Source organism: Saccopteryx bilineata, chromosome 3, assembly GCF_036850765.1.
Source record: "Saccopteryx bilineata isolate mSacBil1 chromosome 3, mSacBil1_pri_phased_curated, whole genome shotgun sequence".
Taxonomy (NCBI): Eukaryota; Metazoa; Chordata; class Mammalia; order Chiroptera; family Emballonuridae; genus Saccopteryx; species Saccopteryx bilineata.
This window is the reverse complement of record NC_089492.1, coordinates 282,266,065-282,541,381: the sequence shown is the minus strand read 5'-3', so window position 1 is coordinate 282,541,381 and position 275,317 is coordinate 282,266,065. Positions and strand designations below refer to the sequence as shown.

Here is a 275,317-nt window from a genome sequence, read left to right as displayed (position 1 = left end):
TATCTGCTTTGAGCAAAGCTCACCAGCTTGGACCCAAGGTCACTGGCTCAAGCAAGGGGTTACTCAGTCTGCTGAAGGCCCGCAGTCAAGGCACATATGAGAAAGTAATCAATGAACAACTAAGGTGTTGCAACGCGCAATGAAAAACTGATTGATGCTTCTCATCTCTCTGTTCCTGTCTGTCCCTATCTATCCCTCTCTCTGACTCTGTGTACAAAAAAACAAAAAAAAAAAAAAAAAAAGAGATACTGTATGATTCCATTTGGATAAGGTACTCAGGGTGTCAAATTCATAGATGCAGAAAAGTAGAAGGTGCTGTGTGGCAAGCACTCCAGAAAGGTGGGCTGGGCTGAGTGGGAATGGGAAGTGTTTAATCAGTACAGAGTTTCCATTTGCAAGTTAAGGGTTTGAAGATGAACAGGGAGATGTTTACATAATAATGTGAATCTGCTTACTGCCACTTAAAATGGTGACGGATTATACATTTTGTTATGTCTATTTTACCACAGTTAAACATATACATATAGATTTAATGCTCAGAGACAAAAGAGGGGCTGACAAAATGATGTAGGGGTCCTGAGAAGGGGATGGGTCCCCCTGAATGCGGTCCTAGGAAGGCTGGCCATTGCAGTGTGCAACCCCAGCCAAGTCCTGCGTTTCCTGAAGGCAGGTACTGTGCACAGCCACTAGAGAGCAGCATGGGCTAGTGAACTGGGCGTGGAGCCCTGGGCACCAGTGTTCCCTAGCCTTTCATGGGGTCCTCAGCTTCTCCAGATGCAAGATGGGAATACTTCCCGCCCACCTACTGCGTGGGGTTGCAGTGAGGATGAGAGAAGAAAACTGGAAGACTGTGGAGTTGCTGCACCTGGAGGGCACCTTCTTGGAGAGAGAGCCATGCCAGGAGAGTGAATTCCTCATCAGCCAGAACTCCTTCCTGCTGGGAGGGTCCCACCTGGGAGCTCCCACGCTTCCACCTGCAAGTCTGTACCTGGGAACAAGGACTCAGTAAGCACAGGTTCCAGGTAAGACTGCATGGGTTTGCTGGGCTGCTTGGAGCTTTTCTGCTAGTCACACCTACCAAAGGCCCCCTTACCCAGGTGTTTGAAAGTGTGAACTCCACCCAACATCTACCAGCCCCTCCAGGGCAACTAGAAACTACATTGATAGGAACACAAATGGCGGAAATGAGGACTTAATGGGGAGAAGACAGTGCAACAGGATAGGTGAAAGAGGAGAAGGCTGGACTAAGAGAGAATCCCAGTGACCACAGGACATTGTCATAGAAATGGCTTTATCAATTTAAAGTACACATCTCATAAGGTGGATAGCTACTCATAAAAAAAATCATAACAATCTATGATGTAGAAGCCCAATTAGAAACAAGGACACTACACATCACAGAGATGCCATCCGGGGCTGCTCAAACCTGGTCCAGTGAGTACTACAGGCCTCGTCTACAGACCCTGGTCACAAACACCCACAGCTGAAAAACAACCTTAAAATATTTGTGCCCTCCACCTTTAAAGCAGCTGCTCTGAGGCAGCCTCTTGCTTGCAGGGAGATGTCATTTCCCCAAGTCCTCTGGAAAGGACTTTGCATTCACAGCGCGTGAGTCATGCTGATCTCGTGAACACTCTGATGATCAGGTTAAGACCACGGAGTGCCCTATTTGCCACCTTCCTTCTGCGGGAGAAGGGGGGCGGTGTACACTTCAGTGGAAACTACAGGCTGTCTACAGCACATTTTCCGGGTTTTCCTTTTGTTGTCTTTGAGCTATTTGACAACTGTAAACTGCAGGTCACTGATCGATCCTGTCCTGTCTGGTAGACAGATGGTTCCCCTCAGCCCCTTGTGGGAAAACCAGTTTTTCTCCCTGTTTGCTCGTTCACTTCAATTTTCCAGCCCACCGATAAATGTGAATGTTCTTCTGTTGTCCTTTTTTTTTTTTTTTACAGAGACAGAGAGTCAGAGAGAGGGATAGACAGGGACAGACAGACAGGAATAGAGATATGAGAAGCATCAATCATTAGTTTTTTTTGTTGCGTGTTGCAATACCTTAGCTGTTCATTGATTGCTTTCTCATATGTGCCTTGACCGCGGGCCTTCAGCAGACCAAGTAACCCCTTGCTCGAGCCAGCGACCTTGGGCTCAAGCCAGTGAGCTTTTTGCTCCAACCAGATGAGCCTCCACTCAAGTTGGAGACCTCAGGGTCTCGAACCTGGGTCTTCTGCATCCCAGTCCGACGCTGTATCCACTGTGCCACCACCTGGTCAGGCCTGTTGTCCTTTTGAGCTAGTCAGTTATAACATATCCACCTGGTTCCCTTAGGTGTTAAATGTTTAACACGTGTTGATTCTATATCTGTGAGGAAGCCATGATTTTACCTGTTTTGGAAAAAGTTCATGCTTTCTTGGTGGGGCGCATTTGGACAGCTCTTTCAGACCAGGAGGGGAGGTAGGTATTCAGGGGTATCAAGAGGCAGCAGGTAGGTAGCAGCTGCCACCCTGCCCACAGTCTCAGAACAAGGGGGAAGGGGATGGGCCCTGCTCAGGCGGATGGGACAAGGTCTTAGCAAGACCTAGGCGTTCCCACTGGTTGAACCTCTAACCAGCTACCTGATCTTGAGATAACCCTTTCGGAGAGTGAGGAAGGACAGTAGAAACTAACTTATTTCCTGAGTTCTTGTTTGGAGTGAGGCTAGAGAGGTCGGATGATTGATTATTCCCGACAGAAAGCCAGTTTTATCTGGGTTAGGTAGCCTGCCTGGAATGGTAAGTAGGCCTGCCTGACTGTCACCCGCCTGCCCCTTGGGGCCACAGAATGGCCACCCCAACAGCTGCTGGGGGACTGCTTCCTGCTTGACCTGTGGTACCTTCCCGACACCTCTGCACGGAAGGCTCTGGTCACCATCTTCCAGGTGAGGAAACTGAGGCTCGGGAAGATGCTGTGGCTTGCCCAAGGACACACAGCCAGTGGCCTCAGTGGGACAACACTCTGGGGCCTGGACAAACAAGGTCCTGTATAGCCTGGCCAGTCCTGCTCCCCAGTAAAGGTGCCCAGAAGGCGAGTGGTAGGTGGGGGGCCCATTTAGACACAATTCTTTTTTTTTTTTTTTTTTTTACAGAGACAGTGAGAGTCAGACAGAGGGATAGATAGGGACAAACAGACAGGAACAGAGAGAGATGAGAAGCATCAATCATTAGTTTTTCGTTGCGATACCTAGTTGTTCATTGATTGCTTTCTCATATGTGCCTTGACCATGGGGCTACAGCAGACCGAATAACCCAGAGGTTGAGAACCTATGGCTCGTGAGCCAGATGTGGCTCTTTTGATATCTGCATCTGGCTCACAGATAAATCTTTAATAAAAAACATAATAATGTTAAAAATATAAAACATTCTCATGTATTACAATCCATTCATTTCCTACTGCTCATGTTCATGGTTGTGGGTGGCTGGAGTCAATCACAGCTGTCCTATGGGACAACACCAAATTTTTATTGGATAATGCGTAATGTACATGGGTCATTGTATGGCTCTCACGGAATTACATTTCAAAATATGTGGTGTTCGTGGCTTTCTCAGCCAAAAAGGCTCCTGACCCCTGGAATAACCCCTTGCTCAAGCCAGCGACCTTGGGTCCAACCAGATGAGCCCGCGCTCAAGCTGGCAACCTTGGGGTCTCGAACCTGGGTTCTCCGCATCCCAATTCGACACTCTATCCACTGCACCACTGCCTGGTCAGGCTAGACACAATTCTTAACTAAGAACTTGTGTCTGAGAGATCTGGGCTCCTTAGTAACAATAATGCTGACAGTAATAACAACAACAGGGAGCGTTTTGTGAGCAGGTAGATGCCCAGAAACATAACCTCATTCAGTCCTCACTCCTGCCTTGAAGTGACTACTTCTGACCCACCCTTCAGACAGGAGAAGAGGGTTCAGGGTCACACCACTGGGTTTCTGGCCCCAAATGCCATTCCTAACCCCTTTCTTCCACTGCCTTCCCCTCCTAACTGTGTGACGGCAGTCACACCTCTCTGAATCTCTTTCCTAGATCTGTGACACGGAGACAATGACAGTGACCCGTACAGTGAAAGATATATATATATATTTATATATATATATAAAAATATATATATATATATATTTTTTTTTTTTTTTACAGAGACAGAGTCAGAGATAGGGACAGACAGACAGGAACAGAGAGAGACGAGAAGCATCAATCATCGGTTTTTCGTTGCAACACCTTAGTTGTTCATTGATTGCTTTCTCATATGTGCCTTGACCGTGGGCCTTCAGCAGACCGAGTAACCCCTTGCTCGAGCCAGCGACCTTGGGTCCAAGCTGGTGAGCTTTGCTCAAACCAGATAAGCCCGCACTCAAGCTGGCGACCTTGGGGTCTTGAACCTGGGTCCTCGGCATCCCAGTCCAACACTCTATCCACTGCACCACTGCCTGAGGCAGTGGAAGAGATTAAAGAGCATCTGACTAGTCTTTCTTCAAATAAATGTGCCCTGGTTACGCCAGATGTCACAAGAGAACTGCTTAAAGGTGTTAGGAGACTCTGTGATCCTTTGCAATGTTTCTGTAAATATAAAAGTATTCCAAAATTTCGGGCACATTCCCCCTCTGGGGAGCACACCCATGCCTTTTCCAACCATCCTGCGTTTCCCCCCAGGCATGTTACCTTTACCCTTCTCTCTCTCTCTCCTAATCTCCGAGGGCCCTACTTTTGCCTCTGTAACTTGTTTCCTGAACCCATTTCTTCTACTCTGTGACTTTCTAAATAAACTTTCATTTATATTTTTTTTATTTTTTATTTTTATTTGAAAGAGAGAGAGAGAGAGGCGGGGAAAGAGAGGGGAAGGGAGAGAGACAAGAAGCATCAATTTTTCGTTGCAGCATCTTAGTTGTTCACTGATTGCTTTCTCATATGTGCCTTGACTGGGGGGCTACAGCAGAGCTAGTGACCCCTTGCTCGAGCCAGCGACCTTGGACTTGAAGCCAGTGACCTTTGGGCTCACACCAGTGACTTTGGGATCATGTTGATGATCCCACACTCAAGCAGGCAAGCCCGTGGTCAAGCCAATGACCTTGGGGGTTTCAAACCAGGAACCTCAGGGTTCTGAGTCAACGCTCTATCCACTGCACCACCACCAATCAGGCAATTTTTGTTTTTACTTAAAAAATAAGACAATTCCCAAGTTAAAAGTTTATTTTAAAAAGTAAGGGGATAGAGGGGAAAGCCTGTGATGTCCAGGAGGCATTGTCTGTCATTGATACGGGCATGGGTTGGGCTTGGAGCAGAGAAAATGTCCAGAAAAAGGGGCAGGGGGCCCACTGATGGCAGAGGAGGGGAGGTGGCGGACCCAAGCCAGTTTCGGTGGATTTCTGATTGTTCCCAGAACTGAAGCGAGCTCCTGATGGCCCCAGATGGCCCAGGTCAGGCAGCCGTTGTAAACAAGAGTTTTGAAAAAAAAAACACCACCAGTTTGAGGCCTGGTGTTCCCTAACCCTGGTGTCCTCCTGAGCCTGGGAGTGCTGGGCAGGGGGGTGGGGTGGTCCTGGGGCTCTCCTTCACCCCAGCCCCCCCCCAGACAAATGCCAAATAGGAGGTGGGTGGGGAAGGGTCTCAGAAAACAGGAGGACTTTTAGTCATTGTAAGGGACAACTGTTTTCCCCTCTGTAAACAGAGAAAGGGTTCCTTGGGAAAATGTAGTACAGCCCAGGAGTCTTGAGCTGGTCCTTCAAGCCAGTGGGACCCTAGAAACTTCAAGCCCATAGGTGGAGACTGGCCCAGCTGGAGATGTCTTAGCTGGAAGGCCTGGTCAGAAGGCGGTTTGCTAAAGGCCATGGAGTGTTAAGAAAGCTGCTAGGGGCGCTTTCCCTGGGGACGTGTGTGTGTGGGGGGGGGGGGGGGGGGGTGACCCACCATGCCTTTCCCCACTTCCCCTCCCTTTCCCTTCCCCCAGGCTCGGTTTCCTTGCCTCTCTCTTTTTTCTAAATTCCAAGGGAGGGCCCTTCTTTTGCCTTAGAGACTTGTTTCCTAAAGCCTATTTCTTCTACCTCTGTAACTTTCTAAATAAACTTTGTCTTATATTTTCGGGGAAAATAAAGCTGTTTGGGGCCAGTGAGTCATGGGCCAGACAACTTGGGGTGGTGGCATGGCTGGAACCTGGCTGGAACCTCCCTGGAAAATCTACACCCCTCCCACCAGCACGCCCTCCTGGGCAGGTCTGACCTCTGGGCGGCTTTGCACCAGGGCCCATGGGAGGGAAGCAAACCAGGGCTCCAGCTTGCCCGGGAGCTTCTACTTCATTCATTCCTTCATTCTATAGCAGGGGTCCTCAAACTTTTTACACAGGGGGCCAGTTCACTGTCCCTCAGACCATTGGAGGGCCGGACTATAAAAAAAACTATGAACAAATTCCTATGCACACTGTACATATCTTATTTTAAAGTAAAAAAACAAAACGAGAACAAGTACAATATTTAAAATAAAGAACAAGTAAATTTAAATCAACAAACTGACCAATATTTCAATGGGAACTATGCTCCTCTCACTGACCACCAATGAAAGAGGTGCCCCTTCCAGAAGTGCGGCGGGGCCGGATAAATGGCCTCAGGGGGCCGCATGTGGCCCACGGGCCATAGTTTGGGGACCCCTGTTCTATAGTTATTGACCCCTTCTGTGTGCTGGTCACTGCCTGGGGCACACAGCTCTGTTGAATGAGGAGGAGTAAAAAGGGAATAGCCTCCGCTGGAGGGCGCACACAGCTGGCAGGTCAGAAGAGGAAGGCGGTTGGGAAAGTGATGTCCAGGCTGGGGCCTGAAGGATGACAGGGGCCGGCCAGCTGTGGTGCTATGTGGGGAGCTCTCTGCGCGCATGCTCTCGGAGCTGGGCACAGCTGAATGTTGCTGGGGGTGCGGGACTCGATGGGGTTGGGTCCAGGTGTGGCAGCAGCAAGCCATCAGGGACCCCTTAGGCTGTAGGACTGTTTCCCGGAAGGCAAGGTAAGCTGGAGGAACCCAAGCCCTAGTAGAATTCCAGAGCTGAACATCCAGTCCAGCTGCATGTTCTTGTAGAAGTGTACAGTGGAGCCCAGAGAGGGTGTGGCACCTGCGAGGCTCACACAGCTGGTTAGTAGCTATGTCCCAGACATCCTGCCTTCCAGAACGGGAATTTTCCCACCCCTCCCACTGGCTCTATTATCTCCCAAGACCTACTTGTAAACTCAGGCACCTGCAAACTTCTCAACATGTCCACCTGGAGGTGGAGGATTGGAGGGTGGGCGCATGCGGGTGAATCGGGTCAGTGTTATGAATAGACTGGCCCAAGTCAGATGATCTCGCCTGGTGGGCAGGCAGGTGGGTGAGCAGGCTTCCTGCAGGGGTGAGAGGTGACTTGCCCCAGATGGATGGAGTGACTCACTGGGGAGCCACACTCACACTTCCTCTTCTCTCTGGGCTTTGATCTGCTCCCCGGAAGGAGGTACAGCCTAGATTCCTGGGGGCGGCTGACAGCCCAGACTGGGGTGCTGGCTGTCTGCACTCTGTAACTCCTCCACCCTCCCTTTCTGAAGGCCTGGTAACTTTCCATTTGGGCCCCGTGGTCTAACTCAGGCCTGACCCATCACATGGGACATCAGCTGCAGGAAGTCAGCTTCCCTGTCTCACTGCTGAGCTTGGCCAGGCATTTCACTGCCCTGTGCCACGGTGACCCAATAGGGCAAAGAACCCATGGCTGCCCAGCCAGTGGAAAAAAATAAATGACCACAGGGGAGGTTTTTCTTGGACACCAGGTCACCAGGGAGCCCCTGGACTGAGGAGCAGAGATGATAACCCCAGTGAACTAGCACTGATTTAGAACCTACTATGTGCCCGGTGCTAACACAGCCAACAGTCCCAGGAGGCAGAAATGTTACTGTCCCATTTTATAGAGGAGAAGGGGGGCCACATGGGGAGAGTGAATGACCATGACGGGGACATCCGGGCAGCATTAAGGACCCACTCGGAGTGCGTGGCATGAATTTAAAGTGAGCCGGCTGGCGAGGTGGAGTGTTTTCCTCCAGCCAGAACCATCCAGGCCAGGGGCAGGGGCCGAGTAGGCAGAGCACTGGCTCAGACCAGCGCTGGGGTTTGGTCACGTGAGACCGCTGATGCGAGGAGCAGGGAAGGCTGCGGAAGCAGTGCGTGACCAGGTGAGAAGGGCAGTGAGAGACGAGGGACCCAGGGACAGTGACAGCAGTGGGCCCCGTGATCGCTGGCATTGAGGTTGTAAAAGGAAGGGAGGAGGTGAGGGTCAGAGGTCCAGCAGTGGAAATGATGGAGGTGGTGCAGGCACTGGCCGTGGGGCTCTGAGTAATGGGGTGCCACTGTCCTAGGATGTGGGTGGTTTGTTTCATGTTGCATCCTCCCTGCACAGACTCCACGGAGGCCCACAGTGAATATTTATGAGCAAATGAATGGCTATGTGGGGAAGTCTGGGGTGGGGTGGTTTAAAAAGGATATTTTATTTGCTTCCTTCTTGTTTTTAAAAAATAACTGTATGGCCTGACCTGTGGTGGCGCAATGGGATAAAGCGTCAACCTGGAACACTGAGGTTGCCGGTTCGAAACCCTAGGCTTGCCTGGTCAAGGCACATATGGGAGTTGATGCTTCCTGATCCTCCCCCTTCTCTCTCTCTCTCTCTCTCTCCTTTCTCTAAAAATCAATAAATAAAATATGAAAAAAAAAATAACTGTATGGAGATAGCCCTGGCCAGTTGGCTCAGTGGTAGAGCGTCGGCCTGGCGTGCAAGAGTCCCGGGTTTGATTCCCAGCCAGGGCACACAGGAGAAGCGCCCACCTGCTTCTCCACCCCTCCCCCTCTCCTTCCTCTCTGTCTCTCTCTCTCTTCCCCTCCCGCAGCCAAGGCTCCATTGGAGCAAAAAGTTGGCCCGGGCGCTGGGGATGGCTCCGTGGCCTCTGCCTCAGGCACAAGAATGGCTCTGGTAGCAACAGAGTGACGCCCCAGATGGGCAGAGCATCGCCCCCTGGTGGGCATACCGGGTGGATCCCAGTCCGGCGCATGCGGGAGTCTGTCTGACTGCCTCCCCATTTCCAACTTCAGGAAAAAAAAAAAAAAGATAAAAAATAACTGTATGGAGATATAATTCACATACCACAAAATTCAGGGGTTTTTTTTGGGGGGGGGGGTTGGTATTTTTCTGAAGCTGAAAACGGGGAGAGACAGTCAGACAGACTCCCACATGCGCCCGACCGGGATCCACCCGGCACGCCCACCAGGGGCAACGCTCTGCCCACCAGGGGGCGATGCTCTGCCGCGACCAGAGCCACTCCAGCGCCTGGGGCAGAGGCCAAGGAGCCATCCCCAGCGCCCGGGCCATGCTTTGCTCCAATGGAGCCTCGGCTGCGGGAGGGGAAGAGAGAGTCAGAGAGGAAGGAGGGGGTGGGGGGGAGAAGCAAATGGGCGCCTCTCCTATGCGCCCTGGCCGGGAACCGAACCTGGGTCCCCCGCACGCCAGGCCGATGCTCCACCGCTGAGCCAACCGGCCAGGGCCCACAAAATTCAGTTTTAAAAAACATTGTTTTTACTAGTAGTTTTTGGTATATTCACAGACTTGTACAGTCATCACCATATCTAAATTCAGGACATTTTGATCACCCCCAAAATAAACTCCCATGCCCATAAGCGTCACACCCCATTTCGCCTTCCCCCAGCCCCTGGCAACCACTAATCTATTTCCTGATTCTATGAGTTTACCTATTCTGGACAGTTCTAGAAGTGGAATCATATAATGCGTGGTCTTTTGTGACTGGATTCTCTCCCTTAGTATGTTTTCAAGGTTCACCCATGTTGGAGCTTTTTTTATTATTATTAAGTGAGAGGCAGGGAGGCAGAGACAGACTCCCGCAGTCGCCCCAACTGGGATCCACCTGGCAAACCCTACGGGTGATGCTCTGCCCATCTGGGGTGTTACTCATTGGCAACAGAGCTATTTTAGCACCTGAGGCGAGGCCATGGAGCCATCCTCCGTGCCCGGGGCCAACTTGCTGGAACTGTTTGAATCATGGCTACAGGAGGGGAAGAGAAAGAGAGTTAGAGAGAGAGAGAGAAGGGGGAAGGGTAGAGAAGCAGATGGTCACTTCTCCTGTGTACCCTGACCGGGAATCAAACCAGGACTTCCACACACTGGGCGGACACTCTACTGCTGAGCCAACCGACCAGGACCCCGTGTTGGAGCTTATATCAGCCCTTCATTCCTTTTTATTATTGAATTATATCCCATTGTATGAATGTACCATGCTTTGTTTATTCATTTGTCAGCGGAGGACACTTGGGTTGTTCCCATCTGGGGGCTGTTGTGAAGATCGGTGCTGTGAACATTCATGCACAGGTTTTTGTGTGCACGTATTTCTCTTGGGAATATACTTAAGAGTGGAAATGTTGGGTCAATATTTACATCGTTATGACTTGGAATGATTTTTTTACAATAGGCACATAATTCTTTCACAATAAACCCATTTTTAAAATAACCATTTTTCTGAAACGATAAGCCAAGTCCATAGAAAAAAAAAAATAATGGCCCAAAATTGGAGGCAGGGAAGAAATAAGAACCTGCTAGGAGCCAGGACGGAAGGAGGCCAGCACCGTGGTTGGTAGGTGACTTGAAGCAAAGGACCCGCCCTTCTCAGGGCCTCCCCTGTGAATGGAGGAGGGGCAGGGGTGGGCGGGGCAGTAGCTGAAGGCTGAGCTGGAACGAAGACCTCTCAGGCGTGTCCCAGCCAGATCTTGAAGCAGGCTGGGTTCCCACACCTAGTTGGAGAAAAAGAGTCAGGAAATGATCTTGTCTTTTGAGTTCTCTTCCTAAAGGGTAAATACTATAATGTTGGTAGGCAACAAGGCAAATTCAACCCAGAATGTCACACCCTTTCTGATCCCTAACAGAGATGATATTTAACTCTGTCTGCCATTTATCCTTCATGCTCAACCTAATACTTGCTTATTAACATGGTTGCAGATGTTGAATCAGTAGGTCTGAAGTGGGCCCTGAGAGTCTATAGTTCTAGGGAGCCTCCAGATGATGTTAATACTGCTGGTCCCATTGAAATATAGTAGTAATAAGACTCTATCCATCTCTCCTACCCAGGGAATGAACTGGCCCTATACATTTTTTTTTTTTTTTTCATTTTTCTGAAGCTGGAAACAGGGAGAGACAGTCAGACAGACTCCCGCATGCGCCCGACCGGGATCCACCCGGCACGCCCACCAGGGGCGACGCTCTGCCCACCAGGGGGCGATGCTCTGCCCATCCTGGGCGTCGCCATGTTGCGACCAGAGCCACTCTAGTGCCTGAGGCAGAGGCCACAGAGCCATCCCCAGCGCCCGGGCCATCTTTGCTCCAATGGAGCCTCGGCTGCGGGAGGGGAGGAGAGAGACAGAGAGGAAAGCGCGGCGGAGGGGTGGAGAAGCAAATGGGTGCTTCTCCTGTGTGCCCTGGCCGGAATCGAACCTGGGTCCTCCGCACGCTAGGCCGACGCTCTACCGCTGAGCCAACCGGCCAGGGCTGGCCCTATACATTTTTTGCCATTATTTATTAGGGAAATCTGTCTCTATTATATATATATATTATATATATATATAATATATATATATATATGATTTTATTTATTTTGAGAGAGAGAAGGTCAGGAGAGGAGCAGGAAGCATCAACTTGTAATAGTTGCTTCTTGTATGTGCCTTGACCCGGCAAGCCCAGGGTTTTGAACCAGCATTCCAGGTCAACGCTCTATCCACTGCACCACCACAGGTCAGGCTAGATATGTTTTTGTTTTGTTTTGTTTTGTTTTGTTTTGTTTTGTTTTAGGTTTCTCTGGCTAGAAAAAGGCCTGCGCGGTGGAACAGGTGGCACAGAGATTAAGGACAGGTGCGTGAATAATTAGAAGCCGTGTATGTAAGAGATCTCCAATCAGTTCCCAGCTTTTTTGGTGATAGTTAAATTGGTGAGGGTGTTAACACCGAAAGTCCCTTCAGGAGGCCAATCGAGTGGGCTCTGTGGCCTGGCCACAGCGGAGAAGAAGAACAGTTTCTTCTTCTCTAGGGAGGGAGACTCCCGTGCCCCAACAGCTGCCCCCAGCCCTCGGAGTGGTCAGAACTGAGCACTAGCGTCCCAAAAACTCAAGGTCCAGCCACAAATGAAAGTGGATGTGCTTGGGGAGGTCTCCACAAGCACACGCTCACTCGGACGGACGGAAAAGACTTCCCTGACGCAGCCACGGTCTCGGACAGGGAGTCTCGGAGGAGAGAACCGAGAGGAATGCTGGAGGCAGGGGACCCACCACACCATGCGCCGAAGTGGGTGTAAGTCGGAGATCCTGGTTCTTTCTCGGAGGGGAGGGGAAAGGAGCAGTCCTTGCAGACTTCTAACTCCTCCCGGGTTTCGGCACCAAAATGTAAGGTATTTTTCCCCCCCAAGAAGGAAGGAACGGGCCAGAGCCACAAAGTGTGGAATAGCAAACGGCTCTATTGAGCACAGAGCACACATCCCACCCGGCAAGGTTCCCTGGCCCCGAGGAAAGAAAGATGGAGGAGAGATGGAGGTCAGGGAAGTGGCCTGGATATGTTTTTTAAATATTTATTTTATTGATTTTAGAGAGAGAGGAACGTCGATCTGTTCCTGTATGTGCCCTGACCAGGAATTGAGCTGGCAACCTCTATACTTTGGGACAATGCTCTAACCAACTGAGCTATCTGGCCAGGGCTTCTTTTCTTATTTAAAAAAGAATTTATTGTATTGGCCCTGGCCAGTTGGCTCAGTGGTAGAGCATGGGCCTGGCATGTGGAAGTTCTGGGTTCGATTGTTGGTCAGGGCACACAGGAGAAGCACCCATCTGCTTCTCCACCCCTCCACCCCTTCTCCCTTTCTTTCTTTCTCTTTCTTTCTTTCTTTCTTTCTTTCTTTCTTTCTTTCTTTCTTTCTCTCTTCCCTCCCACAGCCATGGCTCCAATGGTTCAAGAAATTTGGCCCCAGGTGCTGAGGATGGCTTGATGGCCTCGCCTCAGGCTCTGAAATAGCTCCCTTCGAAGCAATGGAGCAGTGGTCCAGGTGGGCAGAGCATCACCCCTAGTGGGCTTGCCCTGTGATTCCCGGTGAGGCACATGTGGGAGTCTGCCTCTCTGCCTCCCTGTCTCTCCGCCTCTCACTTAATAAAACAATAAAAATAATAATAAATTTTAAAAATTTGTTTTGATATGATTTCAAGTGTCCCACCCAATGTAACACCATCCACACACCACATGGTGCCCCCATTCCTCTTGCAAAGTCTCTTTCCACCTTCATTTCTCCCTCTTCACCCCTTCTCCCTACCTCGACCCCCCCAAAGCATGCAGTTCTTTAGTAATAATAAAAATAAATGCTTTTAAAGGAATAATCATTCAGACTCCTTTTGATGTGTGCAAGAATGGATGTAAAAGGATGCTTATTCCAGCACGACTTCTAGTGGCAAAAAAATTGGAGATTACCATTTGCTCACTTTATATGTTTCAATTTACTTTAGAGCAAACATTGCAGTGAACTGAGTGATTATGTTCCCAAGTCATATGTTGAAATCCTAACCCCCAAGGTGATGGTATTTGGAGGCGGTGCTTTTGGGAGGTAATTTGGCCATGAGGGTGGAGCTCTTATGATTGAATTATGCTCCTGTAAAACAGACTCCAGAGAGCTCCCTCACTCCTCCCACCGCACCCTGGGGCACAGCCGAAAGACAGCTGTCTGTGAACCAGGAGGAGGGCCCTGAATCTGCCGCAGACACTGAATCTGCCGCAGCCCTGATCTTGATTTCCCAGTCTCCAGCAACTGTGAGAAAATAAATTGCAGTTCTGTGTAAGCCACCCAATTGATGGTATTTAGTGATAGCAGCCTGCACAAATCTAGACAAACATGTATTTGTATAACCGAAACAAAAACAAACAGGAGGGCGATGCGTAGGCTAGCTGGCTTACAACAGAGAAGCCGGCCACAGCCTCCCTCTGGCCCACGGTCCAGGTGCTACTGCACCTGGCTGAGTCCATTTAGTCTTGTCTTCTCCCACCACACCACGTGAGCAGTGGAAACAGTATCTGGCCACTGTGACCAAGAGTGGAAAACAGATGATCTGCTTTAGAGGCCAAATGCGCAACTTTATGCTGTCTCCTTAGCGACCAAAGTCAGAAGTCCTGATGATACCGGAGGCTTGTCCCTCAGATCAGCATGTCACTTGCCAACACATGAGCTGGTCTCTGGAGGCCAGGCGCTCTGTCTCTGGCTCAAGGGCTCCCAGCTTGCCCTGACCTTGCACCCAGGACGGGATAAACAGAATCCCTGGAGTGGGAAGCTGCCACCTCTAGTTTGGAAATTCAAAGAGTCTGAGAATTTTACATTTGAACTTGGCCTTCCAAGTTGCTATGAAGGTGTATTTGTCAAGATAGCAGAAGAGAAAAACATTTAAATAACTAATTAAAATGTTTAACAATAGGCCCTGGCTCAGTTGGTTAGAGTGTCACCCCACTCTAAGTGCCAAGGTTGTGAGTTTGATCCCCAGTCAGGGCACATACAAGAATCAACCAGCCCCAGATAGCTATGTTAGTTAGACTCAAGTATCGTCACAAAGCACAGAGGTTGCTGGTTCGATTCCCCGGTCAGTGCACATACAGAAACAGATTGATATTCCTGTCTCTTTCTCTCTCTCTCTCTCTCTCTCTCCCTCCCCCCCTTTAAAAGAGCAAAAAGTAAAAATAAATTACAATGTTTAACAATAGATTTGTAGCTTTATATATTTAGACCTAGCTATATGACTCTTCACGGGTACACCTCCAAAGGTTACGGTGAGGCTGTGCCCAGGGCCCATTTCCGGGGGGGGGGGGTTCTAGGATCTTTAAAAAGCCCCTCAGGTGATTCTCATAGGCAGCCAGAGTTGAGAATATCTGCTTTAGGGTATCTTTTGATTAGTTTTGATGCAGTTAATGTAGTTATACTTTCCTTTATGGTCTGCATTTTTTTAAAAAATCTTAAGATACCTACCCTTCTTTACCCTGAACTCATAACTATCATCCCTATTGTTCTTCTTTTTTTTTTTAAGTGAGAGGAGGGGAGACTCGGGGTTTCGACAGACTCCCACATGCTCCCTGACCAGGTTCCACCCAGCAACTGCTGTGTGGGGTTGATGCTCTGCCCATCTGGGGCCATGCTTGCAACTGAGCTATTTTTAGTACCTGAGGTGGAGGCTCCACGGAGCCATCCTCAGTACCCAGGGCCAACATTCTCAAACCAATTGAGCCATGGCTGCAGGAGAGGAAAAGAGAGAGAGAGAGAGAGAAGGGGGAGGGGGAGGAGAGGAGAAGCAGATGGTCGCCTCTGTGTGCCCTTATTGGGAATTAAACCCAGGACATCCACATGCTAGGCCAATGCTCTACCACTCAGCCAACCAGCCAGGGCAATCATCCATATTTTCCTGAGTTTTGCTTTCATACTTAATAACTGGATTGATTTTTTTTTCTAGTGTAGTGAGATAAGATCCATTGCATTTGCCTGACCAGGCAGTGCCACAGTGGAAAGAGCGTCCAACTGGGATGCAGAGGACCAAGTTCGAAACCCCGAGGTCTCCAGCTTGAGCGTGGACTCACCTGGTTTGAGCAAAGCTCACCAGCTTGGACCCAAGGTTGCTGGCTTGAGCAAGGGGTTACTCAGTCTGCTGAAGGCCCGCGGTCAAGGTGAAGGCCCACGGTCAAGGCACATATGAGAAAGCAATCAATGAACAACTAAGGAGTTGCAACAAAAAACTGATGATTGATACTTCTCATCTCTCTTTGTTCCTGTCTGTCTCTCCCTATCTATCCCTCTCTCTGACTCTCTCTCTGTCACTGTACAAAAAAAAAAAAAGAGATCCATCGCATTTCTTTCCAAATGGGTTACAGATTGCCCCAGGTCATCCTTGACCCACGTTAGCAATGCCATGCGTCTCACAATTCAGGTTTTGTACTGATGCAAACCTGCTCCGGATTCTTTCCTGTTTTAACCATGAGGTTTCTTTTTCTGAAATTAATATTTATTACCTGTGTAATACATTTTATTCTATTTTTTTAAATTATTTTAGTGAGAGAGAGAAGGAGACGGACAACAGACAGGAAGGGAGAGAGATGAGAAGCATCAACTCATAGATGCAGCACCTTAGTTGTTCACTGATTGCTTTCTTATACGTGCCTTGCCCAAGGGGCCCCAGCAGAGCAAGTGACCCCTTGCTCAAGCCAGTGACCTTGGGCTTCAAGTCAGCGACCTCTGGGCTCAAGCCAGCAACCATGGGGTCATGTCTACGATCCCATGCTCAAGTCAGCAACCCCATGCTCAAGCTGGTGAGCCTGTGTTCAAGCCAGCGACTTCGGGGTTTCAAACCTGGGTTCTCAGTGTTTCAGGCTGACACTCTATCCACTGTGCCACCGCCTGGTCAGGCCATTTTATTTTTCCATGAGAAAAAAACAACCCACTATTCACAGGAAAAACTCTATAACTCTTTACTCAGATTTGTGATTGTTAATGGTGTTAAAATGATATTACTCCAAAGGTGTTTATTTTTATTTTTTTCAATTTAACAGGAACTGCACTTGGAGCAAAAGGAAAGAAGCTCTAGTAGTGACATTTCAGTTGAGTGAGTGGCCACTGAGTGGGGGGGTGTGGAGGAGAAGGCCAGCAGCGTCATGGAGGAGCACGTGAAATCGTGCCATCCAGGAAGAACACCTGTTGGAGCTACCCGCCGGTCCTAGCACACAGGCAAATGTTTCACAGCATCTGGGTCGGGGGTGCGGGGGACTTTGAGGAATGTATTTACTTTTCTAATGAAGAGGGGAAGATTGAGAAGTATTTGGTTGGCCCCTGCCATTTAACTGGGACTCCTGATATCTGGGGACTTTGCATCTGTCCCTAGTTGTTGACCCTGATTCTTTCTCCAGGGACACATTCAACCTATGAACAACAGAGTGAACTCTAGAGGGGAGGGCTTTTTTCTGTTTAGATGAATTACTGTCTATCTTAGTGAAGGCAGACAGAACACTAGACTTTGTGAACCTTGAAGACCTGAGTTTGAGCACTGGCTCTGCTCTAAGACCTTTTCTTTTTAGCATTGTTTTGTTTGGGGGTTTTGTTATTGTTGCTGTTGTTACTGGGTTTTTTTTCCCTAAGTCCTTACTATAAGTCTCTGTGTCTTCTTTTACAAAGTCAGGATAATGCTGCTTTCATCAAAAAGTTCTACTGAGGGCCCTGGCCGGTTGGCTCAGTGGTAGAGTGTCAGCCTGGCATGCAGAAGTCCCGGGTTCGATTCCCGGCCATGGCACACAGGAGAAGCGCCCATCTGCTTCTCCACCCCTCCCCCTCTCCTTCTCTTCTCCTCCTGCAGCGAGGCTCCATTGGAGCAAAGATGGCCCGGGCGCTGGGGATGGCTCCTTGGCCTCTGCCCCAGGCACTGGAGTGGCTCTGGTCACAACAGAGCAACGCCCCGGAGGGGCAGAGCATCGCCCCCTGGTGGGAAGAGTGTCGCCCCCTGGTGGGCGTGCCAGGTGGATCCCGGTCGGGCGCATGCAGGAGTCTGTCTCTCCCCGTTTCCAGCTTCAGAAAAATACAAAAAAAGTTCTACTGAGGCTTTGGCCGGTTGGCTCAGTGGTAGAGTGTCAGCCTGGTGTCTGGAAGTTCCAGGTTCGATTTCTGGTCAGGGCACACAGGAGAAGTGCCCATCTGCTTTTCCACCCTTCCCCCTCTCCTTTCTCTCTATCTTTCCCTTCCCCTCCTGCAGCCAGGGCTCCATTGGAGCAAAGTTGGCCTGGGTGCTGAGGATAGCTCGATAGCCTCCATCTCAGGTGCTAGAATGGTTCCAGTTGCAACAGAGCAATGCCCCAGATGGGCAGAGCATCGCCCCCTAGTGGGCATGCTGGGTGGATCCTGGTAGGGTGCATGAGGGAGTCTGTCTGCCTCCCCACTTCTCACTTAGGAACAATAAAAAAAAAAGTTCTAATGAGCAGAATTGCTTGAAGGGGCTTTGTTAGCTGCAAAGCTCCTGTCAAATGTTTGCTCTGTGAATAAGATGTCTGTCTAGCCCAAATGTCATCCCAAATGAGTACTCTCCATGGTCTTTCCTAAGGGAGAAAAAAAGGAGATATTTGAGTTTAAAGTTTTGTAATTCACTTACGCTAAATAGTACTGGGCAAGAGCTGAATCACAGCACATGAATTATAGCCTGGACATAGTCCATTAGAAATACTCGCCAACATTTTTAGCAAAAAGTTGTTCATTCCTCAGTGTTCTCCCTCTTCTGACTCTGTCTCAAAGGAGAAGGAATATGAATTCAACAATACAGTGTGTCCATAAAGTCATAGTGCACTTTTGACCGGTCACAGGAAAGCAACAAAAGACGATAGAAATGTGAAATCTGCACCAAATAAAAGGAAAACTCTCCCAGTTTCATACCTATTCAGTGCAGTTCGATGTGGGCTCATGCACAGATTTTTTAGGGCTCCTTAGGTAGCTATCCCGTATAGCCTCTACAGACTCATCACTGACTGATGGTATACCAGAACGGGGTTTCTCCACCAAACTGCTGGTTTCCTTCAACTGCTTATCCCACCGAGTAATGTTATTCCTATGTGGTGGCGCTTCGTTATAAACGTGCCGATATTCACGTTGCACTTTGGTCACGGATTCGAATTTAGCGAGCCACAAAACACACTGAGCTTTCCTCTGTACCGTCCACATCTCGACTGGCATGGCCGTGGGCTGCTCCGCTGTATACACAGTGTTACATCATCATCTGCACATGTGCACATGCTGCCACATCATCCTACAGAAACTGGGAGGGTTTTTCTTTTATTTGGTGCAGATTTCACATTTCTATTGTCTTTTGTTGCTTTCCTGTGACCGGTCAAAAGTGCACCATGACTTTACGGACACACTGTATATATCAATATATATATATCAATATATATATATATTGATATATATATATTTGGCGGTGGGGGGAGGGTTTGTATTTTTCTGAAGTTGGAAATGGGGAGGCAGTCAGACAGACTTCCACATGCGCCCGACCAGGATCCACCTGGCATGCCCACCAGGGGGCGATGCTCTGCCCATCTGGGGCATTGCTCTGTTGCAACCAGAGCCATTCCAGCGCCTGAGGCAGAGGCCACAGAGCCATCCTCAGCGTCCGGGCCAACTTTTTGCTCCAATGGAGCCTTGGCTGTGGGAGAGGAAGAGAGAGACAGAGAGGAAGGAGGGGGGGGTGGAGAAGCAGATGGGCGCTTCTCCTGTGTGCCCTGGCCGGGAATCGAACCCGGGATTTCTGCACTCCAGGCCGACACTCTACCACTGAGCCAACCGGCCAGAGCCTGTATATATTTTTAAAGATTTTATTTATTGATTTTACAGAGAGAGGTGGGGGAGAAACAGGAAGTATTGATTCATAGCTGCTTTATTATTTTTTTAAGAGAATATTTTTTTAAATTCATTTTATTGGGGGGAGAGAGAGAGAGAGAGACAGAGACAGAGACAGAGAAAGGGGGAAGGAGCAGGAAGTATCAACTCCCATATTTGCCTTGACCAGAGAAGAGCAAGCTGTTTTTTAGTTGTTCATTGGTTGCTTGTCTTATGGCCCTTGACTGGGCTTTAAACTGGCAAACCCAGCCTGACCAGCGGTTCGAAACCCTGGGCTTGCCTGGTCAAGGCACATATGGGAGTTGATGCTTCCTGCTCCTCCCCCTTCTCTCTCTCTGTCTCCTCTCTCTCTCTCTCTCTCTCTCTCTCTCTCCTTTCTAAAATGAATAAATGAAATAAAAAAAATTAAAAAAAAGTTAAAAAAAAAATAAAAAATAAAGATTAAACTGGCAAACCCAGCATTCCAAGTTGACACTCTATCTACTGTGCCACCACAGGCCAGGCTCAACAATCTTATATTTAGCATCTGGTTTTTTATTCATTTTAGAGAGAGGAGAGAGAAAGAGAAAGGTGGGGAAGAGGAGCAGGAAGCATCAACTCATAATTGCTTCCCGTATGTGCCTTGACTGAGCAAGCCCAAGGTTTTGAACCGCTGACCTCAGCATTCCAGGTTGACGCTTTATCCACTGTGCCACCACAGGTCAGGCTAGCATCTTCTTATATTCTTATCCTGAGCCAGATTTCTTTAGGCAAGGAGAGCTCCACAACTGGAGGTCTTTAAGAGACCAAATCAGCCTAACCAGGCTGTGGCACAGTGGGTAAAGCGTCGGACTGTGATGCGGAAGAACCAGGTTCGAGACCCCGAGGTCGCCAGCTTGAGTGCAGGCTCATCTGGTTTGAGCAAAAGCTCACCAGCTTGAGCCCAAGGTCGCTGGCTCTAGCAAGGGGTTACTCAGTCTGCTGAAGGCCCACAGTCAAGGCACATATGAGAAAGCAATCAATGAACAACTAAGGTGTCACAACAAAAAGCTGATGATTGATGCTTCTCATCTCTCTTTGTTCCTGTCTGTCTCTCCCTATCTATCCCTCTCTCTGACTTTCTCTCTGTCTCTGTAAAAAAATAAAATAAAAATACAAGCCTTAGGCTATAAGGACCTTGCCAGCCTATAGCCTGTCTCCTACACCCAATGCAAACTATAAGCTAGCAAACATATACATATTTATAAACTTATTTGACTAACAGAGGCCAAAATGAGTGACGTGGAAGAAAATGCTGTAAGACCTCAGAGACCAGGGGTTGCGGAGCTGGAGAGGGATGCTCCTGAGGAGGTGAATCTTGAAGCTGGAGCTGGAGGGGTGGGTAGGATTGGAAGGGGGAAAGGGAAGAGAAAATATCTTGTGGGAAGTAGCAACAGATAACATCAGCTGAGACTAGGAATTCATGCAACAGCCATTTACTGAGTGCATCCCGGGGCAGATACATATATAAATCAGAGTTTTGTTCCTAAAGAAAGTCTGAAATACCATTTTGGTGTCAGTCAAATGACTTCCTCTTCAAGCTGAAACTGCTTGGCTCTATGGGCAATGGAGTAAGCTGCTCTTTGTTCCAGGGCAGTGATTCCCTGAAGTCAGGCGGCAGCCAGACCCAGAGAGGGCCCATCAGCACCTGGACAGGAGTGGGCTTTTGGATTCAGTATTCCTCAAGCCTTTTCCAACCCTTATGCAGTCAACTGTCTACATAGCATCTGCTTCAATTTACACTACTTAGACCAGAGTATGTATGTGTTTGTTTGTTTGTTTATTTATTTATTTATTTATAGAGAGATAGATAGGGACAGACAGACAGGAACAGAGAGAGATGAGAAGCATCAATCATCAGTTTTTCGTTATGACACCTTAGCTGTTCATTGATTGCTTTCTCATATGTGCCTTGACCGAGGGCCTTCAGCAGATGGAGTAACCCCTTGCTAGAGCCAGTGACCTTGGGCTCAAGCTGGTGAGCTTTTTGCTCAAGCCAGATGAGCCCACGCTCAAGCTGGCGACCTCGGGGTCTCAAACCTGGGTCCTTCCGCATTCCAGTCCAATGCTCTATCCACTGCGCCACCGCCTGCTCAGGCCAGACCAGAGTTTTTCAATCGCTGATCTAAGGACTGGTCTGTGAAAGGGTTAATCACCTTGATGTTGTATGAAGACTTGGAGGCCCAATGATCTTAGTCGAATTCGTTTATGCTCATGGTGATTTCTGTCCTAGTGGTCCCCAAAATCATTCTGCTATTTTCTTTTTTTTTTTTTTTTCTTTTCATTTTTCTGAAGCTGGAAACAGGGAGAGACAGTCAGACAGACTCCCGCATGCGCCCGACCGGGATCCACCCGGCACGCCCACCAGGGGCGAAGCTCTGCCCACCAGGGGGCGATGCTCTGCCCATCCTGGGCGTCGCCATGTTGCGACCAGAGCCACTCTAGCGCCTGGGGCAGAGGCCACAGAGCCATCCCCAGCGCCCGGGCCATCTTTGCTCCTATGGAGCCTTGGCTGCGGGAGGGGACGAGAGAGACAGAGAGGAAAGCGCGGCGGAGGGGTGGAGAAGCAAATGGGCGCTTCTCCTGTGTGCCCTGGCCGGGAATCGAACCCAGGTCCTCCGCACGCTAGGCCGACGCTCTACCGCTGAGCCAACCGGCCAGGGCCATTCTGCTATTTTCATTGGTCCCCACGTGTAAAAAGGTTGAAAACCACTGACTTAGATTATTTTGTTTTTCCTAACTGTTCCAACTATATAATATAGCATCCAACAAGTGGATAATTGAAAATGTATATTGAATGGTGATGGAAGCAGTGACCGGGCACCCAGAGGAAGCCCTGGCCCCACGTCAGGCACACCCATTGGGTTGGCACTGAGATTGGTCTGGCTGGAGTAGGGTGGGGGCAAAGTGGAGAGAGAGAAGGCTGGGGGAACTCATGGTACTGGGTGCCTGCTGCCAGACACCCCGGCAGGGGAGCGCAGGTCCAGTGGGAGATGTAGACACAAACAAGTAAATAAGAGATTGCAGGTAGAAATAAGTACATGGACAAAAATAAAGCAAGGGAAAGATAGAGGGTAGTGTGTGTGTGTGGGGGGGGGGGTGAGGTGTGTTCTTTACAGTCACAAAGGGCCCAAGGAAGTGCCATTTGAGATCAGATCAATTTCAAGAAGTCGTCCATGTGCAAATCTTGACGCAAAGTGTTCATTAAAGGCAGAGGAAATAGCAAAGACAAAGGTGGTGGCAATAAGCCTTGCGTATTTGAACTGTCATTGCAAGGTTTGGTGACTATTTTTCACTGGGTGAGGTCTGAGGTATGTGGGTTTAACCCACTGAGGCACTCCCTTGGATCTGGCTATCAGACAGGTATGGCTTGAGAAGGCAGCCTACCTGACCCTGGGACAACTAAAGTTGGAAGGCTTGAACCAGCTGTCACTCAAGGAAGGATGATGTGTCCCTGGTCTGTGACTGGCAGTCAGGGCAGCGGCAGAGCTACACTGCCATTGAAGAGCACAGCTTGTGAGTCAGTGGGAGGCTAGAAGTGGCTCATCCAACAAAGCAAATGCTACTTACATTCTGGGCACGGTTGGGACCTTGCCGAGCTCACAAGCATGCTTGTACACATTCTTAGTTCTGTGAGGTTCGCAGTATAGCTTTTATCCTCAGACTGTAGCTGAGGAAACTGAAGTGGAATGACTTACCCCTTGTACAGTAAGCTACCGACTAGGATGAGAACCATTTTTCCTGACCTCCAATAGAGTGCTCATTCCTTAAAGAAGACAGTCATGTGAAGCCCAAGATGTTAGGGCCAGAACTCTAAAGATCTTGCTTCTGCCTTATCTCACCCCAACTTTATATATTTAGTCATATCTCCAGTTGCACAATTTCTGGAGCCTCTATTCCTCTCAAAATCCACACTCAACTTTCCATCACAAGAATATTACATTTGAACCAGGGACAAATCTTCAATCAATGAAACAAGTAGCCTGACCAGGCAGTGGCGCATTGAATTGAGCAGGGGTCCCCAAACTACGGCCTGCTGAGGCCATTTATCCGGCCCCCACCGCACTTCCGAAAGGGACACCTCTTTCATTGGTGGTCAGTGAGGGGAGCACGGGATGCATTGGAGTGCTGTATGTGGCGGCCCCGCAAAGCACGGCGTCACTCACGTACAGTACTACTTCCAGTGACGCAGGATGCACGCGTCATGGCTCCGGAAACACGTCATATCACTTGTTACGGCTAGCAGTGACAAAAATGGAACCAGACATTGACCATCTCATTAGCCAAAAGCAGGCCCATAGTTCCCATTGAAATACTGGTCAGTGTGGTGGCGCAGTGGATAAAGCGTCGACCTGGAAATGCTAAGGTCGCCGGTTCGAAACCCTGGGCTTGCCTGGTCAAGGCACATACGGGAGTTGATGCTTCCAGCTCCTCCCCCCGTCTCTGTCTCTCTCTCCCTCTCTCTCTCTTCTCTAAAATGAATAAATAAAATAAAAATTAAAAAAATAAATAAAAATTAAAAAAATAAATAAAAATTAAAAAAAAAAGAAATACTGGTCAGTTTATTGATTTAAATTTACTTGTTCTTTATTTTAAATATTGTATTTGTTCCCGTTTTGTTTTTTTACTTTAAGATATGTGCAGTGTGCATAGGGATTTGTTCCTAGTTTTTTTTTATAGTCTGGCCCTCCAATGGTCTGAGGGACAGTGAACTGGTCCCCTGTGTAAAAAGTTTGGGGACCCCTGGGATAGAGTGTCGGACTGGGAAGCGGAGGACCCAGGTTTGAAACCCAAAGTCACCAGCTTGAGCGCAGGCTCATCTGGTTTGAGCAAGGCTCACCAGCCTGAACCCAAGGTCGCTGCCTTGAGCAAGGGGTCACTCAGTCTGCTGTAGCCCCCCAGTCAAGGTGATATGAAAAAGTAATCAATGGACAACAAAGGTCCCACAACAAAGAATTGACACTTCTCATCTCTCTCCCTTCCTGTCTATCTGTCCCTTTCTCTGTCCTCCTCTCTGTCTCTCTCTGTCTCTGTCACAAAAAAAAAGAAAAAGAAAAAGAAACAAGTAACCCTCTCGAGCAATACTGTCCAATAGAAATATACTGTGGACCATATATACAATTTAAACAGGCATCCCTAAACTACGGCCCGCGGGCCTCATGCAGCCCCCTAAGGCCATTTATCCGGGCCCCCGCTGCACTTCCGGAATGGGTACCTCTTCCATTGGTGGTCAGTGAGAGGAGCACTGTATGTGGCAGCCCTCCAGCAGTCTGAGGGACAGTGAACTAGCCCCCTGTGTAAAAAGTTTGGGGACCCCTGAATTTTCTAGAGCCTTGGTCACCAGGTAGAGCATCATCTCGATACACTTAGGTTGAGAGTTCAATCCCCAGTCAGGGCAGATACAAGATTCAACCTATGAATGTATAAATAAGCAGAAAAACAACTTTATGTTTCTCTCTCTCTTTGTTTCTCTCTCTCTCCCCCTTTATAAAATCAATAAATAAAAATAAAAGGTAAAAATTTCTAGAAGCCACATTTTAAAAATAAAAAGGACAGCCTGACCAGGCGGTGGCGCAGTGGATAGAGCGTCGGACTGGGATGCAGAGGACCCGGGTTCAAGACCCCGAGGTCGCCAGCTTGAATGCGGGCTCATCTGGTTTGAGGAAAAGCCCACCAGCTTGAACCCAAGGTCACTGGCTCTAGCAAGGGGTTGCTCGGTCTGCTGAAGGCCCGCGGTCAAGGCACGTATGAGAGAGCAACCAATGAACAACTAAGGTGTTGTAATGCGCAATGAAAAACTAATAGTTGATGCTTCTCATCTCTCTCTGTCCCTGTCTATCCCTCTCTCTGACTCTCTCTCTGTCTCTGTAAAAAATAAATAAAATTTAAAAAAATAAAAAATAAAAAATAAAAATAAAAAGGACAAAATAAAATTTTTTTATAAAATTCACCATTGTAACTATTTAATCAGCGCCCGGGCCATCTTTGCTCCAATGGAGCCTTGGCTGCGGGAGGGGAAGAGAGAGACAGAGAGGAAGGAGGGGGGTGTGGAGAAGCAAATGGGCGCTTCTCCTATGTGCCCTGGCCGGGAATCGAACCCGGGTCCCCCGCTCACCAGGCCGATGCTCTACCGCTGAGCCAACCGGCCAGGGCCTTTAAAAAAGTTTTTTTAATTCATATTTAGATAGAAGAAAGAGAGAGAGAGAGAGAAGAGGGTATGAGCAGGAAGCATCAATTTCCATATGTGCCTTGACCAGGCAAGCCCAGGGTTTTGAACCAGTGACCTCAGCATTCTAGGTCGACGTTTTATCCACTGTACCACCACAGGTCAGGCATAAATTATTTTTAACATATTTAATTCAATAGATCAAAATAGATTAAAACATAATCAATATAAAATATTCATTAAAATTAAATAAATACAGTATTCATGAAATAGTTTAAATATTTTGGTACTAAATCTTCAAAATCTGGTGTGCATTTTTTAGGTGAGAGGAGGAGAGATAATGAGGCAGACTCTCACATATGCCCTGACTAGATCCACCCGGCAAGCCCATCTGGGACCAATGCTCGTGAATTGAGCTATTTTTAGAACCTGAGGCTGATGTGCTCCAACAGAACTATCTTTAATACCCACACCCAGGACCATGCTTGAACCAATCAAGCCACTGGCTGCATGCAGGAGGGGAAGAGAGAGAGAAGGGGAAGAGCATATGGTCACTTTGATGTCCATACGCTGGGCCAACGCTCTATCCACTGAGCCACCAGCCAGGGCCAAAATCTGGTGTACATTTTACACTTATAGTACATCTCTGTTTGGACCAGCCATGTTTCAAGTACTGAGTAGTACCATCTGTGGCTTGGACAGTCTGGGACAGTGCAGCTCTAGAGGCAGATTTGCTAGTATTTGAGGCTGACCATTGTGAAGTTCACAGACATCTTTGGGGGGCAAGGTGTCTTCTAATGTCTCACAAACCATTCTAGACAAGCATATACTGAGTTATCAACAACAACAAAAAAAATGAAAAAGACCTACAGTTAAGTCAACTTTTGAGACTATAGATGATTATATTAGAAGGACTCTCTGAGATTATCTAGCCCAGAAGTCAGCAAACTTCAGCCCTGGGCCATATCTGGATCACTGCCTGGTTTTATTCTATAGTCTAAAGCTAAAAATGGTTTTCATTTTTAATTTTTTTTTTTTAGAGAGACAAGAAGGGAGAGAGAAGGGGGTAGTTGCTTTACTTTAGTTTTTCATTGATTGTTTCTCATATGTGACTGGGAGTTCAAACTGAGCCATGACCTCTTGCTCAAGCCAGTGACCTTTGGGCTCAAGCTAGAGATCCTGGGCTTCTAGCTAAGCGACCTCTGGACTCAAGCCAGAGACCTTGGGATCATGTTGATGATCTCGCAGTCAAGTCGCAGAGCCTATGCTCAAGCCAGTGACCTTGGGGTTTCAAACTGGGCCCTCACCTCTCTGGGCTGATGTTCAATCCCCTGCACCACCCCCAGCCAAGTAAAAAAAAATTTTTACATTTTTAAATAGTTTTTAAAAATTGATAGAAGAATAATGCTTCATGATGTGACTATTATACGAAATTCAGAATTCAGTGTCTGGCCTGACCTGTGGTGACTCCAGTGGATAACACATTGACCAGGAACGCTGAGGTCACCGGTTCAAAACCCTGGGTTTGCCTGGTCAAGGCACATGCGGGAAGCAACTACTATATGAGCTGATGCTTCCTGCTCCTCCCCCCCTGCCTTTCTCTCTCTCCTTAAAATCAATAAATAAAATAAAAGACTTAAAAATGAAACAGAGTTCAGTGTCAGTAATAAAATTTTATTGTAACGCCTGCACACTCACTCACTACATTCTGCCTGTGTCTGCTTTTGAGCTATAGCAGCAGAGTTGAGTAGTTGCCATAGAGATGATATGGCCCACCAAGACCAAAATAGTATTATTTGGCCTCATAGAAAAGGTTAGCTGGACCAGGCGGTGGCGCAGTGGATAGAGCATTGGACTGGGATGCAGAGGACCCAGGTTCGAGACCCCGAGGTCGCCAGCTTGAGCGCAGGCTCATCTGGTTTGAGCAAAAGCCCACCAGCTTGAACCCAAGGTCGCTGGCTCCAGCAAGGGATTGCTCGGTCTGCTGAAGGCCCGCGGTCAAGGCACGTATGAGAAAGCAATCAATGAACAACTAAGGTGTTGCAACGCGCAATGAAAAACTAATGATTGATGCTTCTCATCTCTCTTCGTTCCTGTCTGTCTGTCCCTGTCTATCCCTCTCTCTGACTCACTCTCTGTCTCTGTAAAAAATAAATAAAAATTAAAAAAGAAAAGGTTAGCTGAACGCTGGACTAGACCAGTGGCTCCCATTCTACCTGGGAATTGAAGCACAGAGACAACGTCCAGAGATTGCAGTCAGCAACGGCTGAAGTGAGAACTCTCTGGCACCCTCTTTGGAGCTCTTTTCATGACACTATTACACAAAAGTAGATAAACAAGAGTTTCTTGGTGTGTCATGACAATGACTACCTGATCCTTTAACATGCTTTTTATCTCTCTGCTGATTCCCACCTCACACACAAGCCTAATTTTGGATTTAGTATATGCAGCTGCATCTGTAACCTCCAGAGGGCAGCACTGACTCGGGTGACTCCAGAGAGCAGCCTCTTATCAAAGAGATAATCAAAATAGAACCAGTTATACTATTGCTCTGTCCTAAAAAAAGAAAAAGAAAAAAGGACCTGAATTGCCTTTGATGTTTTGATGATATGCATATATTCTAGTGTAGATGTAAGACACTTTTAAAAAGAAAGATTTTTTTTTGGGGGGATGCCAAACCTGAATTCAAGCACAAAGAATCCCCACATTTAGTTAGAATGAAAGATACAAAAGCCAAAGCAACAGGGGGAAAAAAATGGTAATTTCAGACAGAAGTACCCACACCTTAAAAAAACAACCCACAAATCTATTTTCTGAGTATTAGGGGAACGTGGAGAGGAAATTAGTTCTCCTTGAGCCCTAGGGACCCTCTTAAGTAGGCGAATGGAACTGCTCATGACCCAGATTTGTCTTTGTTCTGTGCAGGCTGGAGAACAAGGTGCTGTCTCTTCATTTTGGGATGTCTAATAATAAAATGGGGCTGGTAGGGCTTGCAGCCTAGTATCAGTGAAGTTATTTATGAAGTATAATTAATGTTTGCAATGAGCTTTGAGAGCCTTCAGATTAAAAGGTACGCTGTGCAAGATGCGAGGCGGCCTGGTGTTACTGCGAGGGCAGATGTATTTTGTGGGTGTCACCATTGTTGTTGTTTATGGAGGCAGTGGCAGCTGGTGGGGGTAGGGGGAGTAGGTTAAAACCAGGTGGCACAATCCTTCAGCGTGGCGGAGAACTGGGCCACAGGAAACCTGTTGAAGCAGACTATCACAACGGATGGTGTAGAGAAATTTCACTGAGAATGCCTAAATCCCCAGAGGCAGAATGGTTAGCTTCATGACACATAATCACACCTAGAGGAAATCTGGTGGGGCTAATTAGAAAAACACATATGGCACTTCCGGCTTTACAAGGAAGGAGTCTGAGTTGCATTACTCAGCAAATATCTTCCCTTGGCTTGGGCTTGACTTCTGAGATTTTTCTTCCTCTCTCTCTCTCTCTCTCTCTCTCTCTTTCATATTAATGTCCTAAGTGTTATTTGATTATTTATTAAATTTAATTTATTGGGGATGACAGTGGTTATCATAATTATACAGGTTTCAGGTGCCCAATTCTATAACACATCTCTGTACACCGTATTGTGTGTTCACCCCTCCCCCCAAATCAAGTCTTCATCCATCACCATTTACGCCACCCCCCCCATACCCTCCTCCACATCCCTACCCTGCTGAAGCTTGTCTGAGATCTGAGTATTTTTCCTAAGTAATCCTAAAAGGCCCGGTGCTGGGTAACAGCAGGAACTAGGCTGGTGGCCACATGAAGCATCCCCATCCTGTGACACTTAAAAACACTTATGGGAATCCCAACAAATTCCTAATGCCTAATTACTAAATTTAATCCTAAATTGCTCCACTGGATCCTCTTGAATGACCTTGGTTGATTATATAATATCTAATCACCAGTGATAATGCTGAAAAATTGAAAATGATGGCAAGAGTTAGTCTATTCACTTCTTGCAGGTATTCCATCAGGACCAAAGAGAAGCACTTCTAGGAATAAAAAAATCCAGCATATTGGAAATTGCTGCCAAACTCTAGCAATTAATGATATTATTTACTTTAGTTCCCTAGAATGCTAAAGAAATAGAAATGCACTGAGTGGAATTTTGTTTTTCTTAGTTTGTTTTATTTTTTAGCTAGAAATATGGTCCAGATCAGTCCTATAGTATGTGGGAATACCATGTAGATGTATTATGAAAATAGTCCAATATATCTGAAATGTTAAGAAATCCTCAGAATAAGTAAATAAATTTAAAACTTTATTCTGTTACCTAGTAAATCCTAGTTATTCTTTACCTAGTTTATCTACAACACCAATATTGTGTTTGATTTGGAAATAATAATATACCCAAAAAAAAGAAGAAAGAGAAAAGAAAGGTTACATAACACTCGTGCTCAGTTTTGTAAATGTAACTTGGAATTTAGTTTATGACATTCACATAAAACTGATTGACTTAGTTTTGGTTTCCTGGCTTTTGTATATTTTTGTCAGTTGTGTAGCATTACATAGTTTATTACTTCAGATCCCATTTTAAGTGATGTTGTATTCCTCCCTGGAATTTTTTTTTTTAATATTTTATTTATTGATTTTTAGAGAGAAAGGAGAGAGAGAGAGAGAGAGAGAGAAAGGGGAGGAGCAGGAAGCATCAACTTCCATATGTGCCTTGACCAGGCAAGCCCAGGGTTTCGAACTGGCAACCTCAGTGTTCCAGGTCGACGCTTTATCCCACTGCGCCACCACAGGTCAGGCCTCCTCCCTGGAATTTTAAACCAGTTGACAGACTCTTTAGGTCCTGAAGTAGTCTTGGGGGGGGGGGGCAACTAATAATAATGACTCCGTTTCCCTATTTATATGGTATGTCTCCTTTTATAAGTCAGAAATCTCAGTGGACTTTATTCTAACGCTCCCTGACATAAGCAACCTAGATTTGAATAGCATGTCTCAGATGATAAGGTGCTTTTACATCCATTCTCTCATTTCATGGATTTTCAAAACACCCTTGGCCTGACCTGTGGTGGCGCAGTAGATAAAGTGTCAACCTGGAACACTGAGGTCACTGGTTCAAAACCCCGGGCTTGCCTGGTCAAGGCACATATGGGAGTTGATGCTTCCTGCTTCGTCCCACCTTTTCTCTGCTCCCTGCCACACACACCTTCTTTCTTTCTCTCTCTCTCCCCTCCCCTCTAAAATGAGTAAAACTAAAATCTTAAAAAACAAACAAACCTGTGACAGGTATGACATATGTAGTACAGTTATTTAATACATTCATTTCTAAAATTAATCCAGTGAATATTTATTGAACGACTACTGTTTGCCCGACACTATTTTAGGTAGTGATCATTTAGTGGAGAATCAAATGCACCGGAAGCCTGCCGGGGATGTTTGTGACTTGCCCAAGAACATAGAAAGTAAATCTAAAACCTTTGGACTGGCAGCCTGACCTGTGGTGGCGCAGTGGATAAAGCATCGACCTGGAAATGCTGAGGTCGCTGGTTCGAAACCCTGGGCTTGCCTGGTCAAGGCACATATGGGAGTTGATGTTTCCGGCTCCTCCCCCCTTCTCTCTCTCTGTCTTTCTCTCCTCTCTCTCGGTCTCTCTCTCTCCTCTCTAAAAATGAATAAATAAAAACATGAAAAAAAAATTAAAATAAAACCTTTGGACTGGCATACTATGTCATTATTCCCATCTTCAGTTGGAAACTGAAGCACAGAAAACTTAATTCTATCTCTTGGTAGATCAGTGGCATTTCTTGAATAGACTTGCTCAACCACATCTGCTCTCCAGCATTGGCACCCATACATTCTGGCTTCCCATCTTTTCCTAGATGAACTATTTGATACTCCTGTCTAAAGCCAGTTGCTTCACATAGCCAGCCCCTCTCTCCTTCTTTTTTTTTTAATTGAGATCTTTTTCTTTTAATATTTTTTATTTATTCATTTTAGAGAGGAGAGAAAGAGAGAGAAGGGGGGAGGAGCAGGAAGCATCAACTCCCATATATGCCTTGACCGGGCAAGCCTGGGGTTTCGAACTGGCAACCTCAGCGTTTCCAGGTCGAACACTTTATCCACTGCGCCACCACAGTCAGGCCTCTCTCTCTTTCTTAAGGCTGTGGATCCAGGCAACCCTCCCACCCACAACAATTCTCTACTGTATCAACAGTGTTGTGAAAGTGTTGGCATTTCTCCCACCTTAAAAACAAACTTCTGCCTAGCCTGTGGTGGCACAGTGGATAGATCATGGACCTGGAACACTGAGGTTGCCAGGTCTGAAACCCTGGGCTTGCCTGGTCAAGGCACATATGACAAAAAATTAATGAACAACTAAAGTGAAACAACTATGAGTTGATACTTTTTGTTCTTCCCTCACCTCTCTCTGTACAATCAATAAATAAAATCTTCAAAGACAAAACAACAACTACCACTTCTCTTGACCCCATTTCCCAGGCCATTCACCCCTTACCAGCTACCACTCCATTTTTCTGATGTCCTTTTGTAGCAGACTACTCCCATTCTCCAACCTAAAAGTCAATTAAATAATGAACAGGAGCATTTGAGATCTTGCTCCCTGGTATATATATGTCTTCAGTTTGATGCAAACAAACTCATAAACATTCAAAAAAATGTATTTATTGAACAAATGCAGAATAAATGAACCAGGATGTTTCACATACAGATAAGTAAGTTCAAACATTCAGAAGACTTCTCACCAAAAACAAACAAAAAAACCAAAACTGGTTCTATATTTCTCCAAAAGGCAGAACTGTCACCAATGGTTACAAACATTCAGCATGTTGGTACAAATAGATTCAATTTCTCCAATATAATGGATGCTATACTTTTTCAAAGTAAAAAAAAAGGAGATTTTTTTTTAATATATAGCATTCTTGGACCTTACAAAGAAGTCAAATTTTCATTACACAGCCTCTGTACTAGTAAATGATGCACTCATACCATCAGATACATGTCTCAAGTCAGCTAACTGGTTTGTTAAAGAAAAAGTATTTTGTCCCTTAGTTATAGTTTAAGTTCTACACATGTGAACTTGGGAGGTGTGTGAAAAATCCATCCCACAAAGCAGATGGAGCAGACTCTCCTGGACTTCTAGTATTCCATTCTAGGGAGATAGTTTTCCTCAATCCCCAAAAGAATCATTACCAGGCCCTGGCCGGTTAGCTCAGTGGTAGAGCGTCGGCCTGGCGTGCAGGAGTCCTGGGTTCAATTCCCAGCCAGGGCACACAGGAGAAGCGCCCGTCTGCTTCTCCACCCCTCCCCCTCTCCTTCCTTCTGTCTCTCTTTTCCCCTCCCACAGCCCAGGCTCCACTGGAGCAAAGTTGGCCCGGGCGCTGAGGATGGCTCTGTGGCCTCTGCCTCAGGCGCTAGAATGGCTCTGGTTGCAACAGAGCAATGCCCCAAATGGGCAGAGCATCGCTCCCTGGTTGGCATGCTGGGTGGATCCTGGTCGGGCGCATGTGGGAGTCTGTCTGACTGCTTCCCTGTTTCCAACTTCAGAAAAATACAAAAAAAAACCAAAAAAAAGAATCGTTACCAATATGTATTAGTATAACTGATGGAAGTATATTAAGTGCTGGGACAAGCAACAAACAGTTAAAGACTGTTCTTTTTTTTTTAAGAGTTGCTGTGAGGCCTGACCTGTGGTGGCACAGTGGATAAAGCGTCGACCTGGAAATGCTGAGGTTGCCGGTTCGAAACCCTGGGCTTGCCTGGTCAAGGCACATATGGGAGTTGATGCTTCCAGCTCCTCCCCCCTTCTCTCTCTCTGTTTCTCTCTCTCCCTCTCTTTCTCCTCTCTAAAAATGAATAAATTAAAAAAAAATTTAAAAAAAAAAAAAAAAGTTGCTGTGATTTTTTTTTTTTTTTACAGAGACAGAGAGTGAGTCAGAGAGAGGGATAGACAGAGACAGCCAGACAGGAACGGAGAGATGAGAAGCATCAATCATTAGTTTTTTGTTGTGCATTGTGACGCCTTAGTTGTTTATTGATTGCTTTCTCATATGTGCCTTGACTGTGGGCCTTCATTAGACCGAGTAACCCCTTGCTCGAGCCAACGACCTTGGGTCCAAGCTGGTGAGCTTTGCTTAAACCAGATGAGCCCGCGCTCAAGCTGGCAACCTCGGAGTCTCAAACCTGGGTCCTCAGCATCCCAGTCCAATGCTCTATCCACTGCACCACTACCTGGTCAGGCTGATTTTTTTTTTTTTAAGTGAGAGAGACAGAGAGACAGGAAGGGAGAGAGATGAGAAGCATCAACTTGTAGTTGTGGCACTTTATTCATTAATTGCTTCTCATATGTGCCTTGACTGGGGCTGCTCCAGCTGAGCCAGTGACCCTTTGCTCAAGCCGGCAAGCATGAGATCATGTTGATGATCCCACGCTCAAGCCAGATGAGCCTGTGCTGAAGCTGGCGACCTTGGGGTTCTGAACATGAAACCTCAGTGTCCCAGGTGGATGTTCTTTCCACTGTGAAAGTGGTTTATTTTTTTTTCTTACTATTTTTTAAATTTTTATTTATTGATTTTAATGAGAGAAGAAGGGAAGGAGGGAGGGAGGAAGAGAGAGAGAGAGAAGAAAAGGTAGAGAGAGACAGGAACATTGATCTGTTCCTATATGTGCCCTGACTGGAGATAGAACCAGCAGTCTCTGCTCTTGGGGATGATGATTTAACCAACTGAGCTATCTGACCAAGGTGAAGACTGCTCTTAAATAAGCTGGAGAGCCTGACCAGGTGGTGGCGCAGTGGATAGAGCGTTGGACTGGGATATGGAGGACCCAGGTTCGAGACTCAGAGTTTGCCAGCTTGAGCACGGGTTCATCTGGTTTGAGCAAAAAAGCTCACCAGTTTGAGCCCAAGGTCGCTGGCTCGAGCAAAGGTCACTCAGTCTGTTGTAGCCCCCTGGTCAAGGCACATATGAGAAAGCAATCAATGAACAACTAAGGTGCCGCAACAAAGAATTAATGCTTCTCATCTCTCTCCCTTCCTGACTGTCCCTCTCTTTGACTCTCTCTGTCACAAAATAAATAAATAAAAAATAAGCTGGAGAAAGCAATATTTCACGAGTAATTAGAATACATAAACTTGCCTAACCAGGTGGTAGCGCAGTGGAGAGGGTGTTGGCCTGGGATGCTGAGGACCCAGGTTCGAAATCCCAAGGTTGCCGGCTTGAGCGTGGGCTCACCAGCTCGATCGAGGAGTCACTGGTTTCTTGAGCCCAAGGTCACTGATTTGAATAAGGAGTCACTGGCTCAGCTGGAGCCCCCTCCAATTGAGGCACATACGAGAAGTTATTAACAACTGAAAGTGCCACAACTATAAGTTGATGCTTCTCATCTCTCTCCTTTCTTCCCTCTCTCTCTCTCTAAAAATAAAAAGAAACATTCAGGCACTTCACTCTGAGGTCATTACATTTCTTGCGATGAAATCACAAGTCAGTTTGCCATAATTGTTCTAATTTTTTTTTATTCACTTTATTTATTTATTTATTTTACAGAGACAGAGAGAGGGGTAGATAGGGACAGAAAGACAGGAACGGAGAGAGATGAGAAGCATCAATCATCAGTTTTTCATTGCAACACCTTAGTTGTTCATTGATTGCTTTCTCATATGTGCCTTGACCGTGGGCCTTCAGCAGACTGAGTAACCCCTTGCTAGAGACAGCAACCTTGGGTCCAAGCTGGTGAGCTTTTTGCTCAAACCAGATGAGCCCGCGCTCAAACCGGCGACCTCAGGGTCTCAAACCTGGGTCCTCCGCATCCCAGTCTGACGCTCTATCCACTGCACCACCGCCTGGTCAGGCTGTTCTAAAATTTTAATAAGAAGTCTAAAGGCTGCAAAATCCTCAGTGATGACTAAGGTATACATTTGAGAAATCAGGGTAAAGTCTGCTTTGTTGCATCCCTAAGCACTGCATGACTGGCCAAATCATGTCAGACCACTGGTGAGCATTGGGTGTTATATAAATTTTAGGAAAATCTATGTGCTAGATTCTTTGTCCTACTGACCAAATTCTTCCAAGTACTGACCAAATTCCAAATTCAGAATTTGCAGATTTTATAGGAAGTAGTATTCTTTTCCAAATAAATTTTATATTACTCATGTCATTATGGAACAGATACAAGGCAAGGAGGGAGCAGACCATATCTTTAAGGTGTAACAATTCCTTCAGAAACAAAGGTTATGAGTTCCTGATTCTTGCACTGATCCAGGAACTTTCTTAAACTGAAGGTACTTTCTACCATCACAGTTCCCTGGCGTCTTTCCCTCCAACTCCACTCTTCCAAAGACTCATTAATTTTTTTTTTTCTTCAATCCAGTCCATTCAAGCTTTTGCCCCTACTGCTCCACCAAAACAGCCCTTTGTCAAAGTCGCCAAGGACCTCCATGTTGCTCCAACAGTGAATTCTCAGGCCTTATCTCAACCTCTCAGCAGCATCCTACAGTCACTCCCTCCTCCTTCAGACGTGTTCTTCGCCTGACTTCTGAAACGCTTCTTGGTTTTTCTCCTACCTAACTGGTTTGCTCCTTCTTGTTGCTTTGCAAATTCCTGACTTCTGAGACCTTTCAAGTGTGAAGTGCCTCAGGGCTTCCCTGTTCTTTCCTTCTATATGTATGCGCACTCCCTTGGTGATCTCATTCAGTTTTGGACTTTAAATGCATTTATATGCTGACAACTCTCTCATACACAGTGTGTATAAAAATGACATAGATGGCCCTGGCTGGATAGCTCAGTTGGTTAGAGCATTATCCCGAAGCGCAGAGGTTGCTGGTTCAGTCCCTGGTCAGAGCATATACAGGAACAGATAGATGTTCATCTTTCTCTCTCTCCATTTCTCTAAAGTAAAAATAAGCAAATAAATAAAATGGCATAGATTATATAAAAATATATATATCTTCACTACTTCCTCCTGAACTTGACTCAAATCCAACAGCTTATCTAATGAGTACCTAATATATCGTCATTTGAATAATAAATATCTCACACTGAACTCTTAAAAAGTTTTTTTTTTAATATTTTATTTTATTTATTCATTTTTAGAGAGGAGAGAGAGAGGGAGAGAGAGAGAAGGGGGGAGGAGCTGGAAGCTTCAACTCCCATATGTGCCTTGACCAGGCAAGCCCAAGGTTTCGAACTGGCGACCTCAGCATGTCCAGGTTGACGCTTTATCCACTGCGCCACCACAGGTCAGGCTTAAAAAGTTTTTATTGATTGATTTGAGAGAGATAGAGAGAGGGAGGGAGAGAGAGAGAGAGAAGCATTCATTTGTTTTTCCACTTAGTTGTGCATTCATTGGTTACTTTTTTTGTTTTTTTGTATTTTTCCGAAGCCAGAAACAAGGAGGCAGTCAGACAGACTCCTGCATGCGCCCGACTGAGATCCATCTGGCATGCCCACCAAGGGGCGATGCTCTGCCCATCCAGGGCATCGCTCTGTTGCCACCAGAGCCATTCTAGCACCTGAGGCAGAGGCCACAGAGCCATCCTCAGCACCCGGGCCAACTTTGCTCCAATGGAGCCTTGGCTGAGGGAGGGGAAGAGAGAGACAGAAGGAAGGAGAGGGGGAGGGGTGGAGAAGCAGATGGGCGCTTTTCCTGTGTGCCCTGACCAGGAATCGAACCCGGGACTCCTGCATGCCAGGCCGACGCTCTACCACTGAGCCAACCGGCCAGGGCTTCATTGGTTACTTTTGATATGTGCCCTGACCAGAATGTACCCACAGCCTTGGCATTCTGGGACGACGCTCTTAACCAACTGTGCTAACTGGCCAGGGCTCAAACTGAACTCTTTATGTTACCATGGAAAATTGCTCCATCCTGTGTTCCTTATTTGTTGATTACAACTCCATCTTCTTAGTTGCCCAGGTCAGAAACCTTGGGCTCATCCTTGACTCCTTTTTATCAACTCTATCCATCATTTATCTCTTTATCCATCAGAAAGTCCTCTTGGAATTACCTTCAAAATATTCAGGAGGCCCTGGCCAGTTGGCTCAGTGGTAGAGCATCGGCCCAGTGTGTGGAAGTCCTGGGTTTGATTCCAGGTCAGGGTATACAGGAGAAGCGCCCATCTGCTTCTCCCCCCTCCCCCCTCTCCTTTCTCTCTGTCTCTCTCTTCCACTCCTACAGTGAAGGCTCCATGGGAGCAAAAGTGGCCCGGGCTCTGAGGATGGCTCCATGGCCTCACCTCAGGCACTAGAATGGCTCTGGTTGCAGAGGAACGGCTCAGATGGGCAGAACACCGCTCCCTGGTAAGTGTGCCGGCTGGGTCCTAGTCGGACGGATGTGGGAGTCTGTCTCTCTGCCTCCCCACTTCTCACTTCAGAAAAATACAAAAAGAAATATTCAAAGGGATGAAAAGCAAGGGCCTACAACCATAAAGCTATCATTTAGAACCAAAGGTTATATAAAGAGCTTCCCACACATAAAAAAGGAATTCATCACCACCGAACCAGTATTATATGAAATGTTAAAGAGTCTTCTTTAAGAAGAAGAGATAAAAAAAAAATGTGAACAATAAAATGGCAATAAAAACATATCAACAATTGAATCTAAACAACAAATGAACAAGCAGAACAGATCTATTCCTGGTCAGGGCACACAAGAAAAGCACCCAGTTGCTTCCTGCTTCTCCATCCCATCCCTTCTTGCTTTTCTCTCTCTCTCTCTTCCCCTCCTGCAGCCATGACTTGAAGAGATTTGGCCCTGGGTGCTTAGGATGGCTCTATAGCCTCCACCTTAGGCACTAAGAAGAGTTCAGTTGCTGAGCAATGGAGCAATGCCCCAGATGGGCAGAGAATCACCCCCTATTGGGCTGGCCAGGTCACATGTGGGAGTCTGTCTCTGCCTGCTCTCTTCTCACTGAATAAAAAAAGAAATAAAAAATGAAAAACAGGCCTGACCAGGCGGTGGAGCAGTGGATAGAGAATCGGACTGGGATGCAGAGGACCCAGGTTTGAGACCCCAAGGTTGCCAGCTTGAGCACGGGCTCATCTGGTTTGAGCAAAGCTCACCAGCTTAGACCCAAGGTGGCTGGCTTGAGCAAGGAGTCACTCGCTCTGCTGTAGCCCCAAGGTCAAGGCACATATGAGAAAGCAATCAATGAACAACTAAGGTGTTGCAACGAAAAACTAATGATTAATGCTTCTCATCTCTCTCTGTTCCTGACTGTCTGTCCCTGTCTATCCCTCTCTGTCTCTATAAAAACAAACAAACAAACAAACAAACAAAACAAACCCAAGCAGAACAGAAACAGACTCACAGATATGGATTGACAGTTCCCAGATGGAATGGGGGCTGTGGGGATGGGTGAAAAAGGTGAAGGGATTAAGAAGTACAAATTGGTTGTTACAGGATAGGGGGATGGATGTACAGTACAGCACAGGGAATATAGTCGGTAATATTCTAATAACTGTGTGCTGTCTGGTGGATGTGAGACTTTTCAGGATGTTATGTAATATCTTATTACTGGGATGTACACCTGAAACTAATATAATATTGTATGTCACTATAATTGAAAAATAAAAAATGACTTAAAAAAGTCGCAACACATCACCCTGGCAGAATAGCTCAGCTGGTTAGAGCACTGTCCTGGCCTGACCTGTGATGGTGCAGTGGATAAAGCGTCAACCTAGAATGCTGAGGTTGCTGGTTCAAAACCCTGGGATTACCTGGTCAAGGCACATATGGGAGTTGATGCTTCCTGCTCCTCCCCTCTCCTCTCTCTCTCTCTCTCTCTCCTCCTTCTCTCCCCTCTAAAATGAATAAATAAAGTCTTAAATAGAGCACTGTCCTGAAGCACTGAGGTTGCTGGTTTGATCCCTGGTCAGGGCAAATGCAGGAAGAAATTAATGTTCCTGTCTCTCTTGCCTCTTCCTCTAAAATCAATAAAATATACGTTACCCAAAATTGCAACATGTTTCATCTCTCATCTCTGTATTTTCACCACAGCACTTACTGCTCCTACTAATTTCCTTTTTATTACATTTATTGTCTCTTCTCCTCCCATCACAACCCGTTTCCCACCTCCCACCAGATAAGTTCCATGAAAACAGGGGCTTGGTTTTATTTTTTTTTTAAGATTTTATTTATTCACTTTGGAGAGGAGAGAGAGAAGGGAGAGGAGCAGGATGTATCAACTCCCATATGTGCCTTGACTAGGCAAGCCTAGGGTTTTGAACCGGCGACCTCAGCATTCAGGTTGATGCTTTTATCCACTGCGCCACCATAGGTCAGGCACGGGGATCTGTTTTATTCAGTGATGTGTCCTAAGTACTTGGAGTAAGATCTATAACCAGGTTGAGGCTCAAAAATTATTTGTTAAACGTATAAAGATCTTGACTTTTATAAGTCTTTCTGATATACTGTCTACCCAGGCCATTTAAACCATGATGCCAAAATGATAAATCTACAGGTTTCATATAATCTGAATTGTCAGGATAAACTTTTGTTTTAGGGTAGACCATTTGTACTCTGGGAAGACAAACAAATGTTGAGCTGTTCCAGAAGTATTTTTTAATTTTTATAAATGTTCCTATTTTTCTAAGAAACATAGCATTGACTGCAAGGATTTGTTCTTTGAATTCCAATACTTCTGAAGTGCTGAACTTCTGAGTTTTGGCTCAAAGGGGAAAAGACTATTACAGCACGTGGGAGTGCTCAATTGCTGCCAAACATATTTTGAAGGACTTCCCACATTACTAAGGTCTCTAAGGGAGCTCATTTATCTTTACCAGGAAAAGATTTTTTTTTTTTTTTTTTTTTTTTACAGAGACAGAGAGAGGTATAGACAGGAATGGAGAGATAAGAAGCATCAGTCATTAGTTTTTCGTTGCACATTGCAACACTTTAATTGTTCTTTTATTGCCTTCTCATACGTGCCTTGACCGCGGGCCTTCAGCAGATCGAGTAACCCCTTGCTTGAGCCAGCGACCTTGGGTCCAAGCTGGTGAGCTTTTGCTCAAACCAGATGAGCCCTCACTCAAGCTAGCAACCTCAAGGTCTCGAACCTGGGACTTCCGCATCCCAGTCCGACGCTCTATCCATTGCACCACCGCCCAGTCAGGCGAAAAGATTATTATTACCGTTAAATTCCCTCCTATTCCAGAATTTGGCATGAAAAGCTGTGCTTTCCTGGAATAGAGGTATTTATGATTTCTATAGGTTGTTTGGAGAAGGTACATACAAGCTTCACCAAAAAATAAACTAAATCAAAGGCAATAAGAAAAAAAACCCATAAAACAAAAACGAAATCAAAGGCATGAGCCAAAGGAGACTAGGATACACCATTCTGTTCCACACTGGCTGCCTTATGGGTCTGGTTGTGATTCAAGGTTTTGGTTAATCTCTAACTTCTTTCAGGGAGCACAAACTGGTACAAATTAATTCAGAACCTCAGTTTTAGAATAAGAAAAACTACAGGAACAATGGTTTGGTAATCTTGAAATTCACTGGTCCTGCCTGGCTTGACAAATTGAAGAGACACAGGACTACATACACAAAAGCATTTTCACTTCTGGGACAGACCTGGCGGTGATTTCAAAATCTGTTTATTTGAACATGGCTCTCTGCACATCTAAAGTTCACTTGTTTAAATGATTGGGCTTTTGGCCTAGGAAGTTGGAAATGGTATGAGGCCAACATTAGGATGGGGGAGGTGGGTTATTTCCAAATTTCTGTTTAACTGTTTTGTACATGTATGACATTGGTCATAAGACAGAGAGGAACAGGGCAAAATACCACTTATTCTTTTTTTAAAAAAAGATTTTATTTATTGATTTTAGAGAGATGAGAAAGGTGGGGGGGGGGGAGTGGGAAGCATCAACTTGTACTAGTTGCTTCTCATATGTGCCCTGACCAGGCAAGCCTGGGGATTTGAACTGGTGACCTCAGCATTCCAGGTCAGCATTTTATCCACTGCACCACCACAGGTCAGGTACTACTTATTCTTAAGAAAATATAAATTGCAATCATTTTTGTGCAAAAAAGTTGTGCTTTTTGTTTTAAATGTAATAGTTATAGGTGTGAAATAATTATGCATTTTATAAATAAAGACAAACTCTATTAATTAGAATTGTTGAAACAGATCCTTCTACAACTGTACAAAGTTAAAGACAGATTGTGCCTGGCCTGTGGTGGCGCAGTGGATAAAGCGTCGACTTGGAAATGCTGAGGTCGCCGGTTCGAAACCCTGGGCTTGCCTGGTCAAGGCACATATGGGAGTTGATGCTTCCAGCTCCTCCCCCCTTCTCTCTCTCCCTCTCTGTCTCTCTCTCCTCTCTAAAAATGAATAAATAAAGTAAAAAAAAAAAAAATTAAAAAAAGACGGATTGTGCAATAGTCTGAATTTCAAGTGCTTGGCTAATTAGGGCCATAATATTTTGTCAGCGTTAAGATAACATACCCTAATTTCCCAATAAAAACAAATAGTTTCATACTGTTTAATTTGAGTTGTGCAGGCAAAAAAATATTTGTTTAAATTTTTACTTATTGATCTTAGAGAGAGGAAGTTTGAGAGACAAACATCGATTTGTTATTCCACTCATTCATGCAGTCATTGGTTGATTCTTGTTTGTACCTTGACCTGAATGAACGCAACCTCTGCACGAAGGGAGGACGCGCTAACCAACTGAACCACCTCGCCAGGGCCTTAAAAAGCATTTTTAAATACTTAACACATTTCACAAGCTTTCACCACTAAAATACTGTACTGTAGCTTTACAGAATCCTGAGCGAGTACAACAAACAAAACTACGCAGTGGTTTTAGTCAAACAGGAACGAAAACAAAATTTGGATTCTAACAGCCACTCCTCAGATGTTTCATCTAGAAGCCATCAAATCCTGATCTGTGCCCTCAACAAGTATTTTTACATTTTCATCCTATCATTATGAGCGTAAACCCCCATTACTGAAACAGATAACCAACCTCCTATAATTATACATAGTAAGAACCCTCCCTTCACCGAACAAAAAAGCCCTCTCTGTAGCTGTGACACCAGCCGACTTGAGCCAGAAAAAAGGTTGACTCGGTTACGAACTCATGCTGTGAAGAAAAGCAAAGTTAAAAAAAAAACAACCAAAACTTAAATATACCTTGCACAAAAAGCAAGGCTGGAAGACAAATTTAGCAGCATTACTCTTGAATTTCCAGGCTTTGTTGATCCGAGCCGCAAAGTTAACATTAAAATGCCAGATTCCCATTTAAATATTTCCCCTGAAATCAGGAAAACAATAGCTCTTTCAGGATTTGAAATGACACTGGAAGGCACATAATAGAGATTTTATTGAGTCAATTTGCTATTTACATACTCATAAGGGACTGAGAAAAGAAGTTAATGGAAGTCGTTCTCAACAGACAGAAATAAGGTAATCTCAACTATTGTTCCAGTTTATGGCTCAGATATAAATAATGGGCTATAAAAACCTTATCTGAAAATAGTGGCGCAGTGCGTGCTTCACAGCCAGCCAATGAAGAGTCATCGCCTTGGTCCTCCTACGCTGACAGCACTTCAAAGACACCACTTTTTTTTTTTTTTTTTTTTTAAGAGATCGACCTCTCTGTTAAACGGTGTTTAGCATCTTTGTTGGGTCTCCCAGTGGCGAAACTGCTTAGTGTGACTTCTATGTGCAGAGCGCCATTACGGTTCAAGGCAGAAGACGCGACCGGCTGTGCGACTCCCACCAGCACAAGGAAACAGAAAGCGCCTTCCTTCTCAGGGTGAAATTCCAGCTTCCCACGGTTGAGTTCCGAGCACTGCCTCATAAAAAGTATTCCTTTCACATAGCATGGGCGGGGCGGAGAAATCCCACTTTAGAGGGCAGAAAAGACCAGGGCTCTGCGCACGCCTCTCTGCGGATTCTCGGGGGTTCACAAGCCGCAGGCAGCCAGGGCCCCTCCGGGGGGCGGCCCGCCGCACAGCCCGCGTCCGGAGCTTCCAGCCCGGAGGCGAAGAACAAAGGGGGCGCGCTGGCCGGCGCATTGACGGCCGGGAGCCCGGGCGCTGCCTCCAACCCGTCTTCCCCCCGCCCCCTCTCCGCGAACAGCGGCCGCCCCTCCCCCCAGCCCTGCCCCCTTGGCGGCGCGAAATGGCGGCCACGCCACAAAATGGCAGCCGGGCAAGGGTGAGCGGGCGCCAACCGAGACAAAACAGGCACCACGGACCCCTTCTCCCAGCACAGCCGTGCCAGCACGAGCTTCCTCAGGGCGGCTGTCAAGCGGGCCTCTCCAGCACTGCGCACCCTCGCAGCCCCGCGGCCGTGCTCGGCCTTCCCACGCTGCGCCCCTCCGCTGGCAGTCCCTGTAGTCGCTCCAGTCCGCAACCCAACGGCGCCTTGGTGCGGGCGGACGCTGTTTTTATTCTTCTAAATCACCCCTGTCCAGGAGGCGCTTAGGAAAAGGGTAAAACTGGGGAAAATGAGCGTGTAACACCTGCCAGGCAACCTCTGCACTCCCAGGACTTTCGTCGGGGCGAGGAGTGTCCCTTTAGGGCCCCCACGGTCTCAGCTTTTAGGTCCAGGTCACCACAGACCATAGGAAAGGGGTTATCAAAGAATCTCCTCAAGTGAGGATAAAGGAGACGGGGTTCAAAAGTCCCCAAACCAATACTTCGGCAGCCACGTGGAATCCTAATGCCCTGAGCCTGCTCCAGAGCGCGGCGAAGAGCCCCGGCGGCTTTTGAGCGCGCAAGCAGCTCCAGATGGCGGATGCCGGCTTTTACTCCACTATGCAAACATCCAGTGAGCGTTTCAGGCCTTTCATCGCTCCCTCCCCCCCCCACCCCACGCTCCCTTTGCTGAAGGGCCTGGGGTTGGGCACAGGCAGTGGGAGGAGCGGCTGCTGAGGTCCCCATGCTTTTCCCTCTGGCGTGAGGGTCTTGGTGGGCTTGGACTTTGCTTTGGCCGTGGCTTGATGGCTGGAGATAGGGCGGTGGCGGGTGTACTTTGTACACTTCGCTTTCTTTCGCGAAAGTGCTGCTTCCTTGCGCTCCCCATCCCCCAGCTTCCCTAGGGCTTCGTCTTTCCAGAAACTTGTAAGAGAAACTCAGCAGAAAGCTTCAAGCACCGCCACCACCTCCCTCCCAGAGCATGAGCCGAGGACTGAGCGGAGAGCTCGGAGCGCGCGCGAGTGTGAGAGTGGTACGTGCGCGCGCGTGCGCGCTCGCCATGATGGGCGGGATGGGTCTGCCACAATGAGAGGAACAGGTTTTTCTCCCCTCCCCCAATGTTCCGCCGTTGCGCAAGCGCATTGGGGCAACTCCTCTGGTCTTTGAGAGAAGCAGGGAGGGGCGGGGCGGGTCCCCCCACCGCCCTAATCGTTTCTCCGCGCGCCGGCGCACTGGATCGTCTTTGCCCTGCTGTCTTTTCCACGGTGTTTGCGGTAGCGTCTTTCATGTGAAGTGCGTCTGAGCGTCTTGGTTATGCGCTACTCATTGTTTCCTCAACTCCCACTCGCGGGAACTGAAGCCTCTTGAGGGTTTATTAAATCTGTACCGCGGGTTTCCCGGAGATTAGCCGCCTCTCTGCCGCAGGGCTGAGGTTGGATCGTGTCTCGCTGGCCTCCTTCCACTCTCGCCTGCGCCATGTTTGCAATGGCTCCTGGCTGGATTCGGTGTGTGGAGTATGGAGGCGCTTTCTCCAAAACCGGGAAACACCCCAGGCCGAAGGACTGCGTAGTGGCAGGGCTGGCTTCCAGGCGGTGCCGCCGACAGCTTTTTTTTCTCACTAAGTCAAAATAAAGGTCCTTTTTTTGGAACGGTGCCCTTGGTCTTCTGCTCGGGGTGGCGGGGCTGGCCACTAGGTTTGTCCTCGGTGTGTGGATACAAACAAAGAAAGGGCCTTGGCGACAGTTCTGTCTCCCTTAGAAGAACTGAGCTTGAAGAGTGGTAACCATAGTAACAGTATTTACTCTTTCTTAAGGTGCCTTCCCCTCCTTCTTAGGGAGTGTGGTGGAAATTATTGCTAGGGTTGTGGGTTCTTATACTCCCCACCCCCAAAAAAAGCTCTCTGCCAGGTAATGCACTGCCATCCAAACCCGTTTTTGAAAAGCCGCAGGTTAAGCTTCCTATGGCGGGGCACGGATGCTGGCCACTTCTCCAGCCTGAGCTTTGTTTCCTTGCCACGACCCTTCCTTTTGAAGTTCCTTCGTTTTTCTGGACTCGTGACTGCCTTCCTATATCGGTTAGCCTGTAATGTACCTAGAGTTTCACAGAAGTTGAGGTTTAAAAGAGGGAGCTTGTTTGCGAAGAAAGCACCTTGGGGGCTCTTAAAGACTGACGTGGCAGTTGCAACTCGGGCTTTGATAGTTGCACACCGCGTTTTGTCTCAGAGGTTTGGCGGTGGCACTTGCCCTCAGGTGCGAAAGCACCATTGACCGCGGCGAGTCCGAGGTCAGCCCAGGTCATCGCTCTGGGCGGAGCCACTCTGTGGTTCCTAAGGAAGGGATATCTTTCTTCCTTGTGGGAATTTTGAGTTTGTGCTAGATTGAACAGGAACTCTTAGTATATAAGAAGCTATATAGAGGTTGTTGAAGTACTAGCGAGCGACAGAATTCTACCCTCGCTAACAAGGCTGTATATAGCTCGAGGCTTGTAAATGACCAGATCAACTCTTTCTTGAATTCTTTCTGTGAGAGTCTTTAAAGTCAAAGTTCCTACAGCGAGGATAACATTAAGTAAAGGAAGGAAAATATTGGGTATGTACATTTTATAATTGAGTAGGCATGAAATCAGACTTCTTATGTGAATAATTGGACTCTCTGGAAACTGATCTTGAGGAAAACTGTATATAAAGTAGAAAATTATTATGGACAAAAGTATCATGATTTAAAGCCACTTTTTCAGGCGAAAAAAAATTAACGGTTTATGCTTGCGTGCATCTTTATCTTGTAGGGGTAGGGAAAACAAATCCTGTTTATTAGTTCATCTCACCACGTCCCTCCCACCAGGTAACGTTATACAGTGAAGTCTTTAGTTATGATTATTGCTGGTTCTTTATTCTTAGAAAAAATATTTTAAGTTAATCTAGCATCTTTAAAGAGAGTTATCTTGCGGCATGCTCTCTTTTCAGACAAAGCATTTTCTAGATAGTGTAAGGAATGGTTTTCATTCCTTTGTAGTATATGGCCTCAAAAAATTCTATCTCCTATATAAAAATACTGAAATTTAACTGTTTAAAGCCTTAAAAATAATTCCAGTATTTATTTATTGATTGATTTTAGAGAGAGAAAGGAAGGAAGAGAGAGACATAAAAACATTGATCTGTGCCTGTATGTGCCCTGATTGGGGATGGAACCTACAACCTTTTCATATCAGACAATGCTCTATCCAACTGAGTTCTCCAGCCAGGGCAATTATAGTATTTAATTCATTTTTTTATTTTGCTTTTTGCCTTTTTAATCCTTTTCTTTTTTAAAATTGTTTTTACAGTCTTCAGAAATGCATCAAAACCTAATACTTAGTCTTTAAATAGACTGTGGTTTTATTTTAAGCCAAAAGATTTCAAGTATTGTAGCCTGACCTGTGGTGGCGCAGTGGATAAAGCATCGACCTGGAAATGCTGAGGTCGCCGGTTCGAAACCCTAGGCTTGCCTGGTCAAGGCACATATGGGAGTTGATGCTTCCAGCTCCTCCCCTTTCTCTCTCTCTGTCTCTCCTCTCTCTCTCTCTCTGTCTCTCCCTCTCCTCTCTAAAATGAATAAATAAAAAATTAAAAAAAAAAAAGAAAAGATTTCAAGTATCAAATTATGGAATATTATATAAAATTAGCAATCATTACTATCCTGAAGATCAACACCAAATATTGAGGCCTTTATATGATCTAAAGAGGCATTACTTTTAAATAGCAATAATTAAAAAAAATAAATAGCAATAATTGATTGTAAATGGACACAGTTTTAAAAATATTTCAAATGAGTAATTTTTTTGTTTGCATTCTCTACTTCAGACTAGATCTAGGTCTTTGAGAGGAGGGTAGAGGGGCTTAACACTATAAATCTGAAAATTTCAATACATATGTCACAAGTTACCAAACACATTTTATTTGCTATAATTGTTTTTTTAGCCTTGATTTATATTATTTATATTCTGCTTCCTGCTGTTTAAAAGATAGAATCTCCTACACCTGGGGTATGTTGGCTAATGTGTATAACTTTATAGCAAAGAAGTTAAGTCTTTTCTCACATGAGAATCAGCAGTAGAGCTTTAAAGCGTTCAATGAAATCTCTGAGTTAAATAGAGAGTAATAAATTAATTTAGAGAAAACAGGAAACGAGGGAAACATAACTTAATTTTTTTAAAGAGAGAATATCAGCCATTATATTAATTTCTAAAACTAAAACAATGCAGAAAACTAAAAGCAATGTGGAATAAATTATTTATTAATAGCTTTCTTAGAGGGTTGAAGAGAAAAGTAGATATTCAAGTGTCAGCTTCCTGAAAGAATGATTTAGAAAAGGACTGGCTAGCTAATTGTGTTCGACTTATTGGAGTTCTGATAATTTATACATATATAATTTTACCAGAGTGAGCCTACTGTATCAAGATAAGTCAGTTAATAAACTGGTCTTTTTCACCACTTCATCCTCAGCACTATCAAGATGTCAACACTCCTTAAGAATAATATAGTAAAGTTGGCTTTATTTTGGTTTTGTTTGTTTGTTTTATCTCTAGCATTTATTTTTATTGATTTGAGAGAGAGGGAGGAGAGAGAGTAAAGAGCATCAACTCATAGTTGTTTCATCTTGGTGTTCATTGTTTGCTTCTCCAATGTGCCTTGACCAGGGGGCTCAAGCTGAGGAAGTGACCCCTTACTCAAACCAGTGACCTTAGGCTTAAGCCAGCAGACTTTTGGCTCAAACCAGTGACTTGAGATTTCAAACTGGGGACTTCAATATTCTGGGGTTGTTGCTCTATCTACTGTACTACCACCAGTCAGGCCTATTGTTGTTTTTTATTTTTTATTTTATTTTTATTTATTTATTTATTTTTTTTGTATTTTTCTGAAGCTGGAAATGGGGAGAGACAGTCAGACAGACTCCCGCAAGTGCCCGACCGGGATCCACCCGGCACGCCCACCAGGGGGCGACACTCTGCCCACCAGGGGGTGATGCTCTGCCATGACCAGAGCCACTCTAGCACCTGGGGCAGAGGCCAAGGAGCCATCCCCAGCCCGGGCCATCTTTGCTCCAATGGAGCCTTGGCTGCGGGAGGAGAAGAGAGAGACAGAGAGGAAGGAGGGTGGGGGGTGGAGAAGCAAATGGGCGCTTCTCCTATGTGCCCTGGCCGGGAATCGAACCCGGGTCCCCCGCATGCCAGGCCGATGCTCTACTGCTGAGCCAACCTGCCAGGGCCTGTTTTTTATTTTTATTTTATTTATTTTTTATTTTTATTTTTTAACAGAGACAGAGAGAGTCAGAGAGAGGGATAGACAGGGACAGACAGACAGGATTGGAGATGAGAAGAATCAATCATTAGTTTTTCGTTGAGACACCTTAGTTGTTTATTGATTGCTTTCTCATATGTGCCTTGACTGTGGGGCTGAAGCAGACTGAGTAACCCCTTGCTCGAGCCAGCGACCTTGGGTCCAAGCTGGTGAGCTTTGCTTAAACCAGATGAACCTGCGCTCAAGCTGGCGACTTCTGGGTCTCGAACCTGGGTCCCCCGCATCCCAGTCCGACGCTCTATCCACTGCACCACCGCCTGGTCAGGCTTGTTGTTTTTTTTTAAACTGATTCTAGCCCTGGCCCCATAGCTCAGTTGGTTAGAGCATCGTCTGGCAACTCAGAGATTGCCAGTTTGATCCCTGACCAGGGCACATACAGGAACAGATGGAGATTCCTGTCTCTCTCTGTCTGTTTCCCTTCCTCTCTCTCTAAAATGAATTTTAAAATTAAAAAAGGAAACTGCTTCTAATAATAGGAATTTGTTAGTATTGTCAAGTTTTCAAGTGGTTGGAGCTTTGATCATTTTAGAGCTAGTTAACATGTTTTTATATGATGCCTTTAAGAACAAGTGCATATATATATCATATATATATATTGATCGATTGATTGAGGTATATATTGAAAGAGAGAGAGAGAGAAACATCAATCTGTTCCTATATGTGTCCTGACTTGGGGATGGAACTAGTAACTTTTGTACCTTTGCATATGGGGATGATGCTAACCAACAGAGCTATCTGGCCAGGGCAACAACTGCTTATATTTTAAGTATATTTTCTCATGAAACAGTTTCATTTTAGTAGCTTGGGACTTGGTCTGTACCTACACTCTTTTTTTTTTTTTTAAGATTTTATTTATTCATTATAGAGAGGAGAGAGAGAGAGAGAAGGGGAGAGGAGCAGAAAGCATCAACTCCCATATGTGCCTTGACCAGGCAAACCCAGGGTTTTGAACCGGCAACCTCAGCGTTTCCAGGTTGACGCTTTATCCACTGCGCCACCACAGGTCAGGCCTACATTCTTTTTTTTTTTTTAGAGAGAGGAGAGAGAGAGACAGAGAGGAGAGACAGAGAGAGAGAAGGGGGGAGGAGCTGGAAGCATCAACTCCCATATGTGCCTTGACCAGGCAAGCCCAGGGTTTCAAACCGGCGACCTCAGCATTTCCAGGTCGACGCTTTATCCACTGCGCCACCACAGGTCAGGCCAGGCCTACATTATTTTTTTAAAAATATTTTATTTATTGCCTGACCAGGTGGTGGCACAGTGGACAGAGCGTCGGACTGGGATGCAGATGACCCAGGTTCGAGACCCCAAGGTCACCAGCTTGAGCATGGGCTCATCTGGTTTGAGCAAAGCTCACCAGCTTGGACCCAAGGTCGCTGGCTCGAGCAAGGGGTAACTTGGTCTGGGGAAGGCCCGTGGTCAAGACACTTATGAGAAAGCAATCAATGAACAACTAAGGTGTCACAATGAAAAACTAATGATTGATGCTTCTCATCTCTCTCCATTCCTGTCGTCTGTCCCTATCTATCCCTCTTTCTGACTCTCTGTCTCTGAAAAAAAATAATAAAAAAATTATTGATTTTATAGAGAGATGGGGTGGGAAATGAGAAGTATCAACGTATCAACTCATAGTTGCTTCCTTTAGTTGTTCATTGATTGTCATATGTGCCTTGACCGGACAAGCCCAGGGTTTCAGACAGGAGACCTCAGTATTCCAGTTCAATGCTCTATCCACTGTGCCACCACAGGTAAGGCTGTGATCAAATTCTTATTTATTTATTTATTATTTTTTTAATTATTATTATTTTTTACAGGGACAGAGAGAGAGTCAGATAGAGGGATAGACAGGGACAGACAGGAACGGAGAGAGATGAGAAGCATCAATCATCAGTTTTTCATTGCGAGACTGTAGTTGTTCATTGATTGCTTTCTCATATGTGCCATGACCGTGGGCCTTCAGCAGACTGAGTAACCCCCTACCCCCACCCCCACCCCCACCCCCACCCCCACTCGAGCCAGTGACCTTCGGTCCATGGTAGTGAGCTTTTTTTTTTTTGCTCAAGCCAGATGAGCCAGCGCTCAAGCTGGCAACCCCAGGGTCTTGAACCTGGGTCCTTCCGCATCCCAGTCCGACATTCTATCCACTGCGCCACCGCCTGGTCAGGCCAAATTCTTTTTTAATATCTGACTAAGTTGGCATTCAAAGCCTGAATTTGAGGTGCAAATGCTTTCCCCAGCTGTGCTTCCATTATACATGACTGAACTCTCTGATTACATTTAGCATGCTAAATACAGGAGTTCTTCACAGTCTGAAAATAAGACCTGATTAAAAACACACCTATTTTTGCAGCATAATGAATTTTTAGGACAAAACTTCTGCCCAGAAAATGATACCTGTAGCTCTGCAATATGTACTGGAGAAGACTTCTTGAGAAACCTGGGCATCGACCTCTCAACTTGGGGCCTGTGGCAGAATCATGTAGCCCTGGCTTGTATGATTGTTATCTTCCTTACAATTGTCTACCTAAAATTGTTATTTCTTAACAAATTTTCTTAAAACAAAACATGCACGGAGATACACTTTGGCCAACTGAAATTCGATCCACCATTAAGGAAGGAGACAGAACCATATTATGAACTTCCCGACAGTGATGGTGTTTTGGACCATTCAGAAGAAATACACTACACTACAGGATCTAATCTTGATCTAAAACTAGAATATGGACAAGGACACTAAGATAGTTACTTTTTAGGTGCAAACTGGAGTCTGCTGAAGTCCACTGAAGAAGAATTACGTCCGTGGTAATTTGACTTTTTAATTAAGGTTAAAATACTTTGGCACAGATGAGCAAAGTCTGTCCCTTTCTCTGTCATGTAGCCTTTAGAGTATTTTGTTGTTGTTGTTTTAATTCTGAAGATGTAGAAATAAAATTTTGTCTAAAAACACACCTATTTTGCCTGACCTATGGTGGCGCAGTGGATAAAGCGTTGACCTGGAACACTGAGGTCACTGGTTTGAAACCCTGGGCTTGCCTGGTCAAGGCACATATAGGAATTGATGCTTCCTGCTCCTCCTCCTACCTCTCACTCTCCTCTCTAAAAATGAATAAATTAAAAACAAAACAAAACACATATTTTAATTCTCCTTTACAAATGGGAGCTTCTTTCTTTTTGGGGGGAGCTCTGTTTTAATGTCACTTTTCTGAATTATATTTAATACTCAAATGTAGAAATTCACTTCAACATCCATTTATCATAGATGAAAAAAGAAATTACACCAGGGGTCTCAAACTCGCGGCCCACGGGCCGCATGCGGCCCGAACAATTTTGTGCGGCCCGCAGACTAATCCACGAAGTTCAACATATTTTGGATAAAATTAAGTAAGCCTAGGGGCCTACTTGTATTTTTCATTTCTCTAGCATCCTAGCTAGATATTAGCTTAGTTAACAGCAGTTGTGATGCAAACTACAGTTTCTGCTCGTTTTGTGACACTGAGTAAACTGCATGTACGATTGTGCTTGTTGTACTGATTTTTTTTTGTTTTCAACTGCAGTGAGAAAAGTGTTGTGTAACAGTTGCCTTTTGTAGACCTAGTGCGGCCCGCCTAACGGCTGTGATCTTGCTCTGCGGCCCACATGCTGAGTTGAGTTTGAGACCCCTGGATTACACCCTAGTTTTTTATCTTTATTTTAGTGCAATTAATTATTTTTATAGCATTTATTTATTTTTTAAATGTTTATTGTATTGATTTATTTTTTCAGGTGAGAGGAGGGGAGATAGTGAGGCAGACTCCTGAATGCATGCTGACCGGGTTACACCTGGCAACCTCATCAGAGGTCTATGTTCAAGTACTGATCTATTTTTAGCACCTGAGGCTGATGTGCTTCAACAACCTTATCCTCAGCGCCTGCCGAGGGTCATGCTTCAATCAATCGAACCCTGGCTGTGGGATGGGAAGAGAGAGAAGGGGGAATAGGAAGCAGGGGAGAAGCAGATGGTTATTTCTGTGTGCCCTGATTGGGATTTTTTTTTTTACAACTCTTTAAAATTTTATTTATTTATTTTTAAAAGTAACACCTTATTTTGATTTTTTTAATAAATAAATTTTTATTTTAATGGGGTGACACCAATAAATCAGGGTACATATATTCAAAGAAAATATTTCCAGGTTATCTTGTCATTTAGTTCTGTTGCATACCCATCACCCAAAGAGAGATCGTCCTCTGTCACCCTCTATCCAGTTTTCTTTGTACCCCTCCCCCTCCCCCTCCCCCTTCCTTCTTCCCTCCCCCCACCCCCCCGTAAACCACCACACTCCTGTCCATGTCTCTTAGTCTCGCTTTTTTTTTTAAATTTTTTTTAATTTATTTATTCATTTTAGAGAAGAGAGAGAGAGAGAGAGAGAGAGAGAGAAGAGGGGATGGGGGAGGAGCAGGAAGCATCAACTCCCATATGTGCCTTGACCAGGCAAGCCTAGGGTTTTGAACTGGTGACCTCAGCGTTCCAGGTCAATGTTTGATCCACTGCGCCACCACAGGTCAGGCTAGTCTCGCTTTTATGTCCCACCAATGTATGGAATCCTGCAGTTTTTGATTTTTCTGATTCACTTATTTCACTCCACATAATGTTATCAAGATTCCACCATTCTGCTGTAAGTGATCCGATGTCATCATTTCTTCTAGCTGAATAGTATACCATGGTGTATATGTGTCCCATCTTCTTTATCCAGTCTTCTATTTTTTTTTACAGTGATTAAAAGCCTTTAAGCAAACTCTTGGCCAATACAGCAAGAATCCATAAAAGAGTACTGATTGGGAATTGAATCCAGGATGCTCATGTGCTGGGTTGACGCTCCATCTACTGAGCCACCGGCCAGGGCCTATTGCATTGATTTTAGGGAGAGAGAAAGAGAGAGAAGGAGAAAGAGACAGGAACATTGATCTTCTCCTGTGTGGGACCTGACCGGGGATCAAACCAGCAACCTCTCTGCTTCAGGAAGATGCTTTAACCAATGGAACTATCTGGCCAGGGTTAATTATTAAAATAAATTTAAAAATCAGAAATAACAGAGCGGGTTGCCTTTCCGATGCAAACATACGAAGATAAATGCTTATGAGGAAATTCTGCCCTCATAAATATTTTTGTAACAAGGAGAAAATCAAACACTTGCTTTGGGGACGTACAAAGGGCACATACTTCATAACCTTATTGTTATTTATTTTAAATTTTTATTTATTTATTTATTATTTATTTATTTTTACAGAGACAGAGTCAGAGAGAGAGGGATAGACAGGGACAGACAGACAGGAATGGAGAGATGAGAAGCATCAATCATTAGTTTCTCATTGCACATTGCTACACCTTAGTTGTTCATTGATTGCTTTCTCATATGAGCCTTGACCGTGGGCCTTCAGCGGGCCGAATAACTCCTTGCTGGAGCCAGCGACCTTGAGTCCAAGCTGGTGAGCTTTTGCTCAAACCAGATGAGCCCACACTCAAGCTGGTGAGCTTGGGGTCTCGAACCTGGGTCCTTCCGCATCACAGTTCGACGCTCCATCCACTGCGCCACCGCCTGGTCAGGCTATTTATTTTTTTGTGGCAGAGGCAGAGAGTCAGAGAGAGGGACAGATAGGGACAGACAGACAGGAAGAGAGAGAGATGAGAAACATCAATTCTTTGTTGCGGTTCCTTAGTTGTTCATTGATTGATTTCTCATATGTGCCTTTACGGGGGTACGGGGGCTATAACAGACAGAGTGCCAGCAACCCCTTGCTCGAGCCAGCAACCCCTTGCTCGAGCCAGCAACCTTGTGCTCAAGCTGGTGAGCCTTGCTCAAACCCGATGAGCTTACGCTCAAGCTGGCGACCTCAGGGTCTTGAAACCTGGGTTCTCCGCATCCCAGTCGGATGCTGTATCCACTGCGCCACCGCCTGGTCAGGCATAACCTTATTGTTATTAAGACACACTAATAACATTTGTTATTAAGAGCTTTGCAACAGAAGTAAAAATGCAAGGAAATATGTCCTTGACCTGTAATCATTGTGGACTGATTTTTAAAAATTTTCCATTGATTTGAGAGAGAGAGAAAGAAGCATCAACTCATTGCTTCACTTACTTGTCCACTCATTTACTGCTTCTTGCCTGAGCCCTGACCAGGGATCAAACTTGCAACCTCTGGTGCTGGGACAATGCTCTATCCACTGAGCCACCTGGCCAGGGCTCACTGCATATTGACTTCACTATAAGACCTGGTTATAATCATGAAAATGTAATAAGTTGATAATGGCATGTTTTTAATTTCAATTGATGATTTTGATATAACTATGAAATTACTAGCAACCAAACATACTAGGTAGAGAAAACAGATTTTTCTTTTTCTTTTTTTTTTATCATTTTGAAGACTTTTCTCAGTTTTTTTGATAAATATCTGGTAAAGTAGGAAATGATATTATCTTAACTTGACATTTGTTCCTCATCTTTTTGACATTCTGTGACCTCTAAAGGTCTTTGGAAGAACTTTAACTCAGCTTTACTTAATAATTTGTATGTTAGTAAGCTTCCACCACAATTTCCTCCTCTTCTTCTACTTCCCAAAAGGTGGGGGGTTTGAAAGTATTTGTAAACAGCTCTGCCCATTTCAAATTAAGTTATGAAAATCAAATACTGTATCTACTCTGCTTTTTTACAAAGGGAAACAGGACTGCTAATAACCAGACCATTAGGCTAATCTAAGAGAGTTGCATTTAAAAAGAAATTTTAGTTGGTAAACTTGTTGCTTTTATTTATTTTTAAATTTATTTATTGATTTGAGAGAGAGAGAGAGAGAGAAACAGAAACATTGATCTGTTCCTGTAGGTGTCCTGACTGGGGATTGAACCAGCAACCTTTGTGTTTCAGGAGTTATACTTCAATTAACCAAGCTATCCATGCAGGGAGGGCTAAACTTGTTGCTTTTAATTTTCACTCACTGTCCCCTTGTTCTTGTGCCATGGAGGAAGTATTATAAATACATTTGAATTGGTTCCTATTTTGTTATAGCTTATCCTTTTATTCTGTGGAAGTCATAGACGGGTACAAAATACCATATTTAACAATTACTCTAACTAGTCTCTCTTAATGATTTTGCTTCTAAAAGGCTTCCTTTCCTCTTTTTTTCCCCAGCCCTTGAATTCTTCTTCAGCATAATTTTAACTGAAGGTTGCATTCAAGGTAAAATACACCCTTTACTTCTCTAATTGCCAGATATGTTTTCTGAATCCTCTTCTTTGTCAGTTGCTCTTTTTAATGCAGTTTAGCTGAGCCTCTTCTGTTTTTCTTGGTGACATTTTGGTCTTTCCCAGGTGGTTTCAGATAATTCAGAGGCTATCATGCTTTCAAATGAGTAATTTATATCATATTTTAAAATGTGTTTCATATTGTGGTTGCTTATATTGAAATTTATGGCCTGACCTGTGGTGGTGCAGTGGATAAAACCTTGACCTAGAAATGCCGAGGTTGCCAGTTCGAAACAGCGGCTTGCCTGGTCAAGGCACATATGGGAGTTAATGCTTCCTTCTCCCCACCCCCTTTCTAAAATGAACAACAACAACGAAAAGTAAGAAATTCATGTTTCATGAAAAAATGCATTTCAGTTCAATGTTTATTGCAGCCATATATACAGAACCATATAATTGTGTGCTGGCCTAACACTTCTGTAATAGTTGTTAAGACAGAAATGGCCAAATGTAAATCTCTAATCAAGCCTACATTGGAATATAGGTTGATTTGTTTTTACTGTTACTGAAGAATCAATTCCATACTATTTTCAAGAACAAAAGTTTCCATTTCATTTAATGACTGATTTACATGAAGACAAGGTCAACCTATGGAAGGCATTAAATACCGTAACTAAATTATGAACGAGTGCCACTATTGTGGTAGTACTTTTTCTATTTCTGACTTTTCTAGACCTCCTCTTTCTGTTTCTGCCTCTTATTAAAGTTACCAAAACTATTGAAATAAAAAATCAGGTGTGTCAAAATAGATAATGTAAACATAAGCCAGGAATATAGCATAGAAAACAAACTAGTTAAATTACCTGATTCTTGGCCCTGGCCAGTTTGCTCAGTGGATAGAGCTGTGGCCTGATGGGCTGACATCCTGTTTTAATTCTGGTCAAGGCACACATGAGAAACAACCATCTGCTTTTCTTCCCCTCCCTCTCCCCCATCCCTCTCTCTTCCCTCTCTTCCCCTCTGGCAACCAGTGACTCAACTAATTTGAGTATTGTGGGGAGGGGGCAGGGACAGGGGGGCTAGGGGGTACTGAGGATAGCTCAGTTGATTCGAGCAGGGGCCCTAGATTGGGGTGGCCCATGGATCCTGGTTGGGGCGCATGTAGGAGTCTATCTCCCCTCCTCTCACTTAAAAAAATTACCTGGCTCAGAATTTACAAAATTTTAAAGTAATTTGTCAAAATTCCCAAAAGCATTTCAATGGATGATAAGGTTACACATTTTTTTTTTTTTTTTTTTTTTAGTTTAGAGGGAGAGGAAGGGGGGGGAGAGAGAGAGTGAGAGAGAGAGAGCGCAGTTTGTTTCATTCATTTACTGGTTGATTCTTGTATGTGCCTTGACCAAGGATCCAACTGCAACCTAGGTGTATAAGGAGGTCCCTCTACCCAACTGAGCTATCCAGTCAGGGCAAGGTTACACGTCTTGTACTGTAACTGTTACAACTGCGTAAGTTGGGAGCTTTCTTAGCCTTCTGACAATCCCAAGAGAGGAGGAAAGATGATCTTAATTGATCAGACCTGCTGAGACTTTATTAAATACCATAGAAACTATTAAACCAGATACAAGAAAAATTGATGTGATTTTTAGACGGACACAATCATTAAGAAACTTAAGGTAGACTATATGGAAAACAGAAAAACTACTTGATGCTTTACCGCCTGTGGAACAAAAGAAACTTTATTCACAGGCGACCCTAGGTGATTAGTGCTATTGATTATGGTGACCATATTTCCCAATTCAGGTTTGGTAAGCTGGCTTGTATTTATTTATTTTATTTTATTTTATTTTAAAGAGAGACAGAGAGAGAGTCAGAGAGAGGGACAGACAGGGACAGAGAGAGATGAGAAGCATCATTCATCAGTTTTTCATTGCAACACCTTAGTTGTTCATTGATTGCTTTTTCATATGTGCCTTGACCTGGGGCCTTCAACAAACCAAGTAACCCCTTGCTGGAGCCAGCGAACTTGGGTCCAAGCTGATGAGCTTTGCTCAAACCAGATGAGCCCGCACTCAAGCTGGCGACCTAGGGTCTGGAACCTGTGTCCTCCGTATCCCAGTCCCACGCTCCATCCACTGTGCCACGGCCTGGTCAGGCAAGCTGGCTTGTATTTAATGAAACAGTGAATGAGACCAAATATTCAAAATATGGTCTGTACCGGAAGCACCACACCTCAGCTATTTTATTCATGTAGATTAAAAAATGGAAAAGAAGATCGAGTTGCTGACTGTTCTAAACAATTCCATTTTTCTGGACCCAATATATGGTCTTAATTTTGTGGGTTTCCCCCAGGGCTCTGTAAACTAGCCTTTATATAAAAGGTCAACTGCAGGCTTTAAAAGCCCTTAGGCCTGTGAAGGCGGAAGGTTTAATTCCTTACTCTGCTTAAATATAATAGTAAATCCTCTGTGGGGAACTATATTACATATGTAATCATCGCATTTCAGTTTTGTTCCTAGTATACCATAATGATCAGCAAGATCTTGAAAAATGTTTCGCAAGATCCTATATAAAGTAAATTTGCTTAACGTTACAAGCTAATGATTCTTGGGACGTATGGGTTTCTGAAGCCGTCATTGCTTAACTGCGGTTAGAAGGGCGGCCTTGTTCTGACACTTTCCCAAGCAGGCGGGGATCCAAGTGCCCGGAAACTGCCAGGAGCTAAAGGGTGAGCAAGGGAAGGTATCCTGGTTTCTCCTAGGAGAGGCCCTGGCGGTCGCTTTAATACCTAGCCCTGTCAAAGCCAACCCCCATCCCCTGTTTTCTTCCCTCGAGGCCGGTGCCTGAGACTCCGGCTTCACCGGCTGGAAGGCACCCCTGCATCTGCAGGCGCGGCTCCCGCCCCGCGGCCGGCTCCCCACGCGCATGCGCGCGAGCACGCGAGCATTCTCCCCTCCCCTTACGCGCCTGCGCGCCGGCTGTGAGGAACTCAGCGTCTCGGTCTCCGCGGGGGGGAGGGCCGGACGCGCGCGCGCCCGCGGTCAGGAGGCGGGCGGCGCGCGCCGGTGGGAAGCGTCCGGCTGCCACAGCGCCAGCTTCGTCGTAGTCGCTGCCTCCCGGGTCCCGCTCGCCCCTCCTCCCCGCTCCCCCCGCCCGCCGCCGCTGCCCGGGCGCATGCGCTGCCGGAGCGCGAGGGTCGGCTTCGGGTGTGTGGTGGCGGCAGAGCGGAGCTGCGAGCCCGGAGAGTCAGAACCTGGGGGAGAGGGATGGTCTCTGCACGGGGGGGAGCCGGAGGAGCCGCCGCCGCTGCCGACGCCACCGCCGCAGCCGCCGCCGCCGCCGCCGCCGCCGCCTCGGTGCCCGCCTCACAGCGCTGACGGGCTCACCCGAAGCCGGCGAGGGAGAACCCGCACCAGCGGCCGCCGGCACACCGCCCAGCATGGTCCGGGAAACCAGGCACCTCTGGGTGGGCAACTTACCGGAGAATGTGCGGGAAGAGAAGATCATCGAGCATTTCAAACGGTGAGTGACACGAGGCCCGGGGCCGCGCTCTCTGCTTGGGCGCCGCCACGACGCCGGCTCCGGCCCGTTGCCGTCCCCTCGTGCGCGAAACTGGCGAGGGGGCCCGGGCCTGACCTGCGGGCGGGTGCAGGAGGCGCGCGGTGCCCGCTGGCCCTCGGCGGAGCGGGCGCGGCGGCTGCCCGCTCCCTTCCCAGCGAGGAGGCGGCTGTCGCCCGGGCGCAGCGAAGCCGGCGTCCGGAAGGTGCCCTCCCGGCGGCAAGGCGGCGGTGGGGTCGCGTCCTTGCGTGCTGCTGCCCCGGCTCCGCGCGCCCGGCGGGTCAGGCCGGGCCCCGAACGCGGACCCGAGCCCTTTCCCGCGCCGCCGGTCCCTCGCGCCAACTCCGGAGTTCCGCAGCAACTCCCGCCCCGCACCGTGCGGACGCGCGGAAATGTCTGACCTGGAGGGCTCTCTGTGCGGAAGGACAGGTCCCACCGACAGAAACGTCCCGGTGGGCCGTGTCGGAACCCCTCGGAACCGGGAGACGCCGGGTTCCGGGAGCTCGCGCGAAAGGTGCGCGGCGCGGCGTGTGTGTGCAGGGTGGGGAGACGGGCGTCTGGAAACAAGCTTTGCGCCGGTGTCGGCTCGTTCGCCTCCCTCCCTTCCTCCAGCCTCGGGTCCCCGGGCGTGCAGGCGGTGGGGACGGTGCGCGCGGTGGCAGGTCCCCCTCCAGCGGCCAGTTCCCGCCTCCCCGGCGCTCGGCGGCCCGGGGAGCTCCGCGGCTGGGCGTCCGCGCTGTGGAGCCGGCTTTGGTGGGACGGCGTTTCCCTCCCTCCCGGGATCTCTGGTCAGTAGTCAGGGAAACGCAAGCCTCTTCAGGTTAGAAGACGTGGCTTTAAAAAACAAAACCCAAAAGACTTCCCAGGTTGTTGTTGTTATTTGGTCTATGGAATGTCGGAGTGAGTGGTGTTCTGAACGCTCGGCGCTTGTCCGGGTAGTATTTAGCGCTTGTCCTCTTTGTGAAATGTGTGCGCGCTGTGACAGCTTTCTATATAAAATGCCGAGAACGTCGGTTTCCTTACACTTGGTGCACATTGAGGCGGATTGGAGCACATTTGATTGTCTTCCAGAATTACTGTTTATCCCGGCATTCGAGACCCTGGAAGGTTTTCGGTTTGCTTTGCTCATAAGTCCTCTTACTATGTAGTCAGTGAGGGAAATTATGGAGCGCTCTTATTAGTGAGTCACCATGGGAAAAATAGATCGCGTTGCCTGCTCTGGAGCAGCCTACTGGAGGAAATGGAAGCAGCGGCAGCGGAGCCCCGCTCTCTTTTAAGTGGAGGATTATTGATTGATTCTGTTGGTGCTTGCTGTTACTGGGGTATTAAATATTTTTTTTCTCCCTTTTCTGTTCTTCACTTCTGGAGCGCGCGTCTGCGCGTGTCCGCGTGTGAAAAGGAGCCGGGAATAGTGAGGCCATTCATAACCTGCTGTCCTCCGCAGGACTGGGGGAGGCGCGCTTCCAGGGACTCTCCGGGTGTTTACTACGCTGTGCTGGGAAACCAGGCGACGGAAGGCCGCGAGCTAGAGCTCGCCTTTCTCGCCAGTGATAGAGCGGAGACCTCGGGCTCCATTCAGAAGCAGATGGGAACTTTCTGTCCCCAGAGCTGCTTCACCCCTTCTCCCACACCCCCAATCTTCACTGTTTTGGTAGAAAAATAATTTAGCTGCTGGTTTATTGGAGTGGAAAAGCCACTTAGATGTGGTCGCTTGATCTGTTTGTGGATGTTCTCTTTGCCTGGGAAATTTGTATGCACCGACGTGCAAACACGTGCATTGCAGCATTCTTTTTGCTCTTCAGCGTTCTGTGGCCAGATGTGTCATTTCGCATTATGCAGATTCTCGAGACCTTACGTGTCTATGGCGGGGAGTTTGACCCCTCTGTAAGATGAGATGTTAGGGAGAGGAAAGAGGAAATCGTCCAAATTTTGGAAGGTTTTAACTGGATGGTGCTGCGGTCCGCCTTGTGTGAATGACTTTCTAAAATGGCGGCCAGGACCCACTTTATGTGGGAATCAGCAGAGCAGATCTCAGAATGCACAGGAGGAGGAGGGGGCAGAGGATGCGAGCTGCCTTGAAAAGCGGCGGTCTGGAGGAACGTTGCTGTATTAAAGAGGGTTTAGCTGGCACGTTGCTAACGACTACATTTAAAAGGAGTATTTTACCTTTTGCAGAGCTAAAGCAGATGCTACTGATAAAAGCGCTTATCTTAAACCTAAAGCAGACCGTGTGTCCCTGAAACGTTTTTATTTTAAAAGCTGCTAAAATTTTAAAACATTTATTTACTTCTTTGAGTAAATATAGTACATTCAAATTGGTTTAAATAGTGTAACTCCAAACGGACACTGGGATTTCCAGTACCCATCCTTCCCTTCCACCCCCAACAGGTAATCTCTATTTCTGGTTTCTTGTTTATCCTTAAACATGTACAAGAAGTGTTTTGCTGATCCAGCTGTGGAGCCAAATGGACCTTGTTTGGAGGAATTCAAGGCCTTTTATCTCTCTTGTAGAAAATATTTTTGTAAAACGTGATGGCTAGCAAGAGGGCAACTTAATCTGAATAATTAAGTGAAAGAGATAAAAATATAGTTGTACTAGAATGATAATGCAAGAAAAATGTAAGGATATTCATTTCTGGTGTCTTCTAGAAATTCAAATGGGAAAAAGCATGCAATACCTAAATTAAAGCTGAGGTTAAATTGCCTACATTTACCCTTTTCCCTTGCTGATTACAGTATTAACTAATAACTGTTTTACAGGATTAAGAGCTGTACATTGGGAATACAGTATATAAAATTTAAAAAATGAATATTCTCATAATACTGATTAGGCTTTTGTAGTAAGTGTTTGGATTACCCAAAAAAAAAAAAAAAAAAGGGTTATACCAGACAGTTTTGGGAGCATGTGGGCAGCTTAGAGTTATTTTGGGATTGAGGGGGATGGTGGAAGGTGAGCTAAAAAAAAAAATTTTTTTTTAAATTTGTGTTTTGGTAAAAAATAAATTGAGGTAAGGATGCTGACTGGGCTTTTTTCCCCTCTGTGCCAGAAGAAAGACCAGACCTTTAAAACGTAATGAGAGCCTTTTCAAAATTTGGTTTTACCTTCTTGCAATAAGAATACATCTATTGTGTTCATTATCTTTACAGCTTTCAGTATGCTGGTCAAAAAAAAAAAATTAAATGACTATTTCTGAATCAGATTTTAGTTAACAAAGATCCATTTCAGGGACTGGATTTGCACAATAGAGAAAGTCCTTTCCTTTGTATGTTAGCTGGATTGAAGGGGGAAGGGAGGAGTTATACAACAACTGCTTGCTGTCTTAGTTGTAAGAGGGACAGAGGTGTGTGCATAGGCGACTCCCTGAATTAAAATGAGCAAGTGAATAGAACCCTTTAAAAAATATAAAATTGGCTATATCTTATTTTCAGATTTTTAAGTAAATCACATGTTTAGGTTCTTCCAGTTCATCCCCCAGTTTAGAGGATAGGTTAATTAATGATTATGCAGAGGTTGAACAAGGTAGCAGCTTGTGTAAAAAATTTTGTCAAAGAATGAGACTCATTTAAAACATGTATTTTGTTTTTGCTAATTTTCAATGTCTTATCACAGTGGTTTTCCTGAGTTTAAATTTTGGACTGGAATATATGTTACGTGGTATTGCATATATTTGGATATCTTTACTTCTGGGACTTAATATAAGATATAATGGAAGAGTTTCCTTGTCCTTACAATACTCAATAAGCAGAGATATTTTTAGAGTTAAACAAAATTGGCTCACAGTAGCCTACATCATTGCTATATCATTTCTTTCGAAACCAGCCAGTTTTCTGTGTTTTGAAACCTGGTTTTGAATGTTTTCATGGTAGGCTTTTGTACATTTTAACAACAAAATTATAAAAAATCCAAATTAACTTGGAAAATAGCATTAAATTAATCCAGAATGCTTGAAGTCCTGGCTGGGTAGCTCAGTTGGTTAGAAGAGCATCACCTCATACACCAAGCTTGTGAGTTGCTTTCATGGTCATGGAATATATAACAACCAGTGAGTATATACATAAGTCAAGTCGAACAACAAATCGATGTTTCTCTCTTTCTCTCCCTTCCCCTCTAAAATCAATCAATCAATCAATCAGTAAAACTTAAACAAAAAACAAAAAACAACCCAGAATGCTTGAAATGTTGTTTCCTCAGTAGAATACCTCTGGCAGGCAGATTGGAGGAAAACATAGGGCTCAGTGCCAGGAAGAATGATGGTGTTAGATTTGCGTAGAGGCCACCTTTTCCCAGCTACCTTCCTTTATTGTAGACTCTTGATTGTTCCAGCATTTTATTGTTTGGTATGCTTATGAAGAGATTTCAGGTTTGATTTATGAGACACTTTTTTTGAAGTGTTTTCTACTTTTATAAGTTATTATTATGGATGAAGCATTATATCACGATTTGTTTTCTATTGCTACTGCAACAAAAGCCACATTTTGGAAGCTTTTTTTGTGTGTGTGACAGAGATAGGGACAGATAGGAAGAGAGAGAGGTGAGAAGCATCAATTCTTCGTTGCAGCACCTTAGTTGTTCATTGATTGCTTTCTCATATGTGCCTTGACAGGGTGGGGGGCAGGCTACAATAGAGTGAGTAACCCCTTACTCAGGCTGGCCACCTTGGACTCAGGCTGGTGAGCCTTGCTCGAACCAGATGAGCCCGCACTTAAGCGAATGACCTCGGGATTTCAAACCTGGGTCCTCCCCATCCCAGTCCGGTGCTCTATCCACTGTGCCACCGCCTGGTCAGGCTCTTTCTTTTGTTCTTAGATTTTATTTATTCATTTTTATAGAGAGAGAAAGAGAGAGAAAAGAGGGAAAGAGTAGGAAGCATCAATTCTCATATGTGCCTTGACCAGGCAAGCCCAGGGTTTCAAATCGGTGACCTCAGTGTTCCAGGTCGATGCTTTATCCATTGTGCCACCACAGGTCAGGTGTAGTTAAATTTCTAACCTTTGTTATTTGTTTTCTGTATTATTTGCTTTACAGCTACTCATAATTTGCATGAAAACAGCATACACTATTGTAAAAACCAAATAGAATGTTTAATATTTTATTAGAAACCATACAAATTTTGTGTGATATCTAACTGGTTGTATTGTGTGGAAATATATTTATACTTAGCAGTGAAAAGATGTTCTTGGTGTAAAGTATTGCAATATTCACATTTTCCCTTCTACATGTATCTCTTTCTGCCAAGTTGAAAATTATGAACATCTACAAAACACACAATGAATGTCTCCATAAAACTATAACTTAAGTTTAGAGAATTCTTAGGTTTAGTTAAGATTTCATTTTGAGTATAGAGATGAATTGAAATCTAGCATATCTAAAGATATTTATTATATAATGAACTGTTCCAATTCTTATACTTAGGGAATATTTGTGGGAAAATTCAAATGGGAAAGTTATTGCTTGTATTGCTAGGTTTTTAGTCCAGCATTAAACTCTCAGGGATATATTATGTATGTCTTTGTGTTTGTGTATTAGATGCTGAGTTTGGATTACTTGAGAACATTGACAAATGAAATGAAGATTTTCTTGTTACACTTTAAATTGACTTTGTTACATTTCTATTATGTTTATGCACAGTACATATATACTTTTTCACATTTATAGTTTCTTTGCTTCTTAAAATTGACTGATTTTTTTTAAACCTTCATCCCGTCAATTTATTCTTTTGATTTAAAAACTAGTACATTTGTACTCTTCTTAGGATTTTTATTTTATTTTTTGATTTTACAGGGCGAGGGTAGTGAGACATATCAAGTTATAGTTGCTTCACTTTATATTTTTTTATTTTTATTTTTTATTCATTTTAGAAAGGAGAGAGAAGAGGGAGAGAGCGGAGAGAGAGAGAGAGAAGGGGGGAGGAGCAGGAAGCATCAACTCCTATATGTGCCTTGACCAGGCAAGCCCAGGATTTTGAACCGGCGACCTCAGCATTTCCAGGTTGACGCTTTATCCACTGTGCCACCACAGGTCAGGCCATAGTTGCTTCACTTTAGTTCATTGCCTGCTTGTCGTATGTGCCTTGACCAGGCAAGCCCAGGGTTTTGAACCAGAGACCTCAGCATTCCAGGTGGATGCTTTATCTACTGCTGCCACCACACCACAGGTCAGGCCAGATATACAGGGTTTTTAAGAAGAGTACAGGTGGTCTAGTCTGTGGTGGCGCAGTGGATAAAGCATCTACCTGGAATGCTGTGGTCTCTGGTTCAAAACCCTGGGCTTGCCTGGTCAAGGCACATACGGAGGTTGATGCTTCCTGCTCCTTCCCCGTTCTGTCTCTCTCCTCTCTCTCTCTCAAAAATGAATAAATTAAAAAAAAAAAAAAAAGCCTGACCAGGTGGTGGTGGATGGAGTGTCAGACTGAGATGCGGAGGATCCAGGTTCGAAACCTCGAGTTCGTGGGCTTGAGCGCAGGCTCATTTAACTTGAATGTGGGATCCTAGACATGCCCCCTGGTCACTGGCTTGAGCCCAAGGTTGTTGGCTTGAGCAAGGGGTCACTCGCTCTGCTGTAGCTCACTCCCCCATCAAGGCACATATGAGAAAGCAAACAATGAATAACTAAGGAGCTGCAAAGAAGAATTGATGCTTCTCATCTCTCTCCCTTCCTGTTTGTCCCTATCTGTCCCTCTCTCTGACTCTGTCTCTGTCAGAAAAAAAGGACACAAATCACTATATGCCAAATGTTTTGTAAAAAACACAATATTTGATTTTTTTTTTAAATGATAGAGGGACAAATAGGGACAGCTTTTTCATATGTGCCTTGATGAGGGAGGGGGTACAGCAGAGCGAGTGACCCCTTGCTCAAGCCAGCGATCCCGTGCTTAAGCCAAATGAGCCCACGCTCAAGCCTGGGACCTCAGGGTTTGGAACCTGGTTCCCCTGCTTTCCAGTCCGATGCTCCACCCACTGCGCCACTGCCTGGTCAGGTTGATTTTTGTCTTTTATAAATAAACTGGTAGGTGGTAGATTTTGTTTGTCTTGACAATTTTTTTTTTTTTGTATTTTTCTGAAGTTGAAAACTGGGAGGCAGTCAGACAGACTCCTGCATGCGCCCCACCGGGATCCATCCAGCATGCCCACCAGGGGGCGATGCTCTGCCCATCTGGGGCATCGCTCTGCCGCAGTCAAAGCCATTCTAGCGCCTGAGGCAGAGGCCACAGAGCCATCCTCAGCGCCCGGGCAAACTTTGCTCCATGGAGCCTCAGCTGCGGGAGGGGAAGAGAGAGACAGAGAGGAAGGAGAGGGGGAGGGGTGGAGAAGCAAATGGGCGCTTCTCCTGTGTGCCCTGGCTGGGAATCAAACCTGGGACTCCTACGCGCCAGGCCGACGCTCTACCACTGAGCCAACCGGCCAGGGCCTCAACAATTAATTTTAAAAAATTATGCTGTCTGCAGTAAAGGCTCTTTTGCACTCAAGATTATTTAAAAGTCACCTAGGATTAAAATAAAGATGAAAAGGTTTATTGCTTTATTATATCAAAGGATGTTAGAGTCGTCAATGAAAACTATAAACTATATCATTTAGTCGACAAGTATTTAAGAGGAGGTACTTAAACTTGGATAGGAAGATACATCATATTTTCACTGATCTGTTATCAGAACTTCGTATTTTCTTTGATTATAAGATTGTGGTATCATGGTAGTCCTAACATGGTAGCATGAGTAGTGCATGTGATTTCACCATCAGCACAAAAACAGATGTATTTTTATATTTGACATTGCAGTTGTTGCAGATCTCATTTTGCTTATCACAGTTTGGAATTACAGTGACTATTAGACCTGCTGCTAGATACTTTAAATTTTTTTTTAAAATGAATTTTTAGGGGGAGAGAGAGAGAGAGAGAGAGAAATTTGTTTTTTTTATTTATGCCATCATTGGTTGATTCTTTTATGTGCCCTGACTGGGGATCAAGCTTGCAGCCTAGCCATGTTGGGATGATACTCTGACTGAGCTAGCCAGCGAGGGCCTTTTTATTTTATTTTAAGTTTTACTTATTGATTTTAGAGAGAAATAGGAAGGGAGAGAAAGAGACATCGATTTGTTGGTTCAATTATTTATGCGTTCATTGGTTGAATCTTTATGTGCCATGACTGGGGATTGAAGCTGCAAACTCTGTGTTTCTGATGACTCTCTAATCAACTGAGCTACCTGGCCAGGGCCAGATACTTTTATTTAATGCTTCAATAAAATGTACATACATATATTACTATATGAGTGATGTGTTACAGATATGTTTTTTAAAAATTCTACCTTAGAAAAATGACAAATGTAGAAAAATAATAAATGAATATCACATACCCATCATTCAGCCCCAGCAACCATCAATCATGGCTCATTCTGCATTATGAGCAAAATATATAGCAAAGAAGGGGATGGAGAGTAATGGGGGTAGGGGTAATGAGGAAGACCTCTTTGGAAAGATGGCATTTGCTACTCCAGAATGAAGACCTCTTCACATCTAGGTCTACTTCTCTCCTTCCTGCATTCTTTTCTTTTTTCCCCATAACATTAATTTTGAAATACTTCAGGAATAGTACAAAGAATTCCCACATTCCCTTCACCCAAATTCCCCATTGTTAGCATTTTGTCACATTTGCTCCATTAACTCTGTCTTGTTTTTTTCCGGCAAGATATCCTATACTCTTAAAATTTCTAATGTATGCATCCCCCAAACAAGGACCTTCTCCTGCATCGTACCATACAGTCCTCCAAGTCAGGAAATCAGCATGGGTACAACACTACTACCCAATCTATAGACCTCATTCAAATGATGCCAGCCATTCCAACAATTTTTCCATTTTGGTCTAGGATCCTAGCCAGTACCACTTGTTGCCTCTGGTTGTCACATTTCATCGGTCTGGAACAGTTTTGCTTTTTTTTTTTTCTTTTTAAGATTTTATTTATTGATTTTAGAGAGGGGTGAGAGAGAGAAATTGGGAGTCGGGGGAGTGAGAAGCATCAACTCACTTATCTTATGTGCCTCGTTTGGGCAAGGCAAGGGTTTTGAACTGGCAACTTCAATGTTCCAGGTTGATGCTGTATCCACTGTCCCACCACAGGCCAGGCTGGAACAGTTTTTCATTCTTAATCTAATTCTCATGTATGTGACTGATAGTCTTTTTTTCTTTTTATTTTATTTTATTTATTCATTATAGAGAGGGGGGGGGGAGAGAGAGAGAGAGAGAGAGAGAGAGAAGCATCAACTCCCATATGTGCCCTGACCAGGCAAGCCCAGGGCCTTGAACCTGCGACCTTAGTGTTTCCAGGACGATGCTCCATCCACTGTGCCACCACAGGTCAGGCGTCTTTTTTTCTTTAAAGATTTTATTTATTGATTTTAGAGAGAAAGAGGGGGAGGAGTGGAAAGCATCAACTTGTAGTAGTTGCTTCTTGTATGTGCCTTGACAGGGCAAGCTCGGAGTTTCCAAAAGGCGACCTCAGCATTCCAGGTCAATGCTTGGTCGTCTGTACCACCACAGGTCAGGCTGTGACTGAGTCTTAAAGTGCAGAGGTCTTTCATTCTGAAGATTGACCTTCCACCTCGGTCTTTCTAGTATTATGACTGGATCAGGTCGTCCATTCTTGGTAGGAATACCACAGAAGTGATTTTGTGCCCATCGCAGAGTCTTATGTAAGGAGGTAAACAATACTGATTACTGCTGGTAATGTTAGCTTTGATCAGTTAGTCTGAAGTTTGTGTCTAAACCATTTCCCCATTGATTTTATTAGCAATTTATGGGGAGATATTTTAATATTATACTGATAGTCTCTTTGATCATCAAGCCTATAACCACCAGCTTTAGCATCCGTTGATAACTCTTGCCTGATTTATCTATTATGGCTAAATGATTGTCTATTACTGTGATTCCTTCTGCATTTATTCTACTGTAGATAAAAAATCTCATGTTTTTGTTGTTTTCAATGGGCTTTAGGCCAGGCGTTATTTACTTTGAAATGCAAATCATCCTAGATTTAACCAGTGGAAGGGAGCTTCATCAGATTGGCTACTGTGCCCTTTTGATGTCTCCCCGTCATTCTTGAAGCCTTTCTTTCCTATGGCACAACAAAGGCTCATCTCGTGCTTTACTACCCCAGTCCTGGAATCAGCAAGTTCTCTAAGAAGATCTTGTTTTTTTTAGTGTCGGATGGTATTTACAAACCAAAATCTCAGTGCTCAGTTTACACATAGCTACAGAGCTAAGAAGTTATGTGTGTGCACATGTATGTAAATATGTTTATATTTATATACAGTACATATGCCTCTATATTATATATTTAAAACCTGTGGATTCACACATTTCAATTTATGAAGATTCTTTCTAACTTTTCCATTTTCATGTTTAAATCCCTTCTCAGACTGAGAATCCTTCCTGACTTCCATTAGTCTCAATATATTTACTTATTTGCCCAGTCATTTTCTAAGTGTAACGAAAACTCCAACCACTTTGCCCCCCACCTCAGCACTGTGCCCTTGATGCCTCTGTATGGAATCCCCTTCCTCTCAACTACTCTTTTACTTGGAAACCAACATTTTGGGGAGGGAGGGCAGGAAAGGAAAGGAAGGTGGAAGTGATTTGCATGTTTTGGCCTTTAATTTTTTTCTCATAGGAGACTACTTGTGCATGAATGATCATCACCTGCCTCTGGTGCCATTTTTAAGCAGATTAGAGCTACCCCACTCTTAAAATTTATTAATAGTTTTGGTTCTACTTCTACCACTGACTGTTGTGATGTGAGATTAACTGCTGGATCATTGTGAGCTTTATTATGTGCTGAGTCACACTGAAGAGGGGCTAGTGAGAAGAGAGTTTGTTTCTTAGGAATAATATTAGGAATCCTCATTGCTCCATTTATTTGGGTTTCAGTTACTCACTTTGTGTGATATCTCAGCAGAATTTTTCCTTGGCCCTACCTCCCCCAAAACCTTATTGATCTCAACATTATTTATTTTATTTTTAAAAAATTTATTTTTATATTGAAGTATAATAGACATAACATTATTAGCTTCAGTTGTACAACATAATACTGCAGTGTGATCACCACAGTAAGCCTGGTTAAACATCCATCACCATGCATATTTACAAAAATTTTCTTTCTTGTGATGAGGACTCAAAAAAAATACTTACTGATTTTAGAAAGAGAAGAGACAGAAACAGAAACATTGATCTGTTCCTGTATGTGCCCTAACCGGGGATTGAACCCACACCTTCATGGGTCATGCCCTAACCAACGGAGCTATCTGGCCAGGGCTTGTGATGAGGGCTTTTTTTTTTTAAATTTTTTAAATTTATTCATTTTTAAAAATTATTTTATTTTATTTTGTTATTTATTCGTTTTAGAGAGGGGAGAGTGAGAGAGAGAGAGAGAGAGAGAGAGAGAGAGAGAGAGAGAGAGGAGAGAGAGACAGGGGGGAGGAGCTGGAAGCATCAACTCCCATATGTGCCTTGACCTGGTAAGCCCAGGGTTTTGAACCGGTGACCTCAGCATTTCCAGGTCGATGCTTTATCCACTGCGCCACCACAGGTCAGGGTATTTATTCATTTTAGAGAGGAGAGAGAGAGAGAGAGAGAGAGAGAGAGAGGCGGGGGGGGGGGGGGAGGGAGGGAGGAGAGGGGGAGGAGCTGGAAGCATCAACTCCCATATGTGCCTTGACCAGGCAAGCCCAGGGTTTTGAACTGGTGACCTCAGCATTTCCAAGTCGACGCTTTATCCACTGCGCCACCACAGGCCAGGCTGATGAGGGCTTTTTAAAGATTTATTCTCAGCAGCTTTCAGATACAGAATACAGTTTATTTTTTAGTGAGGGAAGAGAAAGACAGACACAGACAGGAAGGGAGAGAGATCAGAAGCATCAACTCATAGCTTCAGCACCCTTAGCTGTTCATTGATTGCTTTCTCATACAGGAGGTTCTCGGGTTAGGACAGTCTCAACATATGACATTTTGAGTTTATGATGCTCACTCCCATAAAAACTAAAAATTTGAGATGTGAATGTTTCAGTTTACACCGTTAGCTTCATACTTACAGACTGTGTGAGTGAACTAGTTTGGTTGCTTGGTGTGGAAGAATATACAATATTCTTTTTCTGTGGCTTAGTTGTGTTTTTATGTTCTAGATTATGATTTTACAGCTTTATTAAGATAGGCAAGTGACCTAGGCTAGGGTGTTTTTTGATTTACACCAAAATTCGGGTCATGTCTCTGTCTTAGGAACGCAACTGTGTCGTAACCCGAGGACCTCCTGTATGTGCCTTGATGGGGGATGGGGGCTTCAGCTGAGCCAGGGACCCGTTGCTCAAACCAGCAATCTTGGACTTCAAGCCAGCGACCTTTGTGCTCAAGACAGTGACCATGATGTCATGTCTATGATCCCATCCTCAAGCCGGCAACTGCTGGGTTTTGAACCTGGGTCTTCAGCATATCAGGCCTACACTCTATCCGTTGTGCTACAGCCTGGTCAGACAAAAATAGTGTTATTATTATTATTATGACAGAGAAAGAGAGAGGGACAGACAGACAGGAAGGGAGAGAGATGAGAAGCATCAATTCTTTGTTGGAGCTCCTTAGTCTCCTTAGTTCATTGATTGCTTTCTTATATGTGCCTTGACTGGGGGTGGGGGGTGGGGGTGGCTGCAGCAGAACAAGTGACCCCTTGCTCAAGCCAGTGACCTTGGGCTTTAAGCGAGCAACCATGGGGTCATGTCTATCATCCAGCAACCAAACCAGCAACCCCATGCTCAAGCCAGTGACCTCTAGGTTTCGAACCTGGGTCCTTGTGTCCCAGTGGTCAGGCAAACCCTGGGTTTTAAACTGGGGACTTCAGCTTTCCAGGGCTATGCTTTATCTGCTGCACCACCACAGGCCAGGCAAAAATGTACCTATTTTAAGTTAGAATTTTTATTTATTTATTTATTTATTTATTTATTTTCATTTTTTCATTTTTCTGAAGCTGGAAACGGGGAGAGACAGTCAGACAGACTCCCGCATGCGCCCGACCGGGATCCACCCGGCACGCCCACCAGGGGCGATGCTCTGCCCATCCTGGGCGTCGCCATATTGCGACCAGAGCCACTCTAGCGCCTGAGGCAGAGGCCACAGAGCCATCCCCAGCGCCCGGGCCATCTCTGCTCCAATGGAGCCTTGGCTGCGGGAGGGGAAGAGAGAGACAGAGAGGAAAGCGCGGCGGAGGGGTGGAGAAGCAAATGGGCGCTTCTCCTGTGTGCCCTGGCCGGGAATCGAACCCGGCTCCTCCGCACGCTAGGCCGACGCTCTACCGCTGAGCCAACCGGCCAGGGCTAAGTTAGAATTTGTTAAATTTTAAGAAATGCAGATATCCTTATAACTACCACTACCACCACCACCATAATCACCACCATAGTCCAGCAGTCAGGATACCATAGTTCGTTTATTTACCTATTTTAAAAATATTTTTTTTCCTTTTATGCTTATTGATTTTGAGAGAGAGAAAAAGAATCATTTATTTGTTATTCTACCCATTAATTCACTCATTGGTTGACTCCTGTATGTACCCTGCCTGGGGGTTGGACCCTTAGTCTTGGCAGAGTAGGACAATGCTCCACCAGATGGTGCTCCAACCAACTGAACTACCCTCCAGGGCTCTTTACATATTGATGGACATTTGGACTTTTAATTTAATTTATTTTTAATTTAGAAATTAAATTTAATGGAGTGACATTGGTCAATAAGGACACATAGGTTTCAGGTACAAACATCTAGCATTTGAACTATTGATAGAGTTGTGTACCCAAAGTCAAATCATTTTCTGTCACCATATATTTGTCCCTAAGGACTTTTTAAATACAGGTTTTAATCTCTCCCTCTCTTTACAACTTAATTTGTTGGAAACCAGGTTGGTTATTCTGTAGAGTTTCTCAGAGTGTCGGTTTTGCTGATTACATTCTTACCCTGTGGTATATAGTAACATTGCCTTTTGTCCTCTGTGTTTTCTGTAAGTTCATAAGTGGACCTATTTTAAAATATTTTGATAATTGTATTTCAACATAATTGGTTTTCTTTGTAATTCTGTATCTTTTATTTTATTAATAATTTTTTTTTAGAATTGTATTCATTGATTTTTTATTTTATTTTATTTTATTTTTATAGAGACAGAGAGAGAGTCAGAGAGAGGGATAGACAGACAGGAATGGAGAGATGAGAAGCATCAGTCATTAGTGTTTTGTTGTACGTTGCAACACCTTAGTTGTTCATTGATTGCTTTCTCATATGTGCCTTGACCGTGGGCCTTCAGCAGAGCGAGTAACCCCTTGCTCGAGCCAGCAACCTTGGGTCCAAGCTGGTGAGCTTTTGCTCAAACCAGATGAGCCTGCGCTCAAGCTGGAGACCTTGGGGTCTCGAACCTGGGTCCTCTGCATCCCAGTCTGACGCTCTATCCACTGCGCCACCATCTGGTCAGGCTTTTTTTTTTTTAAATTTTTTTTTTATTCATTTTAGAGAAGAGAGGGAGAGACAGAGGGACAGAGAGAGAGGAGAGACAGAGAGAAGGGGGGAGAAGCTGGAGGCATCAACTCCCATATGTGCCTTCACCAGGCAAGCCCAGGGTTTCAAACCAGCGACCTCAGCATTTCCAGGTCGACGCTTATCCACTGTGCCACCACAGGTCAGGCCTTATTTTATTTTTAGAGAGAGAATGTGGGGAGGAGCAGGAAGCATCAACTTGCAGTAGTTGTTTCTCATATGTGGCTTGACCAGGCAAGCTTAGGGTTTTGAACCAGTGATCTCAGCATTCCAGGTTGATGCTTTATCCACTGCACCACCAGTCAGTTATTAATATTTTCATAGAGGGTTTATAGATTTCACCAGACTGTCATAGCGGTCTGTGGCATAAAAAGGTTAAGAACCATTGATTTAGACAAACCCTTAAATTAAGAATATTATGTTACCTGACCAGGTGGTGGCGCAGTGGATAGAGTGTTGGACTGGGATGTGAGGACCCAGGTTTGAAACCCTGAGGTTGCCGGCTTGAGCAAGGGGTAACTCATTCTGCTGTAGGCTCCCACCCCTTCTCCATCGAGGTACATATGAGAAAGCAATCAATGAACAACTAGGAGCCGCAATAAAGAAATGATGCTTTTCATCTCTCTTTCTTCCTGTCTGTCCTATCTGTCCCTCTCTCTGTCTCTGTTACATACACACACAAAAAAGAATAGTAGCCTGACCTGTGGTGGTGCAGTGGATAAAGCGTCGGCCTGGAAATGCTTAGGTCGCCGGTTCGAAACCCTGGGCTTGCCTGGTCAAGGCACATATGGGAGTTGATGCTTCCTGCTCCTCCCCCCCCTTCTCTCTCCTCTCTCTCCCCCCCTCCTTTCTAAAATGAATAAATTAAAAAAAAAATAGTATGCTAGCAGTGTGTTATTAGTTTTTTTAAATTATTATTATAATTTTTTTTTTTTTTGTATTTTTCTGAAACTGGAAACGGGGAGAGACAGACAGACTCCCGCATGCGCCCGACCGGGATCCACCCGGCATGCCCACCAGGGGGCGACGCTCTGCCCACCAGGGGGCGATGCTCTGCCCCTCCGGGGCATCGCTCTGCCGCGACCAGAGCCACTCTAGCGCCTGGGGCAGCGGCCAAGGAGCCATCCCCAGCTCCCAGGCCATCTTTGCTCCAATGGAGCCTTGGCTGCAGGAGGGGAAGAGAGAGACAGAGAGGAAGGGGGGGGTGGAGAAGCAGATGGGCGCTTCTCCTTATGTGCCCTGGCCGGGAATCGAACCCAGGTCCCCCGCACGCCAGGCCGACGCTCTACCGCTGAGCCAACCGACCAGGGCCTCATTTTATTTATTAAAAAAAAAAAAAGATTTTATTTATTGATTTTTAGAGAGAGGAGAGAGAGAAAGAAAGGGTGGGGTAGAGCAGGAAGCCTCAGCTCGTAGTTGCTACTGGGGACCTTAGCATTCCAGGTCAACACTTTATCCACTATGCCACCACAGGCCAGGCTCTTTCTGTTGATCTTATTGGAAATATGTTTTTAAAACATTTTTCTGCCTTGTTGAATAGCCTAGCTAGTGACCTCTTGCTCAAGCCAGCAATTATGGGATCATGCTGGTGATCCCTCAAGCAAGTGACCCAGTGCTCAAGCTGGTGAGCTTGTACTCAAGCAGGATGAGCCTGCATTCAAGTCAGAGACCTCTGGGTTTGGAACCTGGGTCCTCAGCCTCTCAGGTTGATGCTCTATCCACTGCACCACCACTGGGCTAGGTGCTGTAATTTTTATGGGGTCTTTTCCTTTATGATTTATTTTACCTTATGTCAAAAGTCTTTTCTAGACCCGTGATAATACTTATATACATCTACATGTACATACATATATGTATACACACACACACACACACACACACACACACACATGGTCTACCGGAAAGTTCTGTCCGTTTTTGGAATAAAACAAAATACAAATTTTTCTTACCATCAATAAACTTTATTAAATAATATAATTGCCATTATTATTAATGATTTCTTGCCAGCGTGAGGGCAATTTGTATATCCCATTTTTGAAAAATGTTTTATCTTTGGATGCGAAAAATTGAATCAGTGCTTGTTTGATATCTTCTTCATTTTTGAATTTTTTGCCCTTCAAAAAATTTTGTAAGGACAAAAACAAGTGATAGTCAGAGGGTGCTAAGTCCGGGGAATATGGTGGATGCGACAGAATTTCCCAGCCTCGTTCTACAATTTTTTGACGAGTCCCCAAAGCAGCATGTGGCCTGGCATTATCATGATGCAGTATGATGTTCTTCCTATTGAACATCGCTGGCCTCTTTTCTTGGACTGCTGTCTTTAAATTATCCAGTTGCTGACAATACTCCGAATTGAGCTTTTCGTTTGGTTTTAAAAGCTCATAATGTATTGGTCCTTGAATGTCCCATCATATACACAACATTCTCTTATTCAGAGTCAAATTTGGTTTAGAAGTGGAAGGGCTAGGTTTTCCGGGTTCACAATATGCCCTTTTCCTTACGATGTTTTCGTAGGTAATCCACTTTTCATCCCCAGTTATCATCCGGTTCAACAAGGGCTTGATTTTGTTCCGAGCAAGCAGAGATGTCCATATGACGACTCGATCATCCAAATTCTTCTGACTTAATTCATGTGGCACCTGTCTTGAATATTTCCACACCAATCCTATCTTCCAAATATGGTCCGAAATGGTTTGCTGAGCTGAATTAAGCCTTTCTGCGATATCCGATGTTGTCAGAAAAGGATCTTAATCCAACATGGTCTTAACAACATCGTCATTGATCAAAGATGGTCGCCCAGAACATGGCTTATCAGAAAGGTCGCAATCACCTGTTTCGAATTTTTTGAACCATCTTCTGCATGTCCTATCAGAAACTGTACCTTCACCAAACACTTTCAATAAATTTCTACATGCTTCTGTAGCATTTCTTCCTTGTTGAAATTCGTATACAATACAGTGGCGTAAATGAACTTTGTCAGTAGCCATGGGTACACTATAGCTTCACACATAAGACTAACGTGAATCAACTTTGTTTTAGTTAATTTGCTACGTCAGTATGTATACATTAAGTGATAAAAATAGAGAGGCACACATGCGCCAAATAAACATGTGCTTACGTGTCGAAACTTGTGATAGAAACGAACAGAACTTTCCTGTAGACCTGATATATATATAGGGCAGGGAAATAACACAGATCAGCAAACTATTACAGATCATTTTTACTCTCTCTTCTTCCTTTTCTGCCTCTTCTGCCACCCCTCCAGTAGAGAAACATCTCAGGGTATTATAGCTTTTTAAAAAATGAGAGTAGGCTCTGTGATTGCCTTTTGGACTGCCTTTTGCTTGGTTTAGGAATTTAGGGATTTGGAGTTTGTTTTTTGCCATCTTTAGGAATTATTTGTACTTAAAAGAGTGATTAAAAGGGTATATTAGCTATTTAAGAATATAAATTTATTTTATATATTAAGTTATTTCACAATAGATTTTCTGAAAGAATTCTGTATCACCATGAAATGAAGAAGCAGGTTTTGGCTGTCATTATTAATGGCTTATCTTCCTAGCCAGGCATGCTTGAAATAGGAAACATCTTCCAAATGTGCCCAGTTATAGGAAACGTGGCATATAGTTGATTTATATTGAGATAATGTTGATGCTTGTGATTAAAGGAGATAAAAAAAATACCTTCTTGTTTGAAAGGACAGTGACAGGTACTGTGTGTTTTGTCTTTTTTTTTTTTTTTACAGAGACAGAGGGATAGGTAGGGACAGACAGGAACGGAGAGAGAGATGAGAAGCATCAATCATCAGTTTTTCGTTGTGGCACCTTAGTTGTTCATTGATTGCTTTCTCATATGTTCCTTGACCGTGGGGCTACAGCAGACTGAGTAACCCCTTGCTCGAGCCAGGGACCTTGGGTCCAAGCTGGTGAGCTTTGCTCAAACCAGATGAGCCCGTGCTCAAGCTGGTGACCTCGGGGTCTCGAACCTAGGTTCTCTGCATCCCAGTCTGACGCTCTATCCACTGCGCCAGGCCTGGTCAGGCTTGACTTTTTCTTTTAATAAGTAGTTTTATTGAGATACAATTTGCATGGCATAACATTTTTGTGTGTGTGTGTGTGTGTGTGTGTGTGTGTGACAGAGACAGAGAGAGGGACAGATAGGGACAGACAGGAAGGGAGAGAGATGAGAAGCATCATTTCTTCGTTCTGGCACCTTAGTTGTTCATTGATTGCTTTTTCACATATGCCTTGAACGGAGTGGGGGGGGCTACAGCAGAGCAAGTGACTCCTTGCTCAAGCCAGTGACCCCGCTCTCAAGCGGGTGAGCCTGTGCTCAAGCCCGATAAGGCTGTGCTTAAGCTGACGACCTCAGGGTTTCGAACCTGGATCCTTGCCTCCCAGTCTGATGCTATCCACTGCGCCACGGCCTAGTCAGGTAACATTCATTCTTTAAAGTGTACAAGTAAGCTGCTTTTAGTACATTCACAGTTTTGCAACCATCACCACTAATTTCAGAATGTTTTCATAATTGCGAATGAAACCGCATTCCCCTTCTTCATTCTCCCTTCTCCCCAGCCCTCATCTACTAGTAATTTACTTTGTATTTATGTGAATTTTCCTGTTCTGAACCTTTTATACATGTGGAATTCTACAATATGTGACTGGTTTCTTTCACTTAGCATAATGTTTTCAAGGTTTATTCATATTATATAGTATGTAATAGGTCTTCATTCTTTTTTATTGCAGAACAATTCTATTATATAAACATAGCATATTTTAAAAATCCATCAGTTGTTGGACATTTGGATTGTTTTCATTTTTGACTATTATGAGTAATGGTACTGTGAACATTTCTGTGCCTGTTTTTATGTTCACATACATTTTCAATTCTCTTGGGTATGTATCCAGGAGTTGGAGCTGGTAGGTTATATGCAATTCTGAGTACCCCCTCCCTTTTTTTAAACAGAGACAGAGAGTCAGAAGGATAGATAGGGACAGACAGACAGGAACGGAGAGAGATGAGAAGCATCAATCATCAGTTTTTCGTTGCAAGACCTTAGTTAAGGGGTAGTTAGCCTGACCTGTGGTGGCGCAGTGGATAAAGCGTCAACCTGGAAATACTGAGGTTGCCGGTTCAAAACCCTGGGCTTGCCTGGTCAAGGCACATATGGGAGTTGATGCTTCCTGCTCCCCCCCCCTTCTCTATAATAAATAAATAAAATCTTAAAAAAAACCCAAAAAAACCCCAAAGGGGTAGTTAGCCTTTTTATACCTACTGCCCACTTTTGTATCTCTTATTAGTAGTAAAATTTTCTAACCGCTCACTGGTTCCACAGTAATGATGATTTATAAAGTAGGGAAATAACTTAACTTTATAAAATTTATAAAGCAGAGTTACAGCAAGTTAAAGCATATAATAATAATTACTTACCAAATACTTTATGTTGGATTTTTGCTAAGTTTGGCAGAATAAATCTTTATAAAACAACTTACTATAGTTAAATTTGTCTTTTTATTTATATATACTTTGGTTGCTCTGCTACCGCCCACCATGAAAGCTGGAACGCCCACTAGTGGGCGGTAGGGATCAGTTTGGCTACCACTGCCTTAGTTATTAATTGATTGCTTTCTCATATGTGCCTTGACCATGGGCCTTGAACAGACCGAGTAACCCCTTGCTCAAGCCAGTGATCTTGGGTCCAAGCTGGTGAGCTTTGCTCAAACCAGATGAGCCCGTGCCCAAGCTGGTGACCTCGGGGGGCCTAGATCTGGGTCCTCCGCATCCCAGTCCGATGCTCTATCCACTGCGCCACCGTCTGGTCAGGCTCTAAGTAACATTTTGAAGAACTGCTAAACTATTTTCCAAAGTGGCTGCACCACTTTACAGTCTCACCAGCAATGTATTATTAGGGTTTAGATTTTTTCTTACTGTCATTGTCACTTTTTTATTTTTTTTGTATTTTTCCAAAGTCAGAAGCAGGGAGGCAGTCAGACAAACTCCCGCATGCACCCAACCGGGATCCACCTGGCATACCCACCAGGGGGCAATGCTCTGTCCATCTAGGGTGTTGCTCTGCTGCAGATGTAGCCATTCTAGCGCCTGAAGCCTGGGCCAACTTTGCTCCAATGGAGCCTTGGCTAGGGAGGGGAAGAGAGAGACAGAGAGGAAGGAGTGGGGTTTGGGGGTGGATAAACAGATGGGCGCTTCTCCTGTGTGCCCTGACTGGGAATCGAACCTGGGACTTCCACATGCTGGGTCGATGGTCTACCGCTGAGCCAACCGGCCAGGGCCCCTCATTGTCACTTTTGTTTCTTAATTATTTTTTTTTTCAGGAACAGAGAGTCAGAGAGAGTGATAGATAGGGACAGACAGGAAAGAAAAGAGATGAGAAGCATCAATCATCAGTTTTTCGTTGTGGCACCTTAGTTGTTCATTGATTGCTTTCTCATATATGCCTTGACCGCGGGCCTTCAGCAGACCGAGTAACCCCTTGCTCGAGCCAGTGACCTTGGGTCACTTGAGCTTTTTTTTTGCTCAAGCCAGATGAGCCCGCGCTCAAGCTGGCGACCTCGAGGTCTCAAACCTGGGTCTTTCCACATCCCAGTTAGACACTCTATCCACTGCACCACTGCCTGGTCAGGCGCTTTCTTAATTTTAGCTATCCTACTGGATGTGAAATGGCATCTCATTGTGTTTTTGGTTTGTATTTCTGTAAAGACTAAGTTGTCAACCAAATTTTTACATGTTTATTGGCAATTTGTATATCTTCTTTGGAGAAATGCATATTTATATCCTTTGCTCATTTTAAAATTGCCTTGTCTTTTTCATTGTTGAGTTGTAAGAATTCCTTATCATTATATTCCTGACCTGTGGTAGCACAGTGGATAAGGTGTGGACCTGGAATGCTGAGATCACCAGTTCAAAACCCTGCCCTTGCTTGGTCAAGGCACATACAAGAAACAACTACCACGAATTGATGTTTCCCGCTTCTTCCCCCTCTTTTCTCTCACTCCTCTCTCTGACGTAAATAAATAAAATAAAGTGGGTTGATACATAAATTAGTAATTCCTTCATAAAAATTTTTTGTATAAAAAGATGTGTTGAAGTTACTACATTATTCTAATGGCTATGTTTATGACTAAACCGAGTTTAAAAGCGGGATGATTTTGAATCTTTTTATAATATAAAAAGAAATACAAACATTTATTTTCTCTACTATTATGAGTAGCCCAATCAAACTTTACTATTCATCTCTTAGGCCTTTTTATCCCTCATATGTTCTTTACTTTATGTCTCTCCATACTTATTGATCATTTCCTTTTTAATAAAGAACAGCTTGGCTTTGGGATAATATGGTAAAAATGAGGGCAGTACATAAAGCCAGAGGTAGTTCCATAAAAGAGGTAATTTTTGGAAAGTGATGTACGTATTGGGTTTTAGTGAGTGGGTGTCTAGGTTAATTGTATGTCTTTTCTAAGAAGCTCTGTATGTACAATCCTCTAAATCTCCGTGGAATAGTAGGTTAACATCGAAACTTTAGAAGAGATCTTTTTACCTGAAAATAGACCAGAAATCATAAAACATTCAGATGTGATCTTTTAACTGTTGTTAACTGGGCAGAGGAGGAGGAGCTGCAGAATTTGAATATATTATCTCAGTGGAGTGGACATGTCATGTTTCAGGAACGATTTGGGGAAGTTGTATTTTGGAAGATTCTTTACTTGAAGGACTTGTGTGACAGCTAAGTATGTGGCTATTATTTGCTATTGCTTGTTAGTAGGGTCAGTTGCAGAAGCTAGGATTTCCTTCTTTTTAAAATTTTATTTATTTTTTATTTTAGTGAGAGGAGAGGAAGCAAAGAGACAGAGATTCCTGCATGTGCCCCTACCAGGATCCACCCAACCTGTCTGGGACTGATGCCAGAGGTGTTGCTCAGTTGCTGAACATTTTTTTAGTGCCTGAGGTGGAGGCCATGGAGCCATCCTCAGTGCCCAAGGCCAACTCTCTCAAACTAATTGAGCCATGGCTGCAGGAGAGGAAGAGAGAGAGAGAGAGAGAAGAGGGAGGGGTGGAGAAGCAGATGGTCACTTCTCCTGTGTGCTCTGACCAGGAATTGAACCCGAGACATCTGCATGCTGGGCCGATGCTCTACCACTGAGCTGACCGGCCAGGGCAGAACTAGGATTAAAATTAATTATTGCGTTCTTACTAATAATCCAGCCAGTAAAGGTTGAATGCAGTGCCTTCTGAAAAGAAGTGGATATTGAGAGAATTCATTGAGTTTTAGCATACTTAATGATCTTGAGCTTTTTGTAATTGGTGTTGCTTTGGAAATTACTGACTGAGTTTCCTGGGTGATGAAAACAGTTTAGAATAGGAGGAATCTTCTTTTAACCTAGCAGGAAACTGAGAATTGCAAATAATTTCCACGAGACTAGGGGTCTTGGTGGACAGTGCCTGTTAAAAACCATATAATAATTGAGTCAGCGTCAGAACCTTAGACTCTTTATCTCATACTCGCATGCTTTTTCTCCACTGTATCACATTGTCCTCAGTGTAAAATCTGAGGCCTTTAACACACTGAAATGATATTCTTCAAGGAACTAACTGCTAAGGTTGGTCAGTGCATATTACATAAATTGTCAAATGTTGGAAAGATATCAAACATTTTAGCAAATCTGGCATTATTTTATTTAATTTCTAAATTATCTTTTTTTTAAAATTGTATTTATTTATTTATTTATTCATTTTAGAGAGGAGAGGGAGAGACAGAGGAAGAGAGACAGAGAGAGAGAAGGGGGGGAGGAGCTGGAAGCATCAACTCCCATATTTGCCTTGACCAGGCAAGCCCAGGGTTTCGAACCGGCAACCTCAGCATTTCCAGGTTGACACTTTATCCACTGCGCCACCACAGGTCAGGCTCTAAATTATCTTTTAAAAAAGTAAAAGAATACAGTATATGTTGATCAATTTAATATTTTTGATGGTAAAGATTTTTGGCCAAACAAAAACCAATTTAGTATTTTTAAAAATTTATTTATTCATTTTAGAGAGGAGAGAGAGAGAGAGAAAAAAAGAGAGAGAGAGAGAGAGAGAAAGAAAGAAAAAGAAAAGGAAGCTTCAACTCCCATATGTGCCTTAGACTAGGCAAGTGCAGGGTATTGAACCGGCGACCTCAGCATTCCAGGTTGATGCTTTATCCACTGCACCACCACAGGTCAGGCCCAATTTAGTATTTTTTATTATGTTTTTGAAGATAGGCCTATTAGATTGTTATACACCGCAGCTTGTAGCAATTAAGCACAATTTCTTAGCTTTATGTTCAATTTTTAAAAATTTGACTTTCTTAATTCTTTAAAAATGACAAATGAGTTTACTTATTACCACAAACAATGACCATATAATTTTAGAAACTAATATTTTGCAGATAATTATTGGAGAATATTTTATAGGTTCTCTGAAAACCTGTAGCTAAGGCTTGATGTTGCTAAAAATGGAAATTTGTAATTGTGATTGGATTATGTTTTTATTTCTAGCTATATGTAATCTATGCATTGAGTGTTTGGTCCCTCTTTCAAAATTGCATTTATCCCTTTATTATTCAGGATTTAAGCTTAAACATTTGTTTTTCCTGTATTATTCCTTAGTTAACTGACTTTTTTTTTCACGATTTTACTACTGACTTTACAGAGAGAGGAGAGAGGGGTGGGGGGTAATGAGAAGTTTCAGCTCACAGTTGCTTCACTTTAGTTTGTCATTGCTTGCTTGCTTGTCATCTGTGCCTTGACTGGGCCAGTCCAGAGTTTCCAACCAGCGACCTCAGAGCCCTGTGTCGAGGTTCTGTACACTGCGCCACCGCGGGCCAGGCCGAACTGACTTTTGTTGATGGGATTTGGCTGCTGTTTCTCTTTTTCTTCTTCTTTTTTAATAGAAGAAAAATCTCTACAACTTTTAGTGAGGTTTAGTGATTAGCCTTGTGTATGTATGGTAAAAATGTGCATAATATAAAATTTATTTTAACCATTTCAAGTATATAATTCACTGGTATTAAGTACAGTCACAATGTTATATAACCGTCACTGCTGTTTATTTCTAGAATGTTTTCATCTCATGTAGAAACTTAGTACCCAGTAAGCAGTAACTTCCAATTACTACCTGTCCTCAGCCCCTGGTAACTCATATTCTACTTAATGTCTCTATGTATTTGCTTATTCTAGATAACTTTTTTTTTAATCCATCAGTTGGATATTTGGATTGTTTTCATTTTGACTATTATGCATAATGCTAATGTGAACATTTCTGTGCCTGTTTTTATGTTCAGATACATTTTTAATTCTCTTGGGTATGTATCCAGGAGTTGGAGCTGCTATTATATGCAATTCTAAGTAACCTTTTTTTTTTTTTTTTTTACAGAGACAGAGAGAGAGTCAGAGAGAGGGATAGATAGGGACAGACAGACAGGAACGGAGAGAGATGAGAAGCATCAATCATCAGTTTTTCGTTGCAACACCTTAGTTGTTCATTGATTGCTTTCTCATATATGCCTTGACCGCGGGCCTTCAGCAGACTGAGTAACCCCTTGCTGGAGCCAGCGACCTTGAGTCCAAGCTGGTGAGCTTTGCTCAAACCAGATGAGCCCGCGCTCAAGCTGGCAACCCCAGAACCTGGGTCCTCGGCATCCCAGTCCGACGCTTTATCCACTGCGCCACCACCTGGTCAGGCTATTCTAGATAACCTTTAAAAAGTGAAATAATAAACTGCCCTTTTGTGTCTGGCTTTTTAAAATTTAGTATGATGTTTTCAATGTTTACCCATGTGGTAGCATGTATCAAAACTTTACTTCTTTTTATATCTTAATATATTCCATTGTATGTATATGCCACATTTTGTTTATTCATTTATCTGTTGATGAGCACTAGGTGTTTACACCTTTTGGCAATTGTGAGTAATTCTACAATGAACATGGTGTTGCACGTATGTGTTTGAACCCCAGTTTTCAGTACTTTTGGATATATGCCTATGATTTGATTGAATTGCTGGGTCATAGGGTAATTCTCTGCTTAACTTTCTGAGAAAATGCCAAACTTGTCCACAGTGGCTGTACCATTTTAGTTCCACTAGCTATATACACAGATTTCTCTATATCCTTGCCAACACATGTTTTCTTTTTTTTCCTTCAAATACTAGCCATCCTAGTGGGTGTGAAATGACATGTCATCTTGGTTTTGATTGGTATTTCTCTAGTAGCTAGTAATTTTGAGCCGCTTTATCTGACATCTGTATATCTACTGCTACAAAAATTAGGGAATATTTCAAAATGAATATGAAGTGATAAAATATCTTATAATTTTTGTGAGCCAGTGTATTTGGTGAAGTCTTTTGCCCATTAAAGAATACGTTGAGTTGTAAGATTTCTTGTATTCTATTCTATTCCATTTATTTAAAGAAAGTCCAAGTATTGAAAGTTGGAATACAGATAGACAATATATTGTGAACAATGTAGACTTTGGATTTTTAAAATTTTTTATTTTATTTTTTGTGACAGACAGAGAGAGGGGCAGATAGGGACAGACAGGAAGGGAGAGAGATGAGAAGCATCAAGTCTTCGTTGCGGCACCTTAGTTGTTCATTGAATGCTTTCTAGCATGTTCCTTGATGGGGGGGGGGCTACAGCAGAGTAAGTGACACCTTGCTCAAGCCAGTGACCTTGGCTCAAGCTGGCGATCTCGGGGTTTTGAACCTGGGTCCTCTGAGTCCCATTCTGACGCTCTATCCACTGCGCCACCGCCTGGTCAGGCAAGATTTCTTGTATTTTAGATAAAACTCCTTTGATACATTGCAAGGTACTTTTTAATGTTTGTCTGGAAAGAACTATTTCAATTTCTGTCATTTCCCTCCTAAGTTAAAAAGATCTTTTTATCAATTCATTTACACCAAAGAATTTTGTTCCTTCTAGTTCATTTGCTTTCTGAAACTGGATTTTATGACTGTGTTTTCCCTGTGAGAGGTAATAAAAAACTATACTAGTGGATATAAAAAAAAAGAAAAAAGTTCTTCTTTTTGATAATGTCAGCTTCTTCAGAGGAAGTGTAAAATTATGATCTTCGATGTCAGCGAATAAGAGTGCTATATTTACAAGTGCTCTGCCTGCCTTTCTAAAAGGACAAATTGCAAATACATAAAATATAATTAACTCCTACTGGAATTTTTAGAATTTTCGTGAATTTTTTTATTCCAAATAATTATATGTCTTACATAACACATATGCTTCAAGATACAAAGAAAATAACTTCTTTGCAAACATAGTAGACAGTTTTTTTGGATAAAAATGTGGACATGTGGTTTATCAAAAGGTTTTCTTAGCCTAACCAGTTGACCTGGGACACTGAGGACCCAGGTTCAAAATCCTGAGGTTGCTGGCTTAAGCGTGGGATCATCGACATGATCCCATGGTTGCTGGCCTGAAAGAGGAGTCATTGGCTTCACTGAATCCCTCCTTAAGGCACATATGAGAAGCAATTAATGAATAACTAACGTGTTTGGAATTACAAGTTGATGCTTCTCATTTCTATCCCTCCCCCCCCACATGCACACACACAAAGGTTTTCTTTTTTTTTTTAATTTTTATTAATAGGGTGACATCAATAAATCAGGGTACATATATTCAAAGAAAACATGTCCAGGTTATCTTGTCATTCAATTCTGTTGCATACCCATCACCCAAAGTCAGATTGTCCTCTGTCACCTTCTACCTAGTTTTCTTTGTGCCCCTCCCCCTCTCCCACCCCCCCCCCCCCCCCAACCACCACACTCTTGTCCATGTCTCTTTAGTCTCGTTTTTATGTCCCACCAATGTATGGAATCCTGCAGTTCTTGTTTTTTTCTGATTTACTTATTTCACTCTGTATAATGTTATCAAGATCCCACCATTTTGTTGTAAGTGATCCGATGTCATCATTTCTTATGGTTGAATAGTATACCATGGTGTATATGTGCCACGTCTTCTTTATCCAGTCTTCTTTTTTTTTTTTTTTTTTACAGTGATTAAAGCCTTTAAGCAAACTCTTGGCCAATACAGCAAGAATCCTTAAAAGAGTAATGATGTCCTTAACATGTTCACCAAGTCCAAGTTGGCCCCAACACCATGCCAAATCCCTGAAAAATGCAACCCAACCCCAGTTCAGTCTGTTAGGAGCTGTCACTAGGTGCAGGAGTCCAGGACAAGTCCACCTCCAGGAAAAGTCCGCATGGCACTGGAATTGTCACAATTCTATACTTTGCAGCTCACGTCCAAGTCCCGATGACTGCTGCTTCTAGCTGGTAATGATTCAGGTAGACTGGAAAAGCCATCTGCAGCATGTGTGGGGATGGAGCTTCTGTTCTCCTCTGCCTGGAGAGATGAGACCAGGTTGCCTTTCCCTGGAGCTCTGCGACTGTGGCTTGGTAAAGAGAACCTTGGGATACACTAAGCAGTCTCGGTGTGGCTTCTTCAGTGTTCCTTGGTTGAAGAGTCCTCTTAGTTTAGTCCAAAGTTGGTTTTTCCAGATGATAGTTCTTAAAATTATTCTGTAACCCACTTTGGTTCTGGGAGGTGGATGTTGGTACGTCTGCCTACTCCAGCGCCATTTTGTCTTCCACAAAGGTTTTCTTAGGTTTATTAACTTACATGAAAAACAATTTTAATTATACCTATATTATACATTTTAGCAATTTTCTTTTAACCCCCTGGAATAGAAAATTAAGTAGCAAAAATTACATTAAAAGAATTAGACTGTCATTTGTAAACGGACATACAAAATATTTGGTGTTATTTTGCCTTCAAGTAAGGACTATTTGAAATCATCTCATTTTTCAGTAAGATCATTTTCACCTAATGAATTAAATTAAAATGAATAATGTAGAATAATTTTTTTTTAATTTATTTTTTTTATTTATTCATTTTAGAGAGGAGAGGGAGAGGGAGAGACAGAGAGAGAGAGAGAGAGAGACAGAGAGAGAGAAGGGGGGAGGAGCTGGAAGCATCAACTCCCATATGTGCCTTGACCAGGCAAGCCCAGGGTTTTGAACCGGCGACCTCAGCATTTCCAGGTCGACGCTTTATCCACTGCGCTACCACAGGTCAGGCAGAATAATTTTTAATTACAGTTTATTTTCTAACTAAATTACAGTTTAGTTACAGTTTTTAATAAAAACCTTTTAAGATTTCTAAGTTAACTTTGATCAATTTTAGGTTCAATATCCCTTTTTAGCATGTACAACTTCCTAAAACCATCTGGTACATTTATTGCACCTAAGTGTTGTAGAAAGGTAAAAGGTAGTTTAGTAAATATTATACTTAAGAAATGAGAATAATAAAATAATGTGGGAAAAGATTCATAAATATTTGCCCCAAGAAAGAAAAATGTGAGTGTAAAAGCCACTTAAAATGTTACTTTATAACCCCTCCGCAATACTTTTGGAAAATTATTGATGTGCAACAATAATATTGACTCTATTTTTTCCAGATATGGCCGCGTGGAAAGTGTCAAAATTCTCCCTAAGAGGGGATCTGAAGGAGGAGTGGCTGCCTTTGTGGATTTTGTGGACATCAAAAGTGCACAGAAAGCTCACAACTCAGTCAACAAAATGGGAGATAGAGACCTACGCACGGATTATAATGAACCAGGCACCATTCCAAGTGCTGCTCGGGGATTGGATGATACAGTTTCCATAACATCTCGTAGTAGAGAGGTTTCTGGGTTCAGAGGAGGTGGTGGAGGGCCTGCGTATGGCCCGCCACCATCACTTCATGCACGAGAAGGACGTTATGAGCGGAGACTTGATGGGTAAGTTCCAAGGTTTCTGTAGGCAGGTATTTTGTATTTGATATGGTGAGAAACAGAAACTCATATTTAGGGGCCCCACATGGATTTAAAGTTTTGGGCATTCTCAATGTTTCCTATTTTGGGTTGGAAACGGAAGTGATTTCTATCCCAGTGGCTGGTATCTTATGGAATCATAGAGGATATTTCCTGCAGCTGGTTGGATATCTACTCCTGAGATATAAAGTGGTGGAAGATTTGTATGGCAGCATCATTTTTGGAGTTACCTGTCTTCTAGAATTAATTATTTCTTCTCTTGGATGATGTTAAGGCCTTTCTTGGATATATCCTTCTTACCTGATGGAGCTATTTGGCTACAGATTTTGTGGTTATACTATATGGAATATTTCTGGAATATTAGAGCCTACAGATTCTTTTAGAAGTTAATATCTGCTTCTCAGTTTTTACTACGTGAAGTGTACAAATGAATTGGATTGTCACCAAAAATCCTAGCAGACCCTAATGATTCAATCACTTGGATTCTACAAACAATACTTTAACCTGGAAATGTGTACTTGGAAGAAGAAGAATGAAGGCAGTGTTTGATTTTCCATTTTGGATCTACACAGTTTCCATGTTGGAATTATACTCCTTGATGGAATGGGGAAAATGATGGATGTTCCTAAATCCTGGAATATAGCCATTCTTTTCTAATTTCTGGAATGTATGGGATGGTATGCAGTCAAGATTCCATTAGCCCAGGAGAAGAGGATTACTGTTTCCTTTCTTAAGTTGCTGCCCATTGAAAAGGTACTGTAGCTTTGAACATATGGTGACGATCAGTTGTGGATACAGCAATCAAAATTGACTGTGCTGGATGGCTACAAAGGTGAACTATTGGCGAGCAACTGTGCCTCATTTGGTGGAATCATAGAGGATATTTCCTCTTCTGTCAGCTGCCTGATTCATACTTAGGGCTGGAAATTTTTATGAATGTGGATTAATTTATAATTGTCTACTATCTCAAGAAAGAAGTCTGGGGGTTTGAGAGTTACAGTTTGTCTGGGACTACTTGCTTCCAGTGGAATTATTTTATCTGATCACTAAGATTTTTTTTCCTTGTGGTTCATCTAAATATCATTTGACACCCTTGCCCATTAAGAAGGTGGATTACCCCCATAAGAGGGGCCAAAATTGGGGAAGTTATGTTCACAATTCTCTCCCTAGATTTAATTGGGATTATAGGTCGTGTTTCCACACTTGGAAAAGGTTGGTATGTCCTGACCTGTGTATATTAGCCCCTCTCCTAACCCAAGTCAAGCTCTCTCTTTTTTTCTCACTAACTCTAGAAGTATTTAGTACTAATAGATGAATCAAAGAATAGTTATTAGATTTCAGCTCTGCTAGCTCTTGTGCCTGTCTTCTGTATCTTCCTAATGGATAAGAACTTTGCATATTTATAAAATATTAGCTGTAGCAGTAATTCTCCTAGAACTATTGCCTGTTGCTTCTGTTATATCGTTAATAACAACTTTCACTGATTAATATTTGATAGGGTGCTAATAGAATTATTTTTGAAATTATCTCTTAAGTCTCAAAGGAAACCCTCTTGTTTGTTAGACATTGAAATATCTATTCAAATTCCAGAAAGATAGTGAGTAAAAAGGAGAAAGTCATATAATACATTTAAGTACGAAAGATATTACTGACTTTTTTGTCCTACCAGTTGCTTTTCATGATAGCTACAAAAAACAAAACCAGCATACATAGGAAGGTATGTGGAAAATGACAATTAGTGCAGAAATTTGGAACGTAGGCATGCATTTGGGGACATAGTATTGTGAAATTTTTGCCAGATATTTATTGGAGAGATTCTAATTCTTCTATATCTTTTACAATTTCTTAATCTCTTTTGATAGAAGATAGTTCCAAAGATAATGTTGGGAAGAAACTTAGCCTTAAGTTGAAATTCAAGTGAAATGGTGTTTGAGGAACTCGGGGAATAAATTCTATTTTCCTACAAAAGTACAAAATTTAAGATTTTTTAAATAGAGTTAGACATAGTTTTAAATACACTTCATTGCATGTGTATAATTGTACATGCAACAATTTTTGTATTCTTAGGTTGACAGATACAGCCTACAGAAAAATCTTTTTAAGTTAAACCATTGCTAATAGCAATCTTACAGAATCTAAGTGAACATATTTCCTGTAACTATTAAGTACATATATTAACAAGTTGAATCATGGAATAGGCATTTTAAAAGTTATATGGAATTTGATAGCACGAAGAGATAAAATAACCTTTATTCTTTAATTAGATTTACCATAGACTAGCATGTGGCAACCCAATATTTTGATATTCTAAGTGTTTTTTTTTTTTTTTTTTGGTATTTTTCTGAAGCTGGAAACGGGGAGAGACAGTCAGACAGACTCCCGCATGCGCCCGACCGGGATCCACCCGGCACGCCCACCAGGGGGTGAAGCTCTGCCCACCAAGGGGGCGATGCTCTGCTCCTCTGGGGCGTTGCGCTCTGTTGAGACCATAGCTACTCTAGCGCCTGGGGCAGAGGCCAAGGAGCCATCCCCAGCACCTGGCCATCTTTGCTCCAATGGAGCCTCGCTGCGGGAGGGGAGGAGAGAGACAGAGAGGAAGGAGAGGAGGAGGGGTGGAGAAGCAGATGGGCGCTTCTCCTGTGTGCCCTGGCCGGGAATCGAACCCGGGACTTCTGCACGCCAGGCCGACGCTCTACTACTGAGCCAACTGGCCAGGGCCTTTATTTTTCTTTTTAAGATTTCATTTTTTTAAAATGATTGGGCATAGCAGTTTACATAATCTAGTAATTTTTGTAATTTCCAAGAAGGGTAAAGTTAATGAGAAAAAATAACTGAAAATTTTTTTCTAGACTTCTTTGAAAATGTCCTCCTATAGCTGAGACATACATCGCAATACGGCTTTCATTACTAAGTGGAAATTTTGCCTAAAATAAACATGCAAAGTAAACAAGTTTGGTATATGTTTTAATAAGATGAAAGTATAGAAAACTTTTATATTAAAATAAGTCTTTTCTTTTTCCATTAAACTTAAAATGAAAAGGAGGTAGCATATGTATATGTCTGTATATAATCCAGAAAATCCCTGACTTGCAGAACACTAGTCATGAAAGCCCAATATGCAATTAAAACAATGATTGCTCAGCTGTGAAAATAAGTTTTGGAGTCAGGTAAAATGTTAAGCTTGTTAGTGTTTGCTAACTAAGTAGGTTAATGCTGTTTAGAAAATGACCAGTTGCAAAGATATACAGTGCTGAAGTGAATGTTTGCATGATTTGCTTTTTAGTTTTGCTTGCTCCTTTCTGATTGATTAAATATTTTTCCCCCCTCCTAAAATGCAGGGCTTCAGATAACAGGGAGCGTGCTTATGAACATAGTGCCTATGGACACCATGAACGGGGGACGGGAGGATTTGATCGGACAAGACATTACGATCAGGATTACTATAGAGATCCTCGCGAGCGGACTTTACAACATGGGCTCTATTATTCTTCTCGGAGTCGAAGTCCAAACCGTTTTGATGCTCATGACCCCCGATACGAACCTAGGGCTCGGGAGCAGTTTACACTGCCCAGTGTGGTACACAGGGATATCTACAGGGATGATATTACCCGGGAGGTACGAGGCAGAAGGCCAGAGCGGAATTACCAGCACAGCAGGAGTCGGTCACCACATTCATCCCAGTCTAGAAATCAGTCTCCTCAGAGGCTGGCTAGCCAAGCGTCTAGACCCACAAGGTCCCCTAGCGGCAGCGGCTCTAGGAGTAGATCCTCCAGTAGTGATTCAATCAGCAGCAGCAGTAGTACCAGCAGTGACAGGTAGGTTAACAGCCTTTTGTTATAACGGACAAGCTGTTGAATAAATTGTCACAAATTCTTGACTAACACTGGTAATGGTTTTTAGCATAGTTCTCTTTTTAAAGAGAATAATTTTGGATCATGTATATAATGAATGAAAAAACTTATTAGTATGTGGCTATTGAATTAATTCTGTGAAGTACCTGAAGCTAAGTGATGATTTGCAAATACTATTTCATCCTCCAGATGCTCAATATTAAAAGTGCCCAAAAGGAAGAAAAGTGGTAACTTTAGCTGTGAAGCAGATCTTGTGCCACTGATAATGTGATATTTTAAGTTTTTAGTTTTCTAAGTGCATAATACTTATTTCTGTTATTCTGGTTGAAAATTTGTAAAAACTGTTTTGTTACAGGTATATTGATGAAGTAATATTGTTGACACATTATCAGTGACTAAATCAACACATTTCAACTAATTTTAACATCAGGATAGTAGCCAATTTCTAAACTCAAGTAGAAAAGCTTTAAATGCTGGTTGTAACTTGGCTGTTCACTAAGGCTGAGTCAGCTGATTTCATTAATTGGGAATATTTTTTACAAAGGCATTTATTTTAAAGATAAAACTAATACAGGTAATCTTAATAATACAGGAACGAGCTTAGACGTTAGGTATATATGTGGGCTTTGAAATCACAAATCTTTGCAGATGGTATGGTTTACTAATTTTATAATCTTGGACAAGTCATTTAAGCTGTCTAGGCCTCAGCTTTCTTACCTTTTACAAGAACTGTGCTTTATAAAGTAATTGTGAAGATCCAAGTGAAAATTTGTATAAAGTGCTTAGCTTGATGCCCTTATATATTAAATAAGTACTATCCTTAATAATTGCTAACTATTATTATTACTTTAAATGTTGATACTTTGAGCATTTCCTATTTCTAGTTACTGTTACTTAATCTGTTAATCCTAAATATCTTAGTTTTAAGTTTAGATGGTGTGTATTTGAAATTTATAGGATATGAATGATTTGACTTGATTAATACGCTCAGATTATATTCTTTTAGTATTGCCTGCTTATTAATTGATTTAAGAAAAGTAAATGAGGCCTGACCTGTGGTGGCACAGTGGATAAAGCGTCGACCTGGAAACACTGAGGTTGCCAGTTCAAAACCCTGGGCTTGCCTGGTCAAGGCACATATGGGAGTTGAAGCTTCCTGCTCCTCTCTCTCTCTCTCTCTCTCTCTCTCTCAATCTTTCTCTCCTCTAAAAATAAATAAATAGATAAGAAAAGTAAATGATCATATAATTGATGAACAGCTCCTTTTAGGCCTCCTAAATGTTCTAATTCAAAATAATAAATGGAAAGAAACATTTTGTACATCTGTCTAGATATAATTCAAACATTTTGGAAGATGTTGCATATTACCATGAAGCAAGCCCCCTTTTTTAAACTTTTTTTTTAAAGCATTTTAATTTTATTTATTTATTTTATGACAGAGAGAGAGGAACAGACAGGAAGTGTGAGAGATGAGAAGCATCAATTCTTCGTTGTGGCACCCTAGTTGTTCATTGATTGCTTTCTGATATGTGCCTTGGGGGGAGGGACTGCAGCAGACCGAATGACCCCCTGCTTGAGCCAGTGACCTAGGGCTCAAGGTGGTGAGCCTTGCTCAAACCAGATGAGCCTGCGCTCAGGCTGGCAACCTCGGGGTCCCGAACCTGGGTCCTCCGCATCCCAGTCCGACACTATCCACTGCGCCGCCACCACCCAGTCAGGCGAAGCAAGCACTTAGTTTAGGAAATCAGGAGAGTTAGATTCTGGCCTGTAGCTTTGTGACATGGATGAGAATCCTTAACTTCTCTTGATTTCATTGGGTATATTGTCGAGATAAATGATTGACAAGCTTCATTTGAACTCCTTAAATTGATTATAAAATCTTGATATGCCTCATTTTCTCTTCTGTAGAATTGTCTAAGATACTTAAGTTTTAGTCATTTTTCCCAAACCTACCTAATTAAAGGGATGCCACTGCATTACATTGGATCAAAACTGATTGAAAAGCCAATGGATTGTAGAGGTGTTGAAGTTAGAGGAGAAACATGATACAAGACCTTCAGAACTGCATTGTACTTATGTGGGGAAATTACAGTGTTTCGGGATTTGTCTTCGTAGGCTCAAAAGTTTGAAACCAGAGGTGTTATGATGAATCAGTCATGCTCTGTTTACAGAATCAAAAGAGTAGTGGTATGCCTCTTAATATTTACAGTCAGAAAGGTAACTGCCGCAGAGGCAGGATGAGCTTAGAAAATCTACATGGCGACTAAATTACATCATAGAGGGTATTTCCTCTTCTGTCAGCTGTCTGATTCACATTTAGGTCTGGAAATTTTTATGATTTAGGGCTATGAAGGATATGTAAGACTTTAGCAAAAAGAGAAAGGAGTTTTAGGCTACACATGGGAACATTGGTGGGTGGAAGGAATAACTTGAAGAGATACAGGTGGGTGGAAGGATGTTTTGAGAATAACAGATAATTTAGAATAACTTAACCACACTAATGATTTGGGGTTTTATTCTTTATACAGAGATGAACCATTGAGGGATTTTGAGATGGGAGATATCTTGTTGAGATCTGTGCTTTAGAAAAGGCATCTGGTGACTTCAAATACAAAAGACACTGGTTAGGAGGCTATTTCAGTAGCTTGGAGAAGAATAATTTTAGACTGTGAGAGTGCCTAACTGGGGACAAGTTGGGAAATACATTGTGTTAAGAATCTGATTATAGCCTGACCTGTGATGGCACAGTGGATATAGTGTTGACCTGGAATGCTGAGGTCGCCTGTTCAAAACCCTGGTCAAGGCACTTATGGGAGTTGATGTTTCCTGCTTGACCAGACAAGCCTGGTCAAGGCACGTATGGGAGTTGATGTTTCCTCTTCTCTCTTTCTCTCTCTCTCTCTCAAAATGAATAAATAAAATCTTAAAGAAGGAAAGCCATTTTGTTTGTGGTACTTTGTTAAAAAACATTTTTTTAAAATTTGATTATAAATGAAATGCTGTTGGGCATATAGGATATTTATTGGAAATTGTTTTGTGTGCAGGTATTGGAATCAGAATATAAGCAATAGCGTTCACTTTTTTTCTCCCATGCCTTGCACAGTTTTGAGCATGCAGTGCACTTAATAAATGTTTAGTGATCAAATAAATGAGTTCTTTAAGCCTACCAAAAAAAAAAAAATCCAATTATGGAGCCTGCCCAGGTGGTTTAGTGCATAGAGCGTTGTCCTGGCATGCTAAGGTTGTGGGTTTGATCCCTAGTCAGAGCATATGCTATGAAAACAACCAATGAGTTCACAACTAAGTGGAACAATGAGTTGGTCTCTCTGTCTCTCTGTCTCTCTTTCCCTTTCTTTCCCGCCCTCCCTCTCTGCTTCCCTCTCCCTTTTTCTCAAAATCAGTGGAAAATAGTTTTTAAAAATTTGATTATGTTAATTTATGAAAACCAGAATGAACTTTTGTTTTTAAGAGACACAGACAGGAAGAAGGAAGAGAGATGAGAAGCATCAACTCATAATTGTGGCACCTTAGTTGTACACTGATTGCTTTTCATATGTGCCTTGACTAGGGGTGAGAGGGGGCCTCCAGCTGAGCCAATGACCCCTTGTTCAAGTCAACAACCTTGGGTCTCAAGCCAGCAACCATGGGGTCATGTCCATGATCCCATGCTCAAGTTGGTGACCCTGCTGTGCTCAAGCTGGAGACCTCGGGGTTTTTTTGTTTTGTTTTTTTTGTATTTTTCTGAAGCTGGAAATGGGGAGAGTCAGACAGACTCCCGCATGCGCCTGACCGGGATCCACCCGGCACGCCCACCAGGGGCAACGCTCTGCCCACCAGGGGGCGATGCTCTGCCCCTCCAGGGCGTCGCTCTGCTGCAACCAGAGCCACTCTAGCGCCTGGGGCAGAGGCCAAGGAGCCATCCCCGGCGCCCGGGCCATCTTTGCTCCAATGGAGCCTTGGCTGCAGGAGGGGAAGAGAGAGACAGAGAGGAAGGAGGAGGGGGGTGGAGAAGCAAATGGGCGCTTCTCCTATGTGCCCTGGCCGGGAATCGAACCTGGGTCCCCCGCACGCCAGGCCGACGCTCTACCGCTGAGCCAACTGGCCAGGGCCAACCTCGGGGTTTTGAACCTGGGTCCTCAATGTTCCAGGCTGATGCTGTATCCACTGCATCACTACCTGGTCAGGCCAGAATGAACTTTTTTTTTAAATTTATTCATTTTAGAAAAGAGAGACAGAGAGAGCGAGGGGGGGGGGGGGGAGCAGGAAGCATCAACTCCCATATGTGCCTTGACCAGACAAGTGCAGGGTTATGAACCCACGACTTCAGTGTTCCAGGTCGATGCTTTATCCACTGCGCCACCACAAGTCAGGCCAGAATGAACTTTAATGGTGGACTTTTCACTACTACTCTGTAACAACAAGACCAGGCCTTTGCACACTACAGAGCGAGTATATTGGTCTTTCTCAGATTATGTGTTCAACAAATAGTTGAAATACTGAGATACACAATTTTTTTTTTTTGACAGCGAGAGAGTCAGAGAGAGGGATAGATAGAGACAGACAGGAAGGGAGAGAGATGAGAAGCATCAATTATTAGTTTTTTGTTGTGGCACTTTAGTTGTTCATTGATTACCCTCTCATATGTGCCTTGACCCGGGGGCTACAGCAGACTGAGTAACACCTTGCTCAAGCTAGCGACCTTGGATCCAAGCTGGTGAGCTTTGCTCAAACCAGGTGAGCCCATGCTCAAGCTGGTGACCTCGGGGTCTCGAACCTGGGTCCTCTGCATCCCAGTCTGACGCTCTACCCACTGTGCCACCACCTGGTCAGGCAGGAATTGAAGAACTTGAAATTGAATTAGTTCATAAACTTCCCTAATATCTCAAAGTACTTTTAAGTGAGCTTTGATTCTAAGTTTTTTTTTTTAAGCAAGGGAGAGAGGCAGTGGGGGTAAGGGGGAGACAGACAGGGACAGACAGACAGACAGAAAGTGAGAGGAATCAGAAGCATCACCTCTTCATTGCAGCACCTTAGTAGTTCATTGATTGCTTTCTCCTACGTGCCTTGACTGGGGGGCTACAGCCGAGCAAGTGACTCCTTGCTCAAGCCATTGACCTTGGGCTCAAGTTGGTGACCTCAGGATTTCAAACCTGAGTTCTCAGCATCCTAGGCTGATGCTCCATCCACTGTGCCGCTATTTGGTCAGGCCCAAGTTGTATTTTAATCACAGCCAGAGATGATTGTATTGTCTCAAAGTCTCTGAACTTGGAGGGGAGAAAAATGACATATTTTCCTAACCTAAAACTGAAATTAAGCATTGAATTGGGTTTATAATCATTGTTACTGGGATATTATTTGTTTGTTTTGATTACAGAGAGAGGGACAGCCAGACAGGAAGGGAGAGTTGAGAAGCATTCATTCTTTGTTGCAGCACCTTAGTTGTTCATTGATTGCTTTCTTATATGTGCCTTGACGGGGTGGGGGAGTGGTTACAGCAGACCGAGTGACTTCTTGCTCAAGCCAGCAACCTTGGATTCAAGCTGGTGAGCTGTGCTCAAACCAGGTGAGCCCTCACTCAAGCCGGTGACCTTGGGGTTTCGCACCTGGGTCCTCTGCATCCCAGTCCGACGCTCTATCCACTGCGCCACATCCGGGTCAGGCAGGATATAGGTTTTTTGGTTTTTTTTTTGTGACAGAGTCAGACAGAGGAACAGATAGGAACAGACAACCAGGAAGGGAGAGAGATGGGAAGCATCAATTCTTTGTTGCGGCACCTTAGTTGTTCACTGATTATTTTCTCATATGTGCCCTGACCCAGGGGGCTACAGCAAACAGAGTGACTCTTTGCTTGAGCCAGCGACCTTGATCTCAAGCTGGTGAGCCTTGCTCAAACCAGATGAACCTGTGCTCAAGCTGGCAACCTCAGGGTCTCAAACCTGGGTCTTCCGTGTCCCAGTCCTATGCTTTATCCACTGTTCTACCGCCTGGTCAGATGAGAAGCATCAACTCTTTACTGTGGCACCTTAGTTGCTCATTGACTGCTTTCTCATATATGCTTTGACTAGAGGGTTACAGCAGACTGAGTGACCCCCTGCTTGAGCTAGCGACCTTAGGCTCAAGCTGGTGAGGTTTGCTCAAACCAGATGGGACCACGCCCAAGCTGGTGACCTCGGGGTCTTGAACCTGGGTTCTCTGTATCCCAGTCCGATGCTCTATCCACTGTGCCACCGCCTGACCAATCCAGGATATTGTTATTTTTAAGATTTTTTTTCCCTCCTTTTCCAAGTGAGAGGACGGGATATAGACTCCTGCATGTACCCCAACCGGGATATACCTGGCAGCCCCTGTCTGAGGCCAATGCTCTGTTCATCTGGGCCCATGCTTGCAACAGCTATTTTTAGCACCTGAGGCAGAGGTTTCACGGAGCCATCGTCTGCACCTGGGCAGTGCACTCCAACCAATCGAGCCATGGCTGTGGGGGGGGGGGGAGCGAGAGAGAGAAGGAAAAGGGGAGTAGAAGCAGATGGTCGCTTCTACTGTGTTCCCTGACTGGCTATTGAACCCTGGACATTGACATACTAGGCTGATGCTCTACCACTGAGCAAACCAGCCAGGGTGGGGATATTGTTATTAAACTCAATGTTAGGTGTTATTTAGTATTACTAAAGATATATTACACCTGATCTGTGGTGGCACAGTGGATAAAGCGTCAACCTGGAATGCTGAGGTTGCTGGTTCGAAAGCCTGGGCTTGCCCGGTTAAAGCACATACAGGAAACAACTACTATGAATAGATGCTTCCTGCCCCCCCCCCCAGTAAATAAAATCCAGAGAAGATATATTACTATGTCACAAAAATTTAGTATATGTGCTGCCGAAGCGAGCACATATGTCACAAAAATTTAAACATTTTATTATGTCAGAATAATTGGTTTTATTTAACAAATACTGCTGCTTTTGTGCACCAAATTTATAGAATAAGATAGCAGGTTGTATAGCACCAAGAATAGAACCAGTTCGGGCCCTGGCTGGTTTGCTTAGCAGTAGAGTGTCGGCCTGGTGTGTGGAAATCCCGAGTTCGATTCCTGGCCAGAGCACACAGAAGTGCCCATGTGCTTCTCCACCCTTCCCCCTCTCCTTTCTGTCTGTCTCTCTCTTCTCCTGCAGCCAAGGCTCCATGGGAGCAAAGTTGGCCCGGGCATTGAGGATGGCTCTATGGTCACCACCTCTGGTGCTAGAATGGCTCCAGTAGCAATGGAACAACCCCCAGATGGGCAGAGCATTGCCCCCTGGTGGGCATGCTGGGTGGATCCTAGCCGGGTGCATGCAGGAGTCTGTCTCTCTGCCTCTGCGCTTCTCACTTCAGAAAAATACATAAAAAAAAATACATAAAAAAAAAAGAATAGAACTAGTTTGAATTAAAAACACTGACTATGGCTAATCCAAAACAGAAAAGCTACATATGTCTAATTAAGAGTTACTACGTAATTAAAATAACCTGGGTATCTATGGCTAGGTGCATCTTTACAGTTTCATTAAAGGCAGCCCCATTTTCTGACTTCTTAAAATTTTGGAAGGTTTCTGGCCAGCCATTTTTCTTTTTGTTTCTTTGAAGCCTGTTTATTTAAAGAAGAATATGTCAACTAAGAAAACTTTTTGTGTGTGACAGAGACAGAAGAACATAGAGAGGGACAGATAGGGACAGACAGACAGAAAGGGAGAGAGATGAGAAGCATCAGTTCTTCATTGAGGTACCTCAATTGTTCATTGATTGCTTTTTCATATGTGTCTTGACCGGGGGCTACAGCAGAGTGAGTGACCCATTGCTCAAGCCAGTGACCTTTGACTTCAAGCCAGCAACCTTTGAGCTGAAGCTGCGACCTTGGCGTTTCGAACCTGGGTCCTCTGTGTCCCAGTTCAATGCTGTATCCATTGTGCCACAGTTTGGTCGGGCTAGAGGAAAACTTAAAAATGCATACAGTGGGCGACTTTCTTTTTTAAGACTTTTTATTAATTTTTTAGAGAGAGAGAGAGAAGTGGGGGAGGAGCAGAAAGCATCAACTCCCATATGTGCCTTGACTAGGCAAGCCTGGGGTTTTGAACTGGCGACCTCAGTGTTCCAGGTCGACACTTTACCCACTGCACCACCACAGGTTAGGCCAGGCGTGCCCAACAGTTTTTGCCCCTGGCCTAGATTAGAAAGAAAACTTTTGCCCTGGCCGGTTGGCTCAGCGGTAGAGCGTCGGCCTAGCGTGCGGAGGACCCGGGTTCGATTCCTGGCCAGGGCACACAGGAGAAGCGCCCATTTGCTTCTCCACCCCTCCGCCGCGCTTTCCTCTCTGTCTCTCTCTTCCCCTCCCGCAGCCAAGGCTCCATTGGAGCAAAGATGACCCGGGTGCTGGGGATGGCTCTGTGGCCTCTGCCCCAGGCGCTGGAGTGGCTCTGGTCGCAACATGGCGACGCCCAGGATGGGCAGAGCATCGCCCCCGGTGGGCAGAGCATCGCCCCCGGTGGGCGTGCCGGGTGGATCCCGGTCGGGCGCATGCGGGAGTCTGTCTGACTGTCTCTCCCTGTTTCCAGCTTCAGAAAAATGGAAAAAAAAAAAAAAAAAAAAAAGAAAGAAAACTTTTTTCACGGGATGGATGAAATATTAAAATTAAAAAATGTTAAATACAGCCTGACCAGGTAGTGGCACAATGGATAGTGTTGGACTGGGATGTGTAGGACCTAGGTTTGAGACCCTGAGGTCGCCAGCTTGAGCATGGGCTCATCTGGTTTGAGCAAGGCTCACCAGCTTGAGCCCAAGGTCGCTTACTGGCTTGAGCAAGGGGTCACTTGCTCTGCTATAGCCCCCGGGTCAAGGCACATATGAGAAATCAATCAATGAACAACTAAGGAGCTGCAAGGAAGAATTGATGTTTCTCATCTCTCTCCGTTCCTGTCTGTCCCTATCTGTCCCTCTCCCTGACTCTATCTCTGCCACAAGAAAAAAAAAGTTAAATACAAAAACGATTCTTTTAAGTAAACAAAATTTTATTATGTAATTTGTTTATGAATAAATGTGAGTGAAAAAAATTTTAATATACAATATTATTTTAACAAAAATATAATTACATACCGTATAAATATCCAAATTGTATCACAATCAATCAAAACAATAATTAATAGAACGAGCTTGAAGGGGTTATATCACAAATAAAAACAATTATTTCATTTTACAGACAGCCTGGACACGTTTTTAGTTATCAACTGCAGCTATTGTCTATGCTACAATGCCACTTGATTCAACACACTTGACCACAGAAATAACGAATTGTTTGACCTTGGGTGCGCACTGGCAAACTCTGCCTAAAAGAATGTGGGTTTCACATCGCCAGTAAATGTCAAACAGTTCATATCCAGTACAGACGAGTACAAAAGTTGTAAATCTTTATAATGGAATTTTAAAATAAAGTATCACGAATCCATTTGACCAAATATTGGAATTTAACCCTAGATTAGTCACACGCGGAATTCTTTTCTGCGTGTCACTGTCTTCTTAAATATCTCTTTCCAATAATCAAAGACGCTTTTGCTTCTGAGTAGCTGAGATTTTAAAGTAGTGGAGAATATTAAAAAAATTTAATCACGGGCTGCATAAATTCATTATGCAGGCCAGAACCGGCCCGCGGGCTGTATGTTGGCCATGCCTGGGTTAGGTTATAGTGGGTGACTTTTAATTGTCTTGTCTCTGTGACTTTCAGTAAAAAATGTTGCCTTAAATTATACTTAGTTAACTGAAAAATATCAGAATTTTAGAGTATTCTTTAAAAATTTTTTTAAATTTATTGATTTTTTTTTTAAAGCTTAGTCTTTTTTTTTTTAATTTTATTTATTTTTTACAGAGACAGAGAGTGAGTCAGAGAGAGTGATAAACAGGGACAGACAGACAGGAATGGAGAGAGATGAGAAGCATCAATTGTGCGTTGCAACACCTTAGTTGTTCATTGATTGCTTTCTCATACGTGCCTTGACCGCGGGCCTTCAGCAGACTGAGTAACCCCTTGCTGGAGCCAGCGACCTTGGGTTCAAGCTGGTGGGCTTTTGCTCAAACCAGATGAGCCCGCACTCAAGCTGGCGACCTCGGGGTCTCGAACCTGGGTCTTCTGCATCCCAGTCCGACCCTCTATCCACTGCACCACTGCCTGGTCAGGCAAAAATTTATTGATTTTTAAAGAGACAGAAACACTGATTTGTTGTTCCACTTATTTATTTATGCATTCATTGGTGGTTTCTTTCTTTCTTTTTTTTTTTATAAATTTTTATTTTAATGGGGTGACATCAATAAATCAGGGTACATATATTCAAAGAAAACATTTCCAGGTTATCTTGTCATTCAGTTCTGCTGCATACCCATCACCAAAAGAGAGATCGTCCTCCGTCATCCTCTATCCAGTTTTTTTTTGTACCCCTACCCCTCCCCTTCCCCCCTCTCCCTCCTTCCCTCCCCCCCATTGATGGTTTCTTGTATGTGCCCTTACTGGGGATCAAACCTGCAACCTTGGTGTATTGGAACAACACTAACCAACTGAGTTACCTGGCCAGGGCACAACCTTTCTTCTTAAGTAGATTTTAAGACTTGAAATAGATATTTAAATAATGTATTTGAGGAAATTTCCTGAGTTTTTCCTTGTATAGTTGTTAACATTATTAAAATTATTTTTGAATTATCCTAAGTTGGAAGGTACAAGGAAGAAACGGGACAGGACGGAAAGAGAAACACACAGAATCAGTTCTCAGGCAGGGAAACTGGCATGTGAAATAATAACCTCTGTGGTCTTTCTTTAAAATAACCATGAAGCATATAGAACATTGAGTAGTCACTTTTCGACACTGATGCTATACTAAGATATGGCATGCTTTATGCCCCTCTCTTGTCCAATATATTAGCTATGCGTTAGAGTAATTTACTTTTTTTCAAATTAGAAGAGAAAGTTTATTTAGAAGATTACAGAGGTAGTAGAAGTGAGCCAGCTAGGTTGCATAGGCTTAGGAAACAAGTTACAGAACAAAAAAAAAAAGGGGGGGGGGGCCCTTGGCACTTAGGAGAGAGAAAGGCAAAGGTATACTTGAGGGGAAGAGGATGGGGAAGAAAAAGGTCTGGATGTGCTCCTGAGAGGAAGAGCCTAGAATAATTTACTTTTTATTGAGAGGGGAATGAAAAATATTTTTTACTGCTGGTATTGTAGAACTTGTTTGTATATTTCTTTACAATTATGCTTTGAGTAAATGTAAAAAAAAGGTGTCTACAACCCTACTTATTTTTATTAATGCTAGAAAGCTTATTTTGCCTGAGTTATAAATAGTAATTAGAATATTGAACAAATTCTGGACATTGATAACAGATATAGTTAAAAGGAATGTGACCCTTTTAGCTAATAAAGTATTAGCTTGGAAATCCCTAATAAGCATTTTTTAATGCTTTTTTTTTTTTTTTGTATTTTTTCTGAAGCTGGAAACGGGGAGAGACAGTCCAACAGACTCCCGCATGCGCCCGACCGGGATCCACCCGGCACGCCCACTAGGGGCGACGCTCTGCCCACCAGGGGGCGATGCTCTGCCCTTCCGGGGCATCGCTCTGCTGCGACCAGAGCCACTCCAGCACCTGGGGCAGAGGCCACAGAGCCATCCCCAGCGCCCGGGCCATCTTTGCTCCAATGGAGCCTTGGCTGCGGGAGGGGAAGAGAGAGAGAGGAAGGAAGGGGTGGGGGGTGGAGAAGCAAATGGGCGCTTCTCCTATGTGCCCTGGCCGGGAATCGAACCCGGGTCCCCCGCACGCCAGGCCGACGCTCTACTGCTGAGCCAACCGGCCAGGGCCTTAATGCTTATTTTATTGATTTTTTTTTTTTTTAAAGAAGAGTAGAAGGGAGAGAGCAGGAAAGAGGAACATCTGTTCTGGTATGTGCCCTGACTGGGGATGGAACTGGCAGCCTCTGTGCTTCCACTGTGCTCTAGCCTGTGGCACAGTGGATGGAGTGTCTGCCTGGAGCACTGAGGTCGCTGGTCATAGCCCAGGGCTTGCTTGGTAGGGGCAGGTGTGGGAGTTGATGCTTCCTGCTCCTCCCCTCTTCTCTCTCTTTCTCTTTCTCTCTCTCTCTCCCCTCTCTAAAAGTGAATGGATAAAATCTAATAAAAAAGTTATATAATAGCACACTATATATTTAAAAAAAAAAAAAAGACTGTGCTTTAACTAACCGAGCTATCCGGCCAGGGCAACTTTTTTTTTTTTTTTTTAAATAAAGACCAGTTCTGTCCTGGCCAGAGCATTGGCTGGATACCAACAAAGGTGGATTCGATCCCTGGTCAGAGCACGCGCAGGAATAGATCAGTGTTTCTTTCCTTCCCTCCTCCTCTTCCTCCCCCCTCCTTGCCCCTCCTCCTCCTTATCCCCCTCCTCTCTAAAATCAATTTTAAAAACAGACCAATTCTGCTAATTTTATGAATAATCTAGATGTTACAGATTTTAGTTACCAAGAGGGGGAATTTTATTAAAAGTCTGTTTTTTTCCAATTTTATTTATTCTTATTTAAAAGAAACAATTTAAAGGTAACCTGACCAGGCAATGGTGCAGTGGATAGGGTTTCAACCTGGGATGCTGAGTATCCAGATTCGAAACCCCTAGGTTGCTAGCTTGAACATAGGTTCACCGGCTTGAGTTGAGTATGGGATCATAGACATGACCCTATGGTAACTGGATTGAGCAAGGGGTCACTGACTTGGCTGGAGCCACCAGTCAAGGCACTTATGAGAAGCAATGAAAAACTAAAGTGCCACAACTGCTTCTCATCTCTCTTCCTTCCTGTCTGTCTCTCTCTCTCACACACACACTAAAAAAAAACACCCTAAAACATTTAAAATATATCTTTTTTTTATCCTTTATTTTTATTTTTTATTTTTTTTTAGTGAGAGAGAGACAGGAAGGGAGCCGGGAGGGAGGAGAGAGATGAGAAGCATCAACTTGAGTTGCTTCCCTTTAGTTGTTCATTGATTGCTTCTTATACATGCCTTGATGGGGGTGGAGGTCTCAAGGTGAGGCAGCAACCTTGAACTCAAGCCAGTGATCCTGTACTCAAGCTGGTTACCTCAGGGTTTTGAACTGGGTACCTCAGCATTCCAGGTTGATGCTCTTATCAACTGTGCCACCACAGGTCAGACTCAGTTTTATTTACTTACTTGAGAGACAAACATCTGTCTATCTGTTCCTGTATGTCTATCTGACTGGGGATTAAACTTGCGACCCTCTGGTTTGGGACAATGCTCAAACCAGCTGAGCCAGTCAGGGCTTTTGGTGTGATTTGTAGGGGAAGTTTTGCAGTTTGTTTATTTTAGTTACGAGAGATAATTTCCTCTCAGGTTCATGTAGGAAAATTTTCAAAATTTCTGACATCTTTCAGTCTGTGAAAGAATATGATGAGGCTGAAAAGCTGAGAGGAAACCCATTGGGAATGGTGCCATGGCATGTATCAAAGTGATACTGACAGTGTACCTTTCTTCCCTCTTAGTTTACAAGTAAACTTATTTAGAATGTTGATTGAAGGAAGAAATGATTGCTCATTTTATTTAACTGGCTATACAATTTGCTATGAAACTGTCAGGTTTGGCAACAGTTTGAGTACATATGTGAAGTAAAAGTTTCTTAAAATGTTAAAGGAATTACTAATTAGCGGTTTTTGGTGATTATTGCAATGTTTAATTCTAAAAACATATGTGACTGAATTTCTGTCATCAACAGTGGTCTTATTTATAATGATAAATAAGCAGATGCCTGACCTGTGGTGGCGCAGGGGATGAAGCATGGACCTAGAATGCTGAGGTCGCTGGTTCGAAACCCTGGACCTGCCTGGTCAAGGCACGTGGGAGTTGATGCTTCCTGCTCTTCCCCTCCTTCTCTGTCTCTGTCTCTGTCTCTCTCTCTCTCCTCTCTAAAATGAATAAAAAAATAAGATAACTTCTGGATTCAGTTGGAGGTAAAATTTTGTTGTACTTGCTTCCTTATTTTTCAGATATCTTTTGTGGATACAAAATAGTTTGTATTTTTCTAATCAGAAAAAAGTTACTATGACTAAAATAATGCCTTTTAATCTCAGAAAAAATTATCTAGGCCCTGGCGGGTTGGCTCAGCGTAGAGCATTGGCCTGGCTTGTGGAAGTCTCGGGTTCGATTCCCCACCGGGGCACGCAGGAGAAGCTCCCATCTGCTTCTCCACCCTTCCCCCTCTTCTTTCTCTATCTCTCTGTTCCCTTCCCACAGCCAAGGCTCCATTGGAGCAGAGTTGGCCTCCTCAGGCTCTAGAATGGCTCAGATTGCAGCAGAACAATGGCCCGCCAAGCATCGCCCCCTGGTGGGCATGCTGGGTGGATCGCGGTTGAGCGCATGCAGGATTCAGTCTGTCTGTCTCCCCCCTGCTTCTCATTTCGGAAAAATACAAAAAATATCTATCTAAGTGAAGTTAAACCATATTTGGACAATTGATTAGAAACGATGATTTTATTTTTCTCCTGGCTCTTTTGTTTGCAGCTGCATAGGATTGAAGTGAGAGTAGAAATTAATTAAATTGGTTTTATTACAGAGTACCAACTTTTCTCCTCTTTGCCACTGTTTATACCTGTCAGTTTGAGATCACTCACTTAAATTGAAAAGGGATTTTTGGGTACTCTCCGGGTGTAAAGAGAAGATACCTGTGCTCAGAGACCATTAAATATAAATTAGGCAAACTAAAATGTGAGAATCAGTGATTAGATGTTTATTGATTTTGGGGAATAATAAGTGAGGTCTGTTTTAGGAGCAATCAGGACTTTAAGGAGGAAACAGTAAAAGTTTATCTAAGCCTTTAAGAAGCTGAAGTCAAGAATAATAAATATTCTTAGAAGGGATGTTTCTTTATTGTTTGTCCCTTATTTTCATTTAAAATGAAAATGTTTGCACTATTATTATTATTATTATTTGTATTTTTCTGAAATAAGAAGCAGGGAGGCAGATAGATAGACTCCTGCATGCGCCTGATCAGAATTCACCCAGCATGCCCACAAGGGGGCAATGCTCTGTCGTCTGGGGCCTTGCTCCATTGCAACTGGGGCCATTCTAGAACCTGAGGCAGAGGCTATAGAGCCATCCTCAGCGCCTGAGCCAACTTTGCTCCAATGGAGCCTTGGCTTCAGGAGGGGAAGAGAGAGAGAAAAGGAGAGGGGGAAGGGTGGAGAAGCAGATGGGCGCTTCTCCTGTGTGCCCTGGATTGGAATCAAACTCAGGACATCCACACGCCAGGCCGTCGCTCTGCCACTGAGCCAACCAGCCAGAGCTTACACTCTTATTTTAAACCTAAGTAAAATACCATATATTGCTTTGTATAGCTGATTTATTAATTTTTTTATTTCACAACCATTCTTTGCCTGTTTCATTAAATTTCATCTTGCCTCACCTTTACTTTTTTAGATAGTTGAAATTATCTGAGATTTCAAAAGGGAGAATGTTTTGCTGAAAGTCAGTGTTAGGAATGAAGTGTATTCATTGTTTTTGGACCTTTTGGGCTATTAAATGAAGTTTTTATCTTGAAATTTGCAATTCTTATTTGTGATGGGATTCAGTAAAAGCCAATTAGTGGTTTTATCGATTGTCTGATTAACTAGTCTTTCTCCTTGAAATGTTGGTATTTAAGTTCTTTAAAAAGGAGGGAGAAGGGCCTGACCTGTGGTGGTGCAGTGGATAAAGCGTCGACCTGCCGGTTCAAAACCCTGGGCTTGCCTGGTCAGGGCACACATGGGAGTTGATGCTTCCAGCTCCTCCCCCCTGTCACTCTCTCTTCTGTCTCTCTCTCTCTCCCTTCTGTCTCTCTCTTTCTCCCTCTCTCTCCTCTCTAAATTGAAAAAAAAAATTTTTTTTTTAAATAAAAGGAGGGAGAAGGGGCCTGACCTGTGGTGGCGCAGTGGATAAAGCGTCGACCTGGAAATGCTGAGGTTGCCGGTTCGAAACCCTGGGCTTGCCTGGTCAAGGCACATATGGGAGTTGATGCTTCCAGCTCCTCCCCTCCTTCTCTGTCTCTCCTCTCTCTCTCTCTCTCTCTCTCTCTCTCTCTCTCTCTCTCTGTCTCTTCTTCTCTCTAAAATGAATAAATAAATTAAAAAAAAAAAAAACCCAGTTCACAGTTGTACACCCATTTAAAAAAAAAAGGGAAGGAGAAGGGTTGGTGGGGGAAAAAAAGAGAACAGACACATTAATGTGCCTGCAATCCTGGAGAAAACTGTTAGATTAAAATGTAGCTTGGTTGGTTAGAGATCATCTGGAAGCTCAAAGGTTGCTGGTTTGATCCCCGGTCAGGGCACATACAGGAGCTGCTCGCTCGGTGTTCCTGTCTCTCTCTCTTACTGAAGTCAATAAATAAAAATTGTTTAAAATGTACATTAAGGCCCTGGCCAGTTGCTCGCTGGATAGAGCACCGGCTGAGCATGTGGATATCCTGGGTTCGATTCCTGGTCAGAGCACACAGGGGAAGTGACCATCTGCTTCTCTCCCCCTCTCTTTCCTCTTTCTCTTCCTCTTCCCCTCCCTCAGCCCCTCTCTCAGTTGGTTTGCACATTGGCCCAGGCACTGTGGATGGCTCGGTTGGTTGGTCTGAGTGCTGTCAGCCTCAGGTGCTAAAAATAGCTCAATTGATTGGAGCATTGGGCCCGTAGAGGGGTAGGAGATTTCCCAGTGGAGCCAGTCAGGGTGCACGCGGAAATCCATCTCATTATTTCCCCTCCTCTCACTTAAAAAAAAAATTACATTATCTTACCACCCTTTAAGTAGCTGCCTTACTACTACTATCCCAAAAAGTAAGCATTTGCTCCTTCCCTTCTTAATGCAGTTTTGGGGCTGTTTAGGAGAATGGAATGACTGTTCAACTGTGCTTTAGAATAAAGTGGACACCAAGTATAAAAATACATATATTTTTAAAATTTTACTAGTATTTTTTCCATTCCCATCAGTAGCAGTCAAACCAGAGATCACTTGAAGAGCCCATATTTTTGAAACATTCATTTCTAGGCTGCTGTGTAGTTTGTTGTTGGGCAATAAGCTACATACAATCTTCTTTTGGGATCTATTAGCTAGACAAGCCTTTTGTTCTAAATATGGAAAATGGAAGTGTGTTTGCTTCTAATTGCCCTGCTGGGCGGTAACTTCTATCACAGAGATCTATAAATAGATCGTTTTCCTTTCTGGTTTTCCTTTTTTGTCAAGTAGAGCATTTCAATAAGGTTTTCTAGAGGTATAGGTGTTATCAGTGTTATGGAATAATTCAGTAGGCAGTTAGTTTTGAAAACAAGTGCTGGGCTCAGCCCTATTTGTTCTGTATCAAGGAGCCCTGCTTTCATTTAAGTCCCTCTGCTGCTAGGGAAATGAGAACAAGGTAGACTTAGCTCTGAGAGTAAATGAGGAGAGCTCATTGTATGCTGCTTGGGCAGCCAGTGTGTCTAAATATTGTAGGGAAAGCTAGGAACTGCTTGTTTGTGACTCAAACCAGCCTTAACTGGAATCATCCAGTTTGAGTTGGCTGCTTGCCACCTCCCAGAGGCTTCCTTATTCTGCCAGAGTTTCTGCCTGGGCTCTGTGCTGTGACAGGGCAGGCTGTAGGGAACAGCAGCTGGAAGTGGCTGCCAGTTAACCAGGTTTGGTTCTAGGGAGGAGGCATTTCTTGGACACAGCAAGGAGCTGAAGACTAGAGTTGGTGTGAACTCTCATTATTTTCAATATGTCTTTCCATTATTACTCCCTTGCTTTAACTGAAACTTTTTGTCCTCTGCCCTGTAGTACCTAAAGTATTAAGAAACAGCTTTGGCCATACCACCACTGCTTGAGTACCTCACAACATGCTCTACATTTGGTGCTAAAGAATTTGACCAAAATTTTATTTCATTACTTCATAAACAAAGTTTCCCCAGGAACTTTGCTTTTAGTTGTTAGTCTGTTTGAAGTAAAGAACGGTCAATCAAAGAGCTTTTCTTGTACCTCTTTTCTTTCTTTACACTTGGATTGTGCTGGGGTTTATTTTGGTTTGATTGATAGGTGGAAGGAATGAAAATAGAATTAGAGTAAACTTGTGACCTGGTATCCTGTGAATTTTTTTTATTTATTTATTTATTTATTTATTCAGGAACAGAGAGAGAGAGAGAGTCAGAGAGAGGGATAGATAGGGACAGACAGGAATGGAGAGAGATGAGAAGCACCAATCATCAGTTTTTCGTTGCGACACCTTAGTTGTTCATTGATTGCTTTCTCATATGTGCCTTGACTACGGGCCTTCAGCAGACGGAGTAACCCTTTGCTGGAGCCAGCAACCTTGGGTCTAAGCTGGTGAGCATTTTTGCTCAAGCCAGATAAGCCCATGCTCAAGCTGGCAACCTCGGGGTCTCGAACCTGGGTCCTCGGCCTCGGCATCCCAGTCCAACGCTCTATCCACTGCGCCACCACCTGGTCGGGCGTGAATTTTAATTTAATTTAGATATAACTTTTTAAAATGTTACTGTAAAATGAACAGAAAGGACTTCAGATTAAAGTCCTAAATAACACTTATTTATTGATTTTTAGAGAGAGAGAAAGAGAGAGGGATATATCAATTTGTTGTTCCACGTATGTATGCCTTCATTGGTTGATTTTTGTATGTGCCTTAACCGGAAATTAAACCCAGAATCTTGGCATATCAGGATGATGCTTTAACCAACTGAACAACCTGGGTAGGGCCTAAATAACAAATTTTAAAATTAAAAATGCTATGTCAAATTGCATTTGTTTGACTTGGAAGCAAACTCTTAAAAAGCAAACACTACAATACAATGCTTCTATTACAAATTTTTAGTGTCATGGCTATTTTGTGCATAAAGAGCCTCTTTCTTAGTTTGCCTTTTTGAGAAATAAGGGAGTTAAATGATTAAACATGACCTAATTTGTACCCTGGCTGGTTAGCTCAGTCAGAGCATTGTTTTAAAACACCAAGGTTGCAGGTTTGATCCCCAGTCAGGGCACATACGGAAATGACTAATGAATGCACAGCTAAGTGGAACAACAAACGAATGCTTCTGTCTCCCTTCCTCTCTCTCTGTCTCTTAAAAAAAAAAAAAAAAAGAAAATCAATAGATAAATATGGCCTAATTCCTGATCCGAGAACTCCCAGAAGTCACTAAGAAATATTAAAGCCAAAAAAAGAGTATATTTACATTTTACCTTTCTAGATGCCACGTATATGTAAATTTCTATACCCTTGCTTATGTTTTAAACTTTTTTTGTGTGTGTGGCAGAGACAGAGAGAGAGGGACAGATAGGGACAGACAGACAGGAAGGGAGAGAGATGAGAAACATTAATTCTTCCTTGCGGCTCCTTAGTTCATTGATTGATTTCTCATATGTGCCTTGACCGTGGGGCTACAGCAGACCGAGTAACCCCTTGCTCGAACCAGTGACCTTGGGTTCAAGCTGGTGAGCCTTGCTCAAACTAGATGAGCCCGCACTCAAGCTGGTGACCTCGAGGTATCGAACCTGGGTCCTCCACATCCTAGTCTGACTCTATCCACTGCGCCATCACTTGGTCAGGCTGTTTTAAACTTTTGAAATGAGACTGTTAGTATTATTTATACTTATGGTAAAAGTTGACTGAGCAGTTTGGGTGACTTTGTTTTTCTTTTTTATCCTTTTTGGGTTGTTTTCGCTTGAAGGCTTTGTATGGTCATTCTCAGAAGCCATGGTATAATGTCACTTTGCCTGGAACAAGGGATCACCCATGCACAGAAATAAAGAAAAATGTGGTATTCTGTCTCTTTTGCACAGAAATAAAGGAAAATGTGGTATTCTTTCTCTCAAAAAGAGAGACAGGAAGAAGGGAGAGACATGAGAAGCATCAATTCATAGTTGCGTTACTTTAGTTGTTCATTGATTGCTTCTCATATGTGTCTTGACCATGGGACTGAAACCAAGCCAGTGACCCCTTGCTCAAGCCAGTGACCTTGGAATCATGTTGACGATACTGTGCTCATGCCGACAACCCTGCTATTCAAGCTGGTGACCACCAGGTTTCAAACCTGGGACATCAGTGTCCCAGGTCAGTACTCTTATCTGCTTGTACCACCACTGGTCAGGTTGATTGACTCATTTTAAATAAATTAATCCTAGCTGGATAGCTTGGTTGGCTGGAGCATCATCTTGAAGTGTACATCAGGGCACATAGGAACAGATCAGTGTTCCTGCCTCTTCCTCTTCTTTTCCCCCTCCTTCTCCTTTTCTCCTATAATCAATCAATCAATAAATAAAATAAATTAAACTAGCATTTTCTGAAGCTCAGAATTAGCCAAAATTTTATTACTATTACCCTCCCCTGCCCTGGCCGGTTGGCTCAGCGGTAGAGCGTCGGCCTAGCGTGCGGAGGACCTGGGTTCGATTCCCGGCCAGGGCACATAGGAGAAGCGCTCATTTGCTTCTCCACCCCTCCGCCGCGCTTTCCTCTCTGTCTCTCTCTTCCCCTCCCGCAGCCAAGGCTCCATTGGAGCAAAGATGGCCAGGGCGCTGGGCATGGCTCTGTGGCCTCTGCCTCAGGCGCTAGAGTGGCTCTGGTCGCAATATGGCGACGCCCAGGATGGGCAGAGCATCGCCCCCTGGGGGGCAGAGCACCGCCCCTGGTGGGCGTGCCGGGTGGATCCCGGTCGGGCGCATGCGGGAGTCTGTCTGACTGTCTCTCCCTGTTTCCAGCTTCAGAAAAATGAAAAAAAAATAATAATAATAAAAAAAAATAAAAATAAAAAAACCACACCTTTATCTGAAGGTAATTTTCAAGTGATGGCTGATACTTTTGTTAGAAGTTTAAAATGTGTCTGGTAACATACAGTGGAATTCCGATGTTGGAATTAGAATAGGACACACATTTAATATACACTTGGCTTCTAGACATGATTTTTATTACCAAAACTGGGACTTCTATGATTCTTCGAATGCTGTTTTCAATGGTGGAGGGAGGTCAGACTAGCCTCGTGAAGGAATGTTCTGTGTGGATGGTGATTAGAGCCATTTGGGCTGTAGCTTTGTGTTTGTTTTGTCTGAAGAAACTGCAGAGAAGTTGTTTAAGCAGAAGAATTTCAGGCTGGAGTTTCTTAGTAATTTGAAGTCATTTATAAATAAATGAACAAGTTCACTAAATAGTAGATAGATGGCTTTAGACTTCCTGGTTGGGGGTTAGGTGCCCTTACAACCTCTTGGATCTGTCACTTTCTTAGTGGAAGTGGAAAATAGCAAACTTCTTTTTTATTCTGGATAGAAAGGAGGTGAATTAACATCAAAGTTAAATTGGAAAAAGACAAAACCCAAAGTTAAAATTTACTTGCAGGTTTGGTAAAGGCAGGTGTATGTAACCATTTAGAATAAAATGACATGTTTTCAGATGATCTGTATGCTTTCTTGGCTTATGCCTTTTAAACATTTTAGTTGTTCATACAAGAAATACATCTGATTTTGCATACTGTGTATTCAATTAAGGGAATGAAAAAAATCGCACCGTGTTATAATTGACAGTTTTCTCCTTAGTTGGTCCCTGGAGTAAGGCATCCCATGAATGTTCTAAAAGCGATGCTGCCACACAGAAGGATTTCCTGCTCTTTGGGCAGACATGTATCCGCTTATTTCAGGGAACATGCATGTTTGACACTTTATGCTTTGAGTTACTTGAGTAGCAGGTTTTTTGAGTCGTAAGAGAGTGCTAAGAATGTAATGACTCTATGGGCCCAGGCTGTTTGGAATTTAAACTGAAAGTAGTCTAGGCCAAGGTTCTTTTGGACACTGAGAATATGTAGAAAATTTTTTCACTGTAAATTTTGTACTCAGCAAATTTGTCTGTAGCAGAATCTGTCACATATCTGAACATAAAATGATAAGCAGCACTTGATGATTTGGTCTCTGCTAGTTCATTGTCTTATTCTTAAAGTTAACTAGGGAATTTTAGGGCTCCAGAAAGCCCACCAGAAGATAAACTTCATGATTCTGATTAGTAGATAAGCCAGAGCATAACCTCTTTCCATTTTTACTATTTTTATTAGAACAACAGATTTTGAAACCACCAAATTATAGGTGTGTGTGTGTGTGTGTATTTTTGTTGTTGTTGCAGAGAGAGAGTCAGAGAGAGGGACAGACAGGGACAGACAGTCAGGAACGGAGAGAGATGAGAAGCATCAATCATCAGTTTTTTGTTGCGACACCTTAGTTGTTCATTGATTGCCCTCTCATATGTGCCTTGACCGTGGGTCTTCAGCAGACCGAGTGACCCCTTGCTTAAGGCAGCGACCTTGGGTCCAAGCTGGTGAACTTTTGCTCAAACCAGATGAGCCCGCGCTTAAGCTGGTGACCTTGGGGTCTCGAACCTGGGTCCTCTGCATCCCAGTGCGACGCTGTATCCACTGTGCCACCGCCTGGTCAGGCCAAATTGTGTTTTTAATGTCAAAACTTATAAGGCTTCATTAAAAAAATACTGAATGGCAAAGCCTGACCAGTTGTGGCGCAGTGGATAGAGTATCCACCTGGGACACTAAGCTCCAGGTTCGAAACCCTGAGGTCACTGGCTTGAGCATGGGCTTATTCGGCTTGAGTACCAACTTGAACATGGGATCATCCCATTGCTGGCTGAGCCCAAAGAAAGGTTGCTGGCTTGAGCCCAAGGTCACTGGCTTGAGCAAGAGGTCACTGTCTCGGCTGAACCAACTCCCCACCAAGGCACAAATGAGAAGCAATCAGTGAACAACTAAAGTGCCACAACTACAAGTTGATGCTTCTCATCTCTCTCTCCATTCTTCCTATCTCTGTCTCTCTCTCAAAAAAAAAAAAAATTGTGGCCATTTATTTGTATTTACACACACACACACACACACACACACGCAGGTGTATGTAACCATTTAGAATAAAATAACATGTTTTCAGTTGATCTTTATGCTTTCTTTTTTTAATGTTTTACATATATATAAAACATCAAAGTCACCATTTTAACCTTTTTTGTTTGTTTAGATTTTATTTATTGATTATTTTAGAGAAAAAGGCAGGGAGGTGGGAGGAGCAGGAAGCATCAACTCATAGTTGCTTCTCATATGTGCCTTGACCGGCAAGCCGCCAGGATTTCAAACTGGTGACCCCAGCTTTACAGGTGGACACTTTATCTACTGAACCACCACAGGTCAGGCTTTAACTTTTTTAAACTGTTGTGTAACCATCACTACTAGCCATCTCCAGAACGTTTTTATCTTCCCAGATTGAAATTCTGTCTTCATTAAACAACTTCCCATTCTTCAATCCCCTGGGCCCTAGTACCCACCTCTTTACTTTCTGTCTATGAACTTGACCAGTCTAGGTACCTCATAAAAGGACAAATGATACAATATTTGTCCTTTTGTGATTGGCTTATTTCTGTTTTTTCATTTATTCATTTAGTGGGGGGGGGGGGGAGAGAGAGAATGGGAGGGAGGAGCAGGAAGCATCAACTCCCATATGTGCCTTGACTGGGCAAGCCTGAGGTATTAAACCAGCGACCTCAGCATTCCAGGTCAATGCTTTATCCACTGCGCTACCACAGGTCAGGTGTGATTGGCTTATTTCACTTGGTATAATGTCCTCTAGATTCATCTAAGTTATAGCACGTATCAGAATTTCCTTCTACTTAATACATTTTTTTTAACTTTAGCCTTTTAAAAAATTTATTTATTTATTTTAGAGAGAGAGGAAGGGCTAGAGAAACAAATATAAATCAGTTTCTGCATGTGCCCTGACTGGGGATCAAACTCAAAACCTTTGCATATCAGGATGATGCTTTAATCAACCAAGTTATCCAGCCAGGGCTCTTTCTACTTTTATAAACTGAATAATATTCTACTGTATTATGATACCACATTTTGTCTATGCAGTCATCTTTTGATGGACACTTGCTATGAATGTGGGTGTATAAATGTCTATTTGAGTCCCTGCTTTCAGTTCTTTTGGTTATATACCTAGAAGTGGAATTACTGAATCATATGGTACTTCTAATTTTTTGAGACCCTGGCCACTTGGCTCAGTTGTAAAGTGTCAGCCTTGTGTGTGGAAGTCCCAGATTCGATTTCTGGTCATGACACACAGGAGAAGAGACCATTTACTTTCCACCCCCCCACCTCCCCCTTCTCCTCCCATAGCCATGGCTCAAATGGTTCTAGCAAAATTGGCCCCAGGTGCTGAGGATGGTTCCATGGCCTTTCAGGTGCTAAATAGCTTGATTGCTGAGCAACGGAGGAGCAACGGCCCAGCTGCTCAGAGCATCTCCTGGTTAGGGGGCTTGCCAGGTGAATCCCAGTCAGGGAACATGCCGGAGTCTATCTCTGCCTCCGTGCCTCTCACTTAATTAAAAAAAAAATTTTTTTTTGAGGAACTAGCATAGTCTGCCTTCTTGCCTGCCTGCCTCCCTCTCTCCCTTCCTCCCTCCCTCTCTCCCTCCCTCCTTTCCTCCCTTCTATGCCTGCAACCTTTGACCTCAAGCTGGCAAGCTTTTGGGATCAGTGAGCCTGAGTCAGCAACCTCAGTGTTCCAGGTTGATGCTTATCCACTCTGCCAACACCAGTCAGGCTGCCATAGTGTTTCCATTTTACCTTCCAGCAATGTACCAGGAATTCAGTTTCTTTACATCCTTTCTAACACTTGTTAATATATTCTGTTTGTGAATATATCCTGAGAGTGAAATGGTATCTCACTCTGGTTTTTATTTGAATTTCTCTAACAATTAGTCATGTTGAGCATCTTTATATGTGCTTTTTGGCCATTTGTTTATCTTCTTTGGAGAAATGTCTGTTCATGTTCAAAGGTGACCATTTTTACATTTTTTAATTTTCCCCTCTCTGTTGAGTTATATTGTTATTTTTAAGGTAAATTTAAAATATCTTAAAGTCATAAAAAAAACCCATTAAGCTTTTTATGCAAAATAGAAGTTTTACTAATTTCTTCTGAACATGATACTTTGTTGAGGAGAAATCTATGTTATTCAGCTACCACCTTAAATCCCGAGGTTGAGTGTAAGGAAAGGTATTATGCCAAGCACCATTTAACAATGAATGAAATGTTTTTCATTGATGTAAACCTTACTAGAATAGGAGTAGCGTTGTTGTATTTTTCACCCATCATTTGGTTAAAATTATAAAACAGTTTTGTTCACAAGTACTTTGACTCTGCAATTGTAAAAAGTTAGATGGGTTTTTTTAACGTCCTGTTTCCAAAATATTTAGTGACACCAGAATGTTTCAGATCCCAGTTTCTGCCTCTTGAGGATAATTTTCACAAGTTGATCTTTTTCCTTCACTTTTTTCCTGTGAGTCTCAGAGTTATTCAAAGATTTTTATAAAGTGATGCATTACTAATAAGAAAGAACAGTCACTTTAAGGATCCCATGTTTAAATTGCAACTTAAAATTAGCATGTAGGGTTTTCACAGAAGGGAAAGCAGTCATTGAGATAATGTAGGCCTTCTCCATTTCAGCACTATTGACAGTTGAGTGCAGATATTTCTTTGTTGTCAGGACTATCCTGTATATTGTAGGACGTTTAGCAGCATCCCTGGCTGCTATTCACTAGATGTCAGTGAGCCTGATCTCCACTCACAGCTATGACAGCCAAAAATGCCCCTTGGGGGTTAAAATCGCCCACATTGAAAGCGCTGATGTAGGTATTCCAATGATAGGATTTGCTAATGAAAGAGAATAGTGTATCCAAGGATTCTGGACTTTGTTAGACAAATTTTTTTTTCTGCATATTTTAATTGCGCTTTTGTTTTTATCCTAGAAAATGTTTCTTTTCTCTCTCTCTCTCTTTTTTTAATCATCTTCCACAAAGTTCTAGATAACAGGATCCATGAAGTAGTTTTGTTTTTATAGATATCAGTGATTTTTCAGTCAGGTTACTAATATATGTCATTTATAGTTGTAGAACCTTAGAGCAGCCATTATATTTCTGTGTAATTAATAATTGAAGAAGAAAGACTTTGCAATTGTGACAAAGAAATTTTCATTTCACTCTTAGATACTGAATTTAGTTAATACCTTTATTTTACTAAACTTGGTGTACTTTCCTAGGCATTAATTTCAATTGCTTGCACAATTCAAGCCAATAATTTCCTGGAGGCAGGTCCATTACATACCCATCATGATACTAGGCTCTGTGTTTACAAAGATGAATTCAGTTTTGCACTTCCAAATGAGTAGTTATGATACAGAACGAAGGGATTTGAGTTAGACATTGTAGTAAACAAGGCTCAGAAACATATCGCTAAGAAACTAATGAATGGCTGTGGCTTGGGTATTGTCATCCCGATTCCCCAAGGCTGCAGGTTTGGTTCCTGGTAGGGGCACATACAGGAATCAACCAATGAACGTATAAATAAGTGAACAACAAATTGATATTTCTACCCCCTATCCCCTTCCTGTCTCTTTCTCAAATCAGTTAAACCAATGAATGCATTAGGATGGGATATAGATGTTGGGAACAGCTACAGAGCAGGAGGTTAACATTAGAGCTAATTCCTTGAAGGCAGGCCAGGCAAGAATGGACAGAAAGGTGCCTTCAACAGGAATAGGTGTGGACAAGAGCTCTCATATGTTTGCTGTATGCTAGGCAAAGTGCTTAGCACTTTATAATCATATAACTCATCACAACCCTTCACAGGTGGTATAATCACCATTTATATAAGAAAAGTAAGGGTTAGAGAGAGAATAATTTAACCAGGGACTTGTATCTAATAATTTTTAGAGACACCTGATTATAAACTGGTTTAATGCTCTTGTAAGGATAGATTATTAGTGGACAGGATAAAGAGTGTTGTGACAAGGGAATGAGAAGAAGCATCTAGAATATTAGTTTGGGGTCATGATGTAAAAGGCAATTCTTCTCTGTCAATGAAGTATGTGGATTTTATCCTATAGGTGTGTATTTGAGAGCTATCAGAGATGAGTGGAAGGTTTGAGATAGATAGAGAGTCATGGAAGCCTAGAGTCAGCAGGACATTTGAAGCAAGGTCATGAATGAAGTCCAGTTACCTGCTAGGGAAATGAGAGTTTAGAGAGGCAAAATGAGGTGCCTTGCTAGACCACACTGTTAAATATTTCCTCCTTCATTTTCTTAAAAAATACAGAAACTTAGTTCAGGTTATATCAGAAGCAGCAGAGTTGAAAATAGAATTGGAACCATGTCAAGCTTTCTATTTAACTAGTGGTTTTTTGTTTTGTTTTGTTTTTTAATTTTCTGGGCTCAGGACACTTTTACCCTAAATTATTGAGCTTTTCTTTTTTTTTTTTTTTTAATTTTAGGTAGTATCTTTTGACATTTGCCATATGAGAAATGAAAACTTCTATTTTATCTTTTGTTTCTTTTAAGTGAGAGGAGGGGAAATAGTGAGACAGACTTCTTCATGCACCCTTACCAAGATCCACACAGCAGCCCCCATCTGGGGCAGGTGCTTGAATCAATAGCCTAGCTGTCCTCGGCACCTGAGGCTGCTGTGCTTGGATCAACCGAGCCAGAGCCACTGGCTGTGGGAGGGGGAGTGGGAAGGGGAAGGGAGAGAGGTAGATGGTTGCTTCTCCTATGTGCCCTGACCAGGAATCAAACCCAGATGTCCATATGCCAGGCTGATGCTCTATCCACTGAGCAAACCAGCCAGGGCCAGAAATTAAAACTTTTAATTTGAAATTTTTATTTAATTCATTTAACATGACCTTTTTATTTATCTAATTTTTTAATTTATTTTTTACAGAGAGAGAGAGTCAGGGATAGATAGGAACAGACAGACAGGAACGGAGAGAGATGAGAAGCATCAATCATTAGTTTTCGTTGTGACACCTTAGTTGTTCATTGATTGCTTTCTCATATGTGCCTTGACCATGGGGCTACAGCAGACCGAGTAACCCCTTGCTCGAGCCAGCGACCTTGCTAGTGAGCTCTGCTCAAACCAGATGAGCCCACGCTCAAGCTGGCGACCTCAGGGTCTTGAACCTGGGTCCTCCGCATCTCGGTCCAACACTCCATCACTGCACCACCGCCTGGTCAGGCTGACTCTTTCTTTTTAAAATTCTAGTAGTTTCTTTGAGCAAAAATTGATTTGAATTGGGCAGTGTCAGACCAGAAGTGGTTAGGAACGCTTCACCATCAGGAGCTAGGGGAAAGACTTTTATAGAGAAAAGGCAGAAGCAAAGTAAGAAAATTATTTGATTGGTTATAACATGAGTGGCTGCCTTATTTGGAAAGGCCTAATAAGCTGTTTATGATTGGCTGTTCTTAGATTTTATTTCATTTTGCTTTTTTTTTTTTTTAAGACAAAGCTTGTAAGTTTTCTTTTTCATATTATTTTATTTTGAGAGAGAGAGAAGGATCAGCTCATTGTGCTACTTAGTTGTGCATTGATTGCTTCTCATTCATGCCTTGACCAGGTATTGAACTGGTGACCTTGGACTTGAGCTGAGCCTCTGACCTCAGGGTCTAGCTGGCGACCTGGTACTCTAGCTGGTGACCTCTGGATCATGTTGGTGACCTTGCACTCAGGCCCTCGCTGACAACCCCTGGGCTCAAGCTGGTGACTTCTGGTTTTGAATCAGTGACCACAGTGTTACAGGTTTACACTCTATCCACTGCACCACCACCTGTCAAGCAGATTTGGTTTCTTAACCATAAGGCCTTTACTGGCTTAGGTTTTAGTTTGCTTATGTAAACTGTTATGGTATTAGAACAACCTCAGTTCTAATGGCCGTGTTTAATTAATTTAAGGACTCTCCCCATGAGAGATGAACTAAAAATTGGTATTAGTGCCACTCTTGGTCATCATTAGTTAAGTTCTTGAAGTTTTGAAATTGTTGTCTTGTCGTGCAACTTGTAGATTGTTTTTGTTTTTCATCTTGTTTCTGTTTCTCCAAGAACTCTAAGACCATGCGATATATTGCTGATGGCTGCAAACACAAATTTAAGACCCTTGGCAGGGTATAGCCCTCCAGGGAGACTACAGTGATCAGTATCAGTTGGATACCAAGAGACTGAAGTATGCTTCTTAGTCAGGGTTCCCTGTGAACCAAACCAGTTGGTTATCAAATAAATGTTTTTCAACTGCCAATCCACCAGAAATTTTGTGCCAATTCATGAAAGAGTTAACCACCCTGATGTTGTATGAAGATTATAAATAGACTTGATCTACTGGCATGAAATTTTTGGTGGATCTGCACCATTGTTTGACCTGCGGTTGAAAAACACTGAAATAAATCAAAGAATGTACCTAAAGGAATATCAATCTGTTTTATCCCACTTGTTAATTTCTTGTATATTTGCTATAGTACCAAAGGTGTTGATACAGGTACAGTAGGAGGTATTTGCTTATACATAGACGAATGGTTTGTTCAACCAATAAGTAACAAAAGCAGTTCTGTTATTTAAAAACACCTTGATATCTGATCTGACCGGTGGTGGTGCAGTGGATAGATCCTCAACCTGGAATGCTGAGGTCCTAGGTTCAAGAGTGTAGGGTAGCCAGCTTGCGTGTGAGGTCATCAATATGATTGATTTCGAGGTCACTGGCTTGGCTGGAGCCTCTCCTCCCCTTCAAGGCATGTATAAGAAGCAATCAATGAACAACTAAAGTGACACTTAAAAGTTAATGCTTTTCATCTTTCTCCCTTTCTGTCTCTCTGTCTCATTAAAAAAAAACCCCACCACCTTGTCAGGAAATGTTAGGGACGTTTTGTTGTGCAGCTGTGGCCTTAGTGATAGATTTAGTGTCAGTTGCCAGAGTTAAGGAGCATTGTCTGCCTGTGCATTAACAGAGAGAAGCAGTAGCGAAAAGGCAAAAGGAATAAAAGTCTCATATGGAAATGAAGAGCATCCATGATCTCGGGAAAGCTGCCCACTTCAAGATGTTGGGGACTTATGGAGAGGAAACTCCCTAAGCAGTTTTAATTTTAGATCTCCAGCTAGTATGATAATATCTTTTTTAAAGAAATGAGGTAACTGGCATTGTTTTATCTTCTTGCAGATCTCTTTAATATCTGGTTTAATAAGATTGCTAGATTCTTATAACTGCATCAGTATTCAAACTGTGATTATACTTGTGTGTGTATGTGTGTGTTGTTTATGACAAAAATCTGGCCTCACATAGGTATGTTATTGAAATAGAAAGAACCTCATAGACCCCCTGAAAGGACCTTGGGGGGCACATAGGTTCTCAGACCCCATTTAGAGAACTGCACTACAAAGATAGCATTGTCTTACAATTTGGACCTATAAAAATTTGTAATAGACAGAAGGGAGAAGGTTATGGGAGGTAGTTTAGAGGGGATAAATTGTGATGGATGAGGACTTGACTTCTGGTGAACACAAAGTCCTATGTAGAGATGATGTGTTGTAGAATTGTACACTTGAAAACTGTATAATTGTGTTAACCCGTGTCACCTCAGTAAATTCAACAAAAAGGAAAAATAAAAATAAAAATTGGATTATAGAGAGATTCTTTACCAGGTGTGGTGATACATTGCATTTAGGAACTTAAGTTATTCATTGATTGCTTTCTCATACGGGCCTTGACTGGGGCCGGAGGTGTTTCAGTGGAGCCAGTGATGCCTTGCTCAGCTCATCCATGTCTATGATCCCATACTCAAGCCAGCGACCTCAGAGTTTTTTGTTTTTTATTTTCTTGTGGGAGAGACAGAGAGTCAGAGGGACAGATAGGGACAGACAGACAGGAAGAGAGAGGGAGATGAGAAACATCAATTCTTCGTTACGGTTCCTTAGTTGTTCATTGATTGTTTTCTCATATGTGCCTTGACCGGGGGTCGACAGCAGACGGAGCGACTCCTTGCTCGAGCCAGCGACCTTGGGCTCAAGCTGGTGAGCTTTGCACAAACCAGATGAGCTCGTGCTCAAGCTGGCAACCTTGGAGTCTCAAACCTGGGTCCTCCACATCCTAGTCCAACACTCTATCCATTGCGCCACCGCCTGGTCAGGCGCGACCTCAGTTTTGAGCCTGGCTCCTCAGCATCCCAGGTTGATACTCTATTTATTGCGCCACCGCCTGGTCAGGCCATCTTTTCCCTCTTGACTCAAGATTATATGGTTATGTAGGGAAGAAGTTACTGGCTGCCTGATGGAAGAGAAGATGGCAAATTGTCACTTGAGATGATATCAAATGGGCTTTGTGAACTGTTTTAATTGCTCCTTTAAAAAAATTTTTTTTATGCCAGATTGTTTTCTCTACTTAATTGGTTAATTGCTTTTTAATCTTCCAGCTTTAAAACCCCCCAACATAGATGCATATTTATCATAATCAAATGTTTATAAATAATACAGGGATACAGATGTAGAAATCAGTCATTGTATGTTTCTCTTGTATGTGAACAAATTTAGACCTGACTCATCTTATAAATGGTATACCCAGTGCCTTGACATTTTCAGCGTTGAGAGTCAAATGCTCACTGTAGTTCTGTGTATGAAATTGGCTGTAGGAACAGGAATAGTTGATTATTTGACACCATTGTGTGTAAGAGAATCTTGGCATCCCACATTTTATTTGATTATCAAGAATTGTTATGCAGCCTGGTCTGTGATGGTGCAGTGGATAAAGCATTGACCTGGAATGCTGAAGTCGCTGGTTTAAAACCCAAGGCTTACCCGGTCAAGGCACATACAAAAAGCAACTACTACTCTAAAGTCAATATATAAAATCCCCCCCTCAGGTAGTCAGTCATTTATTTATTGATTTATATTTATTTATTTAGTTAGTTAGTATTTTCCCGAAGTGAGAAGCAGGGGAGAGGCAGACAGACAAACTCCCGCATGCACCCGACCAGGATCCACCCACATGCCCACTAGGGGGCAATGCTCTGCCCATCTGGGGCGTTGCTCTGTGGCAACCAGAGCCATTCTAGTGCCTGAGGCAGAGGCCATAGAGCCATCCCCAGTGCCTGGGCCAACTTTGCTCCAATGGAGCCTTGGCAGCGGGAGGGGAAGAAAGAGACAGAGAGGAAGGAGAGGGGAAGGGGTGGAGAAGCAGATGGGCACTTCTCCTGTGTGCCCTAGCCGGGAATCGAACCCGGGACTCCTGCACGCCAGGCCGACGCTCTACCACTGAGCCAACTAGCCAGGGCTCCAGAGCTGCTTCTTAATTTTCTTAGTAATTCTAATTAAAAATAAGCACACAAAAGAAATAGTTCAGCCTTTATTGTCTTATTCTTTCGGGGAAAGTGTAACCAAATTATTATTTTATTTTATTTTCTCGAACCTGGGTCTTCCGCATCCCAGTCCGACGCTGTATCCACTGTGCCACCCCCTGGTCAGGCACCAAGTTCTTTTAAATTGTGTTTCTCTTGAGTTGTTTCTGATTTAGAACTTTTTTTGTTTGTTTGTTTTACAGAGACAGAGTCAGAGGGTGGGATAGATAGGGACAGACAGACAGGAATGGAGAGAGATGAGAAGCATCAATCATTAGTTTTTCATTGCGACACCTTAGTTGTTCATTGATTGCTTTCTCATATGTGCCTTGACCATGGGGCTGCAGCAGACCGAGTAACCCCTTGCTGGAGCTAGCGACCTTGGATCCGAGCTGGTGAGCTTTGCTCAAACCAGATGAGCCCACGCTCAAGCTGGCGACCTCAGGGTCTCAAACCTGGGTCCTTCGCATCCCAGTCTGACGCTCTACTCACTGCACCACTGCCTAATCAGATGTGATTTAGAACTTTTAGTTGGTATTGAAACTTTAATGTTGATGTGGCAAGGTAGATTTAAAGTCTACTTTCTTAAAAGTAATAGTTGATATACTGTCATCACTACTTAAGACAATTTAGAGTGGAATAGCTTTTGATTCACTGCTTTTAACTTTTAAGAAACAGCTAAATACTATAGGTCATAAGCTTTGGTGAACTTCTGTGATTCTTTAATGACTGTGGAAATAAGAGTTTTAAAAAATAAAACCTGAGCCTAACCAAGTAGTGGTGCAGTGAATAGAGCATCTACCTGGGATACTGAGGACCTCGATTCAAAACCTCAAGGTTGATGGATTGAGCATGGGCCAGCTTGAGCATGGGGTTGCTGATTGCTAGTTTGAGCATGGGATCATAGACATGATCCCAAGGTCGCTGTCTTGAGCCCAAAGGTTGTTGTCCTGAAGTCCAGGGTCACCAGCTTGAGCAAGGGGTCATTGGATTGGCTGGAGCTCCCTAGTCAAGGCACAATAGAGAAGGAATCAATAAACAACTAAAGTGCTGCAACTACGAGTTGATGCTTTCTCATCTCCCTTCCTTCTTGTCTCTCTTGCGCTGAATGAATGAGTGAATGAATGAATGAAAATAATAATAAAAGTTGACACAGAGAGTCTGGGCACTTGGGCTTTCTGTCAGTTTAATAGGATTGAAAAGTATGTATTGGAGGGGGGTGTCCAAATTTGTGCTCCCATGTTGATTTAGTAGGATCTTAAAATCCCTGGTACATTTAATAGACTGTACTGGAAATGTATGGTGCAGTTCAGATTAGCATATGAAAATGTGAACTCAAAAGTTGTTTTAATTTTATCGTTTCATAATTCATTTGAAAACCTTTCGCCCTTTCTGGTTATCACTTCAAATTGGTCAGCAGATCATTGTACCAGTAAATTTACATATTGTTTCAAAATCGGTATGGTAGCAGGGAATTCACCAAGATTATGATGACATTTATAACAAATCTAATTTCTATGATTATTTTGTACTTTAAAAATTAGTATCATTGCCTGACCAGGTTGTGGTACAGTAGATAGAGCATGGGCCTGGGACACTGAGGACCCAGGTTTGAAACCTCAGGTCTCCAGCTTGAGCCTTGGGTCACTGGCTTGAAGCCCAAGGTCACTGGCTTGAGCAAGGGGTCACTGGTTTGGCTGGAGTCCCCTGGTCAAGGCACGTATGAGAAAGCAGTCAATGAACAAATAAGGTGCCACACTATGTCTGAGTTGATGCTTTTCATCACCCTTCCTTCCTGTCTTTGTCTCTCACTTAGAAAAAAGGTAACAATATTATTATTATTGATTGATCACCTTTCCTCCATTTTTACAGATTTACACAGAACTTTGTTTATGCTGCCTCATTAATCATATCAAAAACCAGAAATTCTGCTCTTGCCCATATTTGTTTACTTCTTTACCCATTATTGCTAAGGAATTTTGATATATTTAATATTTGTAGTATTGTAATTAAAGTATTTTCCTTAATGGTTATTTTATTCATTGGGATTAAGTTGGTATGTCATATAATATATTCTTTACCCTAGTCATTTGGTGTCCTTGTGAATAATCTTGTATTGCTTGGAATACTTCAAACATAACAAACATTTTTCTCCTGTGCTAAAACAAGATTAATTTTGTTAACCTTTAATTTCAATGAAAATATAGTATTCTATTCACTTAGTACTAGTAACACTGCTTTTGCTGAATGACTTAGAAAGAAAACCTTTTCTAGATGGAAAAATTGAAACACTTCATTTATATAAGAGGCAGGCAATGATGACTTGTTCTGTCTCAAGGCTTTTGTCCCTAGTAGTGTGTATTTTGTAACTCATTTATCTCTTTTTGGCTCTCACGGGCATAGGTTTATTTCTTTGTTTCAGACTGTAGACAGTTCTGATAACCTTATGAACTTTTCAGTTTTTGTCCTAGCAGGTGAAAGCTAAATAAAAATGCTCTGTGAATTCAAAGTCATAACATGCTGTTTTCTTACTGTATTTATTAATTTTTTTTTAGAAAAAAAAAAAATTATAAAAAAAAAAAAAAAAGGAAAAGCAATAGCAAATTTGTCTCAGATCCTAGGGTTGGATTTATTAATTGTGCTAGCTTAGAGATAGTTTTGGATATGAGAGCTGCAGTCTTAGTGCAATGACAAAAACTATTAGGCCTTTCCTGTAGCAGGTGGGCTTAATTTAAGATGGGTTAACCTTCCGGAGTTATATAGAAACAAGGATTCTACCACAGAGAGGTGTGAGTGTGAAGCAAAATTTCATAAACCTGCAAATAGCAGAACCTACAAATAGCCTTTTTTTTTTTTTCTTTACAGGGACAGAGAGAGAGAGAGAGAGAGAGTCAGATAGAGGGATAGATAGAGACAGACAGACAGGAACGGAGAGAGATGAGAAGCATCAATTATCAGTTTTTCGTTGCAACACCTTAGTTGTTCATTGATTGCTTTCTCATATGTGCCTTGACCGTGGGCCTTCAGCCGACTGAGTAACCCCTTGCTCGAGCCAGTGACCTTGGGCTTAAGCTGGTGAGCTTTTTGCTCAAGCCAGATGAGCCTGCGCTCAAGCTGGCAACCTTGGGGTCTTGAACCTGGGTCCTTCTGCATCCCAGTCCGACGCTCTATCCACTGCGCTACCGCCTGGTCAGGCTACAAATACCTTTTTATTAATCTATATGAGAAGGCTATAGAACTTAAAACTAAACAGTCTTGAACATCCAGTACCAAGGAAAATTTTGTATTTCCCACTTAGTTCTTAGGCATAATAAGCTTGTTAAAATATCTCTCTCTTAATCTGACCATGTTGGTAATATTTTGTTTTTGTCTTTCAACTGTCTTCCACATTTGAATGTTGTATTAAACTGAAGAATCAATTCAATTTCATTGACTCATTTTTCACATTATTCACAAAGAGCCTAAACTACTAAGACTCAAGTAACTTACATATTTTTTTTATTGCATCTTCAAAATTTTTAAAAATTAAATTTACCTGGGAAATTATTTTTGGGTATTTATGTTTTTCTGAAAATTAATTTACCCATGAGGCAGTAGTAGTAGTAACAATAGTAGCAGAGCAGTGCTACTTCATTTAGTGAATGCTGTCATATTCCAAACTCTAAGCCTGGCCGTTATTTTATTTAATTCTAACCCTATGAGATAGATATTATTTTAAAAAAATTTTTTTTTTTTTTTTTAGGGAGAGAGAGAGAAAAATAGCAATTTGTTGTTCCATTTATTTCTATATTCATTGGTTGATTCTTGTATGTGCCCTGACCGGGGCTCAAACCTGCAACCCTATCATGTTGGCATGATGCTCTAACCAACTGAGCTATCATCCAGTCAGGGCCTGAGATAGATACTGTTGTTATTTCTATTTTGCAGATGTGTAAACTGAGGCTCTAGTGAAAGGATAAATGACTTGTCCAAGAATACATGCTTTATGTCTAAGCTAAGATTTGAATTTATATCTCTGAATCAAAACCCCATATATTCACGATTCTATTATTATTATTAAGTGAATTGTGTTTATTAGTCTATTTTTCTTGGAAAAAATTACTCAAATTTTGCACAGAATGAAGCATTTGTCTTTAGGTGGCCTGTGGTAGTAAAAGATTGTCACTTTTGCCTCCACATTCTCAGGCCAGAGAATGTCTTCTGCTATCTCTGAAGGTACGGTATGAAATATGTAGATGTGGAGGAGGTGGAACGTCCTGAAGTCTCACACCTAATGTTTAGACCTTTAAATTATTGCCACTTATTGATTCTAAGAAGTTTTATGTGCTGCAAGCATTTTGTTTGTCTTTTTGTTAAAGAGTTTTTTGCCCTTCTACAGCACTGATTCCAGCAGTAGTTCAAGTGATGACTCTCCAGCCCGGTCAGTTCAATCCGCAGCAGTCCCTGCACCCGCTTCCCAGCTGCTTTCATCCCTGGAAAAAGATGAGCCTCGTAAAAGTTTTGGGATCAAGGTTCAGAATCTTCCAGTACGCTCTACAGGTAAAAACTGCCTTTCTCTGCTAAGGTTGGGGAATGAGAGACTGAGCAACTTGACTTCAGAACTTTGCAGTGATAGCAAGCTTTATTTCTGTTTCATTAATATTTACTGCCATGAAAGAAAAAGTAAGTGATTATCATAACTTATAGTGTCTAGGTTGTTATATCTATATACATATGTAAATATAGATATAGATATGGCATGTTATTTTTTTTGTAGTTATTAAATACAGATAAATGTATATATTATGCATAAACATATCCACACATAAAAATTCTGTGGTGCATATTATAAAAGGATGGTTTATCCTTTTTAAAAGGAGAAACAAAGAGAAAAAGAAAGGAAGGAGGGATTGGGAGAGACAGAGAAAGAAGCATTCATTTGTTGTTTCACTTAGTTGTTCACTCATTGGTTGCTTTTCATATGTGCCCTGGCTGGGGATCAAACCCACAACTTTGTTGTTTCAGGACGACGCTTTGAGCTAACCAGTCAGGGCCTAAGTATGGTTTATCTTTGAATAAATATACTTTCTGTATTAAATATTTTGATATTAAAGGAAATTTGTTATGATGAGATTGTAGAAATTCTATTTTTAGTTAGTTTTATTACACTGCTCACAAAAAATTGGGGGACATTTTATCACTTCATATTCATTTTGAAATATCCCCTAATTTTTGTGAGCAGTATGTATTGCTCTGGAGTCCTGTGTTACATGAAATTATTATTATTATTATTTTTATTTTTTGTATTTTTCTGAAGCTGGAAACGGGGAGAGACAGTCAGACAGACTCCCACATGCGCCCGACCAGGATCCACCCTGCACGCCCACTAGGGGCAACGCTCTGCCTACCAGTGGGCGATGCTCTGCCCCTCCGGGGCATCGCTCTGCCGCGACCAGAGCCACTCTAGCGCCTGGGGCAGCGGCCAAGGAGCCATCCCCAGCGCCCAGGCCATCTTTGCTCCAATGGAGCCTTGGCTGCGGGAGGGGAAGAGAGAGACAGAGAGGAAGGAGGGCGGGGTGGAGAAGCAAATGTGCGCTTCTCCTTATGTGCCCTGGCCGGGAATTGAACCTGGGTCCCCCGCACGCCAGGCCGACGCTCTACCGCTGAGCCAACCTGCCAGGGCCACATGAAATAATTTTGAGCATAAAATTGTGATGGGAGTTTAAGAGTTTAAATGAGGAAAATCATGATTAATAGAAAAGTCTAATGAAAAGCTATACTGTAATCTTTCCTTTACTCCTGATATTTTTAATTGACAATTGACCATAATTTACTGTTTATTTGTACATTAGGTATATTGTGTATGTAAACGGCATACATATGGTCAAACCAAAAAAGACTATTTCTTAGTTAAGTGCATTTCAGTGATTTAAATTATTTATTAAAAAACAACCTATAAAATTTACATACCAGGTTTTATATATATATACACACACCATATATATAAAATTTTAATTTTTATGACAAATCAAATTAACACAGGACCTCCAGATGGTATGTTCAGGTTGTTGGATGCCACTTCCCACACATTTTTATCATTGACATGATACTAGGAAAGCTAGAAGTATGGCTTTCTTTGTGCAGTCTTTAAAAGTCTTATATGTTTGCATGTATGTAAAGTTTTTATTATGAAAATTTTAAGCATAACCAAATTAGGAGTAGCAAAATGAACTCCCCTTATAACTATACTCCATAAAAGACCCATCCATAAATCTTCTAATGCTCAGTTTATTTCAGAATTGTACAGTAGCCTCCAAAATGCTTTTTTGAGTTATTTTATTTGAAAACATGATGTTTTAATGCTAACAAAACTTAGGTCAAAAATCAGGCTCATGATTTAGTAGTGTACTTATTGAGTTATACCTAAATTAGAAAAATAAGCAACTTGTTTTTATTTGGGGATTTAGATACAAGCCTTAAAGATGGCCTTTTCCATGAATTTAAGAAATTTGGAAAGGTGACTTCAGTGCAAATACATGGAGCTTCAGAAGAGAGGTATGGTCTGGTATTCTTTCGGCAGCAAGAGGACCAAGAAAAAGCATTGACTGCATCAAAAGGAAAACTTTTCTTTGGCATGCAGATTGAAGTAACAGCATGGATAGGGCCAGGTAAGAGACCAGGAAGTGGAGCTTTAGTATAATTTGTCTTCCAGCCTATGAAAGGACAGCATCGTATCCTGAATGTGGGCACTATTCCAGTCTTTATTGACATACTTCCAGTGTCTTCTGTTTCAAGAGTGGCTTCATTTATTGTTCAGCTTAATAAATTACACTGTTTTAGTTAAGGAGGGTAAAAATTGTTTAGTTTCTATAAAGGAGTCTGAAAGGTAGAGTTTAGCCCCCTGGAGTCCTGCCTTCCCCAAAGGATTAATTGATTGAGATAAGGAGATAGTTCCTAAGAGAATGACAACAGAATTATCCTGAATTAAATTTAAAAATAAACTACTTGTTACGTGGATTTGAGGAACTAGCTAGACTAGTTTTATTTCTGTTATGCCCAGTACAAATTGGATCTGTTATTTTAGCTTCCATGCCTTTTAAAGATAGTAACAAAGAAACGACTTAAGTCTTCCCAGTGTGACTCATTGAGAATATCAAGGGGACATTTCCTTAGCTTGAACCTACCTGAAAGACTTATTGTTAGGGCAGGAAGTCTTCTCAGGCATGGCTTGGGTCAGTGTTTCTCTTGTTTAGAATCATCTGTGGTGCTTGCTTAAAATGCAGACTCTTTGACCCTACCCCAGTTTACTGGTTCAGAATTTGCATACTCAAGTTTGGTAATGCCTAATTTAAGGCAATTTGTGAGTAAATTTGTAGAGGAATGAATAAAAATATGTTAAAATCATGGAGTCCTATTATTTAGCTGAGACACTTGAACTTAAAGTTTCCATTTTGAGTGGAATTTATAGGGTAAACCTAGCTCACGTTCTTGGAATATTCATTTTATTTGACAGTTACGAGGAAAAAAAATAGAATTTTCCTGATAAGAACGTGTAAATGTTATTAAAACAGGCACAGAGGTGTTAGAGTGAATACTGTAAAATGTGCATAATTTTGTGATAAAATGCAAGAATTAAAAGGATTATTATTACCTTTTCAAAATACTATAGGTTATATCAGGGGCCCCCAAACTTTTTACACAGGGGGCCAGTTCACTGTCCCTCAGACTGTTGGAGGGCCGGACTATAAAAAAAACTATGAACAAATCCCTATGCACACTGCACATATCTTATTTTAAAGTAGAAAAACAAAACAGGAACAAATACAATATTTAAAATAAAAAACAGGTAAATTTAAATCAACAAACTGTTCAGTATTTCAATGGGAACTATGCTCCTCTCACTGACCACCAGTGAAAGAGGTGCCCCTTCCAGAAGGGCGGCTGGGGCCAGATAAATGGCCTCAGGGGGCCGCATGCGGCCCGCGGGCTGTAGTTTGGGGACCCCTGGGTTATATCTTCATGTTCCACCTACCTCTCTGCCATGTTTTAGATGTACTGCCTGCCCTAAGCTATACTGGGCTAAGAATGGTTCTTATTGAACACATTTGGAGTTGTATTTATAATGTCATATATTCCTTAGGAACTGACTCAAGGAATATTTAGACCTTATCTTTGTAAATTTTTAGAGCCATATGTAATTACTTAACAAGGATCTAATTTAAGAGCATTATCCATAGCTGACCATCTGATCTCCACATGGTGGGGCTAGCTCGAAATATTTACTGTAAAAAAGAATTTTACTTAAAATCCAGGATAATTGGGTTTTAACCACCTACCAGAGAAGATTTTGAGATGTTTGGTTAGTTCAAGCATAAGAAAGCTGAAGGTACCTTTTTTAAAGATGGACAGCATGAACCACCTGTTTAAAGTGATGTTTGAAAGCAGTCAAATTTGAGGATAGAGACTAGGTGGAATTTTGCTGCTGGATGGTTTGGTATAAATGTTTTGTTTTAAAATGTATGGATTGATTGCTGCTTTAGGTCAAGGACCTCTTGGAATTCCAAGAAACCCAACTCTGCCAATAGACCCTGGTGGCTTTTAAAGTTGTGATTTCTTATTCCTGTGCACAATGTTATAATTCTCTAAACATGAAATTGCAGGATAAAAGGGGTTTCTCAATGACATGTAGGAATTAAGGCATTAATTTGGTGATGAAGGTTAAATTTCCAGTTTTGAAATTTCTACTGAGCTATTTGATAGAAATGAAGCCATTACAGATTTATTTATTTTTGTATTTTTCTGAAGTTGAAAACGGGGAGGCAGTCAGATAGACTCCTGCATGCGCCCGGCTGGGATCCACCTGGCATGCCCACCAGGGGGTGATGCTCTGCCCATCTGGGGCGTTGCTCTGTTGCAACCAGGGCCATTCTAGCGCCTGAGGCAGAGGCCATAGAGCCATCCTCAGCACCCGGGCCAACTTTGCTCCCATGGAGCCTTGGCTGCTGGAGGGGAAGAGAAAGACAGAGGCAGGAGGGGGGGGGTGGAGAAGCAGATGGGCGCCTCTCCTGTGTGCCCTGACCGGGAATTGAACCCAGGACTCCTGCACGCCAGGCCGACACTCTATCACTGAGCCAACCGGCCAGGGTGCCATTACAGATTTTAATGGTTGCAAGTCATGCTTTATCATTCTGATTCTTCCTTTTGGAATACACACGTCAAGACGGGTCTGATTATTATTTTCTTTTTCTTTTTTTCTCCCTTTTAAAATAAAATGAGATGTATTCTGAGTTCATGCAACAACTCTGAAGTTGAGCCTTTTTAATACCAGCCTTGTTGTATAATCAGTGACGTTCAGTGACTGACACGACACACTTTGTTTCAGTCAAGTTGATGTTAACTTTTTGGATGGCTGTATTTTACACTGAAAAAGGAGAACATACAGGCTGCATTGTAATTGCCAACAAAACATTGAATTGCCCCAACCTTAGACCAAATTAATAAATGGAGCTTCAAAGAAAGCCTATCATTGAATTAGACATTAAACCAGAACTTTTGATTATAAGAAATAGAGACCTTAAGAGTCATTTAGTCATTTTCTGGTTGTCACTGGGGTTTGTGCAACACCAAAAAAGAGATATTTCATAAGTGTTGCGTCAGTCAGTGTTCATACAATTACTATTCTTATATCTAAAAATTTCTGCATTTAGACAGGCAGTTGGGTTATGTTGATTAGTATGACAAATATAAAATTGAAGTATTTTATAAAATGTTGAAGGTAAATAATGAAGCTGGACTGTTTTCAGCTGAGTTTTATGTATAGTTTTACATTCCTCATTGAGAGCCTACCACATGATATTTGAACCTAAGATTAGGATAAAATAATTATCATTTAAAAATAATTATTGATTGATTTTAGAGCGATGGAGGTAGGGGGAGAGAGAGAGAGAGAGAGAGAGAGAGAGAGAGAGAGAAACATCAATCTGTTCCTGTGTGTGCCCTGACTGGGAGTCAAACCCACAACCCTTGCATACCAGCTCAGTGCTCTAACCAACTGAGCTATCTGGCCAGGACAAATAATTACAATTTTTGCTGGGGTTTAAAATATTTCAGTGTTAGTGATTGTTTTTTAAAACAAATCAACTTAGCAGATTCAGATTCAGTCCACTTTTCTATTTTAAAGATCAAAGTGTTCTTATTTTTGGGGACAAATTTGTTAGTCTTGATATTCTTCTTTTGCTTTGGAGTTAACAAGAGGCAGCTATTGCTGAAGTTGTGTATAATTTTTCAGACTGTATTAGTACTCAAGCCTAATGTTTCAGAGATATTAATTCTCTTAAGTGTAGGTTTTCCCCATGATAAACAAATACACTCAGTCAAAGCACTCTCTTCTCTTTTTACTGTCCCCATCCCACTTACAGAAACAGAAAGTGAAAATGAATTTCGCCCTTTGGATGAAAGGATAGATGAATTTCACCCCAAAGCAACAAGAACCCTCTTTATTGGCAACCTTGAGAAAACCACTACATATCATGACCTTCGCAACATCTTTCAGCGCTTTGGCGAAATTGTGGTATGTTGCTTTTTTACAACAAAAACAGTTTAGATCTTTGTCATAAGTCCAAGCAAAGTACAGATTATATTTGGAAAGATGATATTTAGATGATGTAATAAATGTTTTTTTCTCATTTGCCCTATGTGTTTTTAAGTCCTGCTGAAAGATTATCTAGCAAAACCCACTGGAGAGTGTGTGTGTGTGTATGTATGTAAAAATAGATACTTGTCTTTCTTTTGTTTTTACACACACACACACACACACACACACACACACACACACACACCATTTTTTCTTTCTTTTTTTATTGGGTGCTGTTTCAGTGCCATTACTAGTCCTGTGGATTGAAAGGGAAATCTGGAAGAGAAAACATGTTTATAAGAAAGAAGCAGATTACTATTGTGTGATTATTGTGTTACCACAGCTCTCATCAGAAAGTACCTTGGGGATTACTGAAATGTAGATGTCATGTTGGAAGCTCAGTTCTATTTTGAAATTTTAATTAGAATCACTTTTTATATTGTGCAAGTCATAGTTAGATTTAGGAGTAAAGGATTTTCCATGTGAAATAGTTTGGTCACAGCTTTGTACACTTAGGACAGTAGTTCTCAAAGTGATAGAAGATTTCCAGGTGTGCCCTATGGTATTCCAGAGAAATACGTGCCTGTTGGGGACCAAAAAAACCAACAGGGTTTGGGAGTTTAGGTTTTTGAGGGACAGAGGTGTGGGGAATTGGCTGTAAGCTGACAGTCTGCCCAACCCCCCACCTCACTTGCCTAATTAGGTAGCAAAAGGCTGTTAAGCTGTGGTGCTGGATTGTTTACACTACCCCCCATGTTCCCCAGAAAGACCTGAGGCAAGTTTCTTCTATCCTTTGTTTGGTATCAAGTTAAGATGATATCTATGGTGGGGGTTTTCTGCACTCAACACAAGAGTAAAAAGAGAGGAATTCTTCAATGTATTGACAAGGAAATGAGAATTTGCCTTTCAAATATATGACCAAACATTGAAGAAATCACTAGGACACATCAGGCTCATGTTTTTCATAAACACAAGAATGAAAGAACTTAACACATTCACACTGGGACCTGTTGAATTTACTAAATCTTACTAAGAATGTATCTATCTATAAAAAAAGATAACTCTTTTGTGTTTTTTTTTTTTAACCCCTCTTTTTTGCAAATTCTAAAAAGCATAACTCAAAAAATGTAACAAAAATGTTTTTAATGTCAGAATAAATTTAATTTTGTCGTATTTATTTCATTTAATTAACATAAAAGCATGCTTGGACTTTATATTTTTTCTTTAATCTTTGACTTAATTATTGTAACATATTTCTCAGAAATTTGTATATAGTGTACCTACAATTATTTGTAGGATTTAAATGCACCCCGACTTTAAAAAGTTTTGAGAACCACTGATTAGGATATATTAATTTGTTTTGTGTTTGAAAAAATAGGGAAATTACTTCTTGGTTTTCTAGATTTTCTCTATTTATAACAGTAAAGAAATTGCTCTAGTATATTTGTACTTTGGAGAGTTTTAAAATGTTTTGAGTAGGAATAGCTATTAATTTTTAAGGTGTGTGTGTATATGTGTGTCTGTCTATTAATCTGTTGTTATCTTCCACATCAGCAATTTTTTTTTTAGTGAGAGGAAGGGAGATAGACTCCCAAATACTCCCCAACCAGGATCCCCCCCAGGGGCCCCCATCTTTGGCTGATGCTCAAATCAACCAAGCTATTCTCAGCACCTGAGGCTGATGCTTGGACCAGTTGAGCTATCCTCAGCACCCAGGGCCACTGAGAAAGGGGAAAAGAGAGAGAAGGGGGAGAGTGGGAGGAAGAGAAGCAGATGGTTGCTTCTCATGTGTGCTGACCTGGGACTTCTGCACACTGGGCCAACGCTCTACCCACTGAGCAAGCTGGCCAGAGCCACATCAGCAATTTTCAACCTTTTTCATCCCATGGCATACATAAACTAATTACTAAAATTCTGAAGCACAACAAAAAATACATTTTTGCCGATCTGATAAAAAAAAAAGGTATAATTTTGATTTGTTCACACCAGATGGCTATTATTTTGTTGGCTATTGTCATTTTTTTGACATTAAGGAAAAAGAGGTCAGTGATCCTGACTAAACAGTCAGGTATTTCATGTTTTAAAAATTCTTGTGGTGGCCAGGGCCTGTTAGTTTAGTGGATAGAGTGTTAGCCTGGCATATGGATGTCAGGTTTGATTCCCAGTCAGGGCATACAAGAGAAGTGACCATCTGCTTCCCCCCAACCCACTCACCCAGAGCCAGCGGCTCGATTGGTTTGAGCATCACTCTCAGGCACTAGAAATAGCTCATTTGATTCGAGCATTGGCCCAAGATGAGGGTTGCCCTGGGAATCCTGGTTGGGGTGCATGCAGGAGTCTATTTCCTCTCTTCTCACTTAAAAAAAAAGTTCTTGCTCTTGCCGGTTGGCTCAGTGGTAGAGCGTCGGCCTGGCTTGCAGGAGTCCCAGGTTCAATTCCCGTCCAGGGCACACAGGAGAAGCGCCCATCTGCTTCTCCACCCCTCTCTCTCTCCTTCCTCTCTGTCTCTCTCTTCCCCTCCTGCAGCCAAGGCTCCATTGGAGCAAAGTTGGCCTGGGCGCTGAGGATGGGTCTGTGATCTCTGCCTCAGGTGCTAGAATGGCTCTGATTGAGGCAGAGCATCACCCCCTGGTGGGCATGCCGGGTGGATCCCGGTCAGGCGCATGCGGGAGTCTGTCTGACTGCCTCCCCGTTTCCAGTTTCGAAAAAATAACACACACACACACACACACACACACACACACACAAAATTCTTTCAGCATACCAGTTGAAAATTGCTGTTATACACTAATGCTTTAAGCAAAAGATCTTTATTTTTATTTTTTTTTCTAATGACTTAATGTAGTCTTGTGACTAAAACATTATTTGTGCTTGTTGCTGACCTAAATTTCATCTTATAGGAACTGGGGGCAATAGATGGAAATGGTTGGTAGAAAGTAAACAAAAAACAGAGAAGATTATATTTAGCCTGACCAGTGGCGGTGCAGTGGATGAAGCATCAGCCTGGAACGCTGAGGTCCCAGGTTCAAAACCCTAAGTTTGCTGGTTTGAGCACAGGCTCACCAGCTTGAGCCCAAAGGTTGTTGGCTAAAAGCCCAAGGTTGCTGGTTTGAGTCCAAGGTCATTGTTTTGAGCAAGGGGTTACTAGCTTGGCTCGAGCAGCACCTCAGTCAGGGCACGTATGAGAAGCAATCAGTGAACAAGTAAAAAATGTGCTGCAAGTGAGAGTTGATGCTTCTCATCTCGGTCCCTTCCTCTTTTCTCTCACAAAAAAAAAATTTTATATATATCATATATATATATATATAGAGAGAGAGAGAGAGAGAGAGAGAGATGCACCAGTAAAACATTTATTTTTAGTTTGATTTTTAAAGTTCTTTTGTTTATTTATGAGTATAGTGTATACTGTAATTTTATTTATTTATTTATTTATTTATTTATTTATTTATTTATTTATTTATTTTCTGTATTTTTCTGAAGCCGGAAACGGGGAGAGACAGTCAGACAGACTCCCGCATGCGCCTGACAGGGATCCACCCAGCACGCCCACCAGGGGGCGATGCTCTGCCCACCAGGGGCGATGCTCTGCCCCTCCGGGGTGATGCTCTGTTGCGACCAGAGCCACTCTAGCGCCTGGAACAGAGGCCAAGGAGCCATCCCCAGCGCCCGGGTCATCTTTGCTCTAGTGGAGCCTCGGCTGTGGGACGGGAAGAGAGAGACAGAGAGGAAGGAGAGGGGGAGGGGTGGAGAAGCAGATGGGCCCTTCTCCTGTGTGCCCTGGCCGGGAATCAAACCCGGGACTTCTGCACGCCAGGCCGACGCTCTACCACTGAGCCAACCAGCCAGGGCCTATACTGTAATTTTAGATCTACCGCCTACCTATGTAGATGAGTGACTTGGAGTTCATCTTTCTATCTGGACTTAAGCTTTTTCTGTCCTTAGACAATGATCTATTAATTAATTTTCTCTTAGATAAGATTTTCAGATGTACTTTTATTTGAATATAGCTGCTACTTTAAATTTTGGAGGCATATAAAATGTATTTGGGCACATGGATACATTTTCATTACTAGGGTTGCTAAAAATATATATATTGTGTTTTAGAGCTATGCTTCTCAGTAAGGTGGACACATTAGTATTCGTTGGAAACCATAATCTCATCATGTTTGCAATAGCTTGTGGTCGTCACTATTTTAGTGTCACTAAGTTAATAAGTTCTGATAACCCACTACCATTGGACCAGCCAAGGTTGTCACTATTTTAATGAAATGCAAACTTTGGGGAAATGGTCTGCTGCTTTTTGATAACAGGTTATGCCAGTGGTTCTCAAACTTTTTGAAGTTGTCGAGCACATTTAAAATCCTACAAATAATTGAAGGTACACTATATACAAATTTCTGAGAAATATGTTATAATAATTAAGTCAAATATTAAAGAAAAAATATAAAGTCCAAGCGTGCTTTTATATTAATTAAATGTAATAAATACAACAAAATTAAATTTATTCTGACATTAAAAACCATTTTTATGTTACATTTTTTGAGTTATGCTTTTTAGAATTTGCAAAAAAGAGGGGTTAAAAAATAAAAAAAAAACACAAAAGAATTATCTTTTTATATGGATAGATACATTCTTAGTAAGATTTAGTAAATTCAGCAGGTCCCAGTGTGAATGTGTTAAGTTTTTTCATTCTTGTGTTTATGAGAAACATGAGCCTGATGTGTCCTAGTGATTTCTTCAATGTTTGGTCATATATTTAAAGGACAAACTCTCATTTCCTCGTCAACACATTGAAGAACTCCTCTCTTTTTACTCTTGTGTTGAGCGCAGAAAACCCCCACCATAGATATCATCTTAACTTTACACCAAACAAAAGTTAGAAGAAGCTTGCCTCAGGTCTTTCTGGGGAACATAGGGGGTAATGTAAACAATCCAGCACCACAGCTTAACAGCCTTTTGCAACTTAATTAGGCAAGTGAGGTGGGGGGTTGGGCAGACTGTCAGCTTATAGCAAATTCCCCATACCTCTGTGCCCCAAAAATCTAAACTCCCAAACCCGGTTGGTTTTTTGGTCCCCAACAGTCACATTTTTCTCTGGAATGCCATAGGGCGCACCTGAAAATCTCCTAGGGTGCACCAGTGTGCCTGGCGCACACTTTGAGAACCACTGGGTTATGCTATAGCGAGAAAGAACGTAGTTAGTGAGTCTACCCACTGGTAGTCTTTGGAGACTATTTTTCTCTCTCTCCTTTAAAAATTCATTTATTGACCAGTGGTGGCACAGTGGTTTGAGTGTTGGTCCAGGAAGCTGAGTGAAGTGTCCTAATTCGAAACTTCGAGGTTGCCAGCTTGCGCATGGGGTCACCTGCTTGAGCACAGGATCATCGACATGATTCGAAGGTCGCTGGCTTGAGCCAGGGGGTCACTGACTTAGCTTGAGGGCCTTCCTGCCTCCGTCAAGGCACATATGAGGAGAAATCAATGAAAACTATGAATTGATGCTTCTTATCTCTCTCCTCCCCGCTTTCTCTTTCTTTCTAGAAAATATAAAAATAAAATATATTGATTTATCAAGATTCTTTTAGAGAAGGGGAGGGAGAGAAACATTGGCTTGTTGTTCCACTTATCTATGCATTTCACTGTTGTTGGTTTTTAAATTTGTATTTATTGATTTTAGCGAGAGAGGAAGGGGAAAGTGAGAGAGAGACGGGAACACTGAGTTGATCCTGTCTGTGCCCTGACTAGGGATCAAACTGGCAACCTCTTTGCTTTGGGACGATGCTCTAACCAGCTGAGCCATCCAGCCAGGGCCATTTTTGATTCTCATATATGCCCTGACCAGAGATTGGACCCGCAACCTTGGTGATCAGTATGAGGCTCTAACCAACTGAGCTACCCAGTTAGGACGAGACTATTTCTCTTTAGTGTAGTTATCCTGAGTTATCACATTCTCCATAATAGTGAAAATAAAAGTGAATGTTTACCATTACTTAAAAATTTTTGAGTAAAAATTACTGCTTTTTTTTTTTTTTACAGAGACAGAGAGAGGAATAGATAGGGACAGACAGAGAGGAAAGAGAGATGAGAAGCATCAATCATTAGTGTTTCATTGCGACACCTTAATTGTTCATTGATTGCTTTCTTATATGTGCCTTGACCGTGGGGCTACAGCCGATCAAGTGACCCCTTGCTCGAGCCAGCGACCTTGGGTCCAAGCTGGTGAGCTTTGCTCAAACCAGATGAGCCCGCGCTCAAGCTGGCAACTTCGGGGTCTCAAACCTGGGTCCTCCACATCCCAGTCCAATGCTCTATTCACTGTGCCACCGCCTGGTCAGGCAAAATTATTGCTCTTTTAAAGGACCCATCAGACAGCTTTTTTTTTTAAATTTTATTTATTTATTTATCTTTTACAGAGACAGAGAGTGAGCTAGAGAGAAGGATAGACAGGGACAGACAGACAGGAACGAAGAGAAATGAGAAGCATCAATCATTAGTTTTTCATTGCGCGTTGCAACCCCTTAGTTGTTCATTGATTGCTTTCTCATATGTGCCTTGACTGTGGGCCTTCAGCAGACTGAGTAAACCCTTGCTGGAGCCAGCGACCTTGGGTTCAAGCTGGTGGGCTTTTCCTCAAACCAGATGAGTCCGCACTCAAGCTGGCGACCTCGGGGTCTTGAACCTGGGTCCTCTGCATCCCAGTCCGACGCTCTATCCACTGCGCCACCGCCTGGTCAGGCCAAACAGCTTTTAAATGCATTACTCATTTCGCTGTTTCAGGTTTTGATTATTGGCTTGTGACCCTTAAGGAGGTTTAAAATAATCATAATACTTATTCTGCAATATATGGCCCAAGTCATTATTGTTTAGGTACAAGTTTTACCCTCCAAGTGTCTGGTTTCTCTGGACCATTTTCCTGTGTAAGTTAGGTTTTTTTTTCCACCACCTTTTATAAGGAACCAGGACCAAGTGTCAAGTGTGACTACAGGTTTCAAGCATACCAAAGAGAAGGTGGGTGTTCCTTTATAGAGTTTTTATTTTTTAATCCAGGGATGGTGTTCTGATGCATTTTCACAAAGTAGTTTAGCTATTTATCCATCAATACTGGATATGAGAGATTAATAGCATATTTCTCAGTCATCAGGCTTGGTTCAATGAGATATCTTATAATTTAGGATTGCATATTTTAAATCGCTTTTTTAAAACTTGATTTCTTTATTATTTTTCTCAGATACTGTATTTTAAATAGCTTGTTTCTAGTAAGGATTTTAGATACTGTGGAAGGGAATTATTTTTTTTAGGTTTTCATCAAATAGGCTGCCTTTTCTTTGTTATCATAAATTTCTCCAGACAGTGTAGATTTTAAATTTCAAATTTGGTGCAGTTGCTTTTCTGCAGAGTGCTTCACATGCGAAGGGTTTCATGGTTAGTGATTACAAATGCTGTGTTGTATAGTTTTTTATACTTTAATTCACAATTTCATTGAGATGTACAGTTTTAACTAAGAACAGTATTTTTGGGAATGACTATTTTGAGAAATATGTAACTTATACAGACTTGTTTTTTTCTAATGTATTTTCTTGTTGAAAATAAATTTCTGATTATTTTCTTGTATCACTAAGTGGTTTTCATTGGCCCTTTCAGGACATTGATATTAAGAAAGTAAATGGAGTTCCTCAGTATGCATTCTTACAGTACTGTGATATTGCTAGCGTTTGTAAGGCTATTAAGAAGATGGATGGGGAATACCTTGGAAATAATCGCCTCAAGGTAAAGGAATTTGCATAAGTTATTGTACTGGCATGATTTTTAAGATTTTGGAGGGTTATTTTTTGTTTGTTTGTTTGTATATTTTAGGGGACATATGTTTGATTAAAATCTCAGTAATACAATTAACCATAAAGATAGTACATTTCTTTATCTTCATCCTGTTATACTGTCATCTTAATAAAGACTTGCTTATCCAGGCAAGATTACTGTTTTTGTAAATTTTTACTTGATTCATCCAAAGGTTTCCCCTGAGATGTTGGTTTAACAAGATTCCTATAGAGGACAGGTTTTCTCAGAATTCTGTACTTGAATAATTGCTAAATTTACTAATAGAAATTTTGCCTTTTATATTCAGCTGGGTTTTGGAAAGAGCATGCCTACAAACTGCGTGTGGTTAGATGGGCTTTCTGCAAATGTGTCAGATCAGTATTTAACACGACATTTCTGCCGATACGGGCCTGTGATAAAGGTAGGTGGAGGTTTTGGTGTGTGGTTTAAAGCTACTTTTGACTCCCTTTTCTTGGTATTCTGTGCTTTCAGTCCCAATTTCTAGTGCCAACTTTTTCTTTTCTTTAATAACTCATGCATTAAAATTCTCTTTTCCAAAATTTGGCCTAGCAAGGCTCATCTATATTAGCTTATAAAATGAGTATTCTGAAAAACTGTGTTGAACTAGCCAAGATGATTAATTTTGAAATAAGTATGCATAATACCATTAAATAGAATTTTCCTTAGATTTTAATTTTATATCACATTAAAATTAAACTAATTATATAATTGTTCATGTTCACACTAATATGTAATTAGACTTGATTTTTTAAAAAATGACGACTTTAAAGGGACATTTACACAGTAGAAGATCTGATCAATGTTTATGTAATACACTCACAAACATGACAGGAAAGCGTCTCCTGGTCCCATTCCATTATGTAAAGGTAAAGCTTTTAACTCCTTGAAAGATTTACACTGTAGTGGGCATGTTGCATAACTTTGACACTTCTTTAAATGTAGCTTTTGTTTGGAGAAATTGCACACTAGACTGCTAGTATAAATAAAATTCCAATAGTTTTATGATTGTAGTGCTACTTATGACCAAGAGTCATTAAGATTTTTGTTGAGTCAGTGCTCTTTATATTTGTTTCTCTCTTCCAAGAATATTGATTTGAGCCAAAACCAGAAGAATACTTAAATATAGCAAGTTCTCAGATAACATAGTTTTGTTCAGTGTCATTTTGTTATAATGTTGATGTGATGCTGTAGAAACTAAACTCTCATTTATAGCAATTAGTCTGTGGTAAAATTGGTTTCATTATACATCATTTTGCTTAAGGTCCCAGAACCTATTGACAGTGTTAAGTGAGGACTTAACTGAATAGTCAGTATTTAGTCAACATGGAAAATAAATTATAGAAAAGCAAAATAAAAGCATAATGTACCTTAAGCCACAATAGCCATGATTCTGAACAGTCTCTACACATTTTATTGTGTTTTTACTACAACTTCCTCATCAGGAAAACCCTGAAATTTTTTTCTAGAATAATATGTATAAGCCTGACCTGTAGTGGCACAGTGGATAAAGCATCAATCTGGAATGTTGAGATCACTGGTTCAAAACCTTGGGTTTGCCTGGTCAAGGCACATACGGAAGTTGATGCTTCCTGCTCCCTCCCTTCCCCTTTCCCCTCCCTCCCCCCTCCCCCTCCCTCTCCCTCTCCCTCTCCCTCTCCCTCTCCCTCTCCCTCTCCCTCTCCCTCTCCTTCTCCTTCTCTTTCTCTCTCTCCCTCCCTCTCTCCCCCCCTCCCTCTCTCCCCCCCCCTTCCGCTCCCTCTCAAAAATGAATAAATTAAAAAAAACATACATATAAGTGTGTTTTCTCTTGGCAGTGTCCTTGTGACTTAAGATTTTGTTGGGACTGACACTAAATGTACTGGGTAAGGCTCTTAACTTGTTTTTTTTTGGTTGTTCTTTTACAGGTGGTGTTTGACCGCTTAAAAGGCATGGCCTTGATTCTCTACAATGAAATTGAGTATGCACAAGCAGCTGTAAAAGAGACCAAGGGGAGGAAAATCGGTGGGAATAAAATCAAGGTGTGCAGAATAACTTTTAAACAGAGGCAGAACAAATTGTATTTGATTCTTACCTTCTTAATTACTGGCACATTGTAGGTGTCCAGCAAGTGGAGTGGTTTACATGATAGGCATTGTATGGCCTCAGTTTTTAAGGAAATATTACAATTTTTATATTTGTCTACCTGAGGGCACAGGATCTTTTAAACTATTAGACACAGAACATTCTCTAAAAATCCTCTCATTCAAGAAATTGTGCTTCTCTATGCCCGGTGCCTGCGGCTCACCTGTGTGCTCTTGGTTCAGGTGGCCCACAGTCACCTGCACACCCAAGAGCTTGAAGTGCCAGTCACTCCATCTTCCTGCACGATCCTTTGTTCAGGATAGCTGGAAGGAATTTATAAATTTAATAACTATGATGTTTAGATTGAAATAAGTCTATTTGAAATAAGATATTTATAGAAAAAGATATATTGATAGATGAGGGTTATTACATTTTTAGTGACTCAGGGGCCGAGCTGTGAGTGAAGTTTAAATGTCCCTCTATATTTTATGTTCTATGGTTCCAGCATAGAACAGAAATTGCTGGATTTAGTTGATCTGATTATTTAATTAACAACCTAGAATCCTGCTGGGTAGTGTTCCAGTTTTCCATTTGCTTTTCCCACTCCTTTAGAATTGGGTTCTAGAACTTCATAATTCGTTACAAAGATTTGTATAGAATCAAGAGAGATTTCAGGTTAACAAAATACAGTTTCAGTTATGATGGCTATGCCATATTATTGAGAAAGTTTACTCTTGAAATTTAGTCAGAGAGCTATTTTGGAAAGAACTTTTAAATTTGGTAACATGTTTTGTTATTTTAATCTGAAACTTGCTTCGAACACCTGTTTTGTTTTTAAGGTGGATTTTGCAAATCGGGAAAGTCAGTTGGCATTTTATCACTGTATGGAAAAATCTGGTCAAGATATCAGAGACTTTTATGAAACGTTAATAGAAAGAAGGTATGTGTTTTAAAGCTATCAGCATAGCTTGAATTTTTAAATTTAGATGGGATTAAATTTTATTTTTTATCTTTATTTCTACTCTTACTCCAAAAAAATCCTTCTCTTCTACCTCTCCATACAGAAACACAGGTCTTTTTTTTTTCTTTTCATATTTTATTTATTGATTTTACATAGAGAGAAGAACAGGGGTGAGAGGATGGACAGGGAATTCTTCATTGCTTGGTTGTTGTATGTCCCTTGACTGGGCAAGACTAGGGTTTTGAACCAGCGATCTCAGCACTCCAGGTCAACACTCTGTTGATTGTTCTAACACAGGCCAGGCAGCACAAGTCTGGTTTTATAAATCCAGTTGTCATGTGGCTCACGGGAGTTGGAGCAGTTAATCTACATTTCTCACTGACAACTCCTGCAATTTGAAAGAATTACTCTTTTGACACAATATATGTACAAATCATCCTGCTGTACGGTTTTAAATTAAATATAACATGTTGAAGTGCAGTATAAACTATTAAAAGCCTTGTATATTTAGCAATGTTTGTCAACATGCATGTGCTCATACAGTTAGTTTTTTTTAAAGAAAGAAACTTTCAAAAGACTTATCAAGAGCATTGTTTTATTTTTTATTTTTATTTTATTTTGTGACAGAGACAGAGAGAGGGACAGACAGGCAGGAAGGGAGAGAGATGAAAAGCATCAATTCTTCGTTGCGGCACCTTAGTTGTTCATTGATTGTCTTCTTAATATGTGCCTTGACAAAAGGGTCTACAGCAGAGCGAGTAGCCCCTTGCTCAAGCCAGCGACCTTGGGCTCAAGCCAGTGACCTTTGGGCTCAAGCCAGCGACCTTGGGCTCAAGCCAGTGTTCTTTGGGCTTAAGCCAGTGACCATGGGGTCATATCTATGATCCCACGCTCAAGCCAGTGACCCTGCGTTCATGTTGGATGACTCCACGCTCAAGCCGGCAACCTTGGGGTTTCGAACCTGGGTCCTCTGTGTCCTAGTTCGATACTCTATCCACTGCATCACCACTTGCTCAGGCTATTTTTATTTTTTTAAGAGAAACTTTTAAATATTTTATTTTGTTGGTATTAGAGGGAGAGGAAGGTGGGGAGAGAGAGACAGGAACATCGATCTGTTCCTATATATGCCCTGACCAGGGATCGAATTGGTAACCTGTGCACTTCGGGATAATGCTCTAAGCAACCGAGCTATCCAGCCAGGGCAAGAGCATTGTTTTTTTGTTTGTTTGTTTGTTTGTTTGTTTTCTGATATTTTTTTGTAGCTGGAAACGGGGGAGGCAGTCAGTCAGACTTCCGCATGCGCCCAACCGGGATCCACCCGGCACGCCCACCAGGGGGCGATGCTCTGCCCATCCGAGGGGTCGCTCTGTTGTAACCAGAGCCATTCTAGCGCCTGGGGCAGAGGCCACGGAGCCATCCCCAGTGCCCGAGCCATCTTTTGCTCCAATAGAGCCTCAGCTGCAGGAGGGGAAGAGAGAGATAGAAGAGAAAGGAGAGGGGGAGGGGTGGAGAAGCAGATAGGCGCTTCTCCTGTGTGCCCTGGCCAGAAATCAAACCCGGGACTTCTGCACGCCAGGCCGATGCTCTACCACTGAGCCAACCGGCCAGGGCAAGAGCATTGTTTTAAATTCACATTTTTAAAATAACTTGTAAATTAGCAAGCCATGACATATATAAATTGCTAACTTTAGCAATGTAAAGGTAAACCATATTTCCCCTTGTTAATATTTTCAATCAGTCATGGTATGTAGTATTTAATATTTTTTCTGCTGCTTGTAAGAAACAATACAGTTAAGAATCATTTAAGATCTCATGGTCTGAATCAGGCTATTTCTGTTAGCTTAAAATTGCCCTCAAATTGATGACTGATTCTTTTTCACACTGAATATATTAAAAACATTTTAACATAGTGTCAACCAGATTCTTCAATAGCTGATCACATTTGAAATTGGAAACTATCATCCATGTGATCAAGCTGTTTGTCCAGACATGTCTATAAGATTAAATCTCCTGGAATGTTACACTAAATCTCCACCCCTATACACATGTGTTAGACAAAAGACTGTGTGTGATAAATGCTTTTAGACATTCAGATTCAAGTATAAAAGGCTCTATGACAGGCACGAGCCAAATCCTGATCGGGCTTCCAGAAACCTGTTGAATAAGTATTTCCTTTTTATTGCCTCTTCTTGCCACTTCATTTTTATTTAAATCATAGAAGGTATATATTTCTTTGAATCATTTCCATGTAGAGTATTGTATAGTGGTCACTAAGTAACTTGGGAGGTTTGTAAATGAAAATTTGTTCCCCACAGTCAAATTTTCAAAAACTCAATCTTAATTTTTGACTAGGTGATAGGATTCTACATTCCATAATGTCAAAATTCAACAGTTCTCCAGAAAGTTAGTCTTGATACAAGGCTTTTCCTTCTCAGTCGTGTGAGTGTGTGTGTGTGTGTGTGTGTGTGAGAGAGAGAGAGAGAGAGAGAGAATGCACACACATACATATGCAAGAGAATGTGTCTGCAGAGAGAGAGAGAAGTTGTCAATGCTAGTTCTCTAAGTAGTAGTTTAAAGTTATTGTTAATACTTTAAGTGCTCACAGGAATTGTTAACATAAGTGAATAGAAAATGTTTGTGGTCTAGTGCTACCTAAGACATTAAAATTAAAAGTCTATTAAGATCCTTTGTGCATCCATTAAATGTTTTTGAAAGAACAGTGTCTTATGAGGGTTGGATAATATTGTGTGGATGTTAATTTTTATATATTACTACTTAAGTTCACTCATTTTACTGATCTGGCTTTGGCTTTGTTCTTTGGTTCTTATTCATGGTTATTATCCCTGTTGAATGCAGTTTATCTCACAAAATAGGAAACAGGAGAGCGTGGAACTTGCCCCATTTGGTTTCAGATGACAGTGCTTTATGGAAAATCAGAAGTCAAGAAAAGTAGGTCAGAGAGCGAGAATGCCTCAGAACTTCAGGGTCTTTGCTTTTTCATAGAGTGGAAGGAAGTCATCCCTCTGAATGGATGAAAAAAATGTTTACTTCTAAGTGATAGTTCAGCTCAGGAATGCAAATTATGACCTATTTGCATAAGGGCTTATAGTTTTTAAGTAGTATTTCATTTATTCTCTCAAATACTATGTCAGGAACATAGTGTATTTAGAAATGTTGGGATATATTCTTTAATACTAGTGCTTATTGTAGATCACAGTACCCAATGCTAAAGGAGAAAGGGTTGGACCACTGCTATCCAGTGGAAACACAATGTAAGCTACATCTGTGGTCTTAAATTTTCTAGTATCACATTAAAAAGTAAGAAAAATTAAAATTAATTTTATTTAACTCAGTATATCTAAAATATTTCAATATAATTAAAGAAATTATTAAAATATCTTTTTATTTTTTAAAACTAAATCTGCCAAATCCAGTGTGTATTTTACACTCACATGTCAACTCAGGCTAGCCAGACTTCAGGTTCTCAGTAGCCATGTGTGGCTAGTGCCTACAGTATTGGACAGTACAGGTCTGACTAATGAGTAAATAATGGCAAATGTTTTTATTATTTCTTTTGAAAAGATTTTATTTATTGATGTTAGAGAGTAGAGAGAGAGAAGTGGAGGAGGAGCAGGAAGCATCAACTCATAGTTGCTTCTCGTATGTTAAGCCCAGGGCCTTGAACCGGTGACCTTAGCACTCCAGGTCCATCCACTGTGCCACCACAGGTCAGGAGGCAAAGATTATTAGAAGCAGGACTTTGTAATCTTTTTTTTTTTTTTTTTTTTCATTTTTCTGAAGCTGGAAACAGGGAGAGACAGACTCCCGCATGCGCCCGACCGGGATCCACCCGGCATGCCCACCAGGGGCGGTGCTCTGCCCCCCAGGGGGCGATGCTCTGCCCATCCTGGGCATCGCCATATTGCGACCAGAGCCACTCTAGCGCCTGAGGCAGAGGCCACAGAGCCATCCCCAGCGCCCAGGCCATCTTTGCTCCAATGGAGCCTTGGCTGCGGGAGGGAAAGAGAGAGACAGAGAGGAAAGCGCGGCAGAGGGGTGGAGAAGCAAATGGGCGCCTCCCCTATGTGCCCTGGCCGGGAATCGAACCTGGGTCCTCTGCACTCTAGGCCAACGCTCTACCGCTGAGCCAACCGGCCAGGGCCAGGACTTTGTAATCTTATATGTATGATTTAATGTGTACATGATGAGGAAACAAAAGATCTAATGTATTTTTTTGCTTTTTTGGCAGAGAGGAACGAAGGGGATCTTATGACTATAGCCAAGATCGTACATATTATGAGAATGTTCGTACTCCAGGCACATACGCTGAGGATTCCAGACGGGACTATCCAGCTCGAGGGAGAGAATTTTATTCAGAATGGGAAACTTATCAAGGAGACTATTATGAATCTCGATATTACGATGATCCTCGGGAATACAGGGATTACAGAAGCGATCCTTATGAACAAGATATTCGGGAATACAGTTATAGGCAGCGGGAACGAGAAAGAGATCGTGAACGATTTGACTCTGACCGAGACAGAGACCATGAGAGGAGGCCAATTGAACGCAGTCAGAGTCCGGTGCACTTGAGACGCCCACAGACTCCTGGAACATCTCCCTCACAGTCCGAGAGATTACCAAGTGATTCTGAGAGGAGGATTTACAGCCGGTCCTCGGACAGGAGTGGAAGTTGTAGCTCACTTTCCCCTCCAAGATATGATAAACTTGACAAATCTCGTTTGGAACGCTATACAAAAAACGAAAAGACAGATAAAGAACGAACTTTTGATCTTGAGAGAGTGGAAAGAGAGAGACGCTTAATAAGGAAGGAGAAAGTAGAAAAGGACAAAACTGACAAGCAGAAACGAAAAGGAAAAGTTCATTCCCCTAGTTCTCAGTCTTCAGAAACAGACCAAGAAAATGAAAAAGAACAGAGCCCTGAAAAATCAAGGAGTTCTATTAAACTGAGCAGAGAGAAAGCTGACAAGGAAGGAATAGCAAAAAACCGCTTAGAACTCATGCCTTGCGTGGTTTTGACTCGAGTGAAAGAAAAAGAGGGGAAGGTGATTGAGCACACTCCTTCGGAAAAGCCCAAAGCCAAGCTTGATAATGACACTGTTAAGTCTTCTGCCCTAGATCAGAAACTTCAAGTCTCTCACATGGAGCCTGCAAAATCGGACCTGTCTAAACTGGAATCTGCCAGAGTGAAGGTGCCAAAAGAAAAGGCACTTTCGAGTCATGTAGAAGTGGTGGATAAGGAAGGCAGGCTTAAGCCCAGGAAGCACCTCAAACTAGATCTGTCTGCTGACGGGATAAGCTCTGTGGACCTGGAGAAGCTGGAAGCGAGGAAAAGGCGTTTTGCAGATCCCAATTTGAAAGCAGAAAGGCAGAAATCAGAAGTCAAGAAAAGTAGTCCAGAGATGGAGGATGCGCGGGTGCTTTTAAAAAAGCAGCCTGACATACCATCTCGAGATGTCACTCTCCCGAGGGAAGGAGAGCCCGAAAGAAAGCCTGTGAGGAAAGAGATTTTTAAAAGAGACTCTAAAAAGATCAAACTAGACAGACTTAATGCTGTTCCCAGCCCCAAAGATAGTCAGGAGCTGGCCAGTGTTTCTGTTGGGACTGGCTCCAGACCCATCTCAGACCTGCAAGCAAGGCTGGGAGAACCAGTAGGTGAATCTGTAGAAAATCAAGAAATCCACTCGAAAAAACCCACTTCCTCAAAACCACAGCTCAAGCAGCTCCAGCTATTAGATGAGCAAGGGCCAGAGAGAGAGGATAATACTAGGAAAAACTATTGCAGTCTTCGTGATGAAGCACTTGAATGTAAATCAGGCCAAGAGAAACCACATTCAATAAATACTGAAGAAAAAATTGGCATTGATATTGATCACACGCAGAGTTACCGAAAACAAATGGAGCAGAGTCGTAGAAAACAGCAGATGGAGATGGAAATAGCCAAGTCTGAGAAGTTTGGCAGTCCTAAAAAAGATGTGGATGACTATGAAAGACGTAGTCTTGTTCATGAGGTAGGTAAGCCTCCTCAAGATGTCACCGATGACTCTCCTCCCAGCAAAAAGAAAAGGATGGATCACGTTGATTTTGATATCTGCACCAAAAGAGAGAGGAATTACAGAAGTTCACGCCAAATCAGTGAAGATTCTGAAAGGACTGGCTGTTCTCCCAGTATTCGACACGTTTCCTTCCATGAGGAAGACGACCCCATCGGCTCTCCTAAGCTGGTGTCAGTGAAGGGGTCTCCCAAAGTAGATGGAAAGGGTCTCTCTTATTCTAACGTAACAGTTAGAGAAGAATCCTTAAAATTTAATCCTTATGATTCCAGCAAGAGAGAACAGATGGCAGACATGGCCAAAATAAAGCTATCTGTCTTGAATTCTGAAGATGAACTAAATCGGTGGGACTCTCAAATGAAGCAAGATGCCAGCAGATTTGATGTGAGTTTTCCAAACAGCATAATTAAGAGAGACAGCCTTCGAAAGAGGTCTGTACGTGACTTGGAACCTGGGGAGGTGCCTTCTGATTCTGATGAAGATGGTGAACATAAATCTCACTCACCCAGAGCATCTGCATTATTTGAAAGTTCTCGATTATCTTTTTTATTGAGGGACAGAGAAGACAAACTCCGTGAGAGAGATGAAAGACTCTCCAGTTCTTTAGAAAGGAACAAATTTTATTCTTTTGCATTGGATAAGACAATCACCCCAGACACTAAGGCTTTGCTTGAAAGAGCTAAATCCCTTTCTTCATCTCGGGAAGAAAATTGGTCTTTTCTTGATTGGGACTCTCGGTTTGCTAATTTTAGAAACAATAAAGATAAAGAAAAGGTTGACTCTGCTCCAAGACCTATTCCCTCCTGGTACATGAAAAAGAAGAAAATTCGAACTGATTCAGAAGGAAAAATGGACGATAAAAAAGATGATCATAAAGAAGAAGAACAGGAAAGGCAAGAATTATTTGCTTCGCGTTTTCTACACAGCTCAATCTTTGAACAAGATTCCAAGCGCTTGCAGCACCTAGAGAGAAAAGATGAGGAATCTGACTTTGTTTCTGGTAGGTTATATGGGAGACAGACATCTGATGGAGTGACTAGCACAACTGATTTGGTTCAAGAGCCAGTAGTTCTTTTCCATAGCAGATTTGTGGAACTCACACGAATGCAACAGAAAGAAAAAGAAAAAGACCAAAAACCCAAAGAGGTTGAGAAACAGGAAGATACAGAGGATCATCCCAAGACCCCAGAATCTGCTTCTGAGAATAAAGAGTCAGAACTGAAAACCCCGTCTTCAGTTGGTCCTCCAGAGTCAGCGTCGCCATCACTAGAGAAGACAGCTGGTGATAAAACAGGGGAGGTGCCTTCGGTGAGGGAAGAGAAGACCGGGGAGCCAGCCTCTGTCTCAGAAGAGGCAAAACCTGTGTCAGAACCGGCTCCCATTGCTGTGGAACAACCTGAACAAGCAGACTTGGCCCCAGGAGCGGACGCTGACAAAGATGCTGGCGAGACTCCTGCAGTGGTTGGAGAAAGTTCACCAGTTGACCAGCTGCCTTATTTGGATGCCAAGCCTCCAACTCCTGGGGCTTCATTTGCCCATGTAGAGCCCAGTGGAGACCCAGAACCTGACAGTACGCAGCCACATTCGAAACCGACCCAGAAACCTAAGGAAGCTGATGAGCCCAAAGTGGAAAAGCCAGACCCAGCTGGTAGTGTTGAGCCCATTGCAAATCAGAAAGCTGAAGTTGTTCCTGAGGTTCAGCCTAAAGCTTCCGAAGATGTAGAGGTTGATCCTCCAGTTGCTACAAAAGATAAAAAGCCAAACAAAAGTAAACGTTCCAAGACCCCCATCCAGGCAGCTGCAGCAAGCATGGTGGAGAAGCCCGTCACCAGGAAGAGTGAGAGGATAGACCGGGAAAAACTCAAGCGGTCCAGTTCTCCTCGGGGAGAAGCCCAGAAGCTCTTAGAGTTGAAGATGGAGGCCGAGAAGATTACGAGGACCGCTTCTAAAAACTCAGCTGCAGATACTGAACACCCAGAGCCAAGTTTGCCCCTCAGCCGAACAAGGCGCCGGAATGTAAGAAGTGTTTATGCAACCATGGGTGACCACGAAAGCCGCTCTCCAGTTAAGGAGCCTGTCGAGCAGCCACGAGTGACCAGAAAGAGAGTGGAGCGGGAGCTCCAGGAGGCAGCGGCAGTCCCCACCACCCCCAGGAGGGGGAGGCCTCCAAAAACGCGCCGTCGAGCCGAAGAAGATGAGGAGATGGAGGCAAAAGAACCGGTCGAAACACTGAAACCCGCTGAGGGCTGGAGGTCTCCACGATCCCAAAAATCAGTAGCTGCTGGTGGTCCACAAGGGAAAAGGGGAAAAAATGAACCTAAAGTTGATGCTGAACGTCCTGCAGCCACCACTGAGACGAGTCCTCAAGTAAATGTGAAAGAACACACAAAATCTAAGACTGATAAAGAAGAACCAGGAAGCGAAAAACGTGACAAAAAAGAAACGGGCACAGACAAAAATCCACCTGAAACCTCCCCAGTTGAAGTGGTAGAGAAGAAACCGGCCCCTGAAAAAAACTCCAAGTCAAAGAGAGGAAGATCTCGAAACCTGAGGTCAGCAGTGGACAAATCTGCCAATATGAAAACAGCGAATGCCAGTGTCAGTCCCACTGTGGCCGAGGGCCCTGCGGGGCTGGCTGGGGAGAAGGAAGCAGGAATTGTGGCAGTCTCTCCTGAGAAGGGCAGGAGTCCCCCACACGAGGCTCTGTCCTCCCAGGTGAGCAGTGATCCGGCTGGTCCAGAGAAAGAGCCAGAGAAGGAAGATCGGCCTGCTTCTGAGCTGGGCCCAGAAGCCAAGCAGCTAGCCAAGCAGATGGAGCTAGAGCAGGCTGTGGAGAACATCGCAAAGCTCACTGAAACCTCTGCCTCTGCGGCTTTCAAGGCGACAGCCACAGATGCACCAGGTGGCCTCTCCGCAGAGGACAGAAACAAGCCCGCGCATCAGGCGAGTGAAACAGAACTGGCTGCAGCCATTGGCTCCATCATCAATGACATTTCTGGGGAGCCAGAACACTTCCCAGCACCAACACCTTACCCCCCAGAATCTCAGACAGACCAGCAGCCTCGTTCTCAGGAGCTGCAGACCCCTGAGGAGGGGATGGAGCCTGAGACTGATGAGGCTGTGTCTGGCATCTTGGAGACTGAGTCTACTACCGAATCTTCTGGGCCACCAGCCAGTGTTCCTAACCCCTCAGCAGGCCCAGCAGATACCAAGGAAGCTGGAGGGAACAGCAGGGAAACCTCTCACCCAGTGCCAGAGGCCAAGGGATCGAAAGAAGCTGAAATCTCGCTCCCTCGAAAAGACAAAGGGCGCCAGAAAACAACTCGATCGCGTCGAAAACGGAATACAAACAAAAAAACGGGGGCTGCTGCAGAGACCCGTGTTTCAGAACCCAGCCAAGTTCAAAGCAATAGTCCTGCCACAAAGGAGGGGACACCAGTACAACCCTTAGAAACTCCCCAGGAAGAAAAGCAGAGTGAAAAGCCCCAGACCACTCCTCCAGAGACATGTCCTTCTGACCCAAGCGAGACTCCATCCACGGAAAACTTACCCCAAGAAAGCAGTGTTGAAGAAAAGACTCCAACCAAAACAACTGTGCTCCCAGATCCTCCTACTCCCTCCCAGCCAGCATTGATGGACAGTGAGCCCCAAGCCAGGTTCAAGGTGCATTCCATTATTGAAAGCGATCCAGTGACCCCTCCCAGTGATTTGAGCATTCCCATTCCCACAATTCCTTCTGTAACTGCAGCAAAGCTCCCACCTCTCGTGACCTCTGGGGGTGTCCCACAGCAGAGTCCCCCCCCTAAGGTAACAGAGTGGATCACGAGGCAGGAGGAGCCTCGGGCTCAGTCTGCCCCATCGCCAGCTCTTCCCCCAGACACAAAAGCCTCTGACGTTGATACCAGCTCCAGTACACTGAGAAAGATTCTCATGGACCCCAAATATGTGTCTGCCACAGGCATCACTTCCACAAGTGTCACAGCCGCCATTGCGGAGCCTGTCAGTGCCGCCCCTTGTCTGCATGAGCCACCCCCCCCTCCCGTCGAATCTAAAAAACCTCTTCCAGAAGAAAATCCAGCAACTCCAATAGCTAATGCCTCTGACACACAGGCCTCAGAGGTTCCAGTGGCCACTGACAAAGAAAAGGTGGCTCCAGTCATTGCTCCTAAAATCACTTCTGTTATTAGCCGGATGCCTGTCAGCATTGATTTGGAGAATCCACAAAAGATAACTTTGGCAAAACCAGCTCCTCAAACCCTGACTGGCCTGGTGAGTGCCCTGACCGGCCTAGTGAATGTCTCCTTGGTCCCAGTGAACGCACTGACTGGCCCAGTGAATGCCCTGCAAGGCCCCGTGAAGGGCTCGGTGACGACGTTGAAAGGTTTGGTGAACACTCCTGCTGGCTCCGTCAACGTCCTCAAGGGGCCAGTGAATGTTCTGACAGGGCCAGTGAATGTTCTCACCACTCCGGTGAATGCCACTGTGGGCACAGTGAACACCGCCACAGGTGTGGTGAATGCCACCACGGGCGTGGTGAATGCCGCCACGGGTGTGGTGAATGCCGCCACGGGTGCCGTGAGCACTACAGCAGGTGCCGTGAGCGCTACAGCGGGTGCCGTGACAGTCACAGCGAGTACTGTGACTGCCGCATCTGGCGGTGTGACTGCCACAACAGGTGCAGTGACTGTGGCAGGTGCAGTGATTGCACCACCAGCAAAGTGCAAGCAAAGATCAGGCACTAATGAAAACAGTCGGTTCCACCCAGGGTCTATGTCTGTGATTGATGAGCGTCCAGCAGACTCGGGCTCTGGAGCCGGGCTGCGTGTGAACACTTCTGAAGGGGTTGTGCTCCTGAGCTATTCCGGGCAGAAGACGGAAGGCCCACAGCGGATCAGCGCCAAGATCAGCCAGATCCCCCCAGCAAGTGCCATGGACATTGAATTTCAGCAGTCAGTGTCCAAGTCCCAAGTTAAACCAGATTCTGTCACACCGGCACAGCCACCTCCCAAAGGGCCCCAAGCTTCTTCAGGCTATGCGAATGTGGCCACTCATTCCACTCTGGTGCTAACTGCCCAGACGTATAATGCATCTCCAGTGATCTCATCTGTTAAAGCCGACCGCCCGTCCTTGGAGAAGCCTGAGCCCATTCACCTCTCTGTGTCCACACCTGTCACCCAGGGTGGCACAGTGAAGGTTCTCACTCAGGGCATAAACACACCCCCAGTGCTGGTTCACAACCAGTTGGTCCTCACCCCAAGCATAGTCACCACTAATAAAAAGCTTGCCGACCCCGTCACTCTCAAAATAGAGACCAAGGTCCTTCAGCCGGCTAACCTGGGGTCTGCTCTCACTCCCCACCACCCTTCTGCTCTGCCCAGCAAACTGCCTGCAGAAGTAAACCATGTCACCTCAGGGCCCAGCACCCCAACAGATCGAACTGTCTCCCATCTGGCAGCCACAAAGCCAGATGCACATTCTCCGCGACCCAGTGGGCCTGCTCCAACTCCGTTCCCAAGGGCCTGCCACCCCAGCAGCACCACGTCCCCCGCGCTCTCCACCAATGCCACAGTCATGCTGGCTGCAGGCATCCCAGTGCCTCAGTTCATCTCCAGCATCCATCCAGAGCAGTCGGTCATCATGCCACCCCACAGCATCACCCAGACGGTGTCCCTTAGCCACCTGTCCCAGGGTGAAGTGAGGATGAACACACCCACACTACCCAGCATCACCTACAGCATCCGACCAGAGACCCTTCATTCTCCTCGAGCCCCTCTGCAGCCCCAGCAAATAGAGGTCAGGGCTCCACAGCGGGCTGGCACACCCCAGCCAGCCACAGCTGGTGTGCCTGCCCTGGCCTCCCAGCACCCTCCAGAGGAAGAAGTACATTATCACCTTCCTGTTGCTCGAGCCGCAGCCCCTGTGCAATCGGAAGTGCTGGTCATGCAGTCCGAGTACCGACTACACCCATATAGTGTACCCCGGGACGTGAGGATTATGGTGCATCCCCATGTGACAGCAGTCAGCGAGCAGCCCCGGGCGGCAGACGGCATAGTGAAGGTGCCAGCAGCCAGCAAGACCCCTCAGCAGCCAGGAAAAGAAGCTGCCAAGACAACAGATGCCAAAGCAGCCCCTGCATCTGCCCCTGCCCCTCACAGTGAGGCCCGGATCCTCACAGTCACCCCCAGCAACCAGCTTCAGGGGCTGCCTCTGAGTCCGCCTGTGGTGGTGACCCACGGGGTGCAGATTGTGCACTCCAGTGGCGGGGAGCTCTTTCAGGAGTACAGATACGGGGACATCCGTGCCTACCACAGCCCGGCTCAGCTCGCACACACGCAGTTTCCCGCCACCACCTCCATCGGCCTGCCCTCCCGGACCAAGGCTCCCACGCAGGTGAGAGCACCACATATGAGCCTCCTGGTGCAAATGGTGATCGAGGTGCCAGGGTGGTCCCTCTCTTCATGGGTTTAAACAGATGCTTCTTAAAATTTAGGATGAAGGGATCACAACACAGCACAGAGAGCTTAGGGACATGGGAAGGAACTCTTTGTGGGAACAAATGGATTGGTGTCTTCTGCCTGCATGGGTGGAGAGGGAGGGAACAGGTCACTTCCTCTTACCAGGACCCTCAATCCTAAATGCCCAGGAGCATCACCAACTGTTTAAAGCCCCCTTTGTGGGTGTTGTGCATAACAGACTGACTCTGTCCCTTTTTCCCCCGCTCAATTCCAGGGTCCCCCTCCTGAAGGTGAGCCCTTGCAGCCTAGTCAGCCTGCACAGTCTGCACAGCCTACCCAGCAGCCCATGCCATCCACACAGCCTGTCCAGCCCCCGCAGCCCTGCCAGCCTTCACCACTCAGCCAGCCAGGCCAGCCACTGGGCAGCAAGATGCCTCAGGTTTCCCAGGAGGCGAAGGGGACCCAGACAGGAGTAGAGCAGCCTCGCATCCCAGCCATACCTGCAAACAGACCAGCTGAGCCTCATGTCCAGGTTCAGAGGACCCAAGCAGAAACCAGCCAGATCTCCTATCCCTCCCCTGTGTCTGTCTCCATGAAGCCTGACCTCCCAGGCCCTCTCCCTGCTCAGGCTGCCCCAAAGCAGCCTTTGTTTGTCCCCACCACCTCAGGCCCTAGCACCCCTCCAGGACTGGCTCTGCTGCACACTGAAGCCCAGCCCTCTCCCAAACAAGATTCTTCTCCACATTTGACTTCCCAGAGGCCTGTGGATATGGTCCAGCTTTTGAAGGTAAGCTTTGTGCTGTGTTAAAATGTCCTAAGATCTTCACTTAGCCTAGCAAGCTGCCCGCCTAGAGCCATGTCTAGCATGGCTCTGCTTTCCCCTCGTGAGCTCACTTCCTGTTCGTTTCTCCATGAGCAGAAGTACCCCATCGTGTGGCAGGGCCTCTTGGCCCTCAAGAACGACACAGCTGCCGTGCAGCTCCACTTTGTCTCTGGCAACAACGTTCTGGCCCATCGCTCTCTGCCCCTCTCTGAAGGAGGTCCCCCCCTGAGAATCGCCCAGAGGATGCGGCTGGAGGCCTCCCAGCTGGAAGGGGTTACCCGAAGGATGACGGTAAGACAAGGCCCGGGTCAGCAACTGCCCCACCCAGGGATAGAACGTGTGGGTGGCCCCCAGCTGCCTGTCTCCCTGACTTGTCATGGGGTGCAGAAATGGCATTCTTACAGTGGGTGATGCAGAGCATTTTCTGTCTCCTCTGGGGGTGTAAAATGCCTCTAGACATAAAAACAGGCTTTATTTTTTTCTCTTAACGAATAGGAGGGTGGACTTGAAGGTCATTTCAAAAGTGGGGGCTTTTGTGGATATAGGAGCCAAATCCCTGGGTTGGACAGGCCTCTGTGTGTTTTGTGAGGAGGCCTCTGATCACTGACGGCTGCCTTTGTCCCAGGCGGAGACAGATTACTGTCTGCTGCTGGCTCTGCCCTGTGGCCGTGACCAAGAGGATGTCGTGAGCCAGACCGAGTCCCTCAAGGCTGCCTTCATCACCTACCTGCAGGCAAAGCAGGCGGCAGGGATCATCAATGTTCCCAACCCTGGCTCCAATCAGGTCAGCCCATGCCCAGTGTCATTCCGTGGTGCACACACAGGTGGGGTGGTGTGGGGTGGTCAGGTGGTTAGGTGGCATGGGCTACCAGTGCCAGCTAGAGCAGTTCAGGAGTTTCTCAGGAGGTGGGCAAAGGTCATTCTGGATAGAGGCAACAAGCAGAGTATATGGGTAGGGCTCCCACTGCCCATTCTGGAGACAATCAAGGTTTTTCTTTAGCTTAATGATTTGGAAGAAGTTCATAGGAAGTTAGTTCACATTAGTTTTCTGACACCTAGCTTTCTTCTGGTGGACGAAGTCATGGAGACATTAAGCTGGTTGTGAAACTGACTCAACCTGGTTCTCTGCATCAGGCCTCTGGTTGGAATGCAGTGGGGTGGGTGATATGAAGACAGGGAGTCCCACTTATCACTCTTGTCCCCTTCCTCAGCCCGCCTATGTGCTGCAGATCTTCCCACCCTGCGAGTTCTCTGAGAGTCACCTGTCCCGTCTGGCCCCCGACCTTCTCGCTAGCATCTCCAACATTTCTCCCCACCTCATGATTGTCATTGCCTCTGTGTGAGCCACTGAATGGTCAGTCACCACTCGGTGTTTCCCGAGGCTCTGCAGCAAAAAACAAACACAGGACAACCCAGCCAAGTGGAGGAAGAAGCTGCCGAAGGGGACAGACTCCACTGCCAGACGGCCAGCCTCGCCCTCCTGCCTGCCCGCCCGGCTCAGGCGGACAGACCCCTCTGGGCAGTGGTGCTGCTATATGTATGTTTACATGACATTTAGCCCAAGGACAGACCACCAACCGATGGACTTGCAGACACCTTGGGGCTGGGTTTCTCTCTCCTCTTTTTGGAGAAAAGGAACAGGGCAGTGGAATTAATTTTTTTTGTTTTTGTTTTTAAGAAACAAGAAAACAGAACTGCCTTTGCACTAAATTAGTGACTTGGACTCTTACATAGTGAATTCAGGCTGTGGACACTCTGGATGTCTCGGTGTATATGAACACACATCGGACTCTAAAGCAGGACTTCAAACTTCTGCTGAAACCTTGGGGTCAAGGAACATTTCATGGAGTTGTTTTGCCCCCACCCTTCCCTTCCCCTTGCTAATTTGGCTGTCACCATTCTTAATCCTGCCACCACCATCTCTGATTCACCCAGGATGTACAGCTTACAATCGAAAAACAGCAAACAGAAGGATTTTCTTTCTTGGTGGGATATGCAGAACTTGGGATGTGTGTATATATAAATATATAATATATATAAATATATATAATACTGACTTAAAATCAAATTCCCCTGACATACATTTTTTTTAATCTGTGCCAAAAATGTGTTTTCAGAGAAAATCTTATTTTCATACTCAAACTTTGTATTGTCACTCATTTGTATAAGTGCGCTTCGTTACAGCACGGGCCCTGCCCCCGCGGTCTGGAAGTGTCACCCACACAAAGACTACAGAAAGACTGGCTTCTCTCTTCCTATGTGACCTTGACCTCTCCCCACAACTTCCTAACACTTATTAATTTATGAAACTGTTTTTCTCAGCGCAGTTTTGTTTTGTGTGTCCATTGGATTACAAACTTTATTAAAAAATACAAAACATGTCAAGTGTGGATGTGATTGTCACTTGGGTGGGAGGACCAAGTAAGCATTCTTGGCTTATAGGAATGGCTAGCCCTCATTCCACTTTTGCTTTCTTCCAGTCTAAACGGACCTATTTCCTTTCTGCCACTTTCCTGCCCAAGGATCAATTTATCTTATATAAAAAAAAGCTTTGTCACAGACTGAACTTGAACCATTTTTTCAATGCTGTGGTGGAGTAAACATCTGTGACACTTCAAGGTTCTGATAATATGAAGGCACTACAGGTAAAACACCCATCCATACAAACGCAGGAACATCTTGAGTGAGCTGTGGTGTCCTCTGGGTGTGGTGCAGGGCTGCCCTGCGGCAGTTCCTGACAGGATGGCCAGGCCTCCCCTGCAGCTGGAAGGGCACTGCAGGCAGAGAAACTGGGCAGGGATGGGAACACGGGAGCTGCAGAGGTGGTGGGCTCACTGCAGTATCCATGGTGCTCCTCCAAAACAGACCAGTACTTCTGGTGCAAGACGCTACCATCTCTGAGTAAGGGCTTACAGCTGCTGGAGACAAACTGAAGGGAAAGGGGGCAGAGACAGCATCTCGTTTCCCTGCTGCTGCTCCTAGTTAAGCAGTGCTGTGTCTACCTCCCCATCCGAGTTGGCTGCTCACTGATCCTCCACCCTCACCTGCTGGGAGAGACTCCAGTGGTTCAGGGCGAGTAAATGTCCCCTAAAGACAGCACTGGCTTGGCCATGATCCTTGGGCCACAGTTACTGTGAAAATGTGGAGCCCTGCTTCCTAAACCCAACAGAACTGGGCCCAGGGCCTGGTTCTCTCTGCCTACCTTGCTGCTCTGGTTGAATGGCGCCTGAGCTGGGCTCTCTGCATTGCCCGGATCCTCGTGAGCAGTGTGGCCAGCCCTGCTGACCCAGCTTTCAACCCCCAGGCATAGGGGGAGCAGGGTCACAGCTGGGCTCCATGGCAGAGAGAGAGGGTCCCCAAGAACAGGTGGAAAGCCTCCATGGAGGGTAGGTACCAGATGAGTACAGGACACATGGAGCCACACTCTGGCCCCAAGAGTGCTGCTACCTGTGCCCCAACTGAGGCAAAGTAGCTGGCTTGCTTCTAAACAGGGCTCCTGTCCCATTCTGCAAAGGGATGGCCTGCTTTCCCAAGAAGCCCCTGGGTGGGGCAGCCCTTTGCGGGGTCAGCCACAGCTGCCAGCTCCCTACCCCACCCTCACAGGGAGCTGTAGGCAGCATTAGAAAATAATCAAATTTATTCTCTCTAGGCCGGCCACCCATCCTTAAATAGTCAGGAGGAGGGATGCCTGCTCATTTGGCAGGGGGTGGACATTCTGGGGCTGTGGGGGGCGTCTCTGCCAGAGCAGGCTGGCCATCGGCCCCGTCCCGAGGGCGGAACACCAGTTCCCCAGCTTGTAACACCTGGCCGGCCGGCCACGTGCCACCTGGCCCATACTGCTGGTAGAAGTCCGCGTCTGTCTGGAACATGACCAAGGCCTGGGCTGTGTGGATCCGTACGTGCTGGGCCAGGCTGTTGGCATCCAGGAACTTGTCCCCACAGGAGTCACAAGCATAGAGAATATGGGTGTTGGGGTCTGCGGGAGGTGGGGGCCAAAGTCAGGATGGGAAGGTCTCTTGGGGTCCACAAACTTCCACACCCTGGGCAGTCCCTCTCACCTTCTTCCTGCACTTGCTTCACAGCTTTGCTGATCTCAGCTTTCAGTACTTCTGTCTCATCCGCGGTCACTGCAGCCCCCACTGGTACCACTGTGGGGGGAACCAGCAGGGCCTAAGGCCAGAGGCACCTACCCTTTCACTGTCACCCGAGAGGCAAGTGGCCCACGACTGCCCTCTGCTGCCCACAGCCCGCACCTGTGAGCTGAGTGACGGCTGTTGCCGCCAGTGCCTCAGTGGCCAGCGTAACCATGTCGTCCACAGTGACCACGCTGACCTCACCACCCTCCTCTGGCTCCAGGATTTTGATGCCTGCCTTGCCCTGGTGCACGGTCTTCACATGGGAACGAAGGTTGTCTACCCGGTTGAAGCCGCGACCGCACTTGTCACACAGATAAGGCTTCTCTCCTGAGGGGGGAGGCAAGGTTCTCTCCTGCCATTGGGGGAGGCGGGACCTCAGTGGCCTCCAGCTTCCCCGGCAGCCCTGTCTTTGCCAGTAGGAAGGGCCCTGGGCAGCCACCAGAGCTGCTCAGAAGCCTCCAGTGGCCCCTGCACCTTCTAGAAGCTCTAAGAAAATGGGATCCTCACTTGAACTGCCTCCAAAGGCACCTGTTGCAAGTGCCAGCACCCAAGGCTGCCATCTGGAGGTACCTCCTTCCCACCACCCCCACCAAAAGCAGGGTGGGGCACAGGCCAGATGGGCAGGTGGGCACACTCACCAGTGTGGATGATGATGTGCTTGGACAGGTCCCCCACGTTCACGAAGGCCTTGCTGCACACGCTGCACTTGTGGGGGCGAATGTTGTCATGGTGGCGAATGTGATTGGCCAACTGGCTGGACTGGACGAATCTGCAGGGCAGCAGAGGGAGGGGCTCTCACTGAACTGCCCCAGCTGGGCGGGGCAACTGGGCTGGGCCTCCTGCCTCTGCTGGACTAGACAGGAACCTTTGGGCCAACACCTGGGCTCAGCCAGCAGCCGCTCTAGTTCCCAACTGAGCCCTAGTTTGTTTTCTGAACACCTTCACGGTGCAGAGAATAGGGACCTCACAGCGCCCCAGGCACAGGTGGGGCCGGTGGGGCAGGACCTCTTGCCGCAGCGCTCACAGACGTAGGGCTTCTCCCCGGTGTGCTGGCGCACGTGGGCGATGAGGGAGCTGGCCTGGGTGAAGGCTTTGCCGCACATCACGCACTGGCACGGCTTTTCACCTGGAGACGGGGCAAGAGGCTGTGTTGGCACCTACTACCTACTTTTCCTCCTCCCCATGTGTCCACCCCGGCCGCCGGGCTCGCTCACCCACCCGTGTGGATGCGGACGTGCCGCTGCAGGGCGCCAGGGTCCGCGAACTGCCGCTGGCAGTGGACACACACGTAGGGCTTCTCCCCGCTGTGGATCCGGAGGTGCCGCTTCAGGTTCCCTGTGGGGACCGACAAAAGGCTGGCGTGGGGCACTGCGAGGCGGCTGCGGCGCGGAGGGCATGGGGCAGCCAGGCAGCCTGGCCCTACCTGAGGTGGTGAACTGCTTCCCACACTCTCGGCACTTGAGGGGCCCGTCCGCGATGTGGATCTTCAGGTGGGCCTTCAGGTTCCCCACCTGTGCCAGACAGGGCTCAGCAGGGCCACCCCACATGGCCTGGCCCAGGCCCCTGCCTCAGCGGTCCGGGTCCTCCCGGGGGCCTGTGGATGGCTCCATCTTTGCTCAAGGCCAGCACCACGTGGAAAATTCCAGACCCCAGCAGTGAGAAGGAAGCCACCTCCCCCGGGGTTCCTTCTGTTTCGAACCCCACCCGACTTCGCCTGCCTCGCCACTTTCCTTGGCAGAGCTCTGTCCCTGGGGAGCGTCCTGGGCTACTCTGCCCCCTACTTCGCCCACTGAGCCCATGGCCTCGAGGGCTCCCTCAGCCCAGGGCCCCGCCCGCCAGCGCACAGGGCCTGGACGCCGCTAGGCGATGCCCACACACCTGGTTGAACTTCTTGTCGCAGTGCGGGCACTTGTGCTCCTTGTCGGTGTCGTGAGTCTCCAGGTGGCGCATCTTGGAGGTGGGGTCGGAGAAGGAGCGGCCGCAGTGGCCACACTGGTAGGGCTTCTCACCGCTGTGCACCAGCTGGTGCCGCTTCAGGTTGCCGGATGTGGTGAAGAGCTTGCCGCAGTCCTCGCAGCGGTAGCGCGCCTCGCCCGAGTGCCGCTTCTTGTGCAGGTTCAGCAGGCTGATGAGCCGGTAGCTCTTGCCGCACTCCTCGCAGCCATATGGCTTCAGCGGGCTGGCAGTCAGAAGAGAGAGGTGGGGTCGCGGGCGTCCCGCTAGGGCTGGGCCCGTGGGGACAAGGGGCGGCAGGGCACCGCACCTGTGCGTCTTCTCATGGGCCTTGCAGGCGGCTGGGTCAGAGAAGGCCTTGCTGCACTCCCGGCACGAGAAGGGCTTCTCACCCGTGTGGATGCGGATGTGCCGCTTGAAGTTTCCCGTGTGCGTGAACTCCTTCCCACAGTCCTGCAGGGGGTGAGGAGCAAGCGTGAGGGGGTGCTGGGAGGGAGGATGGGGCTGGGCAGGTGGCCGGTGCCCCCCGGCTCACCTCGCATTTGTGGATGACAGAGCCATAGGCTTTGGACTCGGTGCGGTCGCCATAGGTGCCCACACGCAGACCCCGGGCCTCTGCGCTCAGCTCCTGGCCCGAGTCTGTGCTGGCCGACTCCTCGCTCTCCTCGGGGGCGTCTCCCTTGTCCAGCGGAGGCCCCTCTTCCTTGACTTCAGCAGGCACGGTGTCCTCTCGCTCCACTTCTCCTTTTCTGGCTGGCTCCACCTGCATGTCTGCGATGAGGAGGACAGGCACTGAGGCGCCAGGGAGGGCAGAAGGGACCTCCAAAGGGACAAATGTCAGGAGGCTGACCCGGCACCTGACCATGTCAGGTCTGCAGCTCTCTTATCTCCACACATGCTCTTCTCTGTGTGGGCACCTCACAGAGCCCAGCAATGTCTGGGCACCACCAATAAATGGCCCCAGAACTGGCCCAGGCAGTAGCACCAGTGGAGCTGCAGGCCAGGACACTTGCCGCTTGGAGGATGCAGGCTGGCCTCTGTGCGGGGGTCCCTGGCGGGTTGCATAGGAAGGGTGCTGTTGGCCAACAAGTCCTGGGGGGTGCCATGGACCATAAGGGTTCCCGTGGTGCTGGCACTGGGCACAGAGCCCGTGACGCTTGTACTAAGGGGAGCACAGCCAGGGTGCACGACCGAGAAACTGACGTCCCATTCAAGAGTAAGAAAAGATGTTGGCCCAAAGCTGAAGTGTGAGTGGCTCAGTCTCAGGTAGAGGTAGAGGGACGGGGGGGGGGGGGGGGGGAGTTGGGGGATGTGTGAGGGAGGGCCGGCCCCGGCTGGGTGGCAGTACCTTGCTCTGAGCTCTCTGACAAGGCAGCGTCGGCCTCCGCAGCAGCCATACCACTGGTGGGGTCAGGCTTGGGCTCTACCGGAGGTGGCTCCCGGGGAGCATCAGCCTTCTCCGTCTGCTCTGCACCTGGGGTGGGAGGTGGGGACACTAGAGGCTGGGCTGAGACTCTGTCTAGGGGCTGGATGGCTCTCCTGGACCACACCCCCTCGGTAGTAGCTGTGGCTCAGAGGTGGGGGCAAGGGCAGAGCCATCCAAGCTCAAGCCGCTTCGAACAGACACCCCAGAACAACAGTGGATCCTTCTGGGTAACCTGAGCTCAAGGAAAGCTGCCCTATCTCCCAGCCCAAGGACCTCCCAAGGAAGCCCCCCTCTGCACTGGGACCCAGGGGGTAGTGGGACAGCTGGCCTCAGCGTCACAGCTCACCACTGGCTGCACTCTCAGCCTGACCACCTCGCTCCTCCTTGGGCTCCCTGCCTGGGCTCACGGGAGGACTGCCTCTGGCAGGGTCCAGTGCACTCAGCGTGGTGGCAGCAGCCTTCTCCTCTTTGGCTCTCCTGTCCCCTCCTGGAGATGGAACAGGATAGACCTGCTGTTTCCCACCACTGGGAGGGGTGATAGAATTTGCTAGCTTCTCTGGATCCTCCCTGGGGGTATATCTAAATAGTGGCTTCTTGGTCTGTTCATTCAACACATTATTCACAGGGCACCTATTCTGTACGAAGCTGCTGGCAGGCCTGGGAATACCTGAGTCATGGCTGCTGCTCCCGTGGGGCTCACAGACTGCCCAGGGGACAGACCTCACACATGAAGTATCAGTGCAGATCAGAGGTCAGTGCTAAGAAGAGCAGGGTTCTCTGAAAGTGTACTGCAGGGGACCAGGCCCAAAGCATAGGCCAGGGGGCTTCTCTGGAACACTGAGGGAAACAGGAGGGCACGGGAGAAGAGTGCAGGAGGAGCAAACCATGTGCCAAGGCCTTGGACCAGGCCCAGCACCCAGCTCTTGGCAGCAAAGCACAAGGGAAACTGGTAGGAGGTGGGGAAGAGGCAGGAAAGGCCCCTCTGAGGCCGTTCTCAGACGTGACTGCAGCTGACCCTTACCAGCACCCCATGACGCAGGCGAGGCCTACAGAGGAAACTGAGACCCAGAGAGGTAACACAGAGAGTCAGAGGCAGGGCCCCCATCAAAAGCCACCTGCTCAGGAAAGCCTGTCAACGATCTTACCTTCCATGGCCAAAGCCTCCGTACTCTCCCCAGGGCTGGTGGCCGGCTCAGCAAGTGACTTGAGGGCATGGCAGGCTGTGATGACATCCTGCATTTGCAGGAAGCTGGCCACGGCCAGCACATCGTCCACGTTCTCAGAGCTCAGGCTCAGCTTGGCCGTGTACATAAACTCCAGTACCTGCCCCAGGCCTGCCAAGGACACAGACAGCCATCACGGACGCGCCTCATGGCCTAGCACCAGCAGCCTGCCCAGCCGCTCCCCTCAGCGGCCAGATCCAGGATTTGTCAAAAGCAAGGTGGCAGGCCACCATCTCCCCATCTCCTGTGCTGGCAGAGAGGCGGGCAGCTGGGGGATTCTCAGCCCAGACAACAGCCTCCAAACAGAGGGGCAGCCACAGAGGGCAGAGGGTGTGAATGCACACCCTACACAGAAAAGAGAGGTGTGGATACTCGCCCTTCATGGAGGACAGAGGGTGTGAACACTTACCCTACACAGAATGTAGAGGGTATAATTGTTTGCCCTAAATGGAGGACAGAGGGTGGAAAAGCCCACCCTGCCCAGAGAACAGAGGGTTAAATGGAGGACAGAGGGTGTGAACACCTGCCTTGCACAGAGGACAGAAGGTGTGAACGCCTGCTCTGCACAGAAGATAGAAGGTGTGAACACCTGCCCTGCATGAAGGACAGACGGTGTAAATGCCCACCCCGGACACTCTCTACCCAGCCACTGCCCTGCACTGCCGGAAGACACACCAAACGGAGTGTGTCAGCACAGGCTTTCATCAGGGCTCTGCCACAAACTCTCTCTGACCTCTAGGCCAGTCCCCTGAGCTCTCTGGGTCTCAGTTTCCACATCTATAAAATGGGGGACATGACCTTGCCCTGACCATCTCACAGCATGTCACACCATTCTGTGTTGGGAGCCTGAACCTTATGACCAGTTCCCTCCTCAATCTCAAGGCCTTCGTGACCCCCTCCCAGCCCCCACCCTTACCATCCTCGTCATGGTTAGCGTTGGAAAGGGGTTCAGGACTCAGAGCCCACCCACTGTCTGTCTTTCCTGATGAGCTGTCCTGTGTCGACTCTGGCCTGAGCTCATTGCTGAACCCTTCCTGCCAGCTGTCCCCTCACCACCCACTCCCAGTCAGAAGACCCCCAAACGTGGCAGGAACTTGGTACCCACACACTCTTGGGTCCTGGGTGGGAGGCCTGGTACACCCCACAGCCTGAAGGTGCTGCTCCCAGGAGGGCAGGGGCTGGGTCAGGAGGGCCTGGCGGAGCACAGGGCCAGCCAGAGCTTCTGGCCCTCAACAAGCTTGGCCCTGGACCCGACGGGGTACCTGCCGCGTTACTGATGTCCAAGTGCACCACATCCTTCTGGTCCACGAAGAGCATCTTGAAGTACTCACTGCAGGCCGCCAGCACTGCTTTATGGGCCTTAAAATCCACACCGTCCACCACAAAAGTGCAGTCACACAAAAGCCCCAGCTGCCGCTGCTGGTTCAGCTGCTCCAGGACGTGCTGGCTGTGCTGGGGGAAATCCATGGCTGGGGAGAGCCAAGCGACCTCGTGTCAGCGGGGGAGAGGTCGCCAGGCAGCCTCGGCACCGCCCCCAAACTCCCAGGTTAGAAATGCGGGGACAGGGTGAATCTGAACAAGTCCACGAAGGGCAGACAGCCTGCAAACCCTCTACAGGCCAAAACCAGCCAGTGGCTCCCTAGGTTCCTGGGTTTACTGGCCAGGAAAGTTCCAAAACCCAAAATGCATTGGGGGACCAAGAAACAGCCACCTTTGTGTCCTTCCAGGTAACAAAAGACAAACAGAAAACACTGATTACTATCAGCATTTCAAAACAAAAAACAAACCAAAAAAAACATTTTCAGCTTAACATTTTTTTACAAAAAGAATGAATGACAATCTTAGAATAAAGGACTGAGCTTTCACTTGGATACATTTGGCTTCATGAAACCCTTTCCACTTTGTTCTGAGTTTTCTCGTTCTGTCACGCGAGGTGACATATGCGTCTAGGAAGGCAGACACTCCATCACCCAGTTTCCTGCTGTGCCCACAGGGCTCTGTGCAGGTTCCCTCGGGGCCAGTCTCGCATTCATGGGCTCAGGGACTACATTAAGTTGGGGTGTCCTCTGTTTCCAGAGACCTCCCCAGGCTGTCCCTGAAGAAAGAATGAACTCTGATCCTGACACCAAAAGCTGCAGGTTTGGTCACTGTTTCTCTGTCAAAGGTCTCGCTTAATGCCTGGAAAACCCACAACTGTCTCAAGTAAAAATGCTCCGAAAAATTCTATCACCCAGTGCCGAGTGATTCTGAACCGCACAAGCCATTACTAAACAAGTCCCTAAGACTGCTCTCCTCTCCCCTCAACAACACATGTCAGTCTCAAGATCAGCATTTTCTGGGGGAAATGACCATGTCCTCCTTTACAGAAAGAACCGATGTCAAACTAAAGGTCAATGCCCACTTCTGGGGCCACATGACAGAGATCCAACAGGGCCAGGCGGTCATGTTCTGGCCAGAATCTGAGAAGTGCCAGTGGCTTCTCTTCCAGCTCCTTCGGAACCTCTTCTAGGGCTGGTCTGCTCAGAGCTACCCCTGTCTGTTTCTGGACCGGACAGAGGAACACTTTGGGGCTCCCAGCCCCCAGGTTTCAGCAGCCCGTCGCTGGCTCTCGCTGTTCCCGTTACATCAGCCTTTTGGGGGTGAGTCACCGTGCTGCAGGCCTGGAGCTGCAGTGACCATGTATGGCTGTCTGGCTGGCTGTGATGAGCCACCATGAAAGCCACACCCCGCCCTTCGCACATGGCTTAACTAGCACAGATCAGCTTTGAGGAAGGAGAAGCCAGCCCACCCACCACATGATGTCTGGAAACTTTTCAAACGCAGGGCTATGTATTTGCTGAGCTGGGGGAAGTCACCTAGCAGGTGGACAGGGCTCCATCAAGTAAGGGGGAACGTGGCAGTGGCAACAGGCCACGTGTCACAGGGTGCCAGCCTCTGAGCGGTGAGTTCTGAGTTGGCGCTGCGGGGGACCTGGAAACACCCTTTCCCTCCCTCCGACATCCCCAGGACTGTCTTTTGGTCCCAGCCTCCACCTACAAGCTCAGACAGAGGCACAGCTTCTTGGGTCCCTCAGTAATATCGTAGTGCCTGTGGCTAGAGCTCCTGAGCATAAGCATGGGAGAGCCAGAGCCGGCCCCGGAGTCAGAGGTCTGAGGCGGCTGGCCCTCCGCGCCTGCCGACCTACCAGCTCCCGAGCCAAACCAGCCCGCAGCAGCACAAGGCCACCACTGACATGGGCAGCCTTCTCCAGGTCTTCCCCCTGAAAAAAGCAAGTTCCCATCTGCGGCCTCCAGGGCTGAGGAGGGAATTCCGGCTGCTCGGTTCCTGAGCAGGGGAAGGCTACAACCGAGAGGTTTTTGGAGACGTGGAACAGAACCAACGCCCAGGCCGCCTGCGATCAGGTAGGCCTACGGTCTGAAGGGCGTGCACACCAGGCACGGGGTTGACGGAACCAAAGGCAGGAGGGAAGGAGGGCCTGGGCCAAATCATTCCCGGGCTGTCTTTTCACTGTAGTGGAAAAAGCCACACGAGCATGTGTGTGGGGGTGGCCGAGTCCCAGTCCCCTGTCACCCTCTAAGTCCTTAGGAGCCCTGGGTGTAATGCCTCCCGAGTGCAGCAAGGGAGGAATCAGCTGGCCCACAGGGCCACATCCTCAGCCCGCATCAGAGTGAGCACTTGCAAGTCAGTTCCCTCCTGGCAGTGGGCCTGGCCCCCTCACTGTTCCCAGGACCAGCCCGGACACTGAGCTGGGAGGAAGCATCTCCCAGGCTCAGAAACAACTAGAGCGTCTGTGGAACCCTGCCCCCAGGCAGAGCTGTTTCCAGCCCAGCTGAGCTGCTGTCTGCAGAACCCTCCAGCCAGAAAGCCATTTGCTGGGAGACAAACGTGAGAAAGCTTCCTGGCCAACAGGGTGAAGGGGCCTGCCAGCTCCAAGGTCAGGTGATTAGGTGGCCTTGCCCAGGACCCAAGGCTGCCACAGCCTTCATGCTGCCACTCGCCAGCGCTTCCAGGCAAGGGCAGCAAAGCATAGTTCTCCTGGAGGGGACACATGGTTGGGGTGGGGTGGGGGGCTCTCATTTTCAGAGGCCTTGGAGGAAGGCTGGCAAAGGTCCCTGGGAGAGAGTGGGTGGTGGCCCAGCACCTCCAACCCCCAGCCGCCCCCATGCAAAGGAGAGCAGCTGTGTGCCATGAGTAACGTTTGCCACCCAATGCGAACCACACTCTTCCGATGTGAGATGCCCGCCCACAGCTGGCCGCTCCCCAAATGTGGGTGTTGGAGGAGAAAACTGGAGGCCCCTGAATACCTCTGAGGCAGCCTGCAAAGCCGTTCCAACAGAGAAGTGCTCCTGAGAGCATCTGTTCTGGCAGCATCGAAAAAGAAAAGGGAGAGAAAAAGGAGCGGATGCAGGGAAGGAGGAAGAAGCAAAGGGGAAGGAGAGGGACAAAAAGAAACAAAGGAAGAACAAGAAGCTGGGCCTATAGTGAAGCAGCACTTAGAACATATGCTCGGGAGCCCAATCCTGTGATCGGCCCCCCAGGGGTGTGAGCGCAGCCCACGGGGGGGGCTTGCAAGCTCTAGATCAGGGGTCCCCAAACTACGGCGCGCGGGCCACATGCAGCCCCCTGAGGCCATTTATCCGGCCTCCGCTGCACTTCCGGAAGGGGTACCTCTTTCATTGGTGGTCAGTGAGAGGAGCATAGTTCCCATTGAAATACTGGTCAGTTTGCTGATTTAAATTTACTTGTTCTTTATTTTAAATATTGTATTTGTTCCCGTTTTGTTTTTTTACTTTAAAATAAGATATGTGCAGTGTGCATAGGGATTTGTTCAGTTTTTTTTATAGTCCGGCCCTCCAACTGTCTGAGGGACAGTGAACTGGCCCCCAGTGTAAACAGTTTGGGGACCCTTGCTCTAGATGGTGTCACCACAGAGGTGCTGTCGGTGTCGCTGTGGGTTCTGTAACTATGGGCACGAGCAGGTGACGCTCAGAAGCCCCCAGGCGGTCTTCCACCTCACACCAGCTGCCTGCCCGCTGACCACCTCACACAGCCCCTTACCACCCCAGGAAGATGTGCTGGACAGGCAAGGGGCCAACTGGCCCGGGCCTTTCCTCAGAAGGGCTGAGCTAGAATTAGGCAGTGCCCCACCTCTGAACCTATGCGAAATGCTCTCGAATGATTGCAGCAAAGGAGACGCTAACTGTCCCGTTTCTTCTTTTACAATCTACAGTGACTAGAAGCCACCAGGATCTGGCCAAGATAAGAGGGAGGGGTCCAGGAAAATGATGCACCCGCCTGGACCACACCATGGGCCTTGTGGTCGCATGGGCAGGGAGGTAGGAGCTGCTTGTCCTGAGGGCACACGGTGAGGGGACTTTAAACACCATAATGAGAAAGAGCCAGCTTCTCATGACCTATGTGCTGTGCCCACCAGACCGTCACTCAGGCATTAAGTGTGGGGTCCCTCCCTCCACAGTTCACCTGCGTGAAGGGTGATACATGGGGGTCTTAGTTCCAGCTACTCCGAGAGGCTCTAAAAACTCAGAACTACAGAAAACACAAGCGGAACAGGCCACACAGCCCACTGAACCCAAAGTCGCATGTCCAATGCAGTAAGTTAAAGCCTCAAACCAGCACATGAGGCAGGCCTGACCTTCCCAGAGTCCTGGCTGCAGCCGCGCACCTTCCCCACACCGCCGGCGGCTCACCTGTCCCCGTGATTAATGGGACAGACCTCGGTGTCAGGGCTGGAACACTCTCCTGGTGACCAACAGCCTGGCTGGACACAGCCCACGCCTGCCTCACAAGGGACTCACTTGGGATCGACAAAGTGAGGGGCCTGGGGTCCCTGCAGTGGGATTCAAACAGGCACAACGAAGCCCGGCAGACATGAATGGCAGGGGCACCAGTCTCCGAGGCTAGCCGCCAACAGCATCTCCCATCCCTGTCAGTGCCGATGGCACCGGCTACGTGTGGGCTTCCAACTGAATCCGAGCAGCCCTGTGACGACTCTGACCCACAGGACGCAGTGACAGCCAGTTCTAGGCCCGGCCCGAGACAGGTCTGGAAGACTGCTTTGCTCTCCTGGAACCCAGGCGCCCTGCTTTAGGGATGTCCAGGCCCTCCTGTTGGAGAGAGGGGACAGGCAGAGGGGCCCCGGAGGAGACATCAACGAGCAGAGACCACAGGAAGCAGAACTGAGATGCCCCTGTGGACAGCGCCCAGGGTCCGGGAGAAGACGCTCTCGGATTTCAGCCCAGCCACCAGCTGAATGCTGTCACATGAATGACCTCAATGCCTTGCGGAACAAAACACCTGCCCAGTCAACCTGCGAAATTGGGAGGAATAATAAATGGATGATGGTTTAAGCCACTAAGTCTTGAGGTGGTTTGCTGACAGCAAGAAAGAACTGATACAAAGGGTAAACTGAAAAGAAAAAAGAGTAACAAAAAAGCTCAGGATAACGGTTCTTTCTGGATGGGGGGGGGGGGGGAGGCAATCAGAATACTGGGAATGTTCTATAATACGTATGTCATACTTGGATTTACCTAGACTAATTATTTAAACTAAATGTGTACATTCCAAATAACTTTATAGGGGGGACAATTTAACAAATTTGACTAAATTTTTAATAAGAAAAAAGTGAGTACAGTGCCACACCCAATCCATGCAAAACCAGGTCATTTGCAAAGGTGCTCACGGCCGCCCTCACCAGGGCTGGGTGAGGCCCAGGCCTCAGGTTTCAGCGGAGCTGAATGAGCCACACAGGCTCAGAGGAGTGGGGTTCGGAGGGGGGCACCTCTTTGTCCTGCAGTTCCCAAACATCTGTAAACATACTGCTGACAAAAGAAACGGTACTCCTTGGGTCAAAAAGTCCATTCTGCTCAATTCAACAAAACCTGAATCCCAGACTCCCCAGTAACGATGAAGTAACATTTATAGAGTCTCTTCAACATGCCAAGCAGCATGGTCCCAGGCACGGCACAGCCCAATCACCCAAAAACTAAGAACATGGCTACTCAGGGCACAAATTCCACACTGCTGCTTCCAAGATTTGGGGATTTGAAGGGCCATTCGGTACCGTGGAGACAGCAGAGCCTCGAGGCCGGGCAGGGGTCCCAGGTTCCACTACCTGCCACACTAGCAGGTGCTCGCCAGCTCGGCTTCCTGTCTCTGGGAGCGCCTGAGATCCTGCTCCCGGAATATGTCATTAGTTTGGCTCAAATAAACTCTTATACAAGTTAAAAAAACAATAACAAAATAAAAGCTTCTCCTCTGGCAAAATAGGGCCAATGAGGCCACTTCCCATATTGGTCACAGGATTAAATTAGGTAACAACACAAGCCAAGAGCCTGAGCCTGTACAGTGCCTGGAACATGGTGAGCACTCAACAACCTACCGTTACCAGGAAGCAGAGATGCAGACTATGGTGTTTTCTGCGTTTTTTTTTTAGGCCAGACCATGTCAGACAGTTTCAACATCTTTTACGCCGGGCACCTCGCTCGGGTGCTCTCAATAGCTATTTGGTGACTTGACCTTGTTAAGAAGTTGTAATCATAACCCATTATTCCTTCTAAGTGCAATCTGGAAAAATCCCAGAGCCCAATTAACATTCTGAGAGGGAGAGAATGAAGGGTGGGGCGCTGGGCAAGAAGCATCCAGAGCGGATTTTCTCCGTCGGGGAAGCACTTTGTATTGAACAACTGTTCTGTTAAACCCCAAGGGGGCTCCGGGGTGAGGGCTGGAGCGCCTGCCCAGAGCTCTAAGTGGGTCCACAGAGCCCTGCTCCATCTCAGAGTCAAATGGGCACTTGTCAAACATGCAGTATTTATTACTCAGGTTATTAGCAAGCACTCAACGGCAAGGCAGTTTCCAAACTGCCACAGAGAGGGACGCATAAAGCCAGGGAATAAATGGCCTACGACAAGGAGATGCTGATCTTGACAAACAGCCGTCCCCGGCCCCCAGAACACGCTGTGCCCGCTGTGGGTCTGGACATGACACAGCCATCTCATGTCCAGGGGTCTTGTGTAACCTGAAGCGTGTGAGAGGGAACACCACTTGGCTTCCAGTTGCTCAGAGTTCTTGATTTTCTAGAAATACAAGTGGCTCCTGTATACAGCTTAGCACACAGGAACTCAGGCCAAGGAAATGGAAGTTCACAGCCTGGCAAATATGAAACCTACCTACCCCACCCCATCATCCACTCTGCCCAGCCCATCCCTTTTCAGGGCGACGTGGCACAGAGGCAAATACCAACAAAAGCAGCCCTCTGGCACCTTCCTTCCTGATCAGAAAACACAGGTCTATTAAACTTATGTTTCCCAAACTTTTAAAATAAATTTCCCCTTGAGCTAAACATACAAACCTGATGTAGCCCTTCCCAATGGTCTCAAATTCTGACTTCGTCTTCTACTGGATAGTAGCCCCCACCTTTACAGTCACTGCTGGCCCTGGCCACTTGGCTCAGTGGTAGAACACTGGCCCAGTGTGTGGATGTCCCAGGTTCAATCCCCCAGTCAGGGCACATAGGAGAAGTGACCATCTGCTTCTCTATCCCTCCTCCTCCCCCTTCTCTCTCTCTCTCTTCTCCTTCCACAGCCATAGCTCAATTGGTTTGAGCACATTGGCCCCAGGCACTGAGGATGGCTCCATGGAGCCTCTCAGGTACTAAAAATAGCTCCATTGCAAGCATGGCCCTAGATAGGCAGAGCATCGGCTCCAGATGGCGGTTGCCAGGTGGACCTTGGTCAGGGTGTATGTGGGAGTCTGTCTCTCTACCTCCCCTCCTCTCACTTGGAAAAGAAGAAAAAAAAAGTTACTGCTACCTTCCATATATAATCATACTGACCAAGATTTGGTAGTATTTTCTTTACTGAAGCTTGTGTGATAAAAAAAAAAAATTTGTTTTTTTTTATAAATCTAGAAAAACTTTTAAATATAAAATTCTCTAGAAAGATTTTTAAATATAAAATTAAATTGTGATATTGATTTCGCTTTTCAAATTGTACAACTTCCACTATCTCTAAGATCTAGCCACACTACTGAAAAGGGAGCGGGCATCCCCTTCCCCGCCCCCGGCCGGGCCCCGCTGCCCTGGCAATGTGGCTGAGTGGGGAGGCTGGCGGCCCTGGAGCGGGTGTGGTCCTGATCCCAGCGCGTCCAGGCCAGTTTAGAATCCATTAGGCCAATACTAGCATTGGAGACTCAAAGGTGTGACACGGGGTAAATTAAAGCCCTTGCCACCAGGAAGACAAAATCCAAACATGGGGGACTTGTGTGGAGTCTGATCACTCTCCCGACATCCTCCCAAACCTGCCTCAATACTCCCCGAGGGTGGCGGCACACCGACGCAGTCTGAAATCATGCGGGCAGGTCGCCTGTCCCCCCCTACCTCGTCCCACTGCCTGGTGGGACTACTTATTCCTTCCTTACAGCTGTTTATAGCACCTGCCCCATGACCAGCTCTCAAAACGGGTATAAATCAAGCTCAGGAACAGGCCAGGAACAGGCCTCAGTGAGTATGATTACTCAAGGTCTAAATATCCTGTGGACCCTTACAAAATAATTGCATTTTTGGTACTTATTAACTGAAAAAATGACAGACAGTAACCACTGTGAAAAGTGAATTCCATTCTATCAATTACAACAGCATCTGTATTTATTTGAAAAACAATTCTTTGTACAAGAAGGAGAAATCTCCCCCAGTTTATGGAAAACCCGTGGTGCGACAGGGCTGCACTTACTCACAACGACTACATCCCCTCTAGGGGTCCTCAGCCCTTCAGTTAGGAAACAGGTACAGAGAAAAGACTACAGAACGCCACAAACATTTAGGGAGTGCTTCAGCTGTGCTTGTCTTAGGTATTGAATTAGAGCTCTGAGCCCAGCAGAGAAGACAGGTAATAACTGAGCCATGCCACTGTAAGACCAGGGACCATTACAGACATAAGGAAGAGCAGGTGCAAAGGCCCAGAGACAGGCCTAGCCTTGGCGAAGAGGCCAGCATGCCCTCAGAGGAGGGAACGAGTGGGAGGAGGTTGGCTGAAGTTTGCAGCCGTAGTGCGAAGATCGCTGGGGTCTCAGAGGCAAGTCAAGCTTTGGGGTTTCTTCTTTTTTTCTTTATTCTTCTTCTTCTTCTTCTTCTTCTTCTTCTTCTTTTTTAGAGAGAGAGAGACAGGAAGGGAGAGGGATGAGAAGTGTCAACTCGTAGTTGTGGCACCTTAGTTGTTCATTGATTGCTTTTCATGTGTCTTGACCAGGGGACTCCAGACGAGCCAGTGACACCTTGTTCAAGCCAGCGACCTTGGGCTTCAAGTTAGTGACCTTGGGATCATGCAGATGAGCCCACACTCAAGCCAGCGACCTCAGGGTTATAAACCTGGAATCTCAGTGTCCCACGTCAACACTCTATCCACTGTGCCACCTCCTGGTCAGGCTGGAGTTTCTTCTTCATGCGCTGGGACACGCCAGGAGAGTGGAGAGCAGAGCATGCACGTGACTGTATGGGGGCTAGAGTGGGCCCAGGAATGCCAGAGAGAAGCAAGAGATGGAGGGGCCTCCACCAAGGCGGGAGCAAGAAAGGTGTCTGATGAGGGTCATGTCCTGCCACAGCCACACCACTAGCTGGTCAAGTAGATGTGGGTGGTAGGAGTCAAGGATGACACGACCATTTTTTGCCTGAAAAACTGGCCCAGTGATGGTGTCACTCATTGAGGTGAGGACTGCCTGGTGGGGGCAGAGCTTCCGTGGGGTGAAAGTGACAGTTTTGTTTCGGCCAATCACAGCTGAGCTGTCTGCAGCCAAGGAGGGAACCGAACCCACAGCTGGAACGGGCCCCCATGGGAGGGCACACTGGATGAAGAAGGGGGACCAAAGGACTCGGTTTGAGAAACATGCATCGGAAGCCTGGCTCCCATCTTACCAGGGTGGCCTCTTGCAGCTCCTCTGACTTCTGGACTGCTCACCCATTAACTAGGAAAACCACCATGTAAACAACGAGTGTGAGGATTAAAGAGGAGAAATATCAGGAAAAAAGACAAAAGAAGAAGAAAAATAACAGGAAGTATTGTACAAATACTGGCAAAAATGGAACTGCACATAACTTCTCCAACACAAGTCAGTGACTAACACACGGGAACAAGTAAGTAAACACAGAACAGGCTGCCCCAGGTGAGCATGGTGCGTTTCCCACAGCGCGGCGCTCAGAGCCCCGGAGGCAGCCTGCCAGACCAGAGGAGCCACCGCCTGTTCCAACGGGGACTTCGGTCCCATCAAGCTTCACATTTCTGCTCTCAGAGCTTCGCTAGTGTACGGCTCAGGGCACAAGCTGGCCAAGAACCGCCCCCTCGGGTTAAACAGGAACGGATCCAGGGATCGAATCTTTGTATGTGGTGTGCTGAGGGGTACTGTAGCAAACATGTACTTCAAAGTCAAGTGCACCCCCAAAACTCAAAAACACTGGTACGTAAAGACACATGCAGTCCCATGTTCATTGCAGCACTGTTCACAGTGGCCAAGACATGGAAACAACCAAAAAGCCCTTTAACAGATGATTTGATAAAGATGTGGTACATATATACTATGGAATACTACTCAGCCATAAGAAATTATGACATCGGATCATTTACAACAACATGGATGGACCCTGATAACATTATACTGAGTGAACTAAGTAAATCAGAAAAAACTAAGAATTGTATGATTCCATACATAGGTGGGACACAAAAAAGAGACTCAGCGACATGGACAAGAGTGTGTGTGGTGGTTACCAGGGGAGGGGGAAGGGGGAGGGGAGGGGCACAAAGAAAACCAGATAGAAGGTGACGGAAGACAATTTGACTTTGGGTGATGGCTATGCAACATAATCAAATGTCAAAATAACCTGGAGATGTTTTCTCTGAATCCATGTACCCTAATTAATCAATGTTACCCCTTTAAAATTAATTAAAAAAAAAAAAAGTCAAGTGCAGAGCGCTACCTAGTACAGGTGCCCTGCTGGGGGCTGGCAACTCCACGGGGAGTGAGGCCAGGCCTGTCTGAGGGCCCACCTACCCTCAAGGACCATTCAACAGGGAGGATGACGCAGACTCCCCACTGCCTTCTGGTGAGTACTGAAAGGGTGTCGCCCCGGGGGCATATGGTGCCCAGCTTCACTTAGAGACACAGGATCAGCTCTGGCCAGTTAGCTCAGCAGTAGAACATCAACCTGGCATGTGGAAATCCTGGGTTCAATTCCTGGTCAGGGCACATAGGAGAAACTACCACCTGCTCCTCCACCTCTCCCTCTCTACCTTCTCTGTCTCTTCCCCTCCTGTAGCCATGGCTCAATTAATTTGAGCATGTTGGCTCTGGGCACTGAGGATGGCTCCCTGGAGCCTCCAACTCAGGTGCTAAAAATAGGTCGCTTGCAAGCAGTCCCAGATAGACAAAGCAGTGGCCCCAGATGGGGGTTGTGGTGGATCCTGGTTGGGGGGCATGCAAGAGTCTATCTCCCCTCTTTTCATCTGAAAAAGAAGAAAAGAAAAAAAAAAAGACACAGGACCAGAGGCAAGAAGGACAGCCAGGTAGATGGTGTATCAGTGGTTCTCAACCTGTGGGTCACGACCCCGGTGGGGGTAGAACGATCAAAACACAGGGGTTGCCTAAAGCCATTGGGAAAATACATATTTATTATACAATACATTTTAAAATAAAATATGTATTTCCGATGGCTTTAGGCGACCCCTGTGTTTTGGTCGTTCAACCCCTGCCAGGGTCGCGACCCACAGGTTGAGAACCGCTGGTGTAGGTGCATGACAAAGAATGGTATGCATGCATGGAGGACAGGACGGACGGAGGGGACAGCACATGTCAGTATCACAGGGTAACACGCAGGTGGAGAAAGTATGAGAAATGCAGCCGGAGGACAGGCAGGCGGCGGGCAGGCAGGGCCAAGACTGCCACGCCAGGACTCAGCCTTCACCCTCAGCAGTCGCGAGCCAGGCCCAGGGTGAGCGAAAGATGGCCAGGGTTAGGCTCGCCCTTCTGGTCATGCTGGCTGCATGAGTAAGGAGAACAGGCCGAAAAGGGGAGCTCAGAAGCAGAAAAACACCTTAGAAGTCCCATAGCACTGGACCCTAGGGATGTAAAAAATGGGACAATGTCACCCCCCGCTGGCACCAGGAGGGTGTAGCTGGTGCCCAGAATCCAGCACACACAGATCTTTCTGAGCAGCCTATGCAAGTGGCCCTCCCACTCAATATTATGACATCCTCTGAAGGTTTCAAGTACCTCTTCACAGAGTAGCTCAAAGTCCCTTAACACTTAGTACCTGCCCCTTCCTGAGGGGGTGGGGCTGTGCTGTTGGTCCAAAACCATAATAAACACAGGCTGGGAATTCCTGCCTCTCATCACATTGAGAAGGAAACAACCGTGTCTCTGGAGGGCGGTATGAGACACTGGGAAGGGACCCCTGGAACAGGGGAAGGGAAAGGGATGTGTCCTTTTCACTTGTACGTATATCCTTTCCGTATTTTTTTGTTTATCCATTTGTAAGTATTATCTACTAAAACCAAGAAAACAAAGGAAATAGGGAAGAAAGGAGAGAGAAAAATGTCCATAAAGTCAGTTTCTTTGTTCCTGTTTACCATAAAACTTTAAGAGATGGTGACTAAAAATTCAAAAGGGGAAAAAAAAAACTCATAAGGGAAATGGAAAATTATGGTAATTTCCACAAAGAATGTGTCACTCAGGAAAACTTTATGAGCAAAGATTCCTTAAGGGGACAAAACTGAAAATGCCCTAGAAGAGCAGCTGGTGGCCTTTTGCAGACAGAGCTGAAGCCCTCCACGCGGTGAGGAAGCCGAAGACCTCCCCGGGGAGCTCATACACACAGGGTGCGTGTGATCTCAGGGAGTTTACTGACTCCCTGGGCCCAGCTCAAACTCCTGTCTTGGAATGGAGCCAAGCTAGTTAAGTACCTCCGGCAAGAGTACTAGAGCACTTAAATCACAGCACCTCAATTTCCTTTCCGTAAAATGGGATGGTAATAAAAGTTTCCACATCATGAAGTTGCTGTTGGCCAACCCCATTATTATTATATATTTATATCCATGCCAGCAATATGGGTAAGTCAGCGAGGAAAAGGGGAAGCTAACGCTCTAGTCCTTACCCTACCTTCTAAAAACGGATGTAAAAATCTCAGTCGCCCAGGCAGGCGCCCATCCCAGATGAAGTTCCAAGCCTGGGAAAAGACAGGACAAGGCCCTGCAAACCACGACGCTTCCTCCACTCAACAGGAACTACAGCACCAGGCAGACGTGCTCTGCACTTGGCAGAAGCCACCCTCTTCCTACCAAGAACACAGTGATTTCGAAGGAGCCATGAGGAAGAAGAGAGAACACACAATTCCAAAAGAAGAGTGAGTTGTCGCATGACACTAGTGAAGATCAACAATCCAAGCCCAAAGAAAGGAGGTGCCTGAGTACAGATCGTTAGGAGGAGGATGTGTTTTGACTTCAGTGTCGGGCATGCGTTTTGCATCTCTCATTCCGAGTTTGTTTCCTCATGAGGATGAGTGACGGCGATGGTTCCTTCTAGTGTGAAGATTAATACGTTTTGAGTAAATAATTTCATCAGTAAGTTTGCCGGATGACAAATTCATGCCTTTGAACTATAACAGATACTGTGAGAGTGACAACAGAAATGAGATATTTACCTAGCATTTTTCATTTAAAACTTTCCCTATATTGAAAATCTTAATATTCCAAGTACGAACGTGAACTATGTCAGACATGAACATCAGCTAGGAACTATGAGCATATATAAATTACATAAGCCAACATCAAATTTGTATATTTACTAATCTAAAGGGAATTAAACTGCATTTAATATTTTGTAAAAACTTAACTGGGAAAAACAAATTGAGTGAGAGGATATTTTAGAGGGATGTTTTGGGAAATCTCAAAAACTCCTACTAGGTCCAGATAAAGTGTGGTCAAGAACACCATGTCTCAGTGTCCACTGATTTTTTAGAAACTGCTGGGCCCCTCGAGTCCAGAGCCCAAGTGCTGCTCTGGAAGACAGCTTCTGGACAGCAGCTGTGGGATCAGCAGCGGCCTGAGTCCCGGCCCTTGCGGAAACAGCGCTGTCTGGCCACCTCCTGCCCCTCCAACCCCCTCCGCGGGCAGCGAGGATGAATCAGCAAAGCTGCGGAAAGCCTTCTCACTTCTCAGGGTGACTTGCAGCCCTGGCGGGTTTTCAGCCAGCCCTTTTCAAGTGGGAGTTTAGCTTCTGAGAGAAACTTAGACACCACCCCCTAGTGCTGCGTAGTTCCTAGTCCTGGGGCGGGCAGCCAGAGAGGCAGAAGCAGAGACACAGCGAGACAAGAGACACGACTGCATGTGCTACGCCAGGACTGCTCTGTTAGGTATGCTGGCCGACTCCTGGTTCTTAGCAGCATGAAAGGATTGGTCAGAACTCTCAACGTTCCTTTTTTTTTCTTCCATTTTTCTGAAGCTGGAAACAGGGAGAGACAGTCAGACAGACTCCCGCATGCGCCCGACCGGGATCCACCCAGCACGCCCACCAGGGGTGACGCTCTGCCCACCAGGGGGCGATGCTCTGCCCATCCTGGGCGTCGCCATGTTGCGACCAGAGCCACTCTAGCGCCTGAGGCAGAGGCCACAGAGCCATCCCCAGCGCCCGGGCCATCTTTGCTCCAATGGAGCCTCGGCTGCGGGAGGGGAAGAGAGAGACAGAGGAAAGCGCGGCGGAGGGGTGGAGAAGCAAATGGGCGCTTCTCCTGTGTGCCCTGGCCGGGAATCGAACCCGGGTCCTCCGCAGGCTAGGCCAACGCTCTACCGCTGAGCCAACCGGCCAGGGCCTCAACGTTCCATTTCATTCCTGTTACCCTTCTCGCCTCAATGTCCCAAATGCAAATATATACTGGGGGGAAAGATTTACAACCCAAACGGTAAATGAGGGTTAATAGTCCTGATATGCAAAAGGCTCTTAAAAATTAATCCACAGTGAATATACATCCACGAAAAAGCAATTGTAGACAAATTGTAGACAAATGTTAATAGCAGCATTATTTGTAAGTCAAAAGGTGAAAACAACCCAAATGTCCATCAGTTGATGAATGGATAAGTAAGATGTAGTATGTCCATACAATGGAGTATTATTTGACAATAAAGCCAAGTAGCACGATTTCACTGATACGAAATGCCCAGAACAGGCAAATCCATAAAGATAGAGAAAGTAGTTGTCTAGGGCTGGTGGAGACAGAGATCAATGCATGACTGCTAATGGGTGGTAGGTTTCTTTGGGGACAGTGAAAATGTTCTGAAACTAGATATGGTGATGGCTGCATGATTCTGTGAATATACTAAAAGCCACTGAATTGTGTACTTTTAAAGGGTGACCTATATGATAAGTGATCATCTTACTAATGCTGTTATAAAAATTAATTGACAAAAAGTCACCTGACAGAAAAATGCATCAAAGACATGGATAGGCAATTCACAAAAGGAGAAATATGAGAGAGAGGTAAGTATACTCTATACAGGGGGGAAAAAAGGATGTTCAGCCTCACTAGCAGTCAGAGAACTATAAATAAACACAGGATACCACCTTCCAGCATTAAACCAGCAACAACTGAAAAGCCTGCCAGTTTCCACTGTGGCCAGGGCATGCTCCCCGTGAGCAGGGGCAGACACAGCGCACTGCGCCTGGACGGCAGCCTGCCAACACCGAAGCAAAAGTTTGATGCCGTCCCTGCTTGGGTAAAAATTAATGTTCGGGTGTAATTGATCAGAGAGCCGACAGTGCAGGTGCCAACTGTAAGGAAACTTCGAGTCCTGGTAAAAGACCATGCCCAGACAAAACCCTGCCTTGCTAATAATAAGCTCCACCATGCTGAGCACTCAGAGGTGACTGGCAGGAGAAATTGTGGAGTCGTTGTCTCCAAAGGGCAGCGGCACATGGCTCGAACACCATCTCCAGAGGCAATGAGGCAATACATGGAAGAGCTCCCGTGGCCACCTACCTGCAAAGTCTGCTAACACCACAGCTGGGAGGATGTGAAGTAAACACAACTGTCAGTTGAAGTATAAACTGGGGAAACCACTTTGGAAACCACTTGGTATTATTTGGTCCAACTGAGAATGCACGCACCCAGTGATCAGGCCCACATCTGGGGGCGCACCCCGGAGAGGCTGCACATGTGTGCCCCACAAATGCTCACAGAAGAACCATTAGTCTCAGCAAAATACTGGAAACAAACCAAATGTCCATCAGCAATAGGAAGGCTCGATAAATTCTCATACCGTGGAACACAAGTCATCAACAAAGATGCAATACAACTACAGGCAACACGGGTTAATCTCAAGAATGAATATGAAGCCAAAACGTTAAGTCACTGAAGAAAACAACATGGTTATGTGGTAAGGTGTAAAACTTAGTATTGGCAACGCCATTTTAAAGAGGAAAAGTCAGGCTTCTTGCCCCCTCCTTTCTTTAGAGAATGGAGGGAGAAGAATGTTGGAGCTTCCTGGCTTATAAGGACAACTGGGTCATCTAGTCATAGTTTAACAATAGTTCTCAGAAAGAATAAAGGTTATCTGCCTGGCCAGGCGCTGGCACAGTGGATAGAGCATCGGTCTGGGATGCGGAAGGTCTCGCCAGCTTGGACCCAAGGTCGCTGGCTCAAGCAAGGGGTTACTCGGTCTGCTGAAGGCCCACGGTCAAGGCACATATGAGAAAGCAATCAATGAACAACTAAGGAGTCCCAACGAAAAACTGATGATTGATGCTTCTCATCCCTCTCCGTTCCTGTCTGTCTGTCCCTATCTATCCCTCTCTCTGTAAAAAATAAATGAATTTAAAACAGAAAAAAAAAAGAATAAAGGTTATCTGAAGAACTTCCTTTCCCCTTCAATGGGACCCTTTAGGAGACAATGTTTACATATCCTACACTGATTTTTTTTTTTAATTTTTTTTTAAAAATATTTTATTTATTGATTTTTTTAGAGAGAGAGGAGTGAGAGAGAGAGACAGAGAGAGAGAGAAGGGGGAGGAGCAGGAAGCATCAACTCCCATATGTGCCTTGACCAGGCAAGCCCAAGGTTTCGAACTGGCGACCTCAGTGTTCCAGGTCGACGCTTTATCCCACTGCGCCACCACAGGTCAGGCCTATCCTACACTGATTTTAACTCTTCCCCCCCTCCTGAAGTCCTGAGATTAACATATACCTCTAAAGGGATGGGGGGGTAGACACTAAAAGATTTGTGAATGCCTTTAATATGTAAAAGGACATTTATCGCTATTGTGTTACCTTATAAGTTTTAACATGTAAGAATGTTTTTTCCTTTTAATAGATCCTATAGACAAATGTTGTAAGCTTGTTAATGATTGACTATTGTGTCATGCTCCCCCTCCTTTTCCCCCCAACCTGTATATGATCAAGTGTATGTAACTAGCCCCAGAGCTATATTCGAGGCTACACGATTTGGGTTAGCTATACTCCATGTAAGTCATATGTAGCCAGCTTATTATTATTTTTTGTATTTTTCTGAAGTTGGAAACGGGGAGGCAGTCAGACAGACTCCCGCATGCGCCCAACCGGGATCCACCCGGCACACGCACCAGGAGGCGATGCTCTGCCCATCTGGGGCGTCGCTCTGTTGCAACCAGAGCCACTCCAGCGCCTGAGGCAGAGGCCACAGAGCCATCCTCAATGCCCAGGCCAACTTTGCTCCAATGGAGCCTTGGCTGTGGGAGGGGAAGAGAGAGATAGAGAGGAAGGAGAGGGGGAGGGGTGGAGAAGCAGATGGGCGCCTCTCCTGTGTGCCCTGGCCAGGAATCGAACCCAGGACTCCTGCACGCCAGGACAACGCTCTACCACTGAGCCAACTGGCCAGGGCCTATAGCCGGCTTATTAATAAATCTCCTCCTAAAAATTCTTCTGTATCCTGCCTTGGTGTCTCTATGTAACCTGTGGAATTTAGGTACGCTACTTTATAACAGTTATATCAATTCAAAATCCTGCAAAATTAAACAATATATTGTTTAGCAACACACGCACAGGTGGAGAACTATAAAAAAAAGGCAAGAGAATAACAAAAGTATAATTCAGTGATTACCTGGGGCGAAGGGGAGGCGGACAGGATCAGGGAGGGGCCCTCTAAAAGCAGTGGTCACATTCCTTTTGTAAGCGGAGTAATGCGTGTTTCTTGTATTCTTATTACTTAAATTGTCTATTTTGTATCCAGTCGATGTTACAACAAAGACATTTTTTTTAAACAAGTTTCAACAATGTTCTTTCTGACTTGAAACAGTGTTTTGAATCATTAACTTGGGCAGTTGACTGAATTATAGCATACCAGCAAAGTCCCTGACAGGGGCCCACTCGGCCAGCGGGGGACTAATGAAATGAGCAGTGCTGCCTAACCTGTGGTGGCGCAGTGGATAAAGTGTCGGCCTGGAACACTGAGGTCGCAGGTTCAAAACTCTGCACTTGTCTGGTCAAGGCACATATGGAAGTTGATGCTTCCTGCTCCTGCCCCCTTTCTCTCTCTCTCTCTCTCTCTCTCTCCTCTCTAAAAAAATGAATAAATAAATTTTAAAAATAAAAAAAAGAAAAAAAAGAAATGAGCAGTGCTTCACCCACCTGGCCTTGGGGCTAGAGAGACAGAGCTGCCCCTGGGCAGAGGAGTCTTCCATTCAGGACAGGAAAGGGACTGCTTAGATCAGGGGTCAGGAACCTATGGCTCACGAGCCAGATGTGGTTCTTTTTTTTTTTAAGTTTTTTTAAGATGTGGTTCTTTTGATGGCTGCATCTGGCATAAAAATCTTTAATAAAAATAATAATGTTAAAAATATAAAACATTCTCATGTACTATAATCCATTCATTTCCTACTGCTCATGTTCATGGTTGCGGGTGGCTGGAGCCAATCACAGCTATTCTCTGGGACAATACCGAATTTTTATTGGATAATGCGTAAAGTACATAGGTCGTTGTATGGCTCTCACGGAATTACATTTTAAAATATGTGGCATTCATGGCTCTCTCAGCCAAAAAGGTTCCCGACCCCTGGCTTAGATGAATAGTTCCAGTAGAGGAAGTGCTGGGGGGGGGGGGGCGGGGAGAACTGGTTCTGCTGCCAGACCTTTAAAAAATCCGAAAGACCAGAAGCTGAATACGTTTTTTGATGTTACAATGAACCCACCAGGCCTGCTTTCTGGCCTGGTCCCCACTGTGCTGCAGTTGCCACCTCTGAGCCTCTGGGGTTTAGACATGAGTGCACAGCTCTCAGGTCCAACCACGCCCTCTGCCTCCTTCCGTTGAAGCTCAAGTCTTCTCTCTCCAATTTCCTAACAAGCAGGTTTGAATTCAAGAGCCCAAGCCCTAGTTTTCTGCAAGTGTCGGCGGTGATTACGTTACTGACCTTAATTGGCCCTCAGACTGTTCAGCTACTGATAGGCAGGAGGACGTTAGAGAGTCCAGGTACCCGTGCTGACACTCAACACACACACCTGTAGCAGAGGCTGAAATCACAGTACTGACATGCTTACTCTTTGACCTGTATTGTTTCAGTCATTTCAAAATCGTTACCGGCCAAAGAATTAGATGATGGTCTCCAAGACAATATGTTGTGTGCACATAACGTAGTTGGAGTTTTTCTCTTTCTCTAAGGTTGAGGGCCCCTCACTTTCACAGTGTCTGTCCATTACCCAACAACGTGTCACCCAGCCAGACCCCACATCTGAGTACCTCTGTGCCACCCATGCAGGGACCATCCTTTGGGCTATTTGGAATCAAACAGGTTTTGTTCTTCCTCAACTAGACACTTTCTTTTCTTTTGTATTTTCCTAAAGTGAGAAGCGGGGAGGCAGTCAGACAGAGTTCCACATGCACCCAACCAGGATCCACTGGCATGCCCACCAGGGGGTGATGTTCAGCCCATCTTGGGCATTGCTCCATTGTAGCCGGAGCCATTCTAGCACCTGAGGTGGAGGCTATGGAGCCGTTGTCAGCGCCCGGGCCACCTTTGCTCTAATGGAGCCTTGACTGCAGGAGGAGAAGAGAGAGACAGAGAGGAAGGAGAGGGGGAAGGGTGGAAAAGCAGATGGGTGCTTCTCCTGTGTGCTCTGACTGGAAATTGAACCTGGGACTTCCACACGCTGGGCCAATGCTCTACTGCTGAGCCAACCAGCCAGGGCTTCAACACTTTCTCTCTTGACTGTCTTACGGGTCCTCTTCTCACAAACATGTAATAACGCTAGAGTTACTGATTACGCAGTCAGAGACTCCGCTAAGCATGCTACATGCTTTATACCTCTATCCATCATTTCACCCAATAAAGTTATGTGTGAGGTCATCAATATCCCCATTTTACAGCTGAGGAAACTGAGGCTTAAAGAGGTCGAGTACTTTGCCCAAAGGCATACATCTATCAATAGTAAGCAAAAGGAAGAGTATAAGCCCGGGTATGTCTGACTCAGTTTTTCTTCTAACCAGTACCCTCTATTGCAGGAGTTCTTAGCTGGGGGTGACATTGCCCCAGGAGATGTTTCACAATGTCTTCAGATATATTCAGCTGTCACAGTTGAAGGTAGGTGGGGACTACTGGCATCTATGTGTAGAGGCCAGGGATGCCACTAAACACCCTGAAGTGCATGGGACAGCCCTCCACAAACTTAACCAGTCCCAAATGTCAATAATGTCAAGGTTGAGAAACTCTACTCTACTGGAAAAAGAGGGAAAGACAGAGAAACTACCTCCTGACTTTAACTCTCACAGTTCAGGTTGTAGTTCTCCATGTCTGCATCCCCCGTGACAGTCAGGTAACAAGAAAACCACCGGGTCCTCCTCCCTCTTCACTCAACAGCATGCCAACCCCACACCACCGTGTCACACACACCACACACAGCACACTGAGGTTCTCTCCAGCCCTGGCTGCTGGCCTCTCTCCAGCCAGTCAAAGCTGACCGACCATCCATCCATCCAACAATGTTTACTGGGCACTAGTTATATGCCAGGAAATGAGCTACTCAGTGGGAATACCAGGAGAAACCAGACCCTGTCCCTGCATGCAGGATGCTGGCCTAGCAGGGAGAGAGACAAGGAAACCTAAGATTATAACATAGGGATACTAAGAAATCACAGAGGAGGAGCCCCAAACTCAGCTGTGGTGGGGCTGGGTGGGCTCAGAGACGACTTCCTAGAAGCCTTTGAATTTGAAGAAATTAAACCAGAAGAGGGAACCTTTTCCTTCCAAAGGACCCCTCACCAGATATCAGGGTATGGTCCCTGAGAATCCACAGGTTGACAACTTCAATGAGAAAGCCTGGCAGAACTCCCGAAGACAGGGAGGGACAGAGCAGTCCCGGCACAACCTCCAGGGAGCACAGCCCGCTGGCTTCCCCACAGGCTTAGGCCTTTCACTGCAATCCTAACTGACCTCTCCAGCTTCAAACCATTCTGCACCTTGCAGCAGGAGGTAACTAACATTTGCACATCGGACCTTGTGAATGACACGCTTGATCTCACATAATTCTCAAAACAGTTCTGCAAGGTCGAGATTGTTATCTCTATCTTACAGATGAGGAAACTGAAGCACAGAAATAAAGGAACTGGATCTTAGGGCATAGCGCCACTAATCAGGAAAGCAGGGATTCACAGCCAACACCGGAGTCCTCGTTGCCTCTATCTGAGGGGATCGTTACCGTTATCAATCCAAGACAGGTCGTTCACTCTAAATCTTCACCAGCCACCCCTCTGTGCCCTGCACACCTCTGAACAGATCTCTGTGGTGTTCCTTACACTGTAGTGTGACTATCAATATGCCAGTCTTCTTCGCGTCCACATCCCTAGCCCCCAGCACAGTGTCTGGCATGTTGGTCACAGAAAACACTGAATGCATAAAGAAGCCTGCACTGCCTGAGCACGAGCAACATAAACCTACCCAAGCCAGATCAGCCTGGAGAGAGAGGCCTGGAAAGTATGCCCAGCCCTCTTTCACCAATGCCATGGACTTCCCTCTGGCTGGGCCCAAGCCCCAAGGCAAGCAATCCAGTCACACAAGGGACCAAGCAGGTTCTCTCAACCAGCTTTCCCTCCAGTATTTTAACAGTCACAATTCACTCTTGGTACACCAGACGCTTATGTTTGGGGACATGCTGTACAAACACATGTATCTTTACACATTAGAACCATCAAAGGAATGAGCGCATGCTACCCACTCTGTCTTTTCCTTTCTGTCAAATTAAGTGCATACACAATGGTAGGAGCTGAAGCAGCCAGCTTACAGCATGAGCTGGAAGTTTAGGTTTGAACAAGGAGAGGCACATGATCAGTGCAGCCCTGCTCCTGGATGACTTCACAAAACAGAGTACGCTGCTTGACCAGCTCTGGACTGTCTGCTTCCAGACTAATAAGGGGCAAGGGTCCTAGTCAGATAGCTCAGTTGGTTAGAGCATTGTCCCAATACACAAAGGTTGATGGTTCAATCCCTGGTCAGGGCACATACAGAAACAGATTGATGTCTCTGTCTCTGTCTCTCTTCTCTATATAAAATCAATAAATAAAAGTTTAAAAAATAATAAGAAGCAAAGAATAAACTTCTATTTTGTTTCAGATACTATGTTTTGGAATTGCTTTGTTGGAGCATTTTAATATTGTACTTAGTTAAAACAAAGTATGAGCATTACCCAGTGATGAACTCAGTCTGGTCTCTGTTGGCAAAACAACAATAATACCTACTAGGATTCTGTCATTTGTATAACTTTAAAGGAACTGCTATCTCGACAGAGTGATCTGAATCACGCTGAGCCTTAAGAAAGACAAACTGACCTACTGGTTTGTTTCATCCTTGAGTATTACAGACATACCTCAGATTTCCAAGTAGCCCAGGCTACTCTTGTCTGACAGTCTGTCTGGGTAAACTCCAGCTTGGCTCTCCTTCTCCCACTCATTACCTGAATCAAAGACACCCAAGTGGAAAACGTGATGAGAACCCAAAGGGTACCTGCTTCCGCGAGAGCTGCTCTTTCATTCATTCATCAAACACAGGTTAATGCAGAGCACTGAGCACAAAACCTGACACACAGTGCTCACTAGCAGGACTCTTAACAAGCCTCCAGGGTCAGTCCCTTTAATAGTCTTCACATAGCCAGAAGTCATCTTTCTAATCCACAAATCTGACTCTTAAATGACTTCCCATTAACCTAACATTTAAACTCCATGACTAGATTTAAAACCCCTAGATAGACCACGGCCTGCTTCTCTAGTCTTAACTCCCATCTCTAAGAGGGAGAACCTAATGTGCTTAAAGACACAGCTGGCAAGCACAGACACGGAAGCCAAGCTGCCTGGCCCCACAGTTCATTTTTAGTCACTATGCCAGTCTTGGATCATTTGCTCTATCCTCAGAACCCATCAGGTGCTGAACCACCCTCTTTGGAATGAATGAATAAATGGCTGAAAGAAAGAAAGAATGAATGAATCAATCAAGGAAATAACTGTATACAGGGGCAGTGTCCGCCGCCTACTCTGCCCTGGCAGGCCAGTGCCCTCTGCCCCGGCCAGCGAGTGTGAGCGGCCTCGGCGCCCCGCCACCTCGCGGCCACAGAACGCCCACCCGCTGCGGCGCGCGGGGTCAAGGGGCGGTGACAGCCGGGCGGCAGGGGCGGAGATGCTACCAGCTGGAGTGTCACCCAGCCCAGGAGGTGACTCGCGCTCCCCTGCGGGGACTGCCGGTCCGCCCACTCACTTCCCGCCTGTTCCCCCAGTGGCACACCCCGCCCAGCTGCCCCTCACCCTCCCGCCCCGTGGGTTCCCCTCGGTCCGGGTTCCCTTCCCATTCCATTTCCCTCCCCTCCCCCACACAACCGTCCGGGTGTCCCGCCGCACCCCATCCGCCGCCTCCGCCCGGATCCTGGGACTCCCCCGGCTCCGAGCACTTGCTGACCCTCACCTGCCATGTCCCAGACCCCACCGCTGAGGGAGGTGCATCACGGCCGCGAGAAGGCCGGGGACTGCACTTCAGAGCAGACAAAGGGCGCCGCCATGTTAGAGTCGGGCGGAACCGACCTCGCTGGCTTCCCGGCTGCAACTTCCGCCGCATGCGCAGCGCCCGCGCCGGGCCAGGACCGCAGACAGGCGCATGCGCCTAGCCACCCAGAAGTTCTATAGTAACTTCTGCTCTTAGAATTGTTCTTGTTGTAACCTTTCCCTGGTTTTGTACTGCGTAGGTGACAATAACAGCTTTCACTAAGGTGACCTATCGTCCTCCTGTAGGGAGGATAGTCCTTTTATAAGTTCCGTCCTTCCTCGAAAAGTGTCCTCCTACATGTCCTCCTTTTTGTTATTGGAAGACTAATCTCTAAATGTCCATATTCGATCCATGCAGAGTCGATCCATTGCGTGTGATGTGATGTGATGTATTTGTATCTAAATGAGTACTTTTTTCTTACAATTATTAAAAATTAATAGGCATATAAGCATAATTATAATATAAAATATTACAAATGTTTTTATTAGGGATTTATCATAATGTATATTGTAATTAATAAATTGTTTCTTTTATTTACAATATTGTTTTCTTCAATTTATTTTTGTCCTCCTTTTCATTGTAAAACAGTTGGTCACCTTACTTTTATGTATGGGTTCAGCGCTTACTGTGTACCAGGCACTGTGTTATCTCACTGAACTTCTCACCGCCAGGGCTGAGTAGCTTGGTTAGTTAGAGAGCATGGTCCCAAAGTGCAGTGGTTGCCGGCTTGATCCCCAGTCAGCACATAAATAGATCAGTGTTCCTTTCTCTTTCTCTTTCTCTCTCCCCTCTTCCTCTCTAGCAAAAAAAAAAAAAAAACAAAGAAGAAAAGAAAAAAAAAGTACCCCCGATAGGACAGACTGTTCTCCACAAATTTATGACTGCTAACCTTAAGTGGGACTTTCACAAATGTCCTGTTAACTCCTAGTCCTTTCCTCACAGTGACTTAGAGAACCTCAAAAGCTCAGCGCAGGCCCTGGCCGGTTGGCTCAGCGGTAGAGCGTCGACCTGGTGTGCGGGGGACCCGGGTTCGATTCCCGGCCAGGGCACATAGGAGAAGCGCCCATTTGCTTCTCCACTCCTCCCCCCTCCTTCCTCTCTGTCTCTCTCTTCCCCTCCCGCAGCCAAGGCTCCATTGGAGCAAAGATGGCCCAGGCGCTGGGGTTGGCTCCTTGGCCTCTGCCCCAGGCGCTAGAGTGGACAGAGCGACACGCCGGAGGGGCAGAGCATGGCCCCCTGTGGGCAGAGCGTCGCCCCTGGTGGGCGTGCCAGGTGGATCCTGGTCGGGCACATGCAGGAGTCTGACTGTCTCTCCCCGTTTCCAGCTTCAGAAAGATACAAAAAAAAAAAAAAAAAAGGTCAGCGCGGTTTACTTCACTTTTCTTTTGCAGAAAATGAAGAGCAAATCTTAAGAAATCCTTTTGTCTTCTCAGGAATAAGCATACAAATCTGCTTCTGTGTTCATCTGTGTGGAAAGTAGTCAATCAGGACCCGGCGTCTTTTCCTTCCAGAATCTAAAAAGTAAAAAATTTCTTTCCCAGACTCAGTTGCAGTTAAAATCCCAGATACAGATGGGTTCTGACAGTTGGTAAGATTTGGAAGATAGAAGTGAGGGAGTAGCTGTTGGCCTATTGATGGTAGCTGATTTCTCCTACAAGCTTCAGAGATATCTGAGTCAATCTCAATAGTATTTCCAGCAATGATACAGGCTGATAAGTGGCAATCATGCTGAGTGAATTTGACTAAAATCATTGGGTCTACATTCTTCATACAACATCAGGGTGAATAAATTGCAGACTGGCACATTTCTGTGGCACCAGTCCGCAGACTGCCAGTTGAAAAACACTGCTATAAACTGTGTCCTCCCCAAATCCACATTTTGAAAACTGACCCCCAAAGTGATGGTATTAGGAGGTTGTCATCTTTGGAAAGTGATTAGATCATGAGGAGGAAGCCCTTATAAAAGAGACCCCAGAGAGCTCCTTTGTCCCAGAAAGAAAGATAGCAGTCTATGAACTGTTAAGCAGGTCTTCACCAAAAACCAAATCTGCAGATGCCTTGGATTTGGACTTCCCAACCTCCAAAACGATGAGAAATAAATATTTGTTTTTTAAGTCCCTCAGACCAAGCACACGTTACGTAAGTCCATAAATTCTTAGGTAGGAAAAAACATAGCAAAGCAAAACTGGTTAGGCAGCCAGATAATAACTGAGGTTTGGGAAACTGAGGCCTGGATGAGAAGTTTCCAAGGCCTGATCCAAGTCAGGAAGCAGCTGACATTGGAACAAATGGTGTCTGTTTAGTGGAAAGCCTGCCTCCCAAAGACCCAACAAACAATCTTGTTGCCATAACCCTGTGGATCAAAGTAACCCCCTAATTGCCCCAGGCCAATTCCTGTGGCTCCCAGGGGAAGTCACTCAGTGGATCCGGATTCTGTAACTATAAAAGGTCTAGTCCTTGGATGGAGAACTACATCCTGGAAGAGGTTGCCAAAAACTTCTCCTCCTGCCAGTGCTCAATCAGGCTAGACCAGAGGCAGTGGCGACAGACATGGCCTCATCAAAAGATCCCAGGCACCAGAGAGCCAGTCCCCAAGTCAGGTGCCTTGAGACAGATCTGGACACCAGTTCAGGTAAGAGTCGGCAGAGGGTGACTGAGCCCTGAACAAAGACCTGCTTGGGGGAGAGCGGGGCTGGGAGGGGAGAGGCAGAGGGCAGCTGCCCTCCTTAGGGGCTGCCAGGATTCTCAAGCCAGGCATGGACTTCTGTTTTATTTCTTGTATTAACCAACCTAACAGAACATAAGCTTCCTCCTGAGCCTGTGCTGGGGTGAAGAGAATGGATGTGTTTATTATTTGGATGACTCAAAAACTTACTTTTCTAGACTCAAAGAGACCTGCTCCAGCCCTTGCTTCATGGATAGATGGACCTGCTGCCCATGGCTGCTTCTCCCTGGGCTGAGATCTGAGCCGGGTGGGAAGGGCAGAGCAGGGATCCTGGGGACAGAAGGGACCAGGCACTGATGGTGTTTTCTGAGGTTCTGGTGTTATGAGGGGAGGGAGAGACCAGCATGGTGCTCCCTGAGGACCCACCATATTTGCCGAAGCTGAGCTTCAGTTTCCAGATCTGTTAAAGGTGGCTGGGGCTTTTCTCTCGTTCAAGCACCTCGCTGCTCACAGTGTGGTCTGTGGACCAGCAGCGCTGACATCCCCTGGGAGCTTGTTGGAAACGCAGAACCTCAGGCCCCCACCCTAGCACCAGAATCTGCATATTGACAAGATGCCCGAGCCATCAGTGTGCACAGTAAAGCGAGAGCTGTGTAGGTAATTTCTGTGCTCCTGGGAGGCAGACAGCTGATCAGGGGAAAGCAAAATTTATTTACTTATTTATCTTTTTAAATTAAAAAATCTTTTTCTATTAATCTTGAGAGAGAAAGTAGCATCAATTCCTTGTTTCACTTAGTTGTTCCATTTAGTTGTGCATTCATTGATTACATCTCGTAAGTTTCCTAACCGGGGGTTGAACCCATAATCTCTGGTGCGCCAGGTGCCACCTGGTCAGGGCAAAGGGGTGGCAGGGGCCGAAGGGGGAAGCAGGATTTAAAGTCAGGTCTTTCTGATGCTGAAGTCCATGGCCTTAGACCCCACCCTTCCCATCTCTGTGTGTCAGGCAACATGCAGTTAAACCCCGTGAAATGAACAAGTGAGTCAACAACTGAATTAATAGAATCACATCACCTGTTGTGCTAACACAACCTTTGACCTTCTCCTTCCTTCCAGGTGGGAAGCTGGACCACCATCAGAAGGCCATCCACACAGCTCACCTAACTTTCGTTATCGACTGTGCTCATGGGACACAGCCCTTCCTGGCAGCACAACCCGCACTGCCCCACGCCCCCTGTCCCAACCTAGGATGTATCATCCCTCCAATGAAGACCTACATCTTCTTCCGTGGGGACAACCAGCCCCATCCTCCTCAGGAGGCCCCCCTAGGTGGGGGGCGCCTCACCCAGGCCAGGGGCACCCTGCCACCCTGCAAAGGGACTGTGGCCCCCACTTCCTACCTAGTCAGCCCACTCCACCCCCAGGGGGCTCCTGAAGCCAAGGGAAGCCCCATGAAGATGGTGCCCACAAGGTCTTCAGCTTGGGGAGTAGTCATGGGCTCGCTCAAAGCCCTCTCCTCCTGTGTCTGTGGGCAGGCGGATTAACTGGAAGAGCCTGCCATGGAGGACCGGGTGGCACGCCGGGCTCAAGTGTCCAGGGGCTGCCCTTCTCGGAACCCACCGCTTCTCTGTCAGGATCTGCAAAAATGTCAGGGGAAGCCCCACAGCTTTGTTGGAACTTAAATTCTTATCTTAGAGTGAGGGGCTAGGGTGGGGGAGGGGAGGGAAGAAGGGTTAAATAATCGAATAAATAAAGATGATCTTGAACAGGGACAAAACGAGCGGCATGTAGACACGGAGTCAGGGTAGTGGGGTGGAAAGTGATGGAGGCAAAGAGCTTTTCTGGTACGGTGGCTGGGAAAGGCCTCGCTGAGTGGGTAGCAGTTAAAGTATGATCGAGGCCCTGGCCGGTTGACTCAGTGGTAAAGCGTCGGCCAGGCATGTGGAAGTCCTGGGTTCGATTCCCGACCAAGGCATACAGAGAAGCGCCCATCTGCTTCTCCACCTTTCCCCCTCTCCTTTATCTCTCTCTCTCTCTTCCCCTCCCGCAGCCAAGGCTCCACTGGAGCAAAGTTGGTCCGTGCGCTGAGGATGGGTCCATGGCCTCCCCCTCCATGACCTCCCCCTCAGGCGCTAGAATGGCTCCAGCCCCAACAGAGCAACCCCCAGATGGGCAGAGCATCACCCCCTGGTGGGCATGCCGGGTAGATCCCAGTCGGGCGCATGCAGGAGTCTGTCTCTCTGCCTCCCCACTTCTAACTTCAGAAAAATACAAAATAATAATAATAATAATAAATTTAAAAAAAGTATGATCGATAACGTGAGAGGGAGCCAGCTCTGAGAACCACCCTCCAGGGCCATCGGCTGGCATCTTGTCCCAAGGTGGACCAGGGTGGGGTCAGAATGCCCTGGTATGACAGGCAGAAGTGGCACATTGGCTGCCGTTGTCTTGGCTCACATCCAGGTGTGTAGGTCACGGAAGCACATGAGACACAGAATGGGGAAGTTCAAGAAATCAGGCAGCACCTGGCAACGTAGGGGTAAATAAAGGGAGCCGACTTCTCTAGAGGGGCGGAAGTATGCAAAAGGGAACGGAGTATCATATTTGAACAAATAAGAGATATTATTAATTGAACATCTACTGCATACTGGGTTCATGCTGCCCCCTAGAGATACAGAAAAAGGAAAGTGGGTGGGGGTGGGGGGTGTTGGGGCGTTTCTGCTCCGGAGGGCAGTCATGTTCCCCACAGGAAGTGGGGTCCTGTGTGTGTGAGATGCTTGTAGTTTTAAGTGATCACAACACCATGCAAAATGCTAAGTCCACGCATCTGAGGAAGTGTCCAGGGCTCTCAGATTAAAATCGCTGACTGTTCATTTATTTATTCAATGACTGTTTTTACCATGTTCTTACAAACTTTAGCAGCTAACATGTATTGACCATTTGCTCCGTGCCAGGGAAACAACATCCTCACTGTGCCAGTATGGGGATGCACTGTTTGTGTTTCCATTTCACAGATTAGGGAACTGAGGCACAGAGAGGTTGAGGGAACCCAGTCAAGTCCCTGTGGACTGGTACAGTTGCGATTAGAACTTGAGCAAGCCTGGTGCTCGAGTTCTTGTTCCTAACTATAGGACCAATGTCCTCTTAATTTTGTAAGGTATCTTTTAGGCAGACCCTTCTCTACAAAGAGAATAGATGTGACCCTGTCCTGGTAGGGAAGGCAAGAAAGGTGACTATTGATTACCATAGCTTCTGGTAAGTGCAACAATAAGAGCACACTGAATTCTGTTGGGGCTGGAGGAGAGGAAATCAGGGAGGGCTTCTTGTAGGAAGTGACATCTAACCACCAGTGAGTGAACCATACAAAGGTAAGGAGGCAGAGATGGGGAGTGTTCCAGGAAGAAGGACCAGAGCCATTCAGTCTAGCTGGAGTATTTATTCATTCACCAAGTATTTATTGGATACTCACTGTGTGCCAGACTTTGGGCTAGACACTGAGATGGAGCAGTGATGAGACAGATGTGATCCCCATCACAAAGGTACTTATTTGCTTGACTAGTAGTGGCTCAGAGGATAAAGTGTCAACCTGGGATGCTAAGGTCCCAGGTTCGAAACTGTGAAGTCATTGGCTTGAGTGCAGGCCCAATCTGGCTTGAGTGTGGGATCATAGACATGATCCCATGGTCTCTGGCTTGAAGCCCAAGATTGCTGGCTTGAGCAAGGGGTCACTGGCTTGGCTGGAGCCCCCCAGTCAAGGCACATATGAGAAAGCAATCAATGAACAACTAAAGTGACGCAACTATGAGTTGATGCTTCTCATCTCTCTCCCTCTCTCTCTGTCTCTTCTGCAAAAACACCAACACACAAATAAATAAAGAAAAAAACAATGGTGCTTATTCACTAGCAAAGCACACAACACAACAAACAGAGAGGCCAGAGAATGGCAGGGACCACATCATGTGAGGCCTTACAGGCCACAATGGGGTCTTTAGAGTTTATTCTGAGATGGGAGCCATTAGAAATTGAGAGCAGAGAGTGACATTGACCATATCAACCTTTCTTTTTTAAGTCCTGGTGGCACTTTTTTTTATTTTTTATTTATTGATTTTAGAGAGAGATAAGGCCTGACCTGTGTGGCGCAGTGGATAAAGCATCAACCTGGAACACTGAGGTCGCTAGTTTGAAACCCTGGGCTTTCCTGACCAAGGCGCATATGGGAATAGATGCTTTTTGCTCCTCTCTCCTACTCTCTCTCTCTCTTCCCCCCTAAAATGAATAAATAAGATCTTAAAAATAAATTTTAAAAAGTTTAGAGAGAGATGAAGGAGAGAGAAAGACAGAAACAATATGTTCCTGTATGTGCCCTCATCAGGGATTGAGCCAGGAACCTCTGTGTATCAGGACGACATTCCAACCAACAAGCCATCCAGCCAGGGCAGACCATACCTCCCTTGAAAATTTTTTCCTCTAGCTCTTGTACTGGGATCAGAAACTTAAGAGGCTGCACCTTAATTCAGGCAAGGTGGGGAATGGTTCAAACTAGAGAGGTGGTGACAGAATAAATCTGGGTCAATTCGGTCCCTTTCTCTCCCCCCTCCTCCTTAAGAAGCACTGGGTTAGAAGAGCCTGAAAACAACTGGCAAAGGGAGTTTGAGACTCTCAAGGGAGTTTGCACATCTAGCTTTTCACCAGCAGGTGTCGCCCTATCATCAGACTAGGGGGCACCCTCGTCTTGCCTGGGTGGGGAAGGTGGGTACCTGCTAGGCATGCTGGGGCCAGTGGCTCAGTAGGGTCCATGTTTTCAGAAGCCAAACACTCCTTTCATTTGAAATAATGACTATTGCTATTTTTATGTATATACCCCCACACACACACCTCAGTTCCTTTAAAACCAGACTCCCCTGGAAGGTTGTCCCTGGGTCCAGGCCCTGAGGGGACTGGCCCAGCTGGCTGGCTGGCTGGCATTGAGTCCCAGGCCAGCTGTGCTGACTGTAAACTTGGTTCAGAAGACAATTTTAATAAAAGCTTAGCATTTATTGAGCTTATACAAAAACATCATTTTTCTCTGGTTCCTGGGAGGGTGCCGCCTGATCTTTGTTTATGGATGAGGGAACTGAGGCTTCCAGAGGCTTCCCTCCCTGCCTCCACCCCTGGGGCCCAGACAGACTCTTCTGGGAGGGCCAGGGGACCTTTCAGCTCTGCCCCCACCTGCTTGTCCTGGAGAGAAGACCCCAGCTTCCAGGGCAGCTCCTCAGTTCCTCTAGCCCAGAGGTCTTAAACTCGCAGGCCGCGGGCCGCATGCGACTGGCCCGCAGATTAATCCACGAAGTTTGATTAGCCTGCGGGCCGCACAAAATTGGTGGGCGGGCCGCATGGCAACGAGTTTGAGATCCCTGCTCTAGCCCATGTCTTGGTCCTGATGGCACAGGGAGAGTGTGGGCAGAGCTGGCGAGATCAGGATCCAAACTGATGTGAAATAACAGCATCTGAGCCCTCCGGGGCATTTCAGTGCACGGCGCACGTGAACTACGTCACTACCAAGTGCCGAGGCTCTTATGTGCATTGCGGAGCAACTCTAGCGGGTAGTTCCTATGAACCCCATTTTACTGCAACACAGAACAGTTGAGGTACTTGCTCAAGATCACACAGTTCAGAAGCAGCGGAGCCAAGATTTGAACCCAGGTTGTATGGCTCCAGAGTTTGTGACTGACCATCTACTCTTTACTGAGGCTTGTTAGCTTTAAAAAAAAAAAAAAAATCCTACATTTACTTTACTTCCCATGCCAGCCTTGGGAGCAAGAGGACAGAATAAGGCTTTATTCTTCTGCTATTGCAGAACCAGATAGGGGAGGCAGGATGGAGAGGGGAGCTGGGGGTGCAGTGGGGGAGGGGGGCTTACCTCGGCCAGGGAAGGGTGGCCATGGGGAGGGGGGGCTGGTTTGGTGGAGAAGCCCTGGCTGCAGGCTCTGGAGGTGCGGATCTTCATTCCATCTCTGCCACTGACTTGCTTAGTGACTTAGGCAAGGCTCTCCCCCTCCATGGGTCTTGGTCTCCCTGTAGTACTGTAAGGAGTTTGAACTGACTCCCCAGGGGACCAGGGCCGGCCAACCAAGTTGGGTGAGGCCCCAGGGTCTGCCCACCACATCATGTGTCCTTTTCATCTGAGTCTTAGTTTCTGTTGAAGGCAAGGTATGGGTCTAGGGTTCTTTGGGCTCTGTCTGTGACTCTGAGCTGATAGCTCCAGAGGCTTTCTGGAGAAGGAAGCTTTTGGCTGGGCTAGGTCTTTAAAAGTGAGGGAACGTCTTAGATCCTCTGCACCCCTCAGGGTCTCTGACACCACCTAACCTAGACCTTCTTTGCAGGTCTCTAGCTCTGGAGAGTGACATCTTTTCATTTCCCCTACCTCCTGCCCAGGCTTACTCCAAAAGCTGTAAGCTGTGTGAGTTCCCTTTCCTGTACAGGATGCCAGGGTAGGGGCCGGGAGCTACCTTGGTAGGACCCCTGGTGGTGGGCAGTACTGACCGAGGGGCAGCCCCTGCAGAGGGCTTTCTACAGCCACAGCCCAGCAATGCAGATCCTAGCCATGCCACCTCCAAGCTGGGTCACCTTGGGCCTGTTGCTTGACCTCTCTGAACCCTCATGTCCTCCTTGATACCCACCTTGCAGGATTGTTGTGGTAGTGAGCAGTGTGCTTGGCCCACTCTGGGCTCTCAATGAATGGGGCTGCTATAAATTATCCTTGATGGGGTGGGGGGCAGGGCGCAGGGCCCCCAGCCAGGCCTGTATTTAGCCTGAAAGGGTGGGGAGCCCTAGGAGACAAAGCGTTGTCGCCAGTCCAGGCGCCTAGGGGGCGGAGCCGATGAGAAACAGCCTCCATCCCCTCCTCCCCGCCCTCCTTTTGTGCAGGGTCACCTTGGCTGGAGAGCTCCCTCAATCTGGACTTGTCCAGTCCCCAGCAGCCGCTCTGTCCTCTGCACGACCCTCATCCCCCAAACCAGGGCTGCAGGGGGTCTGGGCTTTGGGAGTGGGAAGTATTCAGCTCCACTGGCCACGTGGGGTGCTGACCCTTTTCCCAGTCTGGGCTGCCAGCGGCTCAGCTCACCCCAGCCCAGCCCAGCGGGGGCTTCACTGGGGTCCTGACGCCAAGGTGAGCCTGACCTCGTGGGTGGGAGTTGAGGAAGGGGGGGATAGCTAGTCCCGCTGCTCCTCCCCCAAACCCCTGGCTGGTGAGTGTCGGGGCTGCAAATAGCCCAGCGGAATCAGTGAGTCACGGAGGCTGGAAATACCGCACCCACTCTCCCTCCCCTCCTCCTGCCTGCAGCTCAGAGCAGCACTGGCCAGCCCCTTGGCGCTCTGATTTCAGTAGCACCTGGTAGGGTGGCGGTGGGTGGGGTCCCTCCAGAGAGCACCCAGACTCCCCTGAACTAGCCAGCACCACAGCCAGGTTCCAGTTGGCTCTGTCTCAGAGACTGTGTGATCCTGGTCCAATCACTCAACCTCTCTGATCCTTAAAGGCCATCGGGTACAAAACAGGCTTCCAGACAGCAGGGACTCAGTGCAGCTGACCTCCCTTTGGTGTCCCTGTACCTGGGACAGTGACTGCCGTAGGTGGCAGGTGCTGGCTGGGCTGTTGGAAGAGAATGCACTACAGGGCTCTTCACAGAAATAAGTCCAAGTCCTGCCCAGGTGGGTCTTGGAGCCCGGACACCTGCATTTCTGTAAGGTCCTGAGCTTTGCTGGCACTACCACCCCCACCCCCAAATCTCAAGGAGAGCATGGCTGTTTATCCTGGGATTTCCCACCGCAAGTTCGAGAACTTCAGGCAGGTGGTCTCCAGAAGGCTGTGAGGCCGTCATTTATTATGTGTGCAGGGTACAATGCCAGGACCCTCCCAGGCCCTCTCCTCCCAGTCGTCCCCGAAGGGCCCCAGAATGGCAGGGGTGAGAGGCCACCCTACAGACCACTGACCCAGGAGGCACAGTGAGCAGAGGCTGGCTTTGCCACTTGTCCCAGGGTCATCGTCCCCCCACTGACTGTGAACCAGCTTCTCCCTACCCCTGTTTTGTATGTGGAGACTGAGCCAGGGGCAGCGGGGGCAGCTGGGGCTCCCCAGGATGAAAGCTGATTAGAGGTCCCTGCCCTGGCCTGGGGACTAGGAGGAAACTGGGTTGGGGGACATTCTGCAGCAGGAAGATGTGAGGGCGGGGGGCATAGGCCGAGAGAGGCAGAGAGAGGGGAATGCTTCCCAGTGCACGGGGCGGGGGGGGGGGGGAGGCGTGATAGCAGCTTCCAGCTCCCTGGGTTCATATCCAAGTCAGTGAGCAAGCTGGGCAGTTTCCCCATTGATAAAAATGGCAGTTGACATCTGATTTTAGAATGTTCTGAATTTGGATTCAACCAATGGTGATGCTTAGTATTTGAAGGACGGCAGGTATGTGCATGCTTGTGGGTTATACACACACCAAACCTATAGATTCATAGATTAAAGAGGAGGAAGGATGGGGGAGGCGACTGACCATGGGGCAAGACACTGATCCGACCGTGAGACCCAAAACCTCATCCATGCTCTCTCTCCCACTTCTGTTGGGAGGCCCACCTGCACGGAAGCAGCCCCAGGAGGCCAGGCCTGGGCCAGGGATAGGGCGCGGGGAGGGGAGACCGGCCCCACCCCCTCCGCCTGGCCTTGCCTGGGGGCACGGGCTGCTAACAGAGAGCAGGAGTTCCACATGGTTTATCACGAGCCAGCTGTATTGGAAAAACCCCATCTATATACAGAAGCAACGTGGCACAGCTGGCTGGCTGGGGGCAGGTGGGCAGGCACCTGACAGCTGGTTTGGGGCTTGGAGAACGGGAGAGTGGAGTTTTCCATCATGGCTGTCTCCTTCTGGCCACCCATGTCCCTAGAGAACTGCCTGTGCCTCGCCTGCCTTTCCTGCTCCCCTTGGCCAAAGGGGTCCCAGGACCCTTCCCCGCCCCTGCCCTGCAGAGACCCCATAGATCAAAGAATCTGTCTGTCTGTCCTGCAGATTATTTGCCTCTCCTCATCTTCCTTCTCCTAGTGGGTTCTCCGGGGTCTTCCTCTCCCCTTCCTTATCCCTTTATTCTGGGTTATGTGAAAGAGGCTACCTCTGGAATCTGGGGTCACAGGTAGGCAAGGGGGTCCCTGTCCTGTCCTGGGCAGAGCAGAAGACCTCAGTTTGGGGGTGACACCCTCAGGGCTGGAGCCTGGGCTGAGATGTCCTAGAAGCTGTCATGAGGCAGGCCAGTGGGGGAGGAGAGGGGAGGAGAGGGGAGGGGGAGGCCCTCAGATCTTTATCTCTGTCCGGAAGGTCTGCTGGACATGCTCTGTGTGTGGGTGTCGCCGCGCCCGGATGGTGAGGCTGCCATCCTCCCTCAGGGCCGAGGTCACCGATGTGGGGTCCACGTCCTCCGGTAGCTGGCACTTGTGAGCAAAGGTGTTCATGACCGTGCCATCGGCTGCCAGCTGGGAAAGAGTGATGGGTCAGGAGGTTGCCACCCCGTCCTGCTCCTGTCATTCACAGCCCCTTCTCCCCGGTCTAACCCCGGCCGGGCCCCCACCCACCGCGGGGTTCTGCTCTCAGGTGCAGAGGGGGCCTGGTGGAGGGCTGCCCAAGATGCTGGTGGCCATAGGCCGAGGGCTGTGCAGGAGGGACAGGTGCGGCACTGCTCAGAGGAGTTCCAACAGTCTCAACAGGTAGGCAGGGGGCCTTGGGGGAAGTTCAGAAACAGAAAAGACTTGGTGACAAAACCTGGGGCCCCTGAGCCATGAGGAGAAGGCGGCTCAGGGCAGAGCCCAGCCCTCTGGGACACCCAGGCGCATTGGGTGTCCGTCGTCAGGGCTGGGCCGGCGGCCCTCCCCTCCCCGACTCTGTCGGCACATAGCGTCCAGAGGAGCCTGGGGCGGCTGAGTCACTGGTGGGAGTGGCAGGGCTGGCACACGCTGCCCACTGGTCCTGGTGCCCACAGTCCCTGGCTTCCCTGATGGGGAGCCCAGGCACCTAGCATCCAGCGCTCAGGGAGAGAGCCGGGTCATGGGGGTTCTGGCGGAAGCCTCAGGCAGACCCTCCCCTTTAATGGGAACCCGTCCGTGGCTGTGGCCCACTGCGGGCAGCATCCCTGTTCAGGCTGAACCACACCCTCCTCTGGGGTGCAGGTCTCCCAGGAGCTGGGACTCTGAGACCTTAGTGACCCAGTGACCCTGAGACCTGTGGGGAGGAGGAGTGGGGGAGGGGTGTAAACCTGAACTGCAGAGACTCCAATTCAGGGGTCCTGGGATGGGGACTGGGCCTCTGGATCCCAGAAGGAAGAGGGCCTGCTTGCAGGGTGTCATGGGGGGAAGCCCCTTCCCGCAGCTGCTCAGGGGAGCCCCCACCTACACACCTGCCTGCTGGAGGGACCTCCTCACTCAACCACTATGTCCCTCCTCTTGTCTGCCTGCTCCCACCCCTCAGGCGCCCCGGCCTGCCTCCGTCCAGCCCTCTCATTTCCCAGCGGCTCTCTCAGCTGCCCTGGCTCCAGATAGTGTCTTGGGCAGAGAGAGGCAGTAATGGGGGTCCCACAGCCCACGAGCTACAGCAGCAAGGTCTCCGGTTTGCTCTGGGGAACTTGGGGAGGGGACACTTGGTAGGGTCTGGGATCTCAGGATGGAACATGGGAGGGAGGACACCGGGCAGAGGGTGCAGGAGTGGTGCCTGGGTTCCGGGCAGGGTGGGCAGGCTCACCTTCTCGGCTCGCACCTCAATGTGGTTGTTGGACGTGGTGACGATGATATCTTCCGGGGAGAAGTCGCTCACATCCACTGCAAACTCATAGGCGTCTCTGAGGGTCTTGATGTTGCCCGGCCCCCCAGAACGGGCTGTGGGGACGGCTGCTGTGAGCTGGGCACAAGCCAAGCTGGCACCCAGAACTCAGGCTTCTGGCTCCTTCTTCCAGGCCCCCCAGGCCCTACTTCCCCTTCGGCTATTGCTCTTTAACCTCCCCCTGCTCATCCTTCCTCACCTCTTGCAGCCTGCCTTTCCCGTGGTGGAGGTGCAACATCACCGGGCAGGGTGTGTGCGCGTGTGCGCATGCATGTGACACTGTAGCAACCACCTGCAGCAGGGGATGTGTCCCACCCCTCAACCCCTTGCAGCCCTCCAGAGCTCCAGTAAGTACCTGGCCACAGGTTCTGTGTGGCCATTGGCACCATAGTCAACCCCCAGCCACAGCTGTTCCTTGGAGGTCTGCCTGTTCTCGTGGCCACATCTGCCTCTGTGGCCACATCTGTCTGTGGCTGCATGCAGCCGCAGCCATGAAGCACCTGCTCCTGGCTGCTGGCTGCCGCAGCCCCATTCGGAGGTGCCCCGGGGCAGGTGTCCCCTTCCTGTGTGTCCCCCCTCCCCAGAGCCCCAGCACTTGCCTGGGAAGGTCAGGGACTCTGAGTGGGGCCGCATGAAGCTGCCAAAATCCTCGGAAAACATGCTCAGTGCCTTCTCCATGGGTGGGTCCTGGGCTGGGAGCGCTCTGGAGGCCGAGGAGGCTGAGGAGGACGAGGACGAGGAGGACGAGGAGTGGAAGCTTCTCTCCGCTCTGAAGGTGGAGGAGGTCCTGTGGCTCATCCACGGGCGGGCAGCCGGCCCTGGCCAGGCGGGCAGGGGTGGACAGGAGAGGGTGCAGGCGGCGGGCTCAGGGAGCGTGCCGGGCCCAGACTGCCGGCGCTTTATAAGGCCCGGCCATCCCTGGGCTTGGGGCCAGCCCCTTGTCTACTCGCTAAATTTAGGCCTCGCCGTGGCCCAGAGGGGGCTGGAAATCTTCTCCAGTGAGATGGCCCTGCTGACAGTCCAGCATATGCAGGCCCGTGAGGCTGAGCTCATAGCCTGGCATTCCAAGCTGATAACTCCAGCCCCGGGGCCCTGGGACCTCGGCACAGCAGTGGGGAGGGGACAGAGCTGTCCCTTGGCCTCTCAGATCCCCGTGCCCAGGACCTCGTGTGTGGGGGTCTGTGTCTCCGTATTCCCTGTCAGCAGGGGCTCATGGGGACTGTGCCTCCCCCCCCTTAGGCTGCAAGCTCCTTACATGCAGCCAGGCTTTTCTGGTCCCCATCCCCTCTGCCCTGAAGTTCCAGCCCTTGGTGAGAGAGGATCTGGCTGGGAGGGGTGGGGGGTGGTCAGGGTGGAGGAGTCCAAGCCCCTGGCTCTGGGACAGCATGAGACACCAGGTCAGGAGGTGAGGGACCCCTGTGTGCAGTGAGGGGTTCCTTCTCTCAGAGCAGAGAATGTTCGCATCCATCTCTTAGGAAGGACTGAGACAGCGGGGAGCGGGGGTTAGAAAGTGCAGCTGTCCCGCCACCAGTCCCATGAGGACCCGCATTCCATGCTTGCCCCTACACACACACACACACACACACACACACACACACACACACCCTGGAACACTGGGGGCCCCAAGAGGAGAAAGCTAGTAGCCTGAGGAGGTTGGGCCCCAACTCAGGTAATTGTCCTTAAAGGTCTAGAAGGTTATATTTCTGGGAACCATCTGCTTGACCTCCAGCTTGGAGGAGATGCCCAAGCCTGCGGCGGCGGCAGGTGGCAGTTCAGTGAGAGATAGGGGTCCAAGCGACAGGCATTCCAGCTCGGACTCCTGCAGTGCCTGCCGGGCTCCTGGTGGGTTGTTTTCTAGCATGGGTGGTCCCTTCGCTCCCCACATAGCTCTGGAAGGAGGTGTCATCCCCATTTCACAGGCAGGAAACCAGAGCCTCACAGGGCGGGCAGGCTACTGGCTAAGTGGCAGGGCTGGAATTTGAACCCAGACAGTTCTGATCCAAAGCCCTCCAGGAGGCTGGGTGACCTGAACATACATGTATAGAGATGTAAGACCCTGAGAAGCCCCTCCCTGCTCACCTACAGTTCAGCAGCGTCAAGACTGACACCAGGTGGGGCGGTGTGTGTGTGTGTGTGTGTGTGTGTGTATGAGAGAGAGAGAGAGAGAGAGAGAGAGAGAGAAGTCAGGGGAAGGCCGTTCTAGGAAGAAGGTGGGCCTTTGGCTGCTGTCCAGGCTGCAGTGTGTGGCCTCTGTTCTCCTCTGCAAATCCAGCCTTCCTCCTCCACAGAGGCCTCTCTGATTGCTGCAGTCCACATGAAGGGCCCCTTCCCAGATGCCCATACCACCGTGTGCCTTTGCCAGCCAGCATGTGGCCGTGTAACCTGGTCTTCCTGTGTCTGTGACTTCTTCGCTGTTCTCTCATCTACCAGACTGGCAGTTCCTCCAGGGCAGGGGTTCACCTGTGTCCCTGTTAGATTGGGAGCTCCTGAAGGTGGGGCCTGCTTCTCTCTTCTCTAGCTCCCACAGAACTGCATTCTTGGGGGCTTCATATATAGGGGTAACTAGTTGTGCTGGTGGTCCCTGAAATGGGGCCAAGGCAATGACTGGAAAAAAGAGGGGTCTGTCACTCCAGGGAAGATTCCTGCCTGACCCATGTCACCCATCCTGGCCTAGGGGGCTGCCAGGAAGTTACCAGCACTGAGGCCAGATGGAAAGAAGGTGGGGGTGGGGGTGGGGGGCCCAGAAGCCTGCCGCCCGCCAAGGAAACAGGAGCCAGTAGCTAAATGCAGACACACTGTCATGGTGCTGAGGGCCTGAGTCACTGCTCCTGGACCTCAGATCTCATTACCCACCCTGCCCACCATTCCTCCTCCCCTTCCCCCCATCCCTCCTAGGTGTCACCCACACGCATGCTGCATCCACTGGCCTTGGTGGCCCGGAGGGACCTTGAAAGGTCATCAAGGCCACTCTCCTGTCTCTGGCCATGCCTTTCCTTCCAGATCACAAGGACAGAAGGACTTCAGAGATGATCCAATGTCTTGAGCCCCAAACCTGCCAGGGCATCTCAGTCACCTGAGGGAACAAACGTGGAATCTTACCCTGCACTCCAAAACTCTCATCTGGGGTCTTGGGAAGGGACCAGGACCCTGTTCTCATCAGCTTTCCCCACCCAGCCAGCCCATAGGCTGGTGTTTGGAAACCACTCACCACTCAGCAGATATTTATTCGGACACCTACTGTGTGCCAGGCACTGTCCCAGGCTCTGGGGGGACTGGTGTGAATGAGGCAGAGATAGGCACCTATCCCTACAGCTCCCAGGCTCTCCTCATTGGACAGAAGAGGAAACTGAGGCTCCAGGTAGTGAAGGACCAGTTAGGGGTGGCAGAGCTGCTCTGGACTCAAGCCTGCTGTCCCCTCCACAGCTGTCCTCAGTGAAGAGCGGGGAGAAGTTGAGGGGCTGCCATGTGGGGAAATGGCTTTGAGAGAGACTTGCCACGGGCACTGCACCCCCTCGCTGCTCTTTCCCCAGTTTCCCCGGTTCCCGGGGCTGGGGTGGGGTGGGTGTGGACACGTGGAGCCGGCCGGCTGCCTGACGCTGACTGCGCAATGGTAGCCAGCAGCTGCTGGAGGCCAGAGATGGGTTTGGGATGCCAACAGGGCAGCCAGTCGACAGGTCAGGGTAGCCAAGGTGAAAGTGGGCCCCAGTCCATGCAGAGCAGCGAGTCCCACCCCAGCTCCCAGACAGACACGCGTGTGCTCCTAGTTTGGACTGACTTGGCCTGGCATCCAGGGGCCGAGCAGGTGGCTTAGGGTCCCAGAATGTTAACAAGTCATTGAAGGGCCATCATGAAGGAGGGGGGGGGGCTTTGTTTGAGGGAGGTGGGGAGGGCAGTTGTCCCAGATCTCTTTCCCAAATCTTCTAAAAAGTGGCATCAGACAAAACATCCTGTTTTGTGCCCAAACGTTGTCCTGATTGATTACAGGCGTTCCAAGGGCTCTTGTCAGGGGAAAAGCCACTCAGTCTACACCTGGGTTCAGCCTCTGCTGCGTGACTTTAGATGAGTAGCCGCACCCCTCTGGTCCTCCATTCATCACCTGCAAAGCGGGGATGCTGTCCCCGACTCGACTTGCAGAGTGCTGGAGGGTGAATTGATTTGCAGACTGAAAGGGCCTGGCATGAAGCCACGGTGTAACATGTGTTATTCCCTCACAGGCCCCCATGCCCTCGCTCCTGCTCTCTGTTTGGGTGAAACAAGGTCTGGGTACTTACCCAGAAGCATTGTGGTTTGAGAGGTATTCTCTGAGACTGGGGGGTGGGGTGGGGTAGAGCCGGACACAAGTATCAAGTCTAAGCCCTTCCCCAGACCCTGGCCGCCTGGAGGTTTGCCGGCCTCCTCCCCACTTCTGAGCGACGTGGGCCGTGAGGTCAGGACTGCGGAGGGCTGTGCAGGCTTCAAGAGTCAGACAAACCTGGGTGAGAGTCCCAGCTCTGACCCTTGGCCTCTGTGGCCTTGGACAAGCAGCCTCCCATTTTTGAGACCCCATTTCCTTATAGTGGGATAACACCAGCCCTTGGCTGGGTGGCTCAGTGGATAAAATGTCGACCCAGCGTACCAAGGTCGGGGGGTTCACTCCCCTGTCAGGGCAATCAAGAAATGCACAACTACACAGACCGAGTAAGTGGAACAACGGGTTGACGCTTCTCTCTCTCTCTCTCAAATGAATGGAAAAATTAAAATACGTAAATAAATTGGATAATGCTGCCCCCTTCATTGGTTCCAGGAGCACTGACTGGTTGGGGGGAGTTGTTGGCACGCAGCCAGGGGGAAGTAATGACAGTGCCCTCACCTTTGCCCCAGCCCCTCCTTCTATTCTGTGGGCTTTCTCCCCTCTCCCTTCTCTGCTTTTCAAACCCCTTCTATGTCCAGCTCTGAGAGTCCAGGGCCCAGACCCTCAGCCCCTGCAGATGGCCCCTCGCTGTCCTGCTGAGTGTATGAGGTCCGCCACCAAAGCCCTGGGTTCCCCAGCCTGCAGCACAAGCTTCGTGGCTCTGGTGGGTTGAGGGGAGCCCTGCTCCTGGCCCTTCGTGGCTGCTCTGGGCCGCACGGCTCAGTGGATCTGGGCAGTTCGGGTTGGTTTGTCAAGGACATTCTTGATGGCCACAGCCAACCCCAGTGGGGCGGGCTGAGGGATGAAGGGGGAGCTGGATGGTGATTGGTGGAGCGTACACCTGTGCAGGTACACCTGCGCTGCAGCCAGAGGAGTCTCTGTTAGAGGACTGTCTGGGCCACAGCAGGGCGCACGGACACAGGTGAGGGGCCGCGGGGTGCGGAGCCGGGGGCAGGTGTGGACGGAGTTCGCCAGGGCCAGGGCAGGCAGGGCAGGTGCAAAGGGGTGGCAGGCAGGGAACTAGCCTCTAATTTCAACCCTCACAGGGCTCTCCTTATGAGCCTGGGATTTTTCTGCCTCTATAGCCTTTCTACCCCAAGGGGTTTAGGAGATGGCGACAGGGAGTCAGAGCAGTCTGTGGGGACCCACAGTGAGAGATTTCACTGGGCAAGGTGACCGCCCCAAGCAGTGTCCAGGAAGCAGATAGTGTCCAGGGAGGGTAGGAGCCGTGGCCACAGGAAGGGGAAGGGGCTCTGAGTTGTGGGCACCTGCTTTGACCAATCTGCCACTGGACACAGAGGGTACAGAAAGGAACTCCCACCCCACCCCACACATTACACACACATGCACACCCTTGGTGACACCCCAAGGCACACCAGACTTGATGTCCCTCCTGATAACTTTACAGGCACGCAGACTCACACACACACACACACACACACACACACACCTTTCCTTTGTATCCAGGAAGTAGCAATATTGGAAGGGCCAGGGGGCAGCGTAAGAGTGTGAGAACAGCTCACCAAGGGTCCATTGGTTTGTCGGCTGTATCAGGGACCAGATGGAGGAGCTGGTAGGGCTGCGTGAGGGCTCCTCGGGGGACCCAGTGACTCTTCAGGAGCTATGGGGCCCGTGTCCCCGCATCCGCCGAGGCATCCGAGGTGAGAGCAAGGTCCCCTTCCCCTCCCCATCGAGGACCCCTCAAGACATCACCCCCTACCCAGGCTGCATCTCCCCTACCCGCCTGAAAGCCCAAGACCTGTCCTCTTCCTTTGATTTGCCCCGTCACTGCCCAGAGTCTCCAGGTGGCAAGGAGGGAAGGTATCGGTCTGTCTGTCCATCCATCTGTGGGTCAGACGTGCTTGACACCTGCCCTCTGCCTTCTGGGAATGCAGCCCGAAGGCCTGATCACTGTGCCAGGGGCCTTGCTAGGAGCCCAGTGAGTGCTCTCTGGCTCCACGCCTGTCCCACAGGTCCTGGAACATCACAGGAGTCGTGCTAGAATCTTGTGTTCTCTAAGCTACAGATCCTGTGGCAATACCAGAGAAAGTTGTAGGTCCCAGCACTCCCTCCACGCTCCTGTCCCTTGATCCTCCTGCCATAAGAACCCCGTGTGGAGTGGGGGAGGGGGCAGGCAGACCCACCAAAGACCCCCTGTGCCACCTTCACTGCTACAAATCCTGCTCTGCCCTTCACGTCACGTGAGGCAGAGCTCCCCCCGGGCTCCCCTGGACTGGGCGGCCCGCCCCAGCCTCACACTGCCCCTGCCCTCCCTGCCCCGAGCAAGAGCAGACCTCCAGGGAAGCAGCTGCCCATGCCCTACCTGGCTCTGGGCTGTGACCCCATGCCCCTGCCCCAGGTGGCTTGGAGTGGCTGAAGCAGAAGCTGTTTCGTGTGGGTGAGGACTGGTACTTCCTGATGACCCTCGGGGTGCTCATGGCCCTCATCAGCTACGCCATGAACTTCATTGTGGGGCGCGTGGTCCGAGGTAAGCCCTCCCTGGCACGCACGCCTGCTCCGGACCCCCAGCTTCCCAGCACGCTGTTGGGGATGCCAGATGAGCCACCATGTGCAGCGGGGTGGGGGAGGGGACTGGGAAAGGAGGAGGCCTGGGTCTAGTCCTGATGTTGCTCTTGACTTGCTGTGTGACCCGGGGCAGGCTCCTGCCTGTCTCTGGGCCTCTGTCTTCTCATCCGCACAATGAATGAGAGAGACCCGAATGTTCCCAAGAGTCCTGTTTGTCTGAGCTCTGTGTTTCCCTTTTCTTGCAACTTGGCTCCCTTCCCTCCTTCCCTCCTTGCTCTTAATTCCTGAGGTCTTTCTGGAAGTGGGGGTGTGGGGCAGGGAGGGTGTAAAACCTCCTTCTCTGGGAGGCTTGCTCAAGTGCCACGATGAGGACCTGCTCTGCACCAAACACTGTCCGAGGCACGTAGCACTGTGTCGTATTTCTCACAATGACCCTGGGAGGGAGATACTGGTCACTAGCCCATCTGACAGACAGATGGGAACAGGTCCCTCAGCTAGGAAGTGGCCAAACCCAGTAGGAATTCAGGGTCCTGCTCCTGCCTCCTCTTGGGGATCTGCCACCCCCTGGGTGGCCTGGGCCTCCCCGCTTCAAGCCTGTGTTTCCTGGTCAGTAAGTGGCCACCCGAGGGCGGCCCCTGACTCCTGGCTTTTCTCAGCACACAAGTGGCTGTACCGCGAGATTGGAGACAGTCATCTGCTGCGGTATCTCTCCTGGGCGGTGTACCCTGTGGCCTTGGTCTCCTTCTCCTCGGGCTTCTCCCAGAGCATCACACCCTTCTCAGGAGGTGAGCCCAGTCGCCCCGCCATTTGTCTGTGCGCCTTGCGGTGCCATCCCCGCTGATCCACACCTGTGCACATCCCTCGGGCTTCTGATCGGTGGAGGCAGGAGGCAGTACCCCTATTTCACAGTCAGAGAAGCTAGGCTCAGAGGAGTTGTGCCACTTACTCGAAGTCACACAGCGAGAAGGCCAGATCTTGACTCCTAGGTTGCTAATGGCTCTGGTCCCTTTCCGAGAGCTTTTCTGGGTGGTGACAGGGGGAACTGGTGGCAGGTCTCCCTGCACGGATGGAGCCAAAGGCTTTCCCAGGGAGGGGCTGATGGAGGGCACAGCTCCCCACACACCTCTCAACTCGGCCTCTGGCTTCAGGCCAGCAGGGAAGACTCCAGGGGTGCATGCAGGGTGGCCTGAGATTCTAACCTGGGGTCCCCTCACCTTGCCATAGCCATCTGCCAGGCCCGCTGGAAGGACATGGACAACTCACATCCCCTTTCTGATCCTCGGCTTCCTCATTTGAAAAATGGGTTTATGAACTTTAATTTCTAATGTGTAAAAGGACACACAAGAGGGTGGTGTAAAGCACTGTCTTCAGGGTAAAGTGTTAAGAGTTTAATCCAGACCCTGGCTGATGGCTCAGTGGATAGAGCGTCAGCCTGGCATATGGACATCCTAGGTTCGATTCCCAATCAGGGCACACAGGAGAAGTGACCATCTGCTTCTCTCTCCCTCCCTCTCCCTCGTCTCTCCCTTTCCGCCTCCCACAGCCAGTGACTCCATTGGTTTGAGCATTGACCTCAGGTACTGAGGATAGCTTCACTGGAGCCAACAGCCTCAGGCACTAAAAATAGCTTAGTACTTGAGCATTGGCCCATGATGGGGTCACTGGGTGGATCCCGGTTGGGGCACATGTGGGAGTTGGCCTCACTATCTTCCCCTCCTCTCACCTGAAATTAAAAAAAAAAAAAAAAGTTTAATCCAGAGATTGCCTCTTCTCCTGCCAAGGTTCTGGGCTCCCGGAGCTGAAGACCATCTTGTCTGGTGTGGTCTTGGAGGACTACCTGGATATCAAGAACTTTGGGGCCAAGGTGGTGGGCCTCACCTGCACCCTGGCCACTGGCAGCACCATCTTCCTGGGCAAAGTGGTAAGAGCAGGCATGAGAGCACTTCACTCCCCTCCCTGCTCCAGCTCCACTTCTGCCTTTTCCACATCACCCCACTAAAAAAACTGGGTCAGAAGGGACTCAGGCCAATGCCTGCCTTCTGGGGCTCAGTCTTGGGGAAGGGGCAGGCCGGGTCCCCAGAGAGTGACAAAGGGGCTGGGGAGATGGGCGGGGTGGGTGAGGTAGGGCAGCCATGCTGTGTGTCTGGATGAGGTTCCCTCAGCCCCCCAACTCTGGGCCCTGGGAGGGAGGAGCAAGGGCCGGGCTGCCCTCAGAGCTCCAACGGTGACCCCTGTGCCCACACCTTCTCGGCTAGGGCCCCTTTGTGCACCTGTCTGTGATGATCGCTGCCTATCTGGGTCGCGTGCGCACCACGACCACTGGGGAGTCCGAGGTAAGGCGCTCCGAAAGGGCAGCCTCGGGGGAATGAGAGGAAGGGGAGGGCGGGGCTGACTCTGATGACTCTGAGCCCGGGACTCCGGATCCTCCCCCTCCTCCCCCCCAGAACAAGAGCAAGCAAAACGAAATGCTGGTGGCGGCAGCGGCAGTGGGCGTGGCCACAGTCTTCGCTGCGCCCTTCAGCGGTGAGACCCTCCCTTTCCCTTTCGCCCCTTTCCCTGCACCCCGGGCTGCCCTACACCCCCTCCTGTCTCCTAGAGGGGCCAGACTGACCAGCGTGCTCCTCTGCCCAGCGGAGAGGCCTGAAGGACGGATGAGGGCTAATTTCCGTTTGGTTCTTACAGCAGTCTTGCTGGCTGCAGGGTGGGGATGAGTGGGTGGGTGTCCAGGCACTCCAGGGTTACCATGGACAGACTTGGGTGTGGGGTCCAGCTCTCTGTGTGGCCTTGGAGCTGAGAGTACACTTCTCTGAGCTTCATTTCCTCATCTGTGCAATGGAATCATGACAGTCCTCACCCACAAGGTGGTTGCAAGGATTGGGGTGGCTGAGCAAGGTGCACAGGGGCGTGTCCCCTGGGCAGCAGGGTGCCTGCCCTGCCCTCCCCTCACGTCCACTTAAGGTCAAAGGGAAGGGGTGGCCCTGTCTGCAGGCCATAGGAGAGCAGGACAGGAGAGGTCAGGGCACTGGGATGGATGGATGTGGGGGTCTGCCTAAGCTCAGTGTCCCCCCCCCAGGCGTCCTGTTCAGCATCGAGGTCATGTCCTCCCACTTCTCCGTCTGGGATTACTGGAGGGGTTTCTTCGCTGCCACCTGCGGGGCCTTCATGTTCCGACTCCTGTCTGTCTTCAACAGTGAGGAGGGTGAGTCCCCACTGGACCACTTGACACCTCCCTACCTGCCCTTCTCTCCTCCAACCCTCTTCCCCTTCTCCTTCTCTTCCTCTCCTTTCTCTCCCTTCTTCCCTTCCTCCTCCTGCCTTTTCTCCCTCTCCCCTCTTCCTCTTCCATTCCTCCCATATCCTTCTAGGAGGACAGAAGGCAGCTGACCTGTTCTGGGCATGAAGGGTGGGGCCCTGAGAGTAGACGGGACAAAGCTGGGCAGGGAGCAGGGAGCAGGGACCAGGGCCGGGGTAGGAGTGTGACCCCCCACTCCCCTCCTTGCCCAGAGACCATCACCTCTATCTTCAAGACCAGTTTCCGGGTGGACGTCCCTTTCGACCTTCCAGAGATCTTTTTTTTTGTGGCCCTGGGGTGAGTGGGGGCCTCAGCCGCCTCCCCCAGGCCTGAGCTGCTGCCTTTGGTGCTGGGAGGGGCTCTGGAGTCACCTCCCCTCCCTCCAGGGCCATCTGTGGCGTCCTGAGCTGTGCTTACCTCTTCTGTCAGCGAACGTTCCTCACCTTTGTCAAGACTAATCGGTTCACCTCCAAACTGCTAGCCACCAGGTAGGCTCTGGGCAGGGGCTGAGACCTTTCAGGGAGACCCCCTCCTCAGGACTCTGTGCCTCCTGAGCCCATAACTCCTTATATAGAGAAAACCCCACACCCTAACTGCACCCCATCTTTGTACTGAGCTCCCCAAACCTCCCTAGCCCACACTCCACTTATGGAGCCCCCATTCCCTCATGACAGCCCTGCTCCTCTGCTTACCAGGCTAACAGCCTCTCCATGGGACCCTCACCCTGAGTCCTCACTTCCTCACTGAGCCCCAGGACCCTTAACCAAGCCCCTCTCCTCCCCAAGCCTCATCTGCCACCTGATACTGGCCCTTCAGAGTCGGCCATCCTCTGCCCTTGACTGGCCCTGCACTGGCCCCAGCTGGCCTGGCCGGGCTCTGTCCTGAACTCTCCGTCCAACCAGCCCGGCCCTCGTTACACAGAGACAGAGTGGACTGCTCCCACCACTTCCTTGCCCTGGAGAGGGCCTGGCCCATGTCCCTGCTTCAGTCCCTTTTCCTCCTGTTCCTGCCTCAGTGACAGCCCCCAGGGTGGAGGGGCCATGGGACAGGGGCACAGGGGAGAGGGTCCTGAAACCTTCCACCCCCTCCCCAGCAAGCCTCTGTACTCCGCCCTGGCCACCCTGGTTCTCGCCTCCATCACCTACCCCCCTGGCGTGGGCCGCTTCATAGCTTCTCGGGTAAGGGGCCCTGGGCTGGGGAGCCCCAGTTTGTTGTCCACTTAGTTCCTATCATCTCACTTTACCCCCCACGGCACCTAGTAGGGGAGGCCTCTGTGTCTGGGATGTTCCGAGTGGTTCCGAGTCCTCCTCCGCTGGAGGGGCAGAGAGGACGGGAGGCCAGGTCAGGCGGTGAGCTGGCGGCGGGACTGCTGCCCGGCCCCCACACACAGAATTCTGCATGCCCCCCACTCCAGCTGTCCATGGGGCAGCACCTGGACACTCTGTTTGACAACAACTCGTGGGCACTGCTGACCCGGAACTCGTCCCCACCTTGGCCTGCCGAGCCCGACCCCCAGAACCTGTGGTTCGAATGGTACCACCCACGGTTCACCATCTTTGGGACCCTTGGCTTCTTCCTGATTATGAAGGTGGGCACCCTGGAGCCCCCAGGGTTGTGCCCAGAGCTGAGACCAGCCATGGGTGGGACAGGGGGGTGCCTGCCCACGTCATGTAGTCCAGTGCTTGGGCCTTCCACCAGATACCCCGACCCGACCCCTGCATACACTGTGGTCCAGGCCCAGTCACTTCAGCCCTCTGGTTTCCTTAGCTTTAAAATGGGACAGTTACTGTGCCTACCTCAAGGGGAAGGCTGAGTGGGATCAAAGGAGAGCCCCTGGCACACTGTAGGCACTCTGTCAGGGTGAGGTCCCTTCTACTGGCCAGTGCCTTCTCTGACACCGGACACCAGTGATGCGCATGTGCCTAGGCATCCTCCCCGTGCCCCCAAGACACCGTCCTGCACCCTGTCCAGTCCTTCCCTCGTGCACTCTAGCCTCTGACCCTCTGCGTCCCCACCCACAGTTCTGGATGCTGATTCTGGCCACCACGATCCCCATGCCCGCTGGCTACTTTATGCCCATTTTCATCTTTGGTGAGTCTGGGGTCCTGAGGTTCTTGGGGGTTCAGGGTGATTGGGGCAGGGCTGTGGCTCCTGATCTGTGCCCTTGCCCTCCTGAGGATGGGCTGAGGTTGTTTGCCAAGGATGGAGGGCTGGGGGGGGCCAGGTCAGCCCTGCTCACCTGAGTCTGTGGCTAGGAGCCGCTATCGGGCGCCTCATAGGGGAGGCCCTCTCTCTTGCCTTCCCCGAGGGCATCGTGGCCGGAGGGGTCATCAACCCCATCATGCCTGGGGGGTATGCCCTGGCAGGTAAGTGGGCCAGGTCCCACTGGGAGGGCTGGACCTGGAGAATCACGCAGTGGTTCTACAGCCTGTGGGGTGGTCATGGAACCCCCCAGTGAGCTCCCTACCCTTCCCTGAGCCCCCATTACTCTCCAGCTCCTGTCTTGTCCCCAACCCCTCATTCCTGCTCCCCTTCGCTGAGCCCAAGCACTGCGTCACTCCCACAGTGGCCAGAGTGTGGCCTCTGGACAATTCCCCCCCAGCTCATGGCCTTAGCTACCTCAGCTCTGCCCTCCGCATGAAGCTGGCCCCTGGCCTGAGCTACCCTGCTCTGGCTCTGCCCACTGCAGGGGCCGCGGCCTTCTCGGGGGCCGTGACCCACACCATCTCCACGGCGCTGCTGGCCTTTGAGCTGACCGGCCAGATCGTGCATGCGCTGCCCGTGCTGATGGCGGTGCTGGCGGCCAACGCCATCGCCCAGAGCTGCCAGCCCTCCTTCTATGACGGCACCATCATCGTCAAGAAGCTGCCGTACCTCCCGTGGATCCGGGGCCGGAAAATCAGGTGAGTGGCACCTGCCGCAGGCCGGCTGGTGGGTGATGGTGTCCGGTTGACTAGGGGTGGAGCGGCCCCCAGTGCCTCACTGTAGCTGGCCTTGGACCCGGGTGGTGTGGGAGGGGCCGACACAGCCTCCCTCCCCTCTCTCCAGCTCCCTGCATGACCATAGGCAAGTCCTTGGCCTCCTGGGCCTCTGTGTCTTGCTAGTCATCGGTCTGCCTTTACAACAGGATAGATAGCACCGAGTTGTTGGAAACCAAGGCTCAGGGAGGTGCCGTGTCTTGCTCCAGGCCACATGGAATCAGCCACCAGACCTGGGAGGCCCCCTGCCTGCTTCCCGCTGCTGCTCTGCTGTGGGTGGTACTAGAGTGGAAACAGGTTGTGAGGTCCTCACTCAACCTGGAAGGACCAGAGCAGCCTCTGCCCCCCGAGAGGCAGGCCTCAGAGGCTCTGAGAGCCCTGGGCCCAGCTCTAAGCACATGCAAGCTGCCACCTTGCTCTGGACCTCAGTTTCCCCATCTGTAAAATGGGGGTGTTTTTCAAACTTTAAAGCGTTACTTTTTTTCTTTTTGCCATCCATCAAACTTTTCTTCAAATGACATTCTCCAGGGAAGGCTTCTAAATAAAGTAGAGCCAAGGGAAGATAGTCCAGGGGGCTGAGAACGCAGAGCTCGGCCACAGCTGAGCTGGGCCCCAGGCTCCTCTCTATCTCAGGGCTCTTGGAGTTGCTCATTCCAGGGACCTCTCAGTCCCTTCTCACGCTCAAGAACCAGCAAAATTCCCCCTGGGTACGCCACCCCTCCCCCCACTCCAGGACCTGATCCCTGCCACCCCAATTCCGCCTCCAGCTCTCACCACGTCATTGTGGCGAACTTCATGAACAGTGGCATCACCACGCTGGCCAAGGACACACCGCTGGAGGAGGTGGTCAAGATTGTGACTTCCACGGACAGGGCCGAGTACCCCCTGGTGGAGAGCACAGGTGCTCAGCAGGAAGGGGGTGGGCCAGTGGGGAGGGGCACTTCCTCTGCTGTCCTCTTGGGAGGGCCAGGCCCAGGAAAGGGTAAGCAGGGCATTGGCCCTGTCAGGCCAACCTAAACCTGAATCCAGGCTCCGTGAGGGTGCGATCTGGGGAAACCACTTCACTCCTCTGAGCCTGTTTCCTCCTCGTTGCTAAACGAAGATGATGACCACCCTACTTTGGCGGTGCCTGATGTGTTTAAACGAGAGAAGAGAGGATGCTTGCAAAGCTGTCCATGGACGGGTCCTGGAATTCCAAAAACCAGGCCTGGAGTGCTTGGGGCGTGGGGGCAGGATGAGGGGACTCTGCCAGGGGCTTCCAGAAGGCTCTTTCTCTCAGTTACTCCTTCAAGCATTTCCCAGAGAGGTTCTTTGTACAATCCCTGATGCCATGAGAAAAACAGCTTTAAAAAAAAAAAGGCAGCCCTTGTTCAGAGACACATAAGCTGAATCTTGAGCAAGTATTTAGGTAGAGCATCATTCTCCACTGGGTCAAATATGGTATAAATGGGACCAGTAACTGTGGGTGGGGTGGGGTGGGGGGGGCAGCCATGTCCATTCAGGGCCGCTGTCAACCTGTAGGTCTCCTTAGTGCAAATGAGGCATGGTGTACACTTGGCAAGCATAGCACAGCTGGATTTCGGTCCCCACTTGTCCTTTTAGGCAGGTACCCTGTACCCGCACAACCATGTGGGTCACGACCACGCGGCCCCATAACCTCCCTAAGAGGCATAAAGCCAGTTAGGAGCAGCAAAACCAGGGGTAAACCATTCCTGCGGTTTCTACATCTAGAAAATAGGAATTTGTTTTTTCTAGATCCTGTATAAACACTGTAGACACAGGGATACTGTATCCAATACAGTATGGAGTTGTCAGAGGTTCTCATCCCAAATGCCAAGCCCTTCTCTCCACTCAAATTGGGACACCCTGAACATTATCCCACAGAGTATGCCAGATATCCCGTTTGAACATAGCTGCAGATGGAGGAACACTCTGAGTGGCTTCACCTCCTGGAGCAAAGACAGAATTGGCCTCCGAGACAAAGTTTACTCTACCCTAAGAGCCACAGGGAGCAAAAAGGTCCCAGCCCACAGGCTTGGGCTGAGGGAGTCCGCTGCTCATTCAAGAAATAGCTTTCATTGTTTGGTGTTAATGGGGAAGAGCATATAGGTCTAATTGTAAAGCTTTTATTTTATTGGTTAAGAAGTAAAATGACCAGGCTGTCACCTCAAAATCAAGTACCGGAAAACTCCAGTGATTCCCTGGAGTGAGACTTGCCAAGCTCCCTGTACATAGTAGGACCTCAGAACATGGTGGGCTCCAGGGTTCATGCCTTCACTAGGCTGAGCCAGATGTGACTCTTCCTAAGGGGAGTGAGGGACAAAGCCCCGCCCTGAGGCACAGATGTTTGCGTGCCGGTATCCCAAACCTCTGCTTGGCTTGAGGCCTGCCGCATGTGGAAACTCGGGGTGAGCAGGCTCCCCCCTGACAGGCTTAGCTGCCTTTGGCTACCACGCCTCCATGTCAGCTGAGTGGCATTGGGCAAGTCAATTAACCTCTCTGTGCCTCTGAGCCTCAGTTTCCTTGTCTATAAAATGGGTGGTAATTGTTCCTGACCCACATAGGCTGCTGTAGGTTCCCGAGAGACATGAGAACAACAATAGAGTTATTGGCACAGAGTAGGTGCCCAGGAAATGTAAATTCCTTCTTTATAATGCTGTTATGTTCTCTCCCTCTCCCTCTCCACTTGTCCAGAGTCTCAGATCCTGCTGGGCACTGTGCAAAGGGCCCACCTGGTGCAGGCCCTCCAGGCTGAGCCACCTTCTTGGGCTCCAGAATATCAAGTGAGTACTCATGTGGGGTGTCAGGGGATTGGGGAGTCAGCAGGATGTGAGCGGAGGGGCCGGCTGATCTATGGGAGAGCAGGCATGAGAGGGGCAGCCTGGAGGACTGGGAGGCTGTCCCAGGCCCCCCGTAACCCTCCCCCTGACCCCGGCAGTGTCTCCAGGACATCTTGGCTGGGGGCTGCCCCATGGAGTCAGTGACCCTGCAGCTGTCCCCAGAGACCTCCTTGCACCAGGTAATGGGGACTGTCCGGGCATGGGGCAGACCAGTGCCCTGGCATAGAGGGGAAGAACACGAGAGGGAAACTTCGGCTCCAGCTTCCCGACAGGCAGTGGGGCCCTCTGTTCCTCCTGGGACGAGCAGAACAGCTCCTGCCCTCTCTGAACCCCTCTCCCAGAGTTGTTGGGATGAGGCAGAGACTAGGGAAGTGAGAGAGCTTGCAAACTAGAAGCCTCTGGGTGGAGAGAGGAGGCAGTGATTAAAATGTCTTTGCATCAAGGCACACATGGGTTTCAATTTCGGATCCACCACATTCTCTGTGTGTGATCTCGGGAAAATTATTTAATCACTGTGAATGCTGATATATGCCCCTCCCCCACACAAGCACTGAGCCTGCAATGTGGGGGTCAGAAGCAGGTTGGGGGTTTGGGGGTGTTCCCAATCCCTCTGTGGAACTGTGGCATGCTAGGTAACAGGGCTTTTCCCACGGGTCCCTTGTACGGACTCTGGCGACCCCTAATGGTCACACTGAACATCGCAGGCCCAGGTCCTGGGGCAGCACCTGCCAACTTCCTCCTGGCTGGGAGACATGGGGGCATGGGTACCGCTCCTCCATCTCTGCTTAAGTTAGGGATAAGTTGAAGCCAGAGGGGTGGTGTGGGTGCTACTTGTACTCCAGAATTTTCTGACAATCCCTCCTCCAGGCACACAACCTCTTCGAGCTGCTGAACCTTCAGTCCCTCTTCGTGACATCTCAGGGCAGAGCTGTGGGCACCGTGTCTTGGGTGGAGGTACCAGCATCCCGTGGGCAGAGAAAAATGGAGGAGCTATGCTCAAGGAGGCCGGGGAGGTGGAGGGCACCAATATCCTCCCATGGGCTCCTGATGAGCTCAAAGTGGACACGGGGCCTGGCTACCGCTACCTTATTTTGTGGCCAGTGGCCAGCCCTGCCCATCTCTGGGCCTCAGTGAACTCACTGGTGCAATGAGGAGGCACTGGCTCTAACCCTCACCCCAGAATCACCCTGTCGGAGAGCCAAACAACACTGGAGGCCCCCGTTCCCAACTTCCTCTACATCCTTGCTCCAAAACCCCCCTTTCTCTGTTTTAGTTGAAGAAGGCCATTTCCAACCTGACAAACCCACCGGCCCCAAAGTGAGCCAGCCTGGCAAGATGGCCCGGGCACCTCGGCTGCCCTGGTGAAGGAGACGGGGCAGACATCCTGACTCCCTTCCCCCACACAGCACGCCCCTCCCTGCCAGCCCAGCTGAGCTCCTCGGTGATGCCGGCAGCTCTAACCGAGCACCGAAGAGGATGCCCTATGTACCAGGTCACATCTTGGGTGGGACAAGTATCACATGCCTTGAAGGACAAATCTCACCATGGACAGAGCTCCGAATGCGGGACAGCAGAAACCAGTGCCCAGCGAGTAGGCACTCAGCACATGGTCATCAAATTCACCAACGAAAACAAAGAGATGGGCGCACTGTCGCCGAAGCAGGCACAGATCCCCTCTGGGGGCTGACTCCTTCCCAGAGGCTCCTGAGCAAAATAAAGCCACTCCCCAGAGCCACAACTGGTCCCTCATCTCGGGGCCAAGGGCGCTGACCTGGCGGGCACCTCAGCTCACCGGAGCTGCCTCTGAGCAAGCACGGGGCTGCTGGTGGTCACGGGGGCATTGCAGGCCTGGGCTCCTGGGCTCCCACTCCTCCTCGGCCCCCCTTCCTGGCAGGGAGGTATGGGGAGACTGGGGGGCTCACAGTGTTCACCTGCATGTATAAGCAGGACCTTGTGGCCCAGTTACCTTCGCCCCAGACCCAGCCACCTCCTTGGCTGAACCAGGGCTGATCTAGCAGGGTCCCCCAGTGTGGCTCCTCAGGAAGTCTGCAGGACCTCAGGCATGTTCTAGGAGGACCCTCCCAGCTGGGAGGCAGCACACTGACCAGCTGTATGTGTGTTGAGGGGTAGGGGCCCTCCCCTAAGTCCCCCTAGAGTAGACCCTCACAGCCCAGAAGCCCCAAGGACATAGTTTCGCCAGCAGAGACAGGTCAAGTTCATGCAGGGTGAACGCACCACTTTAATGTCTTCAGAGAACTTTCAGAGAGAGGAAGGAGGGTGCAAAGGGGGGAAGCAGGGCACCGGGGTCCAGAGAGTGAGGAACAGACGGACCATGGGGACAGGTGTCCTCGTGATGACAGCTTGGGAGCAGATGCCTAGCTACCAAAAGAGGCTACCCCGTCTCTGACAGGTGGGGGGAGCGAAAGCACAGAGGGAGAGGGGGAGGGGCTGAGCTCTGGGGTCAAGGCAGGGTCCCCAGGCCCCATTCCAACTGGGTCTCTGAGGCCCTTTCAAGGTCGTCTGCCCGGGGCCTGGTTGCTGGCTCCTCTGGGCGGCCCACCCTGGTGTCTGCTGAGTCCTTGAGCTTGGGAATGGCAGGAACCCTGCGGGGGAAGATGCCCACGTGAGCCAGGAAGGAAGAAGAGGGATCACGGCTCCCACTGCTGGGGGCAGGTTCGCAGAGGCACAGGGCGGTCCACAAGGAGTGCTGGCCTCCGTCCCTGCCTGCCCACCCCGTGCCTACCATGAGGTGTCAAGACAGGCCCAGCCTGACCTGACATATGACATACACCTGAAATGCCCACCAGGCAAGGTCACGGGCGAGCAGCCTTCAGTTATAGAACACCTCGTCCTCCTCCTCCTCTGAGAGGGAGCCGCTGTCCACTGAGGGGAGGGAGCCCTGCAGGCAGGCCCCACCCTCGGGCCCTGGGCCCCCAGGCAGCCTCCTCCGGTGCTGCTGTTCCAGACTGGGGGGCTGGGGGTCAGCAGCCATGATGGGGGGCTCCTCAGGTGACGGCCAGCCATCAGGGGAGAGGCCAGGGGAGGAGAAGGCCAGAAGACTGTCATCTGGCGAGGGGCCGCTCAGGAGACTGTCCTGAAGGTAGATGCTGTCCAGGTCTGGAAAACCAAAGGGGGGTGGGGTAAGGGCTGGAGTCCAGGCCCCCACTCCTCCCCTCTCCTGGTATGTGAGTGTGGACAAGGGGCAGAGACCCCCTTCCAAATCCCACTTTGTCACTGCTGAGCTGTGTGACCTTAGACAAGTCACTGAACCTCTCTGAGCCCCCATTTCTCCCTCAGCCTCATAGGAGTGGTGACAGCAGTGTGTGGAGCAGTTACGAGCAGACTCTATATTGAGTACTGCGCTCTCAGAATTGCGACAGCCAGCGTTCTTCCCGAGCCTCCCCGCCCCTCACATCAGAGGGAGGATTAAATGAGATAATAGGTACGTAGTCTTCCCCCAGGATCCCGGCTCACTGAAGTCCTCAGTAGTAACCCTGGGTTCTAGGACAGTAAACCATCCCTTTTTTAAATTTTTTGAGAGAGAGAAGGGAAAGAGATGAGAAGCATCGACTCATAGTTGTGGTACTTTAGTTGTTCATTGATTGCTTCTCATATGTGCCTTGACCAGGGGGCTCCAGCCAAGCCAGTGACCTTGGGCTTCAAGCCAGCGACCTTGGGCTCAAGCCAGAGACCATGGGGTCATGTCTACGATCCCACACTCAAGCCGGTGACCTCGAGCTCAAGCTAATGAGCCTGTGCTCAAGCTGGTGACCTCAGTGTCCCAGGTCAATACTCTAGCCACTGTGCCACCACTGGTCAGGCACACATAAACCTCGTAATTCATATTATCTATTATTATGATGTTCATGGTACTCCTGGGGCAAGGACCAGGACAAGGATCATCAGCTCCATTTTCCAGATGAAGAAACTGAGGCTGAGAGAAGGAGAGGCCTGTCAGAGGTCACAGTGCATTTGGTGACAGGGTGGCATCCAGCGCCAGCTCGGCTATGCCCACCAGCCCTGGTGTACCCTCAGGCAGTACCCTGAAGCTGGACGATGTCCTGGGGGCTGTCCTTGGAGTGTAGCTCCTCATCATCCAGGGAGGACCAGGCGCTCAGTGTGGCCTCTGTGATGGCAAACTGCTCAGCGACCCCTGTGGGAGAGAGGGGGACCCAGCTCAGAGAGGGCACAGCAGAGGGTAGGGGGGTGGGCTACAGTGCTCCAATGGCCTGGCGTTACCAGGCTGCCCATCTGGGCACAGCAGAGTGCCCACCTAATGCTCTGGCTACCCCATGCCATTGTTTTCCCCTGCTAAGACATAGTGCAATGCCCCTGTGGTGCCGCTATGTGCCCTAAGGACCAGAGCCCTGAGCAGTGCCCGCCCTGAGCTCCACCCCCCCCCCCCCCCCACTGACCTGCAGCAAAGCGGGCCTCGCGCAGCTCATCGGGGAGGCAGCAATAATGCTCATCCTCAGCTGGGGACAGCTCCCAGCCTGATGGCTGGGCACTCCAGCCCTTCCACTCGATGAGGTGGGCCACGCGGCCACGCGCCATGGCCGTGGGCTTCGTAATATGGTCCTTGATGCTCTGTACCACCCCTGGGGACATTGAGAGCAGTCAAGTGACTATCCTGACACAAGGCCCAGCTCAGAGCCCCACCAATACCCCCGGCCCCTCAACAGCCCAGGCCCACCCAGTGGCCTGCACCCCACATCCATTCAATGCCTGTACCCAACCAAAGCTCTGCATCTGCAAAGCCTCATACCCACCAATACCCTGTACCTGTCCAGTCCTCATGCCCGGCCAACACCTGGGCCCACCCCCTGCCCCACCTCCTCCCAGTGTCCTGCTTCCCATCAAAGTTCCTGTCCCACTCGGTGCTTCTTTCTCAGTCCCGCCACACTCCTCATTCTCTTTCTGACCAAGGCCAGACCCTTCTGCCCCCAAAATACTGCTCCAGGATTCACTCAACTCCCTCCCAGCCCTGCCCAGCCCTTCCCTTTTCCATTAAATTAACAAGTTCTTAAAAAGCATCCCTGTGCCTCAGGCAGTGCCAGTTCTGCCGGAGGAGATCTGTATAGGGTGTAGCAGGCAGGGAAGGCTTCCTGGAAGAGGTAGGCTGGAGTTAGGGCTTTGAAGGTGAACTGGGTTGGGTGATCAAGGCAAGACTGGGGGCTGTTTCAGAGATGAGCTGATGAAGGCATGGTGTGGTTCCAGGATTATCAGAACTGGGGTGGCGCAAGAGGCCGGGCGCCTCCCGGGGGCCTGGCTGGGGCTGAGAGTGCTGAGGGCACGGCTGCTCTCCTGATAGCCATGGGGAGCCCCACAGGGGGATGAGCAGGAGAGTGATGGGTTAGACCTGCGGTTTAGGAAGAGCATCCCAATTAGGGGCTTAGGGCCAAAAGTGGAGACAGGGGGACAGTGAAGAGAGACATTCAGGGGCCACCAAAGGGGGACAGGACTAGGGATGGGCAGACGGGAGGAGAGCCTGGAGGGGTTCTTAGGAGATCAGTTGGCTGTGGACGCTGGCAGAGAGAGTTGTCAAGAATGAGTGGGTATCTCCTCTAGCCAAGGCTGACAACAGACCTGGGAGTCACCGGGGCTCCAGAGCCATGATGTGAGGGACAGCAGTAGTTGAGAGAGACAGGGCAGCCAAAGAGGAAACTAGAGAAGCAGCAGGTGGAAGACGGGAAAGATGTAGGTGAGGGTGAAGGGGGGACCCCTTCCCCAAGTTGGGCAGTGTTGGCAACCAGAGGAGGTTTTTGGAGGAAGTAGTTCAAGTGGCCCCCCGAGGGGCAGGTGAGGGGGATGGAAGGGGTTTCAGGTGGAGGGAGCAACCCGGGCAGATGTGGGGAGGGAGGGCAGTGAGGGCCCTCAGGGAGCCAGGGAGCCGGGGAGCCGAGAGGGAGCGGGGATTGAGTGGAATGCTAGCCCAGGGAACACTTAGCCAAGTTGAGAGCAAAGGGCCTGCTGAGAAGAGCCCAGAAGGCCGCAGGAGGGAGACAGGGTAGCTGCTGGGATGGCCTGTGGAGCTACCTTTCCCGGCCCGTGCCCCACCCCCCAGTGCTCACACCTGTGCCCTTCTCCAGAGACTTGGCCTTAGCTACAGCAGCTGCCTCACCCAGGGATGCCCGAGAGGGCTGGGTTCTCCCCAGGGACAGTCAACGACCATGGAATAATATAGAGTCAGCTGACTCGCCTAAGTGCCGGTAAATTCTGCCCTACAACTCATGCTCCTGAGCTCCCGAGGATTGAGCTCAGGAAGAAGACGCTTCTGCCACCAGACTTTACCAAGCTCCCCCTTGTGCCCTGTCCAGCTGCCCTCACACCCACAGGTTGCCTTGAGAAAACCCCTCAGTTCATTGCTCACATGCACAGCAACTCCAGTCCCAGACTCGGCTTCTAGGGAAGGGGCCAAGGGGGCGGGACAGGCAGATCTCATCCCCTGGAAGGAGGTGGGGAGGCCACACCAGGAGACGTCTGAAAAATTGGGCTGTCCCCTCAGAGCTTCTGAAGGCCCCAACATCTACCCCATGGCTGCAGGAAACCTAGGTCACTACCCCCTACAGAACCCAGCTCTTGGAGCCTGGCGTTTAGAAAATGGTGAATCAGGGACACAGCAGTTCAGCTTTGTTCCCCCGCCAACCGCCCACCACAGCTGGTGTCTGGGGTGGGCTGTGCAGACTCCAGGGCATGACAGGGCAGCTGACGCCTACCCACGAGGGACGAGGTGGCCAGGGCCGCTACGTTGTAGTGGCTGGAGCAGGATCTGGAATCCGACAGGTAGCTGTTGGTCTGGAAGCATCTCTGTAGGAGGAGGGAGGGGTGAGCAGGTGGAAGTCATCCCCTCCCCCTACCCCACCTGCCGTCCTCATTATCCATGCTCCTCAGGGCCGCTGGGCAGTGGGCAGGGCCAGGGCGATCCTGCCGGCTCCCACAGGGCCATCCCCCCCCCACCGTTTTGCCAGGCCCTCTGCCCCCAGGGCTGGCAGGACAGTATGCCCATGCTGCCCAAAGGCTAGATCGGGGGATGGGCAAGTTCACTGACCTGCCAAGGATCCCAACAGAAATCCATCTGTTTGTCCTAAAATAAAGGGAGAAAGAGGACAGGACAGGGCCTGGCACACTGCCAGCCAATGCCAGGAGTCTTGGAGCCCTAGCTAGAGATGTGGGTCACCATCATGTGATCCCTGAGGCTGGGGTCTGCCTACTCACGGGTTGTGCCCTGGTGTCCCCTGACATGCAAAGAAAGAAGTGTGTGTGTGTGTGTGTGTGTGCGCGCGCGCGCATGGTTGTGGTGGGGGGACAGTGACTCTGCCAGGAGAGGCGGCGTGGGCGGGGCGTAGATCAGACCTGGGTTTGAATGTTGATCTGCCACTTCTGCCTGGGTATCCTCAGACTAGTGACATAACATCTCAGGACAAAACTTGCTGTTGGCAGGGTTGAGTTCATTGAGGTGGAAAGCCCTTCTGGGTGTGGTTCTCCTTTCTAAACCAACCTGGTCCAGTCCCTGAATGCCCAGCCCGATTCAGACCTTCATCCAGCTGAATGCCAACCTCAGGGGCCCTGGTCCCACTAGAAGTAACCGAGTTTGCCCGGAGGGGAGGAGAGTGGGTGGACGGTGTCTGCTCCCTGTGGGAACCTGCAGGGAACAGCCTAGGAACCGGCATGCAGGCAGGGATGACAGTGGGGGTGAAGGGGGACCCATTTACCTTGCCAGTGACACAGTCTGGAACCACGGTGGGTGGGTGGCCGGAGGGCCACTCTGGGCTCAGGGGCTCTGGGCCTGGGGGCAGGGGGCAGTCCTTATGGACACTGGTGAACAGATCTGGAAATAAGGACAGGAGAAACCTTAGAAGAATCCAGTGTTCTCCTGCTTAGGAAGCGTGCTCAGGCCAGCCCTGGGAGGTGGGCATTATTTGACAATCACCCACTGTCAGCAGAAAACAGACTCCAAGCCAGAGCAGGTGAGGGGTCTGGCCTGGGTCCTCAGTGGGAATTACTTGCCCATCTCCCTTGTTACTCCATTTTCACTAATTGTAACACCCACACTGGCATTTTTTGTGCCGCCCTCCCCCTCCCCCGAGACCTCCTATTCCTCTCCACCATCTCCTGTCCCCACTTCTCTCTCGGCCCAGCTAGGACTCCTCGGCATGTCCTGTGAGCTCTTCTCCAAAGACAGCCTTGACTTTAACTCTCTGCCCTAACCCTCCACCAGATCGGGGCCAGCTCTAGCCTCTGACCGGACACTGCCCAGGGGTCCCTCCACCTCGCCCATCTTTCCTTCTCAAACCTCCAACACTGGCACCCGCCTCCCAGCCCTCCCGGCTTGCTTCTCCCCGTTCCTGTCTTGGTCCTCTACCCAGGGGCTCTGCTGTCTCTCCTGTGTCATCATATTTCCCTCCACCAAACCGGTCCCTTGTGTGGCAGCTGCTGTAATGTCTCTTCTGCCCAGGGACTCCTACCCACACTCCCGCCCCTCTCCCTGCCTCAACGAGAATCCCTGCCCCCGGATCAGCATCTCCCCTCCCCCCAGCAGCCCAGGCCTCTTCCATCCTTTAGAGACCTTCTTCCAAACCTGCTTCCCTCCAGCATCGCGCCCATCCCTCTTGGAGAGAGTTGTATTCGACCTCTACTTCCTCCCCTCCGTGTCCCCCTCCTCGCAGGCTTTCATGAGACAGCCCTTTGCAAGTGGCCAGAGCCTCTATGTGGCCGAATTCTGTGGTGACTTCTCTGCCCTCCTCTTCAGCGGCCTCTCGGGCGCGCTCTGGTCGAGCCCCATCTCTCCCTCTTGAGCCACACCCTTCTCTTGTCTCCCCTCCACCTTGCTGGCTGTCCCCTTTCCCTGCTGGGACCCTGGGCCCCACCTCCAGCCTGGGCCCTTCTGGCCTGTCTCCCAGGAGATCTCACCGTGTGCCCCGAGCCCACATTTTCACTTCCTGCCCCCACTCGCTTGAGCTCCTGACTGAACTTCCATCTCCCCATCTGGCTGCCTAAAGGGCATCGCCAGCACAGTTGGGCAAAACAGAAGCTGCAGACTGGGTCCATCTTCCTCCACTTCCACGATTTTAGAAAATGCTGCAAGGGTCCACCCAGCTGTACCAACTACTACAATTCCCGCAGTGCAGTTCTCCCTCCTCCCCCCAAACCCAGCTAATCAACTGGCAAGTGCTCTGGCCCTTCCCAACCTAGTGGAGATCTATCCCTCTGTACCCAGCACTGCTCCCCTTACAGGAGCCACTCCCCTCTCTCCAGGCCTCCTGCTTCCTCTCCTGGCCCCACGGGGTCTACTCTCCACGCAGCAGCACAGGAACGCGACACTCTGGGTCAGACTTACTTGCTTAAAACTGCCCCAGACTCCCATCCACTGCATTAGGAGAGCCCCTCACCACAGCCTCAGGGCTACACGCCCACTCCCCTTCCGGCCCTCAGCCTTGCCCTGCCCCCTGCTCACTCATCCAGCGACTCTTTCCCCAGACCTTTCTGAAACTCATCCTTCAGGCCTCAGCTCAAGGTCCCCTCCTCAGAGAGGCCTTCCCTGACTACCGGATTCAACGGTGGACCTCCCTGGCCCCGCGGTGGCCGCCAGTCCCTCCCTGTCAGCCGTCTGTCTCTGGTATTTTAGTAAGAGTCCAGTCCCTCTCCCCACAGTGAAGGGGGGGAGCACATGAGAACAGGGACCAGGCAGCCCTGCTCAGCGAGCTGTCCCCAGAGCTGAGAGTTCTGCCTGGCACCCAGCAGGTGCTGTTTCAACATTTGTGAAAGGATTTCTACCTTTAGTTCAGCATTTAGCACAAGCTGTTTGGGAAAAGTATTTATTTGTGGGGGGCGGGGATATGTGTCAGCGGAGCACCTCCCCTCCATCCGGTAGGGTAGGCTCATCAAAGTTGCTGACAGAATAAAGAGAGAGAGAACTGAACAAGTAGGGTTGCTGGACTGGATTCTTGGGCTGAACCGAGGGCTACTCCACCCTCACAGGATGACAGCGTTGGTGCACGTATTTACTCTTAGAGGCATTCAAAAGTATTAGCTGAGCTGGTACTACATGCCTAGGCAATGTCTGGGCACTGGGGACACACCAGCAAACAAGACGGAGATGGTTTCTGCCCTCATGGAGCCAACATTCTAGTGAGGGAGACAATTAACCACTCACTCACAAATGAATTAGAGCCATCAGATGGTGACAGTAACTATGAAGAAAAAAATGAGGTCATGCATGACTGGGCGAGGCCAGGAGAGGCCTCCTCAGAACTGAGGTCCAGTACCAAGGGGAGCCCAGAGACATGAAGATGTGTGGGGGGGGTCTCCATTCCTTCACCCACTCAGCATCCATCTGCTGCATGTCTGCACTGTGCACGCCCTCTCAGGGAGTGCCGGTCTCAGGGAGGACACCAGCCCCAAAGCCACTCATTCAAACACAAGGCTGACCCAGAGGAATTCTAGCTGAGGGCTCTGCTTTCTACGCCCTGCTTTCTGGTGTGATGGCCCCCAGTCCTCACATTGACCCCGCGAGGAAAGAATATGTCGTTCAACTTTACAGAGGAGGAAACTGAGGCACTGAGGGGATAAGCCACCAGCACAAGGCACACAGTCAGTAACTGGCGACGAGGACCTGAGCCCTGTTGGTTTGACACCGAGGCTCACTCTCTTCCAAAGCACAAAACAAGTTTCCATGAGTTCTGCTGGGCTCAGGGCTGCACAGGAGAGCTGACCAGGTGGGGGTGGGGGGAAAGGTGTTCTAGGCAGGAGCACAGCTTGCACAAAGCTGTGGGGTCTCGAGGGGCAGGGGTGTCTGAGCCAAGGCTGGGATGGCACAGAGCAGGCAGGGTTTCCTGGAGAAGCTGAGGCCAGGGTGGGTCTGAGGGCTGGAGGTAGGAGGCATCAGGCAGCCCTAGAGGCAGTGCTGTGGGGAGCGGCTGAACGGAGACTCAGACTTGTGGATGTGTTAAATGGGCCTAGAGCAGGGGTAGTCAACCTTTTTCTACCTACCACCCACTTCTGTATCTCTGTTAGTAGTAAAATTTTCTAACCGCCCACCGGTTCCACAGTAATGGTGATTTATAAAGTAGGGAAGTAACTTTACTTTATAAAATTTATAAAGCAGAGTTTCAGCGAGTTAAAGCATATCATAATAATTACCAAGTACTTTATGTCAGATTTTCCTAAGTTTGGCAGAATAAATCTTTATAACACAACTTACTATAGTTAAATCTATCTTTTTATTTATACTTTGGTTGCTCCACTACCGCCCACCATGAAAGTTGGAACGCCCACTAGTGGGCAGTAGGGACCAGGTTGACTACTGCTGGCCTAGAGGGTAGTGTAGGTGCTCCGCCCAATCCCCAGATCCCTTTGGCTCTCTCTCCTGGGTTTGCGCCTCTGCAGCCCCCTCCCATGTGCTATAGCTTCTGAGAGGCAGCCCTATGGCTTTTTCTAGGTGGGCTGGCCTCAGGCGACTGGAACAGAAACTACCTGAGAATTTATGTTGCCCCAGCCTGAGTGGCTTAGCCAATGGCTGGAGGTACAGGGACCCCAGCTCCCTTGTTTGGAGTCAGAACATTTAGAACATAACTTTGATTGCAGAGTCCCCTGCGGGCTCAGGATGAGGTCACCCCTTGCAGGACCAGAGGTACCCTTTCCTGGCTCTGGGTCCTCTGTCCTGCTGTCTCCATTCTTTCATATATCAGCCATACCCAGATTCTCGATCCAGGGTCTCCTCCAGAGATAGCTGGGTCAGGCTCTGGTGCTACATTATCTGCTTCAAATCCCAGTTCTGCTCTTTACTGCTGGTGGGACCTTAAGCAAGTGACTTTGCCTCTCTGAGCCTCCATTTATCTCATCTGTAAAATGGGTGGTTGAGGGAGATTGTTCTTCAGGAATTATCTACAAGGATCCCAAGCTGATAACAAAGAGGCATGAGGGTCCCATGTTTTGAAGAAAGCCACCGTCAGGGTGTGTGTGTGGGGGGAGATGCCCTCTTCAAGGGGGCTGAAGCAGGCTCTGCTACCCCGCCACCACCCTTCTGACCGGCTACCTGATGAAACCAGGATGCTCCCAGACACTCGTAGAAACTTGAATGCCTGCAAAGGAGGGGCCCGCATCTCACCCACTCCCTGCTGGATGTCTGCACCACAGGAGGGCTGCGGCTGAGGGGGCCCAACATGGTAGGAACTTTCTATGGGTGTGTGCCTGGGCACGATGCAAAATACATGTGTTCCGATGGGTTCCAGTCAGAAAAGTTGGAGAAGCACCACACTTAAGGTTCCTGCAAGCACAAGCCGGGGCCGCCAGGGAGCAGGTCAAGGTGGCCCTGGCTACAAGCTACCCCTGGGAACCTCAGAAGGTGCTGGAATATCTCCAGGGCCCCTGGCCATCGCCCGATGCCGTAGAACTCTGCAGCCACAAACCCGGGGAGCAAGGGAAGCGGAGCACAGAGGAAGCTGGCAGGGGGCATCAAAGGCCTGGACGAGACGTGACTTGAACAAGGTCATTCGTCAAGGAGGTGGCAGCGGACTTGAAGGACTCCTGTCCCCCACCTCAGCTGAGGGGCAGGTGCCCCTCTGCCAGAGCTGCCTCCTCCCCCCTGAGGACTTTGGCCCCATGAGGTCATAGGCTGGTTGCCATGGAGACATCAGGTAATGAAGCAGCCCAGGGTGAAATCACAGGCTGCTCTTCGCCCAGCTGGGACCGAGGCCACGTCACCACCTCACCACTGGCAACTGGAAAAACACCGCATTTCCGGTGGGGTGGGGGCAGGGGGGGACCGCCCTGCCCAAGGGACCCCCAGCCACAGCTCCTATGAGCACCTTTCTCTGAAGGGGACGGTGGGGGCGCCTCCTTCCTTCCTCAGGCCACACCTTACTCCCTGACCTCAAGGTAGGAGGCCCCTACTCAGGCCTGCTATGTCCCCAACCTCCTCTGGCCACAGAAGTGACAGACCTCCGGTTGCCATGGCAACCTGGAGGGGACCATTTTGATCCTTCAAGGAGAGGGGTGTCATGCAGATGTCTCTTTCAGTAGACAAGCGTCTCTTCTGCTTACTAAGGATGCTTCCTGCCTCCCCATGCCAGCTCCTCATCTGCTTTGAGAGTCCAACCACCCAGACGGTTCTTCCCAATGTCTAACCTAAACCCCTCCTGCTGCAGAGCTCCCACACCGGTTTTCTCTGCTTGTTTCTTTGGCGCGTCTGTCTGCAGCATAACCACTCAGATTCCTCACACCTGCTTCCGAGTCATCTAGGCCCTTTAGCTGTTCTTTGGCACTCCGTGTCCCAGCCCATTAATCACTGTGGTTGCCATCTCTTCCCAGAGGGAGGGCAGGAGGGCCAATGGTGAACCCTGCTTTTTCCCAACAGCCCAGAGACGGTAAACCTCCTTCTGAAAACACACAGTGACCGAGCAGCAGCCTATGTGCTAAACCCCTCCCTGGGCAGCAGCTGGCCTCCCAGGTCCCCTGTGGCTGAATGCATGACGCAGTCCCACCAGCCGCCCCTCCCCAGGTGTGTACTGCCTGGCTGGCCAGTGCCAGCCTCTGGCCTTGGCGCTGAAGGGAACACAGTGGGCAAGGCATGTCTTTCACAGTTCCCGCTTTGGGCTTACCCCCCAGCTCTTCACTGCCAGCTCCAGGGCCGTGGGTTTGTGACACAGCCGCTGTGAGCCTCAGAGTTCTCATCTGTGAAATGGGAATACTACGCTTCTCAGGAAAGGGCTACTCTGAGGATGGGACACCTGCCACAGCACGCACTCCACATATGACATCTGCTTTGTCCCTCTCCCCTCCCACACCTCAGATCCTTTCTGGAAGAAGGAACAGATCTCGCTCCCCACTCCTCTGGTCCAGTCCAGGGCTGAAGCTTACCTTGAGGGATCTGCAGAGGGAGGCCAGCCAGGGGGAGCCCTTGTCTCTGCGTAGTAAGTCACTTTCATGGCAGAGGCCGAGCCTCGAGGAGAGAGAGTGCCCCCCCTGACTCCCCAGGACATTTATTCACAGGTCACCAGGACCACAGTGGTAGGTAGCTTTATCAGTGAGTTGGTGCAGCTCAAAGCTGCCTAAGGGGGTCCTTTTCCATGGCCAACCAAGGATACAGACACAATGCGCTCTTCTCCAGGACCTTCCAGACACCCCAGTTCCTTTCTACTTCTTCCACCCTCCTGTGGTCCAAGCTCTTTGAGCACCCTGCTTTAGCCTCACCTCCCTCAGGCAGTCTGCCTAGATTGGCCTCAGCTGTATTAAGCTACTCCCTTACCAGCAGCCCTAATGGGCAAAGCCTAGTCTGCAGTGATTTGCTGCCTGTTTATTAAACACCTACTATGTGTCAAGTACTGTCCTAGGCCATTTCTTCCACTAGCTCTTGTTTAATCTCACAACAACCCTGCAAAGTAGGCACTGTTGAGCCCATTTTATAGATGGGGAAACTAAGACTCAGAGAGGTTAAATCACTTCTGTAAGGTCAACAGTCAGTAAGAGGCAGAGATGGGGTTCACACCTAGGCAAGTCTGAAACTCCAAAGTGTGTGCTCCAACCACTAACCAATACTGATCTTCTGAGGGGTCCTCGGGCCATTTTTCCATGTGTGTATGTGTGTGTCCTGTCTCCCCCTTTAGACGGCTTCAAGGGCAAGGTTGTGTCTGTGAGCCCTGAAATCACAAGGCCCATCTACCTCTTCCTCGGTCTCCCCACCGTGCTTAGTGTAAGACTATGCTAGGGCCCAGGAGAGACAGGACTTGGGGGCCGGGGCTGGGGGTCATGGTCAGTGGGCCCTGAGTCCTGTGGGTGGCTGTGGTCAGGTCCCTTAGGGCTTGTGCCTTCTCCAAGATAAAATCAGATGTCTGACCTTCCAGAAGAAGTCCTCAGTCTCCAATTTCTGCTCTCTGCTGTCAGCCCTCACGGAGATCCCAGGGTGGGGGGTGGGCAGCAGACTGACGGGTTGGTCTGGAGGAAAGGCTGGGGCACTCAGAGGGGTTCTAGTGCCAGGGGCATGGGTGGGCCCTGAGACCCTGAAGCTGGAGAGCAGGGGGCGTGGATATTAACTCCCCTCTGCTCCATATGGACTGCCACCAGCAGAGGAGCAAAGCCCAAATCGAAGACGAACTACTTGAGTTATTCTGGAGGGTTGCTTTTTTTAGGCATCGGCCACGTGCTCAGTGCATGCCTCCTTCCGTGTTGAGGACGTGAGAAAGCAAAAGGCAGGGGTTCTGTGCTCAGGCTTTGGGGGGGGGGTCACGCAGACCTGGAGTCCAGTCCTGCCTCCCTGTGGCCTGGCTGTGTGACCTCAATAAGACTCTTTCTGTCTCTGAGCCCCACGTCAGGAGGGTGAAGGCTCAGCCTGGCTCAGGATAAGCGCCCAACATGCAATAGCCTAACAATAATGAACACAAAATAGCTCCTGGAGACAGCATTTGTTGCTTTAACCTGGTCCCAATCACGTGCCCATGGTCTCAGTGGCTGCCACCTGCGACTTTGCCCATGGAAACGTTGGGGCCTGCAGCCTCTATGCTTCCTCTTTTCCGGCCAAGAGGGTCCCTGTTAGCTGTCTGTGCAGGAGGGTAGTAATAAAAATGAAAGTAATAGCTAATACTTATGAATGCTTACTATGTGCCAGGTATGGGTCTGAGTGCATCACATGAATTAAGTCCTTTAATCCCCTCCCAGCAACCTCAGGACATCAATACTGGTATTAGTCCCATTTTAGAGATGAGCACACTGAGCCACACATACAAGGTTAAGTAACCGGCTGAGGTCACAGAGCTCGTGCCGGTGGAGCAGGGACGTCAGCCTAGGCTGGCCGGCCCCAGAGTCTGCACTCTTGGCCTCTCAGACCCAGCTCAGAGAAGCTAACTGCTGCCTGGGGCCGAGAGAGGGCGGCTGTCCCAGGTGTGGCCTGTTCCTGGGGTCTGGGGCTCGGCTCCTTCGGCCTTAGCACGAGGCTGCGATCCCTGGCCTGGCTTCAGGGTGCACACACCTGGCACAGGGGAGCGCCTGGAGTAGGGAGTTGTTATTAGCAACCGGTGCAGGTGTGGAGACCAGGCTCCCGGGGCTCAGAAGCCCACGGAAGCCCGCAGCTGGAGACGGGCAGGACAGGTGCCCGCACCGGGACCGAGGGCTGGCAGTGTGGCCCAGAGACTAAGGGTCCAGACTCTGGAGTCGGCCTGTCTGGGTTCAAATCCTGTCTCAATCTCTGCTATTTCTTATATGCAGTCCCTGGGCAAGTCACTCAACTCCCCTCTGCTCAGTGTCCCCACTTGTAAAATGGGGACAGTGAGAGTATGTACCACTAAGTAGACTGTTGTGCCTAAAAAGGTTCCAACCAGTACCTGGTAAACTGTAAGCACTCCATTTATTAGTGACAGTTAGAGGGGCTCGTGGCCTCCACTCAGTGGTTCAGCCGCCCTCAGCTTCTGGGATGATGGCTGATGGTCCCCACACACTGTCGGAGGGCCTGGGCCGCAGTTATGACACTGCCGTGAGTGACCTTGACAGGTGTCCCCTCCTCCTTGGCCTCTGAACTGCGCTCAGCTGATGTGCAGCTCAAAGGCAAGTTCTCCAGCCCCTTGCATGGACAGCTAAGTGGTGGGGGAGGGAGGACAGTCACCAAGGAAACACCAGATCTCAGGTCCCCCAATACCCAGAGACTGCCCAGAGTTGGGGTCTCTGGAGAGACTCCCAGAATCTGTCACTCCTAAAGAACCCTAAACACTCTTCACTCTCCAAACTACTTTCCCACTCTGGCTGGGCCATCCGCCTCACGGGCGCAGGTGCTGTGCTCATCGACGCTGGGTGCCCAGCACACAGTAGGTGTCATGCTAGTATCACTTAATGAATGAATCTGTGAATGGACCTCACATGGTCCAATCCCCCCACCCATGATCCCAGCCCTAACACTGTCCTGGAACATTCTCAGCCACTTACCTGATTGTCTCACAATGACTAGCGAGCAAAGCCCCTTAGAGGCTGAAGGGATGAAGGGAGAGGTGTTGTGTGCCTTCCTCAACATCCTGCAGGATAAGGGCAAGGCCCCCTCCCCTCCAGGGCCTGCCCAGTCCCTCCCTAAGGCCTATTTATCCTTCTGTTCCTGAAAAAGCCACTGGGGGTGATGAGTGGGGTGGCAGTCCCCCAAGGCCCTATGGTAGGGGTCAGTGGGTTCGGCCAGTCACCTCCACTCCCACTGTGGGGCGAAGACCCGTGGTGGGAGGAGGGCCCAGCCAACCTCTTGCCAAGTGCTGCTCAACAGCCTGTTGGAAAGCTGGTGGCGGGGAGGGTTCCAAAGACCAACCCACCACCCTCCAGGGACGCTCACACCAGCTCCTGATGCACCACCTTGGCGAGAGTGGTGGGGCTCGGCCTGGGCTCGGGCTCAGGGTGGATTTTAAAGCTCAGAGACAGAGAGAAAGGCCCAGGGGTTAGTGGGAACATGAGCTGTCTCTGGCCCTTTCCATCTGCTGACCAAGGATGGGGGTAGGGATGAGGAATTAGAATGAGGGTAGAGAAGGGTAAGGAACCTTCTTTATAACCTGTTCACCTCCATTAAACCCTTGCTGCCAATGGGGTTCAGGGACTCTGAGACAGGGGCATGGGATAAGGGGACAAATGGGGGGGGGTGTTGAGCTAGGACGGCCTGTGTCTTAGGGGCGTGTGGGCTAGAGAGAGTGTTCTCCTGGTCCTCCACCCCCACTCCAAGTCCCTCCAGAATAGCCAGGAGCAACCAGAAGCCTCCTGCCCCTTCAGGACATACGGCAGGGGGTGTGTGGCCGCTGGGGAGGAAGTGACCCTGCTTTAGGCAACCTGCCAGGGTGTGTGTGGTTCCAAGCAGGGCTGGGCTGCGGTGACCTCCCTGCGCTCTCTCTCCGCGCTGTATGTACCCCGTCCTCCCACGCCCTGTCCCCGGCGGCACCGTGTCTCCTAGGGCTGACCGGGGTGGGATGGGGATCGGCTGGTCAGGAAGGGCGGGTCGCCCCCCCCCCCACTTCCCAGTTTCCTTGGAGCGGCCCGAGAGGATGCGCGCGTCCTCGGCGTGGGGACCCGGGCCACCCACCCCCACCAGCCCGCGACCCCTTTACCTCTCGACACGCAGGAGCCCATCACCGGGCCGCGGGGCAAGGCTGTTGTGCCTTGGGTGCGTCGGGACGCCGGGCGCTCATGTCTCCGCGGCCTGGGGCTCAAGCGGGCGCGGGCGCGGGCGCAGCTGGAGCGGGCGGGCGGGGAAGGGGCCGGGGTTCCTCTCGGCTCGGCCGCCTTTCTGCCGGGTTGTACCCGCCGCCGCCGCCACCGCCGCCGCCTCCCGCGCCAGCTCCTGCCAGCACCGCGGATGGGGGGGGGGGGCGCCCGGAGACCGCTCGCCTGGAGCCCGGAGCGCGGAGCCGCACGAGGGTGCCCGCCCTCGCCAGCCCCCTGCGTCGCCGCCCCGCGCACCTGTTGCGGCAGCGGGCTGGGGGCGGGGCGGGGTGTGGGGAGAATTAGAGGAGTACCAGGTGGGGGTGGTCCTTCTGGCGACAGGGGCTGAAGGTCAGGGAAGGGGGCGGTGGGGGAGGAGAGGGGAAGTTTCCGGCACTTAGGACACAAAGTGCACAACGTTAATTTAACAACCACGACCGGACCCCTGGCTGAGAGCAGTAGCAATTCCATTATATGCCCAGTTTGCAGGGGAAGAAACAGGCTCACAGAAGTCAGTGCCTTGCCCGAGGTCCCTTTGGATGGAGGCACGCAGAGTGGGGGTAGTGTTCCAGAGGCATCGCTTCGCGGGGTCGCCCGCAGCGTCTAAAGGGGACAGCGCCTCCTCCCTGGGCTTAGCTAGGACAACGTGAATCCAGGCGCGAGGATTTTCCCAGCCCTGTCCCTGTCTGGTGAGTTCCAGAGGCCCACTCTAATCACTTACACTCCCGTAGGGGCACCCTACGCGGATGCGCTCCCCCCCACGTGTACACTCTCACACATGCGAACTCTTGCACACCCACATACTCGTAAACACACACTAGCACACACCCACACACCAGCAGTCATGCACTCTCACATTTATAGTCACACACACACACACACACACAAGCTCCTCAGCAAACCTCCCCATGCACACAGCTCTTCAGTGGCAGAAGCTCTCTCTTTTGCCTCCTTTATTCTGCTGCGTCCTTAAACCCACCTGTGCACCAGGAGGTGGACCCGGCTTCCTCACCTGCCCTGCAGGGTTTTGAAGGATGAATGAGGGTTGCTGCAGGCCTGTGGGTTGGAACGGAAGGCCTCCACAGGGCAGGATCTGAACCGATGTCAATGCCAGGGCATGGGGGTGGGCTAAGAGAGGGGCATGTGTGTGGATCTTTCTCTTTTTTTCCCCAGGCGTGGTGCCCTTGCTGGAGTAAAGTCCTGGTGGAGAGTGGCCCTGGCCTCAGCTCACACAAGCTGTGTGACCTTGAGCAAGTTGCTTCACCTCCCTGAGTCTCACTGTTTTTATCTATGAACTGGGGGCAAAAATCTCACCTCATGAGATTGCTGTAAGGATTAATGAGATAATATATGCAAAATGACTGATACATATTAGGTATTTAACTTAGGGCTAGAAATAAATAATAGTGACAGGGAACGAGGTATGATGTTTTATTACCTCACTAAGCTTCCCTAACCCATGGGAAGCTCCATTCAGTGGATGTGTATGAAGCACCTACTATGTGTCTGTGTGGACAAGACAGATGTGCCTGGAGTCACTGCTGTTTTCAGTTGGGTGCTCAGGGACCCCCATGCTTTGCCCCCATCAGACCAGCCCTGTCCCCCAAGTCTGGCCTTGGGAAGGATAGCTCTGAAGGGACAGTCTGTCCTCATCACCATGGGTGCCCAGTGCCTTGCGGGGCCAGCTGTGTGCCTGCCTGGTGTGGATAGGGCAGGATGGGTCTGCCTGTGGCCAGGCTCTGGGGGCCCGAGCTGCGTAGCCCAGGGCTGGGGAGGCAGAGGTGTCCTTTCCCTTCTTCCCATAGTGGAGTGACTGGACCTGGCTGGGATGGGGCACTCTGACTCACCATGACGCAGGGTGCTCAGTCACAGCTGCCCGTGCTCCCAGCTGGCACCTGGCTTCTCTGGGGGCAGCAGGGATGGGGCAGGTCACAGAGGGGAGAGGGGACACTGGGAAGCCAACTGTGCTCCTTCAGCCTAAGACAGGGACAGGTGGATGAGGCTGGGCAGAGGCTGCACCCAGTCGCTTGCTCACCAGCTCAGAGATATCCCTGAGCTGGGGTGAGGGGTCCAGCTATCCCAGCCTCGGGCATCCATGCTGGTGGTCAATTCTACACTGACTCAATCCTCTGAGTGTACAGACTGGAGCTCAGAGAGGGTCAGGGGCTTGCTCAAGGTCACACAGCAAATTGATCGCAGAATGGAGACTAAAACCCAGGTCACTTGCCTGTCAGCCCAGCCCTGAGACTGGGCCATGCAGGGGTGGGCAGTTCCCCCTGGATGCCCATATTCACCTTCCCAGTCCTTGGAATTCTGCTGAAGCAGACGATTCCCAGATTCCCAGACAGCTCCAAGATGTGTGGTTGTCCTTCCCCGGGGCAGGCTGTCCTCTCTCAGCTCAGCCCACAGCCCATCTGCCCTATGAACTTCTACTACCCTCCCACAGTGTATTCCTTGCCCCACACTCCTTAGGGGAAAGGAAAGAGGACCTCTGGTGGCTGAAGGGACCAGAGGAGAGAGTGCCCAGACTGTGACCTTCACACTCTGAATTCCAGTCTCCTGTCATGACCTGGAGGACCCAGCCAGAGCCCACAGTCCTGTGGCCTGCCCCCACTCTCCTCCTCAATGGCAGGCGCTCACTAGCTCCAAGTGCCAGTCGAGCTGGGTGCTGGAGCGTGGAAAGCAGATGCTGCAGAGTCTGATCGGAGAAAGATTAATCAACGGAGCCGTTCCAGTGATGAATCAGACTCAGCCCCTGCCCAGGCGGTCCTGGGAGGAAGGGAGGACAGTGCGTCGGGAAGCCATGTGCATAAATAACCCAGGTCATGGTGGACAGAGCATCCCCATGCCAGCCAAGTGCAGCGAGAGGAGAGTTGCTTCTGGCAAGGGCCATGGGGGATGGCTTCCAAATCATGGTGACCCCGCAATGGCATTTTGAAGGTTGAGTGGAATATGGCAGGCAGAGATGGTGGAGGGCTCTTCATACAAAAAGGTATGGAGGCAGGGACGTGGGGGGACACTAGGGGACTGGCATATGTTACATCTGGGGGACCAGTGGGAGAGGATGAGACTTCAGGCTGGGATTGCCCACCTCCCAGCCTCTAGCATCCCCTCAGCACCGGCTTTCTCAGGAAAGGCAGAGCTGGGAGTGCGGAAGAACAGGATTGGAAGCCAGGCAGAACTGGGTTTGACTCAATGCCTAGTAGGTGCTCAATTAGTATTTGTTGAATGAATGCAAGAAAGTGAGACTTGTTCAAAGTCACACATCCAGAAAGGGGTTATACCCAGGACTAGCGGATTCGATCTTTCATTCAGCCAGGAAATGCTTACGGAGCACCCACCACAGTGTGCCTGGCATTGTGTGATACTGAGATTACAGCAGGAATGAGACGGATGAGGTCCTGGGGAGGAAGGCATTGACCCAGTAATGAACCAGGTAAATGGAGAATCCCAGCCCGGAGAAGCACTGGGGAAGCGCTGGAGAGTGTAGGAGAGAAGGACTTGATCTGGACTTGGGCGTGCAGGGAGAGTCCAGGGGAAGTGACAGTGACAGGGTCCACAGCTGACGGATGAGTGGGACTTGGCTTGGCAGAAGAAACTGCATTAGCAATGGTCTGGAGGTAGGAGGAAGGGATTAATTCCCAGAAGGAAGAGAGAGCCAAGATGGCCGGAGCACAGAGCGCGAGTGGGAGATGGAGCCAGCTCCCAGGGCCTCCCACTTGATTCCGGTCTTTATTGAAAGAGCAGTGGAAGCCCCATCCTTGAGCAGTGGAAACTTGTCTGCAAACCAAGCTTCCTTCCAGTCACTCTCAAGGTGGGGTCGAGGCCCGAAAGAGGCTCCCCGTCCAGTGACCTGTTTCTCCAGGGGCACAGCCTGTCTCGAGGTCCCGAGGGCCAGTGCCTGGGCCGTTTCTGGGGTGCCTGAGAAATAAGACCACAGGCTGACCTTAGAACGTGCTCGCTCTTAGCTCCGGGCTGCAGGTGTGAGCTGGAATGGGGTGACAGGTCAGAGTCCCTCACAGGCAACCAGCTGGACTATCGGGGAAGGGAGAGATGGCAGGGCAAGCCCCAAGTCTGATGAAGGAGACAAAACCACTGTGCTGCACACTAAGGACACTGGGCAAGGCCCGCCCCTGCCCTAGGGAAGCTCCAGCCTGGTGCATAAACAGGTGCATTGAATTCATCTTTAAAATGCCTGGCCAGGTCTGGTCCATGGTGGCTCTTCATGACAGAATCCCTTCCTCATGGTTCAGAGGCTGGTATTCCTGGGTGTTGGGTCTCTGCAGGCTGGGAGGAGGCCCCCTTGCCAGGACTACAGCACAGAGACACAGATAAGACTCACCTGAGATGTTTTCCCCGAGTTGTGACTGTCATGTGTCATCTGGCCACCAGGGGGCAGACCGAGACAGTATCATTCTTCACCGCTTTCTTTTTTTTTTTTTTCCTCCCTTGGCCAATTGACCCAGAAAGTATCACGCTGTCAGCTCAAACCCAATTCAACCACACGGTTCAAGGTTGGGCAATGCGTGCCCTGAACGAAGGTGCCCAGCCAAGGGGGAGGCATTGAAACCCTTCCCGTGCTCCTGTCACCAAGCCCTGAGCTCTGGACTAGGCTGTGTGGGCCTGGGTACAAGGCACCTTTTTCTGGCATAAATGTGTCATCTCCTCACTAAGCTGCGTGTTGCATCCATACAGATTTGCACAGTCTCCCTCTAGGCTAGCAACATTCTGAGCTCAAAAGTCACCCGGTCCTTACCCACACTGTACAGATGTAGAGACTGGGACCCAGGGAAGGGACCAAAGCCAGTTAGGAGCAGAGCTGGGACTGAAACCCCACAGCCAGTGGGACTCCCTGCTCCACCTGGTGGGTTCAGGTGCTAGGTCCTACCTCAGGAGGCCCAGCTCTGATTGTGAGTCCTGGGGTCTAAAGCTTGGGACCTTTCTGGGAAGCCTGAGAAGGTCACAGGCCGAACTTAGAATGTGCCCCCTCTCAGCTCCAGGCTCAAGTTTGGGTATTTCCAGCTGGATTGGGGTGCCAGGCAACCCGCTGGACTAGATGGGGTAGGGAGAGACAGAGGGGAAGACCCCAGTCTGATGGAGGAGGCACAGCCACTCTTCTGGGCACTGGGCAGACTGGGGAGAGACCAGTCCCTGCCCCCTGCCCTGGGAAGCTTCCAACCTGGTGAGTGAACAGGTGCTGTGATGTTCCCAGCACTAGACAGACATCCCCTAGCTCCTCGAGGACCAGGCTTATTTGTGGTCATCACAGACCCATCCACACTAGGGGAGAGCCCTGCTGAACCAGTTGGGGCCATTGGTGGGGGTTTGGGAGGCAGTTTCAGGTGTCTGGGCAACAATAACTGTCATGGCAGCTGAGACCTTCCCGTGTGCCAGCTGCTGCGCCGAGGCCCGTACTGGTCCTGTCCTGCTGAACTCTTCCAGTAACCCTAGGAGGTGGGCCCAAATGCTGGCCACAGGGGGGCAGCCCTTGGACTCTCAGCATCCCCTCTATCTTGACCTCTGGGGGTGATTCTGAGCCTGGGAGCTCCCGGGACAGGCAGCGTCCCCTCTACTCCAGCCTCTGGATGTTTGCACAGGTTGTGCACTCCCCTCCATCAGTCCACATCACACATGCCCTTGAGGCCCACCCACAGGGGTCTTCCCTGTTTTCCTCTCTCATTCCTGTCTTCATTCATCCAACATTGATTGAATGAGTGCAACGTGTTGTCTGTCTGCCCACCGGAACAATGGGATGCAGTTGACAGTAATAGGTGAGTCCCAACTACCTTGGAGGTTAGAGGTGTCAGTAAACTATGGCCCAAGGGCCACATCTAGCCCTTGGCTTGTTACTGTAAATAAAATTTTATTGAAACATATCCATGCTCATTTGTTTACCTATTGTCTCTGGCTGCTTTGCCTTCTAATGACCGAATTATATAATTTCAATAGAAAAGAAAGATGAAAATATTTACTATCTGGCCCTTTGCAAAAATTTTGCCAACACCCGGCTTAAGGTCAGTCAGAGAGAACACAGATATTAACAAGTCACTGGAATAAATAAATGAACCGACAAAGAAGGCCAGGCGGGACATAACAGAAGACCGGAACAGAGATTTAGAGTTAGACTGTCACCATTTCTTCTCACCCCCCACTCCTGCCACCCCGACGGCGTGCTGGCCCATCTGAAGGTCAAAGTCTTGGGTCGGAGGGGCCCCTGGGTAGTGTTTATGCCAGGCAGGGGTAAGGGTCTGCTGAACTCTGCAGTTTGGGCCACTGTTCTCATTCTCCCATCCCCTGACCTCACCTGGCCTCACAGCTGGTCATGAACGTTCCCATATCCGCCATCTCCTGGTCCCTTGGGAGGCAGGGCAGTGAGGAAAGCTTTTTTTTTTTTTTTACAAAAGAGGACAACAGAGGCTTGTTATGTTTAATGACTTGGCCAAGCCTTGCTGAGCTGCGGGCAGAGATCTTGATGTCGTGGGAAAGCCCTGGACTGTATCTAGGACACTAGGGTTCTAGTCCAGGACTCATTCGGGCAAGCCTGCTCCCCCACCCACCCCGGGCCTCAGTTTGTTCATCTGTAACTGAGAGGGTTGGAGAAATGGACCTGTAAGCTCTTTTCTGATTCTGCCAACACGCTGGGGCTCGCCTGTCCCTCTCCGGGCCTCAGTTTAAATCTGTAAAATGGGGAGAGACGTGCTCAGCCCTCCTACACTCCCGGGGCTGGTCCCAGGCCAAGGAGATCACAGATGGGAAAACGCTTTGAGTTCCGTGGAAGAAAGACGCTCTATAACCCCCGGAGGGTTATTAGGGTGATGGGATCAAGGCCTGGGCTGACTTGTCTGAAGAACCCAGTGCAATGCTTGATCTGACCAGCAGAGGCCACTGTGGGGAAGCTAAGGCTGGATCCTGAGCTGGAATCAACTTTGTCCCTCCTAGGACACAGAATCCTGGGGCCTGTGTGCCATGCCTGTAGTGCTAGGTGTGGAAACAGGGTTGTGAATGAATGGGACCCAAGATGCTCCCGGTCTAGTGGTGGGGTGGGGATGGGGACATGGAGCATATCACCTAAACACTGATGAGAGTTATGGTGGGAACCAGGCAGAGATGGGGACCCTTTGCTGGGAGCCTATGGAAATCAGGGAGGAATGTCCAGCTTGATGCTCAGGTCAGTGGTTTGGGCTGGAGAGCCCAAGGGGTAACGTGGACAAGAGATGCATGCAGGCTGCCTGAGTTCGAATCCTGATTCTGCCACCTATAGGCAAATGACTCCACTTCCCTGGTCCTCCTGGTCCTCACCTGTGAAATGGGAGTAATAATAGCACCCACCTCACAGCTGTCATGGGAATTACATTAGCTACTCGTGGGGGACATCTCTAGAACAGGGCCTGACCCAGGCCGGCTTCTTTAAATGTTACTATGGTGACCTGAACTCAGTGGTTTTGATGTTGGTAGCTGGAGCCACGAAATGTTGGTGCCCAGTTTGGGAGACAGTGGTGAGGACAGGGCTGAAGATGGGCTGACTGGAGAAGAGAAGGGAGAAAGAGAGGGAGGCACACACAGCCTGAGAGATTTGGGGGAGGAGAGCTCGAAATCGGAGGGGAGGGTGCAGTGAGGCGAGGGAGGGAGTTTGGAGGAGGAAAGAGTACCCAAGCACCTGGTATACCCCAAATTAAATCCTCTGCTGAGTCCAGACCCTCCTCAGGCGTGTGCCCTTAGGCACGTCCTTGGGCCTCTCTGAGCCGCAGTCTCCTCTCTAAAATAGGAGAATAGCTCCTGTGTCACAGGGCTTCAAAGATACCTTAGGATGCCTAGCTCTGGAAGGTGCGTGTGTCCCTCCCCTCCACTGTACTCCCCAGTGCCATGAGGGGGGCTGGGTGGGCTCTGTCCCCACCATCACCCAGGCCTTTCGTTTAGAAAACCAGCCCAGGAGGAAACCCCCCAAAACCAACACACCTCAGCTGATCGCCCAGCCCTGCCCAGCCCTGCCGTGCCCTCTCTGCCTTCCCAGCCTGAAAAGTGGGTGGGGTGGGCGGGGGAGAGATCAGCACTCTGGGAAACTGTTTTTCCCAGCTGGGGGTGGGGGGGGCAACAACCAGGTCAGGTTGGGGTTGACAGATGGCCCCCAGGACTCTGCTGAGGGGCAGGTGGGGCCGTGAGCCCCAGAGGGCACTGGGGAGTGGGTTCCACACACGGGTTCCATGGGTGAAAAAAGTGAGGAGAGTAAGAAGTTCAAACCAGCAGTTACAGAAAAGTGACTGGGTGGGAAGTACGGCACAGGGGATGCCGTCAATGATATTGTAATCACTACGCAGTGTCAGCTGGGCGCGAGATCTGTCGGGATGACCACTTAGTAAGTTATATAACGTCTAATCACTGGGTGTACCCCTGAAACTGCGCTTGATCTCAGCCAAAAGGCCGAGAAGCGATGACCTGAAACTAATATAATATTGTATGTCAGCTATAATTGAAAAATAAAATATTATTTAAAGTTAAAATAAATTAAGCCCTGGCTAGTTTGGTGAGTTAGACCATCATCCCGATACACAAAGGTGGCCAGTTCGATCTCCAGTCAGGGCACACACAGGAACAGACTTATGTGTCTGTCTCTCTCTCTCTGAAATAAATAAATAAATAAATAAATAAATAAATAAATATATATTTTAAAAGCAAAAGAATATAAGCCTGATCTGTGGTGGTGCAGTGGATAGTGTTGACCTGGAAACACTGAGGTCGCCAGTTCGAAACCCCGGGCTTGCCTGGTCAAGGCACATATGGGAGTTGATGCTTCCTGCTCCTCTCTCCTTCTCTCTCTCTCTCTCTCTCTTTCTCTCTTCTCTCTAAAATCAATCAATAAAAAATATTTTAAAAAGCAAAATAAAATAAAAATGAAAATCAGAGACAATAATAAAAAGCTTCCTGCAGGGTCCAGAGTCCTGTTGTGTCCCCTACCCACCCCCACTACGGACACCCGGGGTCTGAGGCCCTAGTCTGGTGAAGACCCCATGCCAGGGGGCGAATGGAGGAGACCCCCAGCACTTGGGCTTTGAGACCTGCTGGGTAGGGCAGAAGCCACTTTGTGGAGGGGGCTGGGCAGGGGGAGTAGAAGGGGCTGGGGGGTAGGAGAAGGGGCTGGGGTGGGGGCAGGGCCTGTCTGAGACTGGGGACACTTCTGGCAGGCTTGGAGGCTGAGGAGGTGGCAGCCATGGAAATAAGGAAGGCAGACAGGGGGTGGGGGGTGGGGGGCACACAGAGATGGCCAGCAAATCCAATGAAAAGTAAACAGTCTTAGGATCCTTCACCTCACTGGGTGAGGGTCCTCCAGGACGACGTCCTTTTGGTCCTCATGACTAGCCTAGGACGTGGGAGGACCATTGTGCAGATGGAGAAACTGAGGCTCAGAGGCCAGGATTCCATCTGCTTAAGAGCGTGAGCAGGTCTGAGGGGCTGACCGGGGCTCTCCATGTCAGGGAGTGGAGACAGGATGAATGCAGGAGGTAAGGATGTGTCACTGCTGCTTTGGCTATGGCTGGTTACTTTGGGGACCCTGACCTTGAGAGCAGTCACTGTGGCACTGCCAGGCCTAGTTGGGGCACAGGATGGAGGTCATGGCTGAGCAGGGGCAAGGTTTAGCACTCTGATGTGGAGGGCTGGCGGAAGGCGGCCATCAGGGGTACGCTAGGCCTTGGATCCTGAACCCATCATGGGAGATGGTATGGCTTTGGGGACAGTAGTCACTTCTCCTCACCAGGGAGCCACAGTGTCCCCTTGCTGGAAGCAGCCCAGGTCCTGCTGCCCCCTGGTTCTCACTGGGAAACCTCTGTACTGTCCTGAGGGAGGCTCTCCTTTGGGGCCTTGCTTTTTTGGGGACACTGCTATGCAGACCCTGACCTATGGCAGAGTCAGGCAAGGGGCTCTGGGGTGTAGCCCTCTCCCCTCTCCCCACCACTGAGAAGATCCAGTTCATGGTCAGGTCCTGGGTTCCAGGCTTTGGGTCAGACCAGCTGGGCCAGGTTTAGAGTGACTGTGATGCTGTCTGGGCTGGGGGTACCGCAGTAGGAGAGGGATGTACCGGACCGGACCGGACTGTGGGGCAGCAGGAGCAAGCCTCCCAGGACCTCAGGCTCCCCGCCTCAGAAACCCCTTCCTAGGGCTCGTCAATGGGGCCTCAGTCCCAAACTGGCCGGCTCCCCCCAGGCCAGCCTGCAGTTCACATCAGCGCTCACTCCCTCTCCCCAGCACCTCTAGGGGCCTCTGGACCTGCAGACACTTCCTCTGACTTATTCACACACACCCCGAGTGTCTCCTGGGCAGAGGGGCGAGACAGGGGACTGCAGGCCCAGTGGGGTCAGGTCGGGTGGGGAGCAGATCTCAGAGCAGGAGCCGGAAGGAAGAAGCCCTGGGGTGCATGCCAGTAAACGGGGTGCCAACCTTACAGTGACTGTGGGGATGTGGGTGCTGCACCTATGTGTACTTAGAGCTCAAGGAGAGTTCGCTGTTATTACTGGAGAGTGGCCTCACCTGACCTCGTCTTACCTCCTCACTTCTTACAGGGAAACCAAGGCTCAGAGAGGGCGTGGGCCCTGGCCCAGTCACACAGCGCTCAGAGACAGCGGGGCTGGCGCCTCCCCAGGGTGGGTCCCTCGGGACAGGCCCCATTGTGCTCTCCGCAGCAGGAAACCGCTGTGCTCAGCAGCCCGGGCAGCGGGAGAGGAGGAACAAGTTTGGCTACGTGACCGGCAGGCCCTGGAGGCTGAGCCGTCCCTGCTCCGGAAAACAACCTGCTGGGGCCGCCTGGGCAGGGCGAGCAGGGTGGGCACCAGGGTGGAGGCCTCTTGCTTGGAAAGGGAGTGCTGGCAGGTGGCCCCAGGGGCCTGTGTCCCAAACCTGCCTGTGAGCAAGCAGACAGCTCGTGGGCGCACTGTCCCCACCCCGACAAGCAGCACAAGCTTCTGGGGGAGGAGGGGCGCACGGTGACCCACGGGGCCACCTGGGGTGATGTGCATAGGCCGCCTGCCGCCTCAGCAGCTCCAGTTTACGGGGACTGGGGTGGCACCCGGGTGTGGAAGAGCTCCGTCCCGCGTGCTGCACAGCCAGCAGGCTGGGAGCCAGGTGGGGTCTCTGTGGCTCAGTTCTCCCTGGGGACTCATCAGGGACCACTTTGTCCCTCACATCTAGACTCAGGGCTGACTTGGGGTCCAGAAGTCACTGTGAGAAGGAGGCCCCACAGGCTCAGGTGGCTAGTGGCACAGCCGCGGCCGGCAGGGCACTGAACACCGGACCCAGCAGTCAGGATTACGGGAGGCCAAGTAAAGCTGTTGAAGGGTCAGCACAGAGCTGGGCAGGGGGTAGGGAGGGACAGATGAGGCTGCTGGGAAGGCTGGGCTGGGGGCTGGCAGCCAGAGGGGCACAGGTGTGGCAGCAGCAGGGATCTGGAAGAGGAGGGAGGGGAGCAAGGTTTAATGGAGGCCGAGCAAGGAACTTCGAAGTGCCCACCTGGGGTCCGCCCCTGGCTCCCCCTCCTCTGAGCCACACAGGCAAGTTAAATCCTCTGCATCTTGTTCTTTGAACATAAAACAAAAGTGAGGTTAGAAATGGACCAGAACAGAGAGCCCCTCTGCCTCTCTCTCTCTGGATGCCCCAACACCAAACTCCCTGGGAGAAGGTGCGCAGAGCTGGGCAGTAGGCCCAAGGAAGTGGCCATGTGCACAGGAAGGGGAGGCAGAGCTCTGGCCTGGCCAGCAGAGGGGGGCTGGGAAGCTGGTTCGAGGGTGCCCCATTCACTGAGTGTGGCTGGCGCCCGGAAGAACCTCAGCCCGGGTCCTGGAACCCAGCCAGTGCCATTAGGGGAGCCAGCTGTGCAGCTGTGACCCACAGCTCAAGGAACTGAATCTCAGGAAGGTGACTGGAAGAGCACACCCTGCCCGGATAGCAAAAAGTCCCCTGTGGTGGGCCAGGCACACCCCAGTCAGCTGTGGGCCTCTTCCCCTGCAAGCTGCCACACACCCAGGCCAACCTTGCCTCGCACCTCTGCCTCTGACCAAAGAGGGCAGGGGCCCCCACAGGACAGAGATTTCCCAGCATTCCACGTGTTTCTCTTGGACTCTCTAGGCTCAGTCTTCTCATCTGTAAAATGAGGCTATAATGGTGATGAATCAGAGGGCCAATGAGACATGTCACACCAGGCTGTGTGTGACATGGTGTGGTCTCGTATGGGCCCTGAAAGTCAGATGCACTCAGCCCATCATACAGAAGAGGAAAACTGAGGCTCAGAGAGGTTAAAAGGATTTGTCCACGAGCACCTGCAATTCTGACTCCATGAATCCCAAGCCTGGGTTCTCTCCACCGTGACAGCTGACCATGTGGAAGAGGGTGAGGGTGGGAGGTAGGGGCAGGGGACTGGAGCCAGCCCCATCCTCCATCTTTCCTGATCTGCTCCTCACCCCAGCCAAAGGGGCCAGGTCGGCAGCCCTGGAAGCATCCCTTTCTGACTCCTGCATCCGTCTTTGGGCTCCCATGACTTTCTCGGGTCTCACGTGACCCTTTCTCATTATACCTGCAGCCTGTTTCCTCCTCACCTGCCTCTGGGCTGGCCAATGGCTGCCGCCCTCACTGAGACACAACCCCAGCCCACCAATGTGGAAAACGGAGGTGGCAACCCCTTCCAGGGCACTGTTCTTTCTGACGCCGAGGACTTGCTGTGGACCCAAGAGAGAAATCAGGCGGAGGGAGAATCAGACACCTGGGCCTAAGCAAGGGTCCACTGGCATCTTCCCCAGCTGTCCCTTCTGCAGCCCAAACCCCGCAGGGGCAGAGCACTGAATGCCGACCAGAGCCAGGCGGGAGCCCGCCAGCTTCTCCTGGCACACCTGGCCAGGGGGGCCGGCAGTGAAGCCAAGAGCCAGCTCATCGCTTGGGTGTAAACAGCAGCCCAGTGTGAAGTTGGCAGCCACCTCCTCTGCCCTTTCCCCTGCCCCCTCTCCATGAGCCCCACCCGGAGAAAGAGGGTGTCCCAACTTGTTGGAGGAGTTTCCATCCCAGACCTGTGCCCACTGGGTGGGTGTGGGGGTGACTGAAGGGGCCCACAGAGAATCTCTGTCCTCTGGACCCCTCCCCCACCCCTTGGCTGGCACTGGGAAGGTGCCAAGGTTCTTAGAATGCCAGGCCCCCATCTCATCCACCCCACACCAGATGCCGGTGCCACTCACTCCCAGGGCCCACGCTGGCAGAGCATAGCCAGGACCACGGGGGAGCTGATCGTGCCCTGCAGAGGACCCTCCTGGCACTGGTTCCCACCAGCTGAGGAGAGGCGTAGCTCCGAGGTGTCCAGGAGAAAGAAAACGAATTTCCAGCAAGCACTTAACCCAATGCCCTGCACTTTACAGACATTATCTAGGAGAAGGGTATGGCCACCCCACTTTAATGATAGGGAAACTAAGGCTAGACCAGCAGTTGAATGAGTGATTGGACTCTGCCTTGTTTGCCCCAGCCTTCTCCATGCCTGGCACATAACAAGAGCTCAAGTTGCACCTGTGCAGTGGATCAATGAGGTTCAGAGAGGGCAAGTGACCTGGCCAAGGTCACACAGCCAGAAAGTCACTCAACTTGGAAATGATCCAGGCCAGTCTGAATCCTAAACCCAGGCTGTTTCTGAGACCACCATCAAAGTGGGGGCATCACACATGCACACGTGAATGTATACCCAGCCTGCTGTGGGCGTCTTGCCACACTTGTACACATACACACACACACACACACACACACACACAGAGCCCCCCTGCTCAGAACCCCCTCCTGCCACAGCACTCAAGCCCATGTACCCACCTCCGGTAGGTACACAAGTTTCTTTCTGCACTGGCCTCACACCCTCCTCTGTCACCACCCCTCCTCCACGCCTAAAGAAGGCAGGATGGTGCATGCCCTTCTCCACCCCCACAGCCCTGGCACCCTCTCTTTCTCTCCAGGCCTCGGGAGTCACATTGGCACCACTGCTCTGGAAAAGGCCAGGGAACCCCAGGAGTCAGTGCTGAGAGGGCACCCCTACAGTGTCCAGGTGGTCAGACTTGGGCCAAGGAATGGGCAGCCCCCAGGCCACGGTGGTGGAGCTGGTACCTGGGCAGAGTTGAGGGCTTGGCTGCCTGCAGGGAAACTCCAACATCTGGGGCCCCTTCCTGTGCTGTGCTGTGTAGTTCAGCCCCAGGAGCAGCTGAGAGTGCAGATCAGAGGGGCTAGGCTCTCCTCGTGCTGGGTGCAACCACTGACGCGCTTGGGGACCAACTGGGGTCTTAGGTCTTTAGGCAGACGGGCAGGGGCCTCACTCCAAAGCAGGCTGAACCCTCCTGCTTCCCCACTCATGAAGGGCCACAAGTCAGGGTGATCATGGAGGCAGGGACCCCTGGGAGGTTCGGTCAGCAATCCTGGGAGATAGGCACTAGTTTGTCTTAGGTACCAACATTATTCCCATTTTCTAGAGGGGAGAGTTCAGGCACTTGCCCAAGGTCCCCAGTCCCTGGCATTTGCCAGGTATTTGTTGAGTGGATAGATTTGCAAGGAAGGAAGTGACTTGTCCAAGACCATGCATGGATCAGGATTTGAATCCAGGTCTGACCCTGAAGCCTCAGCCGAGCTTCCTCTGCGGCCTTGGGGCCAACAGACAGGGCACGGTGGACACATCCCCTCACGGGCACCCTCTGTGATGGGGCCAGCTTTCCAGGGCTCCACGCTGTTTCCTTCCAAATTGAGAAAGAGAAGAGCAGCCCTCTTGGCTTGGCCAGGATGGGTCCTGCTTAGCATAAGCAATTTCACAGATCACCGGCATCAGACAAGGCCACTCAGTGACGGTGATGGATCAAGACAGGAAACAAGACCACTCTGCGATCATGTCTGTACGCAGAGGAAAAAAAATGAACGTGATCCAAACCACAAAGATGACCACATGTCCCTCTCCCTCGGCTAAGTGTGTGACAGTGGCTTCTTTGCCAATCACAGCTTTGGCTTCGATTCCTTCTTCTTCCCTTTTAGACTAAAATGAAGATATGCAATCACAGAATCACCCCCCCTTCGTGATGGCATCCAACCCAGGGCGGAGCTCCACACACTCAGCCCCCTTCAAATCACCCAACAGCAGCCCGAAACCCTTCCTGAGTCCTTCCTAACTGCCACTCACTGAGATGACCCATGCTCGCCCAAGGTGTGGGCTCCCCCCCCCCCCCGGCACCAACGAACCCAACTTTGTTCAGGTGTGTGCCTGGTGGTCTTTGGCTGGAAGGCGTTGACAAAGTTTCAGGCAACTGAACAAGATGGGCTTTGTTCAGCCCATTTTGTTGATGCCCCTGGAGCCGCAGGCCAGGAAAGTGTCAGCCCCTGATGAAGCGTGACGAGGGTGGGAGAGGAGCTTACTCTCACCCTGTTCCCAGGAGGCTGAATTTCAGGCTCTTGGGCTGGAGAGTGATTAACTCCTGCGGCACCTGCGGCTCCATCCACCACAGCCCAGATGTGAGCCTCGAGCGCCCACCGCCACTGTGGCTGGGCAGCAGACATCTGCGTGGCGAGGACCTGAGGAGGAGTGAGCTCTGGGCCAGGGGTCAGGACACCTGGGTTCCGGTCTCACCTCTCTCATTCACCATGTGACCCGAGCCTCAGTTTACTCATCAGTTCAATAGGGCAGGTGGGACTGAGTGGGACACACGAACAGAGGAACCCCTCCCCAGTGAGAGTGACTCACCCAGCTAGCTCCCTGCTGTAAAAACTGCCCGTGGTCAGATGGAAATCTAGTCCTCTCCTCTCAACTCCTAGTTTCCCGAGACTAACCAATCTTCCCCTTTCAAGCTTGATGCTGGAGCAACCTGGGAAGCAGGTGAGGGGTCAGAGGTCCTAGATGTCCCCAATCACTAGAATCCCAGATGAGTAGAGAGCATATTGCTGGGGACTGTCCCTGGGGGTTCAGGGTTCGGCAGCTCCGCACCCCATCCCTCCCCGTTCCCCAGAGCAGGGATTGCATCCAAACCAAGCAGGACGGTGAAGATGGCGCTGCAGGAAGGGCCCCGGGGCCCGTGCCGTGGACACTCTGGCAGGAACAGTAAAGAAAGACGTCTCTGTAGCTTTATTCAGCCCTACATCCTGCTTCTCCCGGGCAGGGGGATGTGGCCATGCTCCATTCGCCCCAGGAAGGAGGAGAGGAAGGAGGTGGAACTGCGGGGTTGAGGCAGCCAAGGACCACAACCTTGACTGAAAGGGACTGTTTGGTGCTGAAGGTCAAGGGAGTTTGCTTTCCCTCGAGGGCAGGGTCTGCCTCTCTGCATAGACCTTCAGGAGGGGACGAGGGAAGAGAACCTGTGAAATCAGACAGGGGTGCTAAGTCCACTGCCCAGCTGCACCCCTCAGTCCCCTCCTCCCTGGGACCCCATTCTGATTCACCAGCTCCGCTCTGTGCCTTCACAGTTGGTCCCCGCTCTGCCGGGACCGCCCTTCCCTCCCAGGCCAGTGTTTGCAGGTAATTGCTACACATCCTTCAAGCCTCAGCTTCAATACGGCTTCCTCTTGGAAGCCTCCTCTTATTGGATCTTCTTGCAGTGGATCCCACGGTTCCATCAGCTTCCCCCTCCCAACCTCGATCCCACTGGAGTACAACCGTCTATTACCCTCCTTGAGGGTAAGGGGCAGCCTCTGGGTGGTACACAGGTGATCCGCAATGCCCAGGATGTACTTGGCATACTGAGCTGCCACATAAACGTTTGATGGTGAGTCCATGCAGCGATAGAGATGCAGGCTGTAGGGATCAGGGCTGAGGGCAAGGGACCCTGAGCTTGGAGAGCTTCTGCCGGGAAAGCTCTGTGTAGGGCTCGGAGTTAGGAGTGCCTGAGGTGAACAGTGAGGGGGTATATCCTGGCCTGGGCACAGTCTGGTCAAAGGTAAGGAAATGTCAATGGGAAATTATGGCTTTGCAGGGGCTTCTACCTCCGGTATTGGTGGGAGAGGTAATTTGGACCAACCCTTTTGCTGAAAACCAAGTCCTTAGATCCCATTCAAAAAAGGCCGTCTTCTTAAGACCGCCCAATAATTAACAAGGTGGTGAAGAATTCCATAGCATGAATCCAAGAAAAGGCCAGAATCCAGGAAAGAAAGCCTGTGAGGGAGACTACATCTGTCTAAGGGCATTGGCTAACCTGGAAGACACGGCTTCCAGACTGAGCTGTGGTTTTTATGGCCTCATGGGGTGCGGGGAGGAGGGAGGCTAGAAGGTAAGCCTGCCTTTCATCCAAGATAGGGAGCCTGATAGCTCACACCTTCTTTAAGCTGAGACCTCTTCAGAATAGGGGTGAACCAGAAGAAGAAAACCAGGCCTTGAGCATTGGAACCTGGGTGACTCAATAAGTTCAAGCCTTGAATTTGAATTAAAGGGTTTCAAAGTGCTTGGTAGATGCTAACAAAAAACATGTCTGCAGGGAGGTATCATTACTTTAGGCCTCATATTCTTTTCACAAATGACTTTCAAACACAGTGAGTAGAACACAGTCAAAGACAACCAGGCGCGCTAGAAAACAAGACAGCATGAGCAAGAATTAGCATGAAACAAAAGACAACAGAAATGACAATTATATAACATAACATATTGCAGTATATAAATGTGTTAAATCAACATGTGTACACCTTAAATTTACACAGTGTTATCAATCAGTTATATTTTAATTTAAAAGAGATAGACATAGACCATGATGACTTTAAGCATTGAAATTATCAAAAATTATGCCCTTGGGATCACAGGTTCAAAGATCCTAATGGACAAGCATATAGAAATGTAAAGAACCTAGAATAGCCAATACAATCATAAAAAATGTGAACAGGGAGAGAAATGGGGTGGAAAGAAGCTCTGCATGGGGCAGGGGGTGCATAATGTGGGGTGTAGATGGTGCTATATTGAGCGGGGCACTTGAAAACAACACAAGAAAGAAGAAAAAGAAGAACAAAGTTGGAGGACTCACACTTCCTGATTTCAAAACTTACCACAAAGCTACAGTAATCAAGACAGTGTGGTCCTGGCACGAGGACAGACACATAGATCAGTGAAATAGAATGGAGAGTCCAGAAATAAACGCCTACACTGCGGTCAATTGATGTCTGACAAGGGTGCCAAGAAAAGTCAATGAGGGCCCTGGCCGGTTGGCTCAGTGGTAGAGCGTCAGCCTGGCGTGCGGAAGTCCCAGGTTTGATTTCCGGCCAGGGCACACAGGAGAGGTGCCCATCTGCTTCTCCACCCCTCCCCCTCCTTCCTCTCTGTCTCTCTCTTCCCCTCCCGCAGCCGAGGCTCCATTGGAGCAAAAGATGGCCCGGGCGCTGGGGATGGCTCCTTGGCCTCTGCCCCAGGCACTAGAGTGGCTCTGGTCATGACAGAGCGACGCCCCAGATGGGCAGAGCATCACCCCCTGATGGGCGTGCTGGGTGGATCCCGGTCGGGCGCATGCGGGAATCTGTCTGACTGCCTCCCCGTTTCCAGCTTCAGAAAAAACAACAAAAAAAAGAAAAGTCAATGAGGAAATTGATTTTCAACAAATAATGTGGGGACAACTGGACTTTCTCATGCAAATGAAAGAAACTGGACCTCTATTGCACACCATTGTACACCACACACATTGTCAACTCAAAATGGATCAAAGTCTTAAATCAAAGACCTAAAATTATAAAACTATTAGAAGAAAATGGGTATAAATCTATGTGATCTTGAATTAGGCAAGAGTTTCTTTGATTTAATCTAACTACAAACAAAGAAAAAAGTAAATGAATTGGACTTGATCAATTAAAACATTTAAGACTTTTGTTTGTCAAAGGACACTTTCAAAAAAGCGAAAAGACAACCCACAAAATGGCAGATTTGCAACTTAAATATCTGATCAGGACCTAGAATCCAGAACCCATAAAGAGCACTTACAGCTCAATAATAAAGTGCCAACTCAGTTCAAAAGTCAGCAAAAGATCTGAATCGACATCTCTGCAAAGCAGATATATGAATAGTCAATAAGCACATGAAAAGGTGCTCAGCACCATTAGTCATTAGGAAAATGTAAATCAAAACCACAATGAGATACCACTTAACGCCCACTAAGATGGTTACAATAAAAAAGACACACATTAACAAGTGTTGGCAAGGGTGCGTAGAAGTTGGAATCCTCATCCATTGCTGGTGGGAATATAAAATGGTGCAGCCACTTTGAAAAAAAAAAAAAACCAGCTTGGCAGTTTCTTCAAGAGCTAAGCACTGTTGTAGCCCCAGACCATACACCTCCGCAGCACCCCTGTGAGCGCTGTGTGGAGTGGAGTGGGCGCCGCCAGCTCTGGGCACCCCCTCCTCTGCCTGCCACGTGCCACCTGCTTAATAAGGGGTCCCAGGCTGCATCCCTTGGTTCCCTGCCCCACGCCCACCAAGCCTCTCGGTCTGCTCCCCCTCAGCCTGGCCCTTCTTGGCAGGACCTCTCAGGACCTAATTCTCTCATGTGATCCCAGTGGGCGTGCAATCCCCAACAAGTTTAGAAGATTGTTTCTCTGGGTTTGATACTGGCCTGGTCTGACAGCAGTCCCCGCGTTCACAGGACTCGTGTCTGCTCCACCTGAGGGCTGGAGGGGGAAGATATAGCTACTAACTTCTGAAGGATGCCCCTGGCCTTTCGAGGTGTCTCGTGGAGGCTCCCCTTTGCAACCTGTTATCTTCCATCTGGTGTTCATGGCCTCAGCCTCCTTTGACCTCTGACCCTTGCCGTGTGCTCCCAGGAGACAAAGACTTTGAAGAACATGACTTACAACCAGGAGATTCTGTCCATCGGAAAAGAACATCTATTAAAAGCTCCACCCTCTTAGGAAGGGACCTTATCAGGTGCCTAACTGTGAATGGACATCTGTCCCTGTCTCAGACACTCACCTCTGCCTACAGGGGACAGCAGACGCCTCGAGGCTGAGAAGCCACCAACATCAGAGGTAGACAGCTACTCCAAGAGGTCCAGAAGACCTGGATACCTACAAATTGATGTTGAACTTAGAAAACCATCAGTTTGATTGTCTTTACTTGTCTGCTAATGCTGTTAGCGTAATAAGAGTTACACTTGTTCTTTGGGCTTTTCTCAAACCTTGTTCTTACATAACCCAACCACTAATATTGCTGCAAGTGTAGAAGATGACTTTTGTGTTATCAAATAATACTCTTTTTTGCCTGACCTGTGGTGGCACAGTGGATAAAGCGTCGACCTGGAAATGCTGAGGTCGCCGGTTCGAAACCCTGGGCTTGCCTGGTCAAGGCAAATATGGGAGTTGATGCTTCCAGCTCCTCCCCCCTTCTCTCTCTCTGTCTCTCCTCTCTCTGTCTCTCCCTCTCCTCTCTAAAATGAATAAATAAATAAAATTAAAAATAATAATAATACTCTTTTTATGGTTTTTCTTTTAAAATTTAGAAGGAATGTCATTGCAGAAGAAAGGAAAGGGTTGGGTGCGTTTTTGAGAGACGTTAAAAGGAAGTTGTCTGTTCTCCTAAGTTAGCTATTTCTTCTCTCTCTCTCTCTCTCTCTCTCTCTCTCTCTCTCTTTGTGACAGACAGAAAGTCAGAGAGAAGGACAGATAGAGACAGACAAACAGGAAGGGAGAGAGATGAGAAGTATCAATTCCTCGTTGCAGCACCTTAGTTGTTCATTGATTGCTTCCTCATATGTGCCTTGACCGGGGCTACAGCAGACCGAGTAACCCCTTGCTCGAGCCAGTGACCTTGGGTCCAAGCTGGTGAGCCTTGCTCAAACCAGATGAGCCCACGCTCAAGCTGGCAACCTTGGGGTCTTGAACCTGGGTCCTCCGTGTCCCAGTCCGACACTCCATCCACTGCACCACCTGATCAGGCAGTAGGCTATTTCTGAATGAGTGAAAAAGAGACAAACTGAGAAGGACATAGGAAGCTGTAGAAGGTTGGTGGGAAAGGAATCTTGAGAAAGGAGTTTTATGTATAAACATTAGAGCCCATTATGGGAATGCGCTTACCCCCTAAGCCAACAAGGACCACTCAACTATATTAAGTTGGATGGGAGCTGAGTGGCTATATGAACACGGCCCTCTGACACTGCTGCTGAGGCCCAGGACATTTACTTCTGGAACTCTTACTGTCCGCCTGGGCTCTGGAAATTTTCGGATGGCAAATTGTCATTTACAACATTGTGGTCTTACAGCCTTGGACCCGATGAAACCTTAAAATTACGTCTCCCAATCGTACAACTAGCAGGAATCAGATTAATAATGATCAACATTTGTGTGGTTTCCATGGGAAGTAGATGGGCCATATTATTATAAAAATACTAACAAAGAACATCAATAACAACAAATGGAAACCCAACTCACGGTCAGACTGTGGAAACCAAAGAGCTCTATGGCTGTGCCCTCAAACTATACACAAATGTTTACTAGATGCAAAATGCAGAAAAGTGAGACCCAGCAAGACTTAGAGTCTGACAGCTTGTCAGTTAGAATGATCTAGGGTGATTTTCTTTCTTTTTCTAATTTTACTGGTTTTTAACATTTATTGATTGATTTTTCAATAGAGAGGAGAGAGACAGAAAGAGAGACAGAACCATTGATCTGTTTCTGTATGTGCCGGGGATTGAACCAGCAACCTTTGCTTATCAGGATGACACTCTAACCAACTGAGCTATCTGGCCAGGGCCAGCATGTTTCTCTTAAGGAGGGCCCACAAGACCCGATTGCCTCCCATTTGCCTGCTTTTCCTTTTTGAGAAAAATTCAGCCTTGTCTCCCATTCGAGGCTGTGGTCTTGCTCCATCCCCAGTGGGTCACTGTGTCAGCACGACAAATGCCGATACTAAGACTTCCTAAAAATGAGCCTTCCTAGCACCGTGGGACCCCTTATCCAACCAAGTATTTGGTCATCAGTGCATCCTTCTGAATGAATTATGACCAAAATGGGGAAATGTGGATGAAAATGGACCATCTACTGACCCTGAAAAGCTCAGGGGAGGCCTATGTGGTGGCCTTACAAACTCAGAGACAATAGACCATGCAGGACGCTCCTAACATAAAAATTCCTAACTGAAAGCAGGTCGTGGCAGAGTCACATCCTAGGCCCGTAGCTTCCTTGACAAAGGTCAGTCTTTACCTTAAATGAGCCTGCTCATTGTCTTTCTGCTTCAGGGATAACATAGCTCTGAAATGGCAGAGTAAGCCCCTTTTCCAGACCCCTCGGGCACCACCGCGGCACAGAGCGGAGACCAGAGCTCCTCACTGTTATTTTCTTCCCCGAATACCATCTCCGCATGCTGTGAGTGTTCGTTGTAACTGTGTTGTACCCATCAATGTAAAAGAAGCGGGTATGACTCTATTTTGCCTTTTTATCCAATCCCAGAGACCCCTCCCCCCAGTTTTGCTTTCTCCCACCCACCAGTGAGTGTCAGGTAACCTTCCTTATGTCTCCTCTTTTTAAAATTATATATATATTTAGCCTGACCTGTGGTGGCGCAGTGGATAGTGTCGACCTGGAACACTGAGGTCGCTGGTTCAAAACCCTGGGCTTGCCTGGTCAAGGCACATATGGGAGTTGATGCTTCCTGCTCCTCCCCCCTTCTCTCTCTCTCTGTCTCTCTCTCTCCTCTCTAAAAATGAATAAATAAAATAAAATAAATTTAAAAAATTATATATATATTTAAAACAGAGACAGATAGGAAGGGAGAGATGAGAAGCATCAATTCTTCATTGTAACATCTTAGTTGTTCATTGATTTGTTTCTCATATGTTCCTTGCCTGGGAGGCTCCAGCCAAGCCAGTGGCCCCTTGCTCAAGCCTGCGACCTTGGGCTCAAGCCAATGACCTTGAGCTTCAAGCTAGTGACCTTTGGGCTCAAGTCAGTGACCATAGGATCATGTCTCTGATCCCACAGTCAAACTGGTGATCCTGTGCTCAAGCCACTGAGCCTGCGCTCAAGCCGGCAAACTCGGGTTTCAAACCTGGGTCCTCAGCATCCCAGGTTGATGCTCTATTCATTGTGCCATTGCCTGGTTGGGCACTGTCTCCTCCTTTGATTCCAAAATATAAAATAAGCTGCAAAACTGTCATTCTCCAGGGCATTTTCTCAATCTATTGAAATTTTCTTCCTGGCAATTCTCATCAGTTTGGCTCAAATAAACTCATAAAAGTTTTCAAAAAATCTGACAAGAACCCTATGAGAAGGTACTATTATTATTCACATTTTACAGATGAAGAAATGGAGGATAGAGTTCAGGGAGCTGGTAAGTGACAGAGCCAGGACTGAAAAGGAAGCAGTCTACTCCAGAACCTGTGTTCTTAACCGCTGTGCGACAGTGCCTCTCTATACATTATAATTGTGGGTTTGTCTACAATACACGTAAAGGTCATATATCCGATAAACAGAGAATACACATGTTTTTCAAACACACTCAAAATATTTAGAAATATATTAATTAACAAGCTAGTTCACAAAAAAAGCCTCAACAATTTTTTTAATAGAAAAGAACATGTTTGGAAATTAGAAGCCACACTCAAGTGACAGATGGTTCAAGTAGAAATTACAAAGGATTAGAATTGAATGACAACATGCATACAACAGATCAAAATCTTTGTGATGCAGCCTGACCCATGGTGGAACAGTGGGTAAAGCATCAACCTGAAATGCTGAGTTCACCAGTTCAAAATCCTGGGCTTGCCTAGTCAAGGCACATATGAGAGTTGATGCATCTGCTCCTCCTCCCTTTCTCTCTCTCTCTCTCTCCCCTCTAAAAGGAATAAATAAAAAAATAATAAAAATCTTTGAGATGTAACTAAAGAGCTCATAAAATAAAATGTATGAATTAAAGTAAAAAGCCTTCTATATCTCTCGCCAGGACACACAAGAGACGCGCCCATCTGCTTCTCCACCCCTCCCCCTCTCCTCTCTTTCTCTCTCTCTCTCTTCCCCTCCTGCAGTCAAGGCTCCATTGGAGCAAGTTGGCCTGGGAGCTGAGGATGGCTCCATGGCCTCCGCCTCAGACACTAGAATGGCTCCGGCTTCCACGAAGCAATGCCCCAGATGGGCAGAGCATCGCTCCCTGGTGGGCATGCCGGGTTGATCCTGGTCGGGCACATGCAGGAGTCCATCTCTCTGACTCCCTGCTTCTCACTTAAGAAAAATACAAAATAAATAAAAATAATAAAAATAAAAAGGCTTCTGCCTGACCTGTGGTGGCACAGTGGATAAAGCGTCGACCTGGAAATGCTGAGGTCGCCGGTTCGAAACCCTGGGCTTGCCTGGTCAAGGCACATATGGGAGTTGATGCTTCCAGCTCCTCCCCCCTGTCTCTCTCCCCCCGCCTCTCTGTCTCTCTCTCTCCCTATCTCTCTCCTCTCTAAAATGAATAAATAAAATTAAAAAAAAAATTAAAAATAAAAAAAATAAAAAATAAATAAAAATAAAAAGGCTTCTATATCTGCTCTGGCTGGGTGGCTCAGTTGGTTGGTGCATCGTCCTGATACACCAAGGTTGTAGGTTCAATCCCTGGTTGAGGCATATGTAAGAATCAACCAATGAGTGCATGGATGAGTGGAACAACAAATCAATATTTCTCTCTCTTTTTCTCTTCCTTTCTAAAATCAACTAATCAATAAATAAAATAAAAAAAATGAATGCCTAAATAAGTGGAACAACGAACTGATGTTTATCTCTCCCTTCCTCCCTCTAAAATCAATAAATTAAAAAAAATTAAAGGCTTATATATCTGCAATATAAATAATAAAGGTAAAATTAAATATTTAAAATTTGAAGTTAAGGGACAACAGAACCAAACTAAAAAAAATAGTTTAAAATAGAAGCTAAGAAAAATTTAAGCCTGACCTGTGGTGGCGCAGTGGATAAAGTGTCGACCTGGAACACTGAGGTCGCCGGTTCAAAATCCTGGGCTTGCCTGGTCAAGGCACATGTGGGAGTTGATGCTTCCTGCTCCTCCCTCCCCCTTCTCTTTCTCTCTCTCTCTCTCTCACTCACTCTCTCTCCTCTCTAAAAATTAATAAAAGAAAAAATTTTTTAAAAATTAAAAACACACACACACAAAAAGAAAAATTTAAAACAGAAACAGAAATTAATAAAATAGGAAACAAAAAATTTAGAAATGGTCAAAAAACCAGAAGCTGTTCCCTGAAATAGACAAACTGATCCAAACAGATGGTGAGAAAAAGAGAAGGCATAAGTAAATATTTCGGAAACAAAGAACGAGTCATTGGGATAGACACACTAGTGTAAAATGTTCTTCATGTCATGCACTGGAGTTAAACTTCTTATGCCATCTTTACCTTGATTGAAATTTCAATGGGAAACATTTTAGTTTAACCACTAAATATGATGATTAGAGTTTCTGAAGAGGTTGTGTGTGTGTGTGTTTACATTAAAGAAGTTACTGTATATTCCTAATTTTCTAAGAAAGGTTTATTTCTTTGTTTGATAATGAATGGCTATATAATTAAATCATGCCCTGGCCTCATATAGCTCAGTTGGTTAAAGCATCGTCCCCAAGCACAGAGGTGGCCAGTTTGATCCCTAGTCAAGGCACATATAGGAACAAACTGATGTTCCTGTTTCTCTCTCTCTCTCTCTCTCTCTCTCTTCCGCCCCTTCTTCTCTCTCTAAAATCAATAAAAATAAACATTTAAAAAAGAAATTTTAAAAAATTAAATCAAATGCACCTATTGAGATGATTATATAATTTTTCTCCTTGTACCAACTAATATGATAAATTATAGTGATTAAAAAAAAAAAAGCTTAACACGGCGCTCCCATATGATCCCGCAGTTCCACTCTAAGGAAGAGAGCCAAGAGAATGAAAAACCAGGTTCATACAAAACCTGATATTTGCCCTGGCCGGTTGGCTCAGTGGTAGAGCGTCAGCCTGGCGTGCAGAAGTCCCAGGTTCGATTCCCGGCCAGGGCACACAGGAGAAGCGCCCATCTGCTTCTCCACCCCTCCCCCTCTCCTTCCTCTCTGTCTCTCTCTTCCCCTCCCGCAGCAGAGGCTCCATTGGAGCAAAGATGGTTCAGGCGCTGGGGATGGCTCCTTGGCCTCTGCCCCAGGCGCTAGAGTGGCTCTGGTCACAGAGCAACAACCCGGAGGGGCAGAGTATCGCCCTCTGGTGGGCGTGCCGGGTGGATCCCGGTCGGGCACCTGCGGGAGTCTGTCTGACTGTCTTTCCCCGTTTCCAGCTTGAGAGAAATACAAAAAAAAAAAAAAAAAAAAAAAAAAAAAGAAAACCTGATATTTGATTGTTCCTAACAGCATTGTCCATAATAGCCCTGAAGTGGAAATAATCCAACTGTCCATCAACAAATATGGTGCCTCCATCCATACAATGGAATAGTAGTCAGCCATAAAAAGGAATGAAATACTAACACATCATGAATAAACCTTGAAAACATTATGCTAAATGAAAGAAGCCAGACATAACTTTGCATATTTCATTTGACATGAACTGTCCAAAATAAGCAAAGCCACAGAGACAGAAAGCAGATTAGTGGTTGCCAGAGTGGGGGAGGGGCGGAGAATGGGGAGTGATTGATAGGTACAGGGTTTCATTTGGGGATGATGAAAAGGATCTGGATGATCACACAATCTTGTGAGTAAACTAAAAGCAACTGAAGGGTATGTTTTAAAAGAGTGAATTTTGTGATGATATAAAGTATCTTTCAGCCTGACCTGTGGTGGCGCAGTGGATAAAGCGACGACATGGAATGCTGAGGTTGCTGGTTCGAAACTCCGGATTAGCCTGGTCAAGGCACATATGGGAGTTGATGCTTCCTGCTCCTCCCCCCTTCTTCTCTTTCTATCTCTCCTCTCTCTCTAAAAATGAATAAATAAAATCTTTAAACAAAAAAAAAAAAAGTATCTTTCAGTTGGGAGAAAGATACTCAGAGATAATGTTAGCTAATAATTAATGGCTAACATCTCTTGAGCACTATGTACTGGACTTGTTCTAAGTGCTTTACAATGTATTAATTCACTTTTTCCTCTCAGCATTCTTGGAGATAGGTACTAACATTATGAAAACTAAGACAAAGAGAGGTCACTTGCCCGAAGTCATCGAAGCCAACTGGTCATTGTTCCAACAGGAAACTTGAGACCCAGAGAGGGGTATTAACCTGCTCAGATCATCACACAACAGCTCAGTGGCAGAGCCAGGACTAGAACCCTGGGCTTCCGCCTGGTTTGCATCAGGAGGCCTTCAGAATCTGGTCTTTCTTGGGCTGAGGCTGCTATTCGGGGTTTGTGTGTCCCTAGAGGCCTCAGGAAACTTTTTGTAGAGAATTAAAAAACAACAACAACAAAAAACACTCCCACGAATTAAACACCACAAGCTGGGCGCTATGCTCAACACTCTGCCTCCTCCAGTGACGCCTCTAAAACCTTTACTTACCTTCCTTATCTTTACTGTTGCAAAACTGGGGACTCAGAGAGATGATGGGACCTGCCCAGGATCACGCAGCTAGTAAGTAGTGCAGCAGAATACTAACCCAGCCGTGTGGACTAGCGTCCATGTTCTAACCACCACACTCTGAAATAAAGAACGAATGAATGAGAATTCAGGAGTTCCCCAGCAGAACCCAGGTCCAGACTATCACTTGATTGGCTCCACAGATACCAATCTGTGTAGAGGGGCTAGGACCAGAACAATAAGTTTTGGGGAGACTGGGCAGGACCGCACAGCTGCTGGGTTGGTCAGGAGGTCTCTATGCCTGGCAGAGAGGACCCAAGGATCCAGAAGGAAGGGTGGTCCCGGGGTTCTGGACTGGAAGGGGCTTCCCAGCCAGGAATCTGGGCAGCAAACAGCCCTGGGCAGCCCTCCAAGTTCCTCTTCCCATCCCCAACAGACAAGGGCACCCACTACTTCTTCCTGTCCCTCCTGTGACGACCCCTCTTGGTTGCGGTTCTTCATGAGGGGCTGCCAGCTGGAGGAGGGAGGAGCCTCAGGGCCGAACTCCACACAGTCCTCAGACTCAGCCCTGCTCAGCCCACCCCACCCTGCCAGGGAGGCACAAGGGTGCGACTCTGCCCCCACGCCAGGAGTGCCTGGGAAAGTCAACAGTGACTCAGGGCAGCAGTTGTGGCCCCAGAGCAGTGACTATGATGGGGGATCCCCATGGAGAGGAGCTCTCATATGTGGGTCCCCGAGTCTACTCACTGTTGGGATCTGCCAACACGGACCTGCCTCATTGCTGATGTGGAGCAAAGATAAGGAGCATTCTGACCTCCTTTTCAGACACTGTAGCTCCACTGATGGCAGCACCCTGGGTCTGGGGTGGAGGACAAAGGGGCCAGGAGATGGTGGGGCAGCCTTTCTCACGGAGAAAGACAGGGGCCTGGGCTGTTGGGACATATGTCCTGGTGACTGGGCTGTACATCCACTTAACTCACATTTGCAGAGAGACTGTGGCGTGGCACTGTTCAAGTCATGAAGTATAAAGCCAGCCTGCCTGGGTTTGAATTCCAGCTCAGGTATTGACTAACTGTGTTACTTTGACAAGTCACTTGACAACCCAGGGCCTCAGTTTCCCCATCTGTGAAGTGGGCATAACAACGACACCTACCTTGTAGGACTGAAATGAGTTAATAGATGCAAAGCGTTCCGAGCAGAGTTTTCAAAAACAGTCGCGGGCTATTCTAAGTGAGCTCTCAGTCTTAACACCCAGCCCCCCACCTTCATGGAGCTCACAGGCAAGTGGAGCGTAGACAAACTATAATAAGAATTTGAATAAATAAACAAGATAGTCATAACGTGGAGGTAAGTGCTGGGAGGGAAATAATCAGAGGTTTATGATAGAGGGAAGAATTACGGGTGTCAGGGGAAACCACTCTCAAGAGGGAGTATTTGAGCAGGTTCTGGAAGAATGAGAAGGCAGAAGCTGTTTGATGATATGAGAGAAGCATATTCTAGGCAGGACTGACAGCAAATACAAAGGCCTTGAGGCAGGAACTAACTTGGCATGCTCTGAGAACAGAAAGAAAGTAGGCACAGTGAATTCTATTGTAGGGGGCGTCTTGTACATTATAGGATGTTTACCAACATCCTTGGCCTCTACCCTCTAGATACCAGTCGCATACCTCTACAACTGCGACAAATAAAATGTCTCCAGACATTGCCAGCCGCTACACTAGGTTAGGGAGAGCAGGATGGGAGGTGAGGTGGCAGATTGCAGAGCCCATAGGGCCTCGTAAGCCACATCATCGTTGGGGAGTTGGATGATTGGAGGGTCACACACAGAGGGCTGAGCCATGCCTGGCTGTGGGCCTGGCCCAGCTCTGACCGGCTTCTCCCTTACAGCAGCCTCCGTGATGCTGCTTCATCTGACATCACCCTCCTTGCCCCACGCTCTCAGGGCATGCCCAGGGCAACCCCTGTGCTACCCGTCTCTGAGCTTTGGCTCCTTCAAGTTGACCCCACCCCTTGGATGCACATGTAACAGGCCCTCAAAAATCTGCCTTAAGGATGAGTGACTTCAGACCCCTTAACCAGGACCAAAAAACGAACATGCAGGGTCTTCCCATCAGGGGATGAACCAATAGGAAACCCCTTAGACTGAAGACCCCTCCCCTTCAGTCCTCCCCTTCCTGGCTCTCTGACTCCCTCTACCTCAAGCTCAGCCTTTCCCTGGGCCTCTCCTGTCTTCCCATCCCTGACCGGACATCTTCCATCCTCCTGTCTGTCTGCCCCCGGCCCCCACCTGGTCCCTCTGTCTCTTTGTCCCTGTCTTTTGCTGTTTCTCTCCTCTCTGCCTTGGTCTCCTTTCCTCCCTCCGTCCCTGGCACTGCCCCCCCCCCACCCCGTCGCTCTTTCCCCCAGTGGCTCCAGTGGTTTGGACAAGCTCAGCTCCCTTCTGCCCAGATGACCTCACTTCCCCACCGCACGCATGCACACACGCACTCTCCGTCACACACACTCAAGCCCATACACACACACTCAGGTCTCCGGCTGGGTTTCATTCTGAACCTGAAGTGCTCCCCACCCCCCAACCCTGGTCCTACCTGGCCAGGTCCCAGGGAGGGGAAGCCTCACCACCCTGTCTGGTCTCCACAGTGGCTCCTCAGACCCCTACTACCATTGACAGCCCTCCCGTCTCTCTCCCGGGCTGAGGGCGCTGGCTCACGGGTCAGGGTCGCCCTTCCCCTTCCCTCTGCCTTCTGCTAAGTCTGCGAACCCTGGCCTGAGAGCTGGGGAACGTGCCTGGGTCCAGCTGGCTCAGCCCCCAACACCCTGGGTGACCTTGGGCTCAGGCCTCAGTTTCCTCCTCTGTGAAAGGGAATCTTGAAGTCAGTCTAGCTGTTCTACTGGGAGGGTCAAATGGGCTCATTTAGCAGGGTGCCTGGCGTGCACTAGGCAGTGACAGGCATGAAGATTTTGTGGGTAGTCACCGCCTGCCCAGCCTCTCAGCACGCCCCCCAGGTCTGAGCCCTGGGCACTTCTGCAGTCAGCCCCCCACTGGCGGCCTGTCTCCAGGAGAACTTCCCGGCAGACTTGGGGGGTCAAAGGGAAGGGGGAGCCAACCTCCTACCTTCTAATTTAGATTCCTGGGTTTATGGCAGGAAGCGCAGCTAGGCTGACGCTGTAATTAAGGCGATTCCTGAGGCTTCGGGAGGAGGCAGGGAGAGGAGCCCACCGCAGGGCGGCCCCCCACCCCTGTCTCCCCTCTGCCGGAGTCCCAGCCTCAGACTCCAGCAGCTCCTCTGCCTTTCGTTCCCTGCTCCTGCACTCCATTTTGCAGCCCAGGAAACCAGAGACCGGCAGCTGCATACCAAGAGTCACATAGCAAGTAGGGACACAGGCCTGCACGACCCTTGGCAGCCCCCCTTTGCCAGCTGTGGTCCAGCCCAGGGGTGTAGGGAGAGTCCAAACACGTGGCTTCTTTGTTCTGTCCACCCCTAGACCCCAGGTTCCATTTTCCCTGAGTCCCCCTCCCCCTACATTCCTGAGGTGTCTGGGCGGAGTCTGGCCAGGGCCATGGCAAGAGGGGCAGATCCTGCCCAGGGTCAAGAGCAGGGCAGCAAGAAGCCTGGGCCTGAGCACTGTCCTCAGGGTGGCCTGGGAGCGGGCCCTGAGGCTCAGCAGCCTCTCTGACTACTACCCTTCCATCTATGGGGCCCCAGGGCTGAAGTTCAAATCCTCCCTCTGCTCCTCACTGGGTGACCTTGGGTCTCTCCTTCCTGAGCCTCAGTGTTCTCATCTGTACACTGGGCGCAACCATCACCACTTCTCCCTTCTCCTGGCTAGGATCAGAATGAGATCCCAGCAGAGCCCGTGTGCGCCCTGCACCAGCCCACACCTCCCTCTAGAACCAGCCCACTAGGCCCTGAGGCCTTGGGTAAACCTCTGCACCTTCCTCTATAAAATGAGGGGCTTGAGCAAGGTCAGGGGTTCAGGCTCTGGGATTCACATGCTAATAGCAATTCAAAAAAAATGGGGCAGGTGTGGGTGAGGCTGTGACTCTTCGCTCTGCTAAGTTAGGATATTTTAAAAAACATCATGAAGCACAAAGATAGGACAACCGAGGTGAGACAGGGTGCTCCGGGCTGCAGCCTCTCCTTCCCAGCAGGCTGTGGCGGAGGCTGGACCCGGCTCCAGCTGTTGGAGGGATGTGTGTGTGTCGGAGGGGGGGGGTGCTTGTCCACGCGCATGTGCGCACATGGTGGGCAGGGGGAGTTGCTGAGGGGCAGGGCTACCTTACAGGCTCAGGGCAGAGCCAGTGCCCTGTCTAGGCCCCCTCTGTAGTGAGCAGTAGGGGGCGGGGGTATTTGGGCCTGGGTAACAGATATGGATCAGAGTGGGGGCGGGAGGGGGTGCCAGGCATTCCTCAAGCTGGGGAGAAAGGGGACTTTGTTGCCTGAAACTGAGCCACCACCCCCCCCGCCTCCTTGTATGCCCGGGCACTCTGCCAAAGACGGAGAAACCTGCTTGGGTGACAGTGGAGTGTGCCAAGGCCTCTCTCCTGAAGCTGGTGCCTCCCCCCACCTGGCTGTCCCCAGTCAGCTGAGCCTTCCTCCCCGCCTAAGGCCCCCACAGGTCTTTCAGAGAGTGCAGATGCCAGCCCGGGAGGGGGCTTGGCCGAGGGCTGAAGCCCAAGAACAGATGGAGGTTGGGGTGGTGTTAGGGCTGGAAGATACCCGTCCCCACTCCCAGCTGGGGTGAGGGGTGGGCTAAGGACTTGGAGTAGCGTGAGGGCCCTCACACCATCTCATCCAGCCCTCATGACAATCTTGTGAGGGGTGACTGTTAATCTTTTCTTATGGCTCAATAAACAGAGGCTCAGTGAGGGGAGGACATACAAGTTAACCAGGCCACCTGACCACAGAGCTTGAACCTTGGGGAGTCCTGCTCCCTCCTCCCTTAGGGACACCTGGGAAGAAGAGCCACTTAGCCATCCCCAACTAGGCCTCGATCCCTGAGTGCCTGGCCAGGTCTGGGATTGGCACAGGCCACTACCTTTCAGGGTTTCAAGGGTCAGAGGACCCACAGCATAGACTGGTGTGGCCCTCAGTAGGTGTTTAATAAGTGGTCCTGTCCATCTCTAGGCCTCAGGCCCCCGTCTGCACTAAGGTCTGTCTGTCAGGGGCTTTGCCGACTCTGGCTCCAGCTGGCTCTGCCCCCATCACCCAGCCTAGGCCACTGCTGCCCCCCGCCCCCCAGGGCCTTCCTTCTTCATCTCACAGGCTGGCCATCTGTCATGTTGGGGATCCCAAAGAGGTTCTGCCCACAGCGCCCATCAGGGCCTGGCCCTTGGTCTGAGGGCGACATGAGGCAGGAGGTATGGGGCCTGGAGCCCCTTCGTCTCTGCTGCCACTTGCTGGGAGGCCAGAAAGGAGGGCTGGGGACAAGGGGACTGCGACTAGTGGTGGCAGCAGGATTTCTAGCTTGACCTGGAGGCCCAGCCAGAGGAGATGGCAGGCTCTGGAATGCACGACCTCTAGCTGTTCCCTCCCTCTGCAGCCTGACAACCTTCAGACAGGGTTAAAACACAAAGCGGCTGCCTTTGTCCCCAGCCCATGCTTAATAGGATTGGGCGGGGGTGGGGAATGGGCCTCTGGTGGGGCCCCTCCCCCTACAAGACCACAAAGGGGCCCTGTGACATCACACTGCCCCCTGCTGTGATGTCAGAGGCCACCACAATGGATCTTTCCAGACAGATGGCTAGGGATGGCGTGGGTGGGGGGCAGGGCAGGAACACCTGCATCCCTGGTGGTGGGCCAGTCAGGCAACGGCTGTGGTCTCACAGATGGCCGGCAACACTTAGATAACACTTAGATAATTATAAGTCAATATTTAGATAATTTTTTTACAGGAGGATAGCACAATTTTGAAAAAAATGCAAGTTGAAATTTTCTTGCCCATCCTCCCCTCCTCCTAGTTAAGAACCATTGTTCTGCTCCCTTCTGCCCACACGCACGATGAGAATAAAGTCCTCAGCAGGGCGACAAAGCCCTCTGGGTTCAGACCCCTGCCCACTCCTGCAGCCTTCCCCGCTGCCCAGGCCCTGCCTTCAAAGCTGCAGCCACACTGGCCTTCCTTTAGCTTCCAAGCTGAACACTTTTCATTCTTCCCCTATCACCTCATCCTTCAAGTCAGCTCAGACACCACCTCCTCCAGGAAGCCTTCCCTGACGTGCCCCAGACTAAGTTGCT

General features: G+C 47.9%; 6 protein-coding genes across 12 annotated transcripts; 3 read left to right on the top strand and 3 right to left on the bottom strand.

The window, feature by feature from the left end:
- Positions 1-59,415: 59,415 nt before the first annotated feature.
- Positions 59,416-161,822, top strand: SPEN (spen family transcriptional repressor). Of its 3 annotated transcripts, XM_066270349.1 has the most exons (15): positions 59,416-59,866; positions 88,953-89,273; positions 92,645-93,121; positions 129,762-129,922; positions 131,830-132,030; positions 135,781-135,932; positions 143,637-143,762; positions 144,118-144,231; positions 145,736-145,849; positions 146,732-146,832; positions 151,103-159,317; positions 159,657-160,169; positions 160,302-160,496; positions 160,831-160,989; positions 161,417-161,822. In XM_066270349.1, exons 1-15 carry the CDS (start codon positions 59,784-59,786, stop codon positions 161,546-161,548), a joined length of 11,064 nt encoding a protein of 3,687 aa, XP_066126446.1. In that variant the 5' UTR covers positions 59,416-59,783; the 3' UTR covers positions 161,549-161,822. The 3 variants fall into 3 exon arrangements, with proteins under 3 accessions (XP_066126446.1, XP_066126447.1, XP_066126448.1); XM_066270350.1 differs by lacking the exon at positions 131,830-132,030; XM_066270351.1 differs by lacking the exon at positions 92,645-93,121 and having other exon boundaries at positions 59,417-59,866.
- A 249-nt stretch (positions 161,823-162,071) lies between these two features.
- ZBTB17 (zinc finger and BTB domain containing 17) lies at positions 162,072-194,052 on the bottom strand. Of its 2 annotated transcripts, XR_010730508.1 has the most exons (17): positions 193,904-194,052; positions 192,819-192,905; positions 170,206-170,412; positions 168,866-169,054; positions 168,067-168,207; positions 167,643-167,768; positions 166,830-167,065; positions 166,605-166,747; positions 166,220-166,520; positions 165,765-165,852; positions 165,560-165,676; positions 165,347-165,467; positions 164,980-165,110; positions 164,459-164,668; positions 164,264-164,353; positions 163,408-164,181; positions 162,072-163,134 (listed from the first exon to the last, which is right to left on the bottom strand). XR_010730508.1 is itself a non-coding variant. In XM_066270352.1 (16 exons), exons 3-16 carry the CDS (start codon positions 170,408-170,410, stop codon positions 163,898-163,900), a joined length of 2,382 nt encoding a protein of 793 aa, XP_066126449.1. In that variant the 5' UTR covers positions 170,411-170,412; positions 192,819-192,905; positions 193,904-194,052; the 3' UTR covers positions 162,072-163,897. The 2 variants fall into 2 exon arrangements, 1 of the variants encoding a protein (XP_066126449.1); XM_066270352.1 differs by having other exon boundaries at positions 162,072-164,181.
- Positions 194,053-196,531: 2,479 nt separating this feature from the next.
- Positions 196,532-198,211, top strand: SRARP (steroid receptor associated and regulated protein). Its single transcript, XM_066265172.1, has 2 exons — positions 196,532-196,613; positions 197,760-198,211. Exons 1-2 carry the CDS (start codon positions 196,532-196,534, stop codon positions 198,185-198,187), a joined length of 510 nt encoding a protein of 169 aa, XP_066121269.1. The 3' UTR covers positions 198,188-198,211.
- A 6,262-nt stretch (positions 198,212-204,473) lies between these two features.
- Positions 204,474-208,348, bottom strand: HSPB7 (heat shock protein family B (small) member 7). The gene is made up of 3 exons (XM_066270348.1): positions 208,063-208,348; positions 207,386-207,519; positions 204,474-206,127 (listed from the first exon to the last, which is right to left on the bottom strand). The coding sequence occupies exons 1-3, from the start codon at positions 208,259-208,261 to the stop codon at positions 205,948-205,950; spliced, it is 513 nt and encodes a 170-aa protein (XP_066126445.1). The 5' UTR covers positions 208,262-208,348; the 3' UTR covers positions 204,474-205,947.
- A 4,379-nt stretch (positions 208,349-212,727) lies between these two features.
- On the top strand, positions 212,728-225,217 carry LOC136331597 (chloride channel protein ClC-Ka). Its single transcript, XM_066270347.1, has 20 exons — positions 212,728-212,775; positions 213,399-213,514; positions 214,213-214,341; positions 215,036-215,164; positions 216,161-216,300; positions 216,635-216,712; positions 216,824-216,902; positions 217,453-217,578; positions 217,884-217,968; positions 218,058-218,159; positions 218,765-218,849; positions 219,086-219,259; positions 219,693-219,762; positions 219,927-220,037; positions 220,361-220,574; positions 221,417-221,550; positions 223,344-223,432; positions 223,588-223,668; positions 224,357-224,443; positions 224,763-225,217. The coding sequence occupies exons 2-20, from the start codon at positions 213,415-213,417 to the stop codon at positions 224,808-224,810; spliced, it is 2,061 nt and encodes a 686-aa protein (XP_066126444.1). The 5' UTR covers positions 212,728-212,775; positions 213,399-213,414; the 3' UTR covers positions 224,811-225,217.
- A 482-nt stretch (positions 225,218-225,699) lies between these two features.
- Positions 225,700-241,901, bottom strand: FAM131C (family with sequence similarity 131 member C). Of its 4 annotated transcripts, none has more exons than XM_066265168.1 (8): positions 241,546-241,901; positions 231,202-231,317; positions 230,538-230,573; positions 230,206-230,296; positions 227,905-228,087; positions 227,532-227,642; positions 226,281-226,606; positions 225,700-226,092 (listed from the first exon to the last, which is right to left on the bottom strand). In XM_066265168.1, exons 1-7 carry the CDS (start codon positions 241,565-241,567, stop codon positions 226,320-226,322), a joined length of 846 nt encoding a protein of 281 aa, XP_066121265.1. In that variant the 5' UTR covers positions 241,568-241,901; the 3' UTR covers positions 225,700-226,092; positions 226,281-226,319. The 4 variants fall into 4 exon arrangements, with proteins under 4 accessions (XP_066121265.1, XP_066121266.1, XP_066121264.1 ...); XM_066265169.1 differs by having other exon boundaries at positions 226,294-226,606; XM_066265167.1 differs by having other exon boundaries at positions 225,700-226,606.
- Positions 241,902-275,317: the final 33,416 nt, after the last annotated feature.

What these genes read in the sequence shown, in the direction of transcription:
- LOC136331597 (XM_066270347.1), top strand. Translation starts at nt 213,415, where the DNA reads ATGGAGGAGCTGGTAGGGCTGCGTGAGGGCTCCTCGGGGGACCCAGTG. An exon ending in CCATCTTCCTGGGCAAAGTG is followed by an intron (nt 216,301 to 216,634) that starts GTAAGAGCAGGC and finishes CTTCTCGGCTAG; the next exon opens with GGCCCCTTTGTGCACCTGTC. An exon ending in TGGGGGGTATGCCCTGGCAG is followed by an intron (nt 220,038 to 220,360) that starts GTAAGTGGGCCA and finishes TGCCCACTGCAG; the next exon opens with GGGCCGCGGCCTTCTCGGGG.
- FAM131C (XM_066265167.1), bottom strand. Translation starts at nt 241,567, where the DNA reads ATGGGCTCCTGCGTGTCGAGAG. An exon ending in TCTGTTGGGATCCTTGGCAG is followed by an intron (nt 230,297 to 230,537) that starts GTCAGTGAACTT and finishes CTCCTCCTACAG; the next exon opens with AGATGCTTCCAGACCAACAG. An exon ending in CGAGGCCCGCTTTGCTGCAG is followed by an intron (nt 227,643 to 227,904) that starts GTCAGTGGGGGG and finishes TCTCTCCCACAG; the next exon opens with GGGTCGCTGAGCAGTTTGCC.
- SRARP (XM_066265172.1), top strand. Translation starts at nt 196,532, where the DNA reads ATGGCCTCATCAAAAGATCCCAGGCACCAGAGAGCCAGTCCCCAAGTC. An exon ending in AGATCTGGACACCAGTTCAG is followed by an intron (nt 196,614 to 197,759) that starts GTAAGAGTCGGC and finishes CCTTCCTTCCAG; the next exon opens with GTGGGAAGCTGGACCACCAT.
- ZBTB17 (XM_066270352.1), bottom strand. Translation starts at nt 170,410, where the DNA reads ATGGATTTCCCCCAGCACAGCCAGCACGTCCTGGAGCAGCTGAACCAG. An exon ending in CTGTCATCCACAAATGCGAG is followed by an intron (nt 166,748 to 166,829) that starts GTGAGCCGGGGG and finishes CACCCCCTGCAG; the next exon opens with GACTGTGGGAAGGAGTTCAC. An exon ending in GCGACAAGAAGTTCAACCAG is followed by an intron (nt 165,853 to 166,219) that starts GTGTGTGGGCAT and finishes TGTCTGGCACAG; the next exon opens with GTGGGGAACCTGAAGGCCCA.
- HSPB7 (XM_066270348.1), bottom strand. Translation starts at nt 208,261, where the DNA reads ATGAGCCACAGGACCTCCTCCACCTTCAGAGCGGAGAGAAGCTTCCAC. An exon ending in AGAGTCCCTGACCTTCCCAG is followed by an intron (nt 207,520 to 208,062) that starts GCAAGTGCTGGG and finishes CCGTCCCCACAG; the next exon opens with CCCGTTCTGGGGGGCCGGGC. An exon ending in TTGAGGTGCGAGCCGAGAAG is followed by an intron (nt 206,128 to 207,385) that starts GTGAGCCTGCCC and finishes ACTCTTTCCCAG; the next exon opens with CTGGCAGCCGATGGCACGGT.
- SPEN (XM_066270349.1), top strand. Translation starts at nt 59,784, where the DNA reads ATGGTCCGGGAAACCAGGCACCTCTGGGTGGGCAACTTACCGGAGAAT. An exon ending in TATGAGCGGAGACTTGATGG is followed by an intron (nt 89,274 to 92,644) that starts GTAAGTTCCAAG and finishes CCTAAAATGCAG; the next exon opens with GGCTTCAGATAACAGGGAGC. An exon ending in AGTAGTACCAGCAGTGACAG is followed by an intron (nt 93,122 to 129,761) that starts GTAGGTTAACAG and finishes GCCCTTCTACAG; the next exon opens with CACTGATTCCAGCAGTAGTT.